Below are 242,296 nucleotides of genomic sequence, written 5' to 3' on the forward strand. Positions count from 1 at the left end.
GCTGTTACTGTGCCCAGGCACTGATACTTAAGTTCAACCTCGAAGGAAAAACACATTGCTGAAACAGCATTTGATACTCTGAGAGTGAGAACAGCTTGCTGCTGTCCCTGGTGTGTCTCATATGAATCTGTGATGAACGATTTTGCTTTAAGAAAAATACTCTAATATAAAAATGTCTACACAGTAAATTTTAAAGTGTTAAGGTAATGCTTTAAGACTGCATTTAGTCACATCCGGAATTAGTGTTAACTTAGAACTCTACGTAGTATATATTTTACTCCAATTGTTGTTGTAATAACTCCAAAAGAGTAAATTTACTTTGACACTGCATTTTTTATTACTATAGTCATATAGAATGTCAGCTGATGTTTGTCAGGAATACTTTATTATTAGCTATTATATTTGTGAAAAGCTGCTGAAAGTTGATTAGCCTGATATAATTGAATACTAGCTCCACAGAAATAATTCAAATCACTGAGCCTTGGGAGTGTTTCTTTTCTGAAAATATTGGCCTGACAGCTGTGCCTTTGTTTTGACAAAGAAAATTCCTTCAAGTTCTTACTTCCAAACCTGTGTAATTTCTTGTTTTCGGTTGAAGTAATTTTGGGAAGGGGCGAAAATACTGGTTAGCTGATTGGTCTATGTTGGTGATAGACGGGCCAAATAAACCAATCAGATCAACGAAGCATATGACGCACTAACAGCCAGGCTACTCTTGCCGAAACCAGTCGGGAGAAGAGCAAAAACATCTTTTCCTCTGAGAAAAGCCTCCAGAGCAGTGTTTTGCTCTTCTTTCAGTGAAGAAATACTCCGTAATTCCGATAAAACTTGCTCGATAGCCACGCTAACGCTAGTGTCATCTGCTGAAGCCGCCATGTCCTTCAGACTGAATTGTCGCGCTTCTCGTTGCATCACACCTCAACCCGCCTCAAAGCCAACGCTGATTGGACGTTCGTTTGGTGAACGGCTCCAAATTTTCTTTAACGGAGAGTAGCCAGACTGATCTGCGAGTGAAATCTTGAAAGATCAGGATGGTCTCACGAAGCTACCTTTATATGGCACAGATAGGCACCAACCGCACTGCAACTGGATGTTGGATGGATGGATGGATGGATGGATGGATGGATGGATGGATGGATGGATGGATGGATGGATGGATGGATGGATGGATGTGACTGCACAACAGAGAAGACAATCCCAGCTAAATTTGCTAGGGATGGGCTTTGTCAGCTTGGGCATTTTAAGCCTCATTCTTCAGTGTCATCAGATTCTTTTTTTTTGTTTACAGATTGTGACTTTTGAGAATAAGTATTAGTGTAATTATTGAGGAAACCACAACCCATTTAACCTAAGCTTTGAAAACAACGAAAAACACAATCCTTGTACTTTATACTGAATGTCTCCTTAAGTTCCCTGACTCAAAAAAAAAAAAGAATGGTGGACTTCTTACAAACAACAGGGCTAAAGTCTCATTTGATATTAAACATTTATTTCATTTCAAAATAAGGTAATCCCAACAATTTTATTCAAATCTCTCAGAATTCTAATCTTTAAGCCAGTATTTATTTATAGTCACATTTCTATCAACAAACATGTTGAAAAACGACCTTCAGTGAGCTCATAATTTGTTGGTACTGATTAAACATGGCAGAACTGAAAAATGGCTGCGGCGTTTCTCCGCAACAGGTATTATTGCTGTGCTTGGTTTTAGCAGCCAGCTGTCTCATTCAGTTTGAGCTGTAGTGTAGGTCATCATTACTTCTCCTATGAGCTAAAGTTTTTGTAATTTTAAATACTTAGAAAATACTTTGAGGTGAAGCTTTATCTGAAAGTGTAAAGTTATTACAGCTCAGTAGACAGTGATAACCTCATATCACTGTCTGCCTCCAGATTTTTCTATATTAAATGTTTACTATGACTAAGTTTTTATTTTCTTGTTGTGGTTTAATCAAAGATTTAAATCCTATCCAGAAAATGACACTCAGAAATTAGGTCTGACCAAACCCAGTATCACTTGCATAACACTAATATTTGCTGAGCAATCAGTTTTTTCAGTTGAACTTCCACCTGGCTCCATTTCTACAGAGGTTGCTGGGTTTTCCTGTAACAGAACAGAAGGTTATAATACCAAAACTACAATCTGTTAACTGAAGGGTGCAAACATGATTTAGAATTGCATAACATAATTGTGCAGAAAATACAAAAAGTAGAGGTAAAATTACAGAAAAATGCTACAGACTAGCATCAAATAAGCGAAGTGCTCCACATAACTAAGAAGAGGCAAACATCAACATATATTTTACAGGACTAAAGACATAACTGTGAACTGATATCTAAGGACCAGATCTGTTACAAAAAAATAAAATGGCTGATTACTCAGAGACAATTTTGAGAGATGAAATAAAGGGAAAGTTTTTTTTTTTTTTTTTTTTTATTGAGAAAGTATTTGCTCACCCAACCAAAAGATTGGAATCAGGTGTTCCAATCACTTCTGTTGCCACAGGTGTATAAAATCAAGCATATTGACATGCAGACTGTTGAACAAACATTTGTGAAAGAGTGAGTAGCTCTCAGGAACTTGAAGCTGTGATAGGATGACATCGTTGCAACAAGTCCAGTTATGAATTTTCCTCGCTACTAAATATTCCACATTCAAATGTCAATGTTTGTTGAATCTAAATGAAATGGAAGTGTTTGGGAATGACGGAGTAGTGTGAAGAGGTCACCAACTTTCTGCAGAGTCCACCTCAAGCGGCCTTCAGATTACCTCAAGAAGTTTGGTTTGTGGAATGGGTTTCCTCTTAGATTTAGTCTTACTTTTACCGTTCAGGACAAACTTTTTTATTAGTTTTAGTCACATTTTAGTCATTACGATATGTGATTGTTTTATTCGGCTTTAGTTGACTAAAACTCAAAAAAGGTTTAAGTTTTAGTCAGTTGTATGTTGTACTTCATAAAACAGATAACCTTTACAATTTCAAATAACAACCCGATTGTTTGGCAGACTGACAGCTCTTGCCTACATATTACAATTGCTGGAGATACAACGCTGCTGTGCAGCTCATCGTTGCTGTTGGGCAGAAAACTGATTTATAGAATTCAAATAATCCTTTTTTGTGAATTTAATGCCCTACTTTTTTAAAAAGTGTCTCGCAAAAGTTGCAAAAATAGCAGATCTAGTTCAACACATCATATTGGTTAACATAGCAGACAGACAAGCAAACAAAATGTACAATAAATGAATTGTTTTAGACATACAAGGTTTCCGTTCAAAAGCGAACACTTCCTGATCTACTATGAATTATGCATTACACACAGATCAATAAAATCTTAATTACTCCAGAAAAAGCAAAGAATCAAAATTACTGTTCTTCCTACTTTGGCAATTTTGGCTTTATTTCTAAGAATTTGCCCCTTGATTACCACTGCTTAAGGGTCAAAGTAGATTTAAAGTTATAGGAGTCAAATAAAAAAAAAATGGAAACTACATAATTGCCTTATAATGCCATGGTAATATGTTAACTAAAATGGAAACAAGAACTATGAGAGGGAAATATTCAAAAAATCTATGTACTTTTTCACCTGGCTCTTTATCAAAAAATAAACAGCATGCAATGAAATATTTTCTTTGGATATAATTTAGGGATTCCTTTTGGTAGAAATTCAGAAGATTTTGCATCACCTCTTGTGAGCTAGAAAAAATAAAATCTTAATAGTTACACGAAATGATTTTTTATGCTTGGCAGAGGATGATCAGCCACATATAGTTTATTAAGAAGCGAGGGCAGGAAGAGCTACACTGCTGAGAGCGAACTATCAGTTTGGAGAGCAAAGCTCAGACTCTGACTTACGCACATGCAAATATGCATTTCTGTAGAAGCACAGCTGGAAGTGCAGAGTTTGTCAGAGTTCAGTGTGCAGTACCAGACCATTTCAGCTTATTTTCACCCCTGTTGCTGCTGCCATGACCCATCTGTGGTCATGCAGAATGTGCACCGCTGCACGCTAGATGGGCTATTTAACCAAAAAAGACTTAGCTGCACGGTTGACACTACTTAGCAGATTAAACCACAAAGATGCATTTTAAACGTTTGCAAGTGTCACGTCAAATCATGCTTTGGGTATGTTTTACAGCAGTCGGGAAGATGGTGGAGGGGAGGATGAATAGTATTAAATTCAGGAATATTTTTCAACCACACCTGTCATCCTGCCTGTGATTTGAGACTGGGATGGAGGTTGAACAAGACATTGACTCAAAGTATCATTTTTAAGTAACACTTTGTTTTAAGTGGAAACATTTAAATGTGTTGGAATGGCTTACTCAAAGTCCAGACTTTAATCCAAGTAGGAATCTGTGGTTAGAACTGAAGATTGTTGTTTTCATGGTTTATAATTGTGGATCAACATGTAGACTAAGGCTTGGGGAAGGCATTTTAAACTTGAGGACTTAAATGAAATAAACTGCAAACATCAATACCCAGGGTGAGGAGAGTGAGGCATAGGACAGGCAAACGGGGTATTGAAACCAGAGACAAAATAAAAACTAAGAGAGGGCTCAACATAGAGCAGAGAACGAGGAATGGAACCGATTAACTAACTGAAGGCGTTTGGCTGAGTAAGAATATAAAATAGCCTTCAGCGGCTTTCACATGCCGTACGCTCTGTCGCTTAGCAAATGTGACAGTTGATACACAAAGCAAGAAAAGTATGAATGCCGAACTTTTCAAAACAGTTTCTTTTTAATTTTTTTCTTTTTTTCTTGTAAAGGGAACAAATCTACACTCATGAGAATACAGAGTGGAATAAAAGTGACCAGGAAGATGAACAAATAAAATCAAATGTAGTTATATACAGTAAACCATAGTAAGCTAAATAACATGCTGCTTTTATTTCGAACATCTTTGGTGTTGCCGCTGTTTTCACATATTCATTACTGTAAAAATGTTCATAGCTGTATATTCGTTATTTATTTTCTAGGAGCACAGTTTTTTTTTTTTTTTTTTTGTTAAAACCCTTTACAGTACAGTATTTTATTGTTTATCTTTTAACTCTTCATTATTATGTGATTCTTACACATTTTTCTAAGTTCCATATTTGTGTGACCATTTTTTCCTATAATCTTTTTGCTGTAAACACCAGAATTTCCCCATTGTGGGACAATAAAGAGATTTTCTATTCTATTCTATTATTTTCTATTCTATTGTATAAAAGGGGTAGAAATATGTAAGTAAATCTAAACGATGTATGTATAAGAAATATATATCTGCAAAAGCTCTTATATTCAACAACAAAAAACACTTAGTTAAGCAAATTGTGCTTAATAGTAATTAAAAAATAAAAAATCATATCAGTAGTCCCCACACTGATGATATATTAGAATCTGTTCTTAAATTACAGCCAAACCCATTTACACAGCAACAGATAAAAAGCTTTAGATAAACCAAAAATTACCGCCACATATCTGACTCAATAACCATTAAAACAACTATTTTCATTCATTTCAGACGGAACTATTCACATTCTTGTATTATATTAAACTGAACTTCCAATATTCACCACTGTTCGGCGCCAAGTACCTTTTTCCTCTGATCACGGAGCAGCCGGCTTGCTTTGTCTCGCAATGAATCCTGGGATAACCAAGGATAGAGAGGATACACCGGACCCGTCCTTCAAACCGGGCAAAAAGAAGGACGCATTTGTTGGCCGCTTAACTAAGACTCTTGGGATCCGACCAGACCTTAGCGCTGTGCTATGATGTATTCGGCCTTCGAATCTGGCCTTCAAAGGAAGCATCCCATAAAATGAATGCAGCCCATGTGTATTATAAATATAAATGTTCAACAAAAATATTAAATTAATAGAACTAACATAGAAACACTAAAAAATAAACAACAAGGAAATAAACAGGTATGAGATGGAAATCCAAAAACACCTATCACCCACGGTCCGTGGGAGCTTTTCAAAAGCAAGCAGTTTGGCTTGAGGAATTAACAAAACTCCCGGCAAGATGTGGCAAGCTCTTAGAGGATTTGCCTCACACGGTTATTCAACTAGGTTTGGACTTCAGGTTGTGGTGGTTTCTGCTATTTTGTCCTATTTTTTTGTGTGTGTGTCACAATAAACAAAAAATACATCTTTAAGTTCTGTGTGCTTCTTGAGTTTTTATGTAACCAAACATGAACAATTCAAAGGGATGTGGATATATTAGGAAGACAATTTGAGTAAAGAGAGCACAGATGCTCTGCTTTAATCCAGTCACATGCCTCAATGTAGGACATGACAGACAGAAAACAGTGCTGCAGTAGTTTTTATTTATTTGAAAGTCCTACAGTGTTACAATAATAGCCTCGGATCCTATTTAAAAAAAAACTAATTTTAATTCAAATAAGCTGGAAGTGCAAAACACAACAGTTGGCCTCTTCTATGACGCAGGAACCATATTCAAAGAGTTGAGTTTTGACATGAAAACCTGCCACTGATCACCTAAAAATCCCTTGATCAGGCACCGAACTGCTACCAGGGATCACATTGAGAAATCCCTAATTGTTTATTAAATTCAAATTGGCAAATTCTTCCTCTTTTGTAAAACATAGTTGCACTTTACAAACTATTGATGCCTTTTAGAAGTCAGGGTTACAATCATTCGCTAAGCATCTGAATAATAAGTAGTAGGCAACTCTTTCTCTACCGTTTTTTGTTCGACATGGAAACAACGTCTCATACCCTAAATATAAGTATGGTTTTAATGTACATTTCAGGAAGCATATTTAAAAACAATCTCAAACTATTTGCTTTGACATTGTATTACACATATGTTTTTTCCTACCTCTTTAAAATGTCTTCAGCTAGAATTAAATCTTATGCCTGATAGGTTACTGGAGTGTCCGGCTCTAATATTTCTTCCCCTGTGATCGATTGTATATGCTAAAATAGAGACAAAACAACAAAAGCAAGGAAGTCAAGCTCTAGCGTACCCTGGAGGACATCCTTCTTTCCTCCATGCTGTGGGAGGACTGTCACATTTGTATACGGTAATGTGAAGTGAATCAGTCTTAATATGGTAATGAATGTCTAGAATAAAATTGAAGAACTCAGTCAATTTACAAACTGGAAACACGAGCAAAGAAACTGGAATAAAACAGTTAATAATATAGTTCCTAATAATATAGTAAATTGAGCTGATCATAAGCATCTAAAGGTACCAGTGCTTCCTTACGCATAAAGCCATCCTCCAATATGTAACAGAAGAGGAGGGGCTGTTTCTGAATTTGGAGGGCAGCTCCCTGGCTGCACAGCAAAGCACCAGCGTACCAATCAGGTGGCTGTGGTGTTGGCTTCCATTTGTTTTGTATACCGTACCTCTGTCCCCTCCCTCCATGTGAGCTTTAAAACCAGGGAGAGACGGAGTGTTGACTCCAGAGCCTTCCATCCTCCCTAATTGAAGCTATTAGCTATCAAAATCAACTCTCCCTGAAGTATTCCAGACTATAGATCGATTTATAAAAAAAAAAATGACACAAATTTGATTTAAGTAGAATCTCTTCTTATGTTTGCATTGGGGTCTTTCCCTCAACCATCTGGATGAGTGTTGCATGTACCCTTTTTTCCAGGACTGAAAATTATCACCAATTGATGAAAAAAAAACCTTTGTCTCCTCTTCACATCGTCACTAAGAAGTGACACGTACTGTTCCCTGTAGGTATGTATTCAGTGAAAATACTCACCCCTGTGCTTCTTGGTTATTCTTCCTTTCCAAATTGATGCATATGTTATTTTTTCTTTAGTTTGTTTTTATATCGACTAATGTCAGTAATTAGGCAAGCGCAGTCTGTTTGCATGTGGAGCTTCTTAGAACTCTGCGATATGCTAAATAAGAAGGCATGCTTATCCTAAAATAGCTCTGAGGTTGAGTGAAGCCAAAGATCTTTGTGGATGCTTGACCACAGATTTCTTGCTCTCTGTGTCTTCTCTATATGTGGTTCAATAAATTGGGCTCTGTAGAAGCAGAGAGTATCCATGTTTAATTCATGAGCTGGTTTTGTTTTGAAACAGAAGTTCATTTAATTCATTCAATTTGTTAATTGCAAGGCTTTAACAATCATATTCTGTTTGGTTTTGAGTGTTCTCTCATGCAGATGAAAGAATCTACCTGTGTCTATAGTAAAGCATAGGTTTTTACTTGTGTTTTTTTTTCTTTGTAGCCCTCACCACGAGATAAAGGCTACTTCATTTTGCATTTCCTTCCCACATAAGTTTAATCTTTAATCTAATTTCTGACTCATCGACCTGCATCCTCAGTATTTTGCCTTTAGCCAACTTTAGCTATTTGTACATATTAAGATTTTAATGTGAGTTTTAGTCTGTCCTGTATGTTAGAAAGGGGAATGTTTAACTCTTACATCTTTTGACTCACTTTCCTGTAACCGCTCTTTGTGTATCTTAAAATGGCTGATATATAAAGGAAGTAGAGATTAAACCAAAGTGCCAGTCTGAGTGGAAAATTACTGAAAGGTGAACAGATGTATGTTTGATCCTGAACGCTTTTGTTTTACAGAATTAAACTGAAATTCTGGACATGTTTTGAAAGCAACACTGCAGGAAACTCTTGAGACAGAGATAGAATAACTCCAAAAAAATTTATCTAAACAAACAAACAAAAAAAAACAAAAAGGCAACAAAAAAACAACAACAAATAGACCTGTTTTTGGAGCTGTTTTCCTAACTTTGTTATCACCATAGAGGAAACCCAAACAGATTATTGTGCCTGATATTCGAGGTGCAAAATATATTGTCATTGGGCTGTTAATCAGCAAACACCTATCCATCATATTTATCCTGAAACAGTAGCACAGAGAGTGATTGCTAGGGATGGGAGAAAATCCATCAGCTAACAAACAGGCTGCGTGTCTACTGTCAGCACTGGATGAATGAGGTAATCTCTTGATATGCCAAATGCATTTTTGGATGAACTGCTTGTCATGATGTGCTGTTACAGATGAGTTATTTGAATCTTAAAGCTGTGGATTTCGCTCTATTGCAGCTTTTTCAAAAATATATCATTGTTTACAAGAAAATAGTTTGAAAGTCTATTCATTACCAGGATCTATGTTTACTATGAACCCCAAACAGAAGAAATTACCACAGTTATTATTCCTGGGTTAATAATCCAAAATTACAAACTAGTGTCTGTCATGATTTTGCCCTTTGTGGACTTCTGTTTAAATTTCTTTTTAAAGGGGTAGTTCGGTATTTTTGACATGAATCTGTATGGCATCCCGATCACAAGCGACATGCAATCACACTGACTTACCCCTGGCAGCGTCCTGTGAGCAGACTTATCGTCCAGTTTTGGTCAAGTCAGTGTGATTGCATGCCGCTGGTGATCGGGATGCCATACAGATTCATGTCAAAAATACCGAACTATCCCTTTAAGTTCTCAGTTCCACTTTGATTTAGGTTATTCTTTGTTTTATTGATCATTGGTTTCTTTTTCATTTTGAGTTATCTTTAAGCAGTGTATGTGTTTTTTTAAGTAACTCTCTGTTGCCCCCATGTGCCAGTCTCCTTTCCCTTCGCTCCTTCTAGTTACTTCTGTCTACAGCTGCTCCTAGGTAATTAGTCCTCCCATTGTTTCTGTCTCCCATATATACACCTCCTGTTCAGTTACTCTGCTGTATCCTTATCATTTTTTGGTTTATTGTCCCGTTGTGTATCCTAGCTTTTTTGCTTCTTGAGTTTTCCTTGTGGATCAGTTCTTAGCTTTGGATTTTGTTTTTTTCACCTTAGCTCCCGTCTCTCCATTTGAGTCCTATAAATATCTCCACACAACCTGACAACATCAAATGTTGCGAATTATAAAATAGCTTTCAGCTGTAGTTTCTCATTTGATTTATCATACATAAAGTATTTTAGCGGTGGATTATGTCCACTCATTTCCCTTCTTAAAATCATGTGGTTTACATGTCTTTGTAGCCTGAGGTTAAAATCCCAACTTCGACTGTGCCCGATTACTTTTTATTTTTCATGAATATGCTTTTTTTCTGTTGATCAATTGTTATAGTTATTTAAAAATATGTTGGCTGTCTATTTTGATCTTAAATTACAGTTGGTCAGTCCAAAATATTCTTTGTGGTTCTTTGTTGTCAACAGCAGTGTCTTTAATATTGATATCACAAATAACGTTTTTAGACTGACCAACACAATCTGTTAGCTTATATAATCATGAGTTATATACGAATATTTTTGATGAAAATGGCTGTTATTTTTGGAATAAAACCAATGGATCAGTACTAGTACTAACAATAGATATGCTGTTTAAAAGCCGTAAAACCTGACGTTATCCAATGAAAAATGTCATTATCAATTGAACACCAACGTGAGCTTTGTGTGTTGCTCTCGTTCACGTTCTTTACTTTAAAACTGATCTGTCAGTTCACCGTTTCAATTCAGTGGACGCAGTTCATTGAACATCTTCAAACATAACACTAGCCGTCCCAGAGTTAGAATCCAAAGCTAATTGCAATCTCCAAACGGCATAATGATCTTAAAGGACATGGAGCAACAAGGAAAACATAGATGTGGTTGTGTTCCAATTGTCAACTTTTTGGCTGATCGGAACATAAAGGAGGACCAAATACATTAGCCGCATTTACACTACAAACTGTTGAGTGTAAATGGCAACTGAACCAGACCACGCCATACAAAACCAAACCGCACTAACATGGTGCTAGTTCATCAGTAGGGCTCCATTCCTCTGGCTTGGTTCTCTGATAACAAAGTGCGTATGAGTAGACTGCATCATCTCCTTACAGTCAGCCTCTGTAATCACGAAAATTCAGACATTCATAAAAATACTAGCTTCCCTACTGTGCCACACGATTTCCAGGGATGATTATGCTTAGGAGTGTGATTATCATTGTTTTCTGCTTCTGTAAGCCCTAATTAGACTATCATTTGTCGTAACCACTTCCAAAAAGCCGACTGTTAAGTAAATTCACATAAGGCTGCCTTCTTCGCCTGAATCTTAGCAAAGTTCCTGAATGTTACTGGCACCGCCATGTTGGTTTGCTTGTTTCCCTCTAGAGAGCAGTAGTACCGTAGATCGTCACTAGGAGGCGAGGAATCGTGCTAGAGTGTTGTGTAAATGGTTGTAAAGAATCAGCTTGGTTAACTGATCCAAGCTTGGCACGGATCCGTTTTCATAAGGTAGTGTAAATGGGGCTATTATGAACTGAGGTTTGCAAGATATGTGTAAAAAATTACACATATTTTCCACTTTTTGTGTGCTTTAGTTTCACAAGTACTAAAATATAGATCAGTTAGGGCAGGCTGAATGATTAAAGCACATTCAACAGTCAAAGTATATCTATTGCACACTCAGTACTGCGTCACATTTTTGTCAAAACCCCCGAGGGCAAAATAAACATCCTTGGAAGTACATTAAACTACTTTCGCACATGAATAGTTAGATTGGTATCACACACAAGTGCTTGCTCCTTCAGGGAAAGAAGTGCAGGGAAAGAAAAAGCACTCTTGTGTGACATATTTGGGCCTAGTGGTACTCTGTTTGCGTATGTAACACGTGAAACATGCCAGTGAAGAATAGTTTATGAGCGTCTGTATGAAGTAAAGTTGCTTGTAGGGAGCATTTTTTGTGTGTAACTTTTGACAGAATCCCAACGCCATACCATCATCTCGAGGCACTTTACAGAGACAATTCAATCACATTATACAGTTAGGTTGGTTAAAAAAAAATAAAAAAAAAAGTTTTCCACCTACAGAAAACTAGCTGATTTCATTGAGTCGTTGACTTTAAGCTCCTCCTGGATGAGCTTGTGATAATTATATTTGCTTGCATTTTGGTGTTGACTCCTCAGCAATTCCTCACACCAAACATGCATGCAGCCACACTGGAGAGGAAAAACTCCCTTTTAACAGGAAGAAACCTCCAGCAGAACCACACTTAGTATGAGTGGTCTTCTGTTGAGGCTAACTGGGGGTTAAAGGAGAGCAAATTAGATATAAGAGATGTTTATAAAAGCCCTGATCTACACAAACTACATTTTAGAAAAGATAATAGTAAACTAGCTCCACAGTTGACTCTGTATAGGAGAGAAGCAGTAAAGTTGATGAGCTATAAGCATCAGAATTGTTAAGGCACACTTAGAAATAATAATAGGCTCTTTGGCTGTTTTTGATCAGAGATGGCAAAAGTACTCACTTTCCGTACTTGAGTAAAAGTACAGATACTTGTGTTAAAAAATACTCTGGTAAAAGTGGAAGTACTGATTAAACTTCTTTACTCATGTAAAAGTAACAAAGTACAGGCTTTTAAATTTACTTAAAGTATAAAAGTAAAAGTAGAAACCACTTTTTTCATGCCGTTGCCTACATTTTAAATGGATGTCTGCCAATAGGACTAGATCTCCGTTGTGTTCATTTTCAATCATCTCGTCGTCCATGCTACTATGCTAACGCCACCGCCACCAAGCTGCAATGATTTGCCGCCAATGAATACCGCCGAATCTGTCGATTCATCTTGTAGTGGTGCGTCAAATGCAACGTAGATTCCCATCCAATTAGATTGAATTTGGTATTGATGACGTGAAAAATAATAACGGTAACTCCATTGAAATGATTCAAAACTAAAGTAACGAGACAATTTTTTAAAATGTAAGGAGTAGAAAGTACAGATATTTGTGTAAAAATGTAAGGAGTAGAAGTAAAAAGTCGCCATGAAAATAAGTAGTAAAGTAAAGTAAAAATATCAGAAAAATCTACTTGAGTACAGTAACGAAGTATTTGTACTTCGTTACTTCCCATCTCTGTTTTTGATTGATGTTAAGGTCACACAGACAAAATCCTGAGTTGAGTCTGAACATTAGTAATCACCTGCCTAGTAACGTAAAGGCCATCAGGTTTTATGTTTTTCTTTTAGTAAGGTCTTGCTACTGTTATTTTACTGCCTGCAAATATGAGTTAAATGTTAACTTGTCATCCTATAAAGAAATAATATGTCCATACACTGGATCTAAATATGTTGAAAGTTTTGCTTGGATTCAATAAAGACTTGCAACATCAGCAGAACACATGTGATTTACCCTAGATCATATAACGATTAGTTTTGACACCTTTTACTTGCATGCTTGAAAACTTCCAGTATAAAAGTTGATGAACATAACAGCCCAATGAGGATATGTTTCTGGATAGTAGTTGTGGGTCCTTTATAATAAACAAACCAGTATAAACTCTAAAGTAGGTCTCCACATATATACTGCAGATCCCCAACCAGGGATACCCCCCAAACATCTCGCTGCTCCATGAAATGTGTGGCCTACTGTTACATCGGAGTTCGGGAGGCCTACCAAAATAGCCTGTACTGTGGAAATCATAGACGCTTAAATAGAACAGAGAGGCCGTAGTGGAAAGGAAAATACCTTGCAAAGTTCACCAATGAACACTAAGTCAACTTTTACATTACCACTGGATTGAATTTCCATTTTTCATACTGTTAATCTACCTGCTGTTCTAGGGGCAGTAGTAGCTATGTAGCCCCCATAATAATTACTGGTCAATATTCAAGCTGTAGTTGGACTTTTATGGGGAAAAAGTTTCTTTCTTTGGCAGAACAGAATTTGTTTGACCTGTGTAAACGAAATGCTGAAGCTTTGTGTGTTTTCTGTTTCAGTAGTTTAGAAAGGCCATGTAGCATTCATTTCAATCAGGTGTAGAAAAGCTGCAATTCATTTGAGATTCAGTGCTGGCACAGACACACCACTGGCTTTACCTCTCACAGGCTGAAAAAGATTATCAGTGTGGATTTTTTTTTTTTGTTCCAACTGACAAAAATAGACAACTAGTATTAGAGCTATACAGGTGAATAATTCTTATTAACCAGACCTGGACCCATGAACAGTAAAAGTTTAAATAATTATCCGATATTTAGTTTTTTTCATCCTGCATCTGTCCTGTTGTTGCTCATTAGATGCATGGTCTTTATGATAACAGTTAGACATAGATAAACACAATTATTTTTTGTTGATTATAATAATGAGCAGGTAAGCTAAGCTCAGATATCTGCATCAGAAAGAAAACGTTTTCACTCACAGTTTTATTTATCAGAATAACCAAAAAACCTGTACACAGTTATAGGGAATTGATAAGTTGACAGTCTAATTCTAACAAAATATTAAAATTATTTGAAAGATAACAGTTGGAAAATGGTCCCTGGGAGCTTGGATATTGCATCAAGCTGTGGTCTCACCTTCTAGAAAGCAAAATTTTAAAAGTAATGAAGAGCTCACACTCCCCTACTAGGTTAGGTGTACATGAAAAAAAAAAAAAGGAAAACCGATATTTTATTATCGCCTCTGTTTAATCATAAGAACTCAAAATATTTTTCTAAATTAACAGTCACCAAAGTTTATAATTAACGCCCACATTAATTCAAAACCTGCGAGCACAGTTCATATTTTGCTGATTAGAGGCTGTATTAACGGAGGATTTCTAGTACTGTCTGTATGTCAGCAAAGCGTTGCTGCTCTGAAAATATTTTAAACATTTGAAACTAAGTTCATACATTTAAAGAATGAAATGCACAAATGAGGTTGTTAGGTTTATTCAATGATGATTATAAAATTAAAGTATATGCATATAGAACATTGAGAAATGAGATGCTTCACTCTGTCTTAGGGTTCAATCAGAAGCCGCTCTGTCTTGTGATTCAGTCAGTGGAGCATTCTGTCTTATGACCTGATCAATTGTCCTTTCAGAAAAATATTCCGTTTTGTAACCATGTGTTATGTTCTGTTAATAAAAACGCTCTGCAGAGGAGGTCCGAGGGAGAGAGAGAGTTGGAGTGTTGGGTTTGGCTCTCTTCTCCTTCTGCAGAAGCTGTTGTTGAAAATCCCTCTCTGTGGGAAATCAGTCCTTCTTTTACGAACCTACATTTTTTAACCTAACAGAGGTTTGAGGTGTAAGTTCTTCCTTATAAACGTCTTGAAAATACTCTTTTTGTGACAAATTAATTAGCAAGAAATTAACAGGAAAACAGAAGTAGTTAGAGGGGAAACCCAACTCCAGCAGCTGGCTGAACTAATAGAAAGAAAGGGCTGCCTTCTCCACTTCTTTGGCATCTTAGTTTTTTGGTTTGCAAAACAAAGTTCAGATGTTCCTGAAGTTATTATTATTTTTTTTTATGATTTAAATTTTTATTTGAAAGAAGAAATCCCCTGCAATTTTCATCACATTCTTCTCAACTAGCCTGCCTCCCATTTGTCATTTTTGCTTTAGTTTTGTAGTTCCCTTGTACAGTTAAGTCTGACTGCCTGTTTTTTTTTTATATATATATTGAAATATAAATGAAATATGCATTTTGTAAAGTATTAAAAAATCATACTTTTGTATGTACTGGGGGAGTGGTGGCCTAGTGGTTAGGACATAGAGCTTGGAATCCTGAGTTCGAGTCCCACTGTCACTCTGGCTCCCTGAGCAAAGACCCTTAACCCCACACTGCTCCCGGGCGCAGCACAATGGCAGCCAACTGCTCCCCAAGGGGATGGGTTAAATGTAGAGAGTTAATTTTGTTGCAACAGAATAATAAGTACTGAACAATCAAAGCATTTTCCTCCATTCTTTCTTTAAACAGGAAACACCCGCAGAACTTTCTCAGAATGGCTCTCAACATCCCGGGTCTAGTGGTAATGGCATTGTTCTACATCGTGATTTTGGGTACAGGCATTTGGGCATCCATGCGCTCCAAGAGGGTGGAGAAAAAATGCACAGGAGGCGGCATGGAGATAACACTCTTGGCTGGACGCAACATTAACTTGCTTGTTGGGATTTTCACTCTTACTGGTAAAAAAGTGCAAATGGCTTCAAGTTGGAAAATTTTTTTAAAAGTTTGTTTAAACCACACTATAATAAGACATTTATCCTTTTTTCTTTGCAGCAACGTGGGTGGGTGGAGGTTTCATTCTAGGGATTGCTGAGGCAACATACAACCCAACACTTGGTGCAGTTTGGGCACTCATGCCTGTGCCTTATGTCGTGACCTTCTTCTTAGGTGAGTGAAGTTTGGTGATGGCTGCCTGTATAGTGTCACCATAGTGATGACTATGCTGTAAAGAATTATGAGGCTATTTTTTTTACAGATACAAGAAGTGCCAGGTCTAACTGGTTCAAATGTCCATGTTACAAAATTCAATGAATTTATTTGGGATTATATATGAGTGGATTGACACAATACAACACATTACTGTTAAGTGGCAAATTATGCATAGATTCCCAACTTTTTAACAAACAAAATATGAGTTATATATATATATATATATATATATATATATATATATATATATATATATATATATTACTTGTTTTTCAGGCCTCACTATCTCGCTCCATAACTAATCACACTTGTCATCCACATATCTTTAGCCGAAATGAGAGGAAAGTGACACTCACAACTAACCAACTGGTAGGAACATAGAGTGCTGAATGGGTAAACATCATCTGAAGAAGCTTCCAGGCAGATAATTTACATCAAGGAATTGTAGTCATCGAGGTTCTCCGAATCATTCTAGGAATGATTTCAGCCCTAGGCAGATACAGGATAGCTGGTCAAGAGTGGATGAGAAGGTGTTAAAGTCCACAAAAGGCTTTACACTGGGACAGGGGTTCCCCTTCCTTTAGGTAAACTCTAAACTTACAACCAGAGCTAAAGTGAAATGATCTGGATTAACACACATTTACGCTGTAGAATCACAACGTATGAAGCCCTCCTTGTATGTGCTCTAAACTTGAGTTAAAACTAAACATGCAAAAATGTAAGCCTTTTAAATGCTTAGCACTAGGGAAGACATAACATTAAAGAACAATATAAACATCTCTTATATGCAAAGAAATTTCAAACGTATTCATTAATAGATTATTTAATGAAAGTTCCTGTAAGACAGTTAGTGCTAGATGTTTGCTTAGCAACAAACCTATGACAAGCACACACATTTTCCCGGTTATAATACGTATCATGGGAGCAAACTCAACATTAAATGTTCTTTTAGCTTGTTTGGAAAACAAACTGCATTGACATGAGTGCAGCACGCTCTCCCCAAGCTCAGTTTGACTGCATGGATCATTAAATGGGCTGCTCGTGATAAAAATAGGTCTGTGAGCAATCAGGCAGCAGGTGCAATGTGATGTGTTCAACCTAGAAGTTTTGAAGGTTATATTTGAATGAGCCAAACAAGCTTATTTGTTTGCTTGTATAACTTTACAGCAGCTAAAATAACCTACACTTGGAGTGGACTATGAGCTGTTGGAGCAATGCTAAGTGAAAACCCCAGTCTCTGAGCAGGAAATATACCATTCCCCATTCTGTGGTAGTCTGTTGTTGACCATAAGAGTGTTTGATCTCAGATCAAGCTGTTTATTGTGTTATCAGGAAGGAACATTAGTGTCTGCTATTGTTCACATATAAGAGTCCTTTCACTTTCCTGCTTTCCCTTTTCCTCTTCTATTCATCTGGGTGTTTAAATGACAGAAATATGACCAACAGTAATCTCTAGTTAATTTCCACATGTAAATGATCCTGCTGATCTCCCTCTGCAGGTGGCTTCTTCTTTGCCAAGCCTATGAGAGAGAACAAGTACATGACAATGATGGATCCTTTCCAGAAGAAATACGGGAACGTCCTGAGCAGTGCACTCATCTTTCCTGCGCTTGTGGCCGATGTGCTTTGGGTGGCACGCACACTTGTCAGCCTGGGTACGTTATGTCACACTGTATAACTGTCATTTAACTGTGTGCTGGATCACCCCTCAGTGAACAACATTTGCATTAATGTGAGAGTAGAACAACATTTAACACATCAGTTCATCAGTGTAGAGCCCAAAACAAGAAGCAAGAAAAACATGTAATAAAAAGGTTTACACTTTTTATTAATGAGGATTTAGCTCTGTCTACACAGTGTATCGGGTCATTTCTAACAACATACAAAGAGCTTTACGCAATATATTTTGAGATGGAAGTAAAACTTTAATTAATGCATTTCCTTTTATTTCAACTCACTCAGGGATAAATCATTCCTGTAATGCCATTTTAGATGGTTATGTACATTTTGCATTAAAAACAGCATTTAGTTTATTTTATACTAGGGAAACCAGATAATGAGTATTCGATGTGAAACAAAAAATGTCATCAGCCTGAAGGCGGACACTGTATAACAAAATATATTGATGCTATTAAGGTGAAATAAGAGGATGCTCTGTTCCTACATCATTTCCACAGGGTTCATTTGATTGACAGTGAGAGAAGAAGCCACATATACAATGCAAAAAACTGTAATCTAAATAACTAATTTTTCTTTAATTTAAGTGCTTTTTTTCTTCAATTGAGGAGGTTGGTGAGACACTGCCAATGAAACAAAATAATTTACATTTGACATAAGAAAAAACAATTATATTGTCTTATTTCACGTGCATATTATCCAATTATCTTATATGAAGAGTAAAAATACTCAAAAAAATACTGAAATATTATGTGTTTACATATAGAAATTAAGGCTAAATACACTTAATTTAAGAAATTTGTACTTGTTTCTAGATTTTTTTGTGCAGTGTAAGAGTTAGCAATTAAATTTAAATTTATTTATGCGATTGATATATCCATGAGACTGCACAAAAACGACCCCTTTCCCTCAAAATGTTCAGAAGTAGTCTGAAGCATTCTAACTCACCTGAACTTTTTAAAGATCCGGAGTGAATCTTCACTAGTCTGTTTCTCACAATACATACCTTGACCGACCCGGATGCTCCCTCTGGATCAGTACCACGCTGCAAGTCTGCCTTTACTTTGGTTGGTTCAAATAAAAAAAACACGTTGCAAACATATCTTTGAATTCATTGTGCATTTGTTTTTTCTCATTGTGAAAATATTTTAAATGTTTCATTTTTACCTCTGCATACTTTTGATTTTTAGAATTCACACAATTTACAGAAACATTGTTTTTGACTTTGTGTATTAATGTATCTAATGAATATATGTGCTGTGTGTGAGTGACTGTGTGTCTGGGTCGGGGTGCGGGAGTGAGATATGAACATTATCAACATAAATTATATTTTTTTTGTAATGACATAAACTAACTGAGATTCGGTTTCCATGTATCATGCAATAGGTTTAAACTAACCAAAGTGATTCAGTGTGTCAGCTAGTGGAGAATTATAATAATAATAATTATAATAATAATATATAATAATTATTATAATCATAATTTAAATTCTGTATTTTGGGAAAAACACAAACTTTTATTATTTTATGCACAAACAAAGTAGTGCATCATTGGAGAAAGCAAAAAGATGATTCTTTTTTTTTTTTTTTTTTTACAAACGTAAAACCCCAAAGATATGAAATCATGTTGCTTTTCACAGGCTTGCACTACTTTTTATTGCTCTATCAAATAGCTCAAATAAAATACCCTTTGACTTAAGAATTAATAAAAACTGAAAAAGTTGTATATGAATGTATATGAATATGTTTGCATGACATTGTAGATATTTTTTGTCCAGCAATTTTTGAAAAAGATTTGAAAAGCCCGAGCTATTAACAGCTTAAGAGGCTCTGCAACCGATCATTTTTTAAAAACAGCCACTGATAGATTCTCTTTTATCAATGCAACAATACAAAGAAGAAACTTACAACCTTTGAAAATTATCCCCTGTTGTTGCTTTTGGGACATTTATTCAGAGGCCTTTGACATGCAGTCAGGCAGTGGATATGCACATGCATAGAAACACTCATATAACTTCTATAAGTTCTGAGAGCAACTGACCCACTGCAGAGTCTGTTTGTGTAGTATGGACTGTCTGAATTTCTGGTTTGCTGATGGCTCAGCTCCAGGAGCTGCTCAACATCTAAAACACACTTTCCATGCCTGGTTGCATACCAGAATGCTATCAGCTCTCACTTAGTGTCACATTTCTGCCAGGAAGAAGTCTGTAATAGAACAGAACCAAAGCAAAGTGTGTGGTTGTTTGTGCCTGTGCATGCGGACATATTCAAGTGGATGGAAGTGGGACAAGAGTCTAAATAAAAACAACACAGGGGGCATATTGGCCCATCTCTGATGCTGCAGGTTAAATCTTCCAATCGTTCACATTTCCTCTTCCTGCATTCAGTACAGAGGAGTCAGAGCTCAGATAAGAAGTGGTCCGGTAAGCAGACCTCCCACAAATTATTTACGATGCAGCTGCTGCTACGTCATGCCACATCATATGAGTCAGTTAAAGAGCGGACAACTCAAGGACCAGGCTAGATCTGGATGTTCATGCAGACATAACTAGGTCAAGTCTAGATTTGGTTAGTCTAGTTTTAGTTCCTATGAATTTCAGCTCGCACAGATGCATTTTACTGTCTCTGCCCAACAGATTTTCATTTAAATAAAATAACAATGTTGCCCTACAATGAGGCGGCATCCGATCCAGGGTGTACCCCACCCCTCGCCCATTGACAATTCCAGATAGGCACCAGCACCCCTCACGACCCCAGCTGGGATAAGCGGATAAAAACCAAGAAATAAAAAACACATTTTCCAGATTTGATAACAATACAAAGAAGGGGAATAAATTCAGTAACCACTATATTCAGGTATTAGATTATAGGCAAAAGGACCATCTTCCAAACCATGTTAATAAATACAGAAAGTAAAAGATTTAATGTTTTGCAAGAGTATTTCATACTCCTTGAACATTTTTCAGCCAAAAGCTGTATTTTTTCGATGTTCATCAACCCAACACAGCAGAGGATACATGCTTTTTAAAGTGTTTCATCAGTCAATTGTATAGTGTACAAATGCATTCAATAACCCACTGATAACACTTTGTTGGACCACCTTTAAATAAACCTTCAGATCTTTTAGTGTGACTCTATATTTTTGCTAAATGGCTCCAGCTCAGTTTTATCAGAGAGAAAATATCAAAACATCCATTTGCAACTTTTACATTCTGAACCCAAAATTACCTTACACAAATAATATTCTAGATTTAGAAATGGGTAAACTGATTAAAACAATGACATCTATGCCATGTCATTCTAGCTGACTTACACAGAAATTGTAAGACATATTTATTAAAAACAAAATATAAAATAAAAAGAAATTAATCAGCAAAAATAATATATACCATCAAAAGTTGTAAAAAATAAAATATGCAAATTCTAATTAGATGGTCAAGACTTGTCAAAGCCTTTCTATTACTGGTGATAATTTACCCATACATAAAAAAAAAATGAATGAGGTATCACTGGTTCGAGCTTGTCTGCTTAACTGTTTCTTTTCTAGACAGAGCCACCTGAGGCACTAGAACTGGTAACTTTTCTAACATAGAAAGTATTTTTAGAGCAGTGCTTCTATGTTCCTCTTGTATGTCTGCTTCTCTCCCCTTGAACCCCAGTCAGCCTTGGCAGAAGGTTGCTCACAGGAATCCTGGTTCTGCTGGAGGTTTCTTCCTGTTAAATGGAAGCTTTTCCTCTCCACTGTCACTGCATGCATGCTCTGTGTGAGGGATTGCTGTTGAATCTTTGCAATCAGCTGGTTTTCCTTAGAAAGAAAACGATTTACCAATCTGCCAATTTGATATTATTTAACTGTCTCTGTAAGTAGCCTTGACATGATGTGTTGTGAATTGGAACTATATAAATACATCAAATTGCATTGAATTGAACTGAATCATGACTTGAAGTGAACTGAATTGAAAGACCTATATAGAACCAGTTGGTGCAGGCTGAACTCTACAGTGTCTGAGGTATATATCTGTCTTTGTTAATTCACACATAAGTTGTGTATATACATCTTTAAACTGAGATATTGGATGCTAATGGAGACATAGACCTATGAAAAATGTCTCATATGACCTGATTTTTTAATATCTCAGAAGATTCATCTGACTTTAGTTCCTTACCTCACTGTGTGTGTCACTATTTTCTATTTTCCTCCAAAAGTTCAGAGTTGATGTGAGGGACCATCCACTTCACGGAAAGTGAGATACAGACGTTTCAAGCCTTTTTTTTGTAACCAAGCTTGAAAGATCAGACCCTAGGAGATGAGCAGACAGGTGAAAACACAAGTAAACAGGGAATTCAAAAGTGGAGGGGAGATTTGTGACATGGAGAATAGGTGAGTACAATCAGAGTCAGAGCAGAGAACTGAACAAAAGGAAGAGTGAAAATTAGAATGGACAGAGGACCCAGAAGCAGAACACATGATATAAAGATCAATAAGAAAAAACGGATGAACAATAAAAATAGGGGGAAAAAATTAACACAGAAGAGAATACAAAATATGCTTAAAAACTCAACACTAGAATTAACATTTGAGAACAATAAATAAACTTCTACAGGGCTTAACTTTCTTCTTTTCATTCTTCACAACTTTCTTCCTGACCTGTTTGCTGTCTTCCTTGGTTTGTTTCTTGTTTCTCCCAATAGACCATTGAGATCTTCACAAGTGAATAGGGTCAATTAAAAGCATCTGAGGAGTTGTCACACTGGAATTCGTCTGAGTAAAGGGCAATGAATACATTTCACTACTCTCAGATATTTATATCTAAAGAACTTTCAAAAGCATGTCTCCTATACCTTCAACTCTTCTATCACAGAAAAACTCCCTAAACTCCTTTGGGATTTGTTGTTGTAATGTGACCAGAGGTGATAATGTCCAAGGGGTATGAACCTTTTTGAAGCATCTGGACAGTTTTGATTTCACATAGATGGTAAGGGTCTGACCTAAAGAGGGCTAATAGAGACAGGGAGGGTGGTGGGGCTAGTCAGTAGATGGAGGGTAGAGGTGAACTGTCCACAGGGTGTTAAGTGGCGATAGATGGTGCAGATCTGACACTTCTCTGTTTAAGGGCTTTGTTGTGGTGTGGCTGCAGGCTGCTGCAGGGGGATCCACGGCAATGTGGGAGAAGAGACGGTGAAGGTAGTGATGCTTTGCTTGCCTTGTTTCAGTAACAAGATGTCTTATTTATGCACTTGTTTATGCACAGATTGTTGATTTTATACACTTGTTTTATTACATACCTATGTCCACTGTTTTTCTTTAAAACATGAGAATTTAACTATTAATGAACCCAAGAGGGTGAAAATATTGTCTCAATCTGTAAGTACCAGCAGAAATATTTTTTATGGTCCTGTTGTATCTTTTCTGTTGACTTGTTGCTTTATTGCAGATTCTGAAACCATTTACAGGTTTTAACTATAGTCACTAGGCTTTGAAATATGTGTGTAAATTGGCTTAAATTACACAAAAGTATGATATGATATTCTTGTTGAAGTTAAAATGTAAATACAATATATTAAAATATGTGTACAAACAGAAGGGAATGCATCTAAATCTGTCTGTGTGAGAGAATGACAATGGACCTAACATGATCTAACATTTTATTAAGCAATCTCCTAGTAAAAATGTGCATGTAGCCACGGAGACTAAGATGGTGTTCATGTCGCTCCTTCAGGACACATCACTCTGCTGTGTTGTTCCAGGTGGGACCATGAGGGTGATCCTGGACCTGCCTTATGTCTACTCCATCATCATCTCTGCAGTGGTGGCCATCGTCTACACCCTGCTGGGAGGGCTGTACTCTGTGGCCTACACTGATGTCATCCAGCTTATCCTCATTTTTGTTAGCCTGGTGCGTAAATGCTAACCTTTGGGTTCAAAGCAGTAGTCTGTTTTTTTTTTTTTAAGGAGTTTAAAGGGAATAAAAAGACATTAAAATGTTTTAGATAAAGCCTTAAAGCCTCACCTGCTGGAAAAGTATTGAGATTGTGTTTTTGTGTTTACAGTGGGTGTGTGTTCCCTTTCTGTTGACCAATCCTCACTCCATGGACATTTCGCTCACAGCGTACAACCAGACTTTCCAGGCCCCCTGGGTGGGCACAGTGGAGCTCAATGAGGCCGGCAAGTGGTTTGACGACTTCATGCTGCTGGTGAGAGGAGCTTTGGAGGAAGGCTCTGCATTAATGCAGGGGGGGGATAAATGATATTTCCTGCCACCTCAACACTTAAATGAAGTATAGACAAGTTGTTTATCTTAATAAGCTTTTCATTAGGTGAGAGAACAGCCAAGCATAACAACAGTGGGTGTTTGTGTGTGTGTGTGTGTGTGTGTGTGGGGGGGGGGGGGTAGGGGGGGGTAGTCATGTCTCTTCCTCTTGTCCTATATTAGAGGCAATTTCCTGTCATCATGTCGGAACTGTGTGTTTTTTTAATCAGGCTCTGGGCGGATTGGCCTACCAGGCGTTCTACCAAAGAATCCTTTCCTCCTCATCTTACACCCAGGCTCAAGTGACCTGCTTTGCTTCAGCAGCCTTCTGCCTGGTGCTGGGTATCCCATCTATCCTGGTTGGGGCTGTGGCTGCATCTACAGGTGCACCTCTTTAACTTCAACCTGATGAAACGTACAATATGAAATCCTCCGGTTTATTGCCCATATGTGTATTTTCCCCACTAAGACGTTAGGATCAGCATTATTTCTGCATGGCTCTCAGTATCCCTAAATGTTTTGTGTAATTATTCCCAGACTGGAACTCAACTACATATGGATTGCCCAGCCCGTATGAGCGCAATGAAGCGGGATCCATTCTCCCTATTGCATTGCACTTCCTCACACCCACCTATGTGTCCGTCATTGGCATTGGAGCTGTTGCTGCTGCTGTCATGTCCTCCATGGACTCCGCCCTACTCTCCTCGGCTTCGTTGTTCTCTTCAAATATTTACAAGAACATCATCAGGAAGCAAGTAAGATCACGGGAGCATAATGAGTGAGCTGCAAGCTTCTATTTGACATGGTCCAGGTTTAAGACCAACATCCAACTGGGACTTTAATGTTTATTTTTAACGATGCTTTAAAACCAATGCAAGGAAACTAAGATTATTGTTAATGAAGAACAGGTAAAACATATTGCCTCTGCCTTTAGAACACATCAAAAGAGTTGCAGGTGTGATTATAATCAAAGATGGTTCCAGTATTGACTCAGAGGAACATATAAAGATCTCACTTTCCAGATTTGTGTTAAAAAAAAACACTGATTTGCTATTGTTAAAACCATTTGTAGGTCATATGTTTTTTTAGGTGAAATACCTGTGGCTTAAATAGGAAGTACAATCAAAATATTTACATTCATGTTTTGAGTGTTATACTCTCAGTAATACGATTAGATCTTTCCAAAGACCAACATTTCTCAAAGAGTACAATGCCCCCCTTATCAAAAAGGCCACTTACTGCACCATTAGATTGAACAGCTAAATGGTAAATCTCACAAAAAAGAAGTGAATTCACCCTCATTCCAAATAACAGGTGTAGTTTATCTTTTCACTTGCTATTATAGTCTATTCAGATGAAAGGAGAGTTGTTGGACCCAGAGAAACATTGAGGCGTAACGGCATTTCAGCACTAAATGAATTCTGCATCTGATGCTCCACTTTACTGTTGCTTTTCATGTCCTAACACAAAAGTTTTTATATTATTCACCTTTGTTATTTCTCCCTCAGGCCTCAGACAACGAGATGCAGTGGGTGATCCGGATCTCAGTGGTAGTGGTGGGTCTAGCTGGCACTGGCCTCACCTTCTTGGACAGCAGCGTCTTGGTCTTCTGGATCGTGGGCGTAGACATGTCCTACACCATAATGTTTCCTCAGCTGGTCTGCGTCCTCTTCTTTAAGGTGTCCAATGGTTATGGAGTCTGTGTGGGCTACATCCTGGGCTTCGTCATGAGGGTCCTGAGTGGCGAGCCACTCATAGGCCTACCACCCGCCATCAGATTCCCTGGCTGTCGGTTGGACAAGGAGGGGAAATTGACCCAGTTCTTCCCCTTCCGCACAACTATAATGCTCATGTCATTGCTGTCCATTTTACTCTTTTCTTGGTTGGCATCCCAAATTTTCAACAGAGGCCTTCTGTCAAACAAGTGGGATGTGTTTGACATCAAACGCATGGAAGCGCAGACGGCTAGGGCTTCAGATAGTAAACTCTCAGAAAGCAAAGAGGATGGCCCTGCAGCCAAGCAGCTGCTGAACACCACCAGTTTGTAAAGAGGCTGAGGTCTGTGTGCCATAGAGGGGGAACAATAAAAATAGATTCCGCAAAATGCACAATTTCTGTAAGTTCAGATATCGTAAGTTTATAATGAACACTTATGGTGATATGTCACTGGAATGAAGGCACTCCAGATATTAAGATCAGTTTTAAACAGAAAGCCATTTGAAACATAATTTATATAAAAGTATAAAACTCTTTTTTTATTGTTAAATTTTAATACAGAAAAAGCTCTTTGCTTTATACCTACCAAAGAAAAGAGTTGCCTATTTTTGATATGTTTAAACAAGATTACAAGTTTACTGTATGGACTGTTTATTAAAAAAAACAAGCACTGTCTGAAAAACAAACAAAAAAAACACTGCAACACACAGATACAGTGTTGCAGTTATTGCATTTTCTCTGCTTGTGAAATCTAAAGAGGATTAAAAAAACAAGAAACCGCCTCAGTTTCATAGCAGAAGAAACATGTTTACACAAATCCACAGTAAATAAATCCACAGCCTCATGAGAGAGGTGGTTTAAAACAATAATGTTGTTTATTATTTGTATTGCAGAATCTAATACATTTCAAGAATAAAATCTTATTAATCAGTTTCCAATATGTTGTTTTAATTTCATTGAGGTAGTAGGCTGTAATGCATGCAGTCCAAACACAGGATCTGGACTTGTGAACACACAGTTTCAGTTCGCTGGCAGAGTCAGGATGTATGATATCACATTAGCAATTATAGCTTATTAGACAGAATATAAAGGAAGTTTTAAACACAGGGGTCTAGTAATTATATTTACTCAGATATATTTAATTGAGTAACAATAAAATATGCACTTTTATGTTGTATGTTTATTGTGCCATACTTTTTATTTTTACTTAAGTAATATTCTTGTAAGGTATCGCCACTCCTACTCTAATAAAATCTCTCCTTTGTCCTCTGTGAGTAATTTCAGCTATTCTAAAATCAGGTAAACATGCAGTAAACAGCAGATATTAACTGTGGAAGTTTGTTACCCTGTCCTAACATATATACAGTTCTCATTGAAAAGACTGGTTTTCTAAGTGTTATTTAAATAGAACAATATATATTATTCCTTGTGCATAAATTTGTTCTTTTATATCCATGACATTTATTGTTATTCTTTAGGCATTTGAGTCTTTAAAATGCCTGAATTTATACATTAAGTTTGTTTGCCAGCATCATTTATAAAAAATTTAATCTGATGTTATTGTCCAACATTTACTCAGTACTCAAGTAGCCTTTTTACCAAAAACTTTTTTTTACTTGGGCAAAAATTTTTAAAGTACAGCTATTTATACTTGAATACAACTTTTGGGTACTGTACCCACATCTGTTTTAAATCTGTAGATACTGGTATGTCCCACTTTGAACATGTGATCTCTGTTCAACCACAAAATAAACCTAAAAAGGCTGTTTTGAAGTAACGATTTACCCCTTTGTGTTTGATAAAAATACATTTTTGGTGAGGCTAAACTGTTAGCCTTAGCTTGGTCATTGAATTGTGTCATTGTTTTTGTAAAATAAATGGATATATAAAAAAAATGTCTAGACAGAGGGCTATATTAGATATTAGTATTGTCACAAAGGGGGAGGTTTGACAGGAGGACCCAAATGCAGACTGAGCTGAAGGAGTTTACTTGAAGGTTTAATAACAAAAGTTCAACAGAGGTAAAAGTCCAAAAACATAAATCCAGCAAAAACCCAAAAATTCTGAAAACCAGGAATACTCACAACAAGAAGGGGACAAAGTAATGACAACAAATCAGCAAAGAGTGACTGAGCAGAAGGAGAATAAATGGGAGAGAGAAACAAAGAACGGGCTAAATAGCAGATTGGAAGCAGGTGTAAACAGAGGCAGGAAGGGAGCTAGGGTAAAGGAGACTGACACAAGAGGGCAAACAGGAAATATCTAAGAACTCAAATACAATCAAAAATACCTAGAACACAAGAATCGAAATAAGACCAATGAAAACTCAGAGATAAAACTTAAACAAAACCAAAACCATGACAGGTATATTGGCATGTCATTGAAATTTTGCTTTTGTTTTTTGGAACTTGAAGCCTGAGGTCATAACTTGGTTTACAAATCAAGAGGTGTAGGGTCCTCAGATCAATTTCAGAAATCAAAATCAATAACCATCCAAAGGCAAATCATATTAATCACATAAACATCAGACGAAAAACAACATTTCTGCATAGATTTAGTTTTTCCTCGTCATCTTTCCCTGTTTTAACTGATTTAAAACTTTACCCAATTAATACCTTGGGTCATAAGTCTTTTACACTTATGTTTGGGGGTCAAACCTGAATATCGTCACCTTCTTAAAATAATTGCCTAAGTCATTTTTTTCAAAAATGATTTTTTTGCCTAAATCATCTCTTCATGATGCTGGCCACCTCTGGTAAAATTGCCTACATCCTCAATTAAACAGATCATGCCATTCTACCCCTTTTGTATAATTGCCTATGTCAAGAGTGTGACTTAGGCAGTTTTATTTTTGCTTAAGTCACCAGACAAATTGACTTAGGCAATTTTAGAAGTTTTTCAAAATGGCGGATGATTCTAGGAGACGAAAATTCTACACAGCTGCTGAAGCTATTTCCAAGATTCTGGACTCTTCCCATGTTGGTAAGTGAAGATGTTTACTATAATATACACTAGGCTATCAAAATTGCATAAAATGTGATCTTTTGTGAAAATTTTAGTTTAGGAAGCTAGCTAAAAATGCTCTGTGTTAGACTGGCGGCCTGTCCAGGGTATGCCCTGCCTTTGCCCGAAGCCAGCTGAGATTGCCTCCAGCATTAACCATGACACTAATGAGGAATAAGTGGTATCGATAATAGATGGATGGATGGATGGATGGATGGATGGATGTAAGTTAGCTAAAAAGCACAGTGGAAAGACTCCAGAGTCATCTAACTAAGAAAGTTTTCAATTCTGTAATGTAATCTACAGTCTAGAAAAAATTCACAAAGGACCCTCTTTACTCGATTGATTTTAACTAATGAAAATTTCAGATGAACATAAGTAATCGTAAATGATTTGACTGGTGTTATAGTGTGCCTGTGTTGCTGTATCTAGAGGCAACTTGCAAACCATTTTGGGAATCCACAATGTATCTTAAATACAATTGACCTCAAAGGCAATTCATGTTTGTCAGAATAATCACACATTTTTGAAAGATTTGAATATTTTTTTTTCCCATTTTGGTAGGAGATGCACTTGATATTGATGACACCAGTCTGTCCTCATCTACTGAGAATGACAATGAGACCATCAATAAAGAGATGATGCAGTATGTTGATAATGATGCACCATCTGCTCCCATGGATAAAGTTAAAGATGCCAAGCAGACACATCCACACCAAGAAGACACAATATCAAATGATGATGGCGATGATGGTGATGATGTCATTCAAGATCCGGACTATACCCCAACCTGTGATGAGTCCTCTTCTCCTGAAGATGAAAACAGCCTATCTATGGTGGCAACAACTTTAGAACAGCAGGATGAGGATGTTGAATTAAAAGATGTAGGCAAAAAGAAAAGAAATAAACACCTCAGTCCAAGAACATGGAAGCAAAATGAATCCAAGCAGAAACGTCTAAAAGGAATTTCATACAAGAGCAAAAGTGGCAAAGAAATAAGTGCAAAGACTATGGGTCCTCCCTGCAACTCCAAGTTCTGTCAGCGAGTCTCAACTCGAGACTGCCAAGTCCTTACAGAAGAGCAGCGGCAGTGGGTATTTGACAAGATTTGGGCAATGAACACCTGGGAAGAACGTCGGTTATACGTCACCACTTTGGTCACAAAGACTAGCATAAAGCAAAAAAAAGTTATGGAGGGATCCCGACGCAATTCATCATTTACCTACCAACTGAAGCTTGAAGATGGAACAAGAGTTAAAGTGTGCAAGGCACTTTTTTCTTCTACAATTGGTCTCCCTGAAAGAACCATTACAAAATGGCTGGATGACCCCATCAACCCTGAAAAACAAGCAGAAGTGCCATCAAAATCTGGACCCAAAAGTGGCTGGCACAGAAAGGTTGAAACTGATGTCAAGGATTTCCTTAAGAACTGGTTGAGGGACCTGCCCAGTGTTGACTCACACTACTGCAGAAGCACAGCTACCTACAAAGACAAGAAGTTCCTTTACCAAGGCACAACCATCTCCCAACTACATCGTGAATATGGACAGGCAGCTGCAACTGCTGGAGTGAGAGCTGTTGGAATCCAATATTTCACAGCTGTGTTCCATGAGGAGAACTACTCCGTATTTATTCCAAGAAAAGATCAGTGTGATGTTTGTGTTTCATTCAAACATGGAAATATCAGTAAGGCTGCATACAACGCACATGTCACCAAGAAGGATGAAGCGAGGCAAGAGAAATCTAGGGACAAGGATTCTGCTGATAAAGAGAAGTCCGTTTGGACAATGGACTTGCAAGCTGTGCTACTGTGTCCAAAAACCCAAGCCAGCAGCCTGTATTACAAAACAAAACTGCAGGTCCACAACTTTACCCTTTTCAACTTGAGATCAAAGGAAGGCTACTGCTATGTTTGGGATGAATCAGAAGGTGACCTCTGTAGCGAGGTATTTGCACATCTTCAGTATCATCATTTTGAAGGTGTGATCAAAGGCCATCCAGACCTCAAGGAGATCATAGTGTGGAGCGACGGTTGCGGTTATCAGAATCGCAATACATGTGTAGCAAATGCATACTCTGAGCTTGCAAGGAAATATGGGGTGCTAATAACCCAGAAATACCTTCTTGCAGGTCATACACAAATGGAGTGTGACAGTATGCATAGTACTATTGAACGAAAATTAGTTGCAGATATCTTCACCCCAAGAGACTATGTCGTTGTACTCCAGGCTGCAAGAATCAGGCCATCACCTTACTATGTGAAAGTGCTCAAGCACGATGAGTTCCTGAAGCTGAATGGATCTTACTTCTTCAGCATCAGACCAGGCAAAAAAGTTGGAGACCCGACTGTGCATGACTTGCGGGGTCTTCAGTTTAGCAGTGACGGCAAGGTCCATTTCAAGCTGTCCTTTTCAGAAGACTCTGTGTGGGAAGAACTGCTACAAAGAGTGCAGGTGCCAAATGGGCCAATGGCATGGATAAGTTTGTTTCCATGTGCTCTGCCAATCAAAGAGAGAAAGTTCCAGGACCTCCAGTCAATGAAACCCATCATGCCTGTCGAGTGTCATCACTTCTTTGACAATTTGCCATACTAATAGGCATCAGACAAAAACTCAGCAAAGAAGAGCTGGAAGGAGAAGTGGAAAAAATGCACATGCCTCCTCAGCATTATGTTTTGTTAGTTTGTGCTGTAAAATTGCCTAGGTCACAAAGGCATGTTCAGAAATTTGCCTAAGTCATTTAATTCTGTCATGTTCCATGTTTGACTGACCTTGCTGTTTGTATGTCAAAAGACATCTGTTGTTACAACTTTTTTGATTAAAATTGTTCGTAAATATCATTTATTCAACAAATGGTTCAGTTTTTTGTGTTTCCTGAAAAATTGCAAAAAATGACTTAGGCAATTATTTTAAGAAGGTGACGATATTATGGAAACCCCTGCTGTACAGTTTAAGCAGTTAATATTTTACGTTTTTTAACCATATTCCCTTGATTCTTTTCTTTGGTTTATGTCAGGCAACATTGCTGGCTATAAACAGTGCTCTAAAATGTCCCAGCACATATTTGGTAAGATGTTTCTAAATCTTTGTAGTTCATGAGTTGGTTAACACAAGAAATTGGAGAGTTAAATCTGATATCTTTGCTTGTTGTGGCTGTGGATGAAATAGCTTTAGACTCAGTAAAAGCCTTAGTGAGAGGGTTTGTTTTGCCTCAAAGGTTGCAGGTAATCCTGCACTTCTTACACCTTTCTGGTCAAATAGTTCTTTTTGTTTTGTTTTTAAACAGATACTTTCCTGAGACACCGAATTTCAAAGTGCTTAATTTTTCTATATTTGATGATCAGGTTGTTAAAACTTTTAAGTTTCCATCTTTATGACATAAACTGACTTTTTTATTGTGCAAAGAGATTATTGTACATTTGTAAAACCTGGCATTCTTTGTTAATTATCATTAATAATATTGCGTTATGTTGTACTTCCTAACAGCTGTTTAATTCACTTTGCTGATACCTGATGGAGGGCTATCAGTGACTTTTATCCAAACAAAGATGAATAGAAAACAATCCCTAGGTTGGCATGCTGGAAATACAGATATGCATCCTTGATTTTATAAATCCAGTACTGATTTCTACATTGTATGATCATTTTGAGCTGTATATTGACATTTTTGTATTATGGTTTAGTGGAATGTATATTTAGAAATGTTTATCTAAATTTAAATGTCTGCCTTGAGTTTTGCAGAATATTACAGTGTTTTTTGTCCATCAGAGTATCTTAACTACACAGTTTGCCTTTGTGTGTGAATAAACATGCTTTGGACATAACAGATTGGCCTAAGTATCTTGGAGACATTAATTCATCCTTAGTGAGATGTGGCTGGATAACTGTACCACACTTTATTTTGGCATTAGTGGGTCCTTAATCAGTCTTCTGGTGCAGAATGCTTGTCGATATGTTTTATCTCAAAAAGGTTTGAGTACAATCTGCTTGCTGCCCTTCCATTATAGGATCAGTTTTAAGATTATGTTATGTGAGATCTAGTCTTCTGAGTTGAGCCAACTTTTAGCTCTTGTCATTACCCAGAACCTAGCACAAGCTCAGAGGGGTGCTGGTCTTCTCTGTTGGCAGTCTTAAACTGATCAATGCTGCTGTACATTAGAAAGTATTCTTCTCATCCTTTTTCAGTCTTTTTTTTTAAACAATATTTTCTCTCTGGTATTTTAAACTTAGTTGGGTTTTGATTTTATGTTGATTTATGTTGGTTTATACTGTTTTTTCCCCAAATATTTCATTATTTTTTATTTTGACTTTTCTTTGTGTAACCTATATTTCACTTTTAATCTGTATAGCACTTTAGCCTCAGTGTTTTAAGTGCTTTATAAGTAAATAAAGTTGGATGGGATTGGATCCTTGTTTCTGGTACCATTGAATTTTCCCTCTGAGGGATAATGTAGGATACTAAATGAATTCTGGCTGCAATAGATTTTGGTTTTGTCATCTGTGTGTTTCAATTCCCCTTATTATGTTTCGTTTTATTTAAACATGATGTTATACTTGTTGCCAGTGGTGGGCAGAGTTAAACCAAAACTTTAGCTTCAATAAACAACATTTATTGAAGCTAACGATATGCCATGATAGCAGTGGTGGCTGGTGGAGTTTTTTCCAGGGGGCTATAAATTCAAAATAGACAGCAAACCAATCAAACATATACTAAGTTATGACACCATTATATCTATAAGAATGCCAACAACAAAAAACAACATTATAAAAATTAACAGGTTTTCCTTTTTGTACATACATCTTGCCCTTCGCAGGCTTTGTGAAGGCAAATCTGTGTTTTGCATGGTCCAATATTGTGTCACAAACCTAAAAAAAATAATGTACTTGTTTAATAATGGAGAAGCTATTAATAAGCTTAGTTAGCTTTATGAATTAAGAATTAAATTAAGAATTTGTTTATTTAAGAGCACTATGCAAATGAATAAACATCTAGAAAAAGTACACTATATTATATTATTTTCCATGTGAATCCCAGCCGCACTACGAGTGTGACGACAGTTCCTTCCACCTGCAGCCCTCCTATGCCCCAAGCTCTCCTAACCGTTTGCATTGCAGAGGAGTTACTGTGCATGTACAACTTTTAACAAGTCCATGGCTCTGTGCAATTACTATTTGATACCCTGTGCAATAACCTGTTTCTCTATATTTGACACCCAGTGCAATAAATATATATATAAATATCCATCTATATATAGATACCCATGTTGCCACGCTGTGAAATAATCCTGTATAATGATCCTACTATAAAAAACAAAAAACAAAAGATGTCATAGGTGGACATACTGTTAATACTAGATATAAGCCATGCACCCTTTTCTTCCTTTGGCACATTCTTCTTCTTTGACTATTTGAGCTGATGTAAAGAGTACATGTCTCCACTGTGAGATCAATAAAGTGAATCAATGAATTGGCTCTAAGGGGAGCGGAGACAGAGGAGATTCTGAGTTTACTGAACAAAACCTGCTCCCGACCAGGTTAGCTCTGGGGAGAATGTTACTACAGCGACTGAAACAAAGGTTGAAGAAACTCTCTTTGTGAATAGAAAACTGGTTTAGAAAACCTAGTGTTTTCAGTAAACCTGCTTCATGAAATGGACCCCAGATCTCTGATTTATGTGTGAGACGGAGGATTTTAAATTATATTCTGGTTATTAAAGAGTGGTCTGAGAGGACAGGGTGGTGAGGAAATACTGTTATTTCTTCTCATTCAGTAGCATATGTCAGCACAAGGTCCAAAGTATGAAGATGAGAATGTGTGAGGTTATTCCCATTTTGAACAAAGCCAGTAGCGTCTAAGATGTTGGGGAGAATGTTACTATGGTGACTGAAACAGAGGTAAACTCTTTTTGTAAAAAAGAAAACTCAGAGTTTCTCTGATTTCAGGTTTGGAAAACTTAGAGTTAGTAAAACCTGCTTTTTAAAATGGACTCGTGGTTTGAAATTGGAAATTCACTATGAATTTTTTTTTTCTTCTTCTCACTATCTTTACAACAGGTGGAAGGAATAAACAGCTCCTCTAACTAGAATGAAGAAGCTCAGTTTTCAAAGCAGAGGGTTTATAATGCAAAGCTGGAGCAATGAGTGCAGATAGTTTCCTATTTGGATCACTTAAGACCAGACTGTCAAAGCTTTATAAAGCTCAAGTAAGCATGGTGAATTGTCTTTAGATATTAAAGTAAGACTCTGCATGATTCTGTCTACAAATATTAAGTGTGGGGAAAGCTGAATGGCTCTCTATTTGATAAAAGAGAAATTGTGTCCCTTTTAAAATAGGCCTAATCATAAAAAAGCTATTAAACTCAGAATCTTAACACCACACAAACATTGCTTTTGCACCACTTGTCACACAGAAAGTTTAACCTCCATCGGGGTAATTTGATATCAGGTGGTAACCTTTGTCTGCCAGGCCAGATGGTACAGAGGAAGATTGGAGAGACTCTGTTTTCTCAGGTACTTTTCCACTAATTAAGTCTTTGTGGGAAATAAAACAAATCTCACCTCGATCCCAACCTTTTGAAGATTTCATGGGTTTTTGTTTGAAAAAAAAAAGTTTTAGGGGGAGGATCCCCCACTCAATAAACAAATATAACTATTTAGGCCATATTATTCTATAGCTGATCATCAATTATTAAGGGAAAATGCTAAGAAAATATAATTACTAACGGATATGATAACTCCATGATTGGCAGTTACAGTTCTTCTATATAGTGTTTTGAGACTATGTAATTCAATAGCTGGACAAACAATTTTAAATAACAGTGTGATAATAACAGTAAGAGTATGGCTCTTAAATTCATAAAAATGAAAAATATAAAAGGTGTGGGATGGAAACTCTCTGAAATCATTCCCCATGAAGAAGTAACATAGACCCACTAAAGTCAATACAACTTTGTAGTCATACTTGTCTATCTTAACTAATGTTGGTCTTGCATTCTTTTCGGACGTATTTTTTAACCCACTATGAACTGAATTGAAGCAGATATAGAAGTATGGTACACACCCTGATTTAATAGGCAGCATTTTGACGAGATTGCATGGCCGGTTAGCTCAGTTGGTTAGAGCGTGGTGCTAATAACGCCAAGGTCGCGGGTTCGATCCCCGTACGGGCCAATGCGTTTTTTTTTTTTTTTTACTATGTTTTTTGATAGATGAAAGTCACGAAATTTACAATGGAACCAACTGACAGAGATAATTTCGACGTTTTGCTGATTTCATAAAAGGCCTAATTAGTGATGGGTTTGTATGGCGTCATTAATCGTTGTGACACATTGCCAAAATGTACTGATGCTGCCTTGATACTGTCTCACTCAATACTTACATATGCTGGAGCTTAAAAGTCTCTCCATGCAGTCTATTTGAAATACTGAACTAACACGATTTCGATGACCAGATACAATAACATTATTTAAGTCCCTCTATGTTATATTATCCCCTAACTTCGTTTAAACTGAAAATATTTATATTTTTAGATTCAGGCAATAAAAAATGTAAACATCATAAAAACCTGGAAATTTAGGTGAACATGTAAACGAGGAAGCTTGTGACTGATTTACAATAAATATTCAATGCAATAATTACAGTAAGTTTGGTAAACTAAAAATCGAATTTAATTCAGATATCTGGAGTGATAACTGAGAGGAAAAGGATGACACGATCAAAATGTCCCACGCGGGTGAAACCTTGTTTTTGCCATAATAGTGTTCCTTAATTCTTGATGAGAATTTGACAACGAACAGCAAATTAGCTAAAAAGTTATTGACCAATGCATCCCGCCGACCGATACGTTTATAAATACAGTGGAGTGCATCAGTCAGTTCGCTCCTGTGTCGGTCACGTGATTATCTTTAAACGGCACGCGCACCATTTTATAGTTTTGCTCTATGAGCTCGACTCTAACGACGAAGCATCGTTGTTGCTGGGCCCTCTAGAACAAATTAATCTGTAATCCCTGCCAATAAACAAGACAAATGAATCATAGAATATCGCGATATTAGGCTTGAAGGAACGTTCGTCATGATTAATGTCTATGGCTGTCCCTTTATCCAAGGTCATTACGAGTGGATCCACGGGAACTTTGGAATTACAAACTCATAAACTGGGCGAGTTATATCCGTCAGCTGCGCACCTTCCGTCTTAAACGTCTATTGCTAGTCCAAATTCACAACTGTCTACCTGGGTAGGGCATATAGGTTCCATGGTGTAATGGTTAGCACTCTGGACTCTGAATCCAGCGATCCGAGTTCAAATCTCGGTGGGACCTTCGTTTTGGCGTTTGCCAGACTCTCAATTTAAAATTTTACAATAAAACTTAATTGGTCTTTCTCAAAAAATGAAAAATAAATAAAAATTTTATCGATCATTAACAATAGAGAAATTCACCTCAGACATCGTCTCTTATAAACAATCAGAAGGTGCACAAAGGATAGAAAAGTTCTTTATCAGACATTTGTAAACTCTTGCCTTCTGGTAATTTTAGTTATGTTTTAAAAGTCTGCACAATTCTTGAAAAATTGCATATATGATTAATACGCCAGTACACATAAAAAAAACACATTTATTTGGTCAATCTTACATTACAGGTCATCATAATATCATTTTATTTCAGCTTTGTATTTCAAGATCAGTCATTTTTTCTGCTGTTTCCTGGATGTTGCTGCCCCCTTTTGACCAGAACTGGATCCTTTATTTCTAAAGGAAGAAAATAAACAGCATTAGAAATAACTTGTGTTTTACTTCCTCAGTTCTGATAAACTAATAGATGGTGCACATACTTAGCCTTTTCTGTTGTCTCGGGATAAAGGATGACCACCTCCTCCTCCTCCTCTTCTTCGCTGTCTAATATCTCTACAACATCCACTGAAAAGGAAAAAGAAATGTTACAGCGTAGTAAAAAAGTATTCAGTTTGTACTTTACAACTTTTTGTAAATGAAACCATAATCTTAAAACAGGTGTGTGTATTTACTCGTTATCTTCACCAAATATCAAAATATATTTGATTAACTAAACCAAATGTAACAGAGGAGAAACAAAAAGAGACAATCCTTGAATTGTACAAACCACTTCCTTTATAAATTTAACACCAGCCAAAATAATAAGCAAACCTTTCCTGCTCTTGTCTTCATTATGCTGCTCCTCCTCCATCTTTACAGCTTCTTCTCCACTGTCCTCTCCACTGCTATCACCATCCTCTTCCTCCTCCACGCCCCAGGTGTTGCGCATCCCTTCCCCTACCTGTCCAACACCTGGTACTGGCAACAATGGGGATGGTACCCTGATGAAATGGGTTAAGGAGGCTAACTAAATAAATTTTTTTTTTCTTCTTCTTCTTTGGTCTCATTTAACATGAGTTGAGGATACTTTTGGGGCGGGGCTTCGGCTGTCTGGACAATGCTGCTGACTGTTTCACCGACGCCCGTCATCTCTACAGATGTCTGGTCTGTTTTCAGAGCTGTGATCCGCTCCTGAGGAATAGACTCGGCAAAACCACACCTACCACCTGCTTTCCTGGGAAAATACACAAAAAAAAGCACAAAACAGTGTGGGTGTGCAGTCAAAATTCTGCCAAAACGGTGGCCTGATTAACCAGACTAAATGTGAGATTAAATGTATAATTTAGTCTGGCCCCGATGAATGAGACATCGGAAGATTGTTGATGAGAACAACCCGTTGTTTTTCAAACCATGTCTTTGCCTATTGGCCAACGCTCTGACCAATGAGCACAACTGACTGTGACGTAGTAAATGACGTAAAAATGAATGAGCGTAGAGCCTCTTCCTGCTCACGTTTCAACAAAAATCCCAAGTCTACTCCTTCCAAAACTGATTCCAAAGTTGAGTCAAACGAGAACTGTTCGATAGTTGTTGCCACCTTCCTCGTTGTGCTCTCCAGCGTCGCTCAGCTTTGTCGTCACTCAAAACCCCGCCCGCTTTGCTTCAAAACATTTCTCTGTTGCGATTGGCCCGCCAGTTCTAGGGCCTGGGGCATTGATTGAAGCTAGATCAAACTCGCAGGCTAAAATGATATTGGCCGAAAGCGGTTGAGGCTAGTTTACTAGGCTACCAAAACGGCAAAGGCGTAATAAATACTGACAAAAGCAGTTTTATTTAAAACAAACATGTAAACGTCTGTGCTAAACACATTCATATTGAATGTTCTATGCATGCAGATTCAGAAGTAAAAGGCCCCCCAATATATCACAAGTATAAGTGGATTCTCGTTTGCTTTTTAAGGCCCTGCAGCATCTCTCCTGCTTCCGTGGACCGTTTCTGTGCATTTGTGTTAATTTGTGTAACTGAGGGTGGAACAAACCTGACAATGCTAACTGTCTGCTGATTGGCTAATTATTTTAGTAAATTCCGCCTCTTGAGACAGTAATGTTTTATTCCTAGTTGCGGCTAGTATAATGTTGTTCTCTTCAAGTGTTTGACTCTCCTTCACATGCAACATCAAGCTCTCATTACCTGAAGATGTTGTAAATGCAACGCTGAACATTAAAAAGAAAAATGCTTAAAAGTAGTTTGGACGTGTTTTGACATGTAAATGTCTGAGTTCGACTGTAACTCAGAATTCATTCAAGCCTAACTTTCCTAAACATAAACAGGGAAGCTAATGTTAGCTTAGCTAATACCACGTTTAAAATGTAATTATTTTAGAGCATATTGCCACCACTGTTTAAACAATTTTAACTCTTTTAGAAAACAGCAATTAGCCTAAAGATGCTTGGATAAGTTTACTAGCCTCAACTAGAAGTCAAATATCAGGTTCTAAACTTGTAAAGTCATAAACAGGTTATTTGACCAAATAGTCATGGGAAATAATATTACATCGCCTCGTTTTCAGAAGGTTATCCATGCCTGTAATGTAATCATAATGAAGTAATATATATTTTCTGGAATTTACAATTCAACATGCAGGAGGATTTACCTTTCAAAAACATCCAATAATGAACCGAAACAGCCAGTAAATACAGAAAATGAGCAGAATTATGCATGATAAGAGAATAAAATCTATGCTCAACTCTAAGTCACATGACGTTAGCACATCCTGCACCCTAAACAGCTCACCTGGCAGTCTTGTCATTTAGCAGAGCCTTGTTGATCAGGTCTGTGATCTCAGACACTTTGACGCTGGCTATTTTACTGCATCTCATCACCTTCAAAAGAAGAGGAAAGAAATGAGGACATTTACTCTAACGGTATGGGACATAAATGCAGTCACAGCTTTGGTTTTATCCAAAATATATTCAGTGTAATAAATTTAAAACCATCTGCAGGGTTTTAGCTCCAACCAGCTCTATTTAGTGTGATGCTTTTCACACAGAGCTGGAGCTGAAGCTTTAAGCCCCGCCTCCAGCTGTCATTTCTCCTACATTATGTTGTATTAATACATTAAACAAAATATTTTTGTCTTTATTATTTTAGTATAGTCATTAAAATACCAGAATTTACATGTAACATTTTGGTCTGTCTTTAATTTTAAATAACGGGTGTTATGGTCAGTTACTCGATTATTTGGTTTTATTTTTTAATCAAATACTTTTTTACTCTTGCTTGACTAAAAATATAATGAAGTAGCGGTACTTTTCATAACTGTAATTTGTGGGTACTTTACCCTCCTTTGTTAGGGGCTGCAAAAAGTTTAACTAACCCATGTCATCAGATTTTGGTTTAACCTGCTAAATGCTAATAATCTTTGCACTTCTTTAGGAAAACCCTCTGGCTTCTCTTCGTCCCATGGCCAACTGGTGAAAAGCAGCTTGTTCATGTCATACAAACTCTAGAGATGCACCAACAAGAAGACGGGAGATCAGAACGGGATGGTTTTTTCCTTGCTCAGCCTAGATTAGTGCTCTAACACAGTGCAAAGAAGAACCCCTCTCAGTCTGTAAACAGATCAACCATTTTACTTTCATCAGCAGAGGCGGAGTCATAAAGGACACTGACAACCAGCGCCGGGTGTCAGCCGGAAAAAGCACTCTCTAGGAACGCCCGTGACCCAGGTGTGCTGGAGGATGTGGTAACTTTCAGGATCTGATTTCAAACTGGAGGAGGATGTAGAAAGATGGCGGCCTTCCCTTCTTCTCACCTGCTCTTTCAGCAGCATGATGCCTCCGCTGGACTGAATGGAGCAGATCTCCCTGTGTTTGTTCATGGCGATCATCAGCAGGCCGTCCATCACACGTTCCTCCCGCTCACATGGGTCCACCAGCAGGTAGGTTCTGCAGAGCGGACATCGTTCATATGGCAGGATTATTGATTTTATACAGCTGTTACACCATGTTGCTTTAACCGAAGTTAAAATTCACCAATATAAATAACCAATTAATTTTGATATTGCTGCAGTTTTTTCTCCCTTCCCTCCTGAAACACAAATATTCTTAGCGGGAAAACAATGACAACATATCAATATATGAATAAATTGAATATTGACCATATTATTTTTTGTAACATTAAACCAGCAGAAATCAAAGGAAACTTTTCCTGCATTTTGTAGGTTAAACATTAATATGATTGTGACTAAAACAACTACGAGAGGAAACAGAAGAAAGCTGCTTAACATCTATAGGAAAAGTTCAAAGGTTTTAATACAGATAAAATGTTTCTGAAAATGAATTATTTACCTAAATGTAAATTAAGGGCAGATAAAAGAGCAACTAGCTAAATTAAAGCAATACATTTTCTTTTGAAAATCTAAAAGAAAACTAAGAACAGTTTGCTGCACATTGACGGAAGAGCATTAAAGAGAAAACTGTCTGGAGTTTAAATATATTGAAGAGAGCAAACAGAGAAGTAGTGAAGATCCTCACCCCTGCTGGAAGAAGGCTAAGCTGACACTGATGGGCATGTGGTAGATACTCAGAGGAATGGGGTCTCTTTCCTCTGGACTATACTGCAGACAGAAAGAAAAAAAAAAACATACCTTCATATTGGGAAGACATAACCTGACATTTAAAGTCTCTCCTCAACAGACAGGGCCGACTCACCACTGTTACTTCCTCTCCCTGGATGCCCACATCTGGGCGTCTGAAGTGGCACAGAGCGCTGATGGCTGCCACGCTGGCGGCATCCATCAGGTTCCCGTCGTTGTTCAGCGTGTGGACGTCCACTCTGATCTGCCACACCTGGATCACAGCCACAGCATCATGATCACACAGTCTAACAGACTGGACCTCAGAAGCTCTTATTCTGAAGGGAACTAATATGGAAACATCCTGTGTGCTGTTGTGGAGGACAATACTATAGAGATAGCGCCACCACATGGCAAACATGAATACTAGGGTGCACAGATAAAAACACATTGCAAAAGACTCTAACCTTATAAATATTAATTTATATATACGGCATATATATATCCATGCTACATTATTTCATGAACATAAAGAGAGGTGGTTTTTAGAGTCCTCTGTGTAGCGGTCCTGTCCTACACTCTGCTCTTTAGCTCCCCCTGGAGGTTTTCTATGGTAATTGGGTATGGAGGCTGACAGATTAAAATTTCCCTTTTTTTTTTTTTTTCCAGATAACAGGTAGAGCTCACCACATTTTTTCCTCCAGAGTCCATAATGTCATTCAAAATAATAATTTTGCCATAGAAGGGAACCTAGCCCACAGCACCACAGAACCCCAACTATACTTAAAAGTGAGCTTTAGGGAGCTTTAACAACTATTCTTTGGTTTTTGCTTCATGCCAAATCAAGTAAAAAAAAAAAAAAAAATTTTTTTTTTTTTTTTTTTTTTGCAGCAAGGTTTCCACAGGTCTCCGCTTCCAGGACAGTTTTACAAACCTTCAAATGGTGAAATTATTATACATAGAAAAGAAAACAAGGATTACAACCAGACAAGTTTCTGACTTGTAGATTAGAAATACTTTTATTCTCCCACGGTGGGAAATTTTGCTTGTAATAATGGCAAAAACTAAGAATATCCCAGTGGATACTGATATCGGTCCAACATCTGCCTAATGAAAGATACTGGAAAGCATTGGTCTGTATTTAAAAATGGAAACACTGCCTCTGTTTACAGTTTATATAACCTGTTGGTCATTAATACACGAGTCAATGGTTCTCACTTCTATTGTTCGAGTAAAATCACTAGATGAAGCTTTTTTCTGACATTCCACTCAAGATCGTTAAAACACACAAAAAAACAGAAGTGTGTATGATTCATGTTTGTATCACGCACTGATATCCGTGTCGTATCAGAAATGAAAACTTATATCTGGAATAACTTCAGACTGTTCCGTAAGCATTCTCAAAGTCAGTCCTGGAGGCCCGCTGTCCTGCAGGTTTCAGATGTTTCTCTGCTCCAGCACAGCTGGTTTTAATTTAAAGCTGATTAACAGGCTTTTGCTTAACTGCAATCATCATAATCAGCTGTGCTAAAGCAGGGAAACCTCTAAAACCTGCAGGAGAGCAGCCCTCGAGGACCGACTTTGGGGATGACTGATCTATGCTATCAATGTTTAGATTGATCAGTGTAATCCATTTGGTTTATCGTTGGAGGAAAAAAGGTCAATCTATAACTTTACAAAAACACATTCATAAAAACTTGCGTTCAAAATAAAGAGTAATAGGTAGCTTACATTATGAGATAAAGCAGTTTGTGTTTCGATGATATACAACAACCAGAAAAACAAACAGATCCTATAGACATTCTATAGAGATATGGTAGGAAAAGTCACAGATATCAATGTGTGTAATAATAATGCTCTAAAGGACTGTTTGGAGGCTAATTAATTACTAATGTAACCATTAGCCAATAAGATGGAGTCCAAAAGCAACAGATGGACACACTGACATTGGCTGAAATGCTGAGATCACAGTGATGGATCCACACAAAAACATAGGCACATATCGCAACTTAGATAATCGTCATGGCAGCCAATACCAGCATCACAAGATGCCTAATCTGATGCAGACCTGTTTCCTTTGTCTAGGATGTAATTATTAGATAACAGCTGCTAGGAATAAGTGGTTCTAGTGCCACATAATTTTATAAAGGTACTATTATGGTATTATTAGGTGGGAAGATAAGTTTTAGTTTGTATACAGTTATTTGTTTCTCCCGTTGAATAAATAAGCTGAATTTAGAGGACATATGTTTTACATTGACTTTATGTTGCTCAAACTAAAAGAAAAAAAAATTATTTCAAGGTTTCTACGTATTCGGGATGTCAATAGGTTTAGAGGGAGCTGCACAGAATGTGGGAAACATGAAGCTATCTACCAAGTAAAAAGGTTTCTAAATGGCTGGGAAATGTTTTACAAAAGCAGGGATCCGAGCTGTTTAATGCCAGGTGTTGTGTTGCGAATCGTGTGTCTCGCCATGTGCATCACCTTTTCTCCAGACACCACGCACAGGGACTCGGTATCAATGCACTTGGAGTTCCTCAGGCATCTCTCCAGCTGTCTGTTCAGCTTCACTGACAGCTCTGACTGTCTGCAGGGAGACAGAAATCCCACATATGATTTTCTGCTCCGACGGCCCATCTAAACTCTTTAAGGTGTAATGAAATGCAGAGGGTTAAAAGAGAAGCCACGCGCACAGGTGTGTCCGATCTTGTTCTCACCTTCCCTGTTCGAACGCAGGCGAGGCCATGGGTGAGAGCTCCAGGTTGAAGAACATGATGCCCTCGTTTGGACGACTCTCCTTAGGCGTCACCAGCTCACAAGACACCTGGGCCATAACCCTGGGGAAAAAAATGCACACACAGGCGGCTCAGATTAGAAAACTATCAGAACTGTTATCATTAGTTTGTAAAGCCACCTTTTGCTGAGACCTCTGGTTGTATCTCTGCAGCTCAGCACATCTGGAGACGATAACTTTTGCCAATTCTGATTTACAGACTGAGTGCAGCTGCAGGCTTTGACCAAGTGGTTAACAACAAAAGTCAACTGCAGCATACGATAAAACAATACCATAAACTATAACTCCCCATTAAAATATCAAAAAAATTGTGAATTCTGTTTTTTTTTTTTATATATATTTTTCTTCTTTTAAAAGGACAATCTAGAGAAGCCAATTAAACTGACAGTCGGGTTTATGGACTCTCGGAGGAAGCTGGAGTACCCGGACAGAGCTTGTTTGTGCACAAGAACATGCAAACTCCATGCAGAAAAACCCTGGGGCCGGGAATGGAACCCATGTCTTGCAAGGCAGCCCCTCTGAAACACAGCTTGCTCCTAAGTTTCAAGAGAAAGTTAAAAGACTAACAGCTTCCATGTTTGGTAGGAAAAGGAAAAACATGTTGGAAGAAAATAAAGCAGACTTTATAACAAACTGAAGAATAGTACATGATAAATATAAATAGCATTTAGTGATTCAATAGGTTTCTAGATTTTCACCCTCTCCAGTCCTCCATGAAGGATCGCCTCCAGATGTGCTGTTTAACTCTGGATTCTCCTTTCAAAGCAGAATTAAACTGATCAACATATAGGTGCTGGTCATAAAATTAGAATATCATGAAAAAGTAGATTGATTTCAGTAATTCCATTTAAAAAGTGAAACTTGTATATTATATTCATACATTACATACAAACTCATATATTTCAGATGTTTATTTTGTTTAATTTTGATGATTACAAATGACAACAAATGAAAATCTCAAATTCATCATATCAGAAAATTAGAATATTACTGAAGACCAATAAAAACAAAGGATTTATAGAAATGTTGGCCAACTGAAAAGTATGAACATGAAAAGTATGAGCATGTACAGCACTCAGTATTTAGTTGGGCCTCCTTTGGCCTGTATTACTGCAGCAATGCGGCGTGGCATGGAGTCGATCAGTCTGTGGCACTGCTCAGGTGTTATGATAGCCCAGGTTGCTCTAATAGTGGCTTTTAGCTCTTCTGAATTGTTGGGTCTGGTGTATTGCATCTTCTTCTTCACAATACCCCATAGATTTTCTATGGGGTTAAGGTCAGGAGAGTTTGCTGGCCAATTAAGAACAGGGATACCATGGTCCTTCAACCAGGTACTGGTAGCTTTGGCACTGTGTGCAGGTGCCAAGTCCTGTTGGAAAATGAAATCTGCATCTCCAAAAAGTTGGTCAGCTGCAGGAAGCATGAAGTGCTCTAAAACTTCCTGGTATGTGGCTGCGTTGACCCTGGACCTCAGAAAACACAATGGACCAACACCAGCAGATGACATGGCACCCCAAACCATCACTGACTGTGGAAACTTTACACTGGACTTCAAGCAACGTGGATGAAGTGCCTCTCTTCTTTTCCTCCAGACTCTGGGACCTTGATTTCCAAAGGAAATGCAAAATTTACTTTCATCAGAGAACATGACTTTGGACCACTCACCAGCAGTCCAGTCCTGTTTCTCTTTAGCCCAGGCAAGACGCTTCTGACGCTGTCTGTGGTTCAAGAGTGGCTTGACACAAGGAATGCGACAGCAGAAACCCATGTCTTTCATACGTCTGTGTGTGGTGGTTCTTGAAGCACTCACTCCAGCTGCAGTCCACTCTTTGTGAATCTCCCCCACATTTTTGAATGGGTTTTGTTTCACAATCCTCTCCAGGGTGCGGTTATCTCTCTTGCTTGTACACTTTTTTCGACCACATCTTTTCCTTCCCTTCGCCTCTCTATTAATGTGCTTGGACACTGAGCTCTGTGAACAGCCAGCCTCTTTAGCGATGACCTTTTGTGTCTTGCCCTCCTTGTGCAAGGTGTCGATGGTCGTCTTTTGGACGACTGTCAAGTCAGCAGTCTTCCCCATGATTGTGTAGCCTATAGAACTAGACTGAAAGACCATTTAAAGGCTTTTGCAGGTGGTTTGAGTTAATTAGCTGATTAGAGTGTGGCACCAGGGGCCATCAATTTTGAACCTTTTCACAATATTCTAATTTTCTGATATGATGAATTTGAGATTTTCATTTGTTGTCATTTGTAATCATCAAAATTAAACAAAATAAACATCTGAAATATATGAGTTTGTATGTAATGTATGAATATAATATACAAGTTTCACTTTTTAAATGGAATTACTGAAATCAATCTACTTTTTCATGATATTCTAATTTTATGACCAGCACCTGTATGTTTTGCTTTAGTTCACCACAAGCTCACCTGGTTTGTCCAAGATCCACAAAGCAACATCCATAGTCACTCCCAAAGGTGATTTTTATCTTCCTGTAATCATAGGTCTGTCGTCCATCCAGGCGCTGCAGGAGGAGACAGAAGAGAGGTTAACCTAGAGCCTTTGATCTATTAAATCAGGAGGACATCTGATAGTGCTGCTCTGTTGGGCACATTAGATTAACTTAGCAGAAAAAATAAGCAAATCAGTGTTTTATTGATTTATCAGGATATCAGCATTAGGGGTGTAAATTATCGATTATTTTCAAGAATACACCACGATACGATTCGATTAATTGGTTAAATTTTTTTTTCACCTTACAGGCTAGACAATGTTTCAAATTTGAAATAAATCAATGAAAGCTGTAATATCGTTATGCATTTTATTTGAGAAGCAACAGCAAATAAAAGAAGCAGCAAAAGTTCTACTCCACCTCGGCCTATTAAAACCTCAATCACTGAAAAATAATAATGCCTCTGTGTTATAGATTCTGAAAGGCCTTGCATCAAAAAAAAAGGGAAGCAGAAAGAGGGTGGTGGCTAAAGGAAGCGAGGTAGGAGGGCAAAATAGGTTTAGTGCCACCGCAGCACGGGAGTCAGAATTACGTCCAGGAGCAAAAAACATGAATCGATACTCCTGCGGATGTTAGGATAATTATCATTGGAGATGTGTGAGTTTATCACACCCTGGTATGGGCTGCCTGATGCGCGTCAGAACTGATGTTTTAATCGAATTATGGCAGTTCCTCTGTCTGGATTTATGGTAAAAATCTTCATTTTGTACGTGGCAAAGATTTGGCAATGGAATGAGAGCAATGTTTTATTTTGATAAGGCTGGAGCCATGAATGTCTACTCATCTGCTAAAGTGTATGATATAAAATAAGATGATGTGGCAGACTGGAGATGTATAAAATGCGTCTTTAACTGTTAATTGGGGTCACTTCCTGAGAGGTGAGCCTGGTGGGGAACAGCTGCCTTCTGTAACCCTAAGCAATTTCTCTGATCTGAGTAAGATTACAATTTCTATCAGAATCTGTTGTCATGTCTCCTGGTTATTTAATACATATAAGTTATGAAGTGTTATTTAAAGAGTTTGTCCCAAGTGATCTCTTCTCAGGGAAAAGAACCGGAAAGATAGAGCATTAAGGTGCATACACAGAACCTATCTTTAACACAAACGTGTCGATGCATCGGATCGTCGGCTGTTGGATCGATACAAAACGATTATTATTTACAACCCTAATCAGCATTAGGTGATGCTCCCTTTGGTAATCCAATAGCTTCATGTTTGGGGACCAAATTCTTGCAGGAGAGCAGTGCTTTTCCCCACAGAGCAGACTCTATCAGAAACACTTTAGAGATTAGCCTGCTGCTTATTCCAGAGAGACCAACACATCCACAATGGCTGAACGTGCAAAAAAAGCCTGTGAGCAGCATCAGGAGGAGAAGCCAAGATGTTGTAGTTGTGTTTCAGAAAATGGCGTAACAACACAACAAAAGGCCCGTAAGCATATTATTATTATTATTATTATCTGGGTGGGCCCCATATGAAGTACTGTAGCAGCAACGTCCATCATTCCCTCTTTTGTTCTTTGAAAGAATGTGTTTATTTTGTTAAGTTTTTTCCGTTCTTCCAGCAGCTCTTCTTTCCTTTTTCTTATCTGGAATCTGCTTAAGTACCTCATTATGGTATCCATCGTCGCTAACAAATTGTATGTAACCGTTATGGTTTTATCTACGCCAGGCATCCCCATAGTCGGTCCTTGAGGGCCGCTGTCCTGTAGGTTTTAGAGGTTTCCCTGCTTTAACACAGCTGATTATGATGATTGCAGTTGAGCAAAAGCCTATTCATCAGCTTTCAATTAAAACCAGCTGTGCTGGAGCAGAGAAACCTCTAAAACCTGCAGGACAGCGGCTCTCAAGGACCGACTTTGGGGATGACCGATCTACGCTCTGGATTACCCATTATTCCAAGTCATAGTGTAAAAGAGCGGTTTGAAACATATTATATGGGTGTATTTTCTTACCAAGCGTCTAATGAACTAACAGTTATTAACATAGTAATTAAAATTACCACTGTCTGCTTTGCTAATGGTGTCGTGTTTAAACGGCTCACCATCATGTTGAAATCTGGCATGTGTTGGGGTAAAAACAGGTGTCAGTGATGGGGCCCCTTAGTGGTCAGGGGCCCCTAAGCAACTGCAGCCTCTGCTTACCAATAGTTACGCCCTTGGTTTCAGGAGTTGTTATATCAACAAATTATTTTCTTTTTTTCCTCAAAATGTCATCCTTCAACCCAATACATGTCTCCTAACATGACTCACTTGCAGAATCAGTGGTTATCCATGGCCAGTGAGAGGTCTTTGACATGTGGTTGATTCTTGGATTGCTGTTCAAACTATAAATGCATATTTCTCACTAATGTGGTGACAGAACGAGGGAAAAATCCCCCAAACTGTTTGAGATTTACCAGCTACATTCATTGTTACAACATTAAAACCGACCAAATTAAGTATATTTTACTTACATCTCCAGAAAAACTAAAATACCTGGGGAGGTTTCTGTTTTGTTTCTTTAGTGAGACGTTTTTCCTTTATTCATGTTTTCTCATCTCCTATAATGTATTTATTATGGGAGACAAACAAAATGTCATAATGGGGAGTGGGAATTACATCCAACCCCTGTAGAAGAAGATAACTGTAGAATTTTGGTAGAAAATTAAGATAGTTGACTTCAGATTGCTTTACGGTATAAAATAATCCAAATTAAACGTTACCTTTTTCTCCTCGATGGCTTTTAGTAGGAAGTCCCGCTCACAGTTGGACAGCGGAGTATCCTTCATGCTGCAGGTTTCTATTTTATATTCACACTTTTAATTTCACCTCTCAGCAACCATGCGTACCGCCTTGTGTTTACACGCTTCGCGCATGCGCGGGTAAAAACGATTTACGACTCTTCTTCTTCTTCTTGTTTTATGGCGGTTGGCAAACAATTAAGAGGTGCATTACCGCCACCAACCAGTAATGAGTGTGGATCAAGACAGACATGCTCAAAAAAAAAAAAAAAAAGGGGAAAAAACCTAAATTCTTTTCACTAAACCTGTAGCCAATAAATAACGAAAAAGTAATCTTCCTTTAAATCTTCTTCCCACTGTTTTTGCCAATCTTCTCGGATCTTTCTTTTAAAAACTTTTAACTTCTATTTTACTCATATCAATTTTTATATCACTCTTACTTTGGTTTATTGCCACCTGCCTCAAGTTTTTGTATAACTTGATCCAACGACATATTCCTCATCCCCAAGAATTTTTCAGCTCCTTTAACAATGATTTTGATTTTCTCATTTTTATGTTTAACCTGGTCAGTGCAGTTAATTACATAAGCCACAAACAAAATAAGTTTGTCAAAGTCAACAGGGTTATAAACCCTGGCATGCTGCTCTGGTTCTCGCCTTAGTTCTTGAATGTTACTCACAGTTTCCTTTTGCTTTTCCTGAACCTTCTTTAACGCCTCAGCATAACTTAGATTGTTTGTTGATTTCACTTTTTGAACCTCAACTGCTTTCTTCCTAACTTCACACCCTCCATATGTTGCCCTGTGCTCTCCACCACAATTACAGCATTTAACCTGAGTATTTTCACCACATTCTTGTATTTTGTGCTCCCCTCCACATTTAAAACATCTCTGTTTGCCCCTGCACACTGCAGCAATGTGACCATATCTCTGACACTTGTAACACCGAAGTGGAGGAAGAACATAAGGCCTGACTGGATAGCACATGAAACCCACTTTAACTCTCTCTGGGACTTCTGGAGTAGAAAATTTCAGAAGCACAGATAAGCTGTCAACTCTCTCATTGTTCACTGTTTTCTGCAATCTCTTTATATCAATGACTTCAACATTATGGATGTTATGCTTTAATCTCTCCAGATCTTCATTAACCGGAATTCCGTAAATAACTCCTCGGGAATCTTTCTTTTCAACCAACACTCTTTTACTCTCCACTCTTTTCTTTCCAATGCTTTCAACACTCATTGCTTTCCTTTTATGCTCTTCTGATTTACAGACAATTAGCAAGTTTCCATCTCTCAGAGTTTTAGCCATTTCAACTTCCCCCACTTTCTTTTTTAGCTCCTTAGAGACTGTTACTGGGCTCAGAATAATATTTTCATCTTCCTTTCTGAATTTTAATATTATCTTCACCTCTTCTTTCATGATTTTTTTACGTACACCCTTGCTTCCATCATCTGTGCTTTCGTCTTCAAGGTTTCTTTTGATTCCTGAATTCTCACAAGTTCTGCCCGCTTCACTACTTTTGGATTTTCCATTTCTCCGGAAACTACCAACTGGCATCCAACTATCCATATCCGAATCACTTTCTAGCTCTTCCTCATCCTCTACAACTTGAGCCGCCGTCTTGATCCCACAAACTGGCTTTTGACTCGGATCAGTGTCATTGTCATCGTCTCCTTCTTCCGACGAGGACCCCCAAATTATTTCGCCGTTTGAGTAGGCTACAGGACTTGGCATCTGTTTTCTTCGGCGACTAGCTAAAAAATCAAACTCCAGCTCTCAACATCAGGCGCTAACTCCACAGCGACGCTGCAGCTGCTTTCTCTCTCAGATGTCCGCCCCGAGGGAGGAGTTAAGCTACTAAAACCGATTTACGACTCTAAAGCCCGATAGGTTTATTTATAAAATGTATTACCTAAGCTACAACGTTTAATCACTGGATTTTCTGTAACGTGAGTCAGTTATTATAGGAAATGAAGCCTGACGCGTTAAATCATCCAAAACCTAACGTAAAAATTATTTCAGTTTACGACAGATGCTGCATTCACTGTCAGCGGGAAACCCCGAAACGCCTTCCGTTTGAAGAATACAGCAGTATACAGTACCAGCGGGGGCGGAGCTCGATGCGGGGCCCTACCATTTTTACCCCTCCAATACAGATAGTGGCAGCAGTAATACTCTCAAGTGAAATATTCAAAACATTTAATTTTTTTGTGGTTAATTATGTATGTCAATATATTAACATCAAAGATGATAAGTATAGAATTCCTGCTCTTTTCAGAACTCAAATATAGATTTGGTGCTGCACGCACAGTTAAAGGGCTCCACAGGGCTTTCTGTCAGAGTGGTGGTGGAGAGGTAGCCCATTTTCCCATCAATGTTTTATGTAACCATTTTTTTTTTTAAATCGATACTAAGAAGTGAAAGATCGATATTATATTGGGCAGCCGAATATCACGATATATCGCCAAAACGATTATTTCCCACACCCCTAATTATCTAAAATTACGGGTGTTTAAATATATGCGTCTATTTGTTAGCAAAGGCTGTAGGAAAGTATAGTTTGTTTTCTGAATTTTTTCCCATATTAAACTGAAATAATATTTAAAAATCGGTAAAAAAAAAAAAATTCCCCAGGGGCCCTTATCCTCTTCTGTAGATTTTGTCTCATGAGAGGTTGTTTTTTTTTCCGCCTGTCCTCGAACGCATCACTGGCTTTACCGTTATTTTGACCAAGCTGTCACTCACGCTCCCTCAGATATCTCCCTTTCCCTCTGAAACCGAAGCGGGACAACTACTCAGGATTCTGACACATAGAGACAGATTTTTTAAAGGATTTCTCCTCTGCGGTTAAAACATCTCATAAGGTTAGTGTTTGCTTCTCTGTAAGTCTCTACATATCATCTAATGCGACATTAATGCTAAGTTAGCCTGCTAGCAGCTGCTATTCATTCATTTTTACTGTTAAAACAAATCCTGTTTTGAAGCTGTTGTTCTATTTTGTATATCATACTTTCTAGGTCCAAAGCCAAATGTGTTTAATGAAGGTTGTGACTGTATGAGCTAATTATTTTTATCCGCTGAGCCGCATATTTTGCTGCTGTCAGTGGAGAGGCGCTGTTAGCATCCAGCAGCAGGTGCTGCGGACACAGCCGCTCATCTTGAAGCCGTTCGGGCCACTGCGGTCCTCCACGGCAGCCATGTTGGCTCTACATCCATCCCATCAGCTTTATTTATAATTTTTTTTCTTTTCACACGCTGTCATTAATATTGCATCTGCTAAAGGTGGGCGTTTTCTACCAACAAATAAAGACTTTATCAGCAGCGTTATTGGAGAAAGTATAACAACAGACAGCTTGGAGAATTGAAGCAGCTTATTTGCTTTGCTTCGATGCAAGATAACATACTGTATCATCACATGTAGGTGTGATATAATTATTAGTTGATCTGATAAGACATGAAGCTGCTTCTATGTGAAGTGTTTATATATATTGACTTAATGTCTTTAAATTTTCTCCAAGCCTTTAATCTATTTCATTCTGATATTTGCCATTTATTTGGTCTTATTTCAAGTGCATTCTATTCTCTTGTCTGTTTCTTGCTTAAAGCTGGACTATAAAGCATCAAAACCTTTGAAAAAAGCTGTTCTACCCTTTAGAGTAACATAGGAAATATAACATTCCTAGCTTGCAGTCAGGGGCTTAACAATATTCTTTCCTTTTACAATGTTGTTTCTCCAGAATCATTAGTTTCCAAACGATTAATTTTTCCCTTCTTTTATAGAATGGAAACCTGTAGTTTCCTTATTTCAGCCAGCTTACTGGCAGTGCACATCTGTTTGGCCATTCTTGGTCTCATATTCTTTATTCAGAATATCAGTTTCTTCCTTCAGGTCGACGTCTTAGAGTTACTGCCTGTAGATTGAACCGCTATAAGAACTCATTTGTTCCGCTTTCCATGAAGGCAATAAACGGGATTACGCAGTAAATTGTGGAATAGGCAATGGTATTCAAAATCTAAACTAAGCTGACATGCTTTTTTACGTATTCATTATCTCACATAACAAATTTTTTTAAAGAAGGGTTTTTATAAATTTTTTCTTTCACTTTTTTTTTATTGTGAATGTAATGTAATACGCTTCCTTATGTATTTATTTATTGTCTTATAATGGCATTTTTATAGCAGTGTTTTTGAATGCAGTGTGACACATAGTTTAGACCATGTAGCTGTACCCAAATCAAATTTCCTTTGGGACAATAAAGTTAATCTTCTTAATCATAATCTTTGCTCTCTCCAGGAAATCATTTGTCGCTTAACCAACTTGCCAGTATACATTTATTTTTTTTCTCCCCATCAAGTTGGATGCACAGATCCACATTTTTTCTCTTACGATCTGATTCCAATACTTTCATCTGCAGATTACAATAGTTTTCCAATACCAGAGCTTTGTTTGCTTTCATGTTATTTCCATCCTGAAAATAAAATATGCAAACTGACTGTATTTACTGAATTAGAGACAGATGCCCATAAGGGCTTAACTTTCCTGCTGTTTAAAAAGATTTTTAGCCAAACTTATATTTGTCATAGAAATATACTGAATGGATCAGCTCTAATGGATTGGGCTGATTTTCACCACTAACTGATCTATAATTTCTTCAGTATTGGGAGCGATGCAGATACCAATCAGATCAGTACATCACTAATGAGAAACTAATCATTTTTTTGAAACCCTAGGTTTTTAATGCCTTGTTTACCACTGGTAAGCTGGTTTCCATGCATTTACCTTATTAGCTGCTTTATAAAATGGCAAAAGTAGCTCAGTTTGACAGGACGATTCCCAGGCAGGTCAAAATCTGCTGCGTTACTTCCTAGTATGTTGCATCACGTTTTATATTTGACCCAAAAGATATAAAGAGGCTACTCATAAAAAGTATTCATAGAGGAGCCACGGATAAACTGCTGCAGAAGATTTTTTTATTTTTTCTGTTACAGTAACAGCAGTAATACATTTTTCTGTACTTTCTTAGTTGAACTGTTTTCTTGTTCTTAACTCATTAAACATACCAGCCCTTGTTACATGTAGAATTATCTGGGACAGAAATATAGAAAAAACATAATAAAAATGTACAGAAAAGCCTTTGAATGTTGTTTAAAACTGGTGAACTGCTTCTAGATAAATGATGAAGAAGGAAAGGATAAAACCAGATATCATCAATGGATTCCCTCTCTAATAGTTATATATTAACAACAGTTTGCTTATTGAGGTCATAGTGGTGCCTGTTGCTTTGTCTCTAGATTTCAGAGCCAGATCATCAGATCTCTTCCAGCTCTGCTTGTCATTGTTGCCTTCTGGTCCTAAGAATAATTTTGTCAACTGTATGGGTTACAGTTACCTATAAGCTTCTCCTTATTATGTTCCCCTTCAGGGTTTCACTCACAGCTGCTGTGGTGATTCTATTAAACACGTTGGCGCAAACTGAGCACTTAGATGAATGCTAAAGAGCCATAGAGGGGAGTTTTCCTCACTGCCTCCTCAGTTAGTAACAAGCAGATAAACATCTCAATGAAAAGTATGATTTATCAGGGGAAGCCTGGAGCTTTGCTGGTGTCCACAGTGAGGATTTTCATTTCCTGCTCCTAAACCAAACAGAGCCAGGCTGAGCGGATCCAGATGAAGTTGCAGATATCTGTTATAAAGGAAATATTGAGCAGATCTTCAATGCTGTTTATATGCATGCAGCTCCTTGGTTATAAAGTCATTAAAACCAGAAATCTAAAAGAGGAAATCTGCAATTAGTCACATACACTCAGTGTTTCTGGATGTTATATTTATGGGAAGGTTTTTTTTATAGCTAAAATAAATCGAACTGTATGTCACAGACTCTGCTGTCGTGACACAGACTTGTGTAACTTCTATATCTCATCCAGTCACTCCTCTAACATCTTAAATGCTTGATGTTCTTTTTTTTTATTGCTGACAAACACTTCGCTATGAAGAACATCTCCTATATCACCACCTCCTTGTGTTGTATGTCTGGTTCCTTCTTCTCAGATGAATCTAGGTGCAGGCTGGGTGTGGCGCCTGCTGTTCCTTTCCTCTATGGTCTTGGCGGCCATCGCATCTAGCCATGAGCATCCAGAATCGGAAGCTCTGGGCAGCGATGGGGGTCTAGACGAGGAGGAGCTGCAGGTTCTCATGGCAGATGATGATGAAGAGGAGGAAGCAATGGTGACAGATGAAGAACAGTTTGAGGAGGATAAAGACGGAGCTGAAACGTCTGAAATTGACGCTAATGTTACCTTCCAGGTGGGGAACATGTCCAAGAATAAGAGCATGTTTGGATTTTAAACCTTTGAGTTTGAAATCTGTCTCCACCAATCGCAGGTGACGTACAAGACTCCTGTTCCCACTGGAGATGTGTATTTTACAGAAACGTTTGATGATGGATCACTGGACAGGTATACCAGGGGGTCTGATAAAACTCTGATGGATTTTAGTGATGTTGGGCTTTAGGTGTGCCTAACAGAGTTCTATAACATCCATGTTGGCAGATGGCAGCTATCAAAAACTATGAAGGAGGATGCTGATGAAGACATCGCCAAATATGACGGTTTGTATCTTTATCTGTTAGTCCCTACTGTCTGTTATTTCATCACAGCCCAGATGCATTGCTAATGTAAATGACATATTGAACAATGACAGTGCTTTTAGCTGCCTAAAGCGGTTATTTTAGCTTAGATTGAGTTCTTTATGTTCTCGCTTGTGTTTGCTGTTGAAGATTCTCAGTCATCCAGGTCATAGTCATAACAAAAAAAAAAAAAACCCACTGGACTTTGCTTTCCAAGTTTGGAAATGTTTCGCTTCCCATCCAGGAAGGTTTCTCAATTCAAAATGTCTGGATTTGCTTTGAGGTAGAGGATTTATAGAGTCGTTATGGGAGTTCTTAGCTATGGGAGTCCCCACTATCATCTCAACCCTCCATCACTATGAAGGGGACCAAAATATCTCTCCTGCTCAGCCAGGCCAACAATAACCCTTACTACTCCATTTTCAGAGGCATAAGCCAGTATCATCTCTTGCAGGACAACAATGACCTCAACTACTCCCCATCACTGAGGGGTGGACCTGTTTTTTCAGCTCAATTGGCATTTTTTCTAAGCCATAACAAGGCTCTGTAGGGCTATGCTATAAAGTATATAACTCAACGCTAATCCAGTCATTTTTAATTGAGAAAGCGTCAAGGATGGGAAACGAAACGTCTTCAAACTTGGAAAAGAAAGTCCGGTGGTTTGTTTGTAACTTTTTTAATGTTTTTGTAACTCCCTTGTATCTGTCTTCTTTCTTGGTTGCCTGCAGGAAAGTGGATGGTGGAGCCACTGAAGGAGAACAAGGTTCCAGGAGACCAGGGCCTGGTGCTCAAGTCTCGGGCGAAACATCACGCCATAGCTGCGATGCTGGACAAACCTTTTGTCTTCCAGGATGAACCTCTGGTAGTCCAGTGAGTTGAAAAGAACACACCCGTGCTGTTATTAATAAAACAGACAGGCTCAGAGGTTTAGTCCATGTTTGTTGGTTTTACTCCAGGTATGAGGTGAATTTCCAAGATGGTATTGACTGTGGTGGAGCGTACATCAAACTGCTGTCAGACTCTGGCAGTCTCAGTCTGGTTGGTATCTGGTTGATAAATTAGTGCGGTTAGCCTCACAGATGGTCAGATTACAGATTTAATTGGGATACTTGATTTCATCCTTTTTGTTCCTCCAGGAACAGTTCCATGACAGGACGCCCTACACCATCATGTTCGGACCCGACAAATGTGGAGAGGACTACAAGCTGCACTTCATCTTCCGCCACAAAAACCCCCTGAACAAAGACATGGAGGAGAAGCACGCCAAGAGGGCCGACGTGGACCTGAAGAAGTTCTACATAGACAGGAAGACCCACCTCTACACCCTCGGTATGTGGCTGATTAATGAGGAGCGTCTTTTTTTTTTTTTTTTACATTTTATTTATCACTTCTGTTTCCTTTTAGTCCTGAACCCGGACAACAGCTATGAGATGTTCATCGATCAGTCCAGCGTGAGCCGTGGGAACCTGCTCTCCGACATGGTGCCTCCTGTAAACCCGCCCAAGGAGATCGACGATCCAAATGACTCCAAGCCGGACGACTGGGACGAGCGGGCCAAGATTCCTGACCCTGAGGCTATGAAGCCTGATGACTGGTAATTATATCTACAGATATTACAGAAGTACAGCAGTCTGTGTACCCTCCAGACCTGAACACCATCCATGCAGCAGTTCTAAGAAAATATGAGCGATGGCATGAATCTTTGCTTTGCAGGGACGAGGATGCACCTGCAAAGATTGAGGACCCTGATGCCTTAAAGCCTGAGGGCTGGCTGGATGACGAGCCAGAGTTTGTCTCTGACCCGAACGCAGAGAAACCAGAAGACTGGTGGGTCTTAGAGCTGACCAGCAGCCCCTAAGTGGGTCCTCTAAAACAAAGTGATGAGCAGGGCTGATTGCTCTTTGCTTGGGTTGCAGGGACGAGGAGATGGATGGAGAGTGGGAGGCACCGCAGGTTCCTAACCCAGCCTGTGAGACTGCCCCTGGCTGCGGGGAGTGGAAGAAACCAATGATCAACAACCCACAGTATAAGGGCAAGTGGAAAGCCCCTCTGATTGACAACCCCAACTATCAGGTGACAGGAAATCCTCCATTCAGCTGCCTGTATCTGTGTACATGTTCTTACCCTGAAACCTTCTGCTTCGTCTCCTCTGAAGGGAGTGTGGAAGCCACGGAAAATGATGAACCCCGAATATTTCGAGGACCTGCATCCCTTCAGGATGACACCTTTTAAAGCTGTGGGTCTAGAGCTTTGGTCCATGACCTCAGACATTTACTTCGACAATTTCATCATCACGTCTCATAAGGAGGTCGCTGACCGCTGGGCCTCAGACAGCTGGGGGCTGAAGAAACTGGTGGCAAGTGCCAACGAGGTCAGTGAGGGAAGGTTGGACAGAGTTTCTGTGTTTCAGGGAGGGTTAACAGTTCCACTTCATCTCTGATATCCTGTTTTAATCCCACCAGCCGGGGATATTTGCCCAGCTGATGATGGCAGCCGAGGAGCGACCCTGGCTCTGGATAATCTACATCCTGACAGTCGGCCTCCCTATTGGCCTGGTTGTGCTCTTCTGTTGGCCAAAGGTAGCAGAAAAAACACACAATCTCTACCTTTGTTCTCAACTTTCTGCAAATAATTTCTAAAAGGTCCTATTTGACACTTCCAGAAACCTGTAGATGACTATGTGTACAAAAAGGTCGAACTACCTCAGGCTAGAATAGAAGAGGAGGATGAGGAGGAGGAAGAAGAAGAGGAAGGGGCGGCAGACGAGGAAGACAAAGAAGCTGAACCAGCAGCAGGTGTGACCTTCACCTGTTGGGGTTTATTCACCTGATCGTCTGTTTTACTGCAGCTTTCTTCTTCAACCTCATCATTCTTACCTTTTTATTATGTAAAGGTGAAGGTGTGACGGAGGACAATGGTGCACAAGAGGACAATCAAGAGGGGGCAGATAATGGAGAAGAAGAAGAGATGGAGGAAGAAGAGGAAGAGGAAGAAGCTGAGGAAAGCAACACTCCAGAAAGAACATTAGAAGATGAGGTACATGTTTGGTTACCAGCAGAATGCATCATCTCAGGTCCATCTAACTGAACAGGCACACAGCCTGTAACACACAAGCAAAAGCAGGCTTAAGAGTTTTGACGAGTAGTTCAGAGCAGGTAGCAGACATCATGCAGAGGACTAAAGACTGATGAGGTATTGAAAGATTATTTTACAGGTTTTAAGTCAAGAATAATAAATTAGTTCTTAAACAAAGTTCTGAGCAGCAGTTAACTGAGGTTTAGACAATATCTGATTTTAGGACCATTAGCCTGTCCTACCGACAGGGTAGAGGCCCATCTGTTGAACTGCTATTATATAGGTTTTAATGAGTGTGACCAGACGTCCTCTTTTTCCAGGACATGTCCTACTTTCATACCTAAAAAAAATGCCCGGGGGGAATTTCAGAATCGTCCGGGATTTTGGTCGACTACGGTGCAGCAGAGCTGAGCCGTCAGCACCGTGGTAAAGTTAGTTTGAAGTTGGATACTGGATATTCAAGCTCTGCAGAGTCAGTGGGAACTAGCAAACGGTTGATCCGACTGAGGGACTCCGATGTCGGCCGGCGTCTCTCAGCTGCTCCCTCCTCCCACGCGCTGTGGTGCATTTAGGGACCGTCAACAAATCTTTGAACCAAGCACTCTTGAGAAACAAAAATCAATAAATTCCTTATCTTGTGACCAGCTAAGACCAAACGAATATAAAATCACGGCAATAGATAACATATGTAACACTTGCTTTTATGCAATTTTAAGCTATTTTCAATTTTTTAGATATTTTTAAAGACAAATGTTGGGACTTTTCTTCAATAGCTTCCAGGTCATGTGACCTAGTGACTCAAATTCTTTGGGAAATTGTTTTATTACATTAGCCTGATGGGGCACACTCATTTTTATTTAATTTTAAGCGTATATATAGTTTTAAACATTTTTATTACAAAAATAATTGATATTTCTTCAATAGACTTCAGGTCATTTAAAGCCTTTATAAGTATTTTTGGGCAGGTGGGGGGAAGCATACTGTCACCAGTCGGGTTCGGTCGCTCCATCCCTGGCTGGCTCTGGACCGGGACCAGTCCTGGAGCTGATGGCTCGGTTCAAATGCCCAGTCCGGTCCAGTCAGCCCCCTCCCCCATAAACAAAAAAAGAGTCCTCCTTTTCAGAAACCCAAATCTGGTCACCCTACTTTAATGATGGCTCTATAACATCCAATCATAGTCCTCATCATAATATTAATGACTGCAATATTTGGCTGGATTCCATATTTGATTCAGTCGCTGTGTCAGTTGCTATTTATGGCCCAACAATGCTAACAGGGAAATGCTAAAGCTAACAGAAATAACAGATAAAGGTGTGTTAATCAGAGGCCTATCTTTGACTATACTTGCCTTGATTGAAGATTCAAACTTTTCTCAAAGGGGTCAAACCTTAACATTATTGTAATTGTTTGAAGTTATTTCAATGAAAAAATCATCCCATCAATTTATTCCTCCTTTCATGGGAGAGGAGGCAGCAGGCTCCTAACTGTCCAGCAGAAATTCCACAAAAAAATTAATTGATTACCAACTAAACCAGTTTTTAATGATGGCATTCAAACCAATCCTCTTCTTAATGTAAATGCCTTCACTATACTTTAATACTTTATAACCGATTAACCCAGTAATACATCTAGCTTCTCCAAACTGATATTTTGCTTAAAACTACGCTTCAGAGCCTCACTTTAATACTGAATAGAAGACACTTAGCCTTTGCAAATTCAACTCTCCTTTCAAATTTAATCCAGAGAGGACTGAGGAAAAACTGTAAATGTTACATTCAGATGCCTGTGAAAAACAGTTATGTATATATAAATCTATATATAACTTTTTTGAGGATTTTGACTGACCTAACCTAAACTTAACCTGAAGTGAATCGTTTGTCAACTTTAGCTTCTGTTTGGGTTTCAGCAGGGAGATGAAGGCAACGTTGCTGAAGAGAGCCACAAACAAGCCGTCAGAAAGAGGAGGGTACGGAAAGACTGAGGCCAGCCTCATACCCGCCATCTCTTCTCCTCCGTGGGAGAGAAGGTGAAAGTGGTCTTCTCTGTTCTAGCTGCTCTCTCCTCCCTGAGTGGAGCAGCGTGGCATTTCCTCCAACCCAGACGGTAGCCTGCAGTCACCCGGCCGCCCCATCTGTGTCTCAGCTCTGAACCACCTAGCCCAGGTTTTCAGCCTCAAAGACCCACACACCCCGTTCCATGTCTCCCCCTTCCTCCCATCTGCTCTGTGGGAGGAGCCAGCCAGAGGTGACGTCTTCTTGTCCCCCCCCGTCTTCCACCGTCTCTAGCCTCCGTATCGTTTCCAACCTTCATCTGTGTCAGACGTCAACATCTTCCTCCTGTTTTTACCTTCTCTCTCCACAAACCATCCACCTGCTGTCCTTAAAGCAGCACAGCCTCAGGCTGCTGTTAACACACTTTATAATTTTACGGCAAACGCAGAGTTTTATTCACGTCTGTTCTTCATTTGAGGGGAAAGTTTCACAATAATTGTCGTTTCAAAACACTGAGGCTAGAGTGAAGGCTAACCAGTCCTCCTCAGCTTGGTTTAAAGAATCCAGCTAAGAAAACCAATATTGCATTTGCTGTTTTGACTTTTAGCTAGTTTGTAATGAGCATCTTAACTTTTTTAATGTGAAGTTGAAAATGAGCTCCGATCTTCTATTTATTGGTTTGAATTTGTTTCACGCCGTTATGAATAAAGGTTTAATATTAAAGATCTGAGCTCCATGTGTGACACTCATTTGCTTTGAGCAGAGGTCTGAAATATGAACATATATAAATAACTGATCTAGGCTTGTAGCAAAAGTAGACTTTTATTTTGCCTTTCTAATTAATTGTGAGAAAGGAAACCAGATTTCTGATATTTTAAAATAAACCTAAATGCAGCAGTGCTTTCTTAAAACAGCTCTCCAAGCTCATTGGCTGGGAGAGATGCTGGCCTTATATTAATGTCTGAAGAGTTTGTAATTGACCCTTCTGCCAAATCTTAGCTCTAAATCCTGTTTACAGTTTGTATATTCGCTCTTGGAAGTAAAACTAACAAAAAGAGAGAAATTTTGTCCATTTTGATAATTTTTTTTATTTTACATAGACCTGTGCAGATATGACGGAGTGATATTTGAGAGCTTTTATTAAAACAAAACAAAATATTCAAAGGCAGTTTGACTCTAAACATGAGCAGGAAGTGACTAAGGGGGAATTTAGAATGACACACAGTATAAACATGACCTTGACCGGCACAGATAATGTTCCACCCACCTCCCTGAAGTCGAACATTTAGGTGACAACTACACACGAATGATGTTCATCAAAGTAGGCCATAACCATATTTAGGGGAAAACATACCTCGTATTAAAAAAGGTTTGTATTTGTACGCCCCATTAACTCAGAAACATTTTAAATCCAGGTGCACACATGGATGCCCTCCATGAGATTCTGATAACTTGCTAAACAATAGTTTTAACTCTGGGAGAACTGCAGACAAATAGGTGAGTTTAGTAACCAGTAATGCACTAGAACTGCTAAAGAACTTTCAATCATTTATGAACGTATTTTAATCAATTAAATCTTGGACTCAACAGTTTTAAAGAAAATCTACCTGCTTTCACCTTTTGACGTGTAAAGATCAGCTGGAGTTTCTTCACAATAATTCATTACTCCCAATATTTTCCTCTAATGCAGGCCATACCTTTCAGGATTATTTATTTGCCATATAGTCTGAGAACTATTCCTTCTTCTTTACAATCATACACTTCTATATGTTGCTTAATCCTTTTATACTTCTCGTCTGTATATTTTCTGCGTGGATAACAGACACGCCCTGACTGCCGGCGCGCTATGAAGATGACTTCCTGACCAAACCGATCGGATCAATACCACTTAGAGCCCTTCTAGCAGCTCTGAAAGCATCTTTCTTTCTTTCTCATGTTACTTCACCTGTTCTATCTTCCTCCATCACAAGTAGAGGAACCAAAAGCACTAAATTTAAACTCGATTTAGCTTCATTTATAATTTCTTGGTTAAAACTGAAACTTAAAGAGTTCTTTTAGTAGCGATCCAAACACTGCTTGTGACGTCTTTAGCTTTTAGCTTCTGTGCTTTTCTGCCATCACTGAGCTCTGGAAGCTGATTTCCAAGCATCACTAAAGATTCCTCAGCTTTATCCAGTTTAGAGCTAAATTTAATGACAGTTCATTAGATATGTTAATACTTATTCCTTATACATGCTGTTGTTATACAATTGTTCATTCTGCATAACACTGGTCAGCTAATGAGCTGCAAGCAGAGGAATACAGTTGGAAACACGAAGGGGGGAAAAAAGACCAACTGAAGTACCAGATCCAGCTGTCAAACAACATATTTTACAAAATAAATAAAATTTATGCTGATAAGTTTCTTTGTAACATTTTTTTTAATGTTTAACTTAATTTTGAACATTACGTTTAGTCGAGACTCAACGAAAATGTCCCAAATGTTGGTGCGTTCAAATGTAAACAAAACTTTTTACAAACACTATTTTCATTATTTACATTAGTTTAGTTCTGACTCGGGTAAAATGGTTACAGGAATCCCTCCCTCCCGCCTTCTCCGTGTCCCTGGAAATCCACCGTGCGCGTCTGACACAGCCTCACTTGCGCTTGCTCTTGGTGTCGGTGGTCTGGAAGACGCTGGAGGCCGACATCAGGTTCTCGATGTACTGACCCAGAACCTGGTTCTCTGACTTTAACTTCAGGTTCTCCTCCTTTACTGCGTCGACTCGAGCAGACAGGTCTGAAACGTCCGAATGAGAGACCTTAGAAATCTGCTCCAGCACATTTATCTTGGAAAATGTGAAACTGAAAACTGTATTTAAACTGAATCAAACCAAACTTAGTTTTCCTGAAAGATATTCATACCCTGAACTTTTTCACATGTCATTTTTGGGGGATTTTATGTGATAAGCTAACAAAGAACAACAAATCTAAATGACATTAAAACAAAAAAACAAGATACCAGTAAGTAGAAATAATCTCCATGTAAATAAACTCCTGTAGCTTTATGAGAAGGTAAAAGAACAATTAAATCCATCACCTAAAAACGGATCAACTGCAAAGAAGAACAACCTTCAGAGGAGCACTCAGACCTCTAGTAACTCTGGAGGAGCTGCAGAGTTCCACAGCTAAGGAGGGTGAGTCTGACAGCCCAACCCTACATTATTTACTAAACAACTCAATCTAGCTGTCATAGCAGAGGGGTCTAGTTATCAGGAAAATAAATTCTTCCACATAGCTAACTAAATTAGCTCTGGTTGGTTAAATATGTCCCGCAGTTAAAATTTCTTGAAAGCTCCTGCCGACCTTCCAGTGTGTGCTGCAGCTCCAAAACCTGATTGATCAACCTCGTCTTCTCCTCCATCTCAGCCTGGTTCTCCAGGTCTCCTGAAACACACAATAATTCAGTGTTAGCAATAAAATAAAAAACACCTAACAAATAACATTTCCTGCTAAACTGCAGGACTCACCATCTATGTCACAGTTCATGATGAAGAGATCGTCCTCCTGTTTAGTATACAGGGCTGCAGATCCACTGTTGGCTAACGGAGAGAAACGCAGGTGAAGTTCAGATGTGCTGCTTTGCAATTCTTTAAAAGTTTTACATCATTTACAATTTTTTTTGTGTTTTTTTTTTCCATGGCTCCTGTTGCAGTATTTCAGGCATACCATATACAGAAGCTACTTGTCTAAATATAAAAATAAATCCCAGGAATATGGAAGTAAGTAAGCAGGCTACACTGATTTAATGATAACCTGTGTTTGATTATTTTAGTGTGCTGTAGGAAAGCTTAACATGTATGATTCATTTGGATGTTATTTAGGGTACATATATTTTTTGGGGATTCACCTGCCTAGAGCTAAAATATTACCCCATGTCTGGTATTAATAAAAATCACTGACTAATTTGGATCTGATGGGAAATCAGCTCTCCGCCAGCTGTGTGTCTCCTTAATAAATCCGTTTCATTTAAATTCATGGGTTTTAGGCAACTCTTTTAAAAATTTGACCTCATCTTTGTTTATCATTGGGAAATATGGTCACCTCGGGTTAGAGGTTAATAAGACCATCATCATCATCAGACACTAGATTTGACCAGCAGGTGTAATTTCCTAAATACACTCTGCCTTTTAATGCTTTAATAATTCATAATATTCTTCTTTATACGGCTGGTTATAGAAGGTAAACAGCAAAAGGGAGGAAAGCGAGTTAATATGAAGACCTTCAAATGTACCAAAAATTAAAGATGGTTAACTTTTTTTTTTTTTTTTTTTTGCAATAAATTAAATTGGAGCAAAATATTTTGAGACTAAACTGTTTTATATCAGGAAAGTTGATTAACAAATGATAATACTAAAGAAATCTATCTTTTATAATCCATTATCTGTATAAATGGATATTATCAGGTTTTATTTGGAAACAGGATGAGAGCTCAGGTGCCTCTGCTTTGATGATGAGGATGAGGATGAGTACCGCGCCCTGCATCAGAGGTGAACCCCTGTCTGCTTTCTGCTGACAGGATCTCTATCACTGCTCAGGTTGATTATTGAATAATGCAATCAACCCTGGAGAGAAATAAACTACCTTGTGAACAAAAAAATAAACACCGTGAAACGTCACATTTAGGCCAAACGAGAAAAGGGTGAAAACGTGTCCGATAATGGGTGCGCTTAGCTTAGCCATATTAGCCAACTAGCTTCGCAGCTAACCCCTCCTAACATCAGATACAAGGTTAATGAAAAGCAAGAAGCGAGGGTTATAAACTGCGATTTTTGACTCAGGTAGAAAGGTAACAAGTCAAATTAAACACTGGTGTTAAGCTGGTATTTAAAGCCATCGTCTGCTAATGGCGACTGTTAGCATTCTATAATCCGTTTTTAACAGCAAGTTGGACGTTTTTCTTACAGTTTTTTGGGAAACGGAGGATTCTTACTCACCTACAGTTAAAAGAACGACCTTTTAGTGTAGTCAAGTTGCTCTATGATGTTTTACTCAACCGAGTTGAAGATGGAGAGAGATGACGACAGTTGATATTAAAAAAAACAAAAACCTCCACCGGGTGTTTTTATTTTTAAGATCTACCAACAGGGGGCGCACTATCAGCAGCTGACAAGCGGGTAAAGCAATGAGAGAAGCAGCCTCTGTCTGCCTGTATGGCAAGCCATTATAGCATTTATCTTGTACCCTTTTTTTTCCCCAGAGGTCATTGTCTTTTGCACAAGAGTGTAACTTTGTGAGGAAAGTTGGTGGGACCACTCTCAGGGTGGTGGCTGATGGACCTATAGTTACTCCACACAAACGCTCTCAATAGGGTTTGCATTTTCCAAAAAGGACCTAAAACATATATTTATTGAATTAATGGCTTTCCTATTTTTGAGAACAAAAAAGACCCAAAATACACTTACATTTATATTTATAGATAGACATTAATGTGTATTAAAAAAAGGAGGAATAACAGCTGATTCAGATGCAAACAGCAATATATCATGCCTCCCTAGTATGTACACAATTTCAGTTTAATTCATCAATCCATCAGTCCATCCAGAAAACTGTGGATTGATTGATAAATATTTTTCACTTTAAGCTACATTATTGATTATCCTCCTTCAAAAGCAGCAAAATAAAATTTAGAAATTTGTCCCACATATTACCAAAGTCTATGTATAGAAATTATTGGTGGGGACATGTCCACACCAGTCCTTCAGAAAGTTACGAACCTACTTTTGCTTGTTCTGCTCTGCACTACAGTAAAAAATAAAAAAAACTTTTACTTGTATATAGCCTGGCAGAGCTTTGGAAACAGCTGTGGACACACACAAAAAAGCGTTAGTGTCCTTATGCGTTCTGATTCAGGATTAATATTATAAAGATACCTAAATCTTTGATCAGATTAGAGTGTAGCCTACCAAAGGAAAACATTTCTATTACAGTAATTTCAAAACATGTATATTATCTTCCTCCCTGTATTTCTCTTATGTGCTCCCTGTAGTCTGTGACCTTAAACATTTTAGGCAATACCATTTGTTGTGAGAAAGCTTGAAAAATACAAATTCACAACATTGGAAATATATTAGCAACAATTATTGCTATCCAAACACTAATGTCCATTGTAAACATTGTGCCAATTAGCATTACAAGGAAAATATATTCCCACTAAATTGGGAGCCTTGCTTACAAATTTCATACAGTAAATTTCATACCCCGTATAGATGGTGCCACATCTGTAAGGACAGACATAAAGATGAAGGGGACCAAATTTCCTTTCTTGCTGCTAAAAGGGTCCAGACCGACTATAGAGTACTGGATCAAATTCCATCACCGTGCTGACCTGTTTGTTGTCTATTTAAAAGTATTGCATTGCTGTATAAGGCACTATTTTTTTTTACATACATTTTAGAGTTTCTTGTTAAGTAAGAACTTGAAGAAATGACCCAATGTTTCCAGGATCAATAACAAAAGGGTGTCTAGTGTCTCAGTGTCTAGTTTGTATCTCTACAATTGAAACTGACTCCCTGAAAACCACAGTAAAACAGAAAATTATGGCTCCTTTAACATTTTTTGTTTAAAACAGCTGTTGATAAAAAAAAAAAAATCCAACCAATGAAATGTCTGCCTGATCACTGATTATTAATTAAAGCATGACATTAGAGATTAAATTCTGATTCAAACCTCAGTTAAAAATTTTGCTCTTAATCTTAAGTTTATGGTTTTCACATCCCATTGTGATGTCTCATATAGAATGTTTGTATAAATAAACTTGCCTTCTTGACTTGCCTTTTTTTGGCATGTTAGAGGCGATGCTTGAGGTGTTGCATTAAAAACCTTCCATTTCCATCAGAAACATACAAATTAATTTCCAGAGTAGCAAAATTCCTCTAATTCTCCTGACACTTAGCGAAATAATTAGTTTATCTCAAGTGACCTCCACATGATACATGAAGTCTGACTGTAAAAAAGGACACGCTCTTTGAAGGGTCATGTTCTTTGAATTTTTCAGGGCTTTCAACACCATCAGACCAGAGCTGCTGAGAGGGAAGCTAGAGGATACTGGAGTGGACAGACATCTTGCTGCCTGGACCATCAACTACCTCACCGAACCCCCTTAGTACATGCGGCTGCATGGCTGCCAGTCAGAGGTTGCAGTCTGCAGTACTGGGGGCCCCCCAGGGCACCGTTCTGTTTCTTTTCCTCTTCACCCATTACACATCAGACTTCACCTACAACACAGACAGCTGCCATCTCCAGAAGTTCTCAGATGACTCGGCCATTGTAGGCTGTGTTTCTGAGGGGAACGAGCTGGAGTATTGATTGGTCATCATGAACTTTGTAGACTGGTGTGAGAAGAACCACCTGTGTTTTAACACCGGTAAGACCAGAAAGACGGTGATCGACGTCAGGAGAAGACCCATACCTGGGTGTTTATGTCAATAGCAACCTGGACTGGACTCATAACACTGACGCCCTGTCTGAGAAGTGCCAGAGCCCCCTCCACCTCCTGAGGAGGCTGAGATCCTTTGTAATGAGCAGTTCCTTGCTTAAAACCTTCTATGACTCTGTGGTGGCATCAGCCCTCCTCTACGCTGTTATCTGCTGGGCAGAAAGAGACTGAATAAACTGGTGAGAAAGGCCGCTACTGCCCTAGGCTGCACTCTGGACTCAGTGGAGGAAGTGGCTGACAGGAGGGCGCTGTCCAAGCTTGCATCCATCATGGACAACACCTTTCACCCCTTGCACCAGACTGTAGAAGAGCAAAGCAGCTCCTTTAGTGAAAGACTTTTACACCCTGTTTGTAAAAAAGAGCACTACTGCAGGTCATTCATCCCTGCTGCAACCAGACTCTACAATGCGACACAACGGCAATAACTTGTGCAACGTACAATGTGCAATTACTATTTGATACTCTGTGCAATAACCTGTCTCTCTATATTTGACACCCAGTGCAATAACTATATATATAAATATCCATCTATAGAAATACCCATGTAAACACCCCATGCAATAACCCTGTATAATGATCCTACTGTAAAAAAAAAAAAAAAAAAAAAAGCTGTCATATTTATGTACGGTGTATATCCCATGCACCTTTTTCTTCTTTTGATGTAACAAATACATTTCTCCACTGTGAGATCAATAAAGTCAATCAATAAATTTGCAAAAGGACAGTTGTATATCCTCTTGTAAAATGTGTGTCTATTAATTATATCTCAAGAATGTGTTATGATCTCATAAATACATTTGAAGAGACATGTTTTAGATCAGTAAATTAAACTTAAAGAGAACCAGTAATAAAGTCTGGTGAATTCAGAGGCCTTCCTCCGATCCCTTTTAGAGCTTACCTAAACAGCCACTCGCCTTCCCTGTCTGGTAGCCCTTTGTTCCATAAGTCAGGTGTATGTTGAGGTGAACGTAGGAAAATAGCCAGTATATTCAAATGTGGACAGTTGTTTTACACCCAAGGAGAATCATTTGTACTGAATTTACTATGCAAAGGCAAGCAAATTGCAGCTGACTAGAATCAGTTACAAAAGCAGGATTTGGTCTCTTGCTTAAGAGATCCTTACATTTGATAAACAACTTCTGTACCTGAGTCGTCTGCCAGAGAGATGGTGGTAAACGCCCCATCGTCCATGTAGGCCTCAGGGGCTTCTGTGTTGTTGTCGTCCTCCAGCTTGGATAGTTTTTTTTCTATTTGACACACTCCTTCATAAGTGTTTCAAGTTTCTGTCGTCCTCTTTTCTCCTGTTTTCTTTCACTTCTGCCCTTCCTGCTCAGGCACCTGCCGCTGCATTCGTCCATATGCCATTGGTTACCTGTCCTACCTGACTGGCAGCTCAGGTTACACCGCTGTCATGGCAACAACTGTCTAAAACACAGAGAGACAAGCCTACAGGAAAAATACCAAGGGTCAAAGATTAAACTCCAGAAGGCTCATGTGAAACGCAGTCATAATCGTGTGCTTAAACTTGACATTAAGAGTGCTTTTAGTGAGTTACATGTAAACAGCCTGCAGCTCACTGCAAGCGTTTACCTGTGGTTTAGCATTGCTTTATCTTATTTCAACTGAACATAGATGAAGGCAGCCACAGTCGGCCTATGGGAGCGCCCTCAGTTAACTGTCATGTTGCAGATTATGGACAAACTCTATCATGATTTAGTTGAGACCAATCTGGATTAAAGATTCACAAAATTCTTCATAAACCTTAAGAGAAATAGATACATGCATCGTGAAAAAAGTCACAGTAAAAGGGCAAACATGATCCTCTACCTCATACGATATAAAGTGATCCTAATCTTAGTTAATGTAAGTAAAACAATAAATGTAACCATCTACCTATTGAACAAGGAGATCGTTATATAGTACAATATATTTAAATTCAACATTAATATTCAGCAAACGTTCATAACAAAAATTAATGCAAGACCTTAATGTTAATCTAACACACTATCTTTGCAGTAATTACTAAATAATTAAGAGAAACACTAATAATCATAAGGTAAAACAAGAACAATTAACAACATCTATTCTACAAATTAAATTAAATACAAAGTAAAGTTCAAAGTTCTGCTAAAATGCTCAAGCTTTTTCCTCTCAAGCTAAAAGGAAAGAACTTAATCAAGAACTAGCAGGTATACCTTTAAATGGCTAAAGAAATGAAGTGGACTAGTCAAAGCCTGGACTTGATCTTAAAAAAATGCAGTGACATACTCTGAAATATATCTGTCTTGTCTGAAAACCGCTGGATGTACTAACGTTAAAATATGTTTTGAAGAGAGGGAACCACACAAACCAAAATACAGGATGAATATTCACAGGTTATCTTTATCTGGCATTAGGATTGGTTTGATTGTTGTGACAATAAAACTCAAAACTGAGAAATCAGTAAGGGTGGCAAACACTTTATAACAGCATTGTCGAGTTTTCATATACTTAAACTGATACTTCTCCATCTTTGGACACTCTATGAATCATGTTAGCTTTAAATAAATGTCTTGTCTAGAAGATTAAAGGCCAGACCTTTCTGCAGACAGTTTTTCTACAGGGAATATCTTAAAATCAAAGTTAAAAGAGGAGTTGGACGTTTCAGCCACAGAGATCAGTTGATCAATGCACAATGATAATTCAGGGAATGATTTGTATGTTGCCATTATTGGTGATTATACATTGCCATGAAATAAGTCTGTGTGCTCTTATCTTCATTAATCTTTTTTTAAATCTGTTTTTCCTGCATGTCCCCTTTACATGTAAATGCAATTACCTTTTCATGAACAAAGCATGCATCAGTTTTGCCTATGATAAGTATTGCACCAAGTAAAAAAAACAAAAAACAAAAAAAAATAATATTGATCCAATAAATGAGGTGAAATGGTTTGGTTTTCTTTATATCAACTTTAATCATTAATTTTAGTGTGCCTCAAGATTGTGATTTCAATACCACTGTTATGTCTGGTTTAAATTATCAGCCTTTTTAATAATGTCTCACATTCTCTTCTATGCAGATGATATTCAGTTATACATCTATTCTAAGCCTCCTATACTCTTTTACTGCATATCTAACTAAGGGCCACATGCATCAACTGACACGGGGGGAAACAAAGCAATCACGCTCATTAAATTCCTCATAATAGTAAAATAACAACATATAACAACATATTCTAAATACAATATACAAAGCTTGTATCAGATGCAAGCTATACAAAACAAAAATATTTGCTCAAGAAAAGATGAACCCCTCTCCAGTCTACCCCCTGGTGACCCCCTGCCTCACCCTTCAGTGGTCTGTTAATCAGTCCTAACCCCTGTATTTAGAAAAGGCAACAAAATTCAATAAAGTCGACACATAGATGCAGAATAATGCAATTTCACTTTAAAGCCAGCAATCTATTTCAGAGTGCGATAAACTCACCATGCTATAGCTCTCTTAAAAAGGCTGGTAGTCCATCCACTTCTACTCTTACACCTGCTGTGCAGCTCTCCAACAGGCATCCACAGAAAGACACAGGCAGGAGAGAACCAGAACCGACCTCTGGAGTTTTTAACAGTTGTAGACAAAAAAACAACAAAGAAATGTTTTGAAAGCTGTCATTCACTGACAAAGCAACAATAAACTTCTTTAAACAAATGAAAAACACGAAAGAAAAACCAAAGAGGGAAGAGAGAAGAGAAGTTATCCCATGTTCAACCTGTCACATCTGTCCTATTTCAAAAATTAACTTTGAAGAGCATCTTTAAAGTCTGTTTGAAAGACATGTTCTGTTTTTTTTTTATTTTGATTGATTTTGGGTTAATTCATGTAGATTTTGATTTATTTAGGTTTCTTTTTTGTTAAAATAAAACAACATGGAGATTATTATACATGGAGATTTATATGTACACGTACATTTAAGATTTAGCGTGTTAAGTTGTCAACTCATGAGCAAGCTGCTTTTTGCAATCCAGCAGGAAGGTAAAGATAGGATCTTGCAGGTGTGACGTCACTCTGCAGGGGGTCCAAAGATAAAAGATTTAAACAATTTTGGCATTGGAATTTCAGATTTAAGGGAGTTAGAAAGTTCACTTAGTAAAAGTGCAAATAATTAATCTGATTACCGATTACTTTTAAGCTGGTTGAACATACTGCGACAGACTGGTGACCTGTCCAGGGTGACCCCACCTCCCAAGAACGTGGCTGGAGATATGCACCAGCACCTCCTGATCCCACTGAGGGATAAGGTTAAAGAAAATGGATGGTTGAACATAGTCCGTTCTCCCAGATTCTATCAAATCAGTATTGATACCCTCAGGGGCGGATTTAGGAAATTTGGGGCCCTAGGCAAAGACAGGCAGGGGGGCCCCTGAGAAGAAAACCCATAAAACAGACCCATTCTACAGATAGAGAAATGTTAATAGAATAGACATCCATTATTTGTTCTAGGTTTTGTCCCTCTCTTCTTGTCCCTTTTTCCTCTCTATTTATCAGCGTTCTGATGGCATTTTAGCCAAAGGATTTTTATCAAAAACATAATTAATGTGCACAAATAAGGATTAGTTGTATTAACCATACATGGAAACAGAGTTTTATGGGGCCCCCAGGAACTTGGGGCCCTAGGCAACTGCCTAGTATTGCCTAATGGTAAATCCCCCCCTGGATACCCTGCTAGTTGATGTTCTTGACAGAAAGACGGAGTTGCTTAATCATATTCTGCTTAAGGCCCCATAAGATCTTGTCCGAGTCCTGGTTTAAAAGTAAATTAATTTTAAAAAGTGACCCAAAATTGACTGTCAATAAATGTTCTACAAAATTGATATATTTATTTGATTTCTTTGATTTGTACTGTCTGTTTAGATTTATGTGATATTTTTTGCACAAAATATATAAGTGAATATTGTAACAGTTATGTTTTCAACTGTAAGCATTAAATTGATAAATGTTATTCGCATTTTTTTTGGCTTTATCCTTTCCAACAACAAAAAAAAGGCGTCGCGCAGGTAGCTCCCTTTCCTTATGAGCCGTCCCCACCAACTTTCAACACAAAGTTACACCCTTGGTTGAAAAGAATTTTCAGCTGAATTGAGAAAAGTCAGATCCTTGTTTCTACCTTTAGTAACAGAATGTAGATGTGTAAGTCTCTGATCAGCACCACTAGAATAGATTTGAACTGGTTTTAACTTGGATGATCATGTCACACCTTTGGTTTACACAGGTTATGAAATATTGCTTATTCAAGACATATTTCTGCACTACTACAACTATTAACGGTTTTCATGGGTTATTTCTTTCAGATTATTGATTAATTTGCTAAACAAAAGATCCTTTGGACTGTCTTCATGTCTTCTAAACAAAAGCATTTCCTTCAAAACTTTTACACGCATAAGTCCATGACAGCACCTTGATGTCTCATAACAACAACTCTAAACCTATTTCCCTTACAGTTTAAAGCACAGAAAATGTATCCTGTCAGGAATTAATCAGATTTATTTGTTACTCTGTTATCCCATGTTTTTAACCCTGTGGAATGTCTGGAGGGTTTCAATGTTTATATCAAAGGTAAGGATTATAAGTTTTAGTCACCTAAAGCCACTTAATATCATGAGAGTTGAGGTGTTAAAAAACATAGGAAGCCTTTTTATTTGCATTTTAGCAAGGGCCCGCCACAGCAAACACAGATTTCCAAAAGCAAACTCCCCCTGATCTAGCTAGAGAAACACAAACATGCTGATGTGCTCTCTCTGCAGCAGAGACGGACAGATGGACGAGTGCTCTTTTACAGCCTCTTCTGCTCTCAGTGCGCTAATGTGTCTGCCTGTGCATGTGTGTTTGTACGCCCCCTATGCCTAGCATAACGCTGGCAGCGAGATGATGCCAAAGTGGGCATCTGGTCTGTGGACTATCACGGGGGAGAAGAGACAGAAAGGAACTAACAATCTCTTCTCCTTGGCTCCTTCCTCACACAGATCTGGATGATGCCACCCATCTCTAATCATGCAGACCAGACTCTCAGGGAGAAGAACGCTCCAACCAAGTGACCCGACAGAAAAACAACCTGTGGATTGAATGAGAGGGCTGGATACAATTTAGCTGTGCCAGTAGATCTATCTATCTATCTATCTATCTATCTATCTATCTATCTATCTATCTATCTATCTATCTATCTATCTATCTATCTATCTATCTATCTATCTATCTATCTATCTATCTATCTATCTATCTATCTATCTATCTATCTATCTATCTATCTATCCAGTTCACTCTGTAGTCCATTTCAGAGTTTGCAGCCAACCAGCAGAGGCAACAGAGTGAATTTACCCTCCATGTTTCCCCTCCTTCTCCTGACTCCTTCCTGCTTCAGTCTCACTCTCATTTACTATACAGGAGGAGCTAAAACACACACACACACCTGCTCCAGAGCATGCACAGCTCCTCTTCATGCTCACGGAAATAACAGAGCAGAGGTTTTGAATTCACCAACCTCTCCTTCTTAACTGTCCACCAGACTCTTAGACTTAGACAACTTTTATTGTCATTTTATATACACAGTGTATAAAAAATAGTTTCATTTTGTACAGCTTTCAGACAGTGAATGAGCAGCAGCTTAGTGGTGAAATGAATTTCCATTTCAGAAAGTGCAGCAATGATCAAATGTAAACAGTGTGGGTGAAACACAGTGCAAAACAAATTGATTTGGAAGTTCAGAGCAGTGCCAGGACAAATATATATGGTGCAAAAATGCAGTAGAAAAACATTTTTTTTAAGTTGAGTTCTTTTTGGTTTTCGTTATCAGTGTGATGCAGAGTCCGGGACTTGATTAAGAGTTTTTTCAACAGTTTAGCTGTCAGATGGCAGTGGGGAAGAAGCTGTTGCAGAATCTGCTGGTCCTGCATTGAATGCTGTGAAGCCTCATCCTAGAGGGCAGCAAGGAGAACAGTCCATGGAAGGGGGTGAGGGTTCGCTTATGATGTTATTAGCTTGGAACACGCAGCACTAGGATGAAATGCCATTAACTCTGAAGAACCTCCCTGTCCCAGTCACAGGAAAACATCCCGCAGCATGATTCTGCCACTACCGTCCACTGGAAAGACTGTTCACCATTGTTTTCATTCTGAGCCCAGCATTCTGTTTTCGGGCTATAAATGTTCACTTTTAGCTCCACCAAACCAGAACTTCCCCTTACTGATAGCAAAGATAGCCATCATTCACTTCACTCATAGCAAGATTCCTGCAGTGTACAGCTCATAGGTTTCCCGTCTACAGCTTCTCTCACCTGTGCTGGGAGTCCCTTGCATAAATGTCCATGATTGTTTTCTTATGGTTGCTCCTGTGGTTCTCGTTGAACAGACAAATATGGATAGCTTTTATATAGGGACACACTTTTTCTATTTTCAGATGATCCACCCCACAAAGCTTTACAGGATGTTAGAAGCTTGAGATACGTTTTTACCCCCTGAAACTGCTCTAAACTTTTCTACAACTCTATCCTTGATCTCTCTGGTGTGTCGTTTGGTCTTCAGCTTGATACACCTCTGATGAAAAATTATAAGTTGAGGAAAAAAGTAGCAATTATTTGACTCATAAGCTGGTCTCAGGCTGAGCTTAGAATGCAAACAGGAGAAAAGATGAGTGAAAGCCAAAACAAATAGAGAGGGTAATTTACTGAAAACAGTATTTAAACTCAATCAGGTAGTTCTTTAGATGATTAAATGTTTAAGGCAATAATGAAAAAAACTAATCCTAATGTTTACAAAAAGAAAGCGAGTAGCTCCTCTGCTCTTGCTGATCGCTTCAAAAGTGGGTTTTGACATGCCTGATGTCAGTGTTTCCAGTAAGCTGAGGGGGGGCGTTGCTTCATGTGATGCAGCTGCTTTCATGAAGGGCATCGATAGTCTAGAGCTGACTTTTTTGTAAACCTCCATCACTGCCCTTCCCTGAACACTTTTAACTGGAAACAGTTGCTTTTAGTTGCACCTTTACGCTAGGAGTGTCTGTCTGACGGTTAGAGCAGTGCAGTTGTGCTCTGAGAACTTTGCAAGTACCTGTTTGATCCCCATAGACTGCCACTTTGGGTCTCTGAGCAAGACCCTTAACCCCACACTGCTCCCCGGGCGCCACACAGAGGCAGCCAGCTGTTCTGTGCTAAAAGGGATGGGTTAAATGCAGAGTTAATCAATGAAGTTCTATTCTCTCCTTTTCTGCTCGTCACATTCTTTAAGCCACATTTGCAAACATCTATCCATAGATTAATGGGGGCTGACATGTTTGACGTTTATAAAGGACCTGATTATGGATATTGACTAGCAAATATGGAGCGTAGAGAGAGAGAAACGGACGTGAAGAGAAACCAGTGAAGAACAATTGAGAACAATGAGGTTATATGAAAAACAGTGAGGTTATACAATGATGGAAGAGTAAAAACATAAAATCCAAGAGAGCTAATGAGGTGAACATGTAGCAGCAGGCTGGGGAGACCACTGAGCAGGGAAAATGATGTACAAGGAACTAAACTAGAAACAAAGGAAAACTACAAACCAAGATGCATAAAACGATGTGATGAGCTTAAATACACTGAGTATAGTACACAAACACATATGTAAGACGTTTAATCTATTTATCTATCTATTTATAGGAGGAAAACCATGAAAAGTGGCCACAATGGCTCCAACAGATATCTGGGGAAAAAAACCATCAGAAATCTGAATCCAGAGATGCGCAGATCTAACCCAGGACTATGAAACATGGGTGGGTTGTTTTAGTATTAGAAGAAAACTAATATATATTGTCTATACATATATTGTCCTGTGCTTAGGGCCTGTCATCAGCAACAATCAGGTAATTTTATAAGTCTTCCTTTGTCATTATAGAAAATCCATCTAATTCTACACTTAATCATATGTTACACTCACCGGCCACTTTATTAGGTACCCCATGCTAGTAACGGGTTGGACCCCCTTTTGCCTTCAGTTCTGCCTCAATTCTTCGTGGCATAGATTCAACAAGGTGCTGGAAGCATTCCTCAGGGAGTTTGGTCCATATTGACATGATGGCATCACACAGTTGCCGCAGATTTGTCGGCTGCACATCCATGATGCGAATCTCCCGTTCCACCACATCGCAAAGATGCTCTATTGGATTGAGATCTGGTGACTGTGGAGGCCATTTGAGTACAGTGAACTCATTGTCATGTTCAAGAAACCAGTCTGAGATGATTCCAGCTTTATGACATGGCGCATTATCCTGCTGAAAGTAGCCATCAGAAGTTGGGTACACTGTGGTCATAAAGGGATGGACATGGTCAGCAACAATACTCAGGTAGGCTGTGGCGTTGAAACGATGCTCAGTTGGTACCAAGGGGACCAAAGAGTGCCAAGAAAATATTCCCCACACCATGACACCACCACCACCAGCCTGAACCGTTGATACAAGGCAGGATGGATCCATACTTTCATGTTGTAGACGCCAAATTCTGACCCTACCATCCGAAAGTCGCAGCAGAAATCGAGACTCTCTGTAAACTCTAGAGATGGTTGTGCGTGAAAATCCCAGTAGATCAGCAGTTTCTGAAATACTCAGACCAGCCCTTCTGGCACCAACAATCATGCCACGTTCAAAGTCACTCAAATCACCTTTCTTCCCCATACTGATGCTCGGTTTGAACTGCAGGAGATTGTCTTGACCATGTCTACATGCCTAAATGCACTGAGTTGCCGCCATGTGATTGGCTGCTTAGAAATTAAGTTTTAACGAGCAGTTGGCCAGGTGCACCTAATAAAGTGTATATTTTTTTTAATCAACCATGAAACCTTGGAAAGCCCTTTTGCAAGACAAATGTTAAAAAAACTTCTGATCAGCTGATGAGCCCGTTTGAATTTAGATACAGCTTTCAACCATAAACCTACTTTATTTGTTTAGTCTTTTGCATGTTGAAGTTTTACTTAATATCTGGTTTCAATTATAATGTTAAATGGAGTTTACTTGTAGTGTAATGTTCTCCCAAAAACCCCAGTGGCCTTCACAGAACAGCAGGATTTATTCTGAGATTTAATTAACACACGCAACAGAGACACACTATTTCAATGGATTTTTCTGTTTTTTTTGGTTTATAAATGTTTATCATATGTTTTATTGATAGAATCTGGAAAACGTATAATTTTCGTATTTACATAACAGTTCTACATAAATGTTTGCTCATCTTGAAGCTGTGATTACAAAGTGTGGGGTGTCAATTTCACTGTCAGAAAACTCTAACTTTTATTTTCAAAGTTTTAGAATGTAAAAAGGGTTTCTCTATTTTATTGAATAAAAATGTTTTGGTAAAAAGGAAATAACAAAAAAACATCAAAAAAGATCCTGTCTTTGGTGAAAATAGTTTTTGGACGAGACCTGTTTTTGGTGAAACGATGCAGATTATAATCCAACCGCTGGTGCAACCTGCTGAGTGTGCAATGACTTCATCCAAATAGAAATAGTTGTTTGCAGCCTATATGAAAGGATTCAGATCTGAAAGTATTTCTATCCTTAAAATTTAGCATGTTTTCACCAAGAGGAAGAAGGAAAGCGTAAAAGGATGTGAACACCTCATCAAGAGCTTGATCTGCGACAGAGGTGTGCAATCTTTGGCCCAAGGGCCAATTTGTGCTCATCGTAATGACTTGTTTGGCCCAGGAAGAATGGCACCGATAAAGAAATAAAGTATGATGGCATTTTTAACTAATTAATATCTTTCTTGATTAAAAGCATAAAATATACACCATTTAATTCAGTGTTTTTGCAAGTAAAGCAATGAAACCAAACATCCATGGAGTTTTACTTTTACTGTATTTAAGTGCATCTATTTATTAAACTTATGTAAACAAAGCGGTACATATAGGAAAAACCCACATCCTTATAACGAAAATACACACTAAAGATATAGATGTATAATAAAGCCTTGTTATCTTTTGCTGTTTTGTACATTTTTTTTTTCTAACAGGGCAACCCCATAAAACAATTTTTCTAGAGAAATCCGGTTTTGTAAATCATCAAAATATTGTCTTTTTATTTTTTTTGAGCAGGTTGAACAAGAGAAAAGATAGTGAAAGATAGTGATAGTCACTTCGAGCAACAGGGTGAGATAAATGCTGCTTAGAAAGGACTAATGATGATTAAGAGGATAGAAAAAGACACTGATGTGAGACGCACAGGTGTCTCATGCAGAATGCATTTCCTGCAGAGGAAGTGGACTTACTTTATTGAGCCCAGATGTTTTACTGAATTTGTTCCTCATAAAACGGACCATAAATGATCCACTTTTACTGTTTCCAACCCAGATACTCAGTTATCCCACTGCCACAGCTGTTTACATAAGTCTATAGGTTAGTTTATGTTTTGGTGCAAACTTCATATATTTTTCCCCCTCCCATTTATAACGGGAGTAATAACCGGATTTAATAACACTGCAATAACTGTTCAATAATCCTGTAGTATCAGAGCCTTCACCTATTTCAGTTACCTCAATTATTAAGTATTCATTTAACAAACCAGAAACTGCCCTGTATATATCTGGATGCACCGTTTATACTTTTCATCCTTTGTGCACCTTCTGTTGTTTATAAGAGCCGATTTCACAAGTGAATATCTCCATTGTGAGATCATTGAAGTTCTGTCTAATCTAATCTAATTTGAAATACATTTTTTTAGTTATTTTTAGTTAAGTCTGGTTGAGGCGAGACTTCTCCAGAACTGCATCTACTTAGCTTTTCTCTCACTCATGTATCTACAAGCATATTGCCATTACTGTCTTAAAAGACTTACGCACTTTTCCCTGACACTGCAAGGAACCATAGAAATACTTCCCAGCATGTTGTGAGAGCATCCACTGTCACTCTTAATAAGATTCCTTTTTTAATATAAGGAAACTTAAATAGAGAAAAAGCTAATTTTTGTTTGTCTGTTTTTGCAGAAGTACCAGCCCTATATAATTGTTCTCCTTGCCTTGCGTAATGATGACACGACAAGAAAATGGGGAATAACAGTGATTAAAGGATTTTCTGTAACTGATGAGTGAATCAGTGGGTGCTTGTGTTGTTGACATCAGCCAATGAGGCCGTTTCTCCAGATGACCCGCGTTGACATGTCCTGGTGTTGTCATGAAGTCCAAAACATGCATTACGATCTAAATTTAGAAGTCAGTCTGTCATATTGTTGTTCATCAGCACCTTAATCTAAAAAACAAATTATCTGAACGTGAACAAGAGTGATGAGAAGGAATCCAGTTTTTGTTAAAGCAAACAGTTAAGCTTTAAATAAAGTTTTCTTTCAATTATGTCTTTCCCGGCTGAGAAGTGATTTATTTTCATAGCTGAATAAAAGACTTCTTTTATCTAAAGGGTCACATCAAGTTCAGTTTATCTTCAATCTTGCAGAATCACTTCACAACAAAAATGCCATTTTACTCATTCAGCTGATATATCATAAAGTATTGTCATTATCCTCAACAGACTCATAAAACTGGAATATTGCAAATTTCTCTTTTAGGATGACATGAAAATCATTAGTTTTCACTGAACTCCTTTTGGTTTCTAATTTGTTTTATACAGAGATTTTACTCAAGTAGGAGTAGTAATACTTTACAAGAATATTACTCAATTAAAAGTAAAAAGTGCGGCACAGTAAACATACTCCTGAAAGTATTTTTTTTTTCAAATTGTTAATCAAGTAAATGTAACTGAGTTAATGTAACTAATTGCTTCCCATCTCTGTTTAAACATCAGGATGTAGAAGCAGAACTGGACCAATCAACATGACAGCTGTGTTTCCATTACAAATGGAAGCAAAACCCGAAAATCAAAATCTCCCCGGAATAAGTTTGTTTACTCAAAAACCCATTAGTAAACAATTATTTACAAGAAATTAAGGCAAATGTTTCTTGGAGAAAAGATAAGTTCTACCCACTGTAACTTCCCAGACCTGTTCTTCTGTAAAGCAAACAGCAAAACGTGTCATTCTTTACACTGATCTCATTACTCAATTACCAGTTTCCAACAGATGGTACTTTTTTGTGGCAATCTAAATAGCAAAAAAAAAAAAAAATTGTCTCTAGGAAGGATATTTTCTCTGGCTTGAATACATATATAACGTTGTATAAATGTAGGCAGAATTTCCCTTAAAAGCATGAATGACACCTTACATGTCGGCAATCTGCATAAGTGAAGATACATCTGTGTTTGCTGTGGTTTCAGCCTGGTGTGTTTTTGTCAACAGGGTCTTTACATGGTCTCCTATTGACAGCAAAAATTAATAATACCTATTTATGTGGATTTTTGTGTTTTCACCTTTTAAATTATTTGTGTAGCACTTTCAAAATTAACATATCCTGAAAAGAAAGAAGATCTTGCATAATGATGGAGGGCATGTGCATCTCATTAAACCTAAATTGACATAATTACCTTTGTGGTCATGGTATACTCCTGTGAGTGTGCGTTTGTCTTGTTTACTGGATATGGTTTTTCTCCTTTGCCTTTAGATCCTTGCTGTTAGTGTATGTTACCTGTGTCATACTCATGTTTTGATGCTAACATGCCTCATTTTTCCGTCTCTCTTTCTAACCAAACAAAGTCTTGAGATCAGTTGTGTTCCCTTTCTGTCATACTCTCTGCTATTTGGTTTTACTTTTATATAGAAATCTCATTGAACCACATTTGGTTGATTCCTAATTTGGTGATATTTGCAAATCATGTCTGGCTTTATTTTTTAAAACCCAGCTGGATTTTTTTTTTCAATCTAGGCATTCACTGCTTTTGCTAATTTCTTCTGTTATAAGATGATGGACTGAACAGTGTTCTGTCAGATACTGGTGAAATACACCATAAATCCCCACTTTGTGTTGGTCTGTCACATAAAATCCATTTCATGTTTGCAATATCACCAGGTTTTTAAGATGTTACAGAATACATTTGAAAGATATAGTATACATTGTTTGTGCTGAGATATCATTTGTGTGTCCCATGTTAGATTATATTGAGCTGTTACTCGCTATAGGCACAGAGGGATGCACAGACAAAGCAATTGGCAGAGAACCAGTCCTAGGTTATCTAACAGGCTTTCTATTGGTCAGTGAGGCAAGAGTTGGGTCCGGGCGATCCAATCCGACTGGTTGGGTGATCAGGGCACAGTGGGTCAGGTGGGCAGGAGTCAAAGTCAGGGAATCCTAAACAGAGCTGGAAGGAAATATGTTGAGAGAGGCAGAAAGATGGTCAGAGAAAGTAGGGAGAGAAACATACTTGTTGATCTTCAGTTGAATCTTGACTAGGCTTCACAGAATGCAAGGTACTAATCACATCAGTATCCTACAGCGGGATATGACAGATTTCATTGTCTTCAGAGCTAGTTTTCGCTGAGAGAAAGTAAAGTCATATGTCTTTATTTTAATCTATGAATCTTTTATGTACCGTAATTACATATAAAGAACAACTAGTCTACCAGTTTAACTTTAAAAATTATGGGGAAACATTGATTTATACAGCATAGATGTTTTCCTTTTGTGTTTATCTTCAGTGATTTAGTGGAAAAATATGGATGTTTTACTTGTTTATATTCTTTCTTGTAGAGATTTATCAGTGCAAAATGACCCTAAACTTGTTCTGGTGCCTGTTGTTTTTATGCCGTTCAGCTTAGTTCCAACCTGCATCGGTGCATGTTAAAACCAGATAATTACTATCAGCTTTAAAAAGAAAACAAACTGCTGCAGCTTATCCTCCTTATACCTCCTGAAGCAGCTGACCATGCAGAAATATAGGTCATCCTCCAGGCTTCTGGCCTCCATAGTGAATGTGGTCACCACCTCTTCAGACCCAGACAGGTTTCAGACTGTTACAGCTCTGTGCAGGGAGAGTAAACACTAAGGTGGTGTGTGCTGTAAGAGTGGCTAGCAGTAGCATGTCTGTTAAAAAAAAAACACCATTGCAGAAAACTGCTTTCACACTCATTATATCCTACCTGGCAAAAGTAAAAGTATGAACAAAGCATTAGTTCATTCAGTTGAAAAACTTTGAAAGTAATTTTTTTTCCATAAAAGCAACAATCTAAAATAGGACATAACTGTGAGAGTTGCTCAGCGGGTAGCGCTGCTGCCTTGCAGGACGAAGTTTCAAGGTTTGATTCCCGGCCCAGGGTCTTTCTGCACAGAGTTTGCATGTTCTCCCTGAGCATGCGTGGGTTCTCTCTGGGTACTCTGGCTTTATGCCACAGTCCAAAAACATGACTGTCAGGTTAATTGGCTTCTCTAAATTCTCCTTAGGTGTAAGCGTGTGCGTGAATGGTTGTTTGTCTCTATGTTGCCCTGCGATGGACTGGCGAAGAGTTAAAAATATAAACGATAAAATACTGTAAAGTGTTTTACGAATATAAATACTGTGCACCTGGAGAATAAATAACCAATATACAGCTATGGATATTTTCACAGTGATGGATATTTGAAAATAGCAGCAACATCAGAGATGTGCAAAATGGCAGTAGAATATTTTTTAACTGACTAAGATACTGTGCAAAATCAGCATGAATGCAATAACTAATTTAGGTTGTTAGGAACAGTGGTGGTTATAAAGTCTTAAAGCTGCTGGGAGGAAGGATCTGTGATAACGCTCCCTGGTGCATTTAGGGTGCAGCAGTGTGTCCCTAAAGGAGCTCTCCAGTTCTGCAGCAGTTTCATTCATGGGGTGGGAGACATTATCAAACAGAGATGTTAATTTAGTTAGGATCCTTTTGTTTCCCACCTCCTGCACTGAGTCCAGAGGGCATCCAATCACAGAGCTGGCCTTTCTGATCAGCTTATCCAGCCGCTTTCTCTCAGCTACAAATAAACCATTGCTGCAACAGACAACTCCATAGAAGTTGAAGGTCTTTAGCAGCGCCCCCTGCACTCCAAAAGACCTCAGTTTCCTCAGCAGCAAGAGTCTGCTCTGACTCTTCTTACAGAGCCTCAGTGTTGTGAGTCCAGTCTATTTTATTATTCAGATGAACACCTAGGAACTTATAAGAGTCCACTATCTCAATTTCCGTTCCATGGATGTTCACCTGGGTAAGTTGGGTGGATCTGCTTCTGTGAAAGTCCACCATTAGCTCTTTGGTTTCCCCTGCATTAATCAGAAGTTGGTTCTGCTGGCACCGTGCCACGAAGTTCTGGCTCCACTGTCTGTACTCTGAGTTGTCCCCAACTGTGATGAGGCCAACTATGGCAGAATCGTCAGAAAACCACTGAAGGTGGCAGCGTGGGGAGTTGATGGAGAAGTCTGCAGTGTAAAGGGTGAAGATGAACGGTGCCAGCACCGTCCCTGTGGGACCCCCATACTGCAGACCAACCTATCTGAGACTAATAGACTGAGGCTTTATCCTTATACATAAAAATGCTATCTATTGTTACCGTGGTGCTGAAGCCACTCAGAGCATTGGTGAACGCAGGCTGCATGAGAAGTTCAGACAAGCCTCACAGATCCACAGGTGAGAAAAGATAACCATGACTCATCCATTTGAGGAGCTAAACCTTAATGTGAGAGGCAAGCAGTTTTGAAAGAAATCTCTTAGTAGACATATCCAGAAGCACAGGCTTTCTGTGATTCTGAAAAATGTTACTCCCTTTTAGAAGGGTTTTTATCATTGGTTTGCAGAAATCCTACAAACCAAGATCTAAAAACAAGAACATTGGTGCATGATATGTCTTTGCAGGCAAGTTTACTTGCAAATAAATTAAACATTGTATATAAACGTATGCCTCTAGCATAAAATACTAATATGTAGAATAACCATATCTACAGAAAAACACCAAACGGCATCAAGGTGTTAGAGTTCTTGGTTGCATCAGATCCAGGTCCAGAAGAAGCAAAGCATCCCCGGATCATTAGACTATTACCACCAATTTTTTATTTATTTTTTTGTTTTTTACAGCACTAGTGACTCGTTTTTTTTCGACAGTAGGCTGACGGGAAAGGGGGTATGAGAGAGAGGGAGAGACATGCGACAAAGGACCACAGGTCGGATTCAAACCTGGGTCAGCCACGACGTGCATGCTAACCAGTCAGCCAGCTGCAAGCCCTATCACAACCAGTTTTTGTTGTGGTATCATGTTCTGTTTCTGTAATATCAGCTCAGTTTTCTTTTTTTTTTTTTTTTTAAGATTGACAAAGTCAGATTTTTCGAATAAAATACAAAATAAGTATTTGTCTGAAAATCTTCTGTTTAATAAGCTGAAACATCTAGATGTAAAAAGAAATATTTGTTGAGCCGGATCCCTTTAACAGCCGACTTGTTTAACCCTCTTCTCTGTATTATCGTAGTTGCTTTGAAAGAAAAGAAAGCAGCAGATAAGCATCCTTGTGCAGCTAACCGAGGTATCGCTCCTTTGTCCTGTTATCCTTCAATTTGCAGCCCCCCTTGTGCCTTTCATGCAATTCTCTGCCCTCCTTGCTGCTCATCAATATATCAGACACCCTGATTCTTTCTCTCTTTATCTCACACTCGGATGCAGTCCTGTGAACATTAAAAATTTAAAGCCAGACGGTCTGCTGCAACAGCCCGGCAACCTCTCCAGTGAGGATGACAGACAGGGGACTCTTTCTGTCTTTCTTTCTCCTGCCATGAGGAGGGCCCTTGCAGAACCCCATTCTGCCCCAGGGCATCACCAAGCACATGTCTGAGGGTGGTCCTCACAGGGCGAACGGTTCGTCTTGAATGTCAAAAAGCTGCAAGAGTAGACGTGGCTACCTCAGAGGAAGAAATAAAAATGGAGAAGGGAGAGTTATGTGGTGTGAGTGTGGGAGGAAATGTTCAAATGAGGTTAAACACATTTCTCCTGCAGGTTGTGTTTGGTCTGCATGTCCTTGATTGGTTTGTGATGCAACTGAAACCCAGACCCAAGACTTCCTTCCAGTCCTCGTTTCCCAGCCATGAGCCTCTCTGTTTGTCTCTACACGTGCGCATGTCCCTTTGTGTAAACTCATTCTCTACCACCCACACTCCAAGTCGTGAGCAGACAAACCGGCATGACGGTGACAAAAGAAAAGAATTACGTCTCTCCCGTGTTCGAGACTGAACAACAAATGATCTTTTGTGCCTTGTGTGTGCGTGCACCAGCAGATTGAGTGAAAACCGCTTAGGCCATGTCTGAATAAACACTCTGGCTTTCTCAAAAACAACCCTGTTCCTCAATCTTGACAATTGCCTATCAACAAATGTCAAACTGTGTCTGTATTGCTCCTTCACATCCTGTTATATTTACTAAATCTACCCATAACAATCCAAGTTGAGGGCGGAAAGCTGAGACTAGAGTTTTTTTTTTTTTTATGGCGGGAACCCATATTTTAACTAAACAATAGCTGTTTCAGAGTGAAAATTCAGCTGGACACTCCCCTGCTTAAAAAAAAAAACCTGCAAGTTGTTCTCACAAGGTCAGAGCTGGAAACCATAGTGGACGGACCATCTCACTTTAAAACCAGTGTGGAGCGTGTAAAATAACATTCCATTCATTCCTAAAGCACTAAGCCTTCCAGACTGGCCAGCAAGAGTACCAGTTACAACCACACACACACAAACACACACAATGCACCCTTAAAACCCACACACAGCAGTTTTTTCACTGTGTTTATCACCCTTCTTGTAGACTTTGCTGGTTGATGTTAAGCAGAGTGATAATCACGGTTTTTGGTGCACAGGGGAACACAAGAGGAAGTAGCAATGATAAGTTAAGCCTTTCTCAAATATTTGCAGGACATTCTGGAGCAGACCTTTAATTTTAAAAGGTTAAAAAAGCCTAAAGCAGTTTTTTTTTTCATTAGTCTAAATCACTCTAATGGACTTATTTTCTAACCCATCCTAAATAGGGTAAAAATGGCGAATACTTTTTCTTAGGTTGATTATTAAATCCCAAAGTGACGGAAAGCCCGTTGTTTACTTCTACGTAAATGGTGCCATATTTGTAAGAATAAGGAATCTGACAATCCTCTTCCTGTTCGTTTTCTGATTGCCTGATCCTGACCTGTTCTGCCTCTGGACCTCTGAGCCTGCCTGTTCCTGTTCTTATCTGTTTGCCTGACCTGTCTTCGGACTCCTGCTGGATCCTGCCTCTTGACCGAACCTGGAACTGCTTCCTGACACTGACCTGTTTTTTTCCCCTTCGGTACGTCTTCTGATCTCGGATCTTCTGGCCCAGACTCCAGTGAACCTCCTCGACACCGGCTTTGGCTTCAAAATCTCTGAACTATCCTGCTTTCCTTCGTCTGGATGGATCTGATCTCCTGCCAGTTTTGCAATCTTCAAGGCTTCATTGTCTGGAACTCTCTGGGCAGCATTGGTTGTGTGGTGTTGGCACGCAGATTCCCTGGAATCCACCCCTGTTCCACCCCTGATCCTATGATGTACTCATTCATTCCAATCCATCCTCATCACTCCAAAAGAGAACCTCCCAATCTTCACCTCCTCTTTGCTTATCAGAGCTGTCTCTACCTTAGTGTAACTGTCTCTGAACCAGACAGCACTGCTGGTTTCACCATCATCTTGGTGACGTTTCCTATTATTAACGGTGATACTCTTTGATCAACTGACACTTTTCTCCACCCGTGTCAACCTGCTTGGACAGGTGTCTTCAACTCTTTTCCACAATCACCTTGGCACTGGATGGTTGAATACAAGTACTTAGATAATCCAGCTTCTTTGTATCTGCTCCATATAACTTCTAACCATTAACGTGCCTTTCAATAACACACATTTATTATTTACGTAATTCTCCTACTATGCTATGACTGACTTTCCATCCCTCTATTCCAGGCCAAAGCTCCATCTCTATATTTTTCACTACAGATAACAATGTTATCCTCTGACATCATGGTCTATGGGTACTCCTGTATAAAGCTCCTCTTTCCTTCACACTATTCGCAGTTTAAAAAAAAGGTATTAGCTATTAAACATCTATAGCATTTACAAAACGCCTAAGGTCATGGTCTTTGTCTACGTTCTCTTTGGCAAACTTCTGCATTGCTTCTAAGTTTTTCCTTGAGAGCAAAGCTTTCCTCATCCCACACTTCCTGTGAAAGTTTAGCTTGCAAATCTTTCCTGTGACTGTAGAGACATGCACTTTCATATCAACAGTAGAATAAGTCCTGTGATGATGTTTAGGGTTTGGAGCTTCGCTCTTAAGCTGATCTTCCTTTGACAGCTAAACCTGAGAATACTAAATGTACCCCATTTGTAGAGCAGTTTCAGTAAGGTGGAATTACTTATCTAACATTCTTTGACACCTCTCTAAATTCATTTTTTGACACATATGATGCTACAGTTGTAGAAAGGAAACTAACAAAGATTTGTTTTTTTTTTGTCACAGTGTTTTATAATTCACAACAGTTCTTTACCACAGTTTTTTTATTCATAAATTCTGTTCAGAGTTTGCTCTTGGCACTTCCGGGCTTGGATAAACACAGAAAAACTAAAAAAAATCAAACATGAACAAAACTAAGTAATACAGAACTGGCCAACAAATGAATGATTTAAAACATAGAAAACCAATACTCAAAACTTCCTGTAGCTGAGGATGAAAAAAGATAACAAATAATTTAACAGCATGACATCAAGTAGATGTTATCAGTCTGTTTTCATTTTTTTCCCTTTGTATTTTCTGTTTTTTTTTTTTTTTTTGGTTTTGTTTTTTAAGATTCATTGGTTTGCTTCTTCCCCATATTGCATCATTAACTGATCTGCATAAAGGATAATTATCTAACCTTTCTGAGGACTTCCATGGGAGTCTAACAAGGCTGCAAAAAACCTCAATACATGCTAACCTGAAACCCCATTTCAAGGCTTATATCCTTTTCACATGTGATGCATACAGCACATTAGAGAAATCGTGGAACACTGGGTCTTCCATGGCTGAAAGTAAGTTAAGAAAAATGTTTATGCATTGTGTATTTTTTAAGCCATAAAACATGCAGACAATTGTTCCAGTGCAGGAATTGGTTTTTGAAAAAAGAAAGTATGCAGTATTTATTTTATTTTGTTTTTTATGTGTTGAATTTTGGGGTTGTATTTTGATTTGCTAAATTGAATCTTAGTGGGGTAGAAAAAAGTTTATAACGTTCAAGACTACCATAATTAAATCAGGCAGCTTTCAGACCCAGAATTAAACAAAATACATAGAGAAAGATCGGTAACTGAAATGAAGGAATACTCAACATTCACAATTTTCTATTCCAAATTTCTTTATGAGGTTGAGCTCAGGACTCTTTGTTGACCAGAAAAGTTCCTCTGATGTGCTTATTTGCGTCTTTATGGATCTTGCTTTATGCAAAGGTGAGCACAAAGCAGTTCCCTTAAAGTTAGATTTCCTAATCTACCAAAACAATCCCATCATAGAACTATCAGACTTGGACCAACTTCTGAAAGGTAGCCTTCAGCATGACCCCCTCTGCAGCCAACCTCATCCTCCACACAAAGCATGGGTACCGTTCTCCTAGCAGCTGCCAGGATAGTGTACTGAATTGCAAAGCAAGGATAGATTATTATTCACCCTATATCCTTTCATCCAAAATGTGGGTCATCAATAAATTCAATTCAGTTTATTTCTATAGCGCAAATTCACAACAAATATCATCTCAAGGCTCTTTACAATTCATCAGATCATCCAGTCAAATTGATTCAAAGTTTTCTATCTAAGGAAAACCAGTTAATTTTATCGACTCATTGACTGGAAGGCAATCTCTCATAATATACCATATGGAGACTTGAGATCTACTACAGAAATTAAACTAAACAATAAATATTGATGTTCAAGTGCCTAAAGATATAAAAGAATCACTTAAAAACAGAAAAACCCATATTAATTGTTGATTCTTCTTCCTTTGGCTTTTAATCATCAGTGATCATCACAGCAAGTATCCCTATAACCTGTCACAATAACTCCCTCTATGTCCTCCCTAACTCCATCCATAAATCTCCTCTTTCGTTCTCCTGTAGGCCATCCAGCCTAACATCCTATCAACAAACTGACTATCCCTCCAAACCATATATATATATATATATTTTGGTTGCTGATGCTGTTTGTAACAAAGTCAATTAAACTTGTGATTAATTTGTTTTGTAGAAATGTTTGTACATTTAACCAATAGCGGGGTCATGTTGACTCTGGTATCATTTGCAGGGTCAGAAGCTGGAATGTTTGGAAACTTCTGCATTATAAAACCTGTCTCCACTGTTTTAAATTTGGTGATTTAAGGCTTGGATGGCAGCTGCTTGGCTTAGAAAACCCATTGCTTAAAACTTTCAACACACTATTCATAAGCGTACCAGCAGGTAACATGAGGTTTGGAGGCCTACCACTTTGTGGCTGAGTTGCTGTCACTCCTAATCACTCCTTCATATTCAAACCAATGAGAGTTGACTGTGGAAGAATTAGTAGTGAGGGAATTCACTAACTGGCCTCCTATGGTACCATGATAGACTGAGCACCAGAGACCGAACCATCACTTCACACCTGTCAACAGAGCTGTCTTTAACACACAGAGGATCAATGGGTCCCTCTAGCAGGCTCAGGGTCACATGATCACCAACCCCCCATGGCTAACGAAAAAAACAACCCTGTAGGAATCCACGTACATCCACACTCACACCACTACCTCCCAGTCTGATAATAAATGATTTCACTTATTTTTCGCTCTAATATCAAAGGTATTGTGGAGGATGTTCTTTTTCCGGGTGGATCATCAAAATAAGTGGTCCCCCTACTTGTCAATCATTTTGGTGACACGTTTATGTAAGGCCGTCCAATGTACTCGTCCCTATTTTCACTTACCGGTGGTGAGTCTGACATAGTGGAAATGTTTCAAATCTTCTTTTGGAAAGTAATTCAACTCAATTTGAATTCAGTTTATTTATATAGCGCCAAATTCACAACACATGTCATCTCAAGGCACTTTACAGTTCAACCAGATCATACGGTCAAATTGATTTAAAGTTTTCTATCTAAGGAAAACCAGTTGATTGCATCGACTCATTGACTCATTGACTCAAATACAATCCCTCACACTAAGCATGCTTGTAGCGACAGTAAAGAGGAAAAACTCCCTTTTAACAGGAAGAAACCTCCAGCAGAACCAGGCTCAGTGTGAGCGGCCATCTGCTGAGGCCGACTGAGGTTCAAGGAGACAGAAGCAGAGATACAAAAAGCAGCTGTAAAAGGCGGCCCCGTCCAGGAAACACACAGCCAGGCAGACGAGCTCCGAGCCAGCTCCCATGCCAGAGGATGAAGAGAGCACATCCACTCAGTCACGGTTCAGAGAAACAGGACCACACAGGAAAACAGGCCGATCTCCAGCAAGTAAGCTTGTATGAGCGATGCAAATAGCAACTTTTAAACAGAACGTGCACAAGGAGAAATGGGCTGGTGCACTCTCTCAAACACGTTTAATAGGCGTTCCCTCTTGGGAGCGGGTACAGGGTTGTGAATGTGCTCTTTTATTTTTAAAGTGGAGAGGGTAGGTCTTTTCAAAAATTTGCAAAAATCCTCCACTATACTTTTAATACTTCCAACTCATTAAACAACATATCTTAACTCCATATGGATGCTGTTAAAAGAGAACAACATTTCATTAGACTCTCTACAACATCTTTAAAGCTTCTTCTTCTTTGTGTCCATGAGCAGATTACATTTTGTGGTGGTTTGGTCTAATTGTTTGGAGACAGTTAGTTAGTTAGTTTACAAGTTTAGTACTGTGGGAGTTTCATTTTTTTTTTTTTTTTTTTCCTGGGTACAATCTCGACACAAATAATTTATGTCACCAAAAACACTGTAGGAGGACTGGAAAAAAAAAATAAGGACATCCATGTCATCAGAGATGTTAATCAACCTGTGGATGATAGAGAGCCCCTTTGTGGTTGTATTTATTTTGAAGTATCCACCCCTAAATCCCTGAACCTTTAAGCTTTGGAAGCAGGAAAACTATGTGAATAAGAGCCACAGACACATTCTGTTGGTGTTTAATTGCCACGCAGACAGTGTGACTGTGTGCATGCTTATGTCTGTCAGTGGGCTGAATGTAAGCGGGTGAACGGCAGCATGTGAAAATGTGTGTGTTTGTTGGTGGGATGGCTAGAAAGAGACAGGCGGGCACATATGGCCCGAACAGTCGGGGATAGAGCTCAGAACTCCCACTTGACACAGCGGATAAAAATAAAAATGACAGAGAGAATGGCACGTCATGGATGGAGGAGAGGGGGAACTGTTCGGCTACGTGATATAACACGGAGGAAACGTATCATGGACACATAAGAACATGTGTGCATGATGACAGGGGGAAAATAGCAGCCATTTGAACATATATGGAAACAACGACTCTAAGTTTAGGACATTTCTTTTGACTGTTTTTACAATGCCTTCATAGTGTTTAGAATTTTCCACATTTTGCTACCATAAACTCCAAAAACTCCGGCCAACAGAGAACTGAGATATAGAAAGGCAGTAGTACGTTTTGGTTTTTTTTACAATAATTTAGAAAAGAAAATTTTAATTGTGGTGTTTAATATAACTCGATCCCGGTGAGTCAGCACTTTTGCTGCAATCACAGCCTCTAGTTCTTATCAGCTCTGCACATCTAGAGACTAGAATCACTGTCCATTCTTCTTAGCAAAACAGCTGAACATCTGTTCAGGTTTGTCACAAGATTGTCTTTGATACCCTTTCTCAAGCCTTTTTTTAGCTGATTTAGATATGGATCAGAACTTTTGGGTATTTTTAATACCAGGATATGCTTCAGTCTAAACCATCCATCTGTAGAGATGAGCTGCCATCAGTGGAAAGTCTGTTACGCTAAGAGGTTCCACCAATATTTCATGGTATTTAGTTCCATCCATTCTCTCATCAGGTTTAAACAGCCTCTCCATACCAAGAGCATGACGCTCCTACTGTAACGTTACATGATGGTGTTTTCAGGGTGACATGTAGGGCTGAAACAATTTATCGCATAAATCGTGATTAATCGAGTGTTGAAATAATCGTCAACTAATTTTGTAATTGATTCATCTTTAACCGGAGAATAGAGACTCAAAACATTCCTTTAGCTGACAGAGCAACCTACTTAGAGTAGTAAGTTAAAAAAAATATACAAACAGTTTGCATTTAAGATGAAAAAGAATATATATCAATCATCAATATGCTCTATCCAAAACTCAAGTGGAAAGGTTTTAGTTTCCCCTCATTTAAATTCTGTTAAAAAAAAAATCTTCTTTAAGGAAATTATCCGATATCCGATTTTTAGTCAAAAAAATAATCAACAGATTAATCGATAAGGAAAATGATTGTTAGATGCAGCTCTAGTGACATGCAGTGCTAGTTTCCTTCCACACACACGGTGCTGCGTTACTCCAAACGTCCAGCTTTGGTCTTTTCTGTCCAGAGCAAAACATTTCATGCTTTCTTCAGACTTCTTCACTCTTACTTGAAAGGCCAGGTTTGTGTAATGCATGATAAATGGTTGTGCTGTATGTTTAGTGGTAAGGCAAACATATTAAATGTCTGAAAGCTGAGATTCGACAAAATGTGCCATCTTAGCAGATCCCCCTCCCCAGGCTTTGGACCTTTAAAAGCTCCTCCAGAGCTACAATAGATCTATTTGCTGTTTCACTTATTAACACACAGTTTAAATAAATAAAAGGGATTAAAGGGGATTAAATCCCAATTCATGTCACTTGTGACTTGAAATGTTATGGTCATCAATGGATTTAAAAGTTTAAAGTTAATACCCTCAAAATCACAACTTTTAAGACATTGAATTTCTTATAAAGCTTAAATTCTCTGTTTAGATTCCAGTTGATCTCAAATAGTATATTAAACTACCCACAATGTGTGAAACTATTTAACTGTACAGATAAGAAAGCATTTCTTAAATCATGTGAATTATTTTAAAACCATGAACACATCTACATTATTAGAAGAGGTCCCAATGCTGAGAGGGAATTCCGCCACACTGCGGCGATTTAGTTTTATTTTTGAACTAACATTTTGTTTTTCAAAAAGACTTGTCCTATCAAAAAAAAAAAAAAAAAAATGCACATGCACAACCCTGTAACCGGTCCCGAGAGGGAACGCTTATTAAAGAGCATTCACGAGCCCATTTCTCCTCATGCACGCTCTGTTTAAAAGTTGCTGTTTGCATCTCTCATACAAGCTTACTTTCCAAAAGAAGATTTGCAATTTTCCACTATGTCAGACTCACCACCGATAAGTAAAAATGGGGACGAGTATGTAGGACGGCCTTATTCGAACATATCACCAGAATGATTGAGAATTAGGAGGACCACTTATTTAGATGATCCACCCGGAAATAGAACATCCTCCACTATACCTCTAACAGTATTAAAGCCATGAACAAGGGGTGAACCACCAACCCTTTGTTGATTTTAATAGTAGTTAATATTAATCTTACTACCAAGGTTAACACCAATATTTGCATGATGTACATTTAAACATCATTGTAATTGCTCTCTAGGTCCATAACTATCACTTACTACACTACAACAAACTGTTAGAATTAACCAATTAAATTGGTTGATGAGAAACCAATAGCTTGGTCAGTTTCTGGCCGATATATATTGCCTAATCTAACCAATACATTGGTTTAACCAACTAGACTGGTTCCTTTTCCAATCAATCCTTAGAGTGAAGGAAGAGAGAATTATCTCTGTCGGGGTTGAAACAAGATGATCAGACAACATTAACAAATCTAAAAGAGAAGGTTCAAGTAGTAATAATAAATATGTAATGATGTTTAAAATTTTCTCATAACACTCAATTGAAGGTTCTGTTTATCTTAGCATGCTTTTCTCATAAATAATTTTCCAAATGTTCCCCCTAAAAAAAGAAAGACAAAATGTCCTTTTGTTTAAAGAATGTGCTCAGAGTCAGAGCTCTGCCAGAGGAATCAGGATAAATACCAGCAAGCTCCAAGCCTGACCTACATGGTCAGCTGCACAATTCCCCTGCCCTAAAAGCAACACCTTGTGTTTTCCTGTTCAATAGGTGAAGCTGGTGTAAGTTCTAAAAAATTAGGACACGAAATGCAAACATGGAAAAGTCAAGCTAAATAAATTTAAAATATTTACATTTAGTGTAAATTGTGCTTCTTAGAGAAACTTGCAGCCAGTCCTGTCTGTCAACTCTGTGACAATGTATGGTTTTTCTGCACCCACAGTTATCTAAAACCCCCCCCCCCCCCCCCCCCCCCCCCCCCCCCCCCCCCTCTGGGTGTTATTGCTTTTTGCACTCTACTGTGTTTTATGAGTTTCAAACGTGACATTTTTTTATGTCCAATTTCCAAATTGCCCTAGGGCTTTTTATTACTTTGACACTGCTCTCTTTTGTATTTTGCAAGCTTTACGGTGAAAAATGAGATATGAAAAAAAAAAGAAAAATTATTTATTTGGATTTCTTTATTCTTGGGAGATATATATTTATTTTTATTTACACAAAATTATTTGGCTTTTAAACAATTGATTGCTTTTATGTAGCTTCATGATGATCATTATCCTTCTTTTTTATCTGCTGAATTCTAACATTATAACTATAACCATTAATAATCAAGCTGTGTCATGATCTGGCCAATTTGCTCTCCCTTAATTGGTTAGTTCTTTCACCTGTTGTTTTCCCTCCCTGCCTCAATTATAATTTATTCCTCTCACCTGTTTCTGTTCAGCCTGAGCATTCGGGGCCAGATTATTATTTGTTTTACTGCAGCACTGGGGGACACTCTTGGACTGGACTGTTAAACCAGGTAAGTTACCAACTCAGATAATCATCTTCTGTCAGATGATCGTGATCACTTACCTGTGTTTCTCCCACTAACAGAGTGTCTGAGATGAGGCGGTGCCCGCCCCCCACCTGCAGTTGCCATGTGCCACAGATCCTAGCAGCTCCCCTTTTGGTTTGTTTTTCATTAAATACACGTTTTGTACTTGCCCACTGACTGTCTCCTTGAATACTGGGTCCATCTGTCCTCGCTTTATGACAGGCTGAAAGTCTAATTAAAATACTAACAATAATAACTGTTTATGTGACACGTTTCTAGTCATGATACGAATTTTGAGTACTTGTCTAAATCAACGTTTTCCAGGCTAAGGACCCCCAAATTGATGGCGAGATGGAGCGGGGACTCCCCTTTATATACTGTATGAAATTGTATTATATCAAACTGGTCCTATAGTCACAGATGGAGTAAAGGGGTTATTAAAGTATTTCTGTTTCTGATTCCACGTTGATGGGACAGATGTTGTGAATTAAATGGTGCCCAGCTTGAATGAGCTCCTGTGTGTCGTTGAATGTGTACATTGATGACTGAAAGACATCTTTTGCCTCCATTTATCTGTTTACTACAGCTTGATGATTTCATGTTTTGTGTATTTAAAGACATTTCAATTAGTGGAAAACAAAATGCATATATATACCGTAAATTCTCTAATATTGGCCTGTATTCCAATAGCGGCCGGGTCTCTAATAATGGCCGGTCTCGCTGTCAGAGGAGGTAAATAATGGCCGGTCTCTAATACAGGCCGGGGCTATAAACGTTTTTTCTGGGCATACCTCAACATTATACTTGTGGTAGTAAGTAACATACAAGTACCACAGCCCTGCGCAGCTGGACGACAGGCCCTGACTGCTGCCCGTCTGCGCGAGGAAGAGAACAGACACGCAGCAGAACAGGAGGAGCGCGAGTGATGAGGAGATTAAAGGGAGAGATGAAGAGGAGGAGAAAAACTGAGGAGGAGAATTAAACAGAATTGGAGGATTTTTTTTTTTTTTTTTTTTTTTTACTTCAAACCAAGCGAGACATGGTAACTGTACTTTTTCAATAAATGAACCTAGTGTTTTATAGGTTCAAAAAGACACAAAATCTCATTTTTATTCATTCCACTGGTAGTCTGTTTTGCTCAAATAGCAATAGAGGCCTGTCTCTAATTCTGGCCTGTATCCAATAAAGGCCTGGACCGCGATGCACTTGAGTGAAATAAAGGCCCGGGCCTATATTAGAGAATTTACGGTATATATATATATATATATATATATATATATATATATATATATATATATATATATATATATATATATATATATATATATATATATATATATATATATATATGTATATATATCATTTTTATCGCCTATTGGAATAAACAGTGTACTCTCTTATTTTTGTTTCCAACTTCCTCTAAAAAGGATTTTTTTGGTATTTCAAACAGTATTAGAGTTCCCGAGGATATGGCATCAAATACCACTGAGAATTTCCAAGAACTGATTGGGGAGTTATATTGTAAGATAAATTATTTGTAGCTAAGCAGTCGTTCTCCTAATTAACTAGCTTAGCCACCAGTAGGTCCTCATTTTGAACCCAGGTCTTGCAGAAAAGTAACATGTTTTCAAATAAAATATTTCTATTGCTCCAGATAAGGTATTTGTGAAGTAAGTAAATTTGTGCGTCTTGATGAGACTCATGGAAAGAAGAAGGTTAAGAGTTTTTGAGCACTGTAATTACTTTTTAAAAGGTAAGAAAACAAGTGAAAACATGATATGGCATAACGTTTCAGATAGAGAATGGATTCTTAATAAAGTATTTAGCCCAGTTGATTTTAAAAGATTTAGAGGTAAATAAAAGTTTTTTTTTGTTTGTTTGTTTTTTTACATAATTCCATATGCAAGCCTACGGTCAATATCTTTAGCTATTTTATAGAGCATCAATCAATCTGGATATCCCCTCAGCCTTTGGGATTAGTAGTCTGTTTTAGAGAAAAAATCCTTCTGCAGCCATTAGTTAAGTTTTTGTTGTTGTTTTGTATAATTGAAGCAAAGTTAGAGGAGCATCTTCAGTTTTGATTCTTGGGGATTAATTTGTGACTTCTTATTACCAGAGTTATTACATATAACATTTGCTGAACATTTGCTCTTTCATTCCTATTTTTAAACTTATAGGATGCTACCAGAAATCACTAACCATACCTAAGGCAAGAGAGATCTGACTTTTTTTTCTTTCTAAGAATAAATAAAAACTGTAGTGTCATCAGCTGGCTGGATAATGATGACCTTCTTATGTATCTGTACAGATATGAGTTTTAACAATTTATGTACAACACAGGAATAAATACTGTAAGATGACACAGTCTTGATGAATACTAAATTTCAGGCTTCATCTAGGGAAGCGACCATTATTTTATTAGAGCTATTGTCATTATAGTATTAGAGTACTTTTTAAGAACAAAAAATAAAGAAATTCATGTTCTGTCTTCCTAAATGCCTGATGGAAAACCAATAAGAGACTAAAGCTATCATCAAGTACCAATTAAGAGCAATCTAGGTCATCTAAAACTAATATTATTAAAGATGAGCCTGTTTCTCAAAAAGCCTACTGCGTCTCCAAGACTTCCTTCATTATTAATATTAAAGCAACTACTTCATAGTAATTTAGCAGGCATATAACAAGTTCTCCAAATTTCAGTAAAGAGTATGTGCCTAGTTTTGGAATAAGTGTTATAATACTCAGAGTAGGATGGAGACTGTTATTACTTTGTAGTTAAACCTGTAATAGAAGTGCGGCTAAGTGATTGGAGAATGGCTGCTAAAACCATGTGTGCTGGAAGATGTGTTGGCTTTGAGTGTAAGTTATACAGTAACCAAATTCCTCCACTGTTTGTTCTCATGCAGTAATTCATGTCTTCCACATGAGTAGCTTTTACATTTTGTACAAAATTTGGCACATTTTATTCCAAATTTTGTACCAGACTCTACAATGGGAGACACTACAACAGCAACAACTTGTACAATATATAATATACAATTACTATTTGATACCCTGTGCAATATATATATATATAAATATATAAAAAAAAAATATATATATAAATCCATCTATATAAATACCCATGCAAACACCCTGTGCAGTATCCTTTATAATGATCCTACAAAAAAAAAAAAGCAGTCTTTTTTGGAAACAATACTGATGTAAGGGGTACATTTCTCCACTGTGAGCAGGGGCAGAGCTAGATGGGGGGCCAGGGGGCCATCCTTAGCCAATCATTGGCCACCCCTACCATTTTTTCCCCCTCTAATACAGACAGTGGCAACAGTAAAACTCTCAAGTGGAATATTCAAAACATTTTAATTTTTTGTGGTTAATTATACGCATCACTGTACTTACATCAAAGATGATAAGTACAGAATTCATGCTCTTTTCTGAGCTAAGTTTTGTGTCATATGGGGTAAAGAGGAAATGATGTGTCTCTGCAAGTCATCTAGGAGTCCTCAGTGAAATCAAAGATAAATAACAACTTAAATAAAAAATTATTAAATAATCAATTTATGTAGATATTAGTGCTTATAAATATCCTTTTTATGCAGAATGTTTATTGATACAAGTAGGTAAATAATAACAATAATGATTGATTTACGCCCCAGAACAAAAAAAAACGAGTTTTATCCACTATACTTTTTATCTAGAAATTACAGATGTTTAACCCTCTATTGTGCAAGTTACCATTTTTGATCACTTGCATACCCTTTTTGTATCATTAGTTTTAAGAAAAAATGACTAGATTTGGTTTTTTTTCCAGTGTAAAAAGTTAAAAAGCCTAGTTAAAGCTACAGTGTGTAATAATTACAGGGATATACAGTCAGAAATGTAATATATTATACAAAACTATGTTATTTATCATCATCTACGAGCTCAGCCTCTTAACCTTAATATTTGCGTTGCCTTAGAATTCGTTATTTATAATTACATAGGAGCGGATCTCGCAGCCATGGAGGCAGACATCTTTGCGCTACGGCAGCGCAGAGCCAACAAACTAGCGATTGCGAGATCGCCCATTACGCTCGAAAGTAACTACGGCAAGTTGAGAGAGATGAACTGAGACGGTACTGAACAATATACCCACCACAGACTAATGAAATACTATCTGTAAAATTATCTATGTAAACAAACCTCATCACTTGAGAAGGTAGGTGATGCGGACGTCGTGGAAGACATTTTGTCCCGTAACGCTCGCCGTACTGTTGGGGGGGAGAAGTGGTGGGGGGGAGATGTTCATGTTGCTGCGGTCTGCAGTCTGGACGTTAGATGTCGCTGAAAATTACACACTGTAGCTTTAACAATGATATTTAGGTTTATAAACAAAAAATTTAAGTGCCAGTATCAGCATTAATGTCTTCAAGGTTATGTTGGACCAAAAAAAAAAGTTTTTTCTTTCACTCTCTTTTCTTTCACACTCTTCTTTTCACTCAGAGTGTTTTTCATGAATTTCTTATAGAAGCACTTTTCTTATTCTTCTTAATATATTCGCGCAAGTTGGCGTTTCTTGTTACAATTTTTGCCATAAAAAAAATCCATATTTTTTGCATATTACAAAGGTAATAAGGTCTTGTCCTGGATTCCAATAACACTATTGGCTTGATTTTTTTTTTTCAAAGGATTTCACTGAGCACCCTATAAAGGGTTAAATATATGCATCTATTTGTTAACAAAGGCTGTAGGAAAGTATTTGTCTTTATTTAGAAATATAAAATATGGATGTTTTGCTAGGGATCAGAGTAGGCTGACCCTGAGGTTCTGGTGCCCCCACTCAGTCTACATTCCTATTATCAGGGCACCCTCATAAAAAATTTCTGGCTACGCCTCTGACTGTGAGATCAATAAAGTCAAACAATCATTTTTAAGAAAAAAAAATATATTTTAATTGAACTGAGGGAGAGGGGGAAACAATCCTGATAGCGGGAGAGAGTTTTTTTTTTTTTCCTTCTTTATTGATGCTTTAATTTTCACGGTGCGCGTTGAGCCTTCCGGTCCGGATGTAAACAGTAAACACGTTTTTAGGTCGTCCCACTCTCCAGCCCTCTGCTCCGGGTTTTCGGGGCTCCTCTCCGCCGCTCTCTGCTTCTCTCCCTCCTGTCCTGATATCACTCCGCTGGCATGGTGAAGCAGTGGATCTGATTATGATGATGGTGGCAGCCAGGAGCCACTGACTACACACTTCCGCTCCTGCTTTTCATATCCGCGTTTTCTTTTTTTTTTTTTTTTTTTTTTTTTTTTTTAGCGCCGTCTGCGTTAAACTCGACTTGCTTCACAAACGGTCTATCGAGGGCGCTTGTGCTCCTTTAAAAAAAAAAATATTTTGTTTGTTTCTTTTTTTTTTTATGTAAACCAACTAAAGGAAACGCATGAAATCGCCGGGATTTCTTTCAGGGAACAGGAACGTTATGAGATGCAAGTTCACCTGGAAACTCCTGAGCTTGTTCGGTTAAGGCAGCAAAACTTTTTGTCCAAGGAGAAGAGCACAGAGCGGCTCCAGGAGCCGCTGCTGCTCCTCCGCGGGACGGTCTGCAGCTCCATGACCGGGGGGGGACTAACCTTTATACTGTGGAGTTGGTGTTATTGTTGCTGTTAGCAGCTTGGCAGCAGCAGCTGTATTGTTTGATGAAAGTTATGAGTTTGTCTTAGCTTTGCAGCCGGGTTATTTCTGTGTGCGTAAAGCTCCGGAGACGCGCTCGGTGCGCAGCCCTTTAAACCCTCGCGGTGTTCGGCCGCTTGTCGCTCGCAGACAGAAAAAAAGAAGTGGAGGGTTGGCGGACTGGGGAGGTGGAAACAAAAAAAAAACAGAAAAAAAAAAACAAAAGTTCCTCCAAAATAGCAGCCCCTCGCCGCGGTGATGGGGGACTTTGCCTCCCCCGCTGTCGGACCCAACGGCAGTATCTGCATCAACAACAGCATGAACCCGGCCAGCGGCAGCGGAGCGGTGGGCATCCCTAAACACAGCACGGTGGTGGCGAGGCTGAGGCAGCGCATAGAGGACTGCCGGAGACACCACACCATATGCGAGAGCAGGTACCAGCAGGCGCACTCAGAGCACCTGGAGCTGGACAGGAGGGACACCGTCCACCTGTACCAGAGGAGCCTGGAGTCCAGGACCAAGAAGTCTGGCGGCGGTGGAGGCAGCAAGCAGCCGCAGAGCAAACAGCAGCAGCAGCATCAGGACGCGGACTCTGCGTCCGGCACGGAGCTGAGGAACAGCACCCTGACTGCGGTGAGGAACCCGGCATGCACGCTGCTGTTTCAAACACTATGCATGTACCTGTACGGTGCAACACACGCTGCACGTTTTCCACCTTTAGTTTGTACTCTGCAGCATCCGCTACATGTTTGGGGGCTGCTGGTGACAGCTGACCGGAATGAGTGGAGAGGAAGTCTGAAAGTTTATGAAAACAGTTTAGATTTTGTTTAAAAACTAAAAACAAGCTGAGAAACTTAATGGCGTTGGTGGAGGAGGAGGGGTCATTGCATGAGGAGAGAACTTCTCCTTTTCTTGTTTGTTATCGGGTGGAAGTTGTTCTGCAAGACAGGCCAGCAGCAGCAGGGTTGCAACATTATAGTTTCCTCGCTCTGAAGCAGCACTAGTTCATATTCCAGCTTTTCATATTATCATCTTAAAACTAAAGTTCCATTGAGTTAAAAGTACTAAATCACAGCCACCTGTTTGCTGAAAATCACCATCACATTGTCTTTTTGATTACATACTGCCAATATTGGTGAAAGTATTTTATTTTTTGTAAGATTGAATATTTTGAGAGAAAAATAATTTTTAAAGTGTATGTTTTATTTTTCTTGCAGGAGATAGAATAGATCCAACCTATTTGCAGTGCTAGAGTGATCCTCTGTTGGTAGGGGGCAGTGGTAACATATGGAGGATGGCTGAGCCTCACTGTTTACTGTGGATCAGATCTTTGGATGATCAGATTTTATTGCCGGTGTTTGATGGCAGCAGGTTGTAGGGAAGACATGAAGAGTGCAGTGTGCTCCCCGTTCACATCAGACCCCCACACCCACCCACCCCTGTGGGCAATCTCCAGTTTCCTTTGGAAAACACCAAAGGATACGCGTTGGGAATGTCAACATTGTCATCCCTTTTGTTGCTGAGATGAGCCCTGTTCCTCCCCTTTTGAAATGCTAAATCAGGGCGTCCTTAATTTTCCGAGCCTGACTCGGTTGGTTATTTAAGAACTGTGCAAGCAGGTCCAATCCCAATTTGAGAGCTCTGCTGTGATTTTTTTCTTGCTTTTTTTTTTTTTTCAAACAGTGCAGGATCTCCCAGCGGTCCTTGTGGACATTATACCGATCCGCCCATTAAATGGCCGGCAACAAATGCTCAGAGAATGGAGGGATTACTGCTTAAAGACACAGCACCGTCCGTTTTGCCTTGGTCCCTTCTCTGCTCCTTTCCCAGTCTCTGATGCCGACAGCTTGTATGCAAACACAACAGTCAATAGCTGAGATACACAGTACTGCCTGTTTAGTAGCCCCCCTTTTTAATGCTACATTGTGAGTTCTTGGCAGTGTGTAAGCTTGGGTTGTAGCAGGGCAGGGGGTAAGAAAGAGAGCGATGTCTGCAATCCCTCTCCCCCAGTTTCCCTCTGAAGAACAGAGCTGCAGCTAGATGGCTCCATGTAGTCACTACAGAGGCGAGCATTCGAGGAAAGCCAAGTGAGCTGTTTGGTATCACTACACAGACGTGCATATATCTAAAAAAAATCCCTGGAGGGGGAAATCTGGAGGGTCTGTGCTGCAGACAGGTTCTTTTGAAGTGTGTTCTTGTTTGAATGCAGCTTCACCTGCAACTAATGAATGCAGCGGTTTGTAGGATCTCAACTTTGTTGGAGATGTAAAGTTCACAGCATGAGGCTAAAAATGACTTAAATAAACTTTTTTCACTGTGAAATGCGTTTCGTCTTACTCGTTGCAGGCTGTTTGTAACGGTGGGGTGGCTGCAGCGTGTCAACGCCAAAAGATTAAGGCGGGATGATTGGCGTACAGCTGATATTTTCAAACAGTTTCCTAAGCTGTGCCGAGGTCTAATGGTTCTCAGACACACCCACATAAGGGCAAGTCTGTAATTATGGAAAGTGTGTGTTTGCGTTTTATGGACTAAGAATTAGTGAGGCTGGAGCGGACATATGGAACCCGCTGCCTCTTTCCATCTAATCTAACAGCAGTGCAGCAGCCTGCTCAGTCTGCAGGTGAGAGAATATTTCCAAAGATGCTCTGAGATGTTCGGTTCGGGGTCCGTTGTCACAACCGTGGTTGGAGACCCGCAATTCAACTTTAGCCTTTAGCCTGTTTGTATCTGTTCTAAATGGATGTTTGTTTGCGATCATTGTCCTTTTTTGACCCAGTTGTGTCCAGCTTTCTGCCCTCCGTCTGCTAGTTTCACGGTAGTTGTCCATCTCATCCAGCTGAACAGTGTCACTGAAACAGACCCTCAGCATGATCCTCCCACCAACATGCCTGACAGTCGGTAAAGTGTTCCTAATCTTCACTCCTCCGTCTGCCTCCCATTTGATCATTAAAACTTTGTGTAAACTCAAGCATGTGGCTCCAGTTTGAGTCAGGTGGGTCAAACCTGGATACAATTCTGTTGTTACTACAGCATGATGACCTCAGATACACGTTTAAAGGTTAGGATGGATGAAACAGTTTAATGTTAAGATTTGAATGGCCACTTTAAATATAACAATTCTACTAATAAGTTTTCAAAAAATCCTACCAGAATTATGCAAGAAAGTTGTCGTTAAGGAAAAGCACATGGTCTGGTTGTAATCTATGTAGTTGATCTATATAAAAAATTGTGACCCTGGTTTGGAACGGAGAAAACTGATAACCAATTCAATTAGCATTTTCAACAATATTTCAAACTGTACCATACCTTCATAAAAGTACCATAGATGAGTGTATTTAAAGTTTCTACCAGAATTATACTGTTAAAAGAAGGGAGGGCAGTGCAAAGAAGAGTAATACACAGGTAAAGCCAAATAAAGTTCTGTGACGTTGAGTTCTATCTTTCTTATATTTCGGGTAAACATGAACAAAACAGAGATGTTTTTATTTACTATGTCAGTAAGGGGAAATTAACCAGAAATAACTGGTGACTAAAGTTTATCACCTGGGTTTGATGCATGTTAAATCTGGTGCCCAGCTGTCAGGAGTGCAAAGTTGATAAATTCATGTAGGGCTGAAAAGATTAATCGGATGAATAGTGTTTAATCGATTATTGAAATAATTCTCAACTAATTTAGTTATCGATTAATCGTTTACTGGAGTATACAGACTCTATAACATGCCTTTAGCTGACAGAGCAAACCACTTAGAGCAGTAACTATACCAAAATTGTAAACAAATATATAAATATTTTGCATTTGAGATAAAAAATCTTTTCCATCTATCAATATGCTCTAACCAGAACTCCTCAGGTGGAAAAGTTTTAGTTTCATCAGGTTTAATTCTGAAAAAAACTTCTTTTAGCAACTTTTTTTTGTCTGACTAATGGTGAAGTTTCTTGTTCAAGCTTTCTGGATATGAGCATCTTTGTAATCGAGCTGGTTAAATACAACTGCTGTAAAATATTTTTATCTACAATAAATCATTTTCCTGAGGTTTATAAGAAGTTAACTATAAAATTGGACTGCAGCTCAAAGTAGACAATTATGACTTTTAGGATTTTCAATGCTTTATTCTGAAAAAATGAATGTTACCGTTCACTATGCCATGTTATCACATAATCAAGAGTATGATAGTAGGAATGTGTAGGTCTTATATTTGGAGGACCTGCTTTTTGGATTTGCTTTCAACATTAAGAAAGATGATAGTTTTTATTAATGCTTAGGTAAAAAGTGAGAGTTGTTGCTACCCACTTTTACAGATTTCTTTATTTCCTATTGGTTTCACCACTATTAGCTAAAGGTGTCAATAACATTTCCTATGAGTAGACTGGACCTCTCATCTGGTGGAGAAATGAATAATAATTTGTCAGATTCATCAGACTGATATCTATGTGATGCCCTAAATAAATGTTTTTCTGTGCATTCGTCTTCTTAAGGTGACATTTGACAAGGCACAGACAGCAGGTGTGAACTTGCTAATTACACGTGTTGTGAATCCAGCGCTAATAGAGAAGAAATTGGTGTTGTTGTTTTTTTTCTGTTTTAGAAGAGCAATATGGATCCCTTAATAGCCTGGACGTTATATATTACTTATAACTTCTGAGTGCATCTGAGGAGATGCACTTTTTTCTAAAGTTGAAAACGGGTATCTTTGTTTTGTTTTTTTGTCCCGTGTCTTTTATTGATTCATACTAACATACACACTTTTTATGTTTTATATCTGTTATAATTGCCAAAACGATTTCAGTTTGAGCCAAAATAAGACTCGGTTGATACAAAAAGGAGAAATATATGTTAAGTAATTTAGCTTTTTTTCTTGATGATTATTAATTGATACACCTTCAAGGATATTTGGTAGAACTGAGTTTTTAAACTGTTATGTTCTGTTTGTATTGGGTGATTTTTGCTGCTATTTTTTAGCCCCTACAAATTCAAAAAAAAAAAATAGATCTGGACTTTAAAACATCGAATTTGTTTTTCCTCATGCTAACCTTTAACAGATCTAGCAGTACTCTTAAGTAGTTGTCCACTCAGAAATCGCAATCATGCTACATTTTTTACTTTGTCTGTTTTGAGACTTCATACCAATATTTCCACATGTTTCTCATTGAACCATATTTCTGAAATTCACCAGTCACTCAGCAAAAACACCCACACAGCATCATGATGCCACCTCCGTGCTTGACAACAAGATCCCCCACCACCACCACCATTCAAATGGAATGAAGGTCAAACACTTCAGTTTCAATTTCAACCCACCATAGAGCTTAAAATTTGACTTTCTGGCTATAAATGTGTTTGAAAATAGCTTTTTTAATGTGTTGTGTCGCTTTCTAATTAGCTGCCTGTTCCTCACTCAGTGTACTCTCAGCCCTGGTTGATAAAGGATTAATTTTGCTGTTAATAAAGAACCCCCCCCCCCCCCCCCCCCCCCGGCCAGCATTTCTATGCCTTTTGCTTTTGCTCCAAAGTTAAAACAAGAATATCACACTAAAACATGATCATCTTTGGGACACAGAACCCTCTTCCTTCCTGAATGGGTGCGATGGAGGGAAATTCCCATGTTGTTTATAGATGTAACTGATGGAACTGGCAACTTAAGGCAGTTGACTATTTTACCGAAGGAAATTTTTTTTTTTAGGTTGTGCCTGCAAAAGCTAATATAGTGAAGAAAGGTTATTCCAACCATTTACGTTAAACGCTGGGAATAACTTTTCTTTACCTAACTGTTTCAAAGGCATTAGTAAGATAAGTATGTAAACCTGTAGTCAGAAAGTGGTGGGATAAACGGCTTAGTTTCTTTGAATGCAGAATATGGAAATATCTGGCTTTGGCTGAATTTGATGGTTTAATAGGAAGGGATTGCCCGCTGTCAGAGACTTTAACAACGACAATTGAACCGACTGGAGACCATCATGTTTTACTGAAATCTTGTTTGTTGCCAGGATCCAACCTGTGACCTTTCGGATACAGGCACATGTCCCCTACCCCACTGCCCACCATGTAGCTTCAAAGCAGAAGCTGCAATTTTTTTTCTTTTTTTGACAAAACATCCAGTCAGATTTGATTATCTAATCGGCAAGAAGTTTACAGCTGCGGGGCCGGCGTGCGCAGCGAGGGGCTCGTTAGTTCCACTGAAACATGCTAGCCCAGGACGGTCTGTCTTCTGTTCTGTTCGTTTTTTTGGCATCCCACTCACAAAGGAATGTCTCTCTCTCTCATATACACACACTTACACACACACACACATAATCCTGCCCTAGTCAACTCTTGGCAAAGGCCAGTGTGGGTGGCTGAGTCTTCATGAACTGAAGGCCTTCCCTCTTCCCTCCCTTCCTCTGTTCAATGCGTCTCTGGTTTCAGCGTTAGTGGCGTTCATGGCGCTAATGTGGCGTGAATGGTCGTCTTAGTAGCTCCGGCATTGTTAAAGTCAGCTGGGATCGCTGCCCACTTGCTATATTTAAACTCCTTAGCTGGGGTGAAGCTGACACTCGTCAGCAGGCACACACGCAGCATGTGACGTCGACACACACGCGTGACATCAAAAGCGTGTTGTTTTTGACTCATGCGCCCGTTCGACTGGCTCTCTTGGCCTTGGCGGTGTCTCTCTCAGACTTGTGTGCATGACATTCAAATGTCTGCTTCTCCTTTTCTTCTACCTAAAGCTCACTTCTCAATGCACACCACACACACACAAGCTTTGAATGTCTTTGATTTGGGGCGTCTTTGACCACATTCTCTTCCTCCCACGCTTGTTCACATGCTTGACAGCAACGCACACTTTCAGAAAAGACCCTTGATTGAGAGAGCAAGAAGTTTCCTCGTTTGAGCAAGTCAACAACTTTTAACTCCTACGATTAAAAGACTCATTTTACATCACAAAAGTTTTCAAACAATTAAATCTTTTCACTTTTTGTCATATCAGAACAACAAACGTTCCTGTTCTTTATTAAGATTTTCAAGGTTAGACCACAGAATAGTGCATAATTGTGAAGTGGGAGAAATATCAATGATATTTTATGTTTTGCACCTCTAGAGGTTAAACTTTTCATCTGTTGAGTCCGATTGGACAGAGAACATGTGTGCAAATCATCCTTTGGGTCTCGTCAAATTCTAAGTTGGCTCTATATCTGAACTTTGACTAGGCCATTTTATCCTAGATCTTGCTACACTTTTAGAGACGTTAGTTTGCAACAACCCAAACCTTTCTTTCTTGAGCCTGGCACTGATTTTTCTCTTCCTGTATGTTCATTTTGTGTTCAGCTCAATCAATCTTCCCAGGCACTCTTCCTGTTTCTGCTGTGGAAAAGTATCCCCACAGCATGATGCTGCCATCACTGTGAGTCAATAGATGGGGTCTCCAGGGTGATGGGTAGATTTAAACCCACACATAGTCTTTAGCATGCAAGTCAGGCAAATGGTTAAAATGAACCTTTTCTTATTTTGTAGATTAGATTTTGTAGTTGTTTCTTGACATCTTTTAAGGCTATATTCTCACTGTGCCTGCAGCAGGTGCCTCTCCTTTGTCCAGTTCAGTTATTACCTCTGGTCATTTTGCCAAATGCAGCTGCTGTTTTTATAAATCGGTAATCACTAAAACTGCAACTAACGATTATTTTGTAAGTTGATTAATCTGTTGATTATTTTTTTGATTAATTGATTAATAATTTAATAGCCAAAGGTTCCTTAAAGAATGTTTTTTAATGAAATTAAACCAGGTGAAACTAAAATGTTTCCACTTGAGGAGTTCTGATAGAGCATATTGACAGATTGACGTTTTTGTTATTTTAAGGGCAAAATATTTTTGTTTTACAATTTTGATATAATTACTGCTCTAATTGGATTGTTCTGTTACCTAAAGGCATGTTTTGCAGTCTCCATACTCAATTTCTCGATTACTAAATAGATTTATTTCAATATTCAATTAATCACAATTAATCCAATGAATTGTTTCAGCCCTATTAATCACCCTTAGCTTTTTTTAATCCAGTCTTTATTCTGTATTTGGTTGATTTCTCCTTAGAGGACAGTGTCACAGCTAGTAACAGGGTCAACCACACTCCTCATTAGGATAAAAGTTGACTCATTCTTAGACTGAAACTCCTTGGCAGGGATTTTAAGGCTAAGGTATGAGCTCTCTGAATGCTCTGAGAATCTGTGAAAACTGGCTCAGGTTTGTAGCTGCACACCAACCACTTTAACTCTACCGGTTATCTTAAATGTTCAAATGTCTAACCAAATCATGCAAACAGCTTGCTGAAAAGAAACTTGTTGTCTGATTGCAACCAGCTAAGGGGTGCTTATTCATATAGTATTGGGGCTGTATGCCTGTGCTTCTGCATGTATGAAAAGATGTGACATTAGTTGGAATAGAAAATAATCAGAAGTTAGGAGTAGATTTTCTTGCTTGTGTTGCCGTTTGTGGATTATCTATTGATTGAATGGTAACTGATAAATGTAAAGGTTTGAATACATTTAATGATTTTGGGAAAAACAACATAACTTGCGGTAATACACATCCTTTTGTATCTCTGAATGATTTTCCCTTTGTTGGTAGCACACTTGCCTTGGAACAAGAAGGCTCTGGGTTTAAAACCAGCTGGAGGTTTTTCTGCAGACTTTGCATATTCTCCCAGTGTGTGTGGGGTTCTCTCTGGGGACTCCTGCCTTCTCTTACCATGTACAGAATACAGTGGCGGCTGGTAGAGTTTTCTCCAGGGGGGGCTATAAAATTCAAAATAGATGTATACCACAAACCAATCAAACTTATACTAAGTTATCACACCAGTGTTTTATATGAATACCAACAACAAAAAACATTATAAAAACACTTTAGAAAAACAAAAACATAATTTCATTTACATTTTGTACATAAATCTTGCCCTTCTGATGCTTTGTGAAGGCAAATGTGTGTTTTGCATGGTCCAATATTGTTTCAAAATCCAAAAAAATCAATGTACTAGTTTAAAAATGGAGAATCTATTATTCAGCTATATATTTTTTAATATATAGCTGATATAAAAGCTGTTTATTATCTGAGAATGTGTTTTTTTAAGAGCAACTATGAAAATGAGCAAATACCTAGAAAAAATACACTATGTTATAATATTTTCCATGAGAATCGCAGATTGTTCATTCTTCTTTGCCTTTTCTAAAAAGTTCTTTAAATCAGTCCTAGCTGTCTTTATTAATGCTAGGTCTGATCCTGACTTTTCAAAAAGGAGGCAGGAAAGCAGAATAAAGCTTTAGCCTTGCTACATGCAGCTAGCCAAGACTTTTAGCTAAAACAACTCCTGGAAAATGACCGAATGTACCGTCTCCCTCTGTCTTTGGACTGCTGATTAATTTTGATGTTCTGCTGATCAGGTCCAAATGATTTCACCTCCAGCTTCTCTCGATAAGTTTTCTTTCACTTCCATGACTTGACCTGTCAATCACCCGCACTAGAATTGTGTACATGCATGTACAACTTTTAACGAGAGTCTCAATTGGCAAAGATTTTTGCGCTCTATGGCGGAAATATGTCACCAATCCGACAAAAAATGAAAACGGCTTTATTCGTCTTTAATGATTAAATATGTATCTTTCACATCTAAAAAATATATATCAATATATTTCAAAAATATTTTAATTTAATTATTTAATAAAATTTTATATGTCTTATTTAAGGTCATTGGGTGGGTGGGGAGAGGCCCTAGCGCCCTCTATTGGCCAGCCGCCTATGAAGCTTTTAGTTCCCTTGTATTTATTGCTTCACATTGTTGCTTTATTTGTCATTAAAAACTAGCTGTGATTTTTTAGCTAAGATTTATTTCCTCAAACATCAGCATGTAGAACGAGTAGAAAATGATTGGTAAAAGTGACAACCAGTGGTTATTTCTAATTTCTCTCCCGTTGTATCACACAAGGGAGTGAAGAGGCTCAATCTGTGTGTGTGTGAGAGAGAGAGTGGTATACTGATTCAAAATGAAACCAAGCTTTACTAAAAACGTGAATGTTGTTGGGAAAATCTTGGGCTGAAGATGGTAGAAGGAAGTTTTTAACCATTAGTCTGAGGAAATTGTGTTTTACAATAGAGAAAACCATATCCACCTTTCAATGGTTTCTACCTTCATGAAATTCCATCGTGAATGGTTTGTTTCTTCATTTTTTTTCTTACTGTGTTTATTTTTGGGATGACACAAAGTCGCATCGATCCTTTCAGGTTAAGTTTATGTTTTCCCTCTCCTGGGATGCCTGAGGAGCGCCGTTCACGGTGGGCCTTTAAAGTTGGCATTAGCCATTTCTGTTTTTATCTGTTGGGTTGTAGCAGTTAATGCTGAAGAGTAATTTTCTATTTGAAACATTTATTTTAATCAAATTTGACAGAAAAGAGAAGAAATGACGAAGAATGTGCACTTAATATTGTTTTTTAATTACAAACTACAATGCAAACTCTTTTTTTTGGTATTGACTATTTTTTTAGTAAAATAGGTTTTGCAGTTTCGAGTCAGTTTTCTATAAAGCCATGTTATAAATCATAAACGAGATTAAAACTATAATTGGTGACACAATGAACACTGAGTGGGATTTGCAATGAACCAAATGCTATTTGCCCATTAATCGTAGTGAGGTATTTGACGGGAAATTGTTAAACTTAAACGCTTAAACAAACAAGTTAAAGATGAGACCTTGACCTTGGATACAGCTGCAGAATCTCAACACTGCTGTACGACCCATCGCCTGTCTAAGGCCCCACAGTCTGAAACACTTTCCAGTTTTAAAGCTAGATTACTTCCAGGTTTGCAGCGGAAAACCTGAACAAGTTCTTTTCCGGTTTATAATTGTAAATAGATTAGATATTGATGTTTAGGGCAGTGTTGGGTTTATGGTTTAGGGCATGAAAATAAAGAATTAGCAGAGTTATAGAGTCTTTATGGTGGTGCCTGCAAGAGATTTACCCCATAATATGTTGGTGTAAATGATGTCGATTATGAAGAACATAGAATGTGAGATAAAGAAAGGAGCTAGCTTATTGGACATGCCGTATTTACAACTTTTACTTCTGCCAAGTCGGCTGGCCCAAATAAAGAAGGTGTGTCTTTAACTGTCAGATTAGAGATTATTACCAGTGATTCATTGCATTGGTTTTGGTGTGAAGGGCTTCTTCCCTTTTTGTAGGAAAGAAACAGCTTTGTAAAGTAACATTTGTCGAGAGTTTTTAAAACTGTGACAAAGTGTGTTAACTTGGCACAGATCTACCTTTTCTGGACTTTAGAACTGCATCAACACTTAGGTTATTTCTCAGTGTTGTTTTTTTTTTTTACACAAACTCTGTTCTATCAAAGCTGAATTATTAAGCAAAGATGTGAATGAATGAGAGCAAAATGGGTAACCTGTTTAAATAAATCTTGAGCTCTTCAATTTTTAGGGCAATCTTTTTTTCATCTAACACCTGTTGATGCTCCTGTCATGCGTAGGACAATGACTGAGCTATAACCAGGCCAAATCCTTTTCACACTGTGGGGTCTGCTACTATTCTACAACTGTACTTTATGTGTTTCTGGTTAACATGACCTTACACCTTCTGCTGTGGTGCAGGCATTTTAAAACCTGTGTAATTGTTAGAAAACATCAATAAATCAGTGATGGTTGGTTTAAGGCTCCTTGAAGGCACCTCTTTACCTCTGTGGCTGTTTTGCTGCACGGTGTCCTTGACTGATCTTTCTCATGTTTTGCTGCCTGCCTGGTCTTTGCCTCTCCATGCCCTTCTGTTCCTGCCTCCATTTGACCTTTTGTTTGTCCTATCCGTCCTCCCTTCTTTCCTCTCCATCATTCCGATGAACTTGTTCTTACCCCCCCCTCCCCCCATGTCTCTGTTGATCCCTGGTTCAGTCTCGGCTAGCAGGCTTAGAGCTCTAAAGCTCTCTCAGCACAGGTCGGATGGCAGGGAGAAATCCTGCGCTAAGAGGGAATTACGTACAACAAAGACTCTGAAACATACAGAGGCTTTTTTTATTTTATTATTCGATGGTTTTAATTATGCAAAGATTAATTTCCATTCTTTTCACCAAACATTTGTTTATCTGCATCTGCTGGCGTTCAGACCTGCAACATGTGCCCTCCTCCCTGCTTTGCTGGATGACATTTGTTCTTTCCAAGGCTGGCCACATTCCCCCCTGCACCTTCCTATTGAGCTGCTGTCATGAATTTTTTATGAATGTTTGTGTGTGTGTGTGTGTGTGGTGGTGGAGGGGGTTCAGCGGCATCAATAGCCATTAGTACAGCAGCTGTGGTAATTGTGCCACCGTGGCTGCAGTGCAGGAGGGGAGGGGGGGATACATTAGCTGATAATGCTGCAGAGGGCAGGAGGAGGAGAAGATGGAGCGAGGACACAGAGGGACAGCAGGACATGAAGAGGGAGGATATTGACTGTCTGGCGGGGCAGTTAGCCACATGGTTGCTCTGATGTACACCAGGTGACTCCTTGTTTCGCTTTAGTTGTTGGATTTGACACCATTGGTCTCGTTATTGTCGCGTGTGGGCTTGATTCTTAGAATTTATGTCCATCTGTGTATATGGTAAGAAGATTAGTATGCATATAGGGTGTTTAAGCAAAGAACAATTACCAATCAATGAATGTATCTTTGGATCTGTTCAATGTGAGTTATAAAAGTATTAGGAAAACTTTTTTTGGTTAGTTTTTAGCAGGAAAAGTGTCCCTTCTTTTGTAGCATTGGAACCTCTCCAGGGAGAGAGGTTTAGCTTGTAGCAAGATAACGTCCCTAAAAGTACAGCAAGATCTAGGAAAAAACGGCCTAGTCAAAGTTCAGATATAGAGTCTACTGAGAATTTGAGACGAATCAGATCTGATGTAATGTGGGATCAGCAGCTCTCTCCCTCCCTGGCCATGCGTTACATCAAAGCAAGAAAATGAAGCAGTCTTTTTTTTTTTTTTATTGAAAAGGTGAATTTTTCTTAAAATAAGTGCATTTTTTTCTTGAATTAAGCAGGTAAGTGAGACACTTTGAAAATGGAGCAACACAATTTAAATATAGAATAAGAAAAAAACAACAGCATTGTCTGCAAATACAACTATTTACAGACAATGCCTGTAAATAGACCTATTTCAAGAAATTTTTACTCAGTTTTAGATTATTTTTACTGTTTACCAAAAAATTCAAAAGTTGGTTAGAGCAGTGCGCTCGTGTTCTGAGAGGTTTGCAAGTTCCCGGTTAGATCCCCACTGCCTCCACTTTGGGTTCCTGAGCAAAACCCTTTACCTTCGAAGTTCAATTGTTATGTTATTACTACCATTTTTTTTAAACTAAAATGCTGTTCTGGATTCAGACAAAACAGTGTGAGACCAAATGTCTTGCCAGGTCTGAACTATTTCCATGGTTAATCAGTAGATTTTTTTTATATGATGGCCCACATGAGGGTAAAGATAAAAAGGAATTGGTTCATTTTAAATTCTTTAAAAAATTTAGCATAAATTAGATTAATATTTGAGCCTTTTAATTGTTTTTCTCCATATTTTACTTAGAAGAGAAGCTTTTCGATGTTGAGGTCTCTGGGTGTAGAATGGTTTGTTTTACAGTATAAAAAGAAGGTAGTGGGTATGCAGTGGGCATATGTGTTGGCAAAGGGAAGCTTTTTATTAAGCTTACATTATTGGTAATTTATTGAGAAGTTATATTATTTGTAATATTACCACATATTTCTGTGTTTTTCCCTATATAAGCCCTTTGAAGATGTAGTAAGATGCACTGATGCAGGTTTGGTTTTTAATTCATAACGAGCTGAACAATCACCTAAATAAATCTTCAAATATTCTAGGGAAAGAAGTGTTTTAATGATGACCTGTTCTGTGAGAAATAATTAACAATTTTTTTTTCTGAAAGCTGAATCGGTTCCTGTGGCTCCAACTTTTATAGAATCCCTAACCTCCACAGAGCCATCCACAGTAGGCAGATATTAGATGAGCGATATGTATAAAAATCTTCATTTTCTTTAACAGCCATTAAAATGTAAGGATAATGGGACATGGAACTTCTTCTGTTATGCTGACACATGGAAGGCATCATCTTCAGCACATCTATAATTCAGTTTTTTCCTACAGGGATCTACATTTCTTTTATTTTTTTATTCAAAAGTTTGATTTTCATACAAATCAGCATTACAAAAAAACAATAAACATAGGTCAAGACTTCAGATACCAAACAATAAATTATTAACCAGGATATATAACCAGTAAACACCACAGAAAAAGGAGGGGGATTTTACATACAGCCATTTCTACCTTTAGTAACAGTTAGTCACACCAGGTCCAGGCAATATCTGTGATATTATATCTAATATATATCTAATAGCATCTAATAGCATGCCTTTTATCTGTTCTACATGTTAAAAATTGAAAAACCCAGATAACCATGTTTCAATAGAAAATTATTTTGATTTCTGTATTTTCCGGTTTAATTTAGATTTCTTTCCACCCATATTTCTGGGATTGATAGTTGTACTTCTTTATTTTTCATACTAGTGAATTCCAGTCCAGTCAGTCCAGATTTGTTTTTGCTTCAAGATGATGTGATTACCTTCAGTATGGAGTGAAAGAAGCATAAGATGCTTGTTTTTCAGTGCGGGTATCAAACATTAATTTCATTACATTTGTGAAACATCAGTAAAAAAGAAAGTCATAAAAACACTTTCATTTAGATTCCCATACATAGTAAACAAGTATTTAAGAGTTTATGTTGGAAGTTAGAAACTTTTTATTTTTCAACTTTGACACCTAAAATATTCTTTGTGTCACATTGTGTAACATATTTAAAAAGAATCTAAAGGTAAAATATTTATAATAAATAAAATAAGAGAATTTCAAAATTATATCTTTGTCTAAGTTTGACCTACCATCAGGTTCTCACATTTATTTGCTCTTAAACCATAATATTTATTACCTCCCCTCTCCTCTTTAAAACAAATGCTCATGCACAACCCTGTACCCGCTCCTGAGTTTATTAAATGGGTGTGAGAGCGTGCACGAGCCTGCACGAGCCCATTTCTCCTTGTGCACGCTCTGTTTGAAAGTTGATATTTGCACCGTACTTTCCAAAAGAAGATTTGCAATTTTTCCACTATGTCAGACTCACCACCAGTAAGTGAAAATGGGGACAAGCATGCATGGCGGCCTTACGTAAACGTCTCACCAGATTGATTGACAATTAGGAGGACCACTTATTTTGATGATCCACCCAGTAAAAGAACATCCTTCACTATACCTTTAAGTCCCACAAATCCTTTTACATGTGAACATTTTGTTCCATAGCTTTGTCAAAATAGGCAATAAAGAAATAGCTCCAAATAATGGGATTATTCTGCAAAGAATAAAGCAACATGTCAGAAGACTTTAGATTTTGTTATGTTAGTAAATGTCAGATCAAAAGAGCAAGTCTTTCAGGACATTAGGAAGAGGAAGGACAAAATAAGCTTGATAATCTGATTCAACTAAGTTTTCAATGTTTCCATAAAATGTGATTAAAAAGACAACATAAAACTCAACAGGTGTGAATAAGCAGCTCCTTAAACTCTGTTCCCCGCCTCTCTGAAACCTCTTCGTCAAACTCGACTGGTTCTGGTTCAGGGTGAGTCGGAGGTTTTGTTTGGTAGAGCTGAATCCTCTGTCAGCTGCCTGTCTGCGGATCGCTTCCTGAATGGTTCCTAAAATAGCTGTAGCAACGATCAGAAGCGAGGAAACATGCCAGCTGCACTTTTTCAAACCTCTCTCCCTCCTGCCTTCAGCCCTCCTGGTTGGTATTAAATGGAGTCCATCTCCAGCAGCAAACAGACTGGAGTTCCAGAACAAGAGTTTGTTTCAAGGCTGAAAAAGGGAAAATAGTCAGAGAGTTGTAGGTTTGGCATTAGATGATCATTCAACGGCAAATTGATCCAGTTATGTTGCATCATCACTGCACTGTTCTGTTTTTAATATTTATTTTTATGGCTTCCTATTATCACCATGATGAAGGATTTTATGAATTCATCACTTAACTGATACAGTTTAACCTTGAAATCTTTCTCCATAAACTTAAACTCTCCTTTCAGCCCTGTCTTCTAAGTTCCTTTAACTTTCCTCTGGTGAAACTAGGGAAGCATGATCCTCCCACCGCCATGTTTCCCTGTGTTTACAGGTTATTTGGGTATAATGGGCTGTGCTGTTTGTATGCCTCATCGTATTGGTTTTAAGGTTTATCAGACTAACACAGGTGTTAGGAGAAGCTAGTCTAGCCTGGATGTTTTCTCTCATGATTCTTCTCTTTTTCACCAGTTTCAGACTCTATTATTTTTTGAGAAACTTGTTTTTATCTTTTTTTATTGTCTGCCCCTTACTTTCTCATGGTGTATGTAATCCTTTGAAAATTCTCTCTCCTTTACGTAATATCTTTAAACAAAAAAGTTGCATTTATTTTTTTTCCTTTTTTTACTTCTGCAAACAAAAAGTTGTCAAAAAGTTGGAAATTATCTTTATTTCAGGTCAACCACATTCACAAAAAGTCTTACTTTTTATTTAAAACTGAATATTATACTCGCAACACATTTTTTTTTAACATTATTTGACCCTAATGGGTGTCCTTGTTAATTTTTACAGTTAAATTATACAGAATTTGTTAATTATGAGTGGAAAAACTTGTTTATATGGCCACTGTTTAGGCCTTTCTTATTATTTATGGCACCAAACTGTCATTCAATCTGTTGTGTACACTTATTTATGTTTTTTCCATTAGTTTTTTTTTTTAAGTGATTAACTTTTATAAAAATGCTGCATCTTTTCCCTCTGCACTGGAGAAACTCTTTCTAAACCTAACAAACGTAATCTGCTCCGTCATGATTGCAATGTGAAGAATGTAAACTGAGACTGGTTGTTTGTCGCTGCGTTCTTTCTGTGGATAGTGAGCATGTTTGGTGGGCAGTCCAGATGCTGACTCTTTATTTATTTATTTTTTACTTTTAAGAAAGAAACATTGTGGTGTTTATTCATAATCATAAAAGTTTTAAGCGGGTAGGGAGCCATTTTGAGGTTCTTTGACCTGACTTTAACTTCTCTCCTATTTACCATATTTAAACAGTTTGACTCCTTGGTCACCTTTGGGTGCTGATTTCTTTCTCTCTACGTATTCCACTCATGTCTTCACATCCTCTATCATTCTTTATCCTCCTCCTCTCTGCCTTTCTGCCTTCTTCTTGACTTCCTGGCTAAAATTCAAGAATACCGAAAGAAAGGAGAACGACAGATGTTTACCTTCGCCTCTGCTGTCACAAACTGTTACATCGCGCACTGGAGCTCTGCTGCAAAAGTGTGTGGAGTAGTAAAAATAGCCAGGAGAAAAAAAAAAAACTACGACTCCCTGAAGATCTTAAAAAGATTTGGGTCAAATGAGGAGTTGGTAGATTAAACCTCAGCTGAGTGAGGACGTGCTGACCTTTTACCCGTTAGCTCTAGTTTTAACATACTCATTGTAAAAAAAAAAGTGTTTCTGAAGTTTTTTTTTCTAGCATGTTGTCAGCTAAAGAGTCATTACGTTTTTTAATGAGTCTTTAATGATGGAAGTAGAAAAAAATAACTCAGAAAGTCCCCAGAGGGTCCTCACTGGCAGCTACTGGAGGTCCCTGGAGGCCCCTGAATGTCCAAATCTTTGTTATGCACATATGCTAAATATTGTGGATCATTAGCACTTTTATTTTCTCCACCACTGCTTTTCCAGCTCATTAGACCCATGTGATATGTATACTTGTCTAAAAACAATACAGAAGTTTAAAGAGTGTTAAGATAACTTGTGTGTCTAAACCTGTCTTGGATAACTTAACCTCCAAAAAAATCAAACAAAGTGAAGCTGTTACTGTTTTTGCTGCACACTGCTGGTCAGCTAGCAAAAAGAATGAAGCTACATGGTTTCCATGCTTGCAGCAAAGGGACATCAGCATGGTTAGAAGTGCCTTTTCTTTGTAAAAAAGAAAAAAAAAACCCACATTGCTCCTGTTAAGGAAACAAGGTTTTGAAACTGACGTTGATGCCGTGTGGTACTCCTGGATGGTTCGCCATTTGTTCCCACAGACAGCGTCTCGTGACAAATGCTGGTTGTACACATCCCCATTTTGTTTGTTCATTTTTTGTTTTGTTTTTACCAGTTTGCACGAAGCCCAAGTGGCAGCAGGGAAGAACCCTTAAAGCACTGGCATATTTACTATACACATGACTGAACACAAATGCGGAGGAAATGACTTTTGCAAAAAGACTTCTAAAGCCATATTAAAAGTTACACTTATGGCGCAAGATTGTGTCATTGGAGCTAAGTTAGGAATAGACTTCCTCTGTTGACTCTTCTTCTGCTACCAGTTGGTGAACACAAGCAGATTTAAAATTATGTGCCTTCCACTAGTTAAGATAAAAATTCAGTGCCTGTCCTGGGCATCAGGTGAGGGAACAAAATGCAAAATGATGCCCCTGATATCCAGATTTCCTCAAATCCTAGCACACAGAGATGTACAGCATTCTGCCAAGGGCTGCAGGCTGGCTACCTAAGCACATTCGTTGTAAGTCTGTATACATACAAGAACTTATTTTCATTAAGAAATATCTGGTTTTGGTTATTTGGATATGCGGGTCCTCACTCGGCTAGATCAGTATTTATTTCTACATTTTGTTGGTTAGCTCTAAGATTAGGAGGTAGGTGCAATCTGGCTGGCCAATCTGGTAGTTTAAAAAAGAAAATAATAGTAAATGCCAGATGGATTATAGTTAAGTCATTTATGGTCAAAACAGGCATAGTTGGGTCCATTTTGGTCACTTTGTGGTACTCTCACTGGGTACCACTGATTTAGTTGTTTATTTTGGCCCATTTTATGAGAAAATACTTCATCCACTACCCACTACGAAGCTGACTTAAACACACCCAGCAAGCATTCCACCTGGGGTGGTTATTTTAACTGGACTCTCTGGTGGTTGTTTCAGGGGAAATGATGTTGGCCTGTTAATGGACAGCAGTGAACAACCCTCTTCAAACACTCTCTGGCATGAAGGGCAGTCACAAGTGATCATTAATTGCAATACATCACTGTAGCCTACAGGAAATCACTCAGGCCTGGGGCCATCCAACTGCACAGCTCCATGGCCCCACAGCCATTTGTTCAATTAATACAGCAATAATACAGCAGTTATTATGTGCACAGGCTGCCAACTTTTAATTTAATGGCCTCTGTCTGGTAAATAGTCGAAGAGCAAGACAAACTGACTGAATGCAGCCGAAGAAGTTTCAGAGTAAATTGTAATTGAAAATGCAGAATTCCAGCCTGAATGTGAGGATACAAGTATAGAAAATAAATGATGTTGTTTAGGTCAAACACAGTCTGTTAATAAGAAAAAGGTGAACACTAACGATAAGTATGAGGAGCAAATCAGAAGAAGTAAGTCCTGGACTGTGGTGGAGCTGCATCAGTTCTGATTTCTCAGCGAGATCTGGACTTATTATGACAATTTATAAAATTAACATTTAAATGTTTGGCAGGAAAGGTTACAAGATGGTGACCTGCAGCCTCTCCAAAGAGGCAAAGTGGTGCTAATTAAGGCGCTAAAGGAATATTTGGGTTGTTTGTGAAATGTATGCATTGAGGTTAAACGGATCTGAGAGCTTTTATCTCTTGTGGAAATGGAGCTGAGGATCGTGGCACCAAGGCGATACAGCTGTACATCGGGCCTTTCTCTTTGTCTGCGTGCCTCTTTGCTCCTCACTCCTCCCACCCAGTGGCAGTTTTTTGGACAGTTCTCTCACTGTTGTCATAGGGACTGTGATGCAGAGAGCCTGAACAGGCTGCCTGTCTGCTCCGATACGTCAAGTGCTTGCGGATGATGGGGGGAAAAAAAACAGTCATCAGGGTGCACTCAGCTGAAAGAGGAAACGTTTGGACAATTATGTAATATCCGTCTTTAATCCTGTGTGTCCATCTGTTTTACTGACTAAACGGAATGCGGATTGTTGAGCGCAGTATTATTTATAGTAATCTAGCAGTAGAAATGTAGTCTTCTGTGGCTTTGATAGCTGTGTTCACTTTCCTGACTCTCGTCAAGGCAGGCAGGGGTGAAATGAGGAGCTTTCCCAGAATGAAAAGTTTCCATTTAAAATGTGGGTCCTTTGACAGGAGCCATCACCGTGCACACGGCTCAGGGGCAGAAAGGAGGAGGAGAAGTGAAGATGAGACGGGATGGGAGGAGGAGGCGCTAAAGGAGCCATGTTGGTTTGAACTCTAGGTGAGACGGAGAGGTGGAGAGAGCGAGAGTGAGAGGAGGCTGGGTTTGTTAACAAGTGGGAGGTTTCATGAGTCCTTGTGACGCTGCGGCTCTCCATCCCAGAACCGTGTTGTTGGACATCATAAGGGTGTCTATAAATAGGAACCCTAATCTGCAGAAGGAGAACTAAAAATAGAGCGATGCAAAGAGAGACGCAGTGGGATGAGGAGACCTAGCAGTTAGAAGTTTTAAAGAGAATAAAAAGGATCTTCAGCTTTCACACACACCTGTAATTTAGCCCCACTGTCTCTTTAAGAGGAAAACAAGCTGCTGTTTTGGAAAGTACGGCCGAGATTTAAGAAAGAATGTAAACACAGCAAGGATAACCTTTGCTTGTTGTTCCCCTGCCTCCTACAACCTGATGAAACTTGAAGCTTGTAGGAAGTATGGATGCATTTTAAGGGAGTTTGGTTAAATGTTTATATTTAAATCTTTGTGAAAGAAATTTAGCTTTATTAATTTAAAAATAGACACTTAAAGGCATTTAGTTCTCCTTTCATATATAATCTATTTTTTGTCCATTTGTTTGTTTTCTTTTTGTTCAATTTTAACATTTTGGAACACCAAGCACAACATGATGTGAAGTCCTTTAAATGTTGCTGTCCACAGTTGGGCTTTTACGTCTTTCGTTGACCAAATATGGGGCCCACTCCAATTTTCTCTTGCACTTTGCTCCGCCCGGACCTCTCGCTCTGAACCATTCAGCACCTTCTGGTACCTTCTGATAGATGAACCCAGTGACTGCAGGGTCCATTGTAAGCTTCTGTTTGTCACAAGGAACCGTAATCTGAAGTGTTTATGTTGTGTTTAGTGTCATCCCTGGTTTCTTAGAGCCACAGTCTGAATTTGATGCCTCTTCAATTTGATGGCTCTTTGCTGTCTGCTGTGTTTCATTGTAGAAGGAAAAAAAAAGTTTTTAGTAACTTTAAAAATGAGCAGTTTTAGTCAGAGCAGCAGATATTTGAGGGTGTGAATTATTATTGTGTTGGCTTCTTGTTAAAACACCTCTGACAACATTACAGGCAATTAGGCGTTGATTGTGATTGATTGCCTGGGTCGAGCTGCATTCACGTGTCATCCTCTGACATGTAAAGGAAAGATGGTGCTGACTGTGCCGTGCGTATAAATCCAGTATAAATAAAACCGCCGCAAGGAAATGGTGGTATAAAATGCGAGAAAAAGAATCTCTGTGTGAAGTTCTCCCCCTGATCTTCAACTCATAAGATAAACTTTCTAAACTTCTAATCTCCTCTCTGCCAAACGCCCCCCCCCCGTTCTCCCCTCTCATTCATAGCTTCCTCAAGTCTTTAATTATGTTCACTTACTGAGGGAGTTGGGCGGGTGGGAGTGCATGTGTGTACTCTACAGTTGCCTGCACGCTTAAGCCTGTAATTAGTGTTCTTTAAGATGACAAAATTTCTGAGAAAATGTTGGACAAAAAAAAAAGCTGGTCTGAGCATATGCATGAGCGTAGACCAAGAGGTAGTGCAGCCGCTTTGGACTTCTTAAGAATAATCGTTCTTTTTGCTTTAGGTTGTGGAAACAAAATTATAATTTTATAATTTAGTATGAGTCTGTGCTCCTTTTCATTAGGATATAAGGGGATGGATGCATGGAAGCCATGAGTTTAGCTGTAACGAGTCTATATTTAAAGCTGTGCGTGTGCAAGTCTGAGTGTTTTAGAAAGTGACTCATCTTTTGTGTTTTTGCACATACAGTAACCTAACACCAAGACAGTCAAGCACCAGAACATTTACTCTCCCCCTTTTCAAACAGCCCTTTTTATCTCTCATGATTGTTTTCTCCCTGTCCTTGTATTCCCTCTTCTTGCTCATTCTTTCAATTTTCTTATCTATTTTTTCTGTATTACTACCTTAAGCACTATCTTTTATTCATCTCATTTCCCTACAAAGCTGTTGTCACGCTAGTTTTTCCTCCCCACCAGGAGGATCGTGTTTCAGTCTCAACAGGCTGAAACTGAAGCACGATTGGAATCACTGTCACTTTCCTTTAAGCTTCAAGCCACATATGATCTAGCAGGTCTTAATTACGGCATAGTTACATCTGTTTAACTAAACAGATGTAACTATGCCAAATGTCCATTTGCTTTTATGCAGATGACATACACATTTACAATTCCTGTAAATAGATGTCAGGGCTTTGCCTCTTAAATTGAATGACTGTAGGAAGTTGGGGGCAATACTTAATTGGGTATTAAAATTAAATAAACAAACTGACTTACTGAGATGGATCAAGTTTTTAACGGCCTCCTCTGGTCAAGGATAAACTATTTATTAATTATGGGACTTAAAGACGGTTATTAATGCTTTTATTAGCTCTAAGCTCAGTTATTGTAGTGGAGTCTGTATTGGTGTCTGTCTTTTTTCAGATTTTTTTCAGGGGCTTCAAGTCTTTAAATCAACATGAACAGATCACCCCTTTCCTTTTTTCCCCTTTACAATGACCTCTAGTCCAGATTTTTTGTTTGCATTGTTTGCTTTACAGCCTTGCTCCGCCATATTTATTAGAGGTTCTACATCTTTCTGTATAGGACAGATCTCTGAGGTCATCCAATCAAGCTTTATTTGGACAAGGACAAGGATTGATATTGGGACAGCTTGGCATTTTCACCCTGACCCTGAAACCACTTTCCTTTAGATATTCACCACCCCTGAAGCATCTTTAAATCCAACCTTTGAACTTATTTTTTTCAGGCAGGGCTTTAATAGCAAGTATCACTGTGGCAAATACATCCTATTTTTGGCAAACATGGTTGTGGATAATTTATGTATTCAGTCACTGTCTTACCTTCCAAGTATGATGAATTGTAACGAGATTTGTGAGTTCATAAATTCCCGAAAATACATCTTGTCAGACTTCATCAGAAATGTTTCGGACCAATGAAATGCAGTGAGATGTATGACGTCAACGAGTTAGTTTTTCTTCAGCCAAAGGCTGAAAGAAAACTAACATGGCTGCACCAGTTTTAGCTGGAATACCCACCATTTCTTTTTGCAAAAGCCTTAAATGCGAAGAGTTTCTGCGTTCCTCATGACCAGATTTGGTAAATATTTGATTTATCAGTTAACTCTACTACTTGTGAAACAAAACAAACTGCTGCTGCTGTGATTGGCTGAAAACGTGACATGGGAGGCAGGTACCCAATCAGCTTAGGAAGTGTACTGAATGTTAAGTTGCAAAAAGTAATCATCCACCATGAGATGTTCCTTAACAGTCACATATAGTTAATTATTTTTTCTTTAAAAAAAAAAAATGATTTTAAGCAATTAAACCATATTTTACTGTAAAGAAATTACCTGTTAGATATCCCTCACAGGAAGTCACTCATAGTTGGTCATATTTAGCCATAATCGGAGTCCAAATAAGGAATAGAAATTAGTTAAGTAGAAGGTAAATTACCTCTAGAAACTCTTTAAATCATGCTGGATTCTAGCATAGTGAATTATATGTTGCACTGAAAAACAGAATTAAAATTCTGGCAGTTGAATTATTAATCATAAGAATAAAACAAAGCACCACGCAGCACTGTATGCTAATTGTTTAGTATGAACATTAAACACAACACTGCCACATGCTCCTGTGTCTTTTCCACAGATTCCGTGATCTCGGAGAAGCAATACATGATCTAAATATATTATTAATGACACGTGAATATTACTACAGTAGTTTAAAGCTATCCTCCCATAATGAGTGTCTGCGTTGATATGTAAATGAGCCATATGGTACGATGAAGGCTAGTGTTGCAGCTGACCTGAGAAGGTAGAATCTGGGAAACGAAGGTGCTTCATTGCAGATAGTGTCTGAAGCTTTCATAGCTGTGACTGTATTTTCATTAGGCTTTGGTGTCTGAATGGGTAGATACTTTAAGTTGAAGATTATTCAGTACTTTTGATTACAATTGCTTCTTAGTCTGACAGTTTTAGGAGAAATGTTTTTTGTTTGGTTTGTTCTCTATTCCTAGTTCCCTCCAACCATGGCTCACTGTCACTGGTTTCCCTTGCAAAGTGAGTTTTCCAGGAGCTCTTGTTGTAGGGTGACTGGGGAATTTTAAATGAGTGCACAGTGGTCCTCATGTATTGATCATCATGAGAAATTTAGTCTGAAGTTCTGGGATTAAAATTCCCACAACGAACAGAACTCAGTAAAAAAATGTAAGACGCAAGCTAATTGCAAACCTGATGCTTTGCTCGTGCTCCCAAGGCAGCCTGGAGAAGTCTGGAAAGGAGGTAGAGAAAGAGTATTTGAAAACTTTCATTTCCACTTTGTGCTCTATCCTGTTGTCTTAATTATTCTTTTTTCTCTTCTTTTGCCTTCCTTCCTTCGTTGCTTCTTTCCTATGTTGTTTCCTTCCTTCCTTCGTTAATTGCTTCATTCTTTCATTGCTTCCTTCCTTCCTTCCTTCCTTCCTTCCTTCCTTCCTTCCTTCCTTCCTTCCTTCCTTCCTTCCTTCCTTCCTTCCTTCCTTCCTTCCTTCCTTCCTTCCTTCCTTCCATCCATTATGCCATACTTTAATTTCCTTCCCAACGTCCTTCATGCTATACTTTCATTTCATTCTTTCCCTCCCTTATGCCATTCTTCTTCCTTTCTTCCTTTCTTGTATCCTCCCATGTGTTGTTCCTCGCCTCTTCCCGTGCCTTAGTTTCCCTCCTTGTGTCCAAAGTTTCTGCTGTCCTATGTCTCCTCCATCCAGCCTACCTCTGTCAGTATGTTGGAATTCCACAGTATTTAAATCCTGCACAGGGTGGAAATATTTGCCAGAAATCCATAGTGAATTTTCATCTTTTATATGTTGAAATGTAAATATATAAAGTAGAAATGTGTATATCTATCAATATTCTTTCCTACTGCATTAGTTTCTGGTTCTGCTTTTAAAGATCACATCTGACAGTGTCAGGAAGAGAATGGCTATAAGGTACTTTTTCTTAGTTTTTTTTACTGAGAGAGTGCATCATCATCACAGTGAAGGGTGGCAGAAAGGGGACATAGAAAAAAAGACAAACAGAAAATAAACCCATTTGTGAGCAGAGTATGTGTATGCTTTGCAGCAGCTCCACATGCTAAAACACCTTTCAAAAATGTGACAACACATTGTGGCACCAAGGAGAGTAGAGTTGGGCATTTCTTGAAGGCGGTTTGAACGTCTCTGCACTTATGCTGCAGCCATTCCTCCAGCTGTGTTAGTTAACAACAAGGTTACCTGCAGCTCCACTGAAAACAAGGGTTGATCTCAAAAGTCCATTTCTTCGCTCCTAACTGGAAGTGCCTTACGACAAGTGTTCTCTGATGCACAGAACAGTGGCTGATAGGCTGGTCAGGAAATACTCATGAGGATTTTTTATATGTTATACATACATTTTATACATTATTTATTCCCAAAGAGGAGAAGCTTATTATTTTCAATCACAGCAGGAAAAAATGTCCAAATCTGCCCGGTCCTGCTAATAAAAGGCCTTTGATCACCTCCTATGGAACAAAGGAGATTTGGTGTTTGCTGTTTTGGAGCATACAGGCATGTATTAACAGAAAACAAGGAAGGAAAGACCTCAGGGAATAAAACTGGTGCAGTCTATCAATTTGAAAACTGTTTTAAGGCAATAGCCATACAAGCTTGAGTCCATTGTTTTATACTGAGGGAAAAAAATGTTTATGTACTGAACTCAGACTCTATAGGTGTGAGCAGGCATGTTAGATGTTAATGTTCATGGCAGAACAGTTGGAAAACACCCTCAACGTAAGGCTTTGTTGGAAGGGTTGTCTGTTGAAAGCTTCTTCTCTCTGAAGACATCACACCAGCATGATTTAGATATTCAGATCCGAACGAACCACAAGACTTCTTAGACAACACCCTTTGGCAGGATGACTAAAACTAGAGTGGTAGGGTGGTAATTTATGGGATGTATGCAGAATATTCTGTATTTATGGAAGACAAAACACAGGTGCAGTAGGGTGTCTGTGGAGGGGGCGGGGTCTCACTGCGACACCTACGCAGACGACTTAGTTTCTAAGTATAAATCAGCCTTTAAGCCTCTTTCCCACTTCATGCCGCTTAGTGCCGAGTTGACTTTAACGCGGGGCGCTTGCCGAGTCTTTTGACCCGGGTAGACTCACGTCAGTAAAACCCAAATGTTTCCTGGGTTTAAACGTGTTTTTCGGCCAGTGTGAAAGTGGTATAAGTTCTTTACTAGAGTAACAGTAACTATAAAATAAGTCCTACATATAACAACCACTGAAAGCTAATGCTGCTGAAAATAGATTTTCCCTTCACTGTATTGTATTTCCTTTAGTGTTTCCATCAAATGTGTGAATGTGTACGGTATATTACCTGGGGCTTGTTGGAGGGAGGGATTGAGAGAACGCTTTTGAGTCAATGAGTTGATGCAATCAGATGGAACTTTGAACCAATCTGACTGTATGATCTGGTTGACTTGTCTCTGTAAAGTGCCTTATAATGACATGTGTTGTGAATTGGTGCCGTATAAATAAACGGAATTGAATTGGACCTTTGGAACCCCCAAAACGGTTTAGTTCAAAATAAATATATGCATTAATCTAATTTTTGTTTTAAAAATGTGTTTGCTGTTGTTGTTTATATTTTTTCTTTAACACCTTTAAGACTTTCTACTCTATCTGATTTCCTAATCTTATATTGTTTTTTTATTTATTTATTTTTTACATTTTATATTTTAGGGAGACTTTAATCGTCCGGGAAATATTTAAGAAAGATATGCTGCAGAGTTAAGGGGATAACAGATGGACAATGCCTAAGTACTGTACTTACTTTGTGCCATGATTGCTCAATGATGAAAACAGTTAGAGACGAGGTTTAGCCAAGATGGCCACTCCTCCTTGTTATTTACTTTAAACAAGGCAAGACAACGTGTGAACTTGTGTGTCTTTGTCGGTCTCTGTATCTGTCCTTCTGTTTTCCTTCCTGCTCTTCCTCTCACTCTCTGCCTCACTCCTCCCTCCCCACCACCTCTGAATGTCATTTCACATTTATGGCTGGCCTCTGATGTGTACCCAGGACTGACGGGGCCAACAAGATGGCCACTGTTGCCCTGGCAACCGAGTGGAGAGCTGGTGGGGAGATTTTTCTCTTTCTTTTTTCCTTCTTCTTAAATTCAGTTTAGTGTTTAGGTTGGGTATTGAGGCCAAGAAGAGAGCCATCAGGTGTGCAGCTTCTGTCCAGAATAGCAAAAGATAAAAACTGTTAAGTTCTTCTATGTTACAAACTTTCTACTTAAAACACAGAGAGATAAGGCTTGTTTTTGTTCAAGTGCTTCATCCTGACCCCTGAGTTTAACATTTGGTGTTGGTGAGCGCGGCTCTCCTGAAGCAGGTGTGTGACTGTGTGTGTAAGTATAAGAAGGAACTAGTTTGGTCTTTTGCTGTGTTTCTTGATGCCACGCTGGATTAGAGCAGTTACATAATGGGCTCTGAGCTTCAAGCAGCATACGCTAAGAGGATTACAACAAGTCTACTAAAGACACCGCTCCACAGACACACTTGTGCGTACGCGTTGCTCTAAGAATGCAGTGTCCATCTGTGTGTAAAAATGCAACATGGTACACAAGCTGAGATGTATGTTTGGATTCCCAGACAAAATGTAGGCCTCCTTCCAATGTTGTAATGCAGTAGTGGTCTTCCCATATCCGTCATCTGTTTCATAGCTACTGACTTTCTCTGGATCGTGTCCACCTTGAACAAAAACAGATTGGTCGAATGTAAAAAGCTGGAAACCAAAGTTATACCATCTGTGGAGGACTTTATGGGCAAAACAACAGAAAGTAAACACCTGCAAGAAGAAAGAAGATAAATACCTTAATTGTACCAAAATAGATGGGGTTTTTTTCCTTTGAGGTAGAGATGCCTGATCTGATATCTGGATCTGAAATCAATGATTTGATATCGGCTATTGGAGATCCAATCTAATGCATTTAAAACAGAACTGTTATTTCCACTGTACTTTTTTTTTTTTTTTGCTGCTTATAATATAAAGTAAACATATATCTGTGTTAATTTGTTACCATTCAAACAATGTTTATCTCAAGGCTAAAGCCTTCACAGTTTGCCCTGCAACCGGAGGGTTGTCAATTCAAGCCCCGGCTCAGTGTCGTTGTGTCCTTGGGCAAGACACTTCACCCGGATTACCTACTGATAGTGGTCAGAGGGCCTGGTGGCGCCAGTGCATGGCAGCCTGGTTTCTGTCACTGAGCCATAGGGCAGCTGGAGCTACAATATAGTTTGCCACCATCATTGTTTATTTGAATGGGTAAAAGACTGAATGTGGTGTCCTCAAGTCCTCTGACTTGAAAAAGCACTATATAAATACAGGCCATTTCCCATTTAGCATTTCACTCACATGGCAAGATGTATGGTTCATCCATTCAGCAGTTGAATCAGATTGGTATCTGACTGGATATCAAAATGGATTGGAAAAAAGGTACAAGTAATGCTCTTATCTGGTCTTTAGATCGTGACCTTCTATAATAGGGTTGGCAAAAGTATTGATACTCTGAAAAACATCAATAGTCAAACGCTGTATTTGGATACAGTACTAAATTGCCCTGGTATCCTCCATACACAAGTTGTTTACTGTTGTTAATGTTGAATTTCTGGGTTATTTATTTTACATATGTATTTAACTATGTGTTAACTGTGCCAGGTGGATGTACAGATAATTTGGTTCACTGCAATCTCAGCTCAGAGTGTCATACTGTAGCATGTTTCCCCACTCTGCTTTTGCAGGTCTTAAGCTCCATTAAGTGAGCAGTTAGCTAAGAAGGTCCTGAATGGGTACCTATTCCACACATGGATGTTTGTGCTGCAACATCACTTCACCTGCTTCTGAAGCTGCAACACAATACAAACCAAGAAACATGTTTAAAAATAAAAACTTGTATTAGTGAATTTGTAAGGTTGTTTGTTGAGGGAGATTTTGACCAGCTCAAGCATTTCAGTTTTATAGGTGCGTAAAAAGGCATTCCTGTCAGAAGTTATTTAGCCAGGGGCGAAGCATCCCCCACCTCCATACATGTGCATACACTCTATCTCCATTTCCTGCTGTAATTGACCCATCTCTGTCTTCTTTCCTTTATCCCTGCAATTAGACCTTCTTTACCCGCTCTCACACTGAAAAGCAGACATACACTCAGGAAAATACAATCGATGACCATTCTTTGACCTGTCACCACATGAGAACAAGAGAGGCAGCGAGTGAGTGGGAGACAAAAGAGGAGAAGAAGAATTGTGAGGGAATGACAACAGATAAGACTTCATTTTCTGCAGATTTGTAAAATGTGTGGCTGAGATCAGCCTGCAGGGATTCAATCTGTGGGGGGGCAGTTACATTACTGAAGCAGTGACATGTAGAAGGCAAGGATCTTTATCATTTCATTGGCAACTTCTTGAGGCTTATGAATAAGACTGGGATCCAACGTTCAGGTGTTCCTGCTGCGGAGAATTCACCCTTTATCAGTTCTACTGGCTGATTTTTACATTAAAGTAAAGCTGAAATGAATCCAACTGTTTGATTGTTGCCACCATCTGCTGACAACTTTAGTTTCATCAGGAATCCTTTGCAAAGGAAAATCCCTCTGATTCTTTTGTAGACTTTGTAAAATATGCAACATACCTTATATCTATTGATACTTCCCCCCTTAAATATGGAACACTTCCAATAAAAATGCAATCTAAGGAAATAGGACCTTATTTCCACTCCCTCTGTGGACAGGCTTCTCTGTAAGTGCACTCAAGATAAAAATCAACTAATTCTGTACAATGTGGGATTGGGTCAGTGACAGAAGAGGGACAAGATCTGATTGGCTGATGCTACACATTGACATTGAGATGACTTTTGACAGACATTGGAAGGGTTTAAGAAATATTTTGGTTGTATTAAGTTATGAGAAAAGGGACTTTTATCTTCTTTCCTCAGGTGGGAACAGAAATGATGGCTATGATAGGAGTTGTACTATAGGATCCTATCTTCTACTGTAGCATACATGGTTTAATTTAATTCAATTCAATTCAGTTTATTTATATAGTGCCAAATTCACAACACATGTCATCTCAAGACACTTTACAGTTCACCAGATCATACAATCAAATTGATTCAAAGTTTTCTATCTAAGGAAAACCAGTAGATTGCATTGACTCATTGACTCAAATGCAATCCCTCACACTAAAGATGCTTGTAGCAACAGTGGAGAGGAAAAACTCCCTTTTAAATTTACAGGTTGGATTAGTTCATATGAGTTTGTAAGTTTGCCCATCATTTTCTGCAACCATTATGGGTGATTCACAAGTTCTGCAGGAGCCATTATAATGCCTTTATCATGCTTATGGTACATATGTAACAGACTTTCTAGATTTTGTAGCAACTTGCCTTGAAATTAAGAGCTTTAATCTTGAAACCTGTTGACTTTAGCCTACTCTGGCAATATCCATAAAGCACTCTGATGTGTTATGTTGCTGCCAAATTGTCCTAAAATCCAAAATTGACGTACTCTTCATGGGACAGTAGATTTTTAAGTTGATTCAAATAGTGTTTAATAACAAATGGCAAATAAATAATAATAAAAAAACCATAAGTTATATATCAAAGTTATTTTAAGTTTTACATAGTGTTCCTTCTGGTGGTTTTATTAGATTACTATCTATGCCAACTCTGGGTATAAGCTTATTTGCTTACATATAGCCATGGCCCAGAATACAGAGTCTGATGGAGCAGAGCAAACAAGGACTAAATATGCGGTGAAGGATGAATTTGTTTTCTAACACATGAAGCTTATTGTTAACATGTTAAAAGTGTGGGGGTGTTCAGGATTCGAATGCTACATGGCTGTATGGTTTGTTCCATCATTGGAACATGAAGCTGCAGGTGGGGAGCTATAAGTGTTTGTCTGAGACAGCTGCCGCTCTGTTTGGTCACCGGCATGTCAGGCTGTCTGATCAAAGCCTGCCGTCACCTCTCATCTCCTCTTCAAAGCACACAAATGCTCCTCGGCAATGAACAATGATCGCAGACAGTTGGGGCTTGCCTCACCGTTTCACCAGCCTGTTTGCAGCATATCTGATCTGATCTTAGCCGTTTTTTTTTATTTTTAACCACTTTGAACTTGCCTGGAAGTGAAGATATAAGTAACAATGGCTTAAAAAAGTATTCACAGCCCTTTGATGTTGATTCACGTTTTTTGATGTTACAACCACAAACCTCATTGTGTCTTCGCAAGATTTTATGTGGTTGATCAAAACTAAGTAATACATACCTGTGAATAGACGCGAAAAGACCTCAGGGTTTTAAAATAAAAATCTTGAGATTGTGTGCAGTAGTTTGATTTGTTTCTCACTTTACTCTAACTCTCCTGAATAAAATTAAATGAGTTGCCTTTTGAAGCAATCATATTGAAGCATCTGTGTGAGAACAAACCTACCTGTTGAGTGAACACCTCATTGTTCTGCTAGAGAACATTAGTGAACATCTGAAGGGAACATCTGGGACTGCCATTGGTTATAGATATATTGTTCCCATTGTTTAATGCATAGTTTAGTTATAATCCAATATCACAACATTTCAGGGGACTGGTCAGTCAGGTCTCTTTCTTCTAGGAAGGGCGTGCCCATCTGCAAAACCTACCAAGACATGGCTGTCCATCTACACCAGGCATCTCCAAAGTCGGTCCTCGAGGGCCGCTGTCCTGTAGGTTTTAGAGGTTTCTCTGCTTTAGCACACCTGATTCTGATGATTGCAGTTAAGCAAAAGCCGCTTAATCAGCTATCAATGTAAATCAGCTGTGCTGAAGCAGGGAAACCTCTTAAACCTGCAGGACAGCGGCCCTCGAGGACCGACTTTGGGGAAGCCTGATCTACACCAATGGTCTGGATAAGGATGAATCATTAGAGAGGCAGCTAAAGAGGACCATGGTGTCTTTGGGGAAGCTACACAGATCAAGATTTGTTGTGCACCTCACAAAATTTGCCTTTATGAAAGAGTGACAAGAAGAAAGCCAGAATATGTCCAATTAACCATAAGACATTTGGGATGCGACACAAATCTTTGGAAGCTGTTTTGGTCAGGTGTGAAGAAAACTCACCTACATGTAATACCCAATGGCATAAAACACCTGACATCGCCTTAATATTACCGTCCGTGATGTTCTAGGGCAGGGGTTTCAAGCTTCAGTCTTCCAGAGTGACTGTCCTGCAGCATTTAGCTCCAAGAAGGCTAATACTTTAGCATACCATCAGGTTTAGCAAAGGCCTGCTAAGGTACCATTACTTTCATTTATATATATATATATACACTATATTGCCAAAAGTATTTGCTCACCCATCCAAATTATTGGAATCAGGTGTTCCAATCACTTCCATGGCCACAGGTGTATAAATTCAAGCACCTAGGCATGCAGACTGTTTTTACAAACATTTGTGAAAGAATGGGTCGCTCTCAGGAGCTCAGTGAATTCCAGCGTGGAACTGTGATAGGATGCCACCTGTGCAACAAATCCAGTCGTGAAATTTCCTCGCTCCTAAATATTCCACAGTCAACTGTCAGCTGTATTATAAGAAAATGGAAGTGTTTGGGAACGACAGCAACTCAGCCACGAAGTGGTAGGCCACGTAAACTGACGGAGCGGGGTCAGCGGATGCTGACGCGCATAGTGCGAAGAGGTCGCCAACTTTCTGCAGAGTCAATCACTACAGACCTCCAAACTTCATGTGGCCTTCAGATTAGCTCAAGAACAGTGCGCAGAGAGCTTCATGGAATGGGTTTCCATGGTCGAGCAGCTGCATCCAAGCCATACATCACCAAGTGCAATGCAAAGCGTCGGATGCGGTGGTGTAAAGCACGCCGCCACTGGACTCTAGAGCAGTGGAGACGCGTTCTCTGGAGTGACGAATCGCGCTTCTCCATCTGGCAATCTGATGGACGGGTCTGGGTTTGGCGGTTGCCAGGAGAACGGTACTTGTCTGACTGCATTGTGCCAAGTGTAAAGTTTGGTGGAGGGGGGATTATGGTGTGGGGTTGTTTTTCAGGAGCTGGGCTTGGCCCCTTAGTTCCAGTGAAAGGAACTCTGAATGCTTCAGCATACCAAGACATTTTGGACAATTCCATGCTCCCAACTTTGTGGGAACAGTTTGGAGCTGGCCCCTTCCTCTTCCAACATGACTGTGCACCAGTGCACAAAGCAAGGTCCATAAAGACATGGATGACAGAGTCTGGTGTGGATGAACTTGACTGGCCTGCACAGAGTCCTGACCTCAACCCGATAGAACACCTTTGGGATGAATTAGAGCGGAGACTGAGAGCCAGGCCTTCTCGTCCAACATCAGTGTGCGACCTCACAAATGCGCTTCTGGAAGAATGGTCAAAAATTCCCATAAACACACTCCTAAACCTTGTGGACAGCCTTCCCAGAAGAGTTGAAGCTGTTCTAGCTGCAAAGGGTGGACCGACGTCATATTGAACCCTATGGATTAGGAACGGGATGTCACTTAAGCTCATATGTGAGTCAAGGCAGGTGAGCAAATACTTTTGGCAATATAGTGTATATATATATATATATATATATATATATATATATATATAAGGGGTGGAACGGTTCACAAAATCCACGGTTCGGTTCGATTCACGGTTTCTGGTCACAGTTTTCGGTTCGGTTCGATACATGTTGATTGTTACACCGAAATCCCATAAAAATTTATGAAATTAATGAAAAAATCCCCCAAAAAATAATGGATTGTAATTATTTTAAATGATCCGCGGAAATCCTGGATCATTTCCGTATGTTTTGCTGCTTTGAATTTAATCCTCTGGCGCATGCTCTCTAACATCTCCAAGGGACTCCAAGGGCTCCAAGGGGAGCAGATGAAGCCACAGTGGGGGCTGTAGGCTTTGCTTTGAGCAGCCGGTCTGGAGCGCAGCGGGGCGGAACGGGGGTTGCTGACGGAGTATGAGGGATTTCGGGGTTAGCATGACATGTTGCTGTTAGCATAAACAAAACGTGTTGCACAATGCTTGCACACTGTTGCACTTTTATCCACAACTTTCTTTCCGCCGTCATCGTAGGTCACTCTAAATGCAAAGTGCTCCCATACAGCAGACCTATAAAGTGCTGCTGGCGCGTCTTCCAACTCCTGTTCTTTCCCACTCGCCAGTCCGACACAATTCTCCACAACAACTGATTTTTTGCTACACCCGGCTAAGCTGCTTCGCTTCTTCTTCTTCTTGTTGTTTACTACTGGCGGTTGGCTTTGGTCGCAGCACTGCCACCTTCTGCTCTGGAGTGTAATCGCTTCCTCTATTAGAAAAAGGAGCAGCGCATGAACCGAACGAAACACACGCGAACCGAACCGAGACAGTCCAACCGAACGATTCTGACGGTTTTCATAAATCGTCCCATCCCTAATATATATATATATATATATATATATATATATATATATATATATATATAGATAATATAAGTTCAGTCTCTGCTGTGGGGAGAGTTTTTTATTGCAGGGTGGAGCAGGGATGCTGAAATATACATGTGTAACGCTGATTTGCTGAGGAGCCCTAATGTAGGTGATTCAATGACTGCATTTCTAAAGAAAAGCTTTAAGAGTTAAACTGCTTGAAAAGCATTATTTTAAAACCCTCATACCAATTATATGGCCAGTTGAAGCCTCTCAACGTCCAAAAATATAAAGTTCTTGAATATTTAATTTCCTTTTTTTTCTTTCATTAGACAACAAAGAAATCACACCTACATGTGTTGCAAATCTCTTTTCCAACCACACATTCAAAAATGGTGCAAATTGGTATACAATGTTTTCAGATGAGTGTTACTTTTAATTATTTAAATTCATTAATTAATATCAATCATCTTATGTTTCATAATTGGAATTCCAGGTGTATTTGAAGTGCCGATGACTGGAAAATTGTCCAAGTTCTTTCAAATTTTATATTATAAAAAGTAACTATATTTACTCTGCCTAGGAACTAGTTCATATTTTTTAATAAAGTATTAGTAGCTATAACTAGTTACTCTTTTTAGTAACATTGCCAAAACTGGCTGCAAAAGTAGCAACAGAAACTCAATGAGACAGACTTTTTTCTTTGTGCTTTTTTCCCTTTCTTGATCAAAACAATGCAGGATCAGTACTGCCTTCCAAACAAAGAGTCACAACTGCATGATGATGATGTTGTTTGGTTTAAACAGCTCTCTGAAACCAAAACAGACCAAATTTTCAATTTTAACAATCCCTGGACCCAAGTAGCAGTGTAGACGCAATAATACTGAAACTACTGTAGAGGGGTTTAGATAACAGGAATTTTTTGTGCTAGAACAGTCCGATCATATTTCAGAACATGCGGATGGACTGGGAATTTGCTGTTGACAACGTCTTTCCATATAATTTCAATGAGCTAAAGCTTTCCTGTCGCTGAGAACATTTGGCAAGAAAAAAAGAGCCTTAAAATGTAAAAAATGTGTGAAAGCTGGTTCTACAAAGTGCTGACTCAGCAGGCTCAACATGGTGGTGCGCCATGTTTTTTTTCAGTATAAAATGTTGAAATACAGTATATAATTTTCATTCCTCGTCCCAATTATACACTACTTTGTGGGCTGTCGCATAAAGTCCCAATAAAATGTAATAAAGTTTCTGGTTGTAAAGTGAGAAATGCAAACAGGTTGAAGAGGTGGTTTTTGCTTTTGGAAAGCACTTGGCTTAGTTAGCGTCGCAGGTAAAAGTGGTCATAAATGTTTTGGAAAAGGCCAATATTTGCCATTCAGGTATAAGATCTGACACTGCTCTTGCAGTTGAAAAGCTGGCTCTACTTTCATGCAAGCAAGTGAAATCTTCTCTTTCTGTCTCCTTTTATTGTTGACTGGGGTTATAAATCTTTCCTCCCTAGGTTTCCATTTCTTTTGCGGTGTCCATTTTTCTGCCCTCATTCTGTGCATCCTTCCATTGCCCCCTCCCTGGTTGTCGCTAATAAGATGTGCTCTCTGTGATTTTTGAATGTTGTTGTTGCCAGGGGTTGCCTCGCTGCTCAGTTTATGAACAGTAGACTTTGATTTTTGGTGGCAAGACGGCACAGAGTGAAAGTGGGTGGGTTGAACTTTAGGGACTCTTTTTACTGGAGAGTTGCCTCCCACTCTCTTGAGGTGGATCTCCCCACTTGTGTTTTAATTTGCTCTAGTTAATCTCCGTCTCTCGAGCTTTATTTCCTGCAAATTACCTCTGCGCTTCTCCCTGTCTGTTTCCCAATCTCTGCTGGTCTCTGCGCCTCTCTCGCTCTGCGCCCAGCCAGCCACAGGAATGTATCTCGAGGAACGCCTGGCGAGACGAGCTGGATCAAACGAGTTCAGAGCAGCTCCGGAGCCCGACTGTCTCTAACGCGCTCCCATCCCTTCGCCTCACTCCCTGCTCTCCTTCCCCCTCCCGTTCCTCCCACCTCTCCTTGTCCATGTTTTCTGCCCATCTCCCCACCCCTCCTCCTTCATGTCCCCCCTGTTTCCTCCTTGCTTCCATGCAAACCCTTTTACTGCTCTTTTTCTCCTCTTCTCAACCCCCCCTCATTTCTCTGGCACGAAACAGAGACAAAGAGATCTTTTGAATGCCTTCGCGTGTAGGAGGTGGACCTCAAGGGAGGGGATCATGTGGATGTTTGCCCTGCGTGTGTTAGTCTCTCTTTATGAGCACATATTAGAGCCCTTTAGCCCAAAGCTTTAGCTACATGAGAAGGAATACAGTTTGATGCAAAGCCACACACACACACACACACACACACCTTCTCCACATCAGACGGCTCACCGTGTCACGCTCTCTCCACCCTGTCTATCAGTCACCCAGGCGGCTCTCATAATTGGCTTATAATGCCCTTGTTATCATTGAGGGACTCTTTTTGCCCCCAGCCTCCCCCACTTCTGTCTGCTTGCCTGTTTGCAACTCTTCAAAATTGGCCGTCGAAGCGTGGGGGGATGGGGGGGATGTGTTTGTTTGTGTGTGTGCTATTACGTTGAGTATGAGGGGCGGGGGCAGAATCAGGGCCTACCCCAGGGAGGGCCACTTTTAGCGGGGGAAGCAATCCCATCTTTGTCAGGGGGACAATAGAGCGCTGCGAATGGGAGTCCATGCGTCTTCGTAGACATTCATAAAGCAGTTTTTTTTGGGTTTTTTTTAGTGCACCTTCTCTTCCACATTGGTGCAAGCGTGCGTGCGCTCTCTCTGATAATTAGTGTCTTATTTGTGCAGTCGACTGTTGACTCCAAACTCATTCAAGGTCAAAGATTCTCCTGTCTCGACTTGAGGCCGACCGCCTGCTGACTAGGCTAGTTGACGGCTAAAAGATTGCACACCTAATGACATTTTGTCATCCAAGCAGGGTTGTTGCATCAACGTCACCTTCATTGAGCGTCTGCTTTAAACTGGATGTTTGGAATTATTGTTTAATTGAATGGATATTCATGTTGAAGGGACGGACAAATTGCCGTGCCTGCTCCATTAAAAACAATCAGTCTGTAATTATTTATATGAGGAGGGCAGGTGACATTCCAGTGTGTTAGACTGAGAAAGGAGTCTCTTTAGAATAGCAGTTTGGTTCAGATTTTATTAAATGTTAAGACAGATTACTTAAAAGTTATCCAAGAGCGGTTTTTAAACGACCCATTTATTCATAAAAAAAAGTCGTCTTAACCAACCTCTTCTGTGAAATTATAGTCACCCCTTAACATTATTTAACTGTGATTAAGCCAATTTCTTTTGAAGTTGGGATTAATTTCATTAACCACACACAGGCCTGGAGACTGACAGATTATAAAAGGAAACGTCTCTTCAATAGAACCAGTTTAACTAACCGGTACATGAAATAAGCCAGGAGCAAGCTGTATGCTAGAGATGGAAAATTAATTGCATTTGCAATATAAACTCAGTTTTAATTAATGTAATTTCCAATTCCCAGAAATTTGCAGAGGCTCTGGATTTTTGCTCATGTTACATTTAACCAGCGTTAAACACAAACATTCATCCTCCAGTCCTTAAGGTGGCAGTAATTTGCTCCAATTGTGTTTTCTGCCTCTTAGAAAGTAAGAAAGTTACAGCATGCAGATCCACAGCAAGCTGCATGCAACAGTAAGGTCCTGCATTAATGGACTTGAAGTGCTTGTCACAATTTCACCTTAGAACCAAAAGTGAATTTGGTTGTAGATGAAGAATCTAAATATAATTGCAATCACAGTTTTAAAAAAAAGTATTATGTTCCAATGTTGGTTAAATCTTTCTGCATCGCACCTTAAAGCAAATAATGGAGGCTGGTGTGGTTCATTTAGATTTTAGGTACAGCCCTGCTTTATACCTGGGAAATCCTGGAGGAGGATTTCAGGCCATCAGTTTGTTACTTTTAATTTGAGGGGTAGCTTGAAAAACCAAGATTACCTCTAAAGGACTCCATTTATTAAAGGTAATCTGTTTTCACATAGGGTGATTCCAGCAATTGTATACCTATATAAATGAAAACCTATTTCAAAACCTTTTGTAACGTTAATTAAATCTGAGTCTGGCAAAAAAGGGGCACCAAATGCTTTAGCATTAGATCTAGTGGTTTGGGGTTCAGTTCTTTACCCTGGGACCTATTTTCGTTTGTCCTCTCACCTCAGTTTATCCCCATTTATAGTGTTGATGAATGCAGCTGAAGGGGGGGGGTTATGAACAACTCAGCTGTCAGAATTGTGAAACTAAAGACTAGACTTTACCTCTCTTAAATTTTCTGCTAATTCTACGTTTAACTGACCAGACAGTTGGCTTTAGCAATAAGTCTATTTCACCCATTCTCATTTCTTTAGAGCAATAGATTTTTGGTCCTGTCCGTTTTCCCTTTTTCTCAGTGTCCTTTCAGCCTGTTTTCATTTTCTTCTGTAAATATCCGGTGGCTCTTTAAACCACCTGCATTTCAAAATAAGGAAGCTGCAGTCCCTCCACTCATTGGCTTATTTAGCTGACTGTGGGCGGGTCATAATCATTGCGACTGAGCAGGGGATAAATGCTGAGGCAGGCTGGCACTTTCAACATCGCACAGCAGCACAAAAATAAGGAAACCTGTGTGGGTGAAAATAAAGAAAGATTTTGGACTAAAAGTATTAGTACCGGTAGATTAAAATTGCAGGAAGGGACAGTCGGGACAAGCCAGGAAATAAGGAGATATGAAAAAGTAGTATGAAGAGGACAAGAAGCAGAAGACAGGTCTCCATCAGAAAGAACTGTTAGAGGAGATCAAGTGAAAAAAGAAAAAAAAAGCCCCATCAAATTTTGGGTATAACAATGCAGCAGGTCCCTGTCAAAGCCGGAATGAGTGAGGACTCAGGAAAAGAGGAGAGAAATGGTACATTTGATCAGGAGAGAGGAGGGTTAGGCGAGGTGGGAGGAGGAGGAGAGCAGCGGGTGTAAGCCGGTAAACAATAAGAGGCGTTGATGACACGTCTCCAGGGATGTCTGCTTGGTGCGTTCCTCCTAATAGAAGCTAAAAGAATTGATAACTTCCCCTGTCATTTGCTGGCATCAGAACATCTGCAGCTCTTTTGACGTGGCGAGCTCAGACGCTGCAGAGGGACGAGCGGGAAAGGAGACTCCTGAAAGCCCACTCTCATGAATAAGTCAGGATGTTCAGCAGAGAACAGTCAGGCATGTGCAGACAGACACATGGTGCTTCAGTTTGTGCATGGAAGCTTCCCCAGAACAAGCTCCCTCAGACAAAGCCCATCAGAGGTGCTCAACTGTGTTGGTGGAGAATATGTGTGTGTGTGTGTGTGTGCAGGGGTTCATAGCGTGTGCGTGACTTACGGAGGTTTATGGCCTGGAGGCAGGAGAAGTGAGGAGGAGGAGAAAGAGGCAGATCCTCCTAAGGAGGGAGGAGGAAGGACGATGCAGTCATTGAGATGTTGAGAAGCGACCTGCAGGCTGTATGCTCCCTCTCTCTCCCCTTAATCCCCCTCCCCCCTTTTTTTTAAAGCTCAGAGAGCAGATAAAAGCCACCCTCATCTTGAGGACAATAATGGCCATCACAGCTTTGTAGCAGTCAGCGTCGCCTACCTGCCACCTCTTGTCTTTGGCGCTTGAAAGAGTGTCTCAAGCACGAGATTTATGTGATCGCTGCACACTGCCTGTCTACAACGATGGAGCAACGCTCCCACCTGGGTGTGCTGTAGCAGTAAACCCCTCAGCCCCAACTCCACTGTCACAAACAGAATCCCCCCCCTTATTCGCACACAAACACACAGCATAGATCTAGTGAAATAGAGCACATCCAGATGATCTGATATTAAAAGTTCAGGTCTTTAACCATGCTTGAAACATACCGTCCTCTCTGTCTTGCCAGCCATTTAGTCACCTCAAATCTTTCCATATTTCATTGTGCTTTGAAAGGAAATGAGTTAATATAAAGTTTTTAAGGGAGTTATTAATGTTAGTTTATAAAACAAGCTTTGACAATTTCAAAGTCTTGTTCCCACCAAAATCTGAAAACTGTAAGCATTGCAACGTATTTTTTATGAAATACAAAGAGCATTAAGATACAGTGATCTGGTTGGTAAAAGACTGTAAACTAGGCACTTTGTGTGTTGGAAGAACCACTCTGCACATCATCTCGGTCGTTCCAACGGGAGACACTGTTATTCAGCAGGAACATGGAAGAGGGCAGAGCTGATAGATAGATATACACACACATATATATAGGGAGTGTTTTTTTTATCGTATCTTTTATTTGTGTTTTTTATGTCTTTTAGTCTTTAAAATATGAGAATGCATCATTTTCGAACATTAAATAAGATGTGGTGATCCAACAAATACTCTTACTTGACTAATTTCTTGGTTAACTACTTTTACTTTTAGGTAAGTGCAAAAAATATTTTAGTGCTACTTTTACTTCCGTCCAAGTTGTGGGTACTTTACCCACCTCTGATTAATATTACTTACTGGGCTGGCATATTGTGGGCAAACTGGCCGCTAGTATCCAGTCCTTTTAGTAGCATTGCATCTACGGATAGCAGTATATGCGGTTGGTATAATGCAGATATCTAGTGCCAAAGCATTAATAATTCACAAGAAATTAATACTAATTTTTGCCAAAGGCAGTATTTCATCATATATATATATATATATATTAGGGATGGGACGATTTATGAAAACCGTCCGAACCATTCGATTCGACTGTCTCGGTTCGGTTCGTGTGTGTTTCGTTCGGTTCATGCGATGCTCCTTTTTCTCATAGGCGAAGCGTTTAAACTCCAGAGCAGAAGGTGGCGGTACTGCGACCAAAGCCAACCACCAGTAGTAAACAAGAAGAAGAAGAAGAAGCGAAGCAGCTTAGCCGGGTGTAGCAGGGAAAAAAATCTGTTGTTGTGGAGAATTGTGTCAGAATGGCGAGTGGCAAAGAACAGGAATTGGAAGACGCGCCAGCAGCACTTTATAGGTCTGCTGTATGGGACCACTTTGCATTTAGAGTGACCTACGATGACGGTGGAAAGAAAGTTGTGGATAAAAGTGCAACAGTGTGCAAGCATTGTGCAACACGTTTTGTTTATGCTAACAGCAACATGACCAACATGTCATGCTAACCCCAAAATCCCTCATACTCAGTCAGCAACCCCCGCTGCGCTCCAGACCGGCTGCTCAAAGCAAAGCCTGCAGCCCGCACTGTGGCTCCCGTCCTCTCCGCTCTGAGTCCCTTGGAGATCGTAGAGAACAGCGCAAGAAGATTAAATTCAAAGCAGTAAAACATACGGAAATGATCCAGGGTTTCCGCGGATCATTTAAAATAATTACAATCCATTATTTTTTGGGGGATTTTTTTCATTAATTTCTTAAATTTTTATGGGATTTCGGTGTAAAAATCAACATATACCGAATCGAACCGAACCGAAAACCGTGACCACGAAACCGTGAATCGAACCGAACCGTGGATTTTGTGAACCATTGCACCCCTAATATATATATCTTTTGTTGACTTTGGCTTAAAAAAGATATAAGACCATTAATATATTGACTCAGGCAGACTGAAGGTTGATGATGCCAGGCATTTCATTGTTTTATTTGTAAAAAAAAAAAAAAAAAAAAAAAAAAGAAATGTCCTTTTTATTGATTTAGTGTTTGTCCACCTACCGAAGTCTCAATAAAAAGGACTTCAGGTTTGTTCTTTTTACCAGGCGCTATGTTATGGTTTTATGAAATCTTAATCATTTGAGTTATCCTTCCGACACATATTCAGCACCAATAAATATGTAATCACAACATGTCTCTGGCATAGTGTTGGTGTTCAGGAATAATCTCTCCACACGGAAACGGCAGCTGTAAGGCAGATGACGAGAAGTGGTCATTAATAGAATAATAAGGCCCATTCTGGGCAGCTCAAGGTGTGAACGCTTCACCCTGAGTAGGTGGATGTATTTTCACAGCCCTCTCATGCATAAATACACATCTTTCCTCATCAGTGAGCAGTAGAGAAGACAACACTTATTCCTTGAAGTGTTATCAAATTGGGGCTTTCACCTCCTGTCACTGTGTTTTTGTGTTTGTTCTGTTGTCTGTTGTTTTCAGCCAGCTCGCTTTAGCCCAATCAGAGTACAGTTAAGAAGCTGTACAGTAAAACCATGCATTAAGGTTAGGCCTCCCTGTCTGGCAGTCTGATCCAATAAAAACATGTGTGACAAACATATATATATATATATATATATATATATATATATATATATATATATATATATATATATATATATATATATATATATATATATATATATGTGTGTGTGTGTGTGTGTGTTTCACATTAGCAGCTGTATTTTGCTTGAAGTCATTTATATGTTAATGATGTCATTTACCTCTGAAATGCATCTTCCTCAGTTCTGCCAAATAGGGCTTATCCACGCTGGCACAGCTGTGTGTGTGAGTGTTTGGGAAGGATGCTTTGGGCCAGCAGCACCTGTAATATATTGAGATGAATTGTATCTGCTCCATTTGTTTGGTTGTGTGGCATAATAGTGTGTGTTGGTGTGTGTGCACAGAGACGCCACAGTTTGTTTACCTCCTGTTGATAAGAAAGTAAAATTGCCACGTTTGGAGCCGATGCTGAAGCCATTTGTCCGGACTGAGTGAAGTCCATCCTGCACAAACACTTATGTTTGTGTCGACTGACATGCATGACTCGGGGGATTACATCACCTTTACTGGGATACGGACCCAGACTCCTTTTACTTGCATGATTTGTGCACACAAAGACTCCCATGAACTCCACTTGCCCTGAGATAACAGGAAGTCTGCCTCTTGTTGGGGGGGGGGGTTGACCCAGGGAACCGCTCTGCAGCTCTCACCTTCATTAGAGTTCTGGCCCTCCAAGCCTCCAAACCTGCATGGGTTTGTTTGTTCAGGCTGCAGGTCTCTCGCTGGTCTCCACAGGCCAGGAATAACCACACAGAGCCACTTACTCTGGCGATGACTATCATTAACATGCTGATTACAGGTCTGAGCATCTTAAAATAACACTTACACACTGGGGTAGTGGATCAATACCTACATGCTGGGGTAATAAGGGGTCTGCCTGCCCTGCACAGATGAGATGATGTTTTACCTAGGTCTGGGGTGGAGAGCTGGATGGATGGAGATGAAGTGAGAGGACAGTTCCTGGAAGTAGAAAAGGGGCTTGCTGAGGAAGCGATGGTTTACTTTGGAAGATTAGCCAGCCTTTTAGGAGACCAGAGGACATAATGAGAAGGACATAAAAAAAGTAGAATATAAAAACAAACTCTTATCTTAAAAAAATTAACTGCTTTTAGCGATGGTTCGTGCTTTCAAATAATGTTTTAGCACCAAGGATAGTTTCTTTCAAATTGTTGCACAGTATGTTTAATACAGCATAACTTCAAGTAAAACTTCCACGGTACCAGCTTGCACTTTTAAAACAAAATATTGTCAGCACAGTTTGCCAGCCTGTAGCCAGCTGCTTAAAGGAGCATGTTGGGGCGTGCTTTGGTGGTGCAGTGGTTAGTGCACATGACCCATGTATGGAGGTCTTAGTCCTAGAAGCGGGCGACCTGGCTTCGAATCTGGCCTGAGGTCCTTTCCCGCATGTCTCTCCCCCTCTCAGGTATCCCCTCTCCTTGCAGGCTACTGTTTATCTTTAAAAAAAAATCTTAAAAAAAAAAAGGAGCACGTTGGTGGAGCATCAAAACACAGTTACCTTAGAGAGACTGAAAGGCCGAGTTCTGATAGCTTCAATTCCAGGAATGTTTCTAGTGCATCTAAAGGGCAGTGGAGTTAATTTAATAAGTGCAGAGAGTTAATTTCATTGCTTCATTTCATTTAATTAAAAATGTAATGACCACAAATTTGAATTTTGTTCTGTTCTACAAAGTTGAATTCTATATGTGTGCAAATGACACTCTACTAAGCAAGAGAGAAGTGTTGTTACCTTCTTTCAGCCAGCTGACTGACCATGCACAGCAGAGGGTTGGGTAAAAAAATAGCATAATTACATCAAATAAGCTATGATTATCCATGTTTTCATCCAATTGAAATCCAAATCTTAAAGGTATAGTGGAGGATGATCTTTTTCTGAGTGGATCATCAAAATAAGTGGTCCTCCTAACTGTCAATAATTCTGGTGATTTGTTTATATAAGGCCGTCCTACGTTTTTGTCCCTATTTTCACTTACCGGTGGTGAGTCTGATATAGTGGAAAAATTGCAACTCTTCTTTTGGAAAGTAAGCTTGTATGAGTGATGCAAACAGCAAAACATAGCGTGCACAAGGACAAATAGGCTTGTGCATGCTCTCGCACATATTTAATAGATGTTTCCTCTCGGGATCGGGTACAGGCTAGTGCATGTGCATTTTTTCTTTAGATTTGAGAGGGTGGATCTTTTCAAAACATCTCAAAAATCCTTCACGATACCTTTAAATAAACTTTTAAAAGTTCAAAAATAAAAGAAAGGAAATGCAAATATTTTGTGTTTCTATTTAGTTTTAAAGCAAATTAACTGGATATCGCAAAGGGAATCATCGTCATACGCCGTCCAAATTACGTCATCATGCAGGGCTCTAATAAACAGGAAGAAGAGGCTGCATACTAGCACTGACTGCAGATCAGTAACGAATGTTACTATTGGGCAAGTTGTTCTTGTTTTAACATGTCACCTAGTAATGGGGACATTGCTTTCAGCCATGTCTACGCACATAATAGGAATATCTGGGAAGACGCCGACAATAGAAACTTTTTGAGGTAAAAGTTCACTACATCAGAGCTGATTCAAAGGGTTTTTCCATCACCCGTTTTGTGCAATAAGCCTTTTTCAAAAAAAACAAAAAACCACCTCAAGGAGCATAAAACCTTTGTAGCACATTTGACATTTGCCATTTCCATCAAACTTTCTGATGCATATTTCAAAATTACCTTAGGAAAAGTTGATAAAAACGCACCTATTAATAGCTCTTTCAACCCAAAAAATTGTCCATTTTTATTTATATGGGCATATTCGGAAGACAACGCCACCAATAGGACTGGCATACATACTACACCAGGGTTCCAACTTCAAGGTTTGGTTTTCATCCTAATTTCAGATGTGTCTCTGCTTCCTGACATTAATCTAATGGCTGAATTATCTCCTCAGTGTGCATAAAAGTTCTCCATGGTCCTGCTAATAACCTGATAATTTGACTCTAGTGTGTTTGGACATCGTCCTTTAAGGAAGCCTTCAGTGATGCTGTGGGCCCTGTTGTTGACACATTTTTTTTTTTTTCTGAATTGTTTCCATTTTTGTTGAAGTGTTACCAGGTCCTAAACCAGACAAAACTTTATCCATTTTAGGTAAGCTTAGATTTCCTAAGTCATTTCTACTTACTTGATATAAAAAAAAATTTTATTTTACTTCTATAATCCTATAATGTGATTAGTATGTATTCAATTAATGCCACTCAGTGAGGAAGAAGTCAGTACTCTGTCAGCAAGGTAAAAAAAAAAGAAAAGTTTTGAAAATCCCCTAAGTAGCAAAAAATATATTTTAGAAAATTTTTCCTTTGGTTTGCTTAAGATAATTAAGTGTTTAAGCATAATAAACATTGTGACTGTATGAAAAACTTTTGGCACTTCTCCATCCTACAGATTAGTTTTCAGAACCATGTATTGCTGAACAAGTGAAAACTTTAAAACAAATATTGAAACCTTGCTCTCCATAGACTCCCATTAGTCACCTTGCTAATCTAGTTATCAATAATCAAAATATGGTCACAGATTTTTTCCAGACATGTGGATGCTTTATATTTCTTTGTTAGTGTGTGCACTATTGATGGATATACAGAGTGATGTCTCCCTGAGGTTTCCGATGACGATAGCTTTTGCAAACAAGCTATCGTCTAATGACCCTCCCTTCCCCTCATGTGACACATTCAGGACTTTCTGGTAATATTCAGGTGCCTCGCAGTCTAACATCCACACTATTCACACCAGGTTGGATTAGACTAAATGAGATCGACAGTGGTAGCACGGACACATGGTACACCTCCTCCTCCACATTATGAAAGACATAAATTATCTCTGTCTTACTCATTTACCATGTGTGCTTGTTTGTGTACTTGTGCTCTCACTTGGATCTTGCGTGCACACACTGGTTTGAACTTTGTTCCTTCCAGATCTAGAGGAGATGTGTGTTTAGACTGTGTAAATAAATGCGCGCACACACTCAGAGAATCACAGCAACAAGAGGAAAAACACAGCAGTCTACTACTGCGTGACCTAGATATGCAGGCAGTAAAATGACAGAGAGTGAGAGAAGACAGGCAGGAGGAGGGGAAAAGAATCATTTAAGCAACATCCTGCTTGTGTTTCATTATAGATATATACCAATATGATAATAATGGAAGGGGAGCATATTCTCAATAATGTGCATCGAGGAAACTGATTCAAGATGATATTTCTTTCCATTATTTGTCCCAAAAAGGCTTAGTTTATAAAATATATTTGCACCTAAAATTCTAAGGAAAGATTTCAGTGTTGCAAATTAAACAGAAGTTGAGGCTTTCTTAATTAGGATAACTCTTAATCAGGATCATTTATTCTGGTTGTTCAATTCAAAAGGTATTTTTTGCCTAAAAAATAGTTTCAATTGTAAAATCTTTGCAATTTTATAGTTTTCGAATGGGATGCATAAATACGATTGAAGACATGGGTGTTGTGACTCCGGTTCTGGGGATCGGCTCTCTTCCAGCTGTTGATCTGCTCCACTATGACATCTGGATTGCATGCAGGCCGCTTCCATGCAGAAAACCTCGGCATCTTCTCTGATCACCTCACAGATACACCAACATCCACACTGGCCCTTAACACACACTCTTCCGCCCTGATGTGTGCCAGTAGCCTGAGATTCGGCAGGCGCTGCCAAGAAGCCATCATGGCCTCGCTGCCACAGTGATCTGTTACCATAGCAGCCTGTCTGCCGTTCTGTAGTCTCTGCACTCTCACTCTTCCCCCTTCGGCTCTAAGGCAAGACTGCAGAGAGTGAAAATGAAAGGGGGGGGCTGTCGTTCCTGCCATGAGAGCATCTATAAATCTGTATGAGTGTGTGTGTGGTGTAAATGCAGCCCTATCGGAGGCATAAACCGACTCCATCCAGCCGGTCGTCGCACCCTCATGTAATTGAGCTAATCAGAGGAGCTCTACCTAAACGGCTGGCTATAAACAACCTGGATATCAGCATGTTGGAAATGATCCACTTGATGTAAAATGTAAATGTTTCATATTCTTCCTTACTTTTCTCATCCTTTGCCTCAGAGCTTCTCACCTTCTTGCTGTTCTTTGTTGCTCACATGGCTTCTCATGGCTCAGTCTTCTGTTGACATGTCCTCAGAGGACAGGTGTTTGATGCAGTCTGTCCCCTGCCTTTTTTTCCTTTCACATATTCGCGCACTAAAAACCTGCACACGGGTGTGTAAACTCGCACACAGCTGCTAGACCCCTCCTGTTGACCATCTGGACGAGAAAACAGGAGCACCCCCACTTCCTCACTGCCTCCATCTAGGATCTGAATGGCAACTCATATAGATAGGAAAAGTCTTGTTAAAAAAAGCTGTCTTGTTAAATTTGAGAATTGAGATGTTTTCTATTTGAGCAAATCTTTATTTCAGATAAAGGCTATATAAAAAAGCATATCATTTCATTTTAATTTCTTGTAACAGTTGTATAAAAAAAAAACTAAATAAACTAAAGCAGATTTCCCACTGAAAACCTGGGTTTTTCAAATCCGGTTAATCAATTGGCTTTTGGCCCTTTTCCCATTTGATCGAAAGCCGGGTCTAACCCACTAATGGAAAGCTGCGTGGCCACTGTCCTCCACCACTGCGTGTTTGATGACAGCATCACGCTGGGTGAGCGTTGATCGACAGTGGGACGGAAATTAGGGACGTAAAAAATGGAGAGCAATATGGATGGGAGCCAGAGCGTAGTCTGTATTCTTTTTATTATTTCACTCTTTTATCTGTCAGAACCCCTCTCACCAGTGCTGTGCAATGTTTATCGAATGTAAACAGAGTTGTTTCGCCTTCTTAGATCAGAACCGACTGGCACTGCGTGTTGACGTCCGTACGTTGCGTTCAATTGTCTAAAGTAATTTAGCAGGTCAACCCGGGTCTGGTGTTCCCACAGCTTGCGGGTCGGAGCTGAGGCGATTTTGATGTGGGTCGCTTGAGCTGTTAGTGAGCTGTTCCCACTGCCACTATAGGCCGATTTTTCCCAGGTTACGGAAGGTTCTTCAGGTAGTGTGAAAGGGTTTTATAACAGATGCTAACAGTGGTAAATGCGTTATAGACTTAGATGTGAGGCTGTTGAAAATGATGCAGTATCTTGTTTAAAATCTTGCGCTTAACTACATTTGAAGTGTCCCTTCCACTAAATTTGTGGTTTGCTTCACGAATATTACAGCGATTGTACCCTCCCCGTTTAAGTGCTTTCTATTGGCCAAGCTCGCTTTGTTTACTGTGGAGGTGACGTCTGACATCAACACTTGTGCGTGCGATGCTGCGTTAATGACCTTCATGGAGAATCAAACACTTTTTTACTCACAAATGACATGCATAAGTAGTCTGGCCAGCCATCCAGAATTTTGCAGAGCATAATTCCGTCTAGTTAACCATGGTTGACTCCAGCCATATCTGGCAGGACCAATCACAGCGCGGGAGGCGGTACTTTACGATGCGTCACACTCAGCTCTTTCCTGCTAGCATAACAGAAAGATGGCGACTGCAACAGAGCAATGTTTTAATGAGGCCCTTTCTGGTGTCATAAGTGAGATTGATTGAAATTACAAAAACAGAGCGCTGCGTTTGGAGTTTTTGCACCACATCCGTAGTTATCTGATTGGTTGTAACCTGCTGGCTCTGACCCTGTTTAACCATGTATACGTCGTATAGGTCTGGCTCGCCAGGTTAATCTATAGGTACTGATGCATGGTACCATTTGATTCTAAATGAATAGGTACTTGGTAGCACCAATGGAATTTATTCTACATCAATAAGAGTTTTGAATCCTTTACCCAGGAGGTTTGGCAGCGTTACTACGCCACTCTCTGGCATGGCATAAGTATTACAATGCCTATGGTGGTTTTTAAAGCTTCGTGCCTTAAACTTCTCTGTCGGGATAACTTAACCAGATGCCTATAGCTGTAGCCTTACTGACAGCTCCTATCCTTTCCGCACATTCTCTCTTCAGAATAACAAACCTGCACTGTCCCTTTAATACCAGCTTCAATGTTGCCTTTTCCCCCTTCTTCACTAACTCAGCATGAAGCCACATTTTCTAATTTCACTATCAAACATAAGAGAATTCTCCCTAATTATGCTGTTTAGTCTTCCCCTCTCGCTGTCTCTGCCTCTTTGGTGTACAGTGTAGTTCATAGCTGTTGGCTTGAAGGGAGGGAGGGGGAGGAGGAAGGGAGAGAGAGTGATCGGAGCGCGAGAGAGAAAGAGGGGGTGGATCTGTTGATTTACTAAAGACTCAAGACCAGTCTCCACTCCCACACAGCCTCTCACACTTCCTCCCCCTCCCCTCGAACTCCACCCCCTCCCAGCGTGATGGTGCAGCTCCAGAAACAGGAAGGAGCTGCTGCAGCTCTATAAATAGAGAGGAGCTGCTCAGCCAGGAACCGCACAAAACCACACACACACACAGTTTCCCCTCCTTTCATCCCTCGTTTTCTCCCAGCTCGCCCTCTTTCTTACTTTATCGCACACGCAGACAGATGCTGGTTCAAACTGTGGCGAGCGCGCGCAATCTTCGACCGGCGAGGGATAATTACATGTGCTTTAAAAGCTAATGGTTTGTAAAAATGACTGGTAGCACAATCCGCTCCTCATCCTTCCCTGTGTTTCTGTTTCTCTTCCTCCACCCCCCCCCCCCCCAAACACAAACATATTAAAGTTATTGAGTCAAGGGGTCACGATGGAGGGGTGGATGTGATGGTCCTCTCTCCACTAGCCTTCTTTTTTTTCTTTTTTTTATGTCAGGTCAGCAGGTTTAAAAACTGCTGATGGCACATGGACACACTCTTCCTTCTCCCCCCCCCCCCCCCCCCCCACACACGGAGAAATGGCGTTAAACGTGTAAAACAAAGACTGTTTATCGGTGTGTTTTATTCAATAACTGTGGAGATCGTTTTCCTAAGCTCTTGTCTATATGTTTCACCTCCAAAAGAGCACAACACAAACACCATAAGGAAGTAGCTCTGATATTGGCCTTTTTTCCATAAACTTTAACTCTAAATAAATAGTGAAATATATTGTAAGGATCATTGTTCAGTGATTAGATCACTCTGTGTGTGTGTGTGTGTGTGTGTGTGTGTGTGTGTGTGTGTGTGTGTGTGTGTGTGTGTGTGTGTGTGTGTGTGTGTGTGTGTGTGTGTGTGTGTGTGTGTGTGTGTGTGTGTGTGTGTGTGTGTGTGTGTGTATTCAAATCAGGCGTGTACAGGCCCCTTGTGTACAGGAGGCAGACTGGCAGGCGCTTTCTCACACGTACGTACACCCTTCTCTGGGACGGCAGCCAAATGTTTCTTTGTTTGCACCTTCCTCTTGTCACTCTGGAGTTTTCTGTCCTTCACTCAAGCAGACGCTTTGTTTTCATGTTGTTTCCATGCACCCACCGCTCAGTTTTTCAGGGATCTGGTGGCAGAGAAACCTAAAAATGTATATATGGAATACAGAAAAGAAGTTGATGCTCATGAAGAGAGTCTTTGTAGTCCGCTACTGAGATCAATGTGACGATGTCACTAATTTAAATGTGGCGTTTTGATATTAATAAGCTGCCTAAATCTCAGTTTTCTACCCAGGTTTAATATGAGATGTTTTGCCTGCATGTTTCAGATTTGGTGACGGTAATGACCATTTATCAGTATTGAGACACTGAATCATAAAGCTCCCAAGGTCAGGGGTTGATGCCTGTTTCAGGGATTTGTAACCGCCATGTTTTGGGCTCCTGGAATCAAACAGCAAGGAATACAGAAAACTGAATACAATCAAGCCTTTGTGAAAAAAAAAAAAAAAAGTTTACGGATTTTGCTAATAGAAAACAGAAGGAAATGGTGTTCTGTATTGATGGCGTGAACATCGTAACGAAAGAGTGCATATAGTTAGATTTCTGGGTGTCTGATCGGATGATAAATTAACATGGAAAAAACATTTTGCATACGTTAAATCTGAGGTAGGCAAAATCATTTTTATTTTGAATAAGGTAAAGCACATTTTGGATACTAATACATTGATAAGGCTATATAATGCACAGGTTTTACCATATTTTATGTACCTGTGTGGCAGGGGTGGGAGCCATCCTGTCATCTCTGTCATGTATTTGTTCTGCATAGGTGAGTCCAATCTGCACTGTGAATTGTGCAGATTTGACTCAAATACATAGAGATGACTTGTTGACACATCTCACACCTCTGCAATACTTTTAAGAGCAGTTTTACCCCCCCCCTTTTTTTTTTTTTTTTACAGAAAAGAGCCGTACGAATAATATAAGTGTATGATATAGAGAACGTACAAACAGATTCTTGTGATAATAAATATAATAAAGCATAAAGCAAATAATAAATATTTACCAGAAGGGTTATAGAACCTATTTGAATTAGAATTAGGTAGACAGCAGATGATAGTAGGATTTTACACCTAGGTTTGTTCAGTTAAAATTAAAATGAATATGTGATTTCTGTTACAGGTTTTAAACTAAGGAATTCTCTAAATGTTTTGTTTCCCTGCAGACTCGTATTTTATTTGTATAAAAGTATTTTTCAGTTTAAGAAAAAGCTCAAATTAGCTTGTATGTAGTGGAAGGTGAAAGGAATTGAAAGGAATTTCTTCAATGCTAGTGATATGTTGTACTTTTTTTTTTTTACCTAGTTTGTACCTAATAGAAATATTTGCACAGACTTGGCAAATGTTAAAGTTTATCTTCTTCCTGCATTTCAACTATAATGATACAATTATGTTGTATGAATTGCAATCGTTTAAACCACAGAAAAAAAATAGTGCTATGAAACTTATTGCTCCCCCATCAAAGGCACAATCATCTGTTCTAGCGTAGATGCAGCTTCAGACTCCCTGTCCACTTGTGTAAAGGGTGATGGTTGTCAATGATTACAGACAAAAATGATAAATCGTCCAACTGAAGATCCAATGTGTTAAATGCGGTGGCATCGACCAAATCACAGTCAGGGTTCTTCAGGGATTACTTTTCCAAATGTCTGTTCAGAAATGATGCGGATGCTAAGCAGGTGCTTCTGCGTGGACATAGTTAAAATAAAGCATGTGGCAGGAAGTCGGATTCTTCAGAAAAAAAAACATACTGTATATCCACATGGAGAAAACCCTCTTGTTCAAAGCAAAAAGCTGCAAATCATGATTTTGCAGTTGTGGTTTTCATAGTTTAGTAAGAAGTTTGATTAACATTGGATTAATGAGGGCTCCTTCTCACACTTTTTCGACCATCCATCAGAATCAGAAGGCCTTTGTCATTATAGGCAGTCCAGTGAGATTAAAATCCACCAATATCAATTCAAAGAGTAGAAAAATATATTAAACGTAAAAAAAAAAAAATGTAATGGCTATACACGTGGACATTGGTATAAAGCACACACACTTGGGAAATGTTTAAGTGAAATGAAAAAGCAGTATATGCAGATACAGAATAGATATAAATTGTACATAAAGGTACAGTATATTGTCACTCAGTGGTTGGAATATTGCACAGTGTTGGGATTGCACAAGGAAAAAATCAGAGAATTTTATCTGTTCAGGATGCTACAGCTGCTACCTTCTGTGATATCCAAGAACCTTATTAACAACTAGTTGAAAAACTGCCCATCTCTTGATATCAGACAATGGTGTTAATAAAACCTTAAGTTCTTTATGTGGTGCTGCTGCTGAACAGATCATAGATCAGCACTGGAACTGCTTTGGTGTGGGGAAAAAAAGCCTTATCATGTGCTCTAGCAGAGTTTTACTTATCCTGGGTATTCCCTGTGCTGCTCGTATCAAATGTCGCCCTGCTTCAGTTCACTTGATATAACCGCTTTGGTCAGAAACAGAGTTCTGTAGAACTTGATAAAAGTATGAAGAGTAAATTAAGTTATTCTGATCCGGCGTGTTGGACAGGGACTAACCCAGTGACACCGGGAGAATGGCTTCTGGATCTGGTAGAAGAAGAACAGTCTTAAAGCAGTTTTGATCTTTGTCTCTTAAGGCATTCCAGGCACACCTTTAGTCATCACTTTTTCTAAGTAGCTTAAACAATGAGGCTATATTTTCTGTGCAGCGCAAATAGATAAAATCCTTGCTGTGAATGAGTTCTACCATTAAATGGATGGAACATTTTTACCGGACCTGCTAAGTCCATATCAGAACCTGCTCCAGCTATTTAAAAATGCAGACTGTGTGTCTGTATCATACTAGGCTCAGTGACTTGCTCAAGGGCACTTCAACAGGATGGATATCTGCTGACGTGAGCTTGAACCAGTAACCTTGAGGTAGAGGACACTCTTCTGATGGCCCTGCCTGTTTCCAGTCACCCTCTGATCAGACTCCAGAAAAGATTAAGAGGTTTATATTTCAAAAGAGGCTTTATTAGGTAGTTTTCCATACATTAGCTTATAAAGACATTTCCTGGTCTTTTTTAAGATATAAAACAGCTTATCCTTGTTTATCATTACATTACATTTATTTCATTGAGGTAGTGAAAGAACAGAGCTGATTTTCATAAAAAGCTCTCATTGTTTTCCATAACAGGCTTGCTGGGACACTTTAAATAACCGTACTCACATACTTATTTAAAATGTATTAGTAAGGGAGCTTTGAGTGCTGTCAACTCTGTTGTGAGTTTACCAGAAGATTAGGAATATATTAAATAAATAAAACTAGAATTTATAGTTCATTAATAGGCAATTCAAATCAAGGGTAAAACTAGTTATTTATTATCAGTTGAGTGACAATAACTGTAATTTGCTTACAAACCAGGGTTTTAGTCCCTTACTTAAAAGGTTGGACTCCTGAATCCGGCTGTTAAAAATCCAGTTGTCTTTCACCAATTTAGTAATTTAGGCTATGGCTATCAGTAACGTTATTACTCACCAACCAAATAAATAATTCGATGCTACTGAAAGAAGAGTGAATCCAGCATGATAGATAAATCATTCACTATGTAAAATGAACACAAAAGACCACAGGTTAAAATACAATAGTACCTTTATTAGCTGCAATCACACAGTATTATACCTAACGACTAAGCAAACACGAAACATTATTGAAAATAAGAATAAATTAAAGAAATAAAAGGGAAAGAGCGGTTTATGTCCGAACCCGACCTGGTGATGGTAAGGCAGGCGGGGGGAAGCATACCGTCACCAGGTCGGGGTTTGGTCACTCCGTCCCATACCGCCGGGGTTCCCGGACCAGCCCCGGAGCTTATAGCTCGATTCGAATGAAATTAAAGTTTAATTCAAACCAGAAGTTTCATTCAAGTGGAACTTCAGCTGAAATCTTTTAGAACTTCAGTGAAAAGATTAAAAAAAACTGTTGGTCCCTTAAAGACAGAGTGGGGGGGATATGAAAGATTACAGAACTCTAGATAGAACTGTTTAATTGTCTCCTGATGCATAGAGATCCTGTTTTTATCTGTGCGGCACACGGTCCATTGCTGATCTATGTTATAGAGCAGACCCATCAGTTCCAAACCACAAACTGTGGCGGCAATAAAAGTGGGCTAACTTGGCACCAGCTTTTTGAAGGCCAACAGCAATGGACTGCTTGGCTAACTGAGGCTGTGTGAGAATACAGCAGCTGAAAACGTTTTATTTTTTAAACAAAAAACAAATGATTATGAGGTTACTTAAAATTCAGGGTCATTGTGTCCTCAATGACTCAGAATCTACTCCAGTGGTTTTTAAAGGGTAGCAGCACAAGATCCCTCGTCTGATTTAATAGAGAATATCGTTTTTTATTTTGACTCAAAGATTTCTAAAAGTTTGTAAATATTTTAATCTAGCATTTTCAATGATACACAAAGGTAGAAAGGATCAAATAAACCTGCTTTACTGACCTCCAACCAGCCTTCCTGTTATCTGTTGAATATGTTGTTTTCTCTGCCGTTCTTGCTTCTTACAGCTTTGTAAAAAAATCGGACCAGCTGAATGGCTTTCTTTGAGTTTTTACTCTTACTTGAAAACCAGAGAGTGTTCCTATCAGCATGACATGGTTATTGAGAAATAATTAGAGCTGTTTGGTCTAAAAACACTCGAATCTTGTAACCAAACATTTTATCTATACATCTCTACTTTCTAATTATTTTTATCCTAGAATAAGTTAAGATCATTCTCTCTCTTTTGTTTTTTTTTGTTTGTTTTTGGCAGTGTTTCATATCATCTTGTTTTTTATATGCCCTAGTACTGATAAATCCTGGTTAAACCTATTAGTATAAAAGTATTAAAAGTAGTAGTAGTATAAAGTATAGACTTTATAGTGTTTATTAAATGCTGGTTGGGATTTGAAAATGTCCATATAGATTGTAAAGAGGGTTTACAGAGACATCAAGACATAAGTTTGCAGGGAAAACGAAACGAATACTACCTGCGTTTCATCAGAAATTTAAATTGCATCAGAATGGGGATCAGAGATTAACTGAGTATTTTATCTTACCTTAATTATGTGACTCAGCTCTGGCTTTTCTGATCCACTGACTGTAGAATAGCGAAATGCTATTTAGAAGAATCAGTTAAGCAGCTTACCATGGTTCCTGTGAAAATTGTGAAAAATATTATTTTGTCATCAGAATATAAATATATTTTGACTTATAAAGCTGTTAAACCTAATGAAATAAGGTGTGCTCTCACTTTATTAAAAGGAAGGATTTTCATCTTATTTTGTTTCCCTTCAACTGTGCTATTTTCTCTGATTCTTGCCAGGCAGGGGCATCTTCTTGTGTCCACTGACTAAGGTTTGGTTGCATTTAAAAAGGAATTATTTTGTGAGAAGCGTCCACCTTTAGTTTCTAAGATAAACTTCTGGTCAAAACCCCGAGAATAATCCTTTTCTCACAGGAACAACTGTGCAGGCATTTAGGTTTCTGATCACTTAAAAATAGTGAAGTAGTGTGGTGAAGATGCCTTTGTGAGAGGTATGATTTAGCTAACCTTTTGTCGTAAGGGTTTTATTGGATATTATAATGGTTCATAGAAAGTCTCCTGGTTATTGGTTTTCTGCTCGACTTGGCAGATAGGAATATTATGGAGGGAGTCACTGTATTTACTTTAGAAACCTGATCAAAGCCACTGGCATCCCTGGGTCCAGCAGATCCTGCAGATATACACCCAGTTTGGGGAGACCAGGAGAGGCTGGATCCTGGCCACTTGGCTCAGAGCTTCAGATGAAACAGCGTTTTGGAGCTCAGACAGGAGCAGCAGGGAAATCAGAGCTAGAACCGTAAGGAGAGAGCAGCAGAACCGGGATGATGCTGCCCCTCTGGTCTCCCCCTCTAGAGCTGAAACCAGAGCGGGAAACGGGACAACCCTGGCGTTTTCTTCCCGGTCATGACCACACAGACCAGGACCATCGATGATGAGGGATGGTGTTGCAACACCTCCAACACTGCAGAAATAATCTAGAAATAAGACATCTGTTAAAGTCAAGTGTATTTACCCTTAATTTGAGTAAGTAAATAAGATGATTTACAATGCAATGAGTGTTTTTATTCTAAAATAGCAATATACTGTATAATGTGCACTTGAAATAAGACAATGCAATTGTTTTTTTATTTATTTTAAATTTAAAATTTCTTGTTCCATTGGCAAGGTATCTCGTTTACCTGCTGAATTCAATAAAGAATGCACTTATTTCAGGTAAAAAATTACTTATTTATATTTAGATTTTTTTTTTTCATTAAGTGAAGGCCATAATCTGCCTCTTGTACTCTTGTGTCTTCATGGACAGTCAGTCAGATCCTCTTTTTCAATGCAAGGGTTTCTTTTTGGGAGATGTACGTAGCACGTTATCTTTTTGGTCCCGACTATCCCGTTATTTTAGATTTTGGTCCCAATTACCCATCATTTAAAAAAAAAAAAAGAGTGACTTTGTTCAACATCTGCAGCAATGGAGCATTGCAAGCTGTTCCTAGCATGCTCAGAGCGATTTCGTCTTTGCCATCAGTGTCATGATAGGAAACCTAGCAGAGATTTTTTCGTACAGATTCTTAATATCTTAGAATATTATCTTTAGATTTTTAGCAGCCAATTTTTAAGGTTGCAATTTTTTGAGGCCCATTGATTGTCTCTTGCTCCAATTTTTTTCTCTTGTTCCTGGGTTTTGATTAGGATTGTTTTAGATGAAACACTGATGTGTTGCTTCAACGTTGAGTTTTGTGTCGATGTTATGCTCAGCCTGCTGGAGGGAGCAAAGCAAAGGCAGCGAGGTGGGCAGGGAGGGAAGTGAAGGTGGGGTGTTGAGAGTGTGAGGGGAAGAGGAGATGGAGGAAGAAGGGAGGATGCAGCGCTCAAAGCAGCAGAGCAGCAGGTTGCTATAACAACAGCACCTTGGTTCCCTCCATCTCTCTGCTCCTCCTCTCTGATCACCCTCTCATCATTTGCTCCCTGCTGTCATTCGGTGCGATATGCCTCTCCATCAAGCCACCTATCCTACTCCTCCATCCCCCCTACCCCTATCAAAACTCCCCATTTCCTCTGCTTCATCTTTATGTTCTGGTTGCTCCTTTGCTCAGTGAAAAAAACAAAACAACAGAAAGACCATCTGCCTACAAATAAATCCCCTTTTCCTCCCCGTGTGTCTGTCAGATTCACCTTTGTCTCGGTGTGTTGTCGTCATTCGCCGCGCGTCGCGGTTAGCAGGCAGAAGAGCAGTCAGCAGGTGTTTGTGTCAAAGAAAACACACAGGAGGGAAAATAAGCGGCGATCGCTCCTGTCTTTGCTCTTTTACATCCTCTTGTCCTTTTCTCTGTCATGCTCTTTTTCTTTGTTCCTTTCTACCTCCACTAAAGCGCTGCACATCCAACAAACTCCCTCAGAGTTCTATCCTCTGAATCCAAGTAGTTTTTTTTTCTATTCTAACATATTGCATTAAATAAAGCTTTAAACAAATAAAAATATTGTAGCAGCCAATTCACAGGATACAACCGGTTTCTTAGAGTTGCTTTTTGAGTTGTAATTATGGACGTAACTGCACTAAAATAAATGTTTAATTAATTATTTATTAGAAGGTATTTGTTGTAGTTTTGTCATTCATCCCATCGTGCTCCCTCCAGCTGTTTCACACCGACAGAACCCCCGATCCTTCTGTTTTTTCTTTTTTTTTATGCCATTCTGTCAAAGCAATCTGCATTATACCAACGGGGTTAAATGGATAATGTTGTTTTGTTTGTAGGTGGATGTGCATGCTTGCGTCCGTGCGGAGGGTGCCGCGGCTCACGCTACCTGGATAATTGTGGGAGTTTTTATAGGTTGGCTTTGAAAGGCGAGCCTGTAATTATCAACGTGAGTCACTGGCATTTAGGGAAAACCTGAAACGCTCACACCTGTGTTCAGAAGACCTGAATTATTTAAACCCATTGATTACAGCCACATACATTAAGCAGGAGAGGGAATGGTTTTTGTTCGGTTTCTTTGGTCTTTTCAGCAGCAGCCAGAAATCCACACATACAGTATCCACCGCTGAGTGGATATGTGTGGATGTGTGAGGATACTCCTCCCAATTAATGCTTGGACCCAGCTTGAAAAGGATACAGGATTACAGATGTTAAAAACTAGATTGTTTTCTGTGTTCATGCAGGGTATGACACAAAAAAAAAAAAACCTGGGATTTAACCCAAATAAGTAAGGTTCAGACCCTCCCAAAAAGTCATAAAAAATTAAGTTTTTAAAATTTTGCATTTAGAGCATAATTAAACAATGATTTAGAATTTCCAAATGGAAATTAGATGTTTTTCCCCATTGCACCACAATACATGTGAAGATATGCTTTGCTGCATTTTCGACCTGAGAGAATCGTTGACCCAGTCTTAGGACAGCCGTCGGTTAACACCATTTCCTCTATAAGTAAATGGAGAGCACAAGAAAGGTGAAATTGGAGAATTAGTTTTTTTTTCAATGCAGCCTTTTGTTATATTTGAGGCTTTAAGTTTGCCTAATCAATGAAAATGTCCTATTGAATACTTTAAATTTGTGTAAACATACAGTAATCCGAGTCTGTTGTTGTAAATTATCTCCTGGTATTTTAGCCTGCTTTTAAAATCTTAACCCTACCCCCCATTGTTGTTGCTGTATAAATCACTCCATGCCTCACAGGCTGGAGTTTTTCCTGTCAATACTAAAAGCGTTTATCATTTCATTGCGATAATTAGGCTAACTGCCAATCAATGTGCAGAATATGAGGAGGAAACCACCTCCAGCAGCCCCGCATCACTCTTGCACTTACGTCTACTCTCAGAAAATCAAGAAAAGGAATGTTTTTTTCATGGTGTGTGTTTCTGCCAGCTTGAACGGGTCCACCTCCAGGTCAGAATACAATCTGAATATATTTCATCTGCTGTTCTGTCTGAATAACAAAGAGCTAAGTGTGTATTTGCACACATACATGTACCACATGAGCACCCTGTGTGTCTTTGACTCTTCCACATGTGACAGCTGAGAGTGTGGATTTTGCTAAATATTTTTCCTGCTTCTGAGCGGCTTTGTTTTACAGCTGCCTGTTTCAAATGTAGATGAGCATGATGGATGCCACTTGTGAGATGCTGTTAACAATGTAGATGCATTTGTGCTTTTTACCTGTGTGTGTGTGTGTGTGTGGTGGGGTTAAAAGGTGTAATCGATTGAAGTCTTAGCAGATGTGTAGACTTTGCTTCCAAGTCGTCTTATACAGATTTTGCTTCCACTACTTTTATGGTCTTATTTTTGAATAAATTTTGCTTTATTAATATTATATGTATATAATAGGATGAGGTTGCAAATCATTAATTTTGAATTAATTTGATTGCTCTTATTGATCAGCTAGCAATTAATTAATATGTTTTCTTAAAAACCTCTCGTATTAAGAGGTTTATTTACATAACATGAGGGGCATTTTTTTTTTTTTACAATATGTTTAATGAAAAAAGTACATCATTATATTTTAAAGAGGCATTAAAGAGTCTAATGAACTGCAGCTCTCTTCTCTTCTCTTCTGCTTGTTCTCGTAGTTCGTAGTTACTTTTTTCCCCTTATCTAGAGGTGCCATGGGTGTGAGTTGAGGAGCATGACGGTTGCTTCTGAATATCCACAAAATCCATCTTGAATATAACGTTTTGATTACTTGCGAGGTCGGGCCCATTTAATACAGTTTAGGTACCAGATTTGCTCGGGGCCCTGCCCTTTCTTATGTCATCATATGGCAACACTACTCGGACATCCGCCTAATAGCATGAAGTTACCTCAGTAACTTTACAAATAAAATGGCAGAAATAACTTTATAGCCAATTGGAAAGTTTTATTTTGGTGTTTCTAAAAAATCCTTAAAGATTAACAACATTCTTTTGTGAAGCCATTATGAAGGTATTACACAAAAAAAATCTAAGATTTGGTCTAATGAAATATCGCCTATGTCGTCTAGTTTGCCTGATATAATGACAGGCAGGATTGATAGTGGATTAGTTGTATATATCAGTTGTATAAGCTGCAACAGGTCATTGATAAAGAAACAGAATACTTTTATACACCTTCATCGTGGAAAGTTGAGTTTAATTAAAATGAGAAAAAAAATGGTAGAAGAAGGTGAACAACCAGCAAAGGATGAGACACTAGAGGTAAAAAAGTCAGACACCCGGGCCTCTATAATACCTCAGCAGTCTTCATTGAGGCAGTCATCCATCTACATCTCAACATTTCTGTATAATAGCTTTTTCTTTTGACCTATGCTCTCTACTATATATCAGCAAAGTGTCATCAGCAGAGCCATCTCAATGACATTTGTTATCAGTTTTTCATTTCAAGCAAACTGGATCATAATATTTGAAGGGTGTCTTTTTGATGGGGAATTACAAAAAAAGGCCAAACTGGAAAGTTTCCTTAAAGTTCTTGTACTGCTGTGCACCCTTTACTTTGCCTCTTTTCATGTCTCAGATTTTGTTTACTGTTTGTCTGTGCCTCCTGTGCTCCCTCCCCCAGGTCTATGACAGTGATTACCTTAACCACCAGCCAGGGTTTGTTAGCACCCCGTTGTTATCTAGTCTGTGCTCCGGCTGCGGCAGCGAGACAGTGGAGCTGGAAATGGTGCGGTGGCTGCCCACAGTAGGGCTAAGAATGGGCTTTCAGAAAGGGGAGCTCATTTGGCTATTGGCTGATGTTAATGTTGGGGAGAGTGCAGCTGTTGCTTTGATCTCTTCATTCTGGTTATAGAAAGGAGGTCTTCCCATTTTAACCTTTGTTTCCAAACACATACACATCTTCTTATGCAAAGCCACTGGTGTGGTCATTTGAAGGTAGAAATACAATTGGTTTATCAGTACAGCGCACTGTTTTGCTTCTGATGACAGCCTCCTTGTGGTAGGAGAGAATAGCTTGTTCTACCAATTTACTTATTGTTCTACAATTAGTTTCTTAAAGAATAACTTTTTTTATCTCTGTTTCTTTCAGCTACAGGAAACTGTAAAAAGGAAACTGGACAGCGCACGATCACCCCTGAACGGGGACCAGAACGGCATCTGTGACGGCGGTAGCTACTCCCCAACAAGCAAACGGGTTATAAAGGAGCCCCCCGGGGGTTTTGACTCTCTGACAGGCCTCCCTAAGAACAATAATAATAACGTGCCACCAATTTCTCCTCTGCATAATCAACTGGACATTAAACCTTTACTCAGTGGACCCAACACGTCTACCGGCAACACTACAAATGGGAATGGCACCCATGCAGCCAGAGCCTCCGACGATTTGGGGAAGAACGGTGGCAGCCACCTTCCGGACATGAAGCTGAACAGCTCCCTGGACTTGGAGGATAGCTTTGGTCTCCTTAAAGACCTGAAACAGGAACCGCTAGACGACAGTGGAGGGATGGAGTCCAGTGAACCCCAGTCGCTGTCCAACCAGAACAAACTGTTCTCTGACATCAACCTCAACGACCAGGAGTGGCAGGAGCTGATTGACGAGCTGGCTAACACTGTGCCAGAGGATGACATGCACGACCTCTTCAACGAGGACTTCGAGGAAAAGAAAGAGGCAGAGTTCAGCAGGTCGGCAAACAGCCAGAACGAAGCCTCACAGGAAGCAGCTGGGAGCACAACGCCTGGGGTTGGGTCGACGTCGACGGCGTCCTTACCTCCTCCTCCACAGGGGGTCCCACAGGTTCCTATTGGTTCACCACAGGTCAGTATAAAAACCATCAACACGACAAGACAGCTTGCAGTGAATATTAGAAGTACTTGACCAACCAAAGCTTTTATTCATTCTGTCACTTCCTGCTACAAAGATTAGCATGTTCAAATGGTTCATTGTGACACACAAAAACAATATACAGTACCACATATTTTATAAAATTATTGGAAATGATTGGTTTTGAACTCTACAGAGATCAATCTGACATGCATAGAATTAATTTGGATTCAGTTCCCTTTAATATAAACCTTGCAATAAAAATAAGAATTTTAACCAATAATCATAAAAACCTACTTAATTTAAAAATAGGATATATAAAAAAATATATAATATATTTATAAAAGAAACATGTAAATCCATTGTAATTTAGTCTTTGGGACCTGTTTAGAACCATTGAGAATCCTGACCAGTTGTCTTTCAGTACGCACTGCTGACTGGCCAACCTAGATCACCTCTTTCCCATTTAGGCATTAGGCCCTGCAACTCTGAGGAGATGAGCATTTATTGATAAAGAAGTTAATGCTTTGTGTTGGTGAATTAAAATAAACCCACCAAAAACACTAGCTGCCATGGATACAGCCTGTCATTGATTTATAAAAAATACTCAAATTATGTCTTGACATGAAATATGTTGGTCTAGTTTATTGTGTTTTTTATTAGCAATACATAATTCAATTAAACAGATGTCACTGAGCTTTTTTATATAGAAAAAAACTCCTAACAGATTTTACTTGTTGGTTCTAATTTAAGATGCCTGCAAAAACAACCAAGCTTGCTGTACAGTTAGTATGAGGTCCTTTGTCCCTTGTATATTGGATTTGTTTAAAAAAAAATTTCAGCCTGATCATGTGCCGGGTAGTGTACAGGGGGTAATGAGGGGAACTCAGCCTCTCTAGACCACCTCCCAATCAGGAATTGTAAGGTCTGGAGAAAATCAAACATGTTTACAATCTAGTCGGCCATCGTAAGATTACATTAGAGTGTCGGGCAGAACTTTTAAAACCAATCATTGCACGCAGCTGCGTGCAATGATTGAAAATATTGCACAGTGTATGCCCGGCTTTAGCCTTGTTTAATTATAGGTTAATTGTGAAAACACTTTGGTCAGATTGTTAAATTCTTCTAAATACTCAGTAGTTTATTGGGCCTGCTGTAGTTTTTCTGTGGCTGTGGGGGTGTTCAGAGACTCACAGAAATGTTTTTGAAGGGACACGATCATACCAAACCCTTTCTAAGAACAAGGCTTGGAAAATGTTCCCATAAAACCAGAATTGAAATGTTTTAAGGCAAAGCTTATCAGTATATGACACTCCAGAACTGAACACCCTTCAAATAATTGTGGGTGTTTTGTTAAAAATGACATGTTCAGATTTTATAGTTTTTTTATTGTCTTATTCTTAACCCTCAGGTGCGACCGTCATCATCCGGCCCCCAGTTTGCGACCACTGCCAATGGGACCCCTCCTCAACAACCGCTGCAACAGTCTCCGGCTGTTGCTATGCCATCAGGTTCACCCTTGCACAACTGTGTAGCTCGCTCCCCTCAGACTCCAACCCAGGCTCAGACTCAAGCAGTCTCCAGGCCTGGGAACGGATACATGATGAACCCAGGCCCGGTTAATCAGACGGGGTCAGGGGGTGGCACACCCGGGACTGGCCCTGGAGGTCAGCCTGTGGGTCCAGTTACTCCTGAACTTTCTCCAGCAGAGCAGCTAAAAGCAATGGCCCAGCAGCATCATCACGCTAAGATGATGCAGCAAAACCAAGCAGCTAGCTGGTCGCCTGGGGGTGCACCTACCAGTCCCTACAATTCTGGTCCCTTTAATCAAGACAAGCCCAACAGCCCCATGATGTACCCACCACAAGCCTTTAACACACCAAAGGGCCCTCTGGTGGCTGGGATGGCCCCTAACAATGGGCCCAAAGCCCCCATGAACAACTACCTCCCTCACAACCCCATGGGCATGATGGGACAGCAGCAGCCCAACAGCATAAACCAGAATGCTCTGTCCAAACAGTCACAACAACAGCAGCAGCAAACAGCCGCCATGCTGTCATATAGTAACACAAAACCGCTGAGTCACTTCAGCGGCAGCGGGGTGGACCACATGGGTCAGAGGATGACTCCGCCCATGGCCGGGAACAGTCAGGTGAAGAACCCCATGATGCCGTCCTACATGGGAGGCGCCGGAGGTGGTGGGCAGGGGCCCGGGCAGACGCAGGGCCCCATTCCCGGACAGACGGCCCACTTGGGGGAGGAGCACAAGAGGCTGCTGATGATGAAGCAGAAGGTGTTGAACCAGAACATGCCCTACAGCAACATGCAGGCCCATGGACAGGTAAGGCATCGACGTTGTTGTTGTTTTTTTCTCTTATAGTGCAGCTGAAGATGCTGCTCATGTTTCTATCTTTGAGGTGGGCTAGGGTTGGAGGCTTTTCAGCACATTTCATGGTTCTTCAGGCCACCTACCCTACAAGTTTAGCATATATATATTTGAGTGAAAAAAAAAATGCTAAATGAAAATAGCTATTATTTTACTACAGGATGTCCCATGTTATTCCCAAAGGGATGTACAGCTTTCCCTTACTATAGGTTAAATTGATCTACTTAATTGTTCTCTGATTGGCTATTGAAGTGTCTCTCTCCGTCTTGCAGCCTGAGTGAACCACACACATTTTAAAATGTTTATTTGAAATGGCTTCTCACATCTTTCACTTTCTTATGATGTCAATTTTTCAAGTGTTGTGAAAAATTGGCCAAAGCAGTACTTTATTTGCAAATGTTGGATTAATCTCTAAAACTGTAAACAAATTAACATAATTCAACAAAAGTCATGACATATCTGCATTAACATTTAGGGGATGGCAGCCTAGCGGTTAGGGAATAGGGCTTGCAAATCCTGAGGCTGTGACTTTGAAACCCACTCCCACAGACTGCCTCTCTGGGTCTCTGACCTTTAACCTCCACTGCTCCCCGGGCTCCCGACGATTGCAGCCCACTGCTCCCCAAGGGGATGGGTTATGTGCAGAGGTACATTTCTTCAATGTGAGATCAATAAAGTTCAATTATAATTATTATTTACATGAAAAAAGTGAAAAGCCTGTTTTTTTTTTTTTTTTTTTTTTTTTTTTTTTTTTTTTTAGAAAATGACTAAAGTTTTTATTTAAAGATTTGTGAATAGACTAGCTTTAGTTCTGACTTGACCTCAGAATGCCAGCTTTTACAGGTTTGGTAATGAAGATACGAGTGGCACTTCGCAGTTGGAGAATGCTTCAGATAGTTCTCTTACAAAAATCTCCAAGAGATGTAGCCAGGGAAGTCAAAATGGTGGCAGTTGCCCCAGCAACAAGCTAAAACTGGGAATAGGCATCGGAAAATGGCCTGTGGAGAGTATATTGATGCCTCTGCAACACTAGCAGTATCAGTAGCCCCCCTCCAACTCTAGCAGACGTCCTTCCTCCTTGTCCACACAAGCTTTCACACGCACACACCCAGCAAACGCCAAAGCTAAACGGCTCGGCTGCTCATATCCCCAATCTGTCACAGCTGACTGATGGCTGAGATTGGACCACTAAGCCAAGCTAGCTGCTGTCATTACCCAAAGCCCACCTCAGGCGGTTTGTTTCACAGCACAGCCGCCTCTGAATGCTCCAGCGGTTCAACCAGGTGTCAGGTGGTCATAATGGCGCTCCAAACGAATGACAGTACAATGTGGGTGGACTCTACGTTTTTATTTTAAACGACAGTCAGTCTCTTTGTGTTTTTCTGCTGCCTAACATTATCCAAGAGCTGATGGTTTCCAACTCCTAATAGAAATATGGCAGATAATGTCCGATGTACATAGCTCTATATCTTTCCTGTGTCTTATTCTGGCTTTCTTCTGAAGAGGAGATGGCTACAGTCACTGTCACCTCCTCTCCTCTCCTCTCCTCTCCTCTCCTCTCCTCTCCTCTCCTCTCCTCTCCTCTCCTCTCCTCTCCTCTCCTCTCCTCTCCTCTCCTCTCCTCTCCTCTCCTCTCCTCTCCTCTCCTCTCCTCTCCTCTCCTCTCCTCTCCTCTCCTCTCCTCTCCTCTCCTCTCCTCTCCTCTCCTCTCCTCTCCTCGCCGTCGTTCTGCCTGTCTCTCTTCCAGAGACACTCAGCACCAATAAAGCAGCAGATTTATTAATATAAGGCCTTTGTGGCTGCTGCCTGGAGGGCTGTGTGTGTGTCTGTGTGGGTAAAAGTGCAACTCTGTGCACTTGTATGTTGATGTGTGTGCTTCATTGCTTTAGGAAGGTAGGGGAGGAGATTTATTTGTGTGAGTGGAGGGGATTTGAAGACCGGGAAGAGAGAGGGGAGAAGCTTTTGCAGAAAGGAAAAGATTTATTGAAGAGTGAAGATGGAGCAAAAGAAAATCAAGACACTCCGATGAAAAACACGAGCGAGCAATGCAGAGCGTTTGAAATGCAAAATCTGATTCTGATGGATTTAGTCCAGGTTAAGAGTTAACAGGGGAGCATTTCACTTATTTAAATGAATTAAATACCACTTAAAACTATGGGGGAATTTAGAGCTGTTCCTATTGGCCGTGACTGAGAAAAGTATTCACACCCTGTCAACCTCTTTGCATTGTCACATTGCATGTTATGTTTTGTGGTGATTTTATGGGGCCTGTTTCTCCTCATGCACACTCTGTTTAAAAGTTGCTTTTTGCATCTCTGATATAAGCATACTTTCCAAAAGAAGATTTGCAATTTTTCAAATATGTCAGACTCACGGGCTCCAGATTGCTGCAGAGTAGCACTGCTGCCTTGCAGCAAGAGGATTCAGGGTTTGATTCCGGCCCGGCGTCTTTCTGCATAGAGTTTGCATGATCTCCCTCTGCATGCCTGGTTTCCATCCAGCTTCCTCCAACAGTCCAAAAACATGACTGTCAGGTTAATTGGCTTCTCTAAATTCTCCTTAGGTGTGAGTGTGTGTGTGAATGGTTATTTGTCCTATCAAGGCTGTCAGGGTCCAACCTCCAGGGTTTCCCTTTATTCAGATCAACACATCCTTCTGTACAATATGAAGAAAAGCATCCCAACAGTATGATGCTGCCACCACTGTGCTTCAATGAAGGAATGACATTTAAGATGTGTGGTTATAGTTTTCTAATGCTTATAGCCTTTTCCCGTCTGTCCAACAAGTGACATTATGTGAGCAGGATTACTGCAGGCCTCTTAGCTTTTTCTCTGATTAATGCTGTCAGCTTTGGTGAACAGTCATGTCTATTGATCTACTTACTGTATGTTTTATTTTCTAAAATCCCTTTCTTTCAAATCTGCCATCATATGTGCAGTTCGGGATCGTCAAACGTCAAATTTGCCTTTTAAATCTTTCTATTCCCAAACTGCAGACGGAAACCAACTGTTACTCGGTGGTAGAGGAGAAATCTAAAAACAACCTTATTTGGATCTGAACATTAAGAGTTCATGCTGCTTTGCAGACAAGGAAATAAGCAGTGTCAGTCGTACTGCAATCAAGAGAGGTTTATCTTCAGAACAAGATTCTTAGAGCAGGTATTGGTATATTTACATGTTCCAAACAAGCATAAAGAAAATATTTAATGTATTCAGCTGATTTTATATTTTAAAACAGCAGGCTAGAGTTTCCAGATGTTTCTAAGTGAGTCACACCGAGTCTGGTTCTGCTGGAGGTTTCTTCTTGTTAAAAGGGAGTTTTTCCTCTCCACTGTCACTACAAGCATGTTTGGTGTGATGGATTGCATCTTGATGCAATCATCTGGTTTTCGTTAGATAGAAAACTATTAATCAATGTGACGGAATGGTAAAGATGAACAGAAAAGAGTGAGCAGTGCGACAGTGAGCCACCACTGGTAAGTAGGGATGATGCTGATGCCGGACATTGTAGCTCTCTTCCTCTCCGCTCTCTGAGAATCAGTCCCGCTGTTGTTTACCTCAGCTTGTGCTTTTCTTGTGTGAGTTTCAGGTCTCAAAGTCTCAGTAGCGTCAGTCAAATTTAACAGCCTTTCCTGTCCTAAATATTTCACTCAACCTAAATGATCTGATTTGTCTTTCCTTCACAGCATTAGTTCCAAGGGGATCTCCATGTTTATATCAATGTCAATCCCTCTTATTAAGCATCACGTCCATTTAATTATAGACAGAACTTTCACTTTATTGGCATCATTGTTCATTATGAGTAAAATGTGTAGGAACAGATTCATCATTTTACTGTTATTATCATTTTATACTTAAAGATAAAACAGCTGTTAAGTGAAGTCCCGTTTTTCAGTGGGGAAAAAAACAAAAACACCTCAAACTATAGCATGAATTTCACCCTCTTTGGGGTAAAAATCAAGTAATAATGGTGCAAAAACTTTAATACATAATCAATACTTTAATTTTCTGTTGGATTCAAAACTACTGCATTTATCAAACAGACTGCAGCTAAGTTTTTCCCACTTTGTCTTTTAAAGCACCTCAATAAATATGGAATCAGTCAAAGTCAGCGATGAAAGGAAAAAAAAACAGGGATCTCTACTGAGATCTTTGAGGCCTTCAAAAAGAAGAGTTCTGCATTCTGTAAAGGAAGTTCTGTTTACATCTTTAAGCTTTTTATCCCTGATTCTTTCCTGAGAATAGGTCACTTGAAAAAAACACTTTGAGTAACACTTTATAAGATTTATGTATTAAATTACTATGACAAATTTTGACAGAAAATGTCATTATACTATGATCAGAGAAATGGCTCAGGTTAAGGATGCCAGCGATTACCACCAGGCTGGCTTCTTCAGAACGGCGGTCCTGAATACCAGTTAAAGAAGCATTTTATACGCACAGCCTGCCACATCATCACATCATTTTATTATGCACATGTTTGTTAAATGAGGAGACATCATTGGCCCCAGCCATTTAAAAATAATACAGTGTTCTTAAACAAGGACACTCAGAATGCACAGTGACAGAGCTCTGATAAGAATAATCCACTTAGTGCATATGCTCCCATTTTATTCCCAAATCTTGTCCTAATTAATTTGAAAAACATGAACCTTAACCCTTAAAAGGAAAGTATTGTAACAAGCATATTAAAAATCCTAACAATTTTATTAGTGATTTTGAACCAAACGAGCCACTCCACTGTATGAAAAAATATTAGCAACTGTGAGGATTAAAAATATATATATGCATGCCTGTAACAAACCTAGATGGAGGAAATCTTAGAAAGCCACACTAAACTTTACCACAGATGATAAAAACCTGGAACAGGAGCAATGAGTCTGAAACTGAAACAGAGAATACCTTTGACCTGATGTTCATGCAGCTTTGGAAAAGAAGCTCATGGAGCACGGAGGTGGACGTATCAGGGTCTGGGGATGAAGAACAACGATCACTCATCATTATATGATAATACATTTTTTTTAATTTAAAATGTAATTTTAAATAATAAAATAAAAATGATAAAAAGTGCTAAATATTTGAAACTAAATCATATACCAGTCTTATGTTTACATTTGATCATTGCTGCACTTTAAAAATGGAAATGTCTTGAGAGCTGCACAGAACGAAATTTCTTTTTGTATAAACTCTTGTGTGTACAAAATCACAATTAAGTCTGTCTAAGTTTAAGAGATTAATACTTCTGAGCAAAGAACTGAATATTTAATTTGGTGTTCTGTTTTTTCTTAAAGACTCGGTCTTAACATGATTTATAGGCCTTTGACTCCAGCAAACCTGGCTTTATTTAGATTTCTTCCTGTTCCATTTGTGCGTGCATGTGTATGTAAGCAGTTTTCCTTTATGCCTGCATGTCGTCTCACAGGTGGTGTTTAAATATCTCCCTACTCCATCCTGTTTCTCTGTGTGTGTGTGTGTGTGTGTGTGTGTAGGCTAATCCAGTTAGCAGCTGCTCAGGGAAACTTCAGCCTCTCTCCTCCAAAGCTCGTTAGTCAAGCTTTAATTGTTGCTCCCTCGCTCTGCATATCGCCATGACGCTAATGTATGCCCGTTGTCGCGGTTACCGTCGCCACGGTGGTGGATGTCTCAGTGGAAGCAGCGAGTGGGCCTGTGGGGGGGAAACAAAGGCTCGTGCATGAGCCTGTGTGTGCATGTTTGTGTGAAACAGAGTCTGTGAGACGGATGTGGCTTCTTGCACAAGCAGCTGTGTAGGCTGGCAGTTTGTGGGCGGGTCTCTGGGGTGATCTGAGTGATGATTGGATGAGGGTGGACTGACAGGTGCCGGCCTCGGCGGAGAGCTGCCGGTGTGGCGTTGACTGATTGTAGCAGGAGATTCGACTCTAGGAACAAGCACGTGTGATGGTAATCATTGTCACACAGCAGCAGAAATAAACGGGATCTAAAAACTCTCCTGTTTCTGCTTCTCATTGTGCTTTTCTTCTTCTTTACTCCATTTCTCTGAGCATCCTGATCTCTGTCAGATCTTTCCTCTGACACACAATTGGTCAGTCATGTACAGCCTGGTGTTGTTTTTATTCATGCTGTTGGAAATTTCTCCTTCAGCAGGGTCAGACATGGTCAGAGCTGATAGGAATGGAGACTGACTGAGCTAATTCCTGAAGAAAAAACCTGTTAGAGGATTTAGACTGAAGCATAGGTTTACCTTTAAGCCCGGCGTACACTGTGCGATTTTCGGGGCGATTTTCCAGTCGTGCAAGAATCTTTCGATCGGTCCAACTTTTAGCGTAATCGTGCGTCGTGATTCCGGTAGTGTACAGGGGATAACAAGGGGCAATCAGCCTCTCATCACGACCACCTCCAGATCAGGAATCGTGAGGTTGAAGTAAATCAAACGTTTGATTTTCTCCAGACCGTCGTGGGCAAATCGCTCAGTGCACAAAGAAGAATTCTTCTTTTCATTCTCCCTCTCAGATGTAAACACAGCTGCATGGCAGGGATGCAATGAGTGAAATGCAGTTCTGTCTGTAAAATTGACAGACTGTAGTAGCTACGTTTGCTCAGCCATGTCTTTGTCCAAATACGTCATTTCCTTTTCTTTTTAAGGCTTTCAGCACAAAATTGCATAAATTGCCAAGGCAGCGCATTTCGCTATAGTGAGCTTCATAATCCTCTTCTATTTGTTTGGCTTCTGGATAGACGCATCAGAGCAGCTCCATCTCACTGCAGAGCGGAGTCCGACGTAGTTTTTAGTCGTACAGTGTGAGCAGGTAGATCGGATGAGAGTGTCGGGGTGAACATAAATCGTGAGCTGAGAGCTCACACTGTACGACTAAACCCTGCCGTTAAGTCGTACAGTGTGAGCAGCAGCTGAGTGCAACGGTTGAAAAAAATCGAACAGTGTACACCCGGCTTTAGCGTGAAAGCGGCTCTAAATGTCTATTTAGAGCTGGCGCACATTTGTTTTTTATCAAGAAAATTAATGAAACACAATAAAGGTATAAATATTTTTTAGTTTAGTTATAATAAAAAGTTTGCTAAAGCCCTTTTCATCCCTGCCTCCTTATTCCTAGTGTTGTCCTATGCCCTGTTTCTAAAGGGTAGGCTGTCCCACTGTGGAGAAGGGTTACAGTTAAGGGAAAGTAACTTCTCAGTGGACTATGCTATAAAATGAGGCAGGAGCTGGGTTTAAAATGCGCTAGAAAATGTAAATATATTTTTTTAAAGGCTTTATAATCACTGGCATCTATCCTATAATATTATTATATTTAAATTAGGGCTGAAAAATCAAAAACCACATTGCGATTTTATCGTTATGATAATATCGTTTCCAGAGCTTGTAGAAGTGTCATAGCAGGGTTTTCATTCTTTCATGACCTTAAAAGCTTGCATGTCCAGAGTTATGTTGCAAGACCTCACTATTACCTTTGTGTGAAAAATTGCTAACTTCTTTTCACATGCATGGTCCTGCATGTTAGCTGTAACTGTAACAAACTAAGAAAACCTATATTAAGCTTTTAACTGCAACTTAAAGGGCTGGAGAGAAACCTTTAGTGTCATAAATTTTGCATTAACGTTGTTTTTCAGTGATATTCAGCAAAAAAAATAAATAAATAAATATATATTATGTATATATATATATATATATATATATATATATATATATATATATATATATATATATATAATATATATAAAATCTAAAAATTTTGTGATGTTTCACTTGTCGTTTTCGTTTTTTTTTTGCTTAAAAATTAGAGAGTGATGTTTTAGGCCAATGCTAATGCCAATGATGTTACCATCAGACTAACCAATCCCACATATGTGTTGTTTATTTTGTTTTGGGGTTGGGGGGATGCTGATATTGCCATTTCTACCTCCGTTCCTTGATAAAAAAAATGACACAATAACAAATGTTAAACAAGTCTCAATTTAAACAAAAATCATCTCTTAATAAATTAAAAACAAAAATTAGCAATGGATAGTAAATAGACGGGAGCAGCAATGCATGCACTTCAAGGCATGGCAGCTGAATGCACTGATGAGTCGTTGATGTGTTTGTACATATTAGGCGATTCCAATACAAATAATCTCCGATGGCCAAAAATCTTAAAAATCTTATTTGCTAATAGTGTTATATCTCTTCATTAAGAAGCAGCAGCTAGATTGATGACATTTCTCCATTTTAGTTCATGCAACTTTGTGTTGCCGGAATCCTGAATTGATCATGCTTGAGCTTCCCTTAAGGATGTTTTCTATTGTTCTAGGAGGGATGGGATGAGGAAGAAATAGAAGGGAAAATGTATTTCGCTTTATCATGTAAAATGTGATTGGAAAACACTGGAATTGTAACGTAACAGTATATGAAAAGATCTAACTCTGTAATAGCTCTGGTTGTCTGTTTAGTGCCCCGAATGCTGTTCTCTTCATTTCATGCTGGAAGGAAGGCCATATAAGACCAGTCATCCCACCCTCCCCCCGACCAATTCAGAGGAGCAGGAGATATTACCTCCCCACCCTCACAAACACACATTTTATCTCCTGTTCCCTCTGTCACCCCCCCCTTTACCCACCCCTGCACATATAGGCTCTACCAAAGTGACAAATAAACAAGTGAATACTGCTCACCCTCCTTCCTCCATCTCTCTCTCTGTCTCTCTCTCAGCCACACGTGTCAGGGCTTGAGCTGAGCCTCCCTCAGATCCTATGGAGAGACTCTGGGGATGTGGAAAGACGGTGAGGGTGGGGGGGCTGTCTGGGTGGAGTGGAAGGGCCTGGCTGCTGTGTTCCTGTGTGTGTTTGCTCTGTGGCTCCTCCAAGATGCTTCATGTTAAGACAAACACAAGACAAACAGCTCCCTCTCTGTGCTCCTTTCTGATTTCCTCTCACGGCTTCCTCCCCCCTTCTAGTGTCACCTCAGCCTTTCCTCCCTCCTCCACCTTGCCTCTTTAACGGTTTTGCCTCTCTTCTGCTTAGCCGCTCTGCTCCCAATCAATAACCTGTGTCCCGTTGCTTGTGCATCTTCTATAGATGAGGATATATAAACATGTCTGTGTGCACATTCACTGTGCCAGTTTTTTCCCCCTTTCTGTGAATCTTTGTTTTTTGTTTCTCCTTGTTGACCAGTAGAGCTGCGTGTTGGTGAGTTTAATAAGCGGAAGCATCTACTGAGGTGTGCGTTTCTGCATGTGTGTTTGAGCAGCATCAGGAGCAGCAGGAGGGAAAACAATTCCCAGTCCCGAATCGCCTCCCCCCACAACACACCACCACCAAATTTGTTTAGTTTGCTTCATTCGCGGCAGAGAAAAACACACCAGAAAGACCATCTCCGCCCATTCGACACGCCCCGGAGGTGTGAGCGCAGGCTATGAGAGGAAACATCGATACCCGCCTCCTCCAACAGGCTGCTCTAGGAGAGGAGTGTCAGTGTATGGTGGAGAGATTATTACCCATCTGTGTGTCTGTAATCAAGCCCTCTTTGATATTAACCTCATCTACAGCAGTGACCCACCTGCAGGCCCAACATTAGAGAAAACTGGCTTTGATGGAAACCGTGTGTTTGTATTTGTATATTTTATGCTGGGTCTGTGGGCTGAAGGGCGGGAGGAAGGCAAGTGCAGTCAGGGGGCTGAATACTAAACAGACTGCCATCAACCTCACACACACAGAAACTCACAAAGAAATGCATGCATGCTCGGTAGCTCTACCTCCTCTGCACGCAAACAACGCACACACGAAGCGATAGAAACGCATGCGCTCTCCTCATGCCAGCAGCTCAAACTTTGGCTGCCTTGCTCGGCTGCCGGTTGCCCTAGCAACCATTGCCCACAGCACTTTGCAGCCCCGATCGAGATGAGGGTAGGCGTGTGTGCTCGCTGCCGTCCGTCCATCAGTGCGTTTTTTCAAATGTTTCAGGCCATGGTGATAAATGGACATCAGGATGGCCAATGATCGTTGAACTGGACTCGGAGAGCAGAATGAACAGAACCAGGACCGCTGTGGATGCAGGAGGAGTAAATAACAGGTTTATCCCGACTGCTCATCACCTTGATGATTCTGATGGGTTAAAATGTGTCCGCCGTGCCAGATGGTGCTGACACATACAGCTATGTGGTGAAAGCCACAGATGTTGCTCCGTCTATCCCGACACAACGCCCTCAGATGGTTAATAAGATGCTGACACTCGCATACACTCTGTCACCTACCATTAACACTTCCCTGCCTTGGATTATGATCTCAATTCTCAGATGCTGCGCTGATAAAAAAAAAGGTTCAAACCTCTTGACATTTTGACACGTGACAAAACAAACAAGGTTTATTTATTGGCCTTTTCATGTGATGGACTTAGTAATAAATTTGAAATGATCAAGTTGGCCCCCCCAAAATATTTCAGTTTTCCTAATTCTAAATCAGAGTAGTCTGATTTGCCCAAGAAATGTTCTGTGAATCATAGGAGACTCGAAACCCAATAGGGATTTTTTTAATTTATATATATATATATATATATATATATATATATATATATATATATATATATATATATATATATATATATATATATATATATATATATATATATATATATATATATATATATATATGGATATTTAAAATAAAAAAAAAATTGACAGTATCTTCAAAAGAATTAGATAGCTGTTGATATTTCATTTAAAACACTTGGGGTCTGGTCCAGGAAACAGTTAACTTGAGAACATTAACACCTCCAGTCTGCCTACTTTGCTTTTACTGAGATTTTTAAGAACAGTTTAAAAAACTTCATGCAGTTGCAATGAATGTGACACCAACTGCAAGATCGCTCAACCTTCAGGGAAAACCCCAGTATTAGAAACTAAGCTCTGACAAACTGACCAAACAGTAAAGCACAGAATCACCTTAGGCATTTCTGAGGCATTTAACCTCATCGGCAAACATTAATGCAAAGAAAACTGGTATTTTAATGCAAAGAAAACTGGTATTTTAATATCATTCAGTCAGCAAAGTTATTACAGGTCAGCAACAAAGAAATTAACCTTAAAGCCCAAGATTCCCTCAGAAAAGGAATAAAATGGACTTAGTCATGTTGACTGAATGAAGTGGTGTCCATCGCATTTTACAGTTACTAATTCAGATGAGTGGATATAATTCAATTCAGTTTTTTTATATAGCATCATTTCACAAAACAACTCATCTCAAGGCACTTTACAGAGACAATTCATCCAGATCATCAAAAAAGGAGGAATTGGTTGTTACCTTCGTACAGATGAACAACCGATTGCTCTCTTTTTATAATGGCAACAGGCCTTCTTCATCTTTTAAAGCCCCACTCCCACAGACTGCCACTCTGAGCAAATACCTTTAAACCCCCACACTGCTCCCTGGGTGCCGGACAGTGGCAGCCCACTGCTACCCTAGGGGATGAGTCAAATGCAGAAAGTGAATATTGTTGCTTTGTACTTGTGACACTAATGACAATAAAGTTGAATTCTTAAATTCTTGTTAAGAGCTATTGGTAAATGTGTACAGTTCAAACTGGGTCAAACAGAATCACTCCAAGGGTCATTAATAGATGAAGGCAACACTGTGCTGACTCCTATGGGGCAGACCAACCCATTATTTTAAAGTAGAAGCATCATGGTGTGGTGCTTTTTCCTCAGGAACAGTCGGGATGGATGGTTTGATATAAATAAAGGGGAAATTGGGAAAAAAAAAACAAAAAAGAGAGAAGTTTGTCAAGGCTGCAAAAGACAAGAGATCAGTAGCAGGTCCAGCAGATTACATTAAATCCATCATATTTTTATACGCACTTTAAAGGAGAAGCCTGGTCATATTCAGAATTTCAACTTCTGAAAGTACTTTGAATATGAAATATTACACACTGTTCAATAAATGATAAGTGTTTTAATAAAGAGTAATTTAATTTGAATTTGCTTTACTGGAGACATCAATGTCTGTCAAAGAACCCTACTGCCACCTACCGGTTTGTGACATCACGGTGCGGTATTGGTTGTTGAACAAGTCCCAATGCTGTATCTGGTGTTTGTCACAACACGCTATTATCCAAGTCATCTTGAAAACATTCGTCTTCGAAATGTTGGCTATATATCACTTTTTTTTTTCTCTGGCCAGAAGTTTGATGGCAAATCCTCCCTCTTGAAGTTGGCAATCCAACGTCGAACTCGTGTTGGATCATGAATCAGAAAAGGTGAAAAAAATTAGATTTTTTTCACTTTTACCAGATGTATTACAACATCCAACTGCAGTGCACATGGGCATTGTCAGTTTAATTATAGCTCTCGTGAATTTTAATGGTGAAGTCCTCTCGAAACCTTAAATAATCGTTGTTGATTGCAGATGTGTCTATTTGTTCCGATCTATTTTTTTTGTAAAGCGAGGAGAATGGCGTTAAGGTTACTTCACCGTTACGTCACTGCCGGAAGATGTCAGGAGTGAGGTGTTCATATATTTAGGCAAAAATGGCCCATCCCGTACTCTGTGATTGTGACAAAAACAATTGTATTTATTTTTTTTACTGATTAACGCTAAATTCATTCAAACAACGCAAACATATTAGTTTTAGGTATAAATAGTGATCCATTGATTATTTCCTGCTGACCAGGCTTTTTCTTTAAACACAGATGTTCAAGGACCCCTATTTCCAAATAGACTGCAGAGGATGCATAAAGGGACTAAAATATATAAGCTCAGGGTGGCTAAGTGTAGATTAACTCATTTCACATTTTGTTTTGTAACAATTTTTGAAACCCAAACATCACTTTTTTTTCACCATTATTTCTGTTGTGTTTCTTTGTCACAGAAAATCCTTACTTAATACAAGTTTGAGATTTCCACATGGGCGTGAATACTTTGCACCTGCACGTCTTTGTAAAATAGCCACGACCAGATACCTGGTGATACACAAAGATAAATGTCATGGGAGACACAAAAGAAAGACCTGATATATCTGCTAACGCATGCACACTGCCGTCTATCATCACTACCACTGAGGAGTACGTTTTATGACATCCTCCGGCAGATTTTCTCTCATAGAACATAATCAGCCTCCGTCTGATACAATTATACTGTCCTCCCTCCTTATCGCTCGTCTCCGAGAGCTGCAGAAAGCTAGGGTTGGAGAACCAGGCAGGTAAAAGTGAAACGGAGAAGGTAAAACAGACAGAAGTGGGTGCAGGACAAGCGGCAGGGGGGTGCAGCCAGGATTTTAGGATTACTGTGAGAATTTTGACTGTCTTACTGAGGAGAAATGAGGAGGTGGCAGCGACGGGGGTAGATCGGCTCCTCGGAGCAATTTACCTCAAATGGCTCCGACACAGCTAATCCGCTCTTAAAGGAGCCTAATCCAGCAGACTTGTACCTGATACGGAGAGAAGGCGAGGTGGGAGAGAGGCAGGCAGGAGCAGGACGGGGGGGGAAAATGGAAAGAAGCAAGAGGGAGGCTGCAGGGAGCTGCACACAAGATCAATTTTACCGTGTTCAGACCGTAGATGTTCTTCATTTGCAATTGAAATATAATGCAGAATTGAATACATGTTGAAGCCCTCTCTGTGGAGAAGCCGGTTATCCAGGCTCTGTCTGCTCTTCCTCATGCTGTTGTCTTTGAGTTACTTTTCCATTTTCAATGCAGCTTGTAAGACGAACAGAGCTCTACAGATCATAATTAAAGAGTTCTGGATTGGAGCAACGTTAACTATGAGAGATGACTGAGCTTAAAGAATCAACAAGTACTTAATGTCTGTCATATTTCACAATCCTTACAGCATTGTTTTCATTGACTTGGTAAAAGCTTTCTTATGAAGAAGACGGACGTCTCATTTAGTAACCTGTTTCTTTCTAGTTGGTACTTTGCAGAAAGTTCTGTGGAATGAACCTTGTCTTCATATCTGGATTCTGGTGGGGCAGCCTCTGTGACAAAGCCAACAGCCCAGATCAACAATATCTGTGCTCTCAGTCTCCGTTCATGCAACTCGTTGCTGTACGCTGGCAGCAGTAGTTAAATAAAGGGTAGAAAGGCTAGATTTATCTGGTTTACTGTCAAACAGAGTGAATGTACAGACTTTAATTGTGATGATAGTGAGACGGTATTTTGCTGGAGAAAGGAGGGAATAAGCTGAGAGAGGACGATCATCAGGTCACTGATTGTAGCAAGATTTGATATAAATTGGCAACACTAGAAAAGAAAAGTCGCATGAGGCCTTTGGAAAGAGGGAGCCATGGATTACATGGGGATATAGGCCAGTCAAGGTGGGAAACTGAGAGATATGAAAAACGGGGAATAGTTTATAGAGGACAAACATTCATGTGACTTCTGTCTGTTTAAACACTTGCTTGCACTGTGATGTTACTGAGAGTGTCAGGGTTGGCGGGTGTAGTAGTGGAGCCAAATGCAGAGTAAAAGGAGGCAGGGAACATTGCTTGCAAAATTGATTGAAAAAGTAAGATACAAAATCCTAAGTCCAGAACTGATGGACAAGGAAACTCAAGAACCAAAACACTAGAGCAGCAGAAGCTTTTTTGGTGCTTCCAGTGCTTGCGCATGAACGTATCATTATTCATTAAAATAAGTGAAAGGGTCGCTCTAGATTTCATTCACCATTGTTACGGGCAAAGAAAGGATAGGGTAGCTCTGCCCAACGCGCATCAGACCCACTTTTCAACCGCGCAGCTAGAGCAGCAAAAATGCTTCAGCCGCGCCTTAAAACTAAATTTGTACAAGCATCAAAAATTAAACAGTATGCGCATTTTTGCTGCCTCTGCTACACGCAGTCTGAACGTAGTATTATAACCCACTGTTGGAAACCTTGCATGGCTGCTAAAAGATGAAAATCTCAATTTTTTTATGACCAGTGTCAGCAGCAAGCAGCAATTTTCACATTTGTCTAAATGAGAAAAATCTCTGCAACAATAATTTGAGCTTAACGACTTAACATTTAAGAAGTGATCGCTGCAAACTCTGCTAGGTATAGTTGGTTCCAACTCTCATCATGGCAGCCAAACATCTCGCTCACCTTTCTGGGACTTTAGGAAAGCAATAAAGTGAGATCTGTCCTTTCCTCGTTGTCCATTGGTACATCCATATGCTGAGCACGAGATCACCATGTTTTCTCTGTCCATGCTATGTTTTGCTGTCCGAGAAGGAGGAGTCACAGGTGTCACATGATTGGCTGACATCAGCTACATGTCCTCTAAAAATTAAAATTCAGACTGCTACAAAGGTTGAAAATGGGAGGGATTAAGGAGAACTTCCATAGAAAAAGATTAAACTTTTATTCAATATATTTTCACTGAAAGACTTTTTCTGACAATCATGCAAAAGTGAAGGACTAAGGCTTTGAGAGGTTGGACCACATCACAGTGAAGCATAGGTGTTTTGCAAAGGGCGGATTATACTTCTGCATCCGCACACATCAAATGTTGCTTGCGTCTGGTCGTGAACCAGTTTTCAAGTATGCTTCTGCAACGTCAATCTGGAATTTCTAGGGACGCACAACAGTTTCCCGCCAAAGCGCAAGGGGGAGCCTATTCGAGAACTCGCGAAAACTTCTTCGGAGGTGCCGGCGGGAGTGTTTTTTTTTCTCAGGCATCGCACAAGGGCTTGTACTTTCGAACCTCCTCGATCAACCTTTCGTCGCAGTTGTCCATTGTTGTTATTTCTCCTCGATTTTTAAAAATGGCGCGACCCTGCACTGAATTGAGAAGGACGACCACACAGACAGCCGGAAAGGCATACCAAGGACCAATCACGGCTGCTTTTTGTCTGCGCACTTCCGCTTGAGGTCTTCGCGTGTTTGCAACTGTCCCACGTGTGGTCAGGATTTTTTGAAGTGTGTGACGACGGTTGCAGAGCCTCTGCATGGGGGGCATGGTGGCGCACAGAGACAGATTTGACAGTTGCAGAGGCTATGAAAAGTATAAATTGGCCTTAACATGTTAGGAACACACCTCAGACCCCATCCCACCTGTCACCCTGATCCATTTTAATGTGCTTAACAGTTGAATATTTTTATATTGTTCAGATTCTTCTTCAAGTGCAGAAATGTTGCTACTGCTTTTTAAAATCGCTCTTAGCCACATGAGCTGTAATCAGATCCATTCATTGTTGAGGAAATCTTTGCATATTTATTTTATATCAATGATGCAATACCTTTTTCTATCAGTGGTTCTAGTCTTTCTTCTTCAATGATTTCCGGTTGTTTTTCTCACACTAAAGTGACGTTTCTTCCCTCATTGTTGCTTTTAAGCATTAGTTTTACGTATCCTCCCTAACAGATCTGGTCAGTTAATCCTGTTCATGTTGTTTTTTAGCTTCTTGCCTCGCTGCTCCTGCCTTTCTTTACACGATATGTTTTCCCCTCATATTGTTTTCTTCCTCAAAAAAAAAAAAAAAGAAGCCAAATAAACTTGAACCCCAGGATAGTGATTGATAGTGGTGCAGAAACTCCCTCCCTCCCTCTCTTTCCATGGTTTCCCCTTTTCCCGTCCTCTCTTTATTCCCACAGTCACTACTTCATCCTCCTGCTCCTCCCACTGGTGCCATGGCTCCTTCTCATTCACGAACAGAATTGCAGAGACAGTTTAGAAAGTTAGATTGATTATCTGGGTGTGCAGGGTGGAGCCCAGTTCATGTAAGTCATTTTTGTATACTGCTAACGTGATTAGCTCATAGATGTGCTGTGATATTAAAAGTTGGCTTAAAGACCACCAAATGAAGAGCTTCTTTTATTTCTGGTTCTGTTCAAACTACTGCTGAGCAGACGGCAGTGCTACCTTAAGTCCCAGGTGGCATTAAATATGGCTGAAAGGTTCTACATATTTATTGTAATCATTTTTTTACAACAGGAATTAGTATCAATAAGTTCTTCTAAATGTGTAACTGAGTTAAGACTTAGTAGCCTTTATTTTCTTCTATTAACTAGATGCATCCCTTCCTCGATCTGTGTGCACCTTCCTCCGTTCACAGGCTTGGTTATGCGTGCGACCATCCATCAGCCGCACTGACAGCTGCGGTGCATGGAGGCGGTGTTATCAGGCACCGCGCAGGACACCTAACGCAGGTCCTATTGTCCCCGCCGCCATGATAAGCAACACGGGGGAGGAAGATTGAGGAGGGCTGCTGCAGAAAAGCTGCCATGTTGACAAGCACAGGACTGATTGTGGAACCCAAAAAAAAAATAAACATATGCCTTCATATAAACATAAAAACCATCTCTGAGAGGAGAGAAAAGTGAGGAACAAGTAACAAACGTAATGTTTGGGATATTTCTGCAATCGGACCATCATGTTTTATAAAGATCTGTGCCTTTATGGTCAGTGTTTGCTATTTGAGTGTTAATTAATACTATTCTGTTTAAGTTGCTCAAAGTTCCCAGCTTCCTCTTATTCTGTTCATCCAGCTGGATGATGTGCAGCCAGACTGATTCCTGGACCCTCTGATCCGGTTGCTCTCTAATTTAATTAGAAAACATGGATTTTCACCATCGGATCCAGTTTGTTTCTTTTTAACTTGATAGAGGAAAATTTTTCCTTCTTTTTTTGTTACCTATAATTGAACATTTCCTTATCAGGTAGGGTTGTGCTGGTATGAGAATCTGACAGCATGGTAACTTTAAGTAATATAACTTAATATTGAGGTGTTAGCACCAGGTATAACATTATCTTAAGGAAAATCTTTTTGATTCTTACTATAATGTAACATGATTAAATAATTGATTAATGAAAAAATAGAACATATTCTAAAATGGTTATGTTGATCCCAAGCTGATATGAAGTAAAATGCATCCTGCATTAGTCTATCAATCTCTGACATCAGTCTTAGAAAATTTCATAAAAGTTAAAAAATAATCCACTGGACTTTGCTTTCAAGTTTGAAGGTGAGGTTCAATTTGCATGCTTTCTAAGCCAAAACAAGGCTTTGTTTTGGTCCACTCTATAAAGCCTCAAACTCAATGCTATTTCTGACATTTTGAATTGATGGGAAGCGAAACATCTTCAAACTTGGAAACCAAGTCAAGTGGATTGTTTTTTAACTTTATTGGAATGACTATGACCTGGATGACTGAGAATCTTCACCAGCAGTCTTAGAAAAGTTTGACCTTTGCCTCTTTTTCAGCAAGGAGGAGTTAAAGTATTTCCTGCATGTGCAGCCTACAGGATCTCTGTGAGATCAAGATCAGGGATTTCCCCTTTCCAAGGCTGTTCTGTCCTGGACTGATGTAGTGGTGTGTATTTTGGCTAATTGTGAATGTCAGATGGACAGTAGAGTTCATGGAAGGGACCACCTGCACCAAAATGTTTCCAAAACTATGATGAATAGTGAACACAGCCTCTGTGCTTCATAGTGGCATTGGAGGCTGCTGCTTGATTAAATCCAAATGTAACATATTGCATTAACAAATGTTGAAACACATAACAATGCTTGAAAATAGCTGCTGTGAAACGCTCTGAAATGATTAACTACAGTTTTTACATGTGCAGTATGAGCAGGTGGATCGCATCAGAGCGTTGGGCTGTACATTGTAAGAACATTCATCATGAACTGTGAACTTTTGAACCCTGCAATTTCATTGTACAGTTTGATCTGGAGCTGAGTGCAATGATTGAAAATATCGTGCAGCCAAAGAGGCTGGTCTATGCTCAGAAATCAGGTGGTCTGCGTGTGTGTCGCAGTGAATGCAAATGTGTTCCCCCTGCCGCAGACACTCTGCTGCACCTCTCCTTAAATTGTGGATGACCGCAGACAGTGCTGCAGACAGGAGGCATCTGATTGGTCAAATCTGCACCCGCTCAACACTATGCGTATTTCCTGTTTGGTACCTTAATGGCTTGTTTTGTTTGTATGACCGCCATTGTGGAAAACAACTCTTGAAGTTGGACGAGCTAGAAGAGCGAGGTGCATGAGAGTGTTGGGACACTTTTTCCTCCTGGATCCCTGCTCTTTTTAACCCTCATGTCCCTCTGTTGTCGGACAACCTTGCCCCTTGCCTTTTTCCACTTCCTCACTGCCTCGGCCATATCTAGACCCTCAGCTAGTTCCTGATTGTCCCTCTTGCGTTGTGGCATGGAGTAACATAGCGCAGACCAAGCTTCAATATTGGGCATAAATCAAAAATATCTGCATCATACCTGCAACAAGCTTAATGCGACACACTGTTGCAGTGTGTATACACAGCGCTTAAGCCTGACTGGAAGTGGTGTATTTTTGTGTGTTACCCAATCAGGATCCTACTTTCTTGCTGGTTGCTTCAATACAAGGAGACTAAAACCTCAACACAGATTTTGCATACAGACTGACATGCAGCATCCTACTTCTCCAGAGCAGAGCTCAACAACAAATTTATGATATCAAACACATTTTTGCAAACATTTAATGCAGTTTAATAAGTAGATATTTGAAGTTTAACAAGGCAATTATTTTACCAAATGTATATGGGAGGTTTAACCTCCTCTATGGTGTGACATATGAGGTTATTTTAATAGCAGGCACTATTTGGTCTTGGTCAAACATGTAATCTGCTCTGGGCTCCAAATATTTAGATTATTTTGTCCAATGAATACTATTTCAGAATTCCTCGTCTTTATTGTCTCTATTTGTCTCTTGTGACCTTCACTCTGACCTAGAGAGCAAAATTTTCTTGCCTGCACTCCTATGGATGTTAAGTTTCTTTTAGCACCGTGGTCTGCTCTCAGGAAGGTTTTTCTTGGATACTCAAGACTGAGCTTGTTGGCTGTCGATTTAAATTTTTAAGTGGATTTCCTTTCAAATGAAAACCGCTGATTTCAAATTCTTTATTGGCATTTTCAAACCCTTTTTTTGGAATCATAGGTTGCTCCAATCAGGAAGTGAAAAGCAGGATTGTACAGGATCCACTCAGCCGGAACCTGAAAGTATAATATTATGTTGTTACTTTTTGTTCTTTCCTATGAAAAAAATGAAAACAAGATGGGAAGAAACTGCATGTGATTTTGGAAAAGTAGCTCGCTGAGCCACTAACATCTTAATAAAGTCAGAAGAACCTTATGGGTCTTTTGTGTTTATCACACCAGTATTTCATCAGTTCATGAATGTTTTTCAAGTTTGCTGTCTGGTTTTGATTTTCCCTCCTTTTAGTAAGAGATTTTTTACTTGAGCAAAAATGACAGAGCAAAGATTTGATCAAGATGTGACAGTTTTACCTTGATTTAAGATATGTGCTTCCAACAAAAAGGTATGTTTGCTGACCTCCTGCCATTAGTTCACAATCATTTTATTGATGGAAAGCACTGAAACATGTCGTCATTTTCCTTATCGCTCCGTTTTTCTGCCTTTGCGGTCCAACCCCCCCCCCCCCCCCCCCCCCATCCCAGTATCCCTTATTGTAGCTTTTGCGCAATAAGGCAGAAAATCTGCTTACCCCACACACACATCGGGGGTTTGGCAGCCTCACACTAAGTTCAAACTGCTTGGGAAAGCACAGCTTTACCTGCACCATCAACAGTAAATGTGTGTGTGTGGATTCTAAATGAGCATATATATTCTCCCCTGTGGTTGTGTATAGCCCATGTGTGTGTATACAGTAAACAATACCAGCACACTGAGTGGCTCTGCCTCCCACCAACAGGAACAAAGCTTCAGCATCGCTGAAGGTGCAGCATTGAAAACATTTAGTGACTATTTACACTGTTTTTGCAGTTTAATAACGTTGATTTCCATTTTCTTTTGTTTCAAAATGTTGTGAGGAACAGACTTTGTTATAAAGTAGTTTTTAACAATTAGTGCAATGCTGAAGCACAAGCGACCTAGTCAGATGTGTAGATTTTCAAACCCCTTTGATCAGCAAGAAAAACAAGAGAAAACTAAGAGAAATTTGCAGAAATAGCAATTGTCAGCAGCTTTTAATGCCAAACTTCCTAAAAATAATGTCTGCATGTAGACCATTGAAAAGCCCCATCGGTGAGCGCTGTGTTTTGTCATTGTTAGTAGTGGGAATCCTGCCTGTCAGCCCGTGGACCATGGCAAGCTACCCGCTAGGGGTTTTTCACACCCTGGAGCAGCATCCTGGAGGACAGAAAAGTGTTAGAAATGCTTTCGCCAATGAGAAGAAGGGGTCAGTGAAAATGCCACCGTTTAAAATCCTGCTTGGAAAAAAAAAAAAAACAAGAAATGTATCTTTTAAATTTGTCTCCTTAGCAGCATTTAGTCTTTGTTCTGATCATATTTTACTTTTCAAACATAGTTTTTTGATTTACAGTCAAGTTTTTTTTGTCATAGCAGCTCGTCATAAAAAAAGGGAATAGTGGTGTAGTGGGTCTGCATTCAGGTAGCATACCAGTAATTGGGATCCTACTATATGCAGCCTTTTCCCTCCATTAAAGACACCTCATCCCAGCGCTGCATGTCCCCAGCCCTTAACATTATCAGCGACCCCTCACACCCCCACCATGGTCTATTCACCCTGCTGCCCTCTAAGAAGATTCTTTGCAGCATTCACTGCAGGACCAGCAGGTTTTGCAACAGCTTTTCCCCACTGCAATCAGGCTGAAAAACTGTTAAAACGCTAATCAAGACTCTGCATCACATTTGTAAACCTCATATTTGCACTACCAACATGGCTGATTTTTCCCTTATCCTTTTAAATAAAACAGAACTCAATGTTCTACTGCATCTTGCACCATATGACTTTAAACTGGTTTTCCTTTTCTCCTACACTGTTAACATTCTGATCACTGCTACACTTTATATATGGAAATGTTCATTTCACTGTTGTAAGCTGCTCATTCACTCTTGAAAGGCTGTATGCATCTAAATTTAATTTTGTATACACTCTGTGTACACAAGTTGACAATAAAGTTTGTCTAAGTCTGCGAAGGTGAGGAAGGTTTGGTTTTATATTTGTTTGTCATGGAAGTAGTAAGGAGCAGGTTAAGGCGGCAGGGAGGTCAATATGGTGCTACTGAAGTGCTTCACTGGTTGGAGTAGGTTCACATCTACAGTTTTTTTTACACCATATGGAAAGTTATTTTAACATTACAAGCAAAACGAGTTTGAAATTTTCAGAAGCAAATATCAGTGTCAAAGGAAAAGTCTGGTTATATTCAGAATCAAACTTTTAAAAGTACTTTAAATATGAAATTATTCCATACTGTTTAATAAAATATAAGTGTTTTAAATTAAGAGTAATTTCATTTGAATGTGCTTTACCAGAGAGATCCATGTTTGTCAAAGAGCACTACTGCCACCAAACGGTTTGTGATGTCACGGTGCGGTATCGGCTGTTATGCAAGACCCAATGCTGTATCTTTGTCAAAACACGCTATTATCCAAGTCCTATTGAAAACATTCTTCTTCGAAATGTTGGCTACATATCACATGTTTTTTTTTTTTTTCTGGCCAGAAGTATGTAAGTAGGATGGCAAATCCTTATTTTCAAGATGGCAATCCAATGACCAGGATCGCAGTAACCTGTCCATGGTGGATCATGAATTGGAAAGGTGAAATAACAAACTTTTCTTTTACTTTTACCCAATGTATTACAGCATCTAACTGCCATGCACATGGGCATTGCCAGTGTAACTATAGCTCTCGCGAATTGCAATGATGAACTCCTCTTGAAATCTTAAATAATTGTTGTCGATTGCAGATTTGTCTAGTAGTTCCCATTACTTTTTTCCTTGTAAAGTGGGGAGAATGGTGCTAGGCTTACCGCACCGTGACGTCACTGTAGGAAGATGTCAGGAGTGAGGTGTTACTATATTTGGGCAAAAATGGCCGGTCCCAGACTCAGTGATCTCAACTAAAATTATTGTTTTTACTGATTAACCCTAAATTCATTAAATCACCACAAACATATTAGTCTTAGGTATAAACAATGATCCATTGATTATTCCTTGCTGACCGGATTTTTTCTTTAAAGAATATCTGCTGACATTACTGCCCAAAATAGTTTTGTCCAGGTAAGAAATTAGTTTGTTGTGGTCTACCTGCAGCAGCAAGTTAAGTTTGTTCTTAACAAGACATAATATTAGGCTAAAATTGAGTTTTCCTCTGTTCAAAGTTGAAGCCATTCAAGCTATAATCAAAACAAACAGGTTGTCTTTTTATTTTTTATTATTCTGTCTTTTAATACGTGCATTCACTCTTAATAATGCAGTAACAGGAAAAGCTTTCACTGGTCTTAATTACTGCTAAATATTTGTGGCCATTCCACCTTTGCTTACCAACACAACTGACAGGTAGCAAAGGGAGTACTTCCAGAATCAATTAAATAGTTCCTTTATTCTTCTGATTGTAGCAAAGCAGGAATCCATTGCTCATTTTTAACGAGAAAGGTCTAAAGGGTTTGTTTTTAATGCAAAATAACCACGTTATTGTCCTAAAAGTCTTTGAGCACAAAGAATTTTTATAATCAAAATCCTCAAAGTTACCAATATGTCGGTGTCTCTTGGTATGTGGTGGTGAAGACTTGAAAGCTTTTTGTCTCGTTCTGTACACGATCTCTGAAGGTGAAAGACTCCCCAGTCATGATAACGTCATAGCTGTTTGATTTCAGACTTTCTGCCGCTTGGAATTCAATGTTTTCAGTGTTTTAGTCGATTGAGAGCTTACTTTTATAACAAGAACACCCAGAGCCTTGTTCCCGAAATGGTGTGTTATGGGTCTCCTCTGGCAATCCCCGCCTTAATACCAAATAACTTTTATTATTATTCCCTTTAACCGTACATTGTTAAATAATGGAGCAGTGGTATAACAGGAGAAGACACGTTCTGAAAAGGGAAGACAGTATTATGACTGATTTAACAAATTCTTCTCCAAGAAGACTGGTATTTGTAACTTTTTAAGATTTTCTGACAAAGCCACTAACATTTCAGCTTAAAAGTTTCATCTTTTTACGACTGGACTAAACCTTAACTGTGTACATAGATTATCTTTGATTCAGTTAAAAAAATCCCGTCTGAAGTAAGAAGAGTCCTGAACACTAAAGTGTTGAATTTACATTTTCTGTTAGCTTTCCACCAGTCTGGCGGATCAGTATTAGGATGTTCCCTGTGCCGGTAGCAGCCGTAGACTTTGGACCTAGTTTCTGTTTATATCTGTTTTCCACCAGAATGATGAAGACATGATGACAGAAATAAATATGGGACTTCCTAATTCTTAAGAAAAGTGTTGTTGGGAGGTAAAAAAAGGAAGAACGGCAGGGACTCCTTCTGGATAAGCCTGTAATAATGATAATAATAGTAATTTAACTTTATTGATCTCATATTGGAGAAATGTACCTCTGCATTTAACCCATCTCCTTGGGGAGCAGTGGGCTGCCATCGTGGAGCGCCCAGGGAACAGAGTGGGGTTAAGGGTCTTGCTCAGAGAGCCAGAGCTGCAGTCTGTCGGAGTGGGGCTCGAACTCAGAACCTCAGGATTCCAAGCTCTATGCCCTAACCACTAGGCCGCCACTCCCCTTATATTAAAATTAAACATTTGTAAAAAAGACATCAGCAACTATTTTAGTTGTTTTAACTTTTAATCGCTATCCTCAGCTGATCTTTCTGACATAATGGAGCAGCTTGAGACAAAGACCTTGAAAAAGCATAGCCTCCATGCCTAAATAGTAAGGCAATTTTAACTTTTTAGCATTTTAAATGTAATTTCACAGATTATGTGATGACATTTATAAATCTGTAGTTTTTTATATTGTCCTTTAATGTTTAATCTCAGTTTCCGTGTTCTAAATAGTACCTTTCTCCACAGAGACTGTTATTAGAGTCCCATTGTATGTTAATCTTGAGTAAACACTGTAATTTCACATACTTTTAAACCCTGCAGTTTCACGATCAAACTGCAGGGTTTAAAAGTTCAAAGCTCATGTTGCATGTTCTCACACTGTGCGGTCCGGTGCTTTGATGCAATTACCTGCTCACACTGTACGTCCAAAACCATGTCGGACTAAGCTCTACAGAGAGATGGCGCTACTCAGACTCATCTATCCGGAAGCCAAACGAGTAGAAGAAGAAAAAGACAGAAGTGTGGATGCCTCCTCTTAAATATAAGGCTCACTAGAGTAAAACGTGCCGCCTTGGCAATTTGTGCAATTTTGTGTGCTGAAAGAACTCAATTTCACTAATTGCACCCCTGCCATGCTTCTGTGTTTTCGTCTGAGAGGAAGAAGAACAAGAAAACTCCTTGTTTGCGCATGCACACTGAGCAATTTGCCCAGACTGAATTTCAAACATGTTTGATTTTCTCCCGACCTTATGATTCGTGATCGGTAGGTGGTCGTGAGAGGCTGATTGCCCCGTCGTTAACCCCTGTATACTACACGACACACGACCAGGCTGAATGTCGGCCGGATCGAAAAAGTCTCGCACAAGTGGAGAATCAGCCTGAAAAGGGCAAAGAATTGTACAGCATATGCCCGACTTAACACTTCCAAGTGTTTGTTATTGAAAACACTAGGAATACTCTGATGTTACGAATTTTTAACAGGTAAAAGAGGGCTGACATTTAGTCAGAGAAAACGCTGCTGTCGCTCAATCTTTTTCCCGCATTTACTAAAAAAGACTAAAGAGGACAAGCAGTATGAAGTAATGTTTTTAGACTATAATTTGTCAGATCTGCGATATAGATTGAAGCCAGTTATTCATTGTTGTAAACATCCTTTTATTTCAAAAACACCATGAAACACTTTGTTCATAAAAGGCAAAATAAATGCTGGAAGTTAGCGGATGGGGTTGGTGGGTTTTGATCAAGCAGAAAATTTAGGAATTGCAAAACAATCACATATATGCTTAGAAGCACAAATAACTGAAACCTTATCTGATTTCTTCCAAACTCAAAAGAGTTTGGAAGAAATCAGATAAGTGCCTCTAAGAAAATACTCCTCCTGGGTACATTTATAAAGTGAAAGAGTGGCAATTTTAGTTAAGAAGTTGATACTGCGAAGAGGATTCATAAAACTAAGCTATTTGTGTTTGTTTGGAGAGAAAATAGAGATGCAGGAAGAAGCGCAAATGAACCCCTATCAGTCTTCAGTAACTGCTTGACACCAGGACTCCTGGATGCCTGCTATATTTTGCGACACGTGCAAGGACATTTAGGTCTCTTTAGGCCTGTTTTGGACAGAGTTATCCTCTGACGCCTCAGTTCATGTATCACACTGTCATCCTTAAAATAGAAAGGTGACGGCAACAACTGCTGACCAGGTACAACATCCCCAATGGACACAATCTGTGAGCAGGCAGAATGCGCATCGTGCCTCCATATCTACAGCCTCCTCTGTTAAACTGTAAATGCTATATGGAATCCTAACCACATGTATTAAAAACTGCTCCATTACCATGTATGTAAATTTGTTCAGCATTTCTAATGTCTAAGACTGTGTCTGCCATTTCCTTTACTTAAGAAGGCAAAGCTGTCTTAAAAAAAACACAATATATCAGAAAGATGCCATATTATCAGTTCCTCACCCTTATGAGACCTCCATCTTCTGCTATGTCAGGCCGAGCCTGCAGAGCTTCACATCCTAATACCCGCATTGATGGTTAGAAGTAGATGGAAGAAATAAATCTTAATGCTGTGTATGTGTGTGTCCGACAGTTATTCCAGAATCACTACTCACTGGAGCGGAGATTTGCTACCAACACATCTATTTGTTTTCCTACTCCATTTCACCTTGACATAGGCAGCAGGCCGGGCGTTTATGGCATTGTGTGTGAGCCAGGCTGCTGTGTGTTTTTTCTCCTTCTTGTGGAAAGCAATCTCCCTGTTGGAGCTCGTAAATCAATCTGAGAGGGGGAAGGGAATAAAGAGTGCCCGTCTGAGAGGTTGACTCTTTCCCCAAGCTCATACCTGTCATTAGTGGCTGTGCGAGAATCATGCGTGTGCCTTACTTGACTGTAACATGTTTTCCACATTTTTTGTTTGTCTGCAACATGACTGATAGGTAGGGATATCTTCAGTTTTCCTCCTTGCTGAGGGGTACACTGGCAGTTTACTCTAAAGGTAAACTCCTCCCCCTTAACCTCCCAGGTGTGTGTAAAGAGAAACCTGAAGCATCTGCATTGATTTTGTAATTTCTTTGACAATATGCTGATTAAGGTGACAGATATGTATAGTTATCTGTTCCCTCCATGTTACCTTGAAGGTGTTTTCAAAACTCTTGAGGTTTAGCATATAAAAAAAAACAACAACTCCAGTTTGTTTCCCCACTTTGGTGCTTTTTTTATGCGGTTAGATACAACACAGAGGTGTTATGAAGGTGCGAATAAAACAACCATACAGAGCCTTTTGAAAGAGGTGGTTTCAGTACAAGTCCAAACAAACTCTACAGCTGTTCATGTTTGGTGTGTCAGGTGTTTGCTCCAGATTTGCATTAAATTTAGGGATGTAGAAGGGCAAACAAACTAATAAACACTGGTGGTTCGTCTTTTATATAAAAGGATAAAGCCCTTGTCTTCTCCTTATAATCCCTTTGTACACTGCTCAGCTAATATTGCCTGAAATCAAACTTATGTATCTGCTTCTTGTATTTATATATGTTTCTCCACCTGAGATGCATTTGGCCAAGAAACGGAGTGAACTTTCTCACATGGTTTGTAGTGTCAGGTTTTGGTTCATTTTATCTGCAACAAAATAAACCATGTTAACTTGTCCATAAACATGGAGAAGTTAACAAAGTTGCTCTGAACAAAGTAAGCCATCTAAAGTTGTATTTCTCTTTCATGTGAATCTCACAGCCTAAAAGGGGTGATATATCAGAGACGTGTGACATACAGTCATGGAGCAATGGCATCTCTGGTTAAGATGTCCAAAAGTCTCAAGTAAAAAACCATATCTTTTTTTCTTTTTGCAGAGCCATAATTATGCACTTTAAAATATGGGAAAAAATCCAAACTTTCAAGTACATTTCCTAAAATCAAAATCTATATTTTTTTATTTAGGTTTGGGGATTGAGATGATTGTTAAGGAATTTAGTTTTCTTGGTGAGGCATTGTCCTTGTATTCACTGAAGTGTTGATAATGCCTTGCACTCCAACAATGTTCCTTTGGAAGTGAACGAGGCCCTTACCATCATAAAGCCTCCACCATACTGAGGAATGGCAATTTAATGCTTACTCCGTTGGCTCAAACCTCTCAGGTCCTTTTGCTCAGGTCTACACTGAAAACTAACAACCAGAACCAAACGTGGAGAAGCAGCTTTTAATTCTTATGACCCGCAAATTCTGGATTAAATCCCAGAAAGCTATGTTTCTCTGCTGGCCTGGGAGCGCCTTGGGATTCCCCCGGAGGAGCTAGCCCAAGTGGCTGTGGAGAGGGACGTCTGAAAACAGAAAGGTTGTTGATATAAACTGTTTCCTTACCTGGAGGTTAAAAATACAATTTTGCTCAGAAAAAAAACCTAATGTAAATATTCATCTAGAAATTAGCATTTTGGGTTTTCTTGATGACTGCTTTTTCATTCTCACCCTTGAAGATTACTGCATTGACTAGAATGGCTTCAACTTATCTCAAAGAGTATAACGCACTGATAATGGAGTCTGTGTATCTTGGTTAGACTTAACCAATCAAGGTCACTAGCTCTAGTTAAAGTCCCCGTACAGCCTGGCAAACTCCTCATGTTTAGGTCATATTAGGAGAAAAGAAGGTTCTTCTTGGCCTCGTCGGGGAAAGAACTGCTGAAGTAACATGGCTGAGTGCTTCACCTCCACCAACCATGTGCTGGAAAGGAGAGTTCATACAGTTAGTGGCAGAAATATCTCCTTCAATAGGAGCCGGCAAGTTTCAGCCCAGAATGCCTGGATTGGGTGTAGCTTCTATTGAGAGGAAAGAGACTGAGTGAACTCAAAGTTTATGGCAACAATAGCTCAGCCAATAGCCCCTATTAGGAAAAAGAAAAAGGCAATCATAAAATCCCTGCTGTAGTCTTTGTTGGAAGAAAAAAACAGACCACTCTATGACAGCAGCCCTAACCCTATCAAGACCATTTAGAACATTTCTAAAGCAAAATATAAATATTTTCCTCCATATTTTTCATTTTCATAAAGTTCAGCCTTTATCTGACTTCAAATAAGGACTTGAATGACTTTACTGACTGATTAAAGGATTCTCCTCCTATCTGAAGTTCCTTCCCTTTTATTCCCATTTTTTTTTTCCCTTATTGAGTCCGTTATCTCACCCCACAAATGGAAGCCAGGTTTAGATTGGCCGTCACCTTCAGTTTGGTTTTCTTGTTTGTGCTGTCGGCAGCGCTGAGCAGGAAGGATGCTTGTGTACGGTTTTTCGGGTTTAGTACAATGTAAGCTCTCCTGTCTCGCCTTTGTCAAGTAGTCTTAGGAGCGCCGCTTATCCAAATGCTACACCACTGAGCTGATTAAGAAGGAAGTCTGCTGTGTGTAGCCAGTGTGTGTGTCTGTTTGTCAATCACCCTTTGCATCATGCTAGTTCGGCTCCAGTGAGTTTGATGTGCGTGGAGACGACTGTGAGACCCGTGTTTCCACAGATTGTGCGCACGAGTGAAAGTGTGCGTCTTTTGAGGATTCTCAAAGCAGCCCTTTCCCCTCTCATGTGGCTCCTCTGGTATGTTTGGTATTTCGCAAAGCCTTAGATCCTCCTCTCTTCAACAACTAGAGGGGAGGTGTGTGTGTCTCTGCTGGAGAAATATGCTGGCTAACACACATACAGACATTTGTAGATCTGAAGTGTCATTTCTCTGCCTTGTGTGTGGGGGGGCTGGGGTTGTAAGCGCGTGTGCATGACACTGTGATTAACAGACTCTCTCTCTATGGTTCTGTCGCTACGGGTTCCTCTTCTCGTTAGTCGGGGTAGTAGGGATTTCTTGGTTGGCTGCAGAGGTGCCGGAGGTTGTGTGTTTCTGTGCACGTGTGCGATGTGCGTGCGTCGGTGTGAGCGTGCGTCTGAAGAGACCAGGATGTAATTAGACACAATGGCAGAAGCTAATGGAACAGCTGCCTCTTTGTAAATGTTGCTTTCCCGGGCCGTGAGGCTTCACAAAACGCTCGCAGGCGCTCTGTGTTGACCCACCAGCCTCTCAGAGGCACTTCTCTGTGTTTCTCTTTCTTTTGTCATTTTTTTTCTTTTTTCTTTTCTCACTTCTGTGTCACGGCCACATTTTTTCTTCTTCTATCTGCTTTTCTTGTATTTAAACTTTTCCTCCTGCTCTTTGAACTTCAACACAAAGAACCTCCTGCATTCAATCTCCTTTTTCCTCCTTCTTCTCGTCTCTGTCTCCCTCCTTCCCTTGTCCCTTGCCTTCTCCTCTGGCTGTCTCTGTCTTTCTTTGTGTCTGCTCTCTTCCTTTGTGTAGCACTCTCACTTTTCCTTCTCACTCCCTCCCTCCCTACCTCATTTTTTTTTTCCTTGGCTATCAGACCATTTTTCCAGCAATGAGACTCGTCACCCCTCCCCCTTTCTGTCCTCTCCTGCCATCCCCTCCCTCCTCCTCCTTCTCCTCCTCCTTTCCTGGCAGTGCTCCTATCAGAGAAATGATAACACTACGTCACTGTAATCTGGCACAGGAGGGCTGCAGCAGCACACACATGGAGCTCTTTACTGTCTCCATCACTGCTGTAGCAAAACACCAAATCCATCTTGTTTTTCATCCTTCACTATCACCCTCAATTTTTTTTTTTATCTCTCCCTGTGTCTCACTTTTTGGACCTTGACGCCTGTGTCCGATAGTTATAACGACCTGCTCTAAACATCACGCCGCTATAAAGCCTTCTCAGAGAAGTGACCTTGTCTTTCCACATTCCCATCCTTCCTACCTCCATCTTTTTCTCTGACAGGCAGCTGTCTGGGCCAATTGATAAGGAAGTAAATCTCTCTTTGACCTCGATGTAGGCGGGCCCTGACGTCGCTCTGCCTTAGAAGAGGGTGGAGGAGATAGCAGGGGTGGGGTTGTTTGTCTACATCTAGCGAAGGGGGTCACTAACGTGCGCCGTTATCTTCCCCAGTTGAATTCCCACTGAACCTTCAATCATCAGTGCCTTTTTACTGTCTAGAACGGCCCAACGTGGAGCGAGCGGCTTTAATTGACCCGTGATTTGATCCTGACATCTTGAGGCGGCTGATGGTTTAATGCCTGCCACTTCCGTGTCACCTCGGTCCAGAGTGGTACAAACAGTTCCTGCAGAAATTGCTCCCCCTCCCCAGCCTCGATAGCTGTCTTTTTCTCTCACTTCCTCAGCCTTTTCACACCTTCACTCATTGAGCCAACTTTAACCATACCTTTGAGGATAGTTCTTTGTTTTTAACCTCCAGTCACCTTTTGTTACAGCTTCAATCCATGACCCCATCTATAGGTAATCAAGATTATTATCTTGGCATCTTATGTGAAGGGAGTTATTTTGCTGTCTAATTTTACATAACATTACAGATGTTGTTCTTATGTGCTCATATCTGAGACGCCAGCTAACACTTCCTATGTACCTATGTTTATATTAAGGTATATTAAATAAATTGACCCCACCTTCACCGTAATGATGCCTAGGTGAACACTGTCATTTTCTCCGAAGCTGTCCTTCAATCAGCGCAGCTTGTACAGCTGGTGCTGAACCCCGACTTTAACCACCCACCTGTGACTCAAAGATTTGGTGACATCTTTTGAAGAAGAGCTTGGATGCAAAGAAAATTATAGCGAAAAACAAAACCAAAGAATATGTAACGGTTATTCATGGGACACTTTAAATCCAACCCACAACCTTCCAGTTACAGGAGAAGATTTTAAGGTTGAGTCTTAATGGCAAGCAGAGATGCTGATGTTGCAAGTTCTTGGCTTTTTTTTTGACTGAAATTTATCTTATTAACACTTGCTTTATTTTTTTAAGGTCCTGCATTTTAGTTTACAATTATTGTCCTTTAGGATCATTGGCAGCAAATGCCTTATTGAATTACATTGAACCCCCTGTTATGAAATGTCCATAAATTCTATACCAAAGTTACAATAACAACTTAGTTGGGGGATTATTCTCATGCTACACCATGCAGACAGTCTGTTTGCACTGAGGAAGAGTCACATAAATTAACCCTTTATAGGGCACTCAGTGAAATACTTTGAAAATCAACATTTCAAGCCAATAGTGTTATTGGAATCCAGGACAAGACCTTATTACCTTTGTAACATTCAAAAATATGGATATTTTGATGGCAAATATTAATGTCAATGTAATAACAAGAAATGCTAACTTGCCCAAATATATTAAGAAAAATAAAAAAAGTTCTTCTATTAGAAATGTATTTAAAAAACACAGAGTAAAAGAAACACTTTTTTGGTTCAACATAACCTTAGAGGCATTAATGATGATACTGGCACTTACATTTTTTAGTTTATAAACCTAAATATAATTGTTAACTAGGCTTATAACATTTTTAACTTTACTTTTTAACTTTTCAATTAGCCTTTTACCTTTTTTCTTGACTTAATTTTTTTCCCCAACTTGATTTACAGTAGGTAATATATCATTCAAGGGCTCATCCAGTAGGTCAAATGACAAAATAAGATATACAGCCATGCAGCAGGATCTTTGCTGAATGGCTGGATATAGATCTTGTGCTTCTAGACCTCACTGAGGGGCAGGGGGGGCCTCAATTTTTAAGGTGTATGGAAGTTATCAAAAATGGTAACTTGCACCAACATCTGATCAATTCACACTATGATTGATTTTCATAACACTTCTTTGTCCTTGTAAAATGCATAAAATATATCAGATGATCAGGTAATCAGTTCAAACCATGAGGCCAGTAGATGACCTTGTTCTTTCGCTGATCGTTTTACACCTCTTAGGAATTTGAATTCATTCCTGAGCCCTAATGGGCATTTCTTTGCTTGCCATCTAGGGCCATGTGGACCGAAAATATTTTGATATGTTCAAGATGGATTAGGATATACGATATTTATCTCTACATGTTTTTCTGTTCATAAAGTAATTATAAAAAATACACCTCTGATTAAAAGCATTTTCCCAAATGTAACACAGCCACATTTCTAACAAAAAGTTGAAGATAAACATGAGAGATTGCAAAAAACGTACCCACTGTCACATGTAATATAATTTTGATATAAATGGTTCAGTTGATATAGTCTCATCTTATATCTCTTTGGAAAAAATATCAAGATTTTGAAAATCTTATTGAAGCCCTTAAGCCATTTATATAATTTTGTAATTTTCTTGATAGAAAATGCTGTAATAGCTACTTTACATACCATCTCTTTACTGCATGTTAATGACTTTTTGTTTTAATTTTATGCTCTCAGCTTTTATTTGTTTCCTTCACTTTGCACCTGTTTTCACTTTTAGCTCCAAATGCACGGTGGTAAATAATCAGGCTGTTCTTGTATCCAACTGCGAAATTTTAGAGGACGATATGACAAACATTTTTCCTGCATTCCCAGATGTTCGCATTTGGTGTTTTTCTTTTTTTCAACAAAGCAAAGATAAGACAATGATGCTAAACCAGATCCAGAGACGTTTAACAAGCTGATATAATCTTTTGTGCATAGTTGGTTAAATTCAGGACATGGAGGAATCCTGAACAATAGGTAATTTTTTAATGGCTCTGCATTTATACTGCATGAGAAATTCATGCATTGTCAAACATGTTGGAAAACACACACAAAAACATGAAGGGCATGCTTAACACTCATCACCACACCTAAAGCCATCTGTTTGGATGTGAGCAGGTACCAGGTGGAGCACACACCACAGGCGGCGACTGGTCATGTGAAACCCAGGCGTAAAGAGCACAAACACTCACAATGGCCTCACAAACAAAACGTACAACTGGTTTTTCTCAACGTGTGTGGCCTTTCAAAAGGGACGAGGGGATGTTTTCACTCTTTTTGATTGTCTGTTTTATCTTCTCCTCCCTCTCATCTCTCCGCTGCTTCCTCTTCACTTCCAATAGCTGTCTCCCTCTGCGCCCCCCCCCTCACTTTCCAGCACTAGAAGGTCAGAGGTATGAGGGCACACACAGAATCACATGATAGCTTCCATGAGCTCTGACAGCTTCCACCATCACCAGCGACTGGAAACTTCATGTTCTTTACTGAGGGAACAAGATCCCAACCGGACTCTGCTGACCTTTTGGAGCTTTTCAGGATTTTACCTGATCAAAGCTTCTCTTTTTTAACAAGACTTTTTGATTCAATGGTGATTAAACAATTATTGCTCTTCAACATAGAGCTGTTATTTGGAGTATGTGTTTAGAAGTTTACTGCTAAATTGGCAGATAGGGTTAGGGTTAAGCCCTGCCTTTAAAGCAAAAAGCAGAGATGCTAAGCTTGTGGAACCACATCTCTCAGTTGCCAGATGAAAAATCTGAAGATTTTTGGGATTGGGCTAAAGCTAATACTAACGATTATTGTTACCAATCGATTAATCTGTCCATTATTTTTTCCATGAATCGTTTATCAGATAGCCAAAGGTTCCTTAAAGCAGACTTTTTCTGAAGATAAGCCAGGTGGAACTAAAACCTTTCAACTTGAGAAGTTCAGCATAGAGCATATTGATAGACGAAAAAGATTTTTATCTTAAATGCAAAATGTTTACACTTTTCTTTTTTTTTTTTCTTTTTTTTTTTTTACAATTTTGGTTAATTGCTGGGTTTCTCTATCAGCTAAAGGCACGTTTTAGAGTCTCTTTTCTCCACTTAACAATTAATCTATTACTACATCAGTTATAATATAGTAATCCGATTCATTGATTCAAGCCTACATTGTCCAAATAATTATCAGAAGTAGCTATGTATTTATTAGCCATGTTTGATTTAAATTGTATTTGTATAAACAAATGCAATCTGTGCAATCTAAATTTCTTTAAACATTTTTAATGACTTGTAAAAAAGAGGGAAACACAACGTTCCTAGGAAACAAAACTGAGAAATTTAATTAAAGGACGAGTATCAAATTGAACCTTATGCAATGTTTTATTAATCCCACAAACAGCGCCCCCTGTTTTTGTGCCCATATGTGGTCTGGTAGCCCACCTCTGGTCTTTATGTGACTTAAATGTGGTGGCAGATGAGTACCTTTTCTTCATTACTGTACGCTGAGCTTGCTGTAATGTATAAATAGAGGTAATGCAGATGTGTTTCAGTGATTGGAAGGTACAAGCTTTGTATTAATGCAGTTGTGTTTTTAAAACCCGGGTGGGGGGGGGACAGCTTGCATTATATATCCTGTTTAGATTTAAAAATGTAATTCAGAGCTTGTGATCCGTATACGGCCATCTTGTTTTGTTGTTTATTTTTTGTGTCTTATCATAATTCAGAGCTTGTGATCCGAATGTGGCCATCTTGCTTTGTCGTTTAATTTTTGTGTCTTATCATAATAAAAATCACTTAATTAATCCGTTGCGAGAATTTTTTTAAGAGCCCATTTAGACTTGACACTAAGGTGCTTGACATTTAACCTCAATCACCAGCATGATAGTGAAAAGAACTTTGTTCAGATTTAAAATTGCTTCTCAGGCGGTGCTTTAGTGGTCTTTAACTCGGATCTTCCTGCAGAGAGTGGAAATGTAGGTAAACAAAAATGGGATGTGATGCAGCCAACTTCTGATCTGTTTTACAGCATCAGTTTGCACAAAGCAAAGTAGACTTCACTGGTATCAGCAGTCTTCTTGTCTACTATCAGTATAGCACAGATGTGGAACAAAAAGTTGCAGCCCTCAAAGAATGGAGTCACGCCCCCGCAATAGAACAGATTTCTGAAAGAGTGCCAGTCAATCTACAGTGTTAGATTGTTCATAAGCACAGAAAATGTCAAATTTCCCATTAGACTCAACCTTCCTGTTAGCTAATCAAACTCCACAGGTTGAGGCTGCTTATTTGAATCTTCTTTCATTTTTTTGTCCCTCTTCACTTTGAAACCTGTTAATAATAATAGATGGCTTCTAGTCTTTTCACCATTAGCTTTTTATAGAGACTAGTTTAGTACCGAAACTTTGACCTTGTCTTTGTTATAAATGCTAAAGGAGATTTTGCATTGTCTTGAGCAGTTCAGATCCATATTTGCTGTTTAAAAGAATAAATTCTGCATGTGCTGCTCAGTGTTCATTGTTGTGTGCAGGTTATGAGTTTGTGCTAAAGCTCATCAATACAGCCCTCTCCTGCAGCCATTACCTCTGATTCATGCCTCAGCCCTAATGGTCAAATCATTAACATTATTTAGACCACAGGCTGATTGCAGTTGGGAGTCCTTGTGTTTACTCATAAAGGAATATTTATGTGCTTATTTTATATATGTGTGTGTGTGCAGGGTTTTTTTTTTTGTCTCTGTCCTCCAGCTGCTGCAGGTATTGATCTGCATATGGTCAATGAGCAAGGCTAACAACATTACAATATTCCTCTCTCTCCAACTCTCAATCGATCTCAGTTGCTGTGGCGTAAATGGTCCTCCTTGGCGTGTGAGGCGACCTGACGCATTAGCCTTCTGCGCCTGGGATTAGGCAGCATTGCTGCACTTTAGCAGCATTCAAGGATTATCATTGAGCTGACTGGGATTTGTCTCTGAAGAGTAGAGATGTAAATGTAAAACTACACTAACAAGCTAAATGAAATATTCAGAAACCCGATTGCACAAACCCGATCGCACAAATGTGTTGCTATCCGTCCTCTCATTAGGTTTCTAAGGAAGGGTGGAAGTGTCGTCATTGATTTCTCTGCAGCACAAACCGAAGGCATAGCATTAGTCTACCCGGAGAAACAGACACATGTTCAGAGAAAAAAAAAGAAAAAAGGAGAAATTCTGAACATATCAATACAGCGGGTCAATAGAGTGAGGTATCTCATCTGTTTAAAGGAGCGTCTGTTTCTGGCATAGGAGAGAAGGAAGGATGGAAAGTGGCAGGCAGGGAGGAGTACATTGATTTGCAGGGATATCCCCTCTTCCTTCCACATCTTGTTTTTCTCTTCCTGCATCTCCAGAGTCTTGACAAAAAAAAAGCAGACAGAGAAGGAGAAAGGGTTTTGGTGGCTTTTTTCCTTTCCTCATTTGGTTACTTAAATCTGTACTGTATAGTTAAACACTTTTGCACGCCATCAGTGGCTTAGAATACTTTCCCAAACCCCCCCACTCTCTCTTTTTAAGGCTTAAATCCCTCCATACTCAGCGACTTAACCTCTCTCTTTGATTTTGCCCCTTTCACTTGTGCTTGTATCTACCAGCACCTATCAGCTGCAGTGTGTATATGTGTATGTAATCAGTAAAACGAGGCTCTGAGAAGTGCCACGTTCCCGGCACGTGGCAGCTTCACGGGGAATTCACCTCTAAGGATCGCCGTAAACTTCAACAGACTCCCTCAGTAAGTTGGAGTTTCTCAAGCTCTGACGATTTGGGTTGCATTGACCCCTCGGCTAACAAAGAATACCTTACGATGGGAGACTACTTTTTTTTTCTGGTTTTCTTAAAAGTCACCTTTTATACTGCTTTATGTGTGCGAACTGAAACACAGAGGCCTTCTGAAGTCCCCATTTAACCACAGGGATTAATAGAGGGAAACCTTTGCTGTAGGTAGTTTATAGTAATCGTCAGGACGACGGCACATGTTTGATAGCACCAATTATCTGAACCAAAATCCGTGTAGTACATGAAATGCATGAACAAAAGACACATCACTATGTTTAGTTTCTTTAAGAGACTGCCTTTTTTTTATGTAGCCTGGCCAGCCAGACTGACATACGCCATGTGTATGGCATTACGGTCCGAAAGGTGCCGGTAGAGCCTGATTCTGAAGGCTGGACAGCAGAAACAGTTTAGAACCAATCAGATAACTACTGCTGTGATTTATTTCTCATGTATTTACTTTTTTAAGAATAGCTTTTACAGTTGTCCAAATTTGATATACCGTATTTTCTGGACTATAAGCCACTGCTTTTTTCCCACACTTTTAACCATTCTACTTATAAGAAGGTGCGGCTTTTCTGTGGATTTTCCTGACCGCCAAAGGAAGTCAGTCAGGAAGTTTGAAATGAAAGAATGGGCTAGGCATGACGGAGAACAAATGTCCTGAATTCACACATTTTGGCATTTATTTGCATTAATAAAGCTGTCGAACCAATGGTGAGACTGGGCTCAACTCCTGCAAAGCTGAAATAAAGAGCTGACAAAGCCCCGTCTGTCATTAGAAGCTAAAGCTAACGGGAACTAGCATTCTTCTTCATCCCTACTCCAGGGATTAGAGCTCCCCCTACAGGTTTGGTGCGAGACAGCTCAGTAGATATCAGTGGCTATATATGAAAGTTTCCAGTTTTTTTTCCCAAAATTTTGTGGGCTTATAGTGAGGTGCACTCTATATTCTGTATATAAACAATATATATATTAACAGCTTTTCCTGGACATAAAAAAGGACATCATTACTTTGTTGCAGCTGCACTGTTGACTATTATGGTCACACTGCAAACACTGCTGCATTATTAGCCCGCCTCCTGTGCTCTAATTGGTTATCAGTACAGCTGACGCCGATATTTCAGATATATCGGGCTGAGAAATAATATTGTTCAGGTAAAAAACCATTCGGTAAAGGCAACCAAACCTTTTTGCAAAGGGACTAATGAAAAATATCTTACTCACTAACCATGTAAATTAACTATTTCCATTCATTTAGGACAAACCTATTCACATACTTTAAATAGATTAAACTATTACTATTTTTATCACCGTCCATCGCCATTTCCTTTTGTCCTCTGATCACAGAGCAGCTTGGTTGTTTCAACCAGCAATGAATTACTGGATGTTTTAGTCTACTAAAGATCCACTGGACCTGTCCTTCCAACCGGTGGCAAAGAAGGCTGCATTTGTCGGCCGCATACAAAGGAGGCTTCGGATTCAAACAGACCATTTGAACACGCCTCACCATGCATCCGCCGATTTCGGACACAGCCTCAGTCTGGCTGGGCAGCCTATTATTTATGTTATGTATTTGGTGAAAATGCCCCAAAATAAACAAAATTTACTTTCTAATCAGTAAAAGTCCAGCTGATGAATAATTTCTTAGGGATGTCTCATCCCTTCTTTAAGAGTCAGTGAGGTATTCTCTATAATATGCCCTAAAGAAACTTTACTATGAGTCTGCTGAATAATTCACATGGGTTGTGAATAGAGGTTATGGTTAACTGGATTAGGTTTTAGGCTTATTTTAACTTCTGATAAAACATGAAGAGATTCCCTAATGAACTTTTATTCTAGTATTTATGAAGAATTACATATTTCCATAGATAACTTATTGTACTTTTTTAATAATATCCTGCATGAGGAAATGAAATAATAAACATAATCTGCCCTTTCAAGGGTTTAATGTTTCATAGAAGTGGGCAGAAAATGACCAACTCATAGAGCTGATGGTTGTTAGTCCGCATTAGCTCTACAGCTCATTAAATTAGCCAACAAGTGGCTTTCACATTCACAATTCCTTTGGACACTGTTTTATCTGCTGCACCTGTCTCTGAAGGCAAGGACACCACGGTTCAAAGTATTTTCCACGATAAATCTGCTTTCAATCAGTATATTTGTCCCTTGAGAAGAGAACCCACAGCAGGCAGTGCAGCAGTAGCAAAGAAAATAGAGTTATCTAACATGAGGAGTACAAAAAAAGGAGAGTAAACAGATTTAATGATGTGGATGTTCGCTCTTTTCAAGCAGCATTAGAGTACAGTCTTCTTATTGACTTGGCAGTGTGTGCATAATCTTCAGCAGTAAGAGCCTAAATGAGGCTTTTTAATTGTTGGTTTATGTAAAAGTGGCTCAATGCATGGGTAAACAGACGTCACGAGTTTATCCCCTGGGCTTCAGCTCCTCTCTCTGTTTCTCTTAGTCTCTCATTTGATGGAGTGCTTTCAGATAACTTCAGGCCCACATCATTGCCACCTCCTCTCTCTCTCTCTCTCTCTCTCTTCCTCCTTTTCTTCTGTCCCCCTCAATTACTCTCTCCCCTCTGCCTACCTCCATTGCTTCCTTGTCTCTTTCCCTTACCCTTTCTCTCATCCCTTCTTCTTTGGTTCCTCCCACCCAAGGCCATCAGTGTTGCGAGAACCATTCGGTAAACGTCTGGTGCCACGCAGAGTTGTCAGTAATGCTTGCGCTAATTAGCAGAATCACAGAATAATTAGTTTTCCTTCTTGTCATTTAATTCCCACCATCCCACATGAACCTCATCCCTTTCTCATGCCATCTTGAGCTCCAGGAAGTTTCTGCTCTCATGTTCCTTTTTATCCTCACTTTGTCTTGATTTCTCTCCTCTCTATATCTCCAGACTACACCTTCCTTTTACCTCTTCTGTCTCTTTCGACGTCTCTCGGTGCCTGTTTCCCTTCTACATCTGTCTCCTCTCTCCCCGTGGAGTGCTTCCCGCCCACACCTTTTTCTGTACTGAGGTTTTCTCTTGCCGCTGTTAACTTAGACACATGGTCGAGCTTGTTTTCTCACTCTGTGCTTTCCTCCCACTCTGCTTCCATTCTCCCCTCCCTTTTCTGTCTTTTTTGCTCCCTTCCCCTCTCCAACTCACTCCTGTTTATCTGAAACAGCAGTGTTTGTTTACACATCTATTTCACCCCCCCCCCCCCCCCCCAAGGTTGGCCAGTGATCCCTCCCCTAAAATAAAAAGGAAAACAGTTTCCACTATATATTTGTCTTTACTTGTTCTCCACTAACTTCTCTTCATCTCCTGAGGGTTCCTATTTGCTCCCTTACATCACCGGCAGCAGCTTAGCTTTCCCCCTCGATTCTTCCTCTTGTTATTGTGTCCACCCACCTTTAATTTCAGATTCTCTGAACCTCTCCTCTGTGGTATTTTGTTGTATTTTTTTAGGATTAAGGTGAGCGATTCTCTGATCAAAGCTTTTTGTTAATCCCATTGATGTTCTTTCTAGTAAAATAGCTATTTTATTTTATTTATATTGGAAACATTAAAAATTTTCCTTCAGAGGATTTAAGTGAGCAAAATATTCATACCTGCCCACTAGGGGTTGTTAGGAATGACTGTGGAACACCTTTGCTGTCTGGACTGGTAGCAACAAGAATAGTTCCAGTCACTAAATGCAAAGCAGATAAGAAGCCAAATGTCAAATGATGAGCGGAAGAAAAAGAACACAGGTTCTGATCCCATTCAACAATGACGACTCAAAAGATGTTTTACTTTGTAAAACTGGATCCTTTGTAAAACTGGATACTTTGAAAACTGGATCCTCCTGCTTGTGCAAAAGTACGACCTAATGACAGTCATTTGGCCGAAAGCTACAGGCTTCCCAGCAATCTCCTCCTGCTGCAGCAGATAGCAAGCATAGTACCGATAGCAGGATCACAGACCACGAAGATGCTCGGCGCTCCTGCAAATTAGTTAAAAGTACCTGGTGACTCTTTTTTTTTTTGAGTTTTTAAGTTTTTGCTTGTGTCCTAATTAACTAACCCCAACTCTGGATCAGCTGAATTTTTTTTAACCATTTCAGGTTTAAACTCAGGTGTAAATTGCCTGAAAAACCGTGAGCAGCCTGATGATGCAGCAAATTCACCACTTTGCCAAACCATAGGATTCAGAGACAGTACCTACGTTTACATTGACCAAAGTAATTGGGATAAATGGCCGATTGGACTAAAAATGTGTAACGTATTTTAATTCCATTCTGCAGACTTATCAAATTGGAATCTGACTAAAAAGAGGCACAATATTACCAATACTATCAAAATCATATGAATGTTTGTCAGAATCAGCTTGCCTCATATTTTGGATGACCCAAGCTGATCTGGGTACCTATGTGCTCCCATGCCATCAGGACACATTTACGCTTTGAGTGGCTAGATCCCATGTTGGAATATTCCACCCCGCATGATTATATACCTTTTGGGTCTGATCAGCCATTTTATTTTGATAACTTATGTCCATGTAAATGGAGGAATCTGATTTTTGTCTTTGTGTCCAAAGACATTTTAGTCAAATTGTGGAATTTGTCCATGTAAACATAGCTACTCTTAACATTTATGCTCATGGTGTCCCGGACGGGCGAGGCGATCAGCGGAACGGAGCTATCATGGCCCGGGAGCGGCGTGTCTACCTGGGACAGACCACGCACGCTAGCCACGCTGCGGCTACATTCCGGACTGGCACATCATCCCCTGACGGCTCCAGTCAACCATGGCGAGACCGGACCGCACCACTGTCGACCTATATACGGACGCGGATCGGCCATATCCCACAGATGGGGAGACTCCCTCACCAGCTCGTATCCACCCGGACCCCACCATGTTCACCTGCCGCAACTCCGCGGCGCACAATCAGCACGTCATCAGAGCATGCCCAATACAAGGACTAATAAGCCACAATACCGGAGGGCTGGAATACGCGGAGTGGATTTCAGTCTTCTTCGCTCTTTCCCAAAATATAAGCCAGCCTCCAAAATAAAAATGGAACTCTTCAACACCCAATCACTAACAAATAAGAGCGGCCTGATATCTGACCGCATACTGGACAAAAACATAGATATAATGTGCTTCACCGAAACCTGGCACAAACCAGGGTCGTATCTGACATTAAATGAAGCTTGTCCTCCAGGATACACCTACCTGGAAAAGGCTCGGACCATCGGCCGTGGAGGAGGTCTTGCTGTTATTCATCACAAGGACCTAATTATAACTCCCCACCCACTGCCAGAGCTGACAACATTCGAATGCCTTCTCTTTAAATGCAAATCACAAATAGAAACAGTTTCAATTCTTCTCATTTATCGCCCTCCCAAACCACACCCCCAATTCATAAATGAACTGCAGGATCTCCTGACAACCCTTTGTGCAACAGCCAAAAACACACTTATACTGGGGGATTTCAATCTACATGTAGACTCCCCCACTAATCGCCCCGCTGCAGAATTTCTTGAACTCCTGGACTGTCTACATCTTACACAACATGTCACAGTACCAACACACACCAAAGGCCACACACTGGATCTGGTTATTACAGACAGTGCTTCCATCACCAATCTGCAGGTACATGATTTAGGCATGTCAGACCACAACAGCATCTCCATGGAACTGTCCTTAGCAGGCCCGTACAATAAAACAAAACGTCAGATCCATTTCAGAAACCTAAAAGCAATAGATGGCAACCTCCTCAACCAGGACATACAAAACATCTCACTTGACCCACAGTTCACATCAATTAATGGATCTGTTAACTACTACAATTCCAGCCTCCATAATATCCTGGAATCTCATGCACCTCTAAAAACAAGAACAGTTCACTTTTCCAAATCAGCCCCCTGGTACACCATAGAGCTCCGCAAAATGAAAACTGATGGCCGTGCCCTGGAGCGGAAATACACCTCCACTGGACTACAAGTTTTCAGACAGGCTTACCGTGAACATCGAACATCATATGTCAGAGCACTCACCACAGCCAGATCCCAATATTTCTCACAAAAAATCTCAAACAGCACTGGAAACCCAAAACAACTATTCTCAACAATACATTTTCTGCTCAAACCTCCCACACATGCACATGTCGATAATAGTACTAGTCAGTGTAACAGATTTATGGACTTCTTCAAAACAAAGGTAGCATCAATCCGGTCAGCCTTCCCTGTTACAGCCCCATCACCATCACCCGCTGACGGCACTCCCTCAACCCAACACAATACTTTCTCAGTTTTCTCAGACGTCACGCAGACAGAGGTGGAGAAGATCTTAAAAAGCATGAGGCCATCCACCTGCGTGTTGGACCCTCTCCCCACAGCACTACTAAAAAATCACATCACAGCCATCAGTCCATTAATCACAGCAATAATTAACCAGTCATTACACTCCGGTCAGGTTCCTCCAGCTCTCAAAACTGCAGTCATTCGCCCCCATCTGAAAAAGCCCTCACTCGACCCTGAAATCCTGGCCCACTACAGACCCATTTCAAACCTGCCATTCCTATCCAAAGTTCTGGAAAAAGTTGTAGCAGCTCAACTCCACAGTCATCTTCACACCCATAAACTATTTACTATATAATTTCAGTCCGGTTTCCGATCAGCAAACAGCACAGAGACAGCCCTGGTCCGCGTCATGAATGACCTACTCATGACTGCGGACCAGGGCTCACCATCACTCCTCCTCTTATTGGACTTATCATCTGCCTTTGATACCGTTGACCACACCATCCTACTCCATCGTCTTCAGTCCACAGTTGGACTCTCTGGAACCACACTCAACTGGTTCCAGTCATATATCACGGGAAGGTCCGAATTTGTTGCCATAGGACAGTCCAATTCATCACCCCATACAGTCACCTGCGGAGTGCCTCAAGGGTCGGTCCTTGGGCCGACCCTTTTCACCATCTACATGCTCCCACTCAGTCAGATAATCAAAAAACACAAGGTATCTTTTCATTGTTATGCAGATGACACCCAGTTGTACATAAAAATGGACTCCACTTCTCCCACAGTTCTGCCATCTGCTTTTCACTGCTGCCTGGAGGAGATAAAGACATGGATGGCTGAAAACTTTCTACAGCTCAACAGCAGCAAAACAGAAGCCATTCTCATTGGCACCCCACACCAAACCAAGTCCTTCTCCCTAAACAGTATCCCTATCTTCGGTCAAAACATCCCTCTGTCCTCATCTGTCACAAACCTTGGTGTCAAATTGGATCCACATCTCACGTTTGACTCCCACATACGTCACCTCTGCAAGGTCTCTTTCCTCCACCTCAGAAACATCGCCAAACTCCGCCCCTCCCTTTCCCAACCCGACGCAGAAAAGCTAATCCATGCCTTTGTCTCCTCCAGATTGGACTACTGTAATGCCCTCCTCGTCGGGGTCCCTGGCAAAAGTCTACAAAAGCTGCAGCACATCCAGAACTGTGCTGCCCGGGTCCGGACGAGGAGGCGCAAACACGAACACATCACTCCAGTCCTCAGGTCCCTTCATTGGCTGCCCATCCAACACAGAATACATTACAAACTTTGCCTCCTCACTCACCAGTGCATACATGGAACTGCCCCTGCTTACCTCAAGGAACTCCTCACACCTCACACCGCCTCCAGAACTCTCCGCTCCACCACCTCCACCCACCGACTGCACCAGCCAAGAGTCAAGCTCTGCACAATGGGAGATAGGACCTTCCAGGCAGTTGCCCCACAACTCTGGAATGGCCTCCCAGAGTCCCTTAGGGTCCCACAGAGTGTGGAGGCCTTCAAGAAAGGCCTCAAGACATTTTTATTTAAAAAAGCCTATGAACATTAGTTAGTATTTTATCTGTGTGGTTTTATGGTTATTTTACTGTTTTGTTTTTACTACGTATGTTATTTTACTGTAATGTCTCATTTTAACTATGTATACTGTTTTTATTATACGGTTTTGTTTTAACTATGAATTTTGTAGCACTTTGAGATTTTTTTTAAATGTAAAGTGCAATACAAATAAAATGTATTATTATTATTATTATTATTCAGGGACTGAATTTTTTTTTTTTTTAAAGCTGTTTTGTTCTGCTGATCTAAGGTCTCTCCTGGCCAGCCTCAGTCTTTATACTCATAACATTCTATGCATCCTAAAGCCCCGAACCCCCGAATCTGATTTTGCATCCCATCCGACAAAATCGGGTCATACAAGCTCATTGAAATTCAGTGGGGATGATCACACCCGACACGATTTTCTCCAAGAAGGCTTGCCTAGCTCCGACTAAGATAGACCAAGGGTCTATTTTAGTCGGACTACGCAGCAATTCAGCTAATCACTCTTCTCTGAACAAAATAATCTTCGACCAGCTGCTGGACAGGAAATGGATATAGCAAATAGTGATCCTCTTTAAGCCTCACAAAAAAAAGAAAAACAAGGGGTAGACACAATCACCTCTCACTGCCTCATCCAGTACACCTATAAACCATCCCACTGCTTTTATTACTGCCTTTTCCTTTTCTTTTAACTCATATATTTCTGATATAAGCCTATTAAAATCTGTTCCGGTTTGGGATGCTGCGTAGCAGGCTGATCATGAAGTGGGGCTTTGCTTTTTACCCACGCACACACATATTGGGATCTGCTCACCCAGCGTAGTGGAAGCCTCTCTATATGCAGTCTGTGTGATATGGAAAGAAAAATCAGATGGGGGATTAAAAAGTTGTACATGGCCTAAACTTGATTGGCTTGCTTACCTAGACAAAAGTTGGTCCCGCAGCTTCTAATTCACTCCTGTTTATCTGGAAGTATCCCATCATGTTAGACATTAACAAAAATATAGTCCCTCTATAACCTCTGGCTCCGTCCAGGGTTCTTTTCTCAGTAGAAAACGATGGAACTTTAGGAGGTATCAGGATTAGATTCAAAACCCATCTTGATGGGCTCTTTATAGTGCAGCCGCTTTACCTGGGGCTCCCCATAAGATGGCAAAGCTTCCTGCCTCTTCTCTCAGGCTGATTCCAAGATGGACCAGAGCAATGATGTTGGCAGGAACTGAACCAGACGGCATAGGAAACAATTAATTGGATTAATCGTGATTAATTGATTATTGAAATAATTGTCAACTTATTCAGTAATCGATTCATCGTTAACTGGAGTATAGAGACTCCTTTAGCTGCCTTTAGCTGACAGAGAAACCCACTTAGAGCAGCAATTGTACCAAAATATATAAACATTTTCCTTTTAAGATAAAAAAAAAATACTTTTTCTCCTGTCAATATGCTCTATCAAGAACTCCACAAGTCGAAAAGTTCTAGTTTCACCTGGTTTAATACTATAAAACAATCAATATCCGATTATTAAGCGACTAACCAAAAAATAATCGACAGATTCATTGATTAGCAAAATAATCATTAGTTGTAGGTCCTAATCACAACTCTGGCCCTTTGGCACCCATTTGCAAAGTGGAATTTTCTTGCACACTAAACCATTCGCACGTCTAATCTAGGTTTTTGCTAATTTATGTCCAAATTAAACTCTTGCACCATTATTAAAGACAACCACCATACCTTTATGTAAGGTAGCAATTGCAAAAAAGAGACCATATCACATAGGTTTCTCGCCCAGTTGGCTCTAATCCACAAGTGATTATTTTTTAACCTAATTAGATTTACTTCTGTTGTTTTAAGGGTCATGTTTCACTTTTACTGGAAACTGCATTGATCTGGGTAGACTATCTGAGCATATGCCGTCTATTTGCGCCACACTACACTTAAGAAATATTTTTGGATCACCCAGCCTAGTTACAATTTGGAAAACTGATAAAGCACAGCATTATTTGCTTATTTTTACTGTATGAGACTATGGAGAAGCTGTGTGTGAGTCCTATAGCTTTGAATATATCCACCAGCACGTCCACATTCTGGGTACCAACGTAATCCAAAGCTCCTGTTTTCTCTGAGCATGCTCACTATTGCATGACGCTCCTGCGTTTTTATGATCCTTTTGTTCCATCTACTATAGTACACCTCTGTCCTTCCAGCTGCTCTGCTGAGTCGTGCGATCAGGAGAGGCTCCATACATCACCTCTCCACCTCTCCAGGGACAATGCTGTGGAGGAGGGGAGGGAAAAAAAAGGCGATAGAGAATGGACTAGGTTTCCCACACATGCACACCCTTCCACACGCACACAGCACCACCAGCTGTTAGCAATGACTGCAAATTGTTTTCCCTGCTCCTATTTGTAGCACACAACTGATTGCAAGCTTCTTTCTCCCAACGTGCATGCCTCTATTCATATGTCTGCACAAGTGTGATCTGGACTTGGACTGAGTTTTTTTAGGTGCAATCTGGGACAGACCAACACTTGGGTTAATGCAATTTCCATTTCCTGCTTTTTCAAGAGCGCAGCGTTATCTGGCGGCGAAATCGACACGTTCTCATTGGGAGTTGAGAGACGATGAGATGGCAATAGACGAGGAAGGCCAAAGATCGAAAACAGGCAGAGCGTACGAGACTGGTGGAGGGAGAAAGTATCGGGGAACGAGCAGAGTGAAAGAGACAAACAGAACAAAATGAGGAAAATTTAGAGAAAGACACAGTAATGCATTGAATGTGGGAGGGAGGGCCGCAGACAGAGATGAGTAGAATGCAATAATTTGATAAAGCAGCTGAGGAATGGAGGTTTTTCTACACTCCGACGCTTTTAGTCCCATTTCTACTTTTTTACGGCAGATTTCATCATATTACCAAAGGCCATTTTGGCTCTATTGTGGGTAATAGGCTGCTGTGGAATTATTGGAGATGCTGGCTTAGATAATGGTCATTCTCTCTCCGTCTCCTCTGCACTGGAGGGGGAGGAAAAGGCACAGGAAATACAGCAGCAGGAGGAGGAGAGATTAATGGCATACAAAGATGAGCAGAGTTGGGGGCGATGAAGATAGCAGAAGGTGCTGCACTTAGAAAGGCAGCTTAATGTGCTAGACAAAAGGAGGTAAAGATGGATTGTGCTCTTTGCAATGGAGAGTTTTTAGGCCTGCTCAGACTGATTTGTGAATTTTCACTGCTAATACAATAAGCACACAAGAAAACTGAATTTCTTTTTCATTATTCGCCCTCTTCGAGGCAGGCGTGCTAACAGAACAGCATTTAGTCACTAAGATATCTCTATCTACAGCTGAAATATTTATACCATATTGGTGGCTTTATATAAGAAAGGCTTATTGTGAGGAAAAGTTGCAGCACTTAGTCCGCCGGGCTTAAAAAGAAATTGCCAGAAGCTATTTCAGTAACTGTTGCGCCTCATTTTACAGCTGGCTATCTACCAGTCGTAGCTTTGTGGGGAAGGAAATTGGGTGCAACGAATATTCATTTTCAACTGCTTTTTCTCTTTCTACGTTTCCGCTGATAGATATTTGAACAACGGGAGCATTGAACCATATTTGGCTTCAAAGGACGGTAAACAGCCTCATGCTCTCATATCCTGCACTGGTTGAATTCCCATAATCCTTTGGTCTTCATTCAGAGGGAAGAAAAATTGCTCTTTTCAGCAGATTAAATTAAACATGGTATTTAAGAAGGTATAAACCTTAATTCTTGAAACATATCTGTCGATTCCTGGAAAGTTGTTTTCTTTGATAATTTTCTGATAGTTTTGCATGAATGTTTCCTGATGATCAGTGGTCCCTAAAACACTTAAATCAGCTTTATTCACCATCCTGAACTTCAGCAGGCCATCACTATAGCTGCAGACAAAGACGAAGACTATAAGCTGTACTTTAAGGGTAAAATGAATAAAAATGTCTTCCACAGAATCATAAACACCATTCTGTGAATGTTCTATGGGAGCAATCCCATGTTTAGATCATATTGAAATAAATTTTGGTTTTGCTTATCAGTTTGCCTGAATTCAAAAGCACACATTTCTCTGACTTTAGTGACCTCTAACCATAATGCAAACTGCACTCAGTGAAGGACTATACAGCATAAGGGTAAAGCTCCAGAAGAGTCCCTCACTATAACATGAGAGTAGCGGAGGAAGGACTTGGGTAGTTATAGGAATGCTGAAATTAGAAGATGAGGAGGATGGAAACGGAAGATTGTCAGAGGATGTGAACTCTGGAGGGATGACGAGTAAGACAGGAACAGAGAGATGGAGAGAGTGAGGGATGGAGGGGAAGAAAAGAAGAGAAGGAGGGGGCTATATTGCCCAGAGACTTGAGCAAAGAGAGAGAAAAGAATGAGAGACAGAAAAAGAGTAATAGCCTTACAGCTGCCCCTAATGGCTTCTCTGGAGAGGAGAAGGGAAGGATGGAGAGAAGGAGTAGAGAGGAGGAGAAGACGTAATGAGGAGGCTGTGACACAGGCTCAGAGATTCAGACATGGAGGAAAAGACAAAGAAAGGTGAAGGTTATACAGCTGTATAGTGACGATGGAGTTAAATACATAAATGAAAGAAAAGTAGGAATAAAGTATGGCTGATGTTTTAGTAGAGGGTGGATGAGGAGTTAAAAAAGGCAGTCTGCAGAATAAAGATTGATGAGGGCAGAGGAAGAAAAGCAAATGTGAGATGAAGCAGGGAGAAAAAAATGGAAACTGCAGAAAAGAAAGAGAAGTGAACAAAGGAGAGGAAGACGGATGCACCTGAAGGGTAGATGGAGATTATGGGATGGAGGAGAGAGAGTGGTAGAGTGGTGGCGAGGCAATCAGGTGAGGAGGAGATGGAGAGGGGAGCACAGGGAGGGTGGCGCAATGGAAGAGGAGGAAATTGAAGAGGAGGTTTCTGGGTGGATAAAAGGGCAGTTTTCTGTGTGTGTGTGTGTGGTGGGGGGGGGGGGGGGGGGAGATGGGGAGGGTGGATGGATGTGTGGAGTATATCTTCACCTCCGTTAACAGCTTTGTAATAGCGCTGATCGCAGCTGTGAATAATTCAAAACGGGTAGTTGGTGAATTCCTGTTCGGAGGAGAGCATATAATCTGCAAGGCGATAGGATAACCTTACATACACAAACACAGGTGGCGTCAAGCCTCCACATGGTCCGGTTCTGTCACAGTTTAAGAAATGAAACCGACGATCGCTAAAAGATGAGGACAAATAAGGTGCTTCAGAGAAGAGCGGAACCCAAACAGCTTGATTAAGCAGAAATGCCTTCCATCATCAGACAAATACACAAATCTCCCCGATAAGAGAGCCAAATTACATCACCCAGTCATTTACTACTCTCCGTTTCCACGGCTGCTGCGCGCTGTGACTTTAAGGTCTCCATGACGACCGTTGCCAGGGTGATTTACTGTAGCACCTGGTCCCTCTCAGGGTGATAAGCTCGTCTGCTCGCCTCAATCGTTCCCCGGCCACCAGTGATGTCATCCCCTCCCTCCGGTCGCCCTCCCTAGCCTCTATCCAGCATCCCGTATCAATGTCAGGACCGCCGTCTCCCATCAGCCGCTTTATAAACCATTACTTATATATAGTGAGAATGTGATGGGTGCACATAAAGCTCACCTGGTGATGCATATAATAATAAATAATGTTTTCTGAAAGAAAAAAGAAAGAGGTATAAAGCTAATTCATTGCTTCAAGCTCATTCATCAACAGGAAACTGTTGCTTCCCTTGTCGCAAATGAGAATTTGTTATCTGTTTGGTTCCGTTTCAAAATCATTATGTAGCTTGACGTCACCTATTTTGACCACTGTTTAAGATTCTGGGCATTCATTAATGTATTCGGGTGGTATGTCATCATTTAAAGCAAAAAGTGGTGAAATTTTGGTGTCAAATGATCAGACAACACTGGCTTTCACCCTTTAGCAGAGTGGATATGAAATATTTTTTACAGTGGCGCAAAAACATTCTCTACCATTCTCTAACTTTAAATAAACTTAAAACTTAAATAAATTATAACCAGCGCCCAAATTACATTGTCAACAAAAATGTAAACTCTGAAAGCAAACTATTCCAGTTTTTGGAGAAAATAATTTCTGCTGGCAGGGAGTAAGACAGTCTTTATCGTTGTAGCATTAGCAGGTTTCCTTACCTCTAACTTTTATCTGACGGGTGTGCGGCCTAGTGGTTAAGGTATTGAGTTTGGAATCCAGAGGTTCTGAGTTACAGCCCAACTCCCATGGACTGACATTCTGAGTCACCGAGCAAGACCCTTAACCCCACACTGCTCCCCGGGTGCTGCACAATGGCAGCCCTCTGCTCCCCAAGGGGATGGGTTAAATGCAGAGTTCATTTCGTTGCTCTGTACTTGTGACGGTTTAATGACAATACATTTTTTATTTTATTTTTTAGATGATCTATGTTCATCTCACAGATAAGAATAGAGGGACTGGACGTCTTTGTTAATTTACATGATGCAACATGTCTAAATATGATTAAAAAGACTTACCCAGCAGTGCTGTACAGTGGCTGAAAATAAGGAGGTATAAATGTCGAACTCTCTGTGAAAAATCTGACTTAAGCCTGTTTTTCAGTTGTACCTTTCTGCTGCAATCATAGCATGTATAGCAAGGCAGCCTCACGGTCCAAAAAAAGTGACATGGTGGGTTTGTAGTGTCACATATACAAAAGAGATTGACTACTGCTCAGACTAGGGCTTTTATCAGACTCGGTGAAGGAAGAGAGCCAGATAGGACTGTGGGTGGTAAGACAAAGCGCTCTGGACAAGTAGATGAAAGACGGGGAGGCCATGGAGCAGTATCGCTAAACCCACACACATTTTTTTGAAATGTGGTCTTAAATCCGAAGTGTATCTTGAGATTTTTAAAATGCTAGGTTGCATCCATCTGATCTATATGTCATTAATCATGGTTGTAATTTTTGGCGGGGGCAGGGGGACATGCCCCCTGCACTTTTTCAAACTTCCATTTTGGTCCCCTGCAATCTTTATTGTCCAAAAACAGTGTTATGCTACATTACATGGACATTCGTTGAACGCTAGGACAAAGTGGAAAACCGCAGCTCAAGCTGAAGCCTGCTACCCTGGGATAGACCGCCCAAAGCGTCCTGATTGGCCCTCCATCTTTTCTTGTGTTAATGGCTGTCACTGCTTTCTAGTGGCGCAAAAACACAATGGGCCCGTACGCAACATTATCAGGTTGGGCCCCCATATGAAGTACAACAAATGTTATGGTTCAGGATAGGGCGACAGTTCCATAAATCGGCCAGGAAGATACAATTATGCTATTCTCAGTTGTATATGATCAGTGACTGCGTTATCAATTAATAAGCCTCTAAAAAGCAATTAGCGGCAATGCAAGCATTGCCGGGGAGGGACTTTGCTATATGCCAATTAAAGGTAAAGTGGAGGATGTTCTTTTTCCAGGTGGATCATCAAAATAAGTGATCCTCCTAATTGTCAATCATTCTGGTGATATGTTTACGTAAGGCCGTCCTACGTGCTTGTCTCCATTTTCACTTACCAGTAGGGAATCTGACATAGTGGAAAAATGAGCGACGAGTCATGCAAACAGCAACTTTTAAACAGAGTGTGCACGAGGAAAAATGGGCTCGTGCACGCGCTCGCGTGCGTTTAATAGGCGTTCCCTCTTGGGAGCAGGTACAGGGTTGTGCATGTGTCCTTTTTTTTAAGTGGATAGGGCGGGTCAAAAATTCCAGAAAATCCTCCACTATACCTTTAAGGCAGAAAAATATTTTATATATGTAGATGTTTAAATGCAGTTAACTCAATCACAGCAGAAGAGTTTGACAAGTATAAAGTAGCCCAGATTACAGATGTAAAACTTGCTAAAGCTAATTGCAGCATAAGGTCACAATAATAATGGGAAACTGAATATAGTTCAGAATGTTTAAATAGGGAAATATAATTATTTCAGATTTAACATTGAACTATTTATTGCAATGGAGAATTTACATAACCTTGACAAAAAGGTTTCCCCTCTCTGATATTTTGCTCCGCAGTTTGTCAGACAGGACAATTTGCCTTTAAAACACCAATCCCTAGGACCCTTTATTACTAATTTTTAACATCTTTTTAAATAATCACCATCTCTGTGATGGAGTGAAAGCCTCAAAGGACTCAGAAGTGGCTGCATTTACCTACAAGTTTAACTAAATAAACTGTCTGTGCTCGTATAAATCTGTAGCCCTCAGTAAGAACTGCCTGTTAAACACTTCTACACTCATTTAATCCTTAGATTTCACATAATAAATACCAAGATACAGCTGGTGAATTGTTTTTTTTTAAGCTAGGTCACAACCATCAAACAATTGAATATCTGTATATATATTTATTTAATTGATTTGTTTTAGATATTTTATCAAATCCAGCTGAATTTGTTAAGCACTTAAAAAGACCCACAGCTGACGGTGCTGTAGAGAAAAAAATAATTCAATAAAAATAAAAAAGTTAAGTTTTTTTTTTTTAAATAGCTAAATCATAAGTAGAAATAATTTTCACTCAATCAAATCAATAAAATTGGGTAAAAGATCAAAGGAATAAAAAAAAGTTCAATTTTATCCTCTCATCTGTTTCTTTTAACATCTTATTTAAGCAGTTTAGAGTAACAGTAAGAAAGTTTTGTATGTTTTTTTGAGGGGGGGGGGGGGGGGGATTTTCAGTCCTCTGGATCATCTTTTCATCCCATTCAACTTTAAATCATGATCCCTTCAGGGCCTGACCTCTAAAAGGTTCTCGTGTCTTAAAACAGATGCCCAACTGTCTGTTTGTGCAGAACAGATCTTCAAAGTAGGTGTTAAGTGATTTGCGTTTGAAATCCAGCAGATATGACCAAACTGTGCAAATTCATGGGTGGAGGATATGCAAATGTTAACATTTACCACGAGAAGCGATTTTTCTACTCAACAGCAGCCACAGTTTGTATATCATTTATCGAATTTCTGAAAGAGCAAAAAAATCTCAAAGGCCTCAAAGGACATATTGGAACAATGTAAAACGATGGAGAGAGATTCTTTGCTCATGTCAACATAATATGAAAAAAGAAAGACGTCTAAGGCGGCCACAGATGAATGCAGAGGAACCCATGTTTTATATTTTATTTTTTTCTATTTAGCTGAAATTATTTTATCATTTTGTTTTTTGCCCTTAGAAATAGCACGTGTAAAGTGCTCTCTAAATATTATTTTGTAGTATAACTATTGTTTTTCTAAATAGTTTAACATTATTGCCTCCAACTACTTGGCTTAAGAACCTCATCTTTTTTTTTACAACCATTCTCAACTGTCTGCAGAACCGCAATCTGCTAATTTTTATGAGGCGCAACCAAACCGATTCAGGCAGCAATCTGTGCAGATCATCCACAATACGCCCACTTATTTCATTCAGAAAAAAAAATCGCATATGCAATTTAGGCTCTCTCATTTGGAATCTGTGAATGTAAATCCCTTTATTATCTCAAGATGGGTAAATTCACTCTCTGCATTTAACCCATCCCCTCAGAGAGCGGTGGACTGCCATTGTGTGGCGCCTGGGGAGCAGTGTGGGGTTAAGGGTTTTGCTCAGGAACCTAGAGTGTGGGGATCGAACCGGGTACTTGCAAGCCTCTCAGAGCACAAGCGCTATACTCTAGGTCAGTGGTCGGCAACCCAAATTGCCCAAAGAGCCATATTGGACCAAAAAGAACCGAAAACAAATCAATCTGGAGCCAAAAAAAATTTAAAAGTCATAGAAGCCTCAGAGGGCAACAGGGGCTATAAGTCTATTAGCCCACTATGAAAAAAAGGACTAGATGGGCTTGAATATATAATAAGCATTCATGATTTAATGTTTATCCTGGAACAAATATCACATAGTAGCTTGAGGGAGGAGCAGTGAATGCTCTCACTGCATGCAATTCACCCTGCGCCGCTTCACTGCCCTTCACCGCATGGTTTAGGTTTTGTTGCATTAATGAAATGATAGAAACACGATAAAGGAATCTTTCTATGGTGGACATGTTTCTGCTGGGAGGAGTTGGTTGAGTCATGAGGAACCAAGTAAGAACTGACGTCCGTCAAAGTAGTGCTCTCTAACCCCGAAATCCTACATCCTCCGTCACCGGTGTTCCTTGGTGTTATTTTTATTTTGAGGATTTGGAGGGAAAAGAATTGTTGGAAATCCACATCCCTTTATCAGAGCGCTACCTGTTTGATCTGTGAACGGTTTTCTAAGCTTGCAACAAAACTAGTAGCAGTAGTTGAGTTTGGACATGCAATCCACTTCTTAAATCTTATCTTTGCTCTCCTCTAATTTATCCAGAAGTTATGCAATTGAACTTTTTCTCTCTGTCCCAACTTTGTGGTCGGCTGCATATTTAGCCTTCCTTTTAAATGCCTTTCCAAATTACTCTTTTCATTTTTCTCCAACTTCTCACTACGAAGCAACAATGCAGGCAATCCGTCCTCATTGATAATGAAAGCAAATGATTCTGTTCATCCTTCTTTGAATCCCCTGTTCTCACCGGCTATCTTCCTTTTTTTCCCTTTGGGATCCAAGGCCTGAGACACAGCCGCCGCTTTGTTTGGCTGGCACCGCTCCGTGCTTAAAAACGTGTGTTGCAGGCCATGACCACTGATCTCTATGGCTATGACGTAAATTTTTGTTGAATGAAATGTTTATATTTGTTGTTTAAATTTATTTATCATACAAATGTTTGCAGCATTGGAAAACATAATGAATGTTTGTTTGACCTCCTGCACACCTTATTAAAATAAACAAAAAAATATATTTTTCATACATTTTTGAAAAATCTCCAGCGAGCTGCAAAGGGGGGCACTAAAGAGCCACATGCGGCTCCAGAGCCGCGGGTTGCCGACCCCTGCATTAGGCCAACACTCTCCATAATGCAGCAGAGTTAAATGCTTAATAAATGGAAAGCTTTACTAGGAAGCCAGAGGACTTCACCGTCACTATAGTCAAACCTGGCATAAACTAGGGATTCAAACATGGAAGCTAAACTCGATGGTTGAATGGCTATGCTATCAGCATACCTTCTTTTAAAGGGACATAGAAGCTTGTCAGAGATGATGGAAGGACGGATGGAGCTGCATGCTGGAAACAATCCTGTTGAGGGCTTCATATGTTGTATACATCATGCAGAGGTTCATCTTCCATACGTGGCCCAATATTCCGTCTCTAGATGTGTGAAGCTCATAGAGACTTAAGATATTTCTACAAAGTATATTTACTTAGAAATGAATGCGTGTAAATCCACACAAGGGTTTTCATAACATTAAAAATGTTTTAATAACTGAATATGAATTGTGTTACAGTACTGAAGTTTTCTCAAGTGTCTTGCAAAGTAGTGATTTGCGCGACTTAGCTAGTTGTTACTTTCACCATCTTGAAAATAAACAAGACGCATAAGTAAGGAGTGTAGTTCTATCAGCTCTAAGGAAATGAGCTCTAATGACTAGAAGTAGGTGAGGAGACAACAAAGTTAAACAAACCATTGAGGCTTTATTTTAATTATATGATTTATTGTTGTGGATATCATAGTTTAAGGAATTTAATGCTACATGATTGCAAACGAGCGTGGAGTGATATCCTTTGCTGTATGCAGTCTGTGGGCGGCTTCCTGTGTCTGCAGAGAAATCACTTTGTTAAGCACAGCGCTTCCAAACAGACCCGCTGCTGCAGGGATGCATTTACTTAAACCGGTCCCCTCCTGCATGCCTACATGCATTTCACATTGTCCCTGCATGGCATCACCTCCGTTCAGTTATACTTTAAGGATGATCCCCAAAAAGCCCCTGTTAGGCAACCTCCTTTTAAAAAAAAGATTTTTGGTAATTTTTCGGTTTCTGAGAAGGGAATTTATGCTGAATTTCAACTCGAGACCTGAAATGACGTGTAGGCACCAGTGTAAAGATTCAGAAGACTCAGAAATAGGCCAGTTAGGGTTTAGAGGAGGGAGATGTTAGAGATTAAACAGACCTCTGTGGGGAGCAAGGCTCTTCTTCAGCAGTTTAAATATAACTCTCCTCTGGGAGAAACTGTGTAACTTAGTGTGTCGGTGTGTGTTTCAGGGTGGGGTTAGGGGAGGTGAATGGATGTGCTGTTCTAAGCTTTCTTAAGTCATACTTTCCTTTTGATCATCAATGTGAGGTGAGGATGGGTTTGATTTTATTGGTCAACTGGAGTTTCTGCTTGTTTAAAATAAGTAAACTTTAAGACATCTTCCTGTTTTGGGGCTAATATTGCAGGTTGTTTCAAAACATGAAGGTAGATGATATAAAGTGTGTGTGTGTGTGTGTCAGAGTGATGTCTTCTTTATCAGTGGCGCTGTGGGGATAGTTGAGTACGGTAAGGTCTGCCTCCGCCATCTGCTCAGGGTTAGTGTGTTTGTGTGTTTTCATACGTGACTTTGTAAATCAGTCAGCAGGTGGTGCATAACATGCGTACTACTGATGTTTTAACTATGAGCTCCAATACCCTACATCCCTCACCAGCTTATTACGACCACGGAGGCAGGCGAAGAAGGGCCTTTAGAAATCAAGGCCTCGATGTTGTAAATAAAAAGCAATAAGACTTATTAACCGTTTGAGGCATTAGTGAATCTGAAGTTAAATAACAACAGCTAGTTAAAGCATGTTGGTGGGGCTGCATTGGTAGAACCGGGCAGGTGGGGGCTCTGGTTGGTTCTCTTTTAGCCATTTCATCAATAAGCATTTTTTTTGTATTATTCCCAAATAGTCCTGGTAGAAAGCAAGCAGTATCCCATGGGATATTAACTCTCTATATTTCATCTCATAACTTTCTTGGTTTTATCCCTGTTTCCACAACAAACACTTAAAAATTACTTTCTTTGCTCCCACATCTCTCATGCTTTCTCCAGTTTCTTTAAAGAACACACACACATATATATATATATATATATATATATATATATATATATATATATATATATATATATATATATATATATATATATATATATATATATATATATATATATATATATATATATATATATATATATATATATGCCTTTCATCTAAACCTACAGCCCTAGTCTTGTTAGCCAGACTGACTTTCAGTCATTCCAGTAAGGTTGAATGCTCCAGTTTTTACCTGCTCCTTTTTATGGCTGGTACGCTGCAGACATGGAGTCAGTTGAGCTCTGCATGCTAGTAACACACAAGGACCTGGTCAGTGATGAAAAGGATTTTATTGACTAAAATGTTGATGCAAATTTTTCATTTCAGATTAAATCTGGATAAAAACAGATTTACTTTTTTTAAAGGTTTTAATCCTTTTATTTTGTCTTGTTCATTATTATTCTAAAAGATGGATATCTTAAATGGTTGAGGTAAAACTAAAAAGGCATACAGGCTTAGCGGTTGAAAGGAAAGATGTCCTATAAGTCTCTATAAGTGAGAGGAGAAATGTTCAATTGCTTTATCAAATAAAGGGGATTCAATAGAAATTAATATTAGTATTAAAGGCTGCAGAGGCTTGAAAAATGCCTTTAGGCTACAGTTTTATTAAAAAGACCTGAATGCTTTGGAAGCATATTTCCCTTAACTTATTTCTTTTTTTTCACTGTTTTTTTTTTCTAAAGAAGTGAAGGTAATTTATTACAAATCAGGTATAAATTGGGGGGCAACCGAAAATTTGTTGATTTGTTTATTGAATACATTTCCATACCTATCCAGGAGTCTTTGTAAACACTGTTGGCCCTCACCAGAGCTCCTTTATAGGCATCAGAATGTCTCCAAATAACTGAGTGAAAGTCCGGTTGCATCCAATTCAAGCCTTTTTCGTGATTGCCATGACCTGGATGACAGAGTTTATACAGGCATCAGTTAATTTATGTTTTCCAGCTAAAAATGCTAGCAAGATTTAAGAAGAAGAAAAGTTCTATTTAGTATTTGACCTGCCAGTCAACAAGAGATTGACAGACTGAGTTTAACATCACTAAATATAAATACTTTATACCAAAATTAGCTGCATGCGATTAAAGCCACTCTGCAGAGTCACACTGTAGAGTTGATGTAAATGATTAACAATCCGGTTTTAATCGCAAACAAACTCCTGATTCTAGTATCTTTTTATCTTATGAAGTATGAGTTTTATTTTTATTTTTTTTACAAGTTTATGGGATCTTTCTGTATGGGATCCTTTTTTTCACTACTTTTTTTCTGGATTAGATAAAGATAAAGAAAATGTCTGTCATTTTGATCCCTTCTGTAGGTTTTATAAGAGTTTTTAAAAGAAAGGGTTTTTTCCTTATATTAGTCACACATGTCGTAAAGGGAAGTCAGTCTAGTCGGTAAATTGGATGACAGTAATTCTGCACCTTCACCGTATAACCAGAAGGGTCAGGGTGTAAAGTGTGAGTCTGAAGGACACTGAGGCATTGATGAGAGCTGGCAGTGAAAGAGATGTGTGACCTTCAGCCCACATCAACCAGAGACCAGACGGGGACATGCTCCATGCAGCCGCAGCACAAACCATTCCCAGCTGCATTGCTGCTGCTGCAGCCTGGTTGCAGTTTGGGAGGCAGACGTGAGACATCATCCGTCCAGATGTGCTTGGGTTCACCGTCTATGGACGCTTGCAGCTGTATTTTGTGTAACAGTCTCCTCACCAATCCAAGCCTGCGTCTCCTCTCTCCACTTTACACCCCCCCTCTTTTCTTCTCTCCGATCACACAAGTGGGTGACAGATGTGAGCGACTGTGGAGAGCACACAGACACCCAATGTTCTGCTGCCAGCCGCCACTGCTCCTGCAGGCGGCGAGTGTATGTGTGTTTTTTCAACGCGCAGGCTTGTAAGGCTTCATGCAGTGCTGTTTCTGTCTGTGTTTGTCTTTGCCGTTCCTCTGTGGGGGCCTCAATTTAGGTGCCAATACGCGTTATTTCATACTAGCAAGTGCAACCTTTAATCTCGCTCCTGTGGGACTCGTCTCAGCTGGAGAGTTGATGCAGATACACCTTTAGAAACACACACACACTTTCGGTAAAGACAGACATGTTTCTGCTACTGAGACATTTAATGTCTCTCTAACACACACTGGCTCATACACACACATTTCCGATTACTTGGAGTGTAATGCAATCACCTGAGCTCTCCATGCTTCCTAACCCAATAAAGCTGACAGGCTGCAACACACACACGCACACAAACATCCTCCGGAGTGACCGGTAATAATTCAGCATCTATTTCATTTCACCCTTTCTTTTTATACTGAGCAGCAGCTAAGAGATGCAGCTCCTGTTGTAGATGGTTGTGAGCGTTTGGGGTCTGATTGAAGCTGGTAGATGGAGAAAGATGGAGCAGGTTAAAAAAAGCCTGTTTATTACATTATTAAAGGGATTGTTTATGGTTTCTGATATACAGTTTTGTTTAAAGGTTAGTTGTAGTTGAGATTGCTAAGTCTTTCTCAGATTTTTGGGTTCCAAGATTGAAGCTAGCTGCTATCTTGGGCGAGGCCTAACTTAACTTGTACTGCCTGAAATTATTTTATTTACATATCATCATTACTGTTAACATTTTTGTATTATGTGCATTTCTTCCCCAAGTCGTCCGTCTTTGTCAAAGCTGGCAGCTCCCCACAAATCATTTCCTAGGAGGAAAAGACACACCGAAGGAACTGGAACATCGAAAAAATCAATAAAAAGATAGAGGCCCACAAATCAGTAACTTTTGGACGTCGTCCAGTTTTTGTTTCATCTTTGACCTGCTGATGCCTTATTTTCGCCAATATTGGATTTCTCCTTAAGTAGTTATAACATTAAAACAAACTACCTCTTTTAAGAAGGTTTTGTCTTTTAAAACCCTGCTATATCTGCAGTATGGCCTCTATGAAATGATCCAAGAACCACAGGCACCAGGTGAAAGTTAGAACTTATAGACTGCAGGCTCCAACTAAGAAGGGTTTTCAAGGACTGGAGAGAATGTTTTGTAAAATTGCTGCGGAAATGTTTTGTTTTCATCGCATTTTGATAATTAGCAGGCTTAGCCCGGTTGGCAGTCCAACGTGTTCTGTAACGGGACTCCTCTTGAAGTGTGGCTCTTTCTCACTCTTTTTCACCCTAAATGAACATGTCTCAATATGTCGTAGAAATTTCACCTTCTAATATATCTGAGCCTTTTCATCCACACTTATACTGAAGATATGTAAATTAGAGTCTTCTTCCTTCAGTAACAGCCTTCACACTGAAGAGCGTTGCTGCTACTAAGGGTTTTGTAGGTGGTGTTCTCTGTAGGTGTGTCACCCAGGAAGTTTGTTGGTTTCAGATTATCCAACCTCCAATTCCTAGGTGAAATCATCATCGGTGTTGATGTCATCGAGACAATTAAAAAGTGTTTGCATGAAGAGTTTTGATGTTTTGGGGACTGGAGTTGCTTTTTGGTCGTGAACCTTTTGGGATTATCCATTAGCTTCAGCACCAGCTAATCTGTGTTTGTGGTAGATAAAGATACTGAGAGAGATATCATAAGCGAATGTCTGTGAAGCTAATTTTGGAGAGATAATGGAGGACTCTGATCGGAGTATAGCTCTGTGTTTGTATGCATGCTGTGAGAAATTTGTTGGGTCTGCCCAGCGCTACGAAGGGTGACCAGGCACGGCGGCCATAACCGGTCCTCCAAGCGCCATCTGCTCCTCGCCGCAGCTACTGTTGCCAGGGTACCTGCTCTTCTCTCCTCCCTTCTATGGCTCATCACCTCCAAGCTCACTCTTGATTTTTCTCTCTAAACCAAATCAGCACTCAGTCTCCTGCCTCCTTCCCCATGGAGATTCATTTTCTCTTTTCCTGTCCAATCAGGGAGATGCATTACTTCCTCTAAAATCTTTTATTCTTTATGTCCATCTTTTCTGTTTAATCCTTATTTGTGTGGACATGATGCGGGGGCTCCCTCTGCTTAGAGGTGGAAATCTGAAGAGAGAGAAGAGAAAAGAGTTTGGAGGAGATGTTTAGAGAAAAGGGAAGAAAAGAGGGAGGATGAGATGGGGAGAGAGGGACAGATCGTAGATCAGAACCGTCATGATTGAGCCATCTGCTGAGAGGAGGCCACTGAGACTCTCTCTCCCACACATACACTGACATACACACACACATCCATGAGATTAAAGATCACTACTGCCACCTGTTGGTAGATTCCTAACACTGCATCCTCTGCAGGCAATCATCTGACTGCTCTGCTTCCATCAAGGCACAAACAAGCAGAGATGAAACACGTATCTGTGATCATCGATCAGTCTGGTCTGCTTGTCTGTTAAGCTGGTTTTGAGCAGCCGACCCTGTTTGCTCCACCGGGTGTTTTTGCGCTCTAATATACGGGCTTTACCTGCACCTTCCTCCTTTCTAAGAAGAACAGTCTCAACGGAGATTATGGGGCTTTGGCTCTTTCAGAATACCCCGGGTCTGGTTATATTTTAGAGAATTTAACTGAGACTTTGATTTGGCTCCGTAATCCCATTTTTGCTGTCTCTTGCTTGTCTGCAGGTAAATGTGATTTGCTGTACACAGTCCGATGCCCTGCAATGTTGCACTTTTATGTCTGCAAACATTTTCTCATTGGCCCTTGAATATTCCCTCATGTTTCCATCTTCCCATTTTCAATTGCTGGCATGCTTAAACGATGTCCACTCTTGCTCAGCTGTCTAACCTTTAATAGACCCATAAACGCTGCGCTCCCATTGGCCAGAGAAGGCCATTTCATCCTATTAGAGATTAGCATACGGCCGAGTGGAGAGGGAAGTGCTCTTTATATGATAATGAGGAGATAATGTATGCAGAGAGGACAAACCAGCGCCCCACTGGGAAGACTCAGAGTGGCCCATGTCTGTCTTTACGTCTGTCGGTCTCTTTGTGAGCTGAAAACAGCCATACACAGACTGAGTTAAGCTGCACCGAATATTTTTCTCCCATTCGCCTGATTCCCGATATGTCACAATAAAGAGCAGTCTGTGAGGGACATTGCCTCATGAAGCGTTGAGATGCTAATGGCACTGATTTTGTCTTTAAGTACACAAAACCCAACAATATTATTAAAGAAATTGCACTTGTTTAGAATAAATGGGATGTCCCATTTCTCTGGCTCAGCATGGAGGAAAACGCAGCGCTATAGAGGAATAGATCTCTGCCTCATTTGCAAAGTTGTTCTTTGTTTTCAATTATTTGAATTGTTAAAGATCTGAAATTTATGCTTTTATCACCTTGCATTTAGACTCCTGAAAAGTACATCTTGCCAGAAGCCAAAAGATCCGTTAGCCTCAATGCAGAAAAGTCTCAAACCAATGTAATGCAGTGACATGCATGACGTCCATCAGAAGTGGCAGGCTGAAGCAAAACAAACATGGATTTCCTGATGGACGTACTTGTTAGCTGGAATAGCATCTGCTTCTTTTTTTGAAAATCAAGTAGAATGTAGATGGGAAAGATGTTTGCACGTTGCTTCTGACTGGATTTGATTTATCATTTAACTCCGCTAGTACTGAAACAAGTCAAGAATGTGACACTTTACAGCTGCTGCTACTGCTGCTGCAATTGGCTAAAACCTTACAATTGGAGGCATTTGGTTATTTATCCAATCAGCCCAGAGAGTTGTACTGAATGTCCGCCCCTTTTGCAAACACTTTCCACAGGAGCCTTTCCAGATGGACGCTGTGTAGAATTCAAACTGAACTACACACCTTCTTTCCTTAGATGTTTAGATTAAACCAGCTTCACCTCTGTTTTCAGTTTGTTTTGACTGATCTTTAGAATAAATGAAGATCAGAGCAGACTGATCAACCAGTCAGGATGATCCAAGAATCCATCCTAATTATGAAGGCAATCAGGCTTTTGCAGCAGCTGCCCCAAAGTTATTGAATAAATTTGTAGTGGTGCAATACCCCTACCACATTGAGATTGAAAGCTCCACTGAAAGCTTGTCTTCTTTCATGGTTTTTAAACCCTATTAAAGCGTCTGTGGTACTATGTTATGCATAACTAAATAAATCTGTGTTCAAGGCACATTGTCAGTGATTGAGCCTTGCTTGACCTTTCGTGGCAGTAAAATGTACAATATTGTCATATTTTATGTCACTTACATTGAGATTTAATTAAAAAGATAATTACTGAAGGTTTAGTACAAGGGATTTTTAGAGAGATTTTAACATTTGATCATTTTAGACTGTATAGAATGAAAACTCAGAATGAGTAAGGAGTGTTAGAAAAACTTCTATCCTTTATTATTATCAAACACAAAAAATCCTGGTGATCAATAGTTGATAATAAGACTCAGAGCTACTGTAACATCTGTAAACTATAGTGCTAATTGGCGTCCTGTTGTCTCTCTCTGACCTGCTGCTTTCTGTTTTTGTTTCAGGAGCAAGGTGTGGTGGGAATGTCTCGACCACCTGGCGCAATCCCCCCTCCTCACCCTCCTGGAGGCGTCGCCTCTGGTGTTGGCCCCAGCCAGGGGTCAGGTCCACCTCCGGGCTACGCGAGCAACCACCAGCAGGCGACCATGAGGAAGCAGATGATGGCAATGGAGCATGAGAAGAGGGCGCAGATCCACATGATGGAGCAGCAGAAGATCCTCCGGGAACAGCGGATTCTGGCCGAACAGGTGATGGAAGGACCGTGCTATAGAGCTGCTCTTCTGCGCCGTCATTGCTTCTATCTCACTTCCAGATGTCCACCTCCATCGGCAGCAGCTAAACTCTCTGCCGTTCCTTACTGAAGTCAGGTTGCATGTATAATTACACACACCCAGCCCTCTCCTCACCGTTTCCTTTTCATCTCTATAATGTGTGGTTTTTTTGGCCCACATGCCTCCTGCTGTGATAATGTGGGGTTTCCTTTTTATTTCTCCTTCTGTGAGGGGAATCAAGTGTTAAAGAGTTCAGAACTATGAAGTTGCCACCCACCATGTTGCTTTTAATTGGATCTGCAAAAACACACACACACAAACACAGCAGTCAGAAGTGAAGGCTCATGCTGCTGGGGTCTGACTGGATATTATACACTCATTAAAAATAGCACTTATGATACCTAATGTATACTGAAAGGAAAATAATGTAGGATTTTATATATTTTAAAAGTCTGTTGGGGTTTGTCTCGGTCAGCTTTCCACTCCTGGAGAATGAAATGTTCCCACCTTCCTTTTTGCAAAACAGCTCAAGCTCAATCGGGATGGATGGCGAGCACTTATTGACAGGTCTTCATGTAGTCTAGATTGGTTGAGGTAAACTTAAAGGTGACCTCTTATTGCCTTATTTCTTTTCTTTTATCCACAGAGGACAGATTTGTGGAGTATATAAAAAATATTGGTGCTTTCCACAGAATCTTTTTACCTTGCAAGACACAAGATTTGTGAATTCACAACCTCCAAAAAATACATCTCTCCAGGAGCCAGCAGATGCAGTCAGCTTGATACAGAACTGTTTCTGACCAATGGAACGCAGTGGCATGTATGACATCAACACGTCAAGCAGAGGCTGAAGGAAAGCAAACATGGCTGCACAGGTTTTAGCTGGCATACCCTCCATTTCTTTTTGAACAACGAGCAAAAGGCTCTGTGGATGGAAAGATGTTTGCACCTTCACCTGACCGTATTTGATAATAGTTTGATTTATCAGTTAACTTAGCTAGTTGTGAAACAAATCAAGCTGCTACTGCTGCTGTGATTGGCTGACAACTCAACATGGGAGGCAGGTATAAATATGTAACTACCGTTTGAGAACACTTTCTACATGAAGCTTCCCAGATTGATATGTGTAGTTCAATCTGAATTTTACACAGTATCAACCTTGTTTATACCAGATTAAGGGTCTCCCAACTAAACTATGTATCTCTGCATATCGTCTAGATTTACCATTGCTCTGTGGACATCCATATTCTGACATTATCCATTTTTCACAAGAGGGATTGAACATTGCACTGGAGGAAGTTTAGATATTGTTTTAAAACCTGCCACTTTTACTCTATTCTGTGTTTTAAAGTCCTCAAAGAAGCTAGAAGCTAGACAACCATTTCTCTCAAATGTTTTGAGCTTTTTGTTGGTATACATCCTAAAATCCCATAAAATAGATGGAAATTTGTTCTGTAATGGAGTAAAATAGGAAAATGAATGAATGGTCAATTATTTTTCTGATTCAGCCTTTTTTCTTTAGTGACAACCTCACCACCATCGGTGTACATCTAGCAGTACCACCACCTGTCTCCAACAGGTGGAACATCTGTCTGAAACAGTAACACCTTCTGTTTATACACTATTCAACATCTGTAGGGTTCTTACTGTACTCACATCTGTGTATACTGTATCAAACATCTGTTTTACCTCAGAGATGAGTCAGACCCTTACAAAGCTTGAAGTTTCTCTTTCCTTTACCAAAGAACCAACAAACATAATCTCTTTTAAGCATCTGCCCTCTGTTTACCTTAACTGCATTATCTGTTGCAAGCATCTCCCTAACCTACACTGCAACCACATCTGTTTCAGTTATCCTGTCCTGAACACCAGGATCAGCATAGCTGAGGGACTGGCTCATCTCTAGTTATAGCTGTTTAGGTCATATTGCTCAATTCAAATGTTAATGATGTCATTTGGAACCGTTTTTACTTTTTGCAATTCAGACATTTAAAGGGCAATGTATTGAGTGAAAATTTGAATGCATTTTTGTTATTTTTACACTCTGCCTCTGTTCCTGCATGTAAACACTCTAAGACCATCCAAACAGGTCTCATCAGAGCAGGTTTTAAACTCATTAGATGACTTGATCAGAACCCCGACGTGAATTTGACAGAGGAACCTAAACATCAGGGGGATGCCAACAAGGCCTCCCAAACTTTAAAGACTTGGATTTCTTCACAAACGATAGATGCGCACTCATAATATTTTGTGTGTTTGTGTGTCTTAGCTCCAGCAGCAGCAGCATCTCCCTAGACAGATGGGCCAGGGCCAGAGGAATCCATATCCCCAAGTCAGTCAGTACCAAGGTGAGAATCACAAAATACCTCCATTCATTTTATCTGCAGGGATCCATTATGGTAATCATGGTCTTTGAATTAGTTCACATTTCGCAGGGTTGCAGAAAAGTTGTGCATTATTGTGTCATGGAGGGGAAAAGATACACGTAAACCTTTGCATACAGCTACCTTCATAAGTTACTGTACACTTTATTCTCATCTAGTTGTTCTAAAAGAGGGACTGAACAAAGCTGTAGAGACAGTGACGGCTGATGCGCCCTTAAACAGAGGAAGCTTAATGGTGTTAATTAAATCCAAGCGTTATGTATTGCAGTAACAAATGTTGGAGCACATCAAACACATTATTACAACGGGTGAAAATAGTTGTTTTGAAGCTCTCTGATATAATTAACTCCAGAAACCACGACAAGAGTTCAGCAGATGATGACTGTTTTGACTGAATGATCCCTTTTCCCTGCTCCATAGACCCCCTAAGAGGTTTAGCCTCACAGGAAGGGACATCTTTTGGTGCTTTATCCAATCAGGGCTCTACTTTCTCGCTGCTTATCTCAATATACTGAGGATCCAAACTCAACAGGGATTTCTAATAGAGGCTGACAAGCACAATCCGGCTGCTTCAGAGCAGAGAGGAGATTGCGCCTGAGAGTGGTATAAACAGCTGAATAATACCTAACTTAATCAATAAATCAGGTGCATTTTAGCGCATATTTAATGCAGTTTAATTACTACATTTATAAAGTTTGACAATGCATTTTTACCATTAATTTTAAGAAATTTACAGGGGAGGTTTAGCCTCCCTAGTATCCAATGAGAAATTTCCACTGCATAGAAAGTCCCATTCGCAGTTTGGCACAGACCATACAGGAGATAGTGAAGGTTCATGGACAACATGCACAGTGATAATGAGACAGGAAACTATCTACCAAACTACACCTTGAATACTCTTTGCCTATAATGAGGTATGGTGATGGCAGCACCATTCTGTGGGAATGCTTTTTTTTTTTTCAGTAGATGGAGATGGAAGTAAAGACAATCCCCATCAGAGAAAACCTGCTGTAGGCTATTAAAGATCTGGATGAAAGAGTTTAACAGACTTTTTCCCAGGTGTTCATCATCCAGTCTGACTGAGTTTGGGTATTTTATCAAGTAAAATTGGCAAAGATCTCAATATGTAGATGTGCAACGCTGAAGGAGAAACTGTTTGCAGTTGTAATTACAGTAAATGGTGATTCTAAAACAGGTAACAGCTCAACAGGTCAGAAATCATATGCCCGGCGTGCTATTTTTTGAGTATTATAAACTGAATAAAGCTGTTTCAAAAGCTCCCTCAGTTCAAACATTCCCATTTAGCCCATTCCTGTCCCTTTTATCTGCCTCAGTCAGATATGTATCAGTCATCTCTCAGAGTTGCTCTTTCTCCTCTCTTTTGCCTCATCCTCTCTGTGGGGAAAAAACACTACCTGATCTGCCTGTTACCAAGGCAACTTGTCTGTCCTGGATCCCCCAAAGTTCCAGTGGGGTCAATGAGATGGATGAGATGAGGGAAGACTGACTAGAAGGGAAGAAAGAGGGGGACTGGCGGCGAGAGGTAGATGGTACTAGTAGGGGGAGGGGGAGGTTGGGAACGAGGAATGGGTGAGAGTCTGGGAAGATGGAGAGATGGAGAGATGGACGGAGTCAAGTCTCAAGCCATTTATAGCCATTAGTGTTTCTGCAAGTCTAGGAGATAAGGTAGAGAGGAAGAGGATTTCAAGATGAAACTGTTGCAGATTGATTGTCAAACCAAAGTACAAAATGTTCAAAATGTGATAATGTTGAGTGTATAGTAAATGCTGGACTTTAGTTCAGCTACTTGAAAAGGCTTTTTAAAGTGTTTTAATTTCGACCTTTGGTTTTGATAAAGGGGATTCAGGCCAACATCTGGTTTTTTTTATGCTGAAATGAAGTTAATGACTTGACCACATTTTTTAGCTCATAGACATTGCCTTTTTATGCTTCATTAAACAAGTGTCACTAAATATAATTTGCAGGTGAATTGACCCTAAGGACATGTGCTCAAATAATTAGCTAACACTTTCTGCAATCTATGCTTGGCTATAACAATAACTTTACAACATATTGGACCGCCCTTAGTTAGGGTCTGTGTTCAAGCAAAGACTTCTTTTATATAACAATGTCTTTATCTCGTCTTCTTAATTTGAATCATCCAGCTTAACATTGGTCATCAGCAGGCAGTCTGCTGACTTGGATGATCCACTTTTGTGTTAACAAAAGACTTCAGCAAAGATCTGTCTGGATGGAATGGGAAAAAAGTAATGGAGGACAGTTCCCAGTCTTCCTTTTGGTTATCTTGTTCAGGCTTTATACCAATACAGTTAAAAAGCAAAAAAAAAAACATTTTTAGAAGGTTTATATGCTAAATTTTCTGGCAAAATTTCACCAACTTCCAAGGTGGGCGGAAGGCGTGTAATATCTGGAGATTAGGGACTCCAGAACTAGCTTATTCTTCTTTAAAGGGTTTTTCGCCCCTATATGCAGTACGGGTAGAGAAAGCTAAGTCGTGTTCAATTCAGTTTATTTATATAGCGCCGATTCACAGCACGTCATGTTTAGGCACTTTACAAAGGCTTTCGAGGAAACCAGCTGATGGCATCAATACGCTCATTGTGGATGAGCATGTGGCAACAGTCGACATTTACTTGTTTTTTAGTGTTGACTCTACAGCAATCCCTCGTCTCAATAATACATGAAGCGACAGTTGGAGAGGAACAACTCAATCTGAACAGGAAGAAACCTTCAGTAGAGCATGGCTCTGTGTGAGCGGCCATCTGCTGAGGCAGACTGGGATTCAAGGAGGCATAAGCAGACTTAAAAAATGTACACGGAAGACATTAAATTTAATGATAAACTAAATAAAAAGAAATGTGGAAAAGGACTTTGGTAGATTCTGGTGTAGATATCCTGTAGGGCTTATACTGTAGACCTGACCCGAAACAGTTGATGGCTGCTTTGATCACTTTACAGGGGTTTATTGGCCTGGTCAGTACTACTTTGAAAAAAAATTTTTATGTTCATGCTAACGGAAACTATTCTGATCCTAAGTACAAGCTTTCTTGTACATTTTTAATACGTCTCTGCATCAACAAACATGGATCCAATCATTACAATACCTCCTCAACAGCCATGAAGGGCTGTGGAGGCCTTTATATCACCCTTTGATTTAGGTCACCTGTTTAGAGGCAGGAAAACATCTCAACATGCATGAACGTCCCTGTTGTAGAAGGTTTTAAAAAGGTTTAGAAAATATTCTAAACCGGCTCAGATTATTTATTATGTTTTAAAGCTACTTGAACCCTGGCATTAAGATCAGACCTGGAGAGATTATCTTTAATGTGAATTCTAAGGTATTTCATATGTACGTTTTATTTTTTTCCATGTTGTAACACTTGCTTAATTTGTATTCTTAGGTCCTCCTCAAGACCTGGCATCCAGGAGCCAGTCACTCCAAAACATGCGGAACCCTCGTCTCCTACAGCAGCAGCACGGCCAGCCTCAGATGGTCCAAATGAACACTGTTCAGGGTCAAGGAGGACCTGTGGGACCTCAAACTGACATGGGACTACCCTATGGCACCCAGGGGCCCAATCAGGGTGCCCTGTATGGCCTCAATCCTACAATGAGCCAAATGATCCACCAGCAGCAGCACCAGAACCAAAGCGTCCAAGCCTCCATGGGTCTTCCACCACAGCACAACCCTGCTGGAGGACCTCCCCGGCAGGCAGGGGCAGGTCCTGGACTCGGAGGTATTCCTGGGGGCCCCGGGACTAGTGGAGCTGGAGGGTACGCAAGCCAAGGGATGATGATGAACTCCATTGGCCAGCAGCCACTCAAAGGCCCTGCCAAGGTTCAGTCTCAGAGACTTCAAAGCATGCTGGGAGGTGGAGGAAGTGGAGCAGGGATGGGGGCTGGCGGCTGGCCGCAGCAGCAAGGACAAGGCCTGCAGGCCATGGGGGGAGGAGTAGGAAGGACTACAGGAGGAGCTGGAGGAGATATGGTGGGCTTCAGCTCCTCCCAAGGTTATGGTATGCAGCCAGGTCAGCCACCACGGATGACCAAACAACATTTTCCAGGTGCCGGACAGGCTGGCCAGGGGATGGACCCCAGGGTGGGCAACCCAGCTGCAAGTATGGGTGGCCCAATGATGGGCCCTCACATGGGGAATCAGCCAAGGACCAATCAGCCCCGACCCATGGTCATGAACCAGGGCATGAACCAAGGAATGATGGCTCAGGGGATGTCTGGAATGGGGGCTTTTGGGCCGGGTCCAGGAGGCCCAGGCATAGGGGGAGGAGGAGGTGGACCCTACGGACCAGGGGGCGTTTCAGTTGGGGGTCAGCCACAGGGCTACCAAAGGACAGCCAATCAGGACATGTCATCCTATGGGTACGGGGGTGGGCCTTCAGGAGGAGGAGCCTTTGGCCTGGGTGATGGATCGGGGGCAGAGCTGGACTCAGGTGATGGGTGGATGGACGAGCTTTTCCAGAACCAATAGCCAATGGGGAAGGTTGTTTGAAAGAACTGATCAATTGGACAAAACCTGAGAAAGTCCATCATCAAGGATGACACCACATTGACTGGCATGTTTTGTTTTGTAAAACATGAGAAAGATTATAAATAAGTTCTGGTATTCTTATGTTTCCTGTGTGTTTGGGTGTGTGTATGTGTGTGAAATGGAAGGAGCTCTCACATGTCTTGTGCATATTATTGAGAAAACAATATTTAGAAGGTGTGTTTTTATTTCTTTCTCCCCCTGGAGTCAATCTTCCTTATGTTCCAGTGTTTCAAAGCGATTCCCGTTTACATCGCAGAGCTCTGAGCACAAGCTCGTTCCAAACTGTAGACTGATGAGAAGGAAGGAAATATCGTCAAGGTGACAATTTGTGTGTGTTTATGCGCCACCTAGCTCAGTGCTTTTGATCTTTCAACTCTCTGCTCTCATTGCCTCCATATATATATACATACTCACATCTGAGCCTGTTTTCCCCGACTTTCTCTCCGGGGACTCATCTGTTGCTCTCAGCACTTCTTTATCTGTTTAAATGTGCAAAACACAACAGATGATGTTCCACTTTTGTGCAAAAACTTAATCTTCTGGCCCATTATGCTTTTTGCTAGGTCACCCACCCATATATTTTTCCCTTTACGGGGCAGGGGGGTTTCATTTCTTGCACTGTGTGATGGTTTCAGAGTGAGGAAAAGACAAAGGCAGAGGACACAGCAGTAAGAGAGTGGGACAGGACCGACGGGTACAGCACAGCAAACAAAAGGCTAACGACAGGAACAGGTCTGTGGGAGACGAGCCCCCACCTCATACGTAAGCTGTAAAGATTGCTGGGCACTGAATGTACTCAAACACCACAAGTGACTTCCTTGTTTTAAGGGGAATTCGTAGAGAAGCCCACCTACAGTGCCTTGCAAAACTTCTTCAGCTGTTTCACTTTTTGCCATTTTACAGCCGCTAACCTCGATTTGCTTTGGGGGATTGTTATATATCTAATCAACACAAGGTCATGCATATTTGGAAGGTGGGAGGAAAAAGAGCTTTCCAGTGTATTCCTCCTGAGCATAGCCTTTATAAAGACATGTTTGCTGTGTCTTATTTTTGACGACATTCTAACCGTACTCCATACGATTATAGATCTGCCATTAAGGTCAGATTCATAGAGCACATAGTTAATAGTCCATGTGCTTCTGTAAACTGTCTGCTGTGTATCTTGGTCTTTTTAATGCTCTCTTTTTTTACTAACGTCCTCTAATAAACCTCTGAAGTCTTTACAGAACATTTTGATTCATACTGAGATTGAATCACACATATTAACTCTTAATATATCTGTGAAGATTCTCTGTCATCCAGGTCATGGTAAGTGTGACCAGGTTCAGTCTAGGCAGATGGACGTAAAGTTTTCTAGAAGACAATTTCCCTCTCATCCAAGAGGCTTCCTCAGTTGTAACTAGTAGTGAGGAGCACTGATATTAATATACTGTAGGTTTAACAAAGACTTAGTGGGGACAAGAAAATGCTGACGAAGGAGGTCATGAAGGTGTGAATCCCTTGGCCAATCCAGTAGGATGGATCAAAGCCACCTTTTGTGCCCCCTGTTTCTTTGTTAGGTGCTTTGCTGGGCCATCACAGTAAGTCCAAGTAGATAAAACTCAAGTTTGGGGGTTTTAATGTGAAAAAAAAGTGAAAAAGCTGAAGGGGTCTGAATACCTTTGCAAGGCAGTGTTGTTCTGTTGGTTATTTCCGTAGCCTCTGTGTATCCATCCCTTCATCGCAGCCCAAACCTTCCATCAGTCCTGCTTTACGCTTTAACTGAAACCGTGCTGTACTTCAACACTACTGTGAAAAATACAAGCTGCCCTGTTTTAGGTCATAAACCACTGCTGGAAGGCTGATTTTGGCCTTCCAGGCAAGCGGTGTCCGGCTGTAGATTTGATCAAAGGCTCCATTTCTCTGTAGGTAACATCATTTCATCAAGCTGTCGCATTTTTAGCCCTAAAACGTAAACATAAGAATATACGATAGTTTTTTTTATTCCTGTGGTTCTTGTCAACTTGTTGCATCTCTAAATGTTTTGTATTATTCAGTAAGGACTAAAGTGTCTGTTTTTAGGACAATGATGTAACCTGCAAAACCAAAAAGCCTTCTGTTCTCATGGTTGTATTAAAATCCAGCCCTTTAATAGAACTCGGTCCTGTAAGCGTTCGCTAATGAGGCTCTACGTTTTCATTTGTTTCGTCACACGGACAGCTGTGTGGGGTTGTAGCACTTGGCCAGATTTTATCAAGGAAAAGACGGTTGAATATTTTAGACCCCGCATCAGCGCCGAAGCTCCAATGTTGTCGGGTTCGCTCTCCGAGGGGCTGGGGTGGCTTTCATGCTTCCAGAACTCCAAAGGGCATCAAGGCAGGCTGGGACCAGAGTTCCACTCCGATGTGGACGGATGAAAGGTGTTTGAACGTCCGACGTGTCTGTCTTG

The 242,296-nt window shown here is 39.7% G+C and overlaps 5 protein-coding genes and 2 non-coding genes across 11 annotated transcripts; 5 read left to right on the forward strand and 2 right to left on the reverse strand.

The window, feature by feature from the left end:
* Positions 1 to 7,384: 7,384 nt before the first annotated feature.
* On the forward strand, positions 7,385 to 26,686 carry LOC119786957 (high affinity choline transporter 1-like). The gene is made up of 9 exons (XM_038290578.1): positions 7,385 to 7,699; positions 15,647 to 15,855; positions 15,950 to 16,063; positions 17,605 to 17,760; positions 23,530 to 23,678; positions 23,833 to 23,976; positions 24,263 to 24,416; positions 24,570 to 24,787; positions 25,541 to 26,686. The coding sequence occupies exons 2-9, from the start codon at positions 15,672 to 15,674 to the stop codon at positions 26,078 to 26,080; spliced, it is 1,659 nt and encodes a 552-aa protein (XP_038146506.1). The 5' UTR covers positions 7,385 to 7,699; positions 15,647 to 15,671; the 3' UTR covers positions 26,081 to 26,686.
* Positions 26,687 to 35,845: 9,159 nt separating this feature from the next.
* Positions 35,846 to 35,919, forward strand: trnai-aau. Its single transcript has one exon. It is a non-coding gene; the product is annotated as a tRNA-Ile (tRNA).
* A 1,078-nt stretch (positions 35,920 to 36,997) lies between these two features.
* Positions 36,998 to 37,069, forward strand: trnaq-cug. Its single transcript has one exon. It is a non-coding gene; the product is annotated as a tRNA-Gln (tRNA).
* Positions 37,070 to 37,343: 274 nt separating this feature from the next.
* exosc9 (exosome component 9) lies at positions 37,344 to 49,838 on the reverse strand. The gene is made up of 12 exons (XM_038290517.1): positions 49,668 to 49,838; positions 46,882 to 46,976; positions 44,375 to 44,494; positions 44,142 to 44,244; positions 41,793 to 41,930; positions 41,616 to 41,698; positions 40,895 to 41,027; positions 39,874 to 39,962; positions 38,168 to 38,314; positions 37,912 to 38,081; positions 37,581 to 37,665; positions 37,344 to 37,497 (listed from the first exon to the last, which is right to left on the reverse strand). Exons 1-12 carry the CDS (start codon positions 49,731 to 49,733, stop codon positions 37,434 to 37,436), a joined length of 1,293 nt encoding a protein of 430 aa, XP_038146445.1. The 5' UTR covers positions 49,734 to 49,838; the 3' UTR covers positions 37,344 to 37,433.
* Positions 49,839 to 52,386: 2,548 nt separating this feature from the next.
* Positions 52,387 to 62,108, forward strand: clgn (calmegin). Of its 3 annotated transcripts, XM_038290524.1 has the most exons (15): positions 52,387 to 52,550; positions 55,736 to 55,990; positions 56,069 to 56,142; positions 56,236 to 56,294; positions 57,041 to 57,182; positions 57,269 to 57,350; positions 57,449 to 57,641; positions 57,717 to 57,906; positions 58,026 to 58,139; positions 58,229 to 58,385; positions 58,468 to 58,683; positions 58,775 to 58,891; positions 58,975 to 59,107; positions 59,206 to 59,348; positions 61,294 to 62,108. In XM_038290524.1, the coding sequence occupies exons 2-15, from the start codon at positions 55,736 to 55,738 to the stop codon at positions 61,366 to 61,368; spliced, it is 1,950 nt and encodes a 649-aa protein (XP_038146452.1). In that variant the 5' UTR covers positions 52,387 to 52,550; the 3' UTR covers positions 61,369 to 62,108. The 3 variants fall into 3 exon arrangements, with proteins under 3 accessions (XP_038146452.1, XP_038146450.1, XP_038146451.1); XM_038290522.1 differs by having other exon boundaries at positions 57,449 to 57,906; XM_038290523.1 differs by having other exon boundaries at positions 57,449 to 57,906; positions 61,297 to 62,108.
* A 1,446-nt stretch (positions 62,109 to 63,554) lies between these two features.
* On the reverse strand, positions 63,555 to 70,228 carry scoca (short coiled-coil protein a). 3 transcript variants are annotated; one of them, XM_038290526.1, is made up of 4 exons: positions 70,001 to 70,228; positions 64,888 to 64,959; positions 64,724 to 64,804; positions 63,555 to 64,157 (listed from the first exon to the last, which is right to left on the reverse strand). In XM_038290526.1, the coding sequence occupies exons 1-4, from the start codon at positions 70,044 to 70,046 to the stop codon at positions 64,015 to 64,017; spliced, it is 342 nt and encodes a 113-aa protein (XP_038146454.1). In that variant the 5' UTR covers positions 70,047 to 70,228; the 3' UTR covers positions 63,555 to 64,014. The 3 variants fall into 3 exon arrangements, with proteins under 3 accessions (XP_038146454.1, XP_038146455.1, XP_038146456.1); XM_038290527.1 differs by lacking the exon at positions 70,001 to 70,228 and adding an exon at positions 66,355 to 66,512; XM_038290528.1 differs by lacking the exon at positions 70,001 to 70,228 and adding an exon at positions 66,359 to 66,503.
* Positions 70,229 to 102,582: 32,354 nt separating this feature from the next.
* On the forward strand, positions 102,583 to 241,500 carry maml3 (mastermind-like transcriptional coactivator 3). Its single transcript, XM_038290553.1, has 6 exons — positions 102,583 to 102,957; positions 164,876 to 165,601; positions 167,019 to 167,948; positions 232,651 to 232,893; positions 235,187 to 235,265; positions 238,724 to 241,500. Exons 1-6 carry the CDS (start codon positions 102,583 to 102,585, stop codon positions 239,806 to 239,808), a joined length of 3,438 nt encoding a protein of 1,145 aa, XP_038146481.1. The 3' UTR covers positions 239,809 to 241,500.
* The last annotated feature ends 796 nt before the right edge of the window (positions 241,501 to 242,296 follow it).

The sequence above is a fragment of the Cyprinodon tularosa genome, unplaced genomic scaffold (assembly GCF_016077235.1).
Source record: "Cyprinodon tularosa strain WSP-4 unplaced genomic scaffold, ASM1607723v1 ctg283, whole genome shotgun sequence".
In the NCBI taxonomy this organism is placed as follows: Eukaryota; Metazoa; Chordata; class Actinopteri; order Cyprinodontiformes; family Cyprinodontidae; genus Cyprinodon; species Cyprinodon tularosa.

Coding starts and splice junctions, on each gene's coding strand:
- LOC119786957 (XM_038290578.1), top strand. CDS start 15,672: ATGGCTCTCAACATCCCGGGTCTAGTGGTAATGGCATTGTTCTACATC. Junction 23,679..23,832: donor TCCTCATTTTTGTTAGCCTG/GTGCGTAAATGC, acceptor TTGTGTTTACAG/TGGGTGTGTGTTCCCTTTCT. Junction 24,417..24,569: donor GGCTGTGGCTGCATCTACAG/GTGCACCTCTTT, acceptor AATTATTCCCAG/ACTGGAACTCAACTACATAT.
- exosc9 (XM_038290517.1), bottom strand. CDS start 49,733: ATGAAGGATACTCCGCTGTCCAACTGTGAGCGGGACTTCCTACTAAAA. Junction 38,315..39,873: donor CTAAATGACAAGACTGCCAG/GTGAGCTGTTTA, acceptor GTATTTTCCCAG/GAAAGCAGGTGGTAGGTGTG. Junction 38,082..38,167: donor GCCGAAGCCCCGCCCCAAAA/GTATCCTCAACT, acceptor CCATTTCATCAG/GGTACCATCCCCATTGTTGC.
- clgn (XM_038290522.1), top strand. CDS start 55,736: ATGAATCTAGGTGCAGGCTGGGTGTGGCGCCTGCTGTTCCTTTCCTCT. Junction 58,140..58,228: donor GCAGAGAAACCAGAAGACTG/GTGGGTCTTAGA, acceptor CTTGGGTTGCAG/GGACGAGGAGATGGATGGAG. Junction 58,386..58,467: donor TTGACAACCCCAACTATCAG/GTGACAGGAAAT, acceptor TCTCCTCTGAAG/GGAGTGTGGAAGCCACGGAA.
- scoca (XM_038290526.1), bottom strand. CDS start 70,046: ATGGACGATGGGGCGTTTACCACCATCTCTCTGGCAGACGACTCAG. Junction 64,805..64,887: donor CATGAACTGTGACATAGATG/GTGAGTCCTGCA, acceptor TGTGTGTTTCAG/GAGACCTGGAGAACCAGGCT. Junction 64,158..64,723: donor GCTGCAGCACACACTGGAAG/GTCGGCAGGAGC, acceptor CGGACGTTTCAG/ACCTGTCTGCTCGAGTCGAC.
- maml3 (XM_038290553.1), top strand. CDS start 102,583: ATGGGGGACTTTGCCTCCCCCGCTGTCGGACCCAACGGCAGTATCTGC. Junction 165,602..167,018: donor TTCCTATTGGTTCACCACAG/GTCAGTATAAAA, acceptor CTTAACCCTCAG/GTGCGACCGTCATCATCCGG. Junction 167,949..232,650: donor ACATGCAGGCCCATGGACAG/GTAAGGCATCGA, acceptor TTTTTGTTTCAG/GAGCAAGGTGTGGTGGGAAT.